The following is a 240,357-nucleotide window of genomic DNA, read 5'->3' on the forward strand; positions in this document are numbered from 1 at the left end:
AGGTAAACAGGTTACGATTTGTCTTTCAGTATCCTGCAATTTCATCCCTCAATCACAAATTTAAGAGTATTCTTAAATAACAAAATGGAAATCTCAAGAAAAATTTTATATAATTGGTTAAGAAGTAAACTCCCATTTTGTGCTCTCATTTCCATCCAAATTGTAAGGAATTGGTTATATTTTAAAACCAAAAAGATTCACTGCACTTAAAGTGGTGTTCCTGTCACCCATTCTACAAAATAGTCTCACAAGCTGCAGTTGGAGATAAGCAACACATTAGCAAGAGATAATATGGGACTTGAAGCCCCCTTATCACACTACCACATGATAATTACTTATTAACTGCAGCTTATACACATGGTTGGAAATTATTTTCGGTCTTTATTGAAAGCAGTGTGACAGCTTACAATATGTATATTTGTTCAAGTGTATTACTAAGAATAAAAGACCAAGGTTTTGTGTGAAATCAACAATTCTGTAATTATTTGGTAAAACAGATGTAATCTGTGAAGAAATAGAAAGTAAAATTGTTCTGATCAGTTTCAGACAAATAATTGATCTTTCATGACACAAGAAAAAAAAACTCTACTTAATTCCCAATTTAATTAATGTGTAACAAGACCTCAAGTTCATGATTCCACTTGAATTTATGCAAGTTTCTCAAGCTACATTTAAAACACATTAATCTTTGCCCTATTCCTTCCCAACTTGAAACCGAAGATTCTTATTGCTTCAAGAAAAAAAACTTTGCTGAAGAAACCCAGCAGGTTTAACCAGCAGAAATAAATTCCTGCCATTTGATCATTGCTCCCAATTGGTGTCAAAGTTTTTAAAAACAAAGAACCATAGATCATCTTTGGCTTGGCTTCGCGGACGAAGATTTATGGAGGGGGTAAAAAGTCCACGTCATCTGCAGGCTCGTTTGTGGCTGACAAGTCCGATGCGGGACAGGCAGACACGGTTGCAGGGGAAAATTGGTTGGTTGGGGTTGGGTGTTGGGTTTTTCCTCCTTTGCCTTTTGTCAGTGAGGTGGGCTCTGCGGTCTTCTTCAAAGGAGGTTGCTGCCCGCCAAACTGTGAGGCGCCAAGATGCACGGTTTGAGGCGTTATCAGCCCACTGGCGGTGGTCAATGTGGCAGGCACCAAGAGATTTCTTTAGGCAGTCCTTGTACCTTTTCTTTGGTGCACCTCTGTCACGGTGGCCAGTGGAGAGCTCGCCATATAACACGATCTTGGGAAGGCGATGGTCCTCCATTCTGGAGACGTGACCCATCCAGCGCAGCTGGATCTTCAGCAGCGTGGACTCGATGCTGTCGACCTCTGCCATCTCGAGTACTTCGAAGTTAGGGATGTAAGCGCTCCAATGGATGTTGAGGATGGATAGATCATCACAGCATAGAAAACAGGCCCATTGGCCCTTCCAGTCTGTGCCAAACTATTATTCTGCTTCATCCCACCAATCTGCACACAGTCCATAGCCTCCATACCCCTCCTATCCATGTACCTCTCCAAATTTTTATTAAATATTAAAATTGAGCACTCACTCACTTATTCAGCTGGCAGCCCCTTCCACACTTCCAGTACCCAGTGTGAAGAAGTTTCCCCTAATGTTCCCTTAAGTTTTTCCCTTTTCACCCTGAACCCATGTCCTCTGGTTTGTTTGTCACCTAACCTCAGTGGAAAAAGCCTAGTTGCATTTACTCTGTTTACACCCCTTATAATTTTGTATGATTCTATCAAATCTCAGATCAGAGTCAGATTGAGATTTCAAATTTATTGCTAGAGTACACACGTCATCACATACAACCCTAAGATTCTTTTTCTTGTGGTAAAGTCAGAATTACCATTTATTAGCAGTGAAAAAACTTACTATACAGTGTATACAAATCAGTGTAAATAAATAAAAAACTGTAAACAGATAACAAATGTAAACAAACTGACTGTGCAATACAGAGAGAATTTTTAAAAATCATAAAATACACAAGTAAGAGTCTTTAACAGAGTCCCTGATTGAGTTTGTTGTTGAGGAGTCTGATGGTGGAGAGGTAGCAACTGTTCCTGAACCTGGTGGTATGAATCCTATGACACCTATTCCTCTTTCCTGATGGCAGCAGCAAGAACAGAACATGTGCTGGGTGGTGTGGATCCTTGATGATTGCTGCTGCTCTCTGAGAGTAGCATTCCCTGTAGATGTACTCAATAGAGGGGATGAGATATGCCTGAGATGACCTGGGCCGTATCCACTACCTTTTGGAGCACTTTATGTTCAGGGGTATTGGTGTCCCCACGTGAGACCATGATGCAGCCGGTCAGCATACTTTCCACCACACATCTGTATAAAATTGCCAGGGTTTCTGGTGTCATACAAAACCTCCGCAAATTCCTGAGGAAGTAGAGGCACTGACGTGCATTCTTCATGATGCCATTAGTGCGTTGGGTCCAGGAAAGATCGTCCAAGATAGTGACTCGCAAGAACTCTCCACCTCTGATCCCCCAACGATCTCTGGATTGAATACCTCTGGCTTTCCCTTCCTGTAGTCAGCAATCAGCTGCTCCGTTTTTGACACTGAGTGCAAGGTTGGTGCACCATCTTGCAAAATTTTCAATCACCCTCCTGTATGCTGACTCATTACCTTTCTTTATAAAATCCACTACAGGTACACAATCCTTTATCTGGAACCCTTGGGGGACAGTGTATTCCGAATTTCGGAAAGCCAGATTTAAGCCCACCCAAATTGTGCTGCCATATCCATCCCCACCCACTTCCAGTCGCACTGCCGGTCTCTCGCCCGCCCGACTTGCATTGCCGGTCTCTCCCCCTCACCCGCCGGACTCACGCTGCCGTCTCTCTCCCCACTTGCCGGATTTTGGAGCTTTCCAGATTTAAGATATCTGGATAAAGGATTGTGTACCTGTACTGTGATTATCGGTATATTTGTAAATGGTGTTATTGTCATACCAAGCCACACAGTTGTAGGTGTTAAGTGAGTAGAGCAGGGAGCTAAGAACGCAGTCCTGTGGTGCTCCAGTATTAACGGAGATTGTGGAGATGTTCTTAACAATCCTCACTAATTGAGTTCTCCCCTCAATCTTCCACACTCCAGGGAATGTTTAATTTTTCCCTGTAACCCAATTCCTGAAGTCCCAGCAACATCCCAGTAATCTTCACTGTATTATTTCAATCTTATTGATATCTGTAGTTAGGTAAGAAACTGCACACAATACCCCAAATTTGGCCTTACCAATGTCTTATTACCAGAACATCCCAACACATAGACGAAGAACATATTTTCTTCTTCACCTCAATGCAAGGTTTAGATGTGGAATACAACAAGCCTTAACACCTACTTAACACAGTATTCACATAATACTTTCAAATCATGCCAATGAGAGGTTCAGAGAAAAACTATTGTGATTTGGGGTGGCACTGTTGGCATAGCGACTAGCGCAACACCCTTACAATGCCAGCGATCAACACTGGGGTTTGAATCCCGCACTGTCTCTGAGGAGTTTGTACATTCTCCCTCTGTTTGAACTCGGCCATTCTTCCCTTCCAGGATCACCCTGCCGTCCTCTGTTTGAACTCGGCCATTCTTCCCTTCAAGGACCACCCCGCTGTCCTCTGTTTGAACTCGGCCATTCTTCCCTTCCAGGACCACCCCGCCCCGCCGTCCTCTGTTTGAACTCGGCCATTCTTCCCTTCCAGGACCACCCTGCCATCCTCTGTTTGAACTCGGCCATTCTTCCCTTCAAGGACCACCCCGCTGTCCTCTGTTTGAATTCGGCCATTCTTCCCTTCCAGGACCACCCCGCCGTCCTCTGTTTGAACTCGGCCATTCTTCCCTTCCAGGACCACCCCGCCGTCCTCTGTTTGAACTCGGCCATTCTTCCCTTCCAGGACCACCCCGCCGTCCTCTGTTTGAACTCGGCCATTCTTCCCTTCCAGGACCACCCCGCTGTCCTCTGTTTGAACTCGGCCATTCTTCCCTTCCAGGACCACCCCGCTTTCCTCTGTTTGAACTCGGCCATTCTTCCCTTCCAGGACCACCCCGCCATCCTCTGTTTGAACTCGGCCATTCTTCCCTTCCAGGACCACCCTGCCATCCTCTGTTTGAACTCGGCCATTCTTCCCTTCCAGGACCACCCTGCCGTCCTCTGTTTGAACTCGGCCATTCTTCCCTTCCAGGACCACCCCGCTATCCTCTGTTTGAACTCGGCCATTCTTCCCTTCCAGGACCACCCCGCTGTCCTCTGTTTGAACTCGGCCATTCTTCCCTTCCAGGACCACCCCGCCATCCTCTGTTTGAACTCGGCCATTCTTCCCTTCCAGGACCACCCCGCCGTCCTCTGTTTGAACTCGGCCATTCTTCCCTTCCAGGACCACCCTGCCATCCTCTGTTTGAACTCGGCCATTCTTCCCTTCCAGGACCACCCCGCCGTCCTCTGTTTGAACTCGGCCATTCTTCCCTTCCAGGACCACCCCGCCGTCCTCTGTTTGAACTCGGCCATTCTTCCCTTCCCAGGCCTCAGCACCCGTTCTTACCTGCAAGCGGCCACCGCTCCGGATAGGCGAGAGCCAGTAACTTCCTGACGTCCGCGGTCGCGGGTCGAGTGGCGGCTCGGATCTGCTCAGTCTCCCCGCGCTGTGGTCCCGACTGGGACTCGTTCTGAGCGCTGGTGACGAGCGGTGGCGGGTCCCTGGTGGCTGTTGGTGGGGAACTGGCACGAGACCTGCGGCCATCTAAGGTGAGGTGGCGGTTGCCGTGGTCACCGCCGCCGGGCTCAGGCCACAGTCTTCGGGCTGCGAGTCCCGCGCACCGAGTGAACAGCGGGGTGGCGGCCGCCTGCACGCCGGGCCTGTTCAGCGCAATTCGGCACCGCAGCTGCAGAATCCGGCTCGCCATTCGGGGAAATTCCAATAAGCAAAGCTACAAATCTCTGTGTCAGAGTGAAAGGGGTCGGTCGCCACGAAAGACCCAAACCTCCAACATTACTCTTCAGCAACTTCACCCACCTCGGTGAAGCCTTCAAGTCCTGATCATCCCTTGGCACTGCTTTTATTGTATTGGATAGAATTTGCTCCACCCCGACCGGTCACTGCAAGGTTCAAACAGGCCAACCTCCACTGTGAAAGCGATAAGCACCTCCGAAAAAATACTGACAAGAAACTCCTGTCTTCCAAGCCCCGGCTTTCCTTACACTGTCATTAATGAGTTGTATTTCCGTTTGAAATTTGGTCAAATTGAATGCAAAATAGAAACAAGCTACCTCACGGTGACACCGAGTGACTTATTCCAAAACTCGACACATGCCTTCAGGGGACCATGACGAAGATGAGTTTGTGACAGGATGCTTCACAATGCCTCCAGGTGGATGGAATTCAATGACTCAGGAGGAATGTTTCAGATGTGGATCCTTGCACCGAGAGGAAGACCTCGCTGCTGTTAACGCCCTTGTGTTGAGATAAAATTTGAAGTGGCTCCGAGGGCAACACACGTCTATGAATGTATGATTTCCTCTATGAATTTCCGTGAGGAAACATTTTTGTTTTACTTTACGAGTCCTTTCTGCTTCACACTCGAGTGGACCAAATTGTTTACCATGGAATGCGGTTAAACCACTCCTTTATCATCACCGCCCCCTCCCCTCTTCACTTCAATCTCAAGGCGTGAAATAGTTTATGGTCCACATTGCTTTTGAACCCACTACTGGAAAGACACACACACGTATTGTAGCCAGGTGAAGCTCTGAGTTTTATTAGGGCTCAGGCCCGACTTTTATACTTGCACTGCTCCCGCCATAGCCCACCCCCCGGCTGACTCACAACATACATAACAAAAGTGGGCTTCTTGCGCGTGGGGATGTCCTTCTTCCCAGCACGCTGTCCCTGTCTGTTGGCTGTGCAGCAAGGCCAACACCATTTTGGGGTCGCTGGCCTTTAAGCTGCCCTTGCTGTTCACCTACCAGTTCACTTGTTGCCCCCCCCCCCCCGCCCCCGAACCAGCAGTATTGTCCTTGGGGCAAAGTCTCTGCAGCCTTTAGGGGCCCGCATCTTCGACCTGGTGCTGGTATCTCGACTGGGCGTGCTGGGTCCAGGTGTGCCAGCTTCAGCCTTTCTGTGGTGAAGACTTCTGTCTTGCTTCCAACCTCCAACGCGAATGTGGCCCCGTGGAGCCCTGCGAATGAAAACATACTCATTGTCCTGTTGGTCTTTGGGTGTGTTGGTCATCACGTGTCTGTGCCTGGAAGGTTAAAACAGGACCAGGTTGCCGACTCTTTCCCTTAAACTGTTGAGAAATGCTGCAGAGTCGTCCTGCTGTTCACCTGGGAATGTTATGAATTCTCCTGGGACCACCAGTGCAGAGTCATCCTGCTCTTCACCTGGGAATGTTATGAATTCTCCTGGGACCACCAGTGGAGCTCCATAGATGAGATCGGCCAGAGGTGTTTTTTTTAATGTTTTTATTTTTCTCACTGTGAACCATATCAATCAAAATACATACAAACATTCCAGTGGCATTTTTTCCCCCTTTTTCCCCCCTACCTTCCTTCCCCCCTCCAAACCCATTTAACATTCAACATATACAATACAATAAAACCATTAAACAATGTCATCACACAATGAAAATAAACAAGAAAATTGTGTCATCTAATTTTACACACTGCATCAAGTCATTTTGTCCGCTTATCATTTTATCATTTTAGGGGGTGGAGGTCCGAGACAAGCCCTCTCTGTTATGTTCCATGTACGGTTCCCAAATTTTTTCATATAATGTGACTTTTTAAAAAATTTTTAATTATATGTTTTTTTTTTCCAATGGAATACATTTATTCATTTCTATGTACCATTGCTGTCCTCTCAGGCTCTCTTCTGATTTCCAAGTTGACATTCATTTTTTTGCTACAGCTAAGGCTATCATAATAAATCTTTTTTGCGCTTCATCCAGTTTGAGGCCTAATTCTTTACTTCTTATATTACTTAGAAGAAAGATCTCTCAATTTTTTGGTATGTTGGTTTTTGTGATTTTATTTAATACCTGATTTAGATCTTCCCAAAACGTTTTCACTTTCTCACATGCCCAAATTGCATGTACTGTTGTTCCCATTTCCTTCTTACAGTGAAAACATCTATCTGATAATGTTGGATCCCATTTTTTTAACTTTTGGAGCGTGATGTATAACCTGTGTAACCAATTATATTGTATCATGCGTAACCTCGTGTTTATTATATTCTTCAAAGTTCCAGAGCATAATTTTTCCCATATTTCATTTTTAAGCTTTATGTTTAAATCTTTCTCCCACTTTTGTTTGGGTTTATAGCTTATTTCATCATTTTCCTTCTCTTGCAGCTTGATGTTTGTTGTAACTCTTTTTATTATCATTGTTTCTGTAATCACATGTTCAAAGCTGCTTCCTTCTGGTAATCTCAATCTGCTTCCCAATTTATCATTTAAGTAGGCTTTCAGTTGATGGTATGCAAACATTGTACCATGAGTTATTCCATATTTGTACTTCATTTCTTCAAATGTTGATGAATTATTTTCCAAAAAACAATTTTCTATTCTTTTAGTTCCTTTTCTCTCCCATTCTCTAAAGGAAAGGTTGTCTATTGTGAAAGGGATTAGTTGATTTTGCATCAATAATAATTTTGGTAGTTGGTAATTTGTTTTTTTTTTCCTTTCTAAGTGAATCTTTTTCCATATATTGAGTAAATGATGCAGTATTGGTGAACTTTTATATTGCACCAGTTTTTCATCCCACTTATAAAGTATATGTTCCGGTACCTTCTCCCCTATTTTATCTAGCTCTATCTTAGTCCAATCTGGTTTTTCCCTTGTCTGTTAAAAATCTGATAAATACCTTAATTGTGATGCTCTATAATAATTTTTAACGTTTGGTAACTGCAAACCACCTTGTTTGTCCCACTCTGTTAATTTATCCTTGGTTTCCCCCCTTTCCATAAGAATTTCCTTATTATTCTCTTTAGTTTGCTGTTAAGGGCATTGGTAATGATTGAAATAGGTATTGTATCCTTGGGAACACATTCATTTCAATGCAGTTTACCCTCCCTATCAATGTTAGTGGCAATTATTTCCAATGTTCTAAGTCTTCCCTGTAATTTTTTCATTAATGGCTGATAATTTGATTTGTATAGGTGGCTTAAATTATTATCTAATCTAATACCTAGGTATTGGATTGCTTGTGTTTGCCATTTAAATGGTGATTCTTTTTAAAATTCTATGTAATCCGCATTACTCATTGATATCGCTTCACTTTTATTTGTGTTGATCTTGTACCCCAATATTTCTCCATATTCCTTCAATTTCTTATGTAGTTCTTTTATTGATATTTCTGGTTCTGTTAAGTATATTATGATGTCATCTGCAAATAAACTGATTTTATACTCCTTCTCCTTTATTTTATTATCAGTTCTGCCAGTGGTTCTATTGCTAAAGTGAACAGTGAGGGAGATAGTGGACATCGCTGCCTAGTTGACCTACTTAATTTAAATTGGTTCAATACATATCCATTTACTGTCACCTTCACCAATGGTCAATTATATAATGCTTTAATCCAATTAATATATTTTTCTGGTAGGTTGAACCTCTGTAATACTTTGAATAAATAATTCCATTCTACCCTGTCAAAGGCTTTTTCTGCATCTGAAGCAATCGCCACTGTTGGTATCTTATTTCCTTGAACTGCATGAATTAAATTAATGAACTTACAGACATTATCCGCTGTTCATCTTTTCTTAATAAATCCAGTTTGATCTTGTTTTACTATTCTGTTTGCTAATAGTTTTGCTATTATCTTATAATCTGAATTAAGTAGAGATATTGGTCTATATGATGCTGGTGTTAGTGGATCCTTCCCCGTCTTTGGTATTACTGTACTGTAATTATTGCTATTTTATATGAATCTGGCAAGTTTTGTGTTTCTTCTATCTGGTTCATTACTTCCAGGAGAGGAGGAATTAATAACTCTTAAGTTGCCAGGCTAATATTTTGTGTGTTTTTTTTCTCCTAGCTCGAAATACTTTTGCTTTATTTTCATTATGTTCTTCTCCACCTTATATGTTTGTAATGTTTCATTTTTTTTTGTCCTCCAATTCTCTTCTTTTTGTTATATCTTTCCTTGTTATTAGTTCTTTTTCTGTACTTACTATCTCCCTTTCCAACTGTTCTATTTCCCAATTGTAGTCCTTTTTCATTTTAGTCACATAACTTATTATCTGCCCTTTAATGAAGGCTTTCATTGCATCCCATAATATAAATTTGTCTTTCACTGATTCCTTATTTATTTCAAAGTACATTTTAATTTGGTGTTCAATAAATTCTCTAAATTCCTGTCTTTTAAGTAGCATGGAGTTTAATCTCCATCTATGTTATTGGTGGAATGTCCTCCAGTTCTATTGCTAATATTCAATTTTCCTAACTCTCCCTTGAATATGGGCTGACACAAAAACATATCAATCCTTGAGTATGTTTTATGCCTACTCGAACAATATGAGTATTCCTTCCCCCTTGGGTGCTGCCTCCTCCATATAATCCATAAGTTTCAATTCTTGCATTGATTTAACCATAAATTTGGCCACTTATTTTTTTGCTAGTCTTTTGTCCAGCTTTATCCAACTTTGGGTTCAAATTAAGATTAAAATCCCCTCCTATCAATATATATCCCCTGCGTATCTACAATTTTCAAAAAAATATCTTGCATAAACTTTTGATCGTCTTCATTAGGTGCATATATATATTGAGCAAATTCCAGAATTCTGAATATATCTGACACTTTAGTGAACATAGTCACTCCACACAGCACTAGATGTCAGGATTGAACCCAAGTTACCTTAAATTATGAGGCAGCATTTGTTACACCATCATAATCCCAATAGGAAAGAACCAGATCCATTTAAATCAGAAATTTGATAAGAAAGGAAATCCTGCAAACATTAAACCGAATTTTTGATTTCCAATCTCAAGAATCAGAATAGACAACAACCAATGGCTTGGTTTGTAACATAAAAGTCAGATTATTTCCTCCTTCAAAAATTATACTGTTTTTCTTCATCTGTTGCTGACCCTCCGTAACATAATCAGAGATAAGACCAGAATTCCACATGCACAACCCAATCTTAAACTTGGCTTATAAAACCAAGGTCAAACATAACAATTTTCTCAGCTCGATTTGTTTTTTGATTGATGAATCAGCAAATCATGTCATTTCTGAACACAATGTGATCTACATCAGCACCAAATCAAATCTGTATTGCTCTCACTGCAGATTAAATTACCATAGTGCTGGAGACAGACATTTGGAAAACATTTAATTAGGATAGGGGAAAATAAAATGCTATTAGGCAGGAGCTTGGGAGCATAAATTGGGAGATGTACTCAGGGAAAAGAATGGCAGAAATATGGCAAATGTTTGGAGGACATTTGCGTGCTGTTCTGCACAAGAATATTCTGCTGAGGTAGGGACCATGGCACACAAGGGATGTGGAAAATTTTGTTACGAAGAAAAGTTTAAGATAGGAACTGAAAAAACTCTCCAGAATTACAAAAAATGCCAGGAAAAAGCTTAAGAAAGGACTTGTGACAGTAAGAAAGGTCCAGAAGAAGATACTGGTGAGTAGGGGTGTTAGTGGAAACATGCATGGAGTTGGAAGACATAGCATAAATGAATACTGAACTTTGCTTCAGTGTTCACATGAGAAAAGTGTTACAAGCCCAAAGGACCCCAAAATCCAGCAACAATAGACATTCACCAAGACAAGTGGTTTAGAAAACAAAAGTTATTTTTAATCAACTTCAAAGATGAAAGTAGAATCAAACTTTAACTTAACTCTATACTTAACTAACCCAAATTAACCCCCTTCTAATTCTAAGCGCATGTATAAATTTAAGAAAAGTTTTTTGGTTCACAGTTCAATCTCACTTCTCCTTCTTCCAAGTTCTCTGGATGCAGGCAAGTCTTATACTGTGCACAGAATTTAACATGTATAAAGTTCTCCAGGCTTTGGTGCTCCAAAGGTAAATGTTTACCGCTCAGTAAGGTTCTTGTAGGGTTTGCAGAGAGAGATTTGTTGTTCCAGGATTTCCACAACTGAAGTACCACCATTAGTCACCTCAAGGTCTTGCTAATGAAACTTGCCCCATCAGGGTTTTCCAGATGGTAACCTCCCTCTTCCTTTTGGCTACCACAGAGCTCCCTCTTATTTCAAGAGAAACATCAGACAGATAGCACTTCCAGCCATCCACTGCTTTGGGACTGTTTCCAACCAGCTCTTTCTGGCTTGCACTGATCAGCTCCATTTCAGTGTCTCACACACTAGCTGACTGAGAGAGCTTATCTCTCTCTCTCCAACTGAGACTTGCAACAAGCTCATGTGACTCTCTCACTTGCAAACCCCCCACCTTCTCCAGCAAACAATAGGAGTTAGTCTCTTGGTCAAGCTGTTGCCTTAAGAATAAACAAAACCAATGAGTGACCTTTCTGTGAGCACTTTGTCAAAACCCTTGAAGAGCTTCCAACAGCCAGAGTGTCTCCAGTCCCAACGGGCTATTCATTTTATTATGTCATTTCAATTAACACCTACTTGTGAAATGTGCATCACATTCTCCAGAGATCTTCAGTATTTCTCCAGTCTTTCAAATAAAATCTGTTTTAAAATTTGTGTATGTATGTAACCTACTCTAAATTTTACCAAATTCCTCCCAATATTTATACTATTACAAAAGGACCTTGGCAATTGTGAGGATGACTTGAGGCAGATGAGGCATGAAAGCACATTGACATCAAGAAAGAGGATGTGTGGTAGTTTTTAGAAGCATGCAGTCAGATTAAGTTGCCAGGACCAGATAAGATTTACCCAAGACTACTGCAGGAAGGGAGGGAGGATATTCCTGGGCCACTGGCGATGATCTTTGCATCATCACTGGGGAAAGAAGTACTGGATTGGAGGGTTGCAAATATTGTTCCCCTGTTCAAGGATAGAGATAATCAAGGAAATTGTAGACCATGAGTCTTACTTCAGTGGTGGGCAAGCTGTTGGAGAATTTGAGAACCAGGATTTAAAAGCTTTAGAGACATAATCTGAGTTGGAATAGTCAGCATGGCTTCATCAAGGAAAGATTGTCTCACATGCCTGATTGAATTCTGAAAATGTAACAAAGAACAATGAAGGTAGTGTTATGGATATTATGTAAATGGATTTCAGCAAGGCATTTGATAGGGTTCCCCATGCAAGGGTCATTCAAAAGTAAGGAGGCATGGAATCAAAGGAGCTATGCTTTGTAGATACAGAATTAGCTTGCCCACAGAAGGCAGAAAATGGTTCCAGATAGTTCGTATTCTGCATGGAAGTCAATGACCAATGGTGTTCTGCAGGGATCTTTTCTTGGATTTTTATAAAAGATGTGGATGAGGAAATGGAAGGATGAGTAAACAATTTGATAGATGGCATGAAAGTGAATAGTGTTGTGGAAAGATTGGATGGTTGTCAGAAGTTATAAGGGGACATTGATGGGATGCAGAGCTGGGCTGAAAAGTGGTGGTTAAGTGCGAGGTGGTTTATTTTGGTAGGTCAAATTTGAAGGCAGAATATTAATGGAAGGACTGAGCAGTGGAGATGAACTGAGGGATTTTGGGGTCTAGTTCCATAAGACACTCAAAAGGTTCTGCACAGGTTAGTCGTGCTGTTAATGAGTATTGTGTATTGGCCTTCATTAACAGTGTTATCGAGCTCAAGAGCCATGAGGTAACGTTACAGCTCTACAGGACTTTGCTTGGACCCCACTTGGAATATTGTGTTCAGTTCACGAGAATGTTGACAGGATTTCAAGGTTTGAGTTACAGGGAAAGGTTGTGCAGACTAGGGCTTTTTTCTCTGGAGCGTAGAAGATTGAGGGGGGGACTTGATAGAGGTGTTTAAGATTTTAAAAGGGACAGACAATAAATATGGATAGGCTTTTTCAATTAAGAGTGGGGGAGATTCAAACTAGAGGGCATGGTTTAAGATTGAAGGGGGAAAATTATAAGGGGAACATGAGGGGAAATTTCTTTACGCAAAGGGTGGTAGGGATGTGGAATGAGCTTCCGGCAGACGTGGTTGAGGCGGGATCATTGGTTACATTTAAGGATAGACTGGATAGTTACATGGAGAGAGGTCTAGAGGGGTATGGACCGGGTGCTGGTCAGTGGAACCAGGAGGGTGGGAATTTGTTACGGCATGGACTAGTAGGGCCGAACTGGCCTGTTCTGTTCTGTAAGTGGTTATATGGTTCTGGTCATCTCATTGCAGGAAATACGTGGATGCTTTGAAGAGGGTGCAAAGCAGATTTACAAGGATGTTTTCTGGATTGGAGAACATGCCTTATGAGGGTAGGTTGAGTGAACTTGGTGACAGATGATGAGAGGCATTGATCATATGGATGGTCAGAGGCTTTTTCCCAGGGCTTAAATGGCAAACACAAGAGGACATTTCGAGGTGCTGGGGGTCAATACAGGGGGAATGCAAGAGACAAGTTATTCAGAGTGGTGAGTGAATGGAATGCACTGCCATAGGTCAGTACAATAGGAAGGTTAGGAAATTCCAGGAAATTTGGAGTAGGTTATTATGTTGGCACCACACTGTGGGCCAAAGGGATTGTTCTGCAGATTTCAATGTTCTATTAAATCCTTTTCATCTAATCAGCTTCAACCTTTAGATAAAATGCTTCACCAAGACTCAACACCTTAGGCACCAAATGCTAAAACACTTGAACAAGCTTTTGTCACTTCAAATTATTTGTTTTTTGTCTTTTCACATATTGTTCAGATTTCAGCTGTCCAAATTCTGATCTTGTTACCATTCATGTCCTTGCTTTTTTTGCATCATAGCATCAAATTTCAAATTTTACAAAGTTTTCTCTCATTCTCCCCCACCCCCTTTCTTTCAGCCACGAAACTGTGCAGTCATACTTAATCCTCACAATATACTACTTTCAAGCTCTCTTAGTCTGATTTTATCTCCACATTTATGAAAATAGCAGGTGTTAACCATGAACATGGAATTTGATTTGTGGTATGGCACAATTTATCTTTTTATCAACTCCCCTCTCTAAAATTTACAGAGCAGCTATCTTACAAATGCATGTTATAGGGCAGCTAGAGACAGCAAAACATTTAATATACATGACTAACTGAAGCAGTTTTTAAAAAAATAGTTGAAATTAATAGAATTTCATCAAAAAAAACCACATGCCAAACAACATACTCCTTGATTTAGAACCAAATAAAGTTTGATATACAAATGTGGAACTCTGTTGACATGCACTAATGAGGTAAAAGATTTTTTAAAAATTTTTTTAAAATATTTCACACTATGAACCATATTAATCAAAATACACACAAACATTTCCCTCTTGTATATACAGTGTCATTTTCTCCCTTTTTCCCCTCCTCCCTTCCCTCCCTCCTTCCCACCCCCCTCCCAACCCACTAAACATTCAACATATACAATACAATAAACCCATTAAACAATGTCATCACACAATGAAAATAAACAAGAAAATTGTGTCATCTACTTTTACATACTGGCTCAGTTCATTTCGTCTTCTTCTCATTCTATCATTTTAGGTGGTGGAGGTCTGCAGTAGGCTCTCTCTGTTGTGTTCCATGTACAGTTCCCAAATTTGTTCGAATACTGTGACTTTATTTTTAAAATTGTTATTTTTTTCCAATGGAATACATTTGTTCATTTCTATGTACCATTGCTGTACTCTCAGGCTCTCTTCTGATTTCCAGGTTGACATTATACATTTTTTTGCTACAGCTAAGGCTATCATAATAAATCTTTTTTGTGCTTCATCCAAATCGAGGCCTAGTTCTTTACTTCTTATATTACTTAGAAGAAAGATCTCTGGATTTTTTGGTATGTTGCTTTTTGTGATTTTATTTAATACCTGATTTAGATCTTCCCAAAACTTTTCCACGTTCTTACATGCCCAAATTGCATGTAGTTGTTCCTGTTTCCTTCTTGCAGCAAAAACATCTATCTGATACTGTTGGGTCCCATTTATTTAACTTTTGGGGTGTGGTATATAGCCTGTGTAACCAATTATATTGTATCATGCGAAACCTCGTGTTTTATTGTATTTCTCATAGTTCTGGAGCATAGCTTTTCCCATTTTTCATTTTTTATCTTTATGTTACTGCTTATTTCAACGTTCTTTCTCTTGCAGCTTGATGTACATGTTTGTTATAAATCTTTTAATTATCATTGTGTCTGTAATTACATATTCAAAGCTGCTTCCTTCTGGTAACCTCAGCCTGCTTCCCAATTTGTCCTTCAAGTAGGTTTTCAGTTCGTGGTATGCAAACATTTTACCGTGAGTTATATCGTATTTGTACTTCATTTGTTCAAAAGCTAATAAATTATTTCCCAAAAAACAATTTTCTATTCTTTTGATCCCTTTTCTCTCTCATTCTCTAAAGGAAAGGTTATCTATTGTGAAAGGGATTAGTTGATTTTGCGTCAATAATAATTTTGGTAGTTGATAATTTGTGTTTTTTCTTTCTACATGAATCTTCTTCCAAATGTTGAGCAGATGGTGCAGTACTGGTGAACTTCTATGTTGCACCAGCTTTTCATCCCACTTATAAAGTATATGTTCTGGTACTTTCTCCCCTATTTTATCTAGCTCTAACCTGGTCCAATCTGGTTTTTCCCTTGTTTGATAAAAATCTGATAGATATCTTAATTGTGCTGCTCTATAATAATTCTTAAAGTTTGGTAGCTGCAAACCACCTTGTTTGTACCATTATGTTAATTTATCTAGCGCTATCCTCGTTTTCCCCCCTTTCCATAAAAATTTCCTTATTATTTTCTTTAACTCATTGAAGAATTTCTCTGTTAAGGGAATTGGTAACAATTGAAATAGGTATTGTATCCTTGGGAAGATATTCATTTTAATGCAATTTACCCTTCCAATCAGTGTTAGTGGTAAATCTTTCCAATGTTCTAAGTCATCTTGTAATTTCTTCATTAATGGCTGATAATTTATTTGTATAGATGGCCTAGATCATTATTTATGCTTGTGTTCGCCATTTAAATGGTGATTCTTTTTAAACTTTGTGAAATCCACATTATTCATTGGCATTGCTTCACTTTTATTTGCATTGATCTTGTACCCCGATATTTCTCCATATTCCTTCAATTTCTTATGTAATTCTTTTATTGATAATTCTGGTTCTGTTAAGTATACTATGACATCATCTGCAAATAGACTGATTTTATATTCCTTCTCTTTTATTTTTATCTTTTATTTTATTTTGTTCTTATCTGTTCTGCCAAGGGTTCTATAGCTAAAGTGAGGGAGATAGTAGACATCCCTGCCTTGTTTATCTGCTTAATTTAAATTGGTTCGATATATATCCTTTGACTGTCACCTTCGCCAATGGTCCCTTATATAATGCTTTAATCCAATTAATATATTTCTCTGGTAGGTTGAACCTCTGTAATACTTTGAATAAATAATTCCATTCTACCCTGTCAAAGGCTTTCTCTGCATCTAAAGCAACCGCCACTGTTGGCGGCTTATTTCCTTGTACTGCATGGATTAAGTTAATGAACTTACAGATATTGTCCGTTGTTGGCCTTTTCTTAATAAATCCAGTTTGATCTTGTTTTACTATTTTTGGTACAGTCGGCCAATCTGTTTGCTAATAGTTTTGCTATTATCTTATAATCTGAGTTAAGTAGAGATATTGGTCTATACAATGCTGGTGTTAGTGGATCTTTCCCCGTCTTTGGTATTACTGTAATTATGCTGTTTTACATGAATCTGGCATGTTTTGTGTTTCTTCAATCTGGTTCATTACTTCCAGGAGAGGTGGAATTATTAAGTCTTTAAATGTTTTATAGAATTCTATTGGGAGTCTGTCCTCTCCATGCATTTTATTGTTCGGTAGCTTTTTTAATATATCCTGTATTTCCTCTATTTCAAATGGTTTTATCAACTGGTTTTGCTCCTCTTCTTGCAATTTTGGCAGTTCAATTTTAGCTAGAAACTCATCTATTTTGTCTTCTTTCCCTTCATTCTCAGTTCAGTATAATTGCTCATAGAATTCCTTGAAGTTTTCATTGATCTCTGTTGGGTTATATGTAATTTGTCCTTTTTCTTTGATGCCAATACCATTCTTTAAGCTTGTTGTTTTAAGCTGCCAAGCAAGTATTTTGTGCATTTTTTCTCCTAGCTCATACTTCTGCTTTGTCTTCATTATGTTCTTCTCCACTTTATACAATTGTAGTGTTTTGTATTTTATTTTTTGTCCGCCAATTCTCTTCTTTTTGTTGTATCTTCTTTTTGTTGTATCTTCCTTTGTTGCTAGTTCTTTTACTGTACTTACTATTTCCCTTTCCAGTTGTTCTATTTCCCGATTGCACCCCATAATATAAATTTATCTTTCATTGATTCCATATTTATTTCAAAGTACATTTTAATTTGGCGTTCAATGAATTCTCTAAAATCCTGTTTTTTAAGTTTCTTCTTTCTTTGTTTGGCTTGGCTTCGAGGACAAAGATTTATGGAGGGGTAATGTCCACGTCAGCTGCAGGCTCGTTTGTGGCTGACAAGTCCGATGCGGGACAGGCAGACACGGTTGCAGCGGTTGCAAGGGAAAATTGATTGGTTGGGGTTGGGTTTTTCCTCCTTTTTCTTTTGTCAGTGAGGTGGGCTCTGCGGTCTTCTTCAAAGGAGATTGCTGCCCGCCGAACTGTGAGGCGCCAAGATGCACAGTTTGAGACAATATCAGCCCACTGGCAGTGGTCAATGTGGCAGGCACCAAGAGATTTCTTTAGGGGTGAGTGATCAGATAACAATCTAGCTTTATATTCCATTTTCCTAACTCTCCCTTGAATATGGGCTGACAACAGGAACAGGTCAATCCTTGAGTATGTTTTATGTCTACTTGAATAATATGAGTATTCCTTCTCCTTTGGGTGTTGTCTCCTCCATATATCCATAAGTTGCATTTCCTGCATTGATTTAACCATAAATTTGGCTACTTTGTTCTTTCTGCTAGTCTTTTGTCCAGTTTTATCCATATTTAAATTCAAATTAAGGTTAAAATCCCCTCATATCAATATATTCCCCTACGTATCTACAATCTTCAAAAAGATATCTTGCATAAACTTTTGATGCTCAATAGGTGCATATATATTGAGCAAATTCCAAAATTCTGAATATATCTGACTTTATCATTACATACCTCCCTGCTGGATCTATTATTTCCTCCTCTATTTTGATTGGTACATTTTTATTAATATAGCTACACCTCTGGCTTTTGAGTTATATGATGCTGCCGTTACGTGTCCTACCCAGTCTCTCCTTAATTTCTTGTGTTCCACTTCAGTTAGCTGCGTTTTCTGCATGAATGCTATAGCAATTTTTTTTATTGTTTCAGTAAATTTAATAGCCTCTTTCTTTTTAGTCATATAGTTCAACGTGGCCATTTCATACTTTGTTTACATCACAATCTCATTTCCGCTTCCTCACCACCACCTTTCCCGTTTCCTCCCATTTCCATTTGTTTTTTTTTTAAAAAACGCACTGTATGACACTTCTAAAACATAAAATATTTCAACAATTCCCACATCAAAAATTCCCTTAACCCCAAGTGTCCGTTTCCCCCCCCCCACTTTGAGTTGCCCCTTGTCCCTTGCTGGGCAACCACAACTCCCTTCTCCATTCAGACTGCGAACCTGTTCGCAAGTGTCAACTGATTTCACAGTGACTGTTATTCTCTCCCACCAAACCCCCTCCAGAAAACTTTAATCTTCCCATTACAACAAAGCTCCCCCTCATTTCTTCTCCTTTGTTTTTATTATCAATTTTATTTTTTTAACCCCTCCTCTCCCCCCTTCTCCCTTTCTTCCCTCCTTTAGTTCTTACGCATACATTATTTTTACTTCTTTATATGTTAGTTTGTCGTTGTTCTTTGATCTTGTTACATCTCTTCATCTCTCTGTCTTGCAGGCATTCTGCAAATTCTCGTGCTTTCACCGGATCCGAGAACAGTCTGTTTTGATGCCCCGGGATAACTATTTTAAGCACCGCTGGACATCTGAACATAAATTTATAGCCTTTCTTCCATAGGATCGATTTTGCTGCGTTAAAATCCTTCCTCTTCTTCAAATTAACCTTAATTTGAATTTAAACTTATGTCTGGGTAGAAAATTTGTTTTTGACCTTTGTATACCAATGGTTTTTTGTCTTCTCTCATTTTATTCATTGCCTTCTCCAAAATATTTTCTCTTGTCATATATCTCAGGAATTATACTAAAACGGATCTTGGTTTATGTTGTGACTGTGGTTTCAGGGCTAATGTTCTGTGTGCCATTTCTATTTCCATTCCTTCCTGCATTTCTGACATTCCCAGGACTTTTGGGATCCATTCTTTTATAAATTATTTCATATCTTTGCCTTCTTCAACTTCTTTAAGGCCCATTATCTTTGTTTCGCCTTCTATAGTTTTCCATTATATCCATCGTCTGAGCTAACAACTCCTGTTTCGTTAACTTTTTTTAAATCACTTTCTTCCAATTTTCTTTTTAAGTCGTTCATTTCCATTTCTACCGTCATTACACGTTCTTCCACATTTTCTAATCTTTTCCCAACATCTGTTATGACCAGCTCTATTCTACTCACTTTTTCCTTCTGTATTTTTCATTTTTCTTTTAATTTCACTAAATTCTAGTGTCAACCATTCTCTTAATGCTTTCATATGTTCTTGAAATTTTTTTAAATCTATGTACTGTCCATTCATTTTACCTCCTATTCCTCTGTGCACAACTTGGTGTTCTCCTTCTGTGTCTGTTCTTGGGTTTGTCTTCTATTTCTCTTCCTTGTATCTGTGTCTCTTCTGACTTTCTTGTTGAGCTGCTTGTCTCAGTTTGTTGGGTATTTTTTTCCATGGTGTCTTGATGTTGGTCCTCTTCTTTTGGGTTGGTTATCTGTTGTGTCTCTAGTTTCCTTTTTCATTCTCACCCTTCCTGTTGTTTTCTTCATCTTCCAGCTGGGAGCCCTGCTGTTGGATCTCTCTCAGCTGTTCGTGCTGTGGAGTTTCACTCCACAGCTGGTTCTCCCTCCCGTCGGTGTCATCTTTGTTGCACGCATGCGCAGTTGTGCACCTCTGTTTGGCTCCGTGAGCCATCTTTGCAGTCCTGTCTGTTTGGCTCCGTGAGCCATCTTTGCAGTCCTGCGGTAGGTGGGTCGCGACCCTACAGGGTCTCCACTAACCTTGGGGAGTGGGCTCCTCTTTCCACAGTGGGTCCCTGGTTTTTCGTGCAGTTAAGGCCTTCACCTTTCTCTTCCGGCATCTTTCTTTCTTCTTTTCTTCCCGTTGTTTTTGGCTTTTCTTTCTTAGGTGCCATTTTCTCCACACCTTTATTTTTTGTTTGTTGTGATTTGTGTGTCTGAGACTTTGTTTTTTCTTCACTTTTTTCCTTCTTTTCTGGAGAGGGCTGGTATTCTCCTACTGGCCACTACTCCTCATGAGGTTAAATATTTTAAGCAAAATTCATTACTTTATACTATCATGGAAAGTAATGAATCTTGCACTAGAATTAAATCAGAAGCACTTTTTACTCAGTTTGGCTTCAAGTGAAAACATTGGTATGTCTGTGGATATTTCATATCAAGCATTAATATTGAAGAGACTATGAAGATATCAATATGCTGAATAGCTTCTGGTTCCACATTTCTTTTTGAAATCCAATTTGTCCAAACAAAAGTAAACTTGAGACCACCAATATTTTATTAAGTTATAACAGTTCTACAGTAAGAGAAAAAAGACATGGCAAATCTACACAGTGACTTATTTGTAGAACATGAAAAAGGGTGACATCTCAAGATTTTGCTGGCAAAGCTGGTCAATGTGCAAGGAATTGGAAATTTCTCTCACTTCTGATGAACACATTACTGAATTTATCGCGCATTTACCTGGAAGGAAAAAAGTGTTGATTTGTTAAATCTATACATGTAATTTTTCTTAATCTCAAAACTCAAAAATGTAAATCTTGATTAGTATGAGTTTATAGACCTACTTGAGAACATGACAAAAAGCTCAACATAAACAATATATACTTTTTCTTACATTATGTTCAGGAAACTTAACCCTGTGAGCAAAAATATATGTTCCCCCAAATGAATCAGTAATGAAAATTACCACGTCATCTATCTTCAAAATACTGCGAACCGTTTCTGTTGCCAAGGTCAGTGCACTAAGGGAGACCAGCAGTGGCTGAACAACCAGCTCCTCCAGAATATTAGAAATACCGCCCTGAAGAAATAAATTGACTCATGAGAAACAATTCAAATGTTGTATATTAATGCATACATTTTCCTTCATTAACACCATTGAAAAAAAATATTGAAAATTTCACCTTTCTCACGTTAATTCCTGCAGTCTTTTCTCCTTGTGCATGTCTATTTCTTAACTCTGTCACAGTGGAAATGGGATTAAGACCTGCATTTTCAGCCAAAGTAGATGGGATAACTTCGAGGGCATCAGCAAATGCCCGGACACAGTATGCCTCCATACCACTAAGTGTACGAGAGTACTCAGTCAAACGCAGTGCCAACTCAATCTCAGGAGCTCCACCTCCAGCAATCAAAGCCCTGTTGAAAAATAAATTAATTTTTATGAACTCTGCAATTATTTCTTTTTTTTAATACTCGCTCATCCCAACATGGACAAGCAAGCTGCTTGATTCTTGCAAAGGCACCACACATATTTTTCATTTGCATTATACTGGATGGGATCAATGGTGGCATCATTTTAATAATAAGTTTTTGAAGCAATGGTTCAGCAGAAGCTCAGGTTCTTTCCGCTTATACCCATTTTCTTTAAACATCACCAAGTATCAACTTAGAATTCTTCTGAGCAATTCATAACAAAACTTCCTCAAACAAGGATGAAGACGTCAAAGCCAATGCTCTTGGTATAACTGATCATCAGGTTCACATTGAAAGTTGATGCCTGGATTCCAGAAGCATCCAAAGGCATTTTTTTTTGAGAAAAAGATTTCTGAACCAGCTGTTTGAAAATTCACAGACAAAAAAATAAATAGATATGATTAACAAAAACTAAAGTATGTATCAATTACGTTTGCTGGTCAAATTGCCAATATCCATTCAGAAAGCATGTTTCTGAAATCTAGCTTCAGATTTTATACATTTCCTGTTTTGTTCTTCCATTTGTTGAAAAATTTCCAGTTAATGCTCATCATAATAAAAGACCAAAGAAAAATTACCTTTTCTTTACCAAGCAGCGAATAACACAAAGAGCATCATGAATGGAACGCTCTGCTTCTTCCATGACTAGTTTATTGGAACCTCGAACCACAATAGATACAGTTTTTCCTGGATTGGCACAACCAGTAATCTGAAAGACAAAGGGCTCATAGTTTTAGAGTTGTTAGAGCAGCTTATTTGAAATGTCGCTCTCTTTGAAATATATTATTACCTTGACTAATTTGCCAGATCCATTCAAGTTGACTTCTTCTGCCAACTCTGCAGTACCTAACATGTCTGGTGTAAACTGCTCAAAATGGGCAACTGGCTTTATGCCTAACGTCTACAAGGAAAAAAATATTTAATTGATTTTCAATTAAAAAATATTCTGTTACATTCTGTTAGTTTTAAATTTAATTTGCAAATTAAATGCAAATAGCTTTATTTCCACAATAATTTCATTACTCTCTTATACCTTACAGATGAATTCAATATCTTCTCTCTCAATGTCCTTAATAACCATAATCTTCATCTTATTGAGGAAATGAAGGGCCAGGTCACTCAATGCATCCCTGTAAAAAAGCATTAATAACAAATTCATCTCCAGTTTGATAAAATGACATTAGTTTCTAATTAAAATTTATATTTCACCCCCAAACTGGTGATCAAAATATTTTACTATTAATCTGAAATAAAATTTCCACCAATTCACATAATCTCCTGTGTGAAGAGTTTTGTACTCACAATGAAGTGAGCATGTAGAAGAATCCACTCATTAAATATTCATTTTGTTTTGCACCCACACTTACGATTGGGAAATTAAATATAATCCACCACATAAATTCTTCAATATTACCAGAAATTTACATGAATAACATGCCTACACGCAATGCAACTCCAATCCATAATATCCTATAGCATTATCAAATCACCTGCAAATCTCTTAACAAGACATGCAAGAAAGGACACATCCAGTTAAAAATATTACCTCAAAATTGATTTCTGTATCAGAAGAACATTGCACCCAGCTTTTTTAATCTGCTTTACCAAGTTCAAAATGTAGGTTCTCTCTTCACGTAAAACACGGTCCATTTGAGCGTAATCAGAGACGACAATCTGATTTTCCATCTACGGAATAAAATGAAGAGGAACTTAGATTATGTGTCAACAAGAAGAGTGTTCTACAAAGTATAAAAGATGCTGTTAACTGTGGAAAGGTGCATTTGACAAAACCACTTCAATCATTACTCCCACAGTTCAAGTTTGAATCTCTGTGTTTTTCTGACACAGCACATCGCAGACTGGACAGAGATCAGAAGAGGAACAAAAAATATCCAATGATCTTAAGTGCATTAGGAAGTCACTGGTCAGTGGGCTGAAGGACCTGTATTTGGCTGTAATGTTTTATATTCTAAAAAATTAACATCCTCAAGAAAAGTAATTTTTAAATATAGAAAATATAAAATCACACAGACCCCTATTTCTCAATCCAATTGAGAATTTAAAAAAAATCTTTAACCAATTCTTAAAATATCAAACCAATCTCAAAACTAGTTCTTGATGCACATAACATTTCTTCCCTCTACACTGGAACATCTCAAATTCAAGTTCCACTACAGAAATTGTGCAATAGTTCATCAACTATCCAGAGCAACACTAATATGATGGATTCTACAAAATGTATGCATCACAAGAGCTAATACTTCATTTCTGGTCTGAGTTTCAAACAAAGAAATGACAAAGTTAGAACTTTCAGAGGATAATTCTGCCATATCAACCCACTAGCCACTCATACACACAGAGTATGTTATAAAACAAGTTGCTGCTGATCAAAAGGCAGGTCTAAAGTGCAGACACCAAGGCGAAAATCTGTAAAATTCTTGGATGTGCAATAAATTTCAATGGGGAACTCTATGAATTTGTGCCTTATAGATCTGTGCACATGATCAGCTCAGTGATTTAGCACTGAGGGAGATGCTGGAGATATACCCAATATTGCAGAAGACCAGCATGAAAATAGCTAACAAGTTCTTAGCTCCACACAGAGGTTCAGACTTGGCAACATTCTATGTAGATGCTTGAAAAATAACACTCAATGGCTTATACTCATTAGGTTTTATAAAGTATGGGCTGAAAAATCTGTTTTTTAATCAAAAATTGGTATTCAGTTGCTGCTGCCAGTAACACAATATGCATAAACCTCTGAAAACCAAGCTATATTTAAGCCTTGAGGTATATGTATTTTATGCCACTTGATTAATAGTGCAACTTAAGTGACAAAGGCTCATGCAAAACTTAATTTGCATCAGGGCAGCCCTTCTTAGCTTTTTAAACCTCAAAATGTCAGATGAAACATAGTGGAAGCAAACACAATCCCTTGAATCATCAATTTCAATAACCAAAGCATTCCCAGTTTATCTCAGCTGCCACTATCTTTAAGCATGAAAAGTCATGCATCAGTGTCACCTCCATCCATATCTTACAACTCACCTGTTACATTTCCAATTCAATAAACATCTTTATCACAGTTTATTTCATGTGACCCATGTACCTTAAGGAACAGTTTGGGCATTGTTTTTCCCATTCAATAAATAGCTTTTGCACTGAATGAGTATGTTAACCATTAGGAATATACTTCACTTGCACAATTTAAAAATCGACCTTGATATTCTGAAATATGTGAAAGCAGTATGATTTGAGGCCAATTTTTGGTTCTTTATTTTTAATGAAAATTAATCTTTCATAAGCACAAATTTTGTGTTAATGTGATATTTGTATCATCATTCATACAAGAAGCTTGTAAAATTGATTAATTTGCACCTGTTGATCTGCAGTCTCAGATCCTTAAAGCACATCATGACGTGTATTCCAAAGAACTGGAAGTGAACCTTGAGATTAAGCTCAAGGAGAGAGAAGAAAAACTCTCTCTTTTTCAATATATTTATTAACATTGAAATTTTTCACATCCAAAAAACAGAGTTACAATTCAAAAGGATACATTACACTTAAATCATATAATTTCATCCAAGGTACTCCTTATTTTAAACAGATGATCTTGTATTGTATATTATGCTATTTAAAAAAAGGAAAATCAAAACCCACTACCAAGAAAGGAACTGTTTGGTCAAAAAAAAAAGAAAATTCTTATCAGAGTGATAAATTTCCTCATTAGTCAACATTTCTATCTTTCTAACAAATCAGAGATTATAAAAGTAATTCAAAAAGGGTCCCTACAGTGTTTGAAATTTACATTCAAATTGGAAATTGAGCGTCTAATCTTCTCCAAGTTTAAACATGACATGATGCCACATAACCATTGACCACGATTAGGAGGACTAACGTCCCTCCATCTGAGCAACACCGCCCACTTAGCCATAAGAGAAATAAAAGCTAATAGATGCAGCTCTGATGAAATTAACGTTATGCCACTCTCTTCAACAATAACAAAAAAGTGCAGAGAAAGTTTGAAATACTTCTATCCAACATTTGTCAAGACTCTGGCATGTCCAAAACGAAGCATCTTTATTAAATCATGTACAATTTAATTATGTATGGCTCTTTCAGATTCATTGTCAGAGTACATACATGACATCACATATAACACTGAATTTTTTTTTCCTGCATGCATAGTAGAATTACCACTAATTGGTAGTGCAAAAAATAAAACTGTACACAATGTAAATAAACAGAACTGTAAACAGATAATGAATGTAAACAAACTGACTGTAATACAGAGATGACAAAAAAAATCAATAAAGTGCACAAGTAAGATTCTTTAAATGAGCCTCTGATTGAGTTTGTTGTTGAGGAATCTGATGGTAGCAGCTGTTTCTGATCCCAATGGTGCGAGTCTTATGACACCTATACCTCTTTCCTGATGGCAACAGCAACAGAGCATGTGCTGCAAGGTGAGGGTGTTTGATGATTACTGCTGCTCTCCATTGGCAGCGTTCTCTGAAGATGTACTCAATAGTGGGGAGGGCTTTGCCTGTGATCTCCTGGGCTGTGTCTACAACCTTTTGGAGGGCTTTATGCTCAGGAGTATTGGTGTTCTCATGCAAGACTGTGATGCAGCCGGTCAGCACACTTTCCTCCACACCTCCAGAAATTTGCCAGGATTTCTGATATCATACCAAACCTCTGCAAACTCCTGAAGAAGTAGAGGCACTGACCTGGTTTCTTCACGATGCCACTGGTGTGCTGGGTCCATGAAAGATCCGAGATAATGACCGCCAAGAACTTAAATTTGCTCACCTCTGATCCCCCAATGATCACTGGATTGTACACCTTTGAAGTCAACAATCAGCTCCTTGGTTTTGGTGACATTGGAGTGCAAGGTTCTTGTTAGTGTACCATTCAGTCAATTTTCATCCAGTATGCTTACTCATCCCCTTCCTTTATACAAACCACTACCATGGTATCGTTGGCATATTTGTTGATGGTGTTATTGTCATACTAAGCCAAACAAGTCATAGGTGTAAAGTGAGTAGACCAGGGGGCTAAGAACACAGCCCAGAGGTGCTCCAGTACTGACAGAGATTGTGGAGAAGGTCTTTTCAGTCTTCACTGATTGTGGTCTGGAGGTGAGGAAATCCATGATCCAATTATACAGTGAGGTGTTATCCCCCAGGTCTAGGAGTTTGCTCATCAGTTTTGAGGGGATGATGGTGTTAAATGCTGAACTGTAGATGATACAGAGCATCCTGATGTAGGCATCTTTGCTGTTCAGGTGTTCCAGGGTAACTACCATAGACCTGTTACTATGATAGGTGAACTGGAATGTATCCATGTCACTGCTCAGACAAGAGCAGATATGCTTCATCACCAACCTTTTAAAACACATCCATGAATGCCTTGGTAAGTTGGTCAGCACAGATTTTTAATACTTGACCAGGTACTCCATCCAGGATGGATGCTTTCCTCGGATTCACTCTCCTGAAGGAAGCACGCATGTCATCCTCAGATACGGTCAGGTTGGGATCATCAAACATTCAAATAGCATGATTACTGCATTCACATGCATTTGGATAATAAAAAATACAAATAATTTTCACCAGAAATGCTCTCAAAGGATAGAAATAATTCTCCCCAAAGAGTCCGTGTATATTAATAATATTTCAGTTCACAACAATCCCCCCGTCAAATAAATCTACTGAGTGATCAATGGCTGATCATTGTTCAACACTCCAAGTTAACTATGAAAAAAAAATACTTACATCTGTTTTTGGAGCAGACAAACAGAACTGGATCAGCCCAATTTTAGCCTTTTCAACACGACTGATACCTGCATTGACAACCCTCTGAGTCAGAACCAGTCCATTCACTAATTCACAGTCATCAATTGTTCCTCTGCAAAGGAGATTTTAATGACTTATTAATATTTATTGCATTGGAAAAAATCAGATAACATTTCAAAACAAAACAAGGCGATGTAAATATCATGGGAGTGATCCAGAACACTACTAAAAATTCAGACATCTGTTCAAATGTAGAAGCAGTGGGATTTAAATTCATTATATAGTCCAGAATTTAATTTAAAAAAAGCCTGAATGTTTACTTTTTCAACATTTTTTGACATATATCATGGTAACAGGTCCTTCCTGCCCATGAGTCTGTGCTGCCCAAATACCTGAATTAACCTACAATTCCTATACGTTTTGGATGGGAAGGATGGGAAGAAACCAGAACGCCCAGAGGAAACCCACGTAGACATGGGGAGAACGTACAAATGCCTTACAGACAGCACTCAATTCAAACCTGAGTCACTGGGGCTGTAATAGCATTGCACTAACCACTACTTTAACTGTGCAGAGCATTTTTTTTAAAAAAGGGAGCAAGAACAAGCCAGGGAACTACAGGCCAGTGAGCCAGATTAGAAATCACCAGTATGGGTTTGTGCATAGAAAATAGTGGCTCATGAATTTATTAATTTTTTTTTTGAAAGGCTGACCATGATAATTGATGATGTCAGGGCAATGAATGTTGTCCATTTTGACAAAGACCCACATCAAAAGCTAGCCTGGAAAGTGAGATTGCATCCAATTCAACCTTGCACTCCAATGTCACCAATTGAGCTGGGCAAGTAGATTCCAAACTGGCTTGGAGGAACAAGTTAAAGGTAGCAGTGGAGGGTTGCTTTTCTAATTTTTGGCCTGTGACCAAATGTGTCACAGGGGTTCTGGGTCCTTTGTTTTGATATCTATATTAACAATTTGGATGACAATGTAATTAACATGATGAGTAAATTTGCAGATGACATAAAAATTAGTGGTAAACTATATAATAGTGAAAAAAGGATATCTAATCATGCAACAGGATCTTGATTAATCAAGAAGGTGGGCCAAGAAATAGCAAATGGAATTTAACTCTGACACTTGAGGTATTGCGCCTTGGTAAGGCAAACCAAAGGCAATAAGGTGGTCCTTGCACAGTAAATAGTATATGGTAGGATCTTGTAGAGTGTTATAGATAAGTGCATGATTCCCTGAAAGTGACAACAGGTGAAGAGGGTGGTAAAAAAAATACCTTGCCCAATGAAGTATGCTTCATTGGGCAAGGTATTAAGTACAAATGTTGAGAAATTATGCAGTTGTAGTTTGAAGGTGAGACCACACTTGGCAATATTGGTCTCCCAAGCAAAAGGAAGGATATCATTAATTTGGAACAGGCGCAGAAGATATTCACTGGATATTTCATGGATTTGAGGACTTAAATGAAAGGGCTGAGGGTTCATCAGATCAAGGTTTATAATATCATGAAGAGCATGAATAAGTGAATACTCACAATCTTTTCCCCTAATTCTAATGTCTTAAGTTTGAGGGGAGGGGCCCGAGCATCAATCTTTTCATTCAGAAGTTAGCTTGCATCTGAAATGAGCTACCAGATAAAGCTGTAGAAGTATGTATGAATTTGATATCCATTACACATTTCAACAGATAGTTGGACCAGAAGAGTTGAGAAGGATATGGTCCAAACAGCCTATTCCATACTGCACAGGTCTGACACGATAACAGTCACAATTAAGCAGTGCCTTAAAAATCAGTCTGATTCATTAAAGTGTTTTGGAGAGAAAATAGACAGCCTTCGTCTTTGATAAATATAATTCAAGAAGCAATGCAGGGAAATTGGTTTTCTAACTTCCTCAAAATAGCCCAGCAAGGCACTCAGCTGTATCATAACTGTCATGTTTTAAGAAAAGCAGAAGCACCACTGGACATCAACCAAGGCATGAAGCGCAGCTTCCAACGTTACTGGATCAAACTCAGTGTCCTATAGCATCATGGTTTTCTCTGCAGGAGTGCAACAATTCAAGATGGTAGTTTCCAAACACTTTCTCAATGCCACCCAAGAAATCACTTCTCAAATAGAAAAATTAAAAACCTGGAAAGTTATTTTGACTTTGCATCTGTCAATTGATATCAAGTTATCTGAACATCATATTTTCCACCCAAGATTTCCCCCGAGGCCTTTTGCCTTAACTTCTTAAAAACTACCTGAAAATTTTTGAAATTCAAGATAAAAAAAATACATCAATATTTGTTCTCACCCCAATTTCCTGACAATTTTGATATCTCTGAGATCCACATTTGTTGCACTTGCAGGATCAATTACACTCATTACTGCACCAACACTCATTGGAGCAAGAAGGCTGGCGTATTGTGAAACAACCTATAAAACAAATAAAGAGTTTTATTTTTGTTGAACATGTCCATGATGGCTCTGTCAAAGAGCAAACCAATTATCTGATTTCTGCCCATCTTCCTCTGTAGTCCTACAAATTATCCATTTTCCTATAAACACCATGTTTCAGTCACTATCTGGCATTGCATTTCAAATATTAATTATTCAGTGGATTAAAAAAAAATTCTTGTACACTTTTGATTCTTTTCCCAATCCCTTATTTTGTGGCTCTACTTGGTGCTTTCTGACCTGGAACAGTTTCTCTCCAACCACTTCATCAAGATGCTTCACAATTTTAAATATTTCCCAAACTAATACATCTTTTTCAGTCCATATACATAAACTCATGCCCAAAAGCATTCCAGTTACCTCTTCTGCATTTCAATACAAGGCCTATATTTATGGAAAACATTGTACCCAGAATTGGACACACTACTCCAGTTGTGGCTAAACCAGCATATCAGAAAGAATCTTCATAGTTTCTTGCTCTTGTTCTTTTTATGAAGCCCAAGTTCTGACATGTTTTGTTGAACTACTGTTTAAAATGCTTTGTAACTATCAAAACTTTCGTACATCATCTCTGCTATTGTGCCCATTTTAGGGGCAGCACGGTTGGCATAGCAGTTATTGCAACAGCACCAGCGATTGGGACCAGGATTCGAATCCAGTGCTGTCTGTAAGGAGTTTGTATGTTCTCCCCGGGTGTTCCAGTTTCCTCCCTCTGTTCAAAACACACCAGGGATGTTGGTTAATTGGGAGTAAATTAGGCATCACGGACTCATGGGTCAAATGGCCTGTCACCATGCTGTATGTCTAAGAAAAAGTGTGCCTCATAATTAATATTGCCTCATCTTGTTCATTCAAATGAAATATGACACTTGGTATTTTTCTGCATTAAATTTCATCGGTTTTGTGCCCTCCCATTTCAGACCAATTATATTCTCTTGATAATCCCAAATATTTTGCCCAGACAGTAAAGAAAATTTAGAACAAGAGGATTTTGGCTTCAGGTTGGGGGGGGGGGGGGAGGGGAGGAGGGTGAAAGAGATTAAATAGGGACCAGAGGGGCAATTTATTATTTTTTTCCAAAAAAAACACATGGAAGATGGTGGGTGTACAAAACAAGATGTTGGAGAGGTGGTTGAGGCAGGGATTATTGCAACATTTAAAATCATTTAGACAGATAAGTGGATGGGACAGGTTTAGAGGGGATATGGGCTAAACACAGGCAGGTGGAACCAGTATGGATTAGGATATTTTGGTGTTGGGCCTGTTTCCATACTGTGTTACTATTGCCCTGTGTGTTACTTGCAAATTTCTAAATTGTGGTCTGCACACCAGCTCAAAATAATTATGAAAAAACATCTTGACTATCTTCACCACGAGCAATAACTCAAGAGAACATCATTTACAATTCAATCAAGCAGCACAAAGTTTCCTCAAAACAAAATCTACTTGATCTTGTGCTCACCAATCTTGTCAATTCAGTAAAAATTGTAATCCCAAGGAGGAATTCCTCCATCCCATGGAATAATATTACAAAAGTGTAGATCAAGTAATAAAAAAGGTACAGCAGGACAATCATTAAAATACTCCACACTTGACATCAACTGACTGATGCACAAATCTAATCAAACTTCAGTACAGTGTGCTCAACTGCGAATACGAATAAACATGTCAATTTCTTAAGAATAAAACCTTTAGCCTGAATGATGGTAAGACCTCGATTAGGCAGCTAATAACAAGATTTACATGTGTGAACAAAGTAAAGCTGGGTGAAGTCAGCTGATCAGAGCATCCATGGACAGATCCAATACATTGACTAATTGCCAGACCTTCTGAGACCTTTCCAACTTCTCTTCGTGCACTCAAGATTCAAACATCTGCATGGTTAACAACAGGTGAACCCACAACTGGTCAAATCATTTTCATCTATTTTTAGCCAGAAATAACAGGTCAATGCTATACCAGCCCAAGGTGATCACCATTTAATACAAGTATCCAGCAATTAGTCTACTGCTCATTCATAGGCATTTGATTGTTGTATACACAGCCAAGCTCAAATACCATGACAACATCCTTTTCAAGTGCCCCCCACCGCTTCATGAGCTTATTATTTGGCTCGTTTGTCCATCTTTACTAAATCAGTGACAGAATTAAGACAGAGAAATTTGCTAAATTGATGCATTGACTGACAATGAACATACAAGTGCATTAGCTGAAAAGCATATTTTCATGTTTAAATTATGCAAAAGAACCACTACTAAACAGTAGGAACTATCAAATTAAAAGAGTCTTTACTTTGGAGTTCAAAGCAGTAGTTGCACTGTTCAGGAGGGATTCTTGATCACTTAGTTCTACAGGTTGTGCAATGCCATTCAAAATCTCAACTCCCTTTTCCACAGCCTTTTGGAAAGATTCAGATATGATTGTCGGATGAATTCCTTTAACAAAAAGTTGTTCATTAGTTAGTTCTGTGCACCAGTCAATTAAAACTATCTATTTTGCATTGTAATACAGTAATACAAATTTATTAACTGAGAAAAGGGCTGAAAAATAGTAGATATTTTAAAAGAATGAGAAATAATCAGTTAATTCACCAAGCTACTGAATATACTTTTGAATCATTGAAAAACAAGGACAACATGCAACAAGTGGCACATGCAATCACACACACACAAAGAAATTATATAGCCTTTGAAGTATCATGGCAAGATAAAAACACTCCTGTTTTCCAAATAAAGATTTAGAAATGTGCATCATCAAGGGAGGAACAAAAGTGAATCTCCACCAAAGAATATTCATCAGCTTTTTATCAAGTGCTGTTTGAATTTTCTAATTGTTCACTACTTTCAGCCAGATATAATCATCTTGCACAGCCATTCTGCAATCAGGAAGTTTGACAATTTCAATGGAATAATGATGCAGAACATTAAAATCCATAGGAGGCTTAGTGGTTGAAAGAATTGGAGAAACTGACCCTCTGGATGGCTACCTCGGATACAAGGATGAAATAGGGAGACAAAAAGTCAGAATTATATCATAGTTGGTGTGGGCAACACATTATCAAAAAAATGTTGAACCTTTGATCAAATGCTGCATACTATGTCAATTTTGGACCAAACCAAAAACTTTCATTGGATTCAAACCCCTCTGGGAAATGTAAGGTGAAAGGGTGGGATGTTATACAATTGATGGATAGTGAAGCTTACAGTGTTAAAATCGAGAAACAGCAGAAAACACCATCAAAAACTCAGGCCACTAACACCAATCTGACAAATATATTGAATGATGAAATTACTGCATCTCAACATTAAATGAATTATACTCAGCAGTCAAAAACTACCAAAACTGTAATTGCAACATACCTTTTTGAAGTAGTTTTGCACAATAATCCAGCAAGGCTCCTGCAATTACAACTACAGATGTGGTCCCATCACCAGCTTCAACATCCTGGGCCTTTGACAATTCTACTAACTTAGTAAATTGAAAAAATATATATTTTTAGTTTACAAGCATTGAAGAGTGCTTTGTTTCTAATAATTTTTCTGAAAAATTAAAAAATTTTTGGATAAATGAGAATATCCGAAACAAATCAGAATCGTCACTTATACATAATATTTTGGAGCCGAACTGACCGTGGACTTCAATGGGGACGTGTGGTGATCGGCAGCCAGCAATTTTTTTGGTGAGTTATTAAAAAACGAACAGTTCTCCCAGTCCTGACCATTTCAGATAATCAGAGATGTATTGAAATTCAACTGAATCTGTTCCTATTCATTTAAAACCATTAGCACAATTTCTCTTTCAGCTCTTACCATTTTTGCTGATGGATGCAAAACCTGCATTTGCTTCAAAATAGTTGCTCCATCATTGGTAATGGTCACATCACCTTTTCCATCTTGGATCTATGATTGGGGTGTGGACAGAAAGAGGACAAATTACACCACAGAAGGTTTGCACAATCTTAAATTTTTTTCCCCCCAGATGATGGTCGTCTTGGGGCATGAAGAGAGAATTTACATTTTCCAATCTGAATAATCCCATGGAATGACTTAACAAACATTAATCACTGCTCAGGCCATCAAATACAATAGCCAATGAATAACCTACCACTATTGGGAAAGCTCAGTTCCAAATTTAGGAATTTCTCAAAGTTGGTGGCTTAATATTGTATGCCGTTGTTATCAGTGTGCTGATTTACATCACCAGAGCATTCTTAAGCTATTCAAAATACATTTTGGAAACTAAATTGTTTGAATATTATAGACACAACGTTCTCCAATGTACTTAGCACATTGACAACATACAAATGAAGGTTTCACATAAAATTCACCTAACACTCCTAAAACTATCAAATACATGAAGAATTTCTGTGATTCATGAAGAGTCCAAAAAACAAGATCTCAAATTAAAATGATCAAAGTCCATACCATTTTATCCATGCCCTTTGGGCCAAGACTTGTCCTTATGGCATCTGCAACAGCTGGAAAAGAGCAAAATATTTCTTGAAACTTTTCATTGCCCTACTGTGGAAAAGTATAGCTTCAAATCTATGCAATATTGGGCAATTGAACTGAATGACTTACAAAACACCAGCAATAAGGAAAAAAAAAACCACATCACCCATAGCCCCAAGATACCTCTTGAACAAAGACCAATGATGCACCACACAAGACCAAGGTACAGTCTTCTATCATCCCCTTTCCCCCATCTATTGTTTGTACTTCACTTCCCAACTTTTTCCCACCAGTAAGTCCCTGCTCAAATAATTGTAGCATCTGAATAACCCTATCCTCCATTGCTCAGCAACACCATCCAATAATCTCATCCTTGGACACTTCTCACTTCCCCAAACCCTGAACTATGCCAACAAAACCCAACCAGTGGTACATTTTCTTGTTTACCTACACCTCAAGCTCTTACCCAGAAACTTTCAATTGAACACTAATTTTTTTTAAACACCTACATGCCTTGCTGAACTCAACAACCCTGACACCTACTTCACTGCCCTCAGCACCACCATCTCCTTTCTCACTCACATCTTTCTCCCACCCACACCCCTTTTCACCGTTTCCTTCCTCTCCCCAACTTCACCTTCCTCCTCTCCTCCCCAACCCCCTTTCCTCCTCCTCCCTAACCTCTCCCCTCCCCCACCCCATTCCTCCCTTCTCCCTCTCGGTCCCCATCCCTCATGCCCCATCACTCCCCTCCCCATTCCTCCCTCTCTTCCTCACCGCCCCATCCCTCATGCTCCACCTCTCCCCTCCCCCACCCCATTCCTCCCTTCTCCCTCCCCACCCCATTCCTCCCTTCTCCCTCCCCACCCCATTCCTCCCTCCTCCCTCCCCACCCCATTCCTCCTCCCTCCCCACCCCATTCCTCCCTTCTCCCTCCCCACCCCATTCCTCCCTTCTCCCTCCCCACCCCATTCCTCCCTTCTCCCTCCCCACCCCATTCCTCCCTTCTCCCTCCCCACCCCATTCCTCCCTTCTCCCTCTCTGTCCCCATCCCTCATGCTCCACCTCTCCCCTCCCCCACCCCATTCCTCCCTTCTCTCTCCCCTCCCCCACCCCATTCCTCCCTTCTCCCTCCCCTCCCCCACCCCATTCCTCCCTTCTCCCTCCCCGTCTCCCCTCCACGCTACCTTTGGCGGCTGAAATGTTACTGAACCGAATCTGAGCGGGTTTGTCGCGGTCCTGGTAGACACCCTTGGACGGGTCGGAGGATTTGCTGGCGTTTCGTTCAGGCATTTTGCCGAGCTCCCCGAATCGAGTGACGAGAGGATGGCCGCAGATTGGCAACGAGGATTAACGACGGCAGCAGCAGCCGTAAACCGGAGCGGCGAAGCTTCGAGAAAGCGGCAGGACCCCGGCCGGGCGCTGCCGATGACATCAGGGTGCGTCTAACTTGATGCCGGATCGAAATGTCTGAACAATGTGACAGCAAATCGTTGAAAATGAAAGTATCTAACGTGGAAGCGACGTTTTTGCGGATTACCCCGATGTCGCAAGGAAAGTTTAGAGTCACGCCAGAAACCAGAAGATGCCGTGCGTTTCCACCCAAGGGTTGAGCTGCTGGATGATGTGAGGAGACTCGTGAAGATCCTCGACGTTGAAAAAATATAACTTTTATAAATAACAGACAAATATTTCTGAGAAATTACTTTTCCCAAAGAAAGGTCATCGACTAAGCACCTTAATTGTTTCTTTGTGCCCACACTTTGTGCTTGATGGTTCGGTGTCGATGAGCGATGACAGACAGGGGTTGGCAGGGGAGGTGAGGCCTCCGCTCATGAACCTTGAAGAAACAGATTGCATTTGAGTTGAGAATTCAACTAAATGTTAATTAAATGTTGGAGCTGTCTGAGGGCAAAGACCATCTCAGTAGTTCCTCTACCGGCATCACCTATGGCTCCTAGAACACTTCCATCAGCACTGTCACCGCTCCATCCTCAACATTCATTGGAATGACTTCTTCACCAACATCGAAGTATTCGAGCTGGCAGAGTCCGCAAGCATCAAATCCACGCTGCTGAAAACCCAACTGCGCTGGGTGGGTCACATCGCCAGAATGGAGGACCATCGCCTTCCAAAGATCGTGTTCTATGGCGAGCTCTCCACTGGCCACCGAGACCAAAGAAGAGGTACAAGGACTGCTTAAAGAAATCTCTTGGAGCCTGCCACATTGACCACCGCCAGTGGGCCGATATCGCCTCCAACCGTGCATCTTGGCGCCTCACAGCTCGGCGGGCAGCAACCTCCTTTGAGGAAGACCGCAGAGCCCACCTCACTGAGAAAAGACAAAGTAGGAAAAACACAACACCCAACCCCAACCAACCAATTTTCCCTTGCAACCGTGCCTGCCTGTCCCGCATCGGACTTGCCAGTCACCAACGAGCCTGCAGCAGACGTGGACATACCCCTCCATAAATCTTCATCCGCGAAGCCAAGCCAAAGAAAGAAAGAAAGAAATTAAATGTTAACGTGTCACCATTTCACCTGGTCTCCCTTTGCAATGTATTCTTGTTTATTTTTGATAAAATGTTAATAAATATGAACTGCAGCCAATTGCCGCTTTCAGGTGCTCGGACGCAGATAGGCAGAGGTGGCTGGGACGTTCAAGTGGCCGCCAGCTGAGGGAGAGCCACGTCCGAGTGAATCCTGCCTCCTGTGGACTGTGGTGGTCGTCCCACTGCCGCTTTCAGGTGCAACAGGGGGTTCTCGGAGCTGGAGATCACAGGAGGAGGGTTAGGTAAGTGCTCCTCCTGGCTGGGTTCTCCACTTTCAGGTGGCCTCCCGACAGCCGCATAGGGGGGTAGAAAACGTGGCTTTACATCGGGGTATTTCGGCCTATTAAGGCTCTTTCAGGTGCCCAGAATACCCCGATGTAAAGCCGCGTATTCTACACGCCTATGCGGCTCTCGGGGTACCCACCTGAAAGAGCAGGAGGCACCTCCAAGGCACACTTTCTAACCCTCCAGGAGGGATAATCGACAGAGCACTGAAGTCCCCCTAGGCCCTTGAATGTAGCTCCCTGAAAGCTATATTGGACAGGACCCAGAGTGCACTCCAAGGTGCTTCCCGTGCAGCTGTCCCTTTCAGATGGACAGCGCAGCGCTTTCAGGGCTGCCACCTGAACAACGATTCTTGGTGGAGAATGCACCTGAAAGCGGCTTTAGATGCAAGCAAACAGGCTACTTCCCCCAGTCAGCCTATAGCACCTGTCCTCCATACCAGCTAGCAGCAAGCAACTACAGACAAGCATGCAAAGCCAGCCGTGACAGACTGGGTAAAATAATGGACTAAAGGCTAAATTAAGAGTACACGAGTGGAGTATTAGTAGTTACAATGACAGGTTGAGTCTGACCAGTGGCTTTTTTTTTTTTTTTTTAATTTTTTATTTTTCACACCATAAATCACAATAGCCATGATATACACTTTTTCTTTTCCACACATTTACAGTGACTTTTTCTCCCCCCCACTCCTCCCAAGCCACCCCCCCTCATCCATTTTAGGTATACAATCTAGGTTGCATTAATTCAGTCAGACAATGTTGTCATTCAACAAAAATACACCAGAAATTCTACTGAGTCCATTCTTTTCTTTCCTTCTCCTTCCATCAACTTAGGTAATGTTTGTTCCCGGTAGGTTTTCGCTATTGTATTTAATGTAAGGCTCCCATACTTGTTCGAATATTTCAATATTATTTCTTAAACTATATGTTATTTTTTCTAATGGAATACATTTATTCATTTCTATATACCATTGTTGTATTTTCAAATTATCTTCCAATTTCCAGGTTGACATAATACATTTTTTTGCTACGGCTAGGGCTATCTTGACAAATCTTTTTTGTGCATCTTCCAAGTCAATTCCAAATTCTTTATTTTTTATGTTACTTAGGAGAAAGATCTCTGGATTCTTTGGTATATTGTTTTCTGTTATTTTATTTAATATCTGATTGAGATCATCCCAAAATTTTTCTACTCTCTCACATGTCCAGATTGCATGAATTGTTGTTCCCCTTTCTTTTTTACATCGAAAACATCTATCAGATACTGTTGGGTCCCATTTATTTAACTTTTGCGGTGTAATGTATAGTCTGTGTAACCAATTATATTGTATCATACGCAGCCTCGTATTTATTGTATTTCTCATCGTTCCAGAGCATAACTTCTCCCATGTTTCCTTTTTTATCTTTATATTTAAATCTTGTTCCCATTTTTGTTTAGTTTTACCATTTGTTTCCTCATTCTCCTTTTCTTGCAGTTTAATATACATATTTGTTATAAATCTTTTGATTAACATTGTATCTGTAATCACATATTCAAGGTTACTTCCCTCTGGTAAACTCAAATTGCTTCCTAATTTATCTTTCAAGTAGGATCTCAGTTGGTAATATGCCAGCGCTGTATCTCCAGTTATATTGTACTTATCTCTCATTTGTTCAAAGGATAAGAATCTACTTCCTGAAAAACAATTTTCTATTCTTTTAATCCCTTTTTTTTCCCATTTTCTAAAGGCAAGGTTGTCTATTGTAAAAGGGAGTAGCTTATTTTGCGTCAATATTAGTTTTGGTATTTGGTAATTTATTTTATTTCTTTCTACATGAATCTTCTTCCATATATTGAGGAGATGGTGTAATACTGGAGAAGTTCTATGTTGTACCAATTTTTCGTCCCATTTATATAATATGTGTTCAGGTATCTTTTCCCCTATTTTATCTAATTCTAGTCTCGTCCAGTCTGGTTTTTCCCTTGTTTGATAAAAATCTGATAGGTACCTTAATTGTGCGGCTCTATAATAATTTTTGAAGTTTGGCAATTGTAAGCCTCCTTGTTTATACCATTCTGTTAATTTATCTAGTGCTATCCTCGGTTTCCCCCCTCTCCATAAAAATCTCCTTATTATTTTCTTTAACTCTTTGAAGAATTTTTCTGTCAGTTGTATTGGCAATGCCTGAAATAAGTATAGTATCCTTGGAAAAATGTTCATTTTAATACAGTTTATCCTTCCTATCAGTGTTAGTGGTAGATCTTTCCAATGCTCTAAATCGTCCTGTAATTTTTTCATTAGTGGATTGTAATTGAGTTTATATAATTGGCCTAGATTTTTGTTTATTTGCACACCTAGGTATCTTATTGCCTGCATTTGCCATCTGAATGGGGATTCCTCCTTAAATTTTGAGAAATCCGCGTTATTCATAGGCATTGCTTCACTTTTATTTACGTTTATCTTGTATCCCGACACTTCTCCATATTCCTTCAATTTCTTATATAGTTCTTTTATTGATAGTTCTGGTTCTGTTAAGTACACTATCACATCATCCGCAAACAGACTGATTTTATATTCCCTGTCTTTTATTTTTATTCCTTTTATATTATTATCTCTTCTTATCGATTCTGCTAGTGGTTCTATAGCTAGCGCAAACAATAATGGTGATAGTGGGCATCCCTGCCGCGTTGACCTGCTTAAGTTAAATTGCTTTGATACATGTCCATTTACTGTCACTTTCGCTAACGGTCCCTCATATAATGCTTTAATCCAATTAATAAACTTCTCCGGTAAACTGAATTTTTGCAATACTTTGAACAAGTAATTCCATTCTACTCTGTCGAAGGCCTTCTCTGCGTCTAAAGCAACTGCTACTGCCGGTGCTTTATTTCCTTCTACTGCATGAATTAAGTTAATAAATTTACAAATATTGTCTGTTGTGCGTCTTTTTTTGATAAATCCAGTTTGGTCTAAATTTACCATTTTCGGTACCTGTTCTGCTAATCTGTTTGCTAGTAGTTTAGCTATTATCTTATAATCTGTGTTTAGCAGAGATATTGGTCTATATGACGCTGGTGAGAGTGGATCTTTCCCTTGTTTTAGTATCACTGTAATTATTGCTGTTTTACATGAATCTGGTAAGTTTTGTGTCTCATCAATCTGGTTGATTACATCCAGGAGGGGCGGTATTATTAGGTCTTTAAATGTTTTGTAGAATTCTATTGGGAGTCCATCCTCTCCTGGTGTCTTATTATTTGGTAAATTTTTTATTATCTCTTGTATTTCTACTGTTCCAAATGGTTCTGTTAATTTATTTTGTTCCTCTATTTGTAGTTTTGGTAGTTCAATTTTAGTCAAAAATTCATCTATTTTCCCTTCTTTCCCTTCGTTTTCAGTTCGGTATAATTGTTCATAGAATTCTCTGAAGTTTTCCTTAATTTCTTTTGGATTATATGTAATTTGTTTGTCTTTTTTCCTTGTTGCCAATACCATTTTCTTAGTTTGCTCTGTCTTAAGCTGCCATGCTAAGATTTTGTGTGTTTTTTCACCTAGTTCATAATATTTCTGTTTTGTCTTCATTATATTCTTCTCCACCTTATATGTTTGTAATGTTTCATATTTTATTTTTTTATCCGCCAATTCTCTTCTTTTGGTTGTATCTTCCTTTATTGCTAATTTTTTTTCTATGTTTATTATTTCCCTTTCCAACTGCTCTGTTTCCTGATTATAGTCCTTCTTCATCTTGGTTGCATAACTTATTATTTGCCCTCTAATGAATGCTTTCATTGCGTCCCATAGTATAAACTTATCTTCCACTGATTCCGTATTTACTTCAAAGTACATTTTTAATTGTTTTTCAATAAATTCTCTAAAATCCTGTCTTTTAAGTAGCATGGGGTTTAATCTCCATCTATACATTCTTGGAGGGATGTCCTCTAGCTCTATTGCCAATAACAGGGGTGAGTGGTCCGATAATAGTCTAGCTTTATATTCCGTTTTCCTAACTCTCCCTTGAATGTGGGCTGATAACAGGAATAGGTCTATCCTTGAGTATGTTTTATGTCTAGTCGAGTAGTATGAGTATTCCTTTTCTTTTGGGTTTTGTTTCCTCCATATGTCCACAAGTTTCATTTCTTGCATTGATTTAATTATAAATTTGGTTACTTTGTTCTTCCTGTTAATTTTTTTCCCCGTTTTATCCATATTTGGATCCAAATTCAGATTGAAATCCCCTCCTATTAGTATGTTCCCTTGCGTATTAGCTACCTTCAAAAAGATATCTTGCATAAACTTTTGATCTTCTTCGTTAGGTGAATATATATTAAGTAGATTCCAAAGCTCCGAATATATCTGACATTTTATCATAACATATCTCCCTGCTGGATCTATTATTTCCTCTTCTATTTTAAATGGCACATTTTTGCTAATTAATATAGCCACTCCTCTTGCTTTTGAATTATACGATGCTGCTGTTACATGTCCTACCCAATCTCTCTTTAATTTCTTGTGCTCCAATTCAGTTAAGTGTGTTTCTTGGACAAATGCTATATCTATTTTTTCCTTTTTCAGTAAATTTAGTAGTTTCTTCCTTTTAATTTGGCTATGTATTCCATTAATATTTAGAGTCATATAGTTCAGCGTAGCCATTTTATATTTTGTTTATCTTCTCTTTCCGTTTTTCCATCATTACCTTTCCTCCTTTTCCATTTCTGTTTTCTTATTTTCAACTCTTTACCAGACAACATTCCTACAACATCCAACATTTTCCTTATTCTCCTATTTCTATTTTCTTTATCCCCAATCTCCCCTTCCCCTCCTGAGTTGTCCTTTATCCCTTGTCGGACAACCACATCTCCCCTCTCCATTTGGATTTGCGAATCCACTCGCAAGCGTCAACTGATTTTGCAGTGACCGCTCTTTTCCCCCACCCAGCCCCCCCCAGAAAAGATTTCGCTTTTTATATGTCACAAAGGTCACTCTTTTAATTCCCTCCTTATTCTCTCTATTCCATTACCTTCCCTTATTAATTCTTGTCTATACTATCTATGTTTTCCTCTAATTACAGATACTTTCACATATGCCCATTGTCTCTATTCACTCTTATACCTCTTTACCCGCATACATATCAATCGTGGTCATTTTTACCCTCATTACCCGTCTTCATCCCTCAGTCTATTTTTGTCTTTACCCACATACATATCAATCGTGATCATTTTTGCTCTCATTACCCGTCTTCATCCCTCAGTCTATTTTTGTAATTGTTCTGCAAATTTTCGTGCTTCTTCTGGATCCGAGAATAGTCTGTTTTGTTGTCCTGGAATAAATATTTTCAATACCGCAGGATGCTTCAGTGTAAATTTATATCCTTTCTTCCATAAAATCGCTTTTGCTGTATTGAACTCTTTTCTCTTCTTTAGGAGTTCAAAGCTTATATCTGGATAAATGAAGATTTTTTGCCCTTTATACTCCAGTGGTTTGTTGCCCTCTCTTACTTTTTCCATTGTCTTCTCCAGTACCTTTTCTCTTGTAGTATATCTTAGGAATTTTACTACAATAGATCTTGGTTTTTGTTGTGGTTGTGGTTTAGGGGCCAATGCTCTATGTGCCCTTTCTATTTCCATTTCTTGCTGTAGTTCTGGACATCCTAGGGCCTTAGGGATCCATTCTTTTATAAACTCCCTCATATTCTTGCCTTCTTCATCTTCCTTAAGGCCCACTATCTTTATGTTATTTCTTCTGTTATAATTTTCCATTATATCTATTTTTTGGGCTAGTAATTCTTGTGTCTCTTTAGTTTTTTTATTAGATTCCTCCAATTTCTTTTTTAAGTCTTCTACCTCCATTTCTGCTGCTATTGCCCGTTCTTCCATCTTGTCCATTTTTTTCCCCATTTCTGTTAAGGTCATCTCCATTTTATTTATTTTCTTTTCTGTGTTGTTTATTCTTCTTCTTAAATCATTGAATTCCTGTGTTTGCCATTCTTTAAATGACTCCATGTATCCTCTAACAAGAGCAAGTATATCCTTTACCTTGCCTTTCCCTTTATCTATTTCACTGTATTCTTCCTCTTCTTCTTCCTCTGGGTTGGCCATCTGTTGTTTCTTTGATGCCCTTTCCTCCTCTTCTTTCTTGTTTCCATTGTCTTCTGTGGTCTCTTCTTGCTGCAGGTGTTCTGCAGCTGTCGTTGCCGGCTGTGGAGATCGACTCCCCAGCTGGTCCCCCCTCCCGTCGGTGTGTTTTTTTTCATGCGCATCGCGCATGCGCGAGGAGTTGCGCATGCGCGGTTGCGCACTTTTACTCGGCTCTGTGAGCCATTGTTGTAGTTCTTTTTCTACCGACCTGAGGTAGTGGGGTCTTCTCTCCACAGCGGGCCTCTTCGGACAGGTAAGGCCTTCACCTTTTTCCTCCGTTGTCTTCTCTTCCTCTCTTCTTTCCGTTGATTTTGATTTTTCTCCTTTTGTCTCCATCTTCTTTCCACCTTTATACTCACTTTTCTTTAACTTGTATTTCTGTGCCTTTGTATTTTCTCTTGTTTTTCCCGACTTTTCTGGAGAGGGCTGGAGTTCACCGTCCGGCCACTACTCCATCACGTGACTCCTCCCAGTCTGACCAGTGGCTTGAAGTGACGTCTGGACCATTTCAGCTCCTGCAGTGGTGAGATTTGAAGGGCTCCTTAGTGGGGGTGACAATTGTTCATCCCCGTGGTCACAAGAGTTAGGTGGTTAGGTACCATGCAGTACTTGTTTGAGGTGGAGGTGGAGACTCAGGAACCCCAGCTGGTGCGAGGTATTGGACAGACGCGGCATCCTCCCTCCCGTCTGGGGAAAAAAGACAAAGGCATAATGTGGGTTAGCATGAAGGAGTTGAACTCGTTTGACCAATGGATTTGATTTGTGGGGTCTCACATGATGCTTGAACAGCCCGGTTCCAGGGGTTGTGAGGCCAGCTAGTTGTTCCAGTAGTCGATTTTCTTGGGAAAGAAAACATACGTCCATGAGGTGTCACAATGGTGGCTGTACACAGGAGGGAGCGGATGGAATGTAGAATGGTTGGGAGAAGTTCTTCCAGCAGGAGACAGGGAGGCATTTGGTTTTGAGAGCAAGGAGTATGCCCGTCCAGATTGTGGAGTTTTCTTTCTCTACTTGTCGTTAATTTGTGGGTTGTAGCTAGTTGTTTGGCTGCTGGCAATGCCTCTGGCCAGTAGGTACTGGCAGAGATCGTTACTCATGAAGGAGGATCTCCTGTCACTGTGTATGTATTCTGGATAACCGAAGAGTGAGAAGAAGTAATCAAGGCACTTGATCACCATAGCGGAGCATGTGTCTTTGCAGGGAATTGCGAAAGGGAAACGGAAGAATTCATCGATAATGGTGAGGATGTATCTATTGGCGTTGGTGGAAGGTATGGGCTCTTTGAAGTCGATACTGAAGCATTCAAAGGGACGGGTGGATTTGATGAGGTTGGTCCGTGGTGGTCGGTAAAACTATGGTTTGCACTCTGCGCAGATTTGGCAATTGCGAATGATCGCACAAACCTCATCAACAGAGTAAGGGAGGTTGCGTGATTTCACAAAGTGGCTCCTAGAACGCTTCCACCAGCGTTGTCTCCGCTCCATCCTCAACATTCATTGGAGCGCTTTCATCCCTAACGTTGAAGTACTCAAGATGGCAGAAGTCGACAGCATCGAGTCCACGCTGCTGAAGATCCAGCTGCGCTGGGTGGGTCACGTCTCCAGAATGGAGGACCATCGCCTTCCCAAGATCGTGTTATATGGCGAGTTCTCCACTGGCCACCGTGACAGAGGTGCACCAAAGAAAAGGTACAAGGACTGCCTAAAGAAATCTCTTGGTGCCTGCCACATTGACCACCGCCAGTGGGCTGATATCGCCTCAAACCGTGCATCTTGGCGCCTCACAGTTTGGCGGGCAGCAACCTCCTTTGAAGAAGACCGCAGAGCCCACCTCACTGACAAAAGGCAAAGGAGGAAAAACCCAACACCCAACCCCAACCAACCAATTTTCCCCTGCAACCGCTGCAATCGTGTCTGCCTGTCCCGCATCGGACTTGTCAGCCACAAACGAGCCTGCAGCTGACGTGGACATTTACCCCCTCCATAAATCTTCATCCGTGAAGCCAAGCCAAAGAGAAGAGAGCCTTGCTACCCCAGGGTGGCATAACTGATCGTGTAATCTTTGGAGTTGAGCGAAATTTACAGAGCCACAAGAACCTCTGGATAGGGCATCAGAGGGTTCATTGAGTTTGCTCTGGTGGGACAGAATGTCCTAGTTGAAGCTGGATAGCTCCAATCTCCAGCAGAGTATTTTGTCATCTTTAATTTTGCTACAAGTCTGGTTGTTGAACATGAAGGGCATTGATTGTTGGTCAGTGATTTGGGTGAATCATCTACCTTCTAGATAATGCCGCCAGTTTGTAATAGCTTCAACAATTGCCTGAGCCTCTTTCTTAATTGAGGAGTGTTGTATTTCAGGGCCTTGCAGGGTGCAGGAGAAGAAGGCAATGGGTCTACCTACTTGATTTAAGGTAGTAGCCAGGGCAAAATCTGAGGTGTCGCTTTCCACTTGGAATGGCTCAGATTTGTCAATAGCGTACATGAAGGCTTTGGCAATATCTTGCTTGATATTAGTGAAAGCAGCAAGAGCTTGTTTTCAGAGGAGGAAGGAGGACGTTTTGATAAGAGGTTTGGCTTTGTTGGCGTAACAAGTCACCCACTAGGCAGAGTAGGAGAAAAATCCCAGACATCTTTTTTAACCACATAGCCCAGGATGGACAATTTAATTCTACAGAAAATGCACTTTTGTTCATTTTATGTGAGGTTTAGGTTTAGATTCTAGGCAAATTTGAGAAATTTGTTGAGATTAGCATTGTGGTCCTGTAAGTTGTGACTGCATATTGTGACGTTATCTAAGTAGGGAGAGGTGGCGTTAGGTTATTGTCATCTACCATGTGGTCTATTTCTCTCTGGAATACAGTCACTCCTTTAGTGACCCCCAAAAGGGACAAGGAGAAATTGATACAGCCTACCATCAGCTTCAAAAACCAAATAAATACTGTCACTTTAATGATTGGGCATCTGGTGATAGACAGATTTCAGGTCTATGGTGGAGAAAACCTATTTTGTTCACTATATCATTTATTCTTGAGTGAATTTGTTTATAGCTTGGCTGCAATCGATAACCATCCGATTCTTTGTCCCTTGTTTTACTACCACGACTTGAGCACTCCAGGGGCTGGTGCTGGTTTCGATAACGCCTTCCTGCAGTAGTGTTGTACTTCTGATTTGATGAATGACCTGTCAGCAGCAGAGTAGCGCCAGCTCTTGATTGTTATGGGTGTCACATCAGGTGTGAGATTGGTGAAGGGGACTCTCTCAGCATCGAGAGTTTGCAGGAGAGTTGTCTGACTACCAGAGGTGGGTGAGGTCCATTGTAAGCTAGCGTTATGCTTTTGTGCTGGCAATGAAATTCCAACCCTAAGAGCACAGGGGCATAGAGATTGGGTAGGGTGAGCAATCGGAAATCTTCATGTTCAGCGACCTTAATCGACAGGTCGTCAAGACAGTAGCCATGTACCTCTGTGGAGTGGGAGCTAAAGGCTAGGTTTCGCTCTTCAAGAACGCAGAGGGCAGCCACATGAGAGTGGATAAAGCTCTCGGTGCTTTTACTGTCAAACAGGCAATTCGTAGGGTGTCCATTTACTTCTATATTCAGCATGGAATGGGTTATATCATGGCTACTTGCCAGATTTAGCTCCAGCGGGGCCAGCGTTGTCAGTGTTGCATCATCCTGTTTTTCTTGTCACTCGTCTCCAGGGGGTGCTGTCCAACTAGACTCACACAAAGCATTGTGAAGCCAGCAGGAGATTTTGAGATTAGCAGGCAGAAGGGATTGACGGCTGTTCCCGCTCTTCCCCAGAGATAACAGCAGTTTTAGAGAGCTCTCTGCAGACCTTTCGGTAGTGATCCTTCTTGATACTCCACATACAGCTTCTCTACTGTGCATCAGGATCTCAGGTGCTAAGCTTGTCCACAGAAGTAGCATTTCAGTTGATTTTGTGGAGTCGCAGCCACGACAGAGCCAATGGCCGAGTCTTGAGTCTGGCCATTCAGGTGGTTTGGCAGAGTAGGGGCACGTGGCTATGATTCAGCAGCCAGTTCAATTGAGTAGATATTCCCCCTTCTGAATGCAAGGTCTAGAGTCTTGGCGATTCTTATAGCTTGATTTAAACCCAGCTCACCTGTCTCTAGCAGCTACTGTCTCATATAGTTTAATTTAACTCCAGAGACCAATGGGTCCAGGACCAGTATGTCAACAAATTCTTCAGCAGACTCCACTCTCCTTAAGCAAGCTCTCCCCAGATCACAAAGGGTCAGAATAAAGTCACTGATCAACTCTCCCGGCTGTTGCTTGCATGTACCCAGCAAGTATCTGGCATGCACTTCATTCCACTGGCCCACATATTTTTCTCTCAGAGCAGCGATAGCAGCCGAATAAATCTCTTCGTTTCTTATTGGTACATAGGCCTTGGTGCCCATCTGGGACAGAAGTAGGAGTAGCTTCTGCTCGTCATCAACTATCCCAGCCACATTTAAAAATGCTTCCAGGCACCTCAGCCAATGCTCAAAGAGATTTGCAGCCTTTGGGACTCATGGGTTGAGCTCAAGCCTGTCAGGTTTCATAATTTGCTCCATTCTTTCCAGACGTCATGATCTGGGTGCAGGCATCTGTTCTGGTGGTGCAGGAGGCTGTGGAGCTTGAACATTCACCAGTGCTGCAGCCTCCAGAGGAGGGATTGGAGATGGTTGGCTCCATTGTCTTCATCTCCCAGCTCCGTTTCGGATCGGGCATTGCTTTCGAAGTCATCTCAAATGAACTTTGCTAATAAAATTGAATCACAGTCAATAACCCATGAGACAGGAATTATGCAAATAAAATAGGCTTTTATTAGCAAGAACATGGCAGTGTTAGCCATCTAGAGGCTAGTCCCAATCTGAGCTGAGAGCAGTGGACAGGAACACTTATATGCAAGCAAACGGGCTACTTCCCCTAATCAGCAAACTTGGATCTTGCAGAGATCAGTCAGCTGGAACCAAATTTCTCTGGTGGCACAGAAAAGAGGTGAAGGACATTTTGGCTAGGCTTGAACAGAACATGTTTTCAAACAGTCATCCAGCTTAAACTGTTTCAATGCTGATATTTATCAGTTTAACAATGAGTTTTAGTTTCAAGTGGAGACAAAGCCTCTTACTATGCTTATGTCAGGCTGACTCATTTACCTATGTCGATTATTTGTAAACCATATTATAATCCTTCGCAAACAATGAAAAATTGGAGGTTTTCAAGACTTGAAAAAGAGTCCCAACCCAAAATATTGATTGCCCATTTCTTTCCATGGATGCTGACCGAGTCCCTTCAGCTTCTCATTATTTGCTCAACAGTCCAGCATCTGCTGTCCTTGTTTTTCTGGAATTTAATCCTTAATTTCAATGAGCATACAAGTTCCATTTTTTTCATTTGAGAAATGGAAAGCAAATAGATTAGAAAAAATGCTGGAAATTATCAGCAGGACTGCCACATTTACAGGAAGAGAACCAGATCTGATGATTTAGGTCAAAGACCCTTCATCACATGCAGGAGGCACCTGTCCTGCTGAGTATCTCCACTTTTTCCTGTTCTTATTTTCAGATTTCCAATAACTGCAATTTTTAACTTTTAAAGTTTTCAACAAATAAGTAATATTTGGTAAATTATTGTAATTTAGAGACAAATAATTCAGTCCAATGGATGAATGTCACTTTTTTTTGTAATTCTTTATTTATCGCACTATGAACCATATCAACCAATATATTTACCCATGCATCTCTTTAAATATTCACAGTGACATTTTCTCTTTTTTTTTCCCATCCCTTCCCACCCCCCTCCAAAAACAGTAAATATTGAACATATAAAATACAATAAAACAACATCTTTATATAAAAGGAATACAAACACAAAAGACATTATCATCTCCTTATTCACATTAAATCTGATCATGTTTATTTTCTGATCATTTTAGGTGGTGGTGGTCCTCGGGCTGCTCTTTCTATTATGTTCCATATAGGGTTCCCAGGTTTTTTCAAACATTGTAAGTTTGTCTTTTAAATTATATGTGATTTTTTTTCCCAATGGGATACACTTAAACTTGGTTATATATTCTGTTAATGTTTATAGTCATATAGTCCAAAGTGGCCATCTTATATCTTTTCACTTCTTCACCGCCTCCATCCCTTTTTTCCATTACTGTTTTTTAAGTTTTCCTTTTTAATCTCAATATATGACAACGCACTTAAGACATGAAATACCCCAACAATCCCCACAAGCAATAACCCTTTAACCCCAAATGAACCTCCCCTCCTTGGATTGCCCCTTGTCCCTTGACGGCAACCACAACTCCTCTTCCCATTCGGTTTGCGAATTTAATCGCAAGCGTCAACCGATTTTGCAGTGACCATTATTCTCCCCCCCCAGCCCCACCCAGAGAACACTATTTTCCTATACTGATAACAAAGCTCTCTCTTTTTTTCCCCTTCTCTTATCCATCTTTAAATCTTTATATATACATTATCTTTACTTTATATTTTTACTTATTTTTGTATATTATCTTGCCGGTCATCCTTCTTCTCATTCCTCCTCCTCTCTTCTCCTGTTCTGCAAATGTTCAGCAAATTCTTGGGCTTTCTTTGGGTCCGAGAACAGTCTATTCCATTGCCCAGAAATAAATACTTTGAGTACTACTGGATGTCTTAATATAAAGTTATACCCTTTCTTCCATAAGATTGTTTCGCCGTGTTGAATTCCTTCCTCTTCTTTAAAAGTTTGAAACTTATGTCCGGGTAAAAAAATATTTTTTGTCCCTTATATTCCAACGGCTTGTTGTCTTCTCTAACCTTCTTTCTTGTCTGCTTCAGTATGTTTTCTCTTGTCGTATATCTTAGAAATTTTACCAATATGGATCTTAGTTTTTGATGTGGCGGTTTCGGTACTAGCACTCTATGCGCCCTTTCGATTTCCATTTCTTCATGTGAATCTGTCGTTCCCAGAACCTTCAGGATCCATCCTTTTATAAATTCCTTCATTTCTGACCCTTCTTTGCCTTCTTTCGGGCCCACAATTTTTATGTTGTTTCGCCTACTGTAGTTTTCCAATACATCAATTTTTTGTGACAATAAATCTTGTGTCTCTTTAATTTTTTTTTCACTCTCTTCCAACTTCCCTCTTAAATCATTTATCTCCATTTCTACAGCAGCTTCTCGTTCCTCCACATTTTCTACTCTTTTCCCTATTTCAGTCATGACCAACTCTAAGCTTTGCATTCTGTTTTCAGCTCTTTTAATTTTTCTTTTGATTGAACTAAATTCTTATGATAGCCATTCTTTTAATGACCTAATTTGTTCTTCGAAAAAGGCTTTATCTAAACTTTGTCCTTCTATTTTACCTTCTTCTTTCCTTTGAAATTCTTGGTCTTCTTCCTCCTCTTCTTCTGTGTCTCTATCTATGTCTATGTCGTCTTCTTTTCTTCTCTGTATCTGTATATCTTCATCCTTCTCTGGTGAGCTGCTTCTGTATCCTTGCTGGGCCTCCAGCTGCTGTGCCTCCTGTTGTTTTTTTGGGCCCCCTGCTGCAGGCTGACCCGCTGCTGGGCCGACCTGCTGCTGGGCCGACCCGCTGCTGGGCCGACCCGCTGCTGGGCCGACCCGCTGCTGGGCCCCCTGGTGCTGGGCCGACCCACTGCTGGGCCCCTGCTGCAGGCCGACCCGCTGCAGGCCGACCCGCTGCAGGCCGACCCGCTGCCGGATGAATGTCAATGTTAATGTTGCATTCAGCTCCCCAATTTCAGTACATCTCACCTCCTCAATAAAGGAAAGCTAGGGTGAAACATGAACATCTGCAGATGCTGTGGTTGTTGTAAAAACAGAAATTCTGGAGGAACTAAAGTTTTGCAGCATCCATTGGAGGTAAAGATAAATAACTGATGATTTGGGTCTGAGCCCTTCTTCAAGGTGCTTGGTAAAATTGGCTCAATGGAGTGAGAAAGGAGGTAGCTTTTCCATGTTTCATTGAATATAGAACAAAACAGCACAGTACAGGCCCTTCAGCCCTTGATGTAGTGCCAGGCCATATATTCCTATCAAAAAATATTAAACCCTTTATAGCTTGTAACCCTCTATTTTTCTTTCATCCTAGTGTCTGCTTAAATGCCCAACCTTGTGAGAGATAATAGAATATAGGAAGTAAAGCTAGTATGAATGAAATAAGGAATACTAGACTAGGTTAGAGGAAGTTAAGTAAGTGCTGAGTAGGGATGAATTCTGATAAGGATGAATTCCAATCAGAGTGTTAGGAAGGGTTACGCAAGTATAATAGAATAAGGGTCTCATAGTGATAGAAAGAATTAGCAAGTTCTGCATATAGAATTAGTAAGTCCTGGGGGTTGAGATGTGTGAATAAGGACAAATGCAGATTCATGAATAAGGATAATGACGTCATGATGGGACCCAGACAGGTCTTTCAAGTTTACAGAAACTGCAGGTAGGCAGACAGAATTATGGAAGGCGAAGGCCAAACCAATCCAGGAGGCAGAAGAATGTTAAGGGGGGGAGGGTACCTCTTTCTTTGGCTTGGCTTCGCGGACGAAGATTTATGGAGGGGGTAAATGTCCATGTCAGCTGCAGGCTCGTTTGTGGCTGACAAGTCCGATGCGGGACAGGCAGACACGGTTGCAGCGGTTGCAGGGGAAAATTGGTTAGTTGGGGTTGGGTGTTGGGTTTTTCCTCCTTTCTCTTTTGTCAGTGAGGTGGGCTCTGCGGTCTTCTTCAAAGGAGGTTGCTGCCCGCCAAACTGTGAGGCGCCAAGATGCACGGTTTGAGGCGATATCAGCCCACTGGCGGTGGTCAATGTGGCAGGCACCAAGAGATTTCTTTAGGCAGTCCTTGTACCTCTTCTTTGGTGCACCTCTGTCAAGGTGGCCAGTGGAGAGCTCGCCATATAACACGATCTTGGGAAGGCGATGGTCCTCCATTCTGGAGACGTGACCCACCCAGCGCAGCTGGATCTTCAGCAGCATGGACTCAATGCTGTTGGCCTCTGCCATCTCGAGTACTTCGACGTTAGGGATGAAGGCGCTCCAATGAATGTTGAGGATGGAGCGGAGACAACGCTGGTGGAAGCGTTCTAGGAGCCGTAGGTGATGCCGGTAGAGGACCCATGATTCGGAGCCGAACAGGAGTGTGGGTATGACAACGGCTCTGTATACGCTAATCTTTGTGAGGTTTTTCAGTTGGTTGTTTTTCCAGACTCCTTTGTGTAGTCTTCCAAAGGCGCTATTTGCCTTGGCGAGTCTGTTGTCTATCTCGTTGTCGATCCTTGCATCTGATAAAATGGTGCAACTGAGATAGGTAAACTGGTTGACCGTTTTGAGTTTTGTGTGCCCGATGGAGATGTGGGGGGGCTGGTAGTCATGGTGGGGAGCTGGCTGATGGAGGACCTCCGTTTTCTTCAGGCTGACTTCCAGGCCAAACATTTTGGCAGTTTCCACAAAACAGGACGTCAAGCACTGAAGAGCTGGCTCTGAATGGGCAACCAAAGCGGCATCATCTGCAAAGAGTAGTTCACGGACAAGTTTCTCGTGTTTTGGTGTGAGCTTGCAGGCGCCTCAGATTGAAGAGACTGCCATCCTCTACACTGAAATGAACTGTATAAAAGTTGGGTGAGCCCCAGTATGTGTGTGTATTCCCATGGTAAGGGGAAGCACCCAACTTTGCACTGTTGTACAATAAATGTTTTTTGTTCTCAATTTTTGTCTCGAGTTAAATCTGTCAAGGTCCTTCTGTTTCTCACAGCCTCCGCCACCACCCTGGCAAGATATTCCAGGCACCAACAACTCACTGTACAAAAAAACTTACCCTGCTGTCTCCCCTAAACATTCACTTTGTACAGATGTCCTTGTGGCGTTATCTATTCCTGCCTTGGGGAAAAAGGTACCTTTTCTATGCCTCTCAGAATCTTGTAGACCTCTATGAAGTCTCCTCTCACTCTTCTTCGCTCCAAAGAGAAAAGCCCAAGCTTTTCAATCCAGTCTCTAACAGATCGTTCAAATCATTTCGAGGATGTTTTCAAGAAAAAATCGTGGTCTTGTTTTTATGTTGAATTTTGGTGTTGGTGCAATACAATTCTGCTCGCTTTTGGGGATGCCACTGAGCTGTCGCCACTGCTTGTTGCAGAAGGCGGGGTTAGAGTTCAGTGACGGACGCTGTGTGAAAGGTCAGTCCGGGTTAAGGTGACGTCAGTAGATTATGGCTGATGTTGGGAGTAAGGCCTTGAGCGGCCTTCTGGCCGGTTTGGCTCAGATCAGCTACTTCCATAATCCCGCAGTTACCGAGCAGATGCTCAAAACTGAACTGTATCCTGAGCTATCAGAGGAAGATTTTCGCGTTCTGGTGGAGAAAATGAACGGAATCTTACGGGTAGGTGGAGAAAGGGACGCGACCCCATCAACCGCCAGCGTCTCTACACAGTCCTTTTATGTTTTCTCCTCAGACCGGACCCGACTCGCCGCTTCTCCTCCCGAGAAATTTAATGGCTTACTTCTGTATTTTGCTGTTTTAAGGACTGCAAGCAATTTATTGCACCACTTTGATGTATCGTTATTTATTACAAGCTGTCATTGCCAGAGATAGTAATGCTTTTCATTATCAGTATTCCAAACTTTCAGAACTTTCTGCAAATAGTTGATTCAAGAAAACTTCACTGAATCTCTTGATAATAAAAGCAAAATATTGCATATGTTGGAAATCAGAAAATACTGGAAACATGCAGTGGGTCAGGTTGATGAGAAAGAAACATTAATTTTTGCAGGTCAGTAACTTGAAGACTGGAAAAAAACTTCTAAGTTTCATCAAGGGTGAGATGTGGAGAGAGTCGAGGAAATCTTGTGAATATAGGGAACATTAAGTTATTTTCAATGCCATTTGCTCATTTAATGAATGAGCAATCATAGAGTGAAATGAAACAACTTAATGGAACTGTTTCAGGTTTCTGATTCAGTAGTTAGAAATAGTAAACTGGGCAGTACTTCTAGAGAAAGGATAATTCCACAAGTTTTGACTGTTTACCTGAATTTGAACCCCCTGGGCTGCAATGGGCCTTGCATGAAGATAATATGCTGCTATTTTTAGCTACTTGGGTTTTGTTGTAATGGAATGGGGCCAAAGAGAGAGAGGGTGAGAAGGTTAAGAATTATATAATGAGATGACTTCCCACACAAGGCCATGTTAATTGATGGGCCACTTTTGACCTAAATCATTGCTTTGAATTAATGAGGATTTATTGTTGTGCACTCTTACTTTGCAGGTTATTTATTTTGGAATCGACATGGAGCTACACAGGTATACTAAATACAGTATGACAGACATTGACTATCAATTAATTACCACAGGAGAGAAAAATATAATAAACATAAGAGGATAGATAAATATTCACTGTTCCAGTGATACATAAATACAGTGTCACCAAAACCAAGGAGCAAATTGTAGACTTTCAGAAGGGAAAACTGGAGGTGTACAATCTGAAGTGAAGAGGGTGAGCAATTTAAATTAAAAGCACAATGTTGGAGAAACTCAGCAAGGTTAAACAGTGTCACTTTTAAAGCAAAGATAAAAATACATAACCAACATTTCAGGCTTGAGCCCTTTATCAAGGTATGGAAAAATGTCAACAGGTGTCCGAATAAAAGGGGAAGGGAGAAGCATGGTCACAAAGGCAGGAGGTAATAGATGAAGGGAGGGAGGGCACAGCAGCAAGCAAGGAAAGGAAGGATGGCTAGGTGAATAGAGAGGGAAGGGATTGGAGAGCTGGGAAGGGGATGGAGAGCAGATTAGTAGAAACAGGAAAAGTCTATTTTAATGCCATCTGGCTGGAGAGTCCCCAGATGGAAAATCCGGTCTTGTTCCTTCAATATAGGGGTGGTCTTGGTGGGATAGTAAACGAGGCTACAGACAGTCATGTGAGTATGGGAGTGTGACACAGAACTGAAATGTTTGGCCACTGGGAGGTCCCTGTCACTGGTGCAGACAGAGCGAAGGTTTTCAGCAAAGCGTTCTCCTTGTCTGCGCCCAATACAGAAAAAGTCACAAAGGGACCACCGGATGCAGTAAGTCAATCCTGAAGATACACAAGTGAAGTGTTGCTTCACTTGAAAGGCTTGTTTGGGGCCTTGGATTGTGGTGAGGGAGGAAGTGTGACACCTCTTGCAGCCACAGGCAAAGGAGCAGTGGGAGGTGATTGGTGGGGAGCAATGATTGCACAAGGGAATTACAGAGGAACGGTCCCTATGGAGGCAGAGAGGAGATGATGTGTCTGGTAATGGGAATCTTGTTGTAAGTGCTGGAAATTCCAGAGGATAATGTGTTAGATGCAGAGGCTGGTGGACTGGAAAAGGCAAGAGGAATCCTGTGTTTGTTGCATCTGGGGGCATAGGGGGCCAGAGCAGATGAGCTGGGGAATGGAGGATATGTGGGTGAGGGTTGAGTTGGTGGTGGTGTAGGGGAAGCCATGTTTGTAGAAGAATTAAATTCCTGGGAGTTACTTTCTCAGATGACATTTCCTGGATCCAACATGCTGTAGTCATTGCGAAGAAAATACGTCAGTGCCTCTAAATCCTCAGGAGTTTTTAGAGGTTTGGTGTGACATCAGATGTGTAGTGGAAAGTGCGCTGACTGGCTGCATTGCTGTCTGGTATGGAAGCACTAATACCTTTGAGTGGAAATTCCTGATAAAGGTAGTGGATACAGCCTAGTACAAGAAAGGCAAAACTCTCCCCACCAATGAGGACATTTTTAATGGAATACTGCTATTGGAGAACAGTAGCAATCATCAAAAATTCACACCACCTGGGATATGCTTTGTTATTGCCGCTGCCATTAGGAAAGAGGTATAGGTGCCACAATGTTGTAAATGTGAGGTGATCCACTTTGGAAGGAAAAATAGAAGATTTTTATTTAAATGGCAAGCGAATGCAGCTTGCTGATGTGCAGAAAGACTTGGGAGTACAGGTGCTGCAGGCTATCAAGAAGGCAAATGGAAAGTTAGCCTTCATTGCTGGAGGGATTGAATTTAAGAGCAGGGAGGTTGTACTGGTGAGATTGTATATAGAGTATTGGATGCATTTCTGGTCTTATTTGAGGAAGGATGTACTGGCTTTGGAGCCGGCAGAGGAGGTTCACCAGGTTGATTCCAGGGATGAAGGGGTCGTCTTATTAGACTGAGTCATCTGGGACTGTATTTATTGGAATTTAGAAAAATGAGAGGATGTCTTCTAGAAACATACAATTATGAAATGCATAGATAAGAATTTTAAAAATTATTTATTTATTTATTTATTTTTATTTTTAAAATTTTTTTATTTTTCACACCATATACACTTTTTCTTTTTCACACATATACAGTGACTTTTTCTCCCCTCCTCCCAAGCCACCCCCCCACCCCCCCCTTCTCATCCATTTTAGGTATACAATCTAGGTTGCATTAAGCCAGTCAGACAATGTTGTCATTCAACAAAAATACACCAGAAATTCTACTGAGTCCATTCTTTTCTTTCCTTCTCCTTCCATCAACTTAGGTAATGTTTGTCCCCGGTAGGTTTTCGCTATTGTATTTAATGTAAGGCTCCCATATTTGTTCGAATATTTCAATATTATTTCTTAAACTATATGTTATTTTTTCTAATGGAATACATTTATTCATTTCTATATACCATTGTTGTATTTTCAAATTATCTTCCAATTTCCAGGTTGACATAATACATTTTTTTGCTACGGCTAGGGCTATCTTAACAAATCTTTTTTGTGCATCCTCCAAATCAATTCCAAATTCTTTGTTTTTTATCTTGCTTAGGAGAAAGATCTCTGGATTCTTTGGTATATTGTTTTCTGTTATTTTATTTAATATCTGATTGAGATCATCCCAAAATTTTTCTACTCTCTCACATGTCCAGATTGCATGAATTGTTGTTCCCATTTCTTTTTTACATCGAAAACATCTATCAGATACTGTTGGGTCCCATTTATTTAACTTTTGCGGTGTAATGTATAGTCTGTGTAACCAATTATATTGTATCATACGTAGCCTCGTATTTATTGTATTTCTCATCGTTCCAGAAGATAATTTCTCCCATGTTTCCTTTTTTATCTTTATATTTAAATCTTGTTCCCATTTTTGTTTAGTTTTACCATTTGTTTCCTCATTCTCCTTTTCTTGCAGTTTAATATACATATTTGTTATAAATCTTTTGATTAACATTGTATCTGTAATCACATATTCAAGGTTACTTCCCTCTGGTAAACTCAAATTGCTTCCTAATTTATCTTTCAAGTAGGATCTCAGTTGGTAATATGCCAGCGCTGTATCTCCAGTTATATTGTACTTATCTCTCATTTGTTCAAAGGATAAGAATCTACTTCCTGAAAAACAATTTTCTATGCTTTTAATCCCTTTTTTTTCCCATTTTCTAAAGGCAAGGTTGTCTATTGTAAAAGGGAGTAGCTTATTTTGCGTCAATATTAGTTTTGGTAATTGATAATTTGTTTTATTTCTTTCTACATGAATCTTCCAAATATTGAGGAGATGATGTAATACTGGAGAAGTTCTATGTTGTACCAATTTTTCGTCCCATTTATATAATATGTGTTCAGGTATCTTTTCCCCTATTTTATCTAATTCTAATCTCGTCCAGTCTGGTTTTTCCCTTGTTTGATAAAAATCTGATGGGTATCTTAATTGTGCGGCTCTATAATAATTTTTGAAGTTTGGCAATTGTAAGCCTCCTTGTTTATACCATTCTGTTAATTTATCTAGTGCTATCCTCGGTTTCCCCCCTCTCCATAAAAATTTCCTTATTATTTTCTTTAACTCTTTGAAGAATTTTTCTGTCAGTTGTATTGGCAATGCCTGAAATAAGTATAGTATCCTTGGAAAAATGTTCATTTTAATACAGTTTATCCTTCCTATCAGTGTTAGTGGTAGATCTTTCCAATGCTCTAAATCGTCCTGTAATTTTTTCATTAGTGGATTGTAATTGAGTTTATATAATTGGCCTAGATTTTTGTTTATTTGTACACCTAGGTATCTTATTGCCTGCAGGATTCCTTCTTAAATTTTGAGAAATCCGCATTATTCATAGGCATTGCTTCACTTTTATTTACGTTTATCTTGTATCCCGACACTTCTCCATATTCCTTCAATTTCTTATATAGTTCTTTTATTGATAGTTCTGGTTCTGTTAAGTACACTATAACATCATCCGCAAATAGACTGATTTTATATTCCCTGTCTTTTATTTTTATTCCTTTTATATTATTATCTATTCTTATCAATTCTGCTAGTGGTTCTATAGCTAGCGCAAACAATAAAGGTGATAGTGGGCATCCCTGCCGCGTTGACCTGCTTAAGTTAAATTGCTTTGATATATGTCCATTTACTGTCACTTTCGCTAACGGTCCCTTATATAATGCTTTAATCCAATTAATATACTTCTCCGGTAAACAGAATTTTTGCAATACTTTGAACAAATAATTCCATTCTACTCTGTCGAAGGCCTTCTCTGCGTCTAAAGCAACTGCTACTGTAGGTGCTTTATTTCCTTCTACTGCATGAATTAAGTTAATAAATTTACAAATATTGTCTGTTGTGCGTCTTTTTTTGATAAATCCAGTTTGGTCTAAATTTACCATTTTCGGTACCTGTTCTGCTAATCTGTTTGCTAGTAGTTTAGCTATTATCTTATAATCTGTGTTAAGTAAAGATATTGGTCTATATGACGCTGGTGAGAGTGGATCTTTCCCTTGTTTTAGTATTACTGTAATTATTGCTGTTTTACATGAATCTGGTAAATTTTGTGTCTCATCAATCTGGTTGATTACATCCAGGAGGGGCAGTATTAATAAGTCTTTAAATGTTTTGTAGAATTCTATTGGAAATCCATCCTCTCCTGGTGTCTTATTATTTGGTAATTTTTTTATTATCTCTTGTATTTCTACTGTTCCAAATGGTTCTGTTAATTTATTTTGTTCCTCTATTTGTAGTTTTGGTAGTTCAATTTTAGTCAAAAATTCATCTATTTTCCCTTCTTTCCCTTCGTTTTCAGTTCGGTATAATTGTTCATAGAATTCTCTAAAGTTTTCCTTAATTTCTTTTGGATTATATGTAATTTGTTTGTCTTTTTTCCTTGTTGCCAATACCATTTTCTTAGTTTGCTCTGTCTTAAGCTGCCATGCTAGGATTTTGTGCGTTTTTTCACCTAGTTCATAATATTTCTGTTTTGTCTTCATTATATTCTTCTCTACCTTATATGTTTGTAATGTTTCATATTTTATTTTTTTATCCGCCAATTCTCTTCTTTTAGTTGTATCTTCCTTCATTGCTAATTTTTTTTCTATGTTTACTATTTCCCTTTCCAACTGCTCTGTTTCCTGATTATAGTCCTTCTTCATCTTGGTTACATAACTTATTATTTGCCCTCTAATGAATGCTTTCATTGCGTCCCATAGTATAAACTTATCTTCCACTGATTCCGTATTTACTTCAAAATACATTTTTAATTGTTTTTCAATAAATTCTCTAAAATCCTGTCTTTTAAGTAGCATGGGGTTTAATCTCCATCTATACATTCTTGGAGGGATGTCCTCTAGCTTTACTGTCAGTATTAAGGGTGAATGGTCCGATAGCATTCTCGCTTTATATTCTGTTTTTCTTACTCTATCCTGCATACTAGCTGATAACAAAAATAGGTCTATTCTTGAGTATGTTTTATGTCTAGTCGAGTAGTATGAGTATTCCTTTTCTTTTGGGTTTTGTTTCCTCCATATATCCAAAAGTTTCATTTCTTGCATTGATTTAATTATAAATTTGGTTACTTTGTTCTTCCTGTTAATTTTTTTCCCCGTTTTATCCATATTTGGATCCAAATTCAGGTTGAAATCCCCTCCTATTAGTATGTTCCCTTGCGTATTAGCTACCTTCAAAAAGATATCTTGCATAAATTTTTGATCTTCTTCGTTAGGTGAATATATATTAAGTAGATTCCAAAACTCCGAATATATCTGACATTTTATCATAACATATCTCCCTGCTGGATCTATTATTTCCTCTTCTATTTTAAATGGCACATTTTTGCTAATTAGTATAGCCACTCCTCTTGCTTTTGAATTATACGATGCTGCTGTTACATGTCCTACCCAATCTCTCTTTAATTTCTTGTGCTCCAATTCAGTTAAGTGTGTTTCTTGGACAAATGCTATATCAATTTTTTCCTTTTTCTGTAAATTTAGTAGTTTCTTCCTTTTAATTTGGTTATGTATTCCATTAATATTTAAAGTCATATAGTTCAGCGTAGCCATTTTATATTTTGTTTATCTTCTCTTTCCGTTTTTCCATCATTACCTTTCCTCCTTTTCCATTTCTGTTTTCTTATTTTCAACTCTTTATAAGACAACATTCCTACAACATCCAACATTTTCCTTATTCTCCTATTTCTATCTTATTTATCCCCAATCTCCCCTTCCCCTCCTGAGTTGTCCTTTATCCCTTGTCGGACAACCACATCTCCCCTCTCCATTTGGATTTGCGAATCCACTCGCAAGCGTCAACTGATTTATGCATAGATAAGATTGAGGTAGATAAGTTGTTTCCATTGGTGGGGACATATCCTCAAGATTCAGGGTAGAAAATTTAGGACAGATGAAAAGGAACTGTTTTTTCCCCAGAGAGTGATGAATCTGTGGAATTTGCTGCCCATTGAAGGCAATCTCAGTAAATATACTCAAGACAAGTTTGGATAGATTTCTCATTGTAAGGGAATTAAGGAATATGGGGGGGGGGGAGTAAGCAGGAAGATGGTGATAAGCCTATTATCAGATCAGCCACATTGAATGGTGGAGCAGGCTTGACAGGCCTGCACCCATTGCTATTTCTTATATTCTTAACCATAAAATCATTGCCATACTTGTGAAGGCAAGCAGCCAAGCACTTTTTTTCCCCCAACCTGCCTATCTGTTTTGCCAATCTATGGGAAACTTCAAGATCACTGTATCATTCAGTGCAGAAGCTGACCCTTTGGTGCACCATGTCAATGCTGATGATGAAACATCTGTCCAAACTAATCCCATTTAGTTGGTCTTGGTCCAGACTTCTATGCCTTGATGATTCAATTGCTTGTCAAGATAATTAAATATTGTCAAGTATTTGCCTCCACGACCCAAACCACAGTGTGTTTCGGATTCCAATAACTCTGACACATTTCTTCGTCAAATCTTCTTTAAACTTTTACACAGTATCCTCAACTTTCTCCTTTTGTTTTAAATATTCAGCAATGAGGGAGTATTTCTTACAATTTTGTCTCTTAACTGTCATAATTTTGACTCAACCTCATCAACCTCCTCTACTCCAAGGAAAGCAGTGCTGCTTTGCAACTTGGCTCAGTGAATGACTGCTCTGCATTTTGTCAACAGGAGTGTACTTGTAACAGTAAATTTGAATGTTCATGTTAATACCCATCGTCATCTTGTGAGGTTCTGAGCTGCTTGTGTGTAGAATATGCTGCAGTTATCCAGGTAGAATATGCTGCAGTTATCCAGGTAGAATATGCTGCAGTTATCCAGGTAGAATATGCTGCAGTTATCCAGGCAAATGGTGAGTATTCTGTCATGAGATCAGCTATTCCTTTGTGCAGGGGCGTAGCCAGGTTCTGATGTTAGGGGGAGCGAGCACATAAAAAAGGCATCATGACACATATAGATGGTGAGTCAGTGGTTGAATGATGGGCCACTTTGATTTTTTCAGTAGCATTGGACCAGGGCAGTGTGGGATGTAATTACAATTGTACAGATTTCAACAATTCTTTTTCTGATAAAAGGCTTTGACCTGCAATGTCTTCTGCCTATTTCTTAACATACATGCTGCGTGGCATGCCAGGTTCCTCTAGCATGTTGTATATTGCTTCAAGAATCCTGATCAGGTTACTTGAGCTACATGGAGGCAAACAAGAAAACCTGCACATGCTGGGGTTGAGTGCAATGCACAATAATCCAGCACTTTGGGGTACGATTTCAACTAAACACAATCTGCCGGAGGAACTCAAAGGCCGACCATTCTGATACTGCTCCATCCACCAGAAGATTGTGTTTAGCTTCAGATTCTCTCATCTACAGTCTCCAATATGTCTTAACTTTATTGCTTAATCCAGACAAAGTTATCTTCACCAAATTAATTCAACATTATAGGGTATTTGTTCCTATCTTGATGTGCAGGGCCTGATTGTCTCAGTTTAAGGGAAAGAGAACCACTAGAGTGCATGGCAAATGTTTTTCCATTTGATTTAAATGTGTACAAATACTTTGTTGACATTTTGTAATTCCAGAATCACTAAGTATCATTTTTCATATTACAGGGCATAATTAACCCTAATAAGATGTACGTGTTCCTTCATTTATTTCCCCACACTGTTTGCGAATCTCTTCTGAAACTGATGGCAGCCTTAGATTCAAAGTGACCCCATGCGCTCCCAATTAATGGTAACGTTACACCCTGCGCTGGACTATCAATGGGTGTTTCATGTATGGTGTGAATCCACCAAAACTTTCCATTACTTGTCAGATTGATATTGGACCAAGTTGGATCAGATTCAGATCCTGGTCTCATCACAAATATTATTTCTCTCTCTTTCTCTCTCTCTCTCTCTCTCTCTCTCTCTCTCTCTCTCTCTCTCTCTCTCTCTCTCTCTCTCTCTCTCTCTCTCTCTCTCTCCCCCCCCCCACTTATCCCTCATCCCTCTGTTCACCTTTCTGCAACTCTCAACACCCTTCTTTCTCCTATCAGAGAGCTGAGCTCTCCCCAATCATTTCTCAGCCTCTTTCCCTTACCCTCCCACTTTTGACTACCTGTTACCTTGCACTCATCCTCTTCCCCTCGCCTTCCTCCCACCCCATCTTTTTATTCCTGATGAAGGGCTTGGCTCGAAACATCGACTGCCTTTTGCTTTCTGCATGACCTGCTGAGTTTCTCCAGCACTTTTGTGGACCTCACCAGACTCCAGCTAGGGATCCCCCGAAGGACACTGCACCATTATGAGATGTTCTGGGTAATACCTCAGTAGAAAGGCAGTACAGGGTAATGTTCTTCAGCCTCCTCATGTTGGTTTTACTGCTGGTCTTAATGGTTTTGGCCAACCTTAATGGTGAGCTGAGAAAGCCCATTACTTCTCGATGACCTGGGAGACTCCCAGCACAGATTGGGAGCTTGCACCTGGCCGGCCATGTTCATGGAACAACTCACGTTTGCCAAGCAGTCTAATTCCCAGCAATTAACAATTGGAGTTATGGCTGTGCCTGATTCCCAGGCAAAAGCAACTTGATGAGATTTTGGGCCAGGTTAACGTGAGAAGCGAGATGCAAAGAGGAGATGGGCATTGTCCTGCTTCACAGTCAGCAGCCCCGTTACAGTGGGCTGGATGTTAGCACCAGCGGCACTGAGCCTTGCTCTTCTCCAGCCATCCATGACACTTGACTTGAAGTTCAAAATGAATACCTGGCGATTGAACTGATTGATACACCAGTGCCAGGGCAAGACTACATCATCCAGGCCAACTATAGCGAACAATTGGAGGAGAAATTCGCAAGGCTTTTTGTCAGCTACTACCAGGAATGGGGAATCAACAAGTAAGTGGGTTGGAAAACTAAGAAGTGGTCGGAGCACTTCCTGACCAGCAAACCCTCTTCAAATAAAGGCACATTTTATGGAGTTTTCTGCCACTATGTGCCAGATTTCCCTCCTAGTTATTTGCTGAAGTGGTGTGTTAGATGGTGAGAAATCCAAATCCTGCGGCTTAGTAGCAAGCCTCCTAAAACAGAATGGTAATTGGTCCCACTGGATTTGTCGTCATGTTTTTTAGTAACAGAAGCATAATTGTGCAATTTTCCAAACACCAAATGCACAGAATAGGGGTGGCCAAACTTGCTTAACATAAGAGCAGCATACCATAAACTTCAGATGTTTGAGAGCTGTAGCAATCACGCGATTGCAAGCCACACCCACTAACACTATTGTTAGCCCTTTTCAGGTGGCCGTAATACCTGAATGTCTTCTTTGGCTTGGCTTCGCAGACGAAGATTTATGGAGGGGTATGTCCACGTCTGCTGCAGGCTCGTTTGTGGCTGGCAAGTCTGATGCGGGACAGGCAGACACGGTTGCAGCGGTTGCAAGGGAAAATTGGTTGGTTGGGGTTGGGTGTGGGTTTTTCCTCCTTTGCCTTTTGTCAGTGAGATGGTCTCTGCGGTGTTCTTCAAAGGAGGTTGCAGCCCACCGAACTGTGAGGTGCCAAGGTGCACGGTTGGAGGCGATATCAGCCCACTGGCGGTGGTCAATGTGGCAGGCACCAAGAGATTTCTTTAAGCCGTAATACCTGAATGTAAGGCCGGCTAAAATACCCGAATGTGGCTGTCGGGAGGCCACCTGAAAGCGGAGAACCCATCCCCAAGGTGTACTTACTCAACCCACCTTGGGGAGGTGTTTTCTCCACTTTTGAGCGCTCCCCCCTTGCCACCTGAAAGCAGCAGGCTTTCAGGTGCCTAGCAGGGGGTGGACTGATGACAATCACCCACGACCCAACTCCTGTGCCTGACAGCCCAACCCCCCGCTGCCTGACAGCCCCCAGCGCGGGACGTCAGGGCTGGTGTGGAACTATGGGGCTGGGGCAGCTGGCATGGGAGATTGCCCACCCCAGTACAATTGTATTGGGGGAAGTATTTTTCAATCCTTGTCTTGCAAATCATCCATTTGCAAAATGCTGATACACACTGCAGATAGTGAAGAAACCCTGTTACAAAGGAAGCAATTTTGCAAAAGATTTTTTATAATCAAGTCTAAACACCAAATGTTAAGTTATTTTCTCTTAATTCTTTAATAGTGCCCCCTCTCCCCCTGAGTCACCTTTAGGGGCAGCTTACAGAGACCAGTCAACCCATCTGGCATCTAGCTTTTGAGATATAGGAGGAAACCAGAGCACCTGAGGGAACAGCAGGTAGAATATCCAAACTACACACATACCACACTAGGCACCACCCGAGATTCATTGGGGATAAATAAAAATATAGAAAGGAACAAGCCCTTCAACCCATGGACCGCACTGACTCTGATGTCAGACTAAACTATCACATCTGTTTGCATGCGGCCTGCAGTCCCTGTTCTGTGTACCTGCCTTTTGATTGTCACTGTCTTATCAGGTTCCACCTTCTCCCCTAATGGTGCGTTTCAGGCACCCACCACTCTGTAAACAAAAAGTCTCACAAATTTCCTTTAAACTTTACCCCTCTGCTGTCTAACAGTACATCAGGGCTGGGGCAGCCTGTGCGGGATGTCGGGGCTGTCAGGCGGCCGGCGTGGACGTCGGGGCTGTCAGGTGGCTGCCCCTGCCCCGACGTCCCACGCTGGCCGGCCCAGCCACAGGAGCCGGCATTTGCTCTGTAGCACCTCTCCCTGCTGCGGACCTTTCAGGTGGCAGAACGGCGCCTTCAGCGCTGCCATCTGAAAGGTCCGAACCCACAAGGCTCTGGAGCCGCATTTCCCAGGCAAAACCACCTGAAAGGGGCTCTATTCAATGGCAGGAGCTGCACATTTCATGTCAAAGAGCTGCGTGTGGCTCGTGAGCTGCGGTTTGGCCACCTGTGGTACAGTCCCTTCAGTCCATGATGTTGTGCCAACCTATATAACTCTTCCCTCCCTCAACCTATAATTCTCCATTTTTATTACACTCGGTGTGCCATCTAAGACTGTTTGAACTGTCTCTCTACCACAACCACCAGCAGTGCATTACAGGCACTCGCTACTCTCTGCATAAAATAAAACCTATCTTTGACATCTCCCCGAAACTTTCCTACACTCACCTCAAACACATGTCCTCTGGTATTGACCATTGCTGCCCTGGGAAAAAGTGATGGCCATCCACTCTATTGATGTCAGTGTTGCTGTTGGGCTGAAACTGTTTGGCTGGAGGCACAGTGCCACCACTGGAATGTATCTTGGTCCAATGACTTTTGCAAAATTTCAGTGCTTCAGTCACTCTTGATGGAGGGCTCCAGCGTGAAGCGTTGGTGATATATCTTCACCTTTGCTATATAAAGGCACTGTTTGATCTGCTGAGTTTCTCTGGCATTTGTGTGTTCTTTTCACTTAACCATGGTGTCTACAGAATCCTGTGTTTTATCCTTGATATGGAGTGAAATGAATTGGCCAAGTTGACAGTGGTTTTCGAAGAGGAAGCCAAGAGGGATCATTAACTTGTCAGTTCTGGCTGATCACCTACTTCAGTGTCCATCATGACACTGCCATTGATCGTTGAATGAGGCAAGATGGCGTTTTTGTATCCTATTTGCCTGGTGGGTACCTCATTCTGCAATGTAAAGCACAGTGATGTGTGTTTGGGTTATGTTTATTGTCATGTGGAAGCATTAAGTATTTGTTCTTTATCCAGTTATCATTCAAACAGATGGCTAATGAGTTGATTCTCATTTTGTGGATCTAATTGCTTGCTTATGTGTGACTGTTGTAAGAAAGGCCAAGAAAAATAATTTGTGCAACACTTGAAGTTACAGAATTTCTGTGTTCACATTTTGATTTTTTAAAATTCTAAATATTTTTTCCCCAAACAGGAACACTGCCATCACGAACATTAAACATGCACCTAATGTAACTATTTTGTCCATTAACAAGTGTGAAGTGTCTGCTTGAGTTGGTTCTACTCAAATGTACTATTTTGTTTTGTTGAATATTGATTTTGAAGTATTTGTGCCATGCACATTATTAATTCAGTTTGACTTGAAGTAATATGAAATCTGAGATCATTGAAGCATTTATAACAAATACTGTAATTGCAGAAGCCTTCATGAATCTACAAGTATTTTCGTTAGGTACTGTATAATACAAAATTGCCACCAGAGGTTCTCAATGTGCATTGTAACAATGTTCTGGAGCATGGAAGCTTAACATTATCTCAGAATTGATTTGAGATAATTGCCTCATTTCAAGATTGATTATTTTCCATTCACATTCATTTGTGCCTTAAAGGAAATGCCATTCATATCAAGAAGTAGAAAAACAATGTGCAAGCATATTCCTTGGTGTAATTGTTGCCAACTTTTGTGGATGTTTAATTTTTTTTTCAGTTGCACACAGGATGAGGTTAGGTATATGAAGATATCTTGCATATTGCATTGCTTTGGTGTCTTTTTGTTTGTGAGGGATATCTGATACTTTTAAAATTTGATGTTGCAAAATTAAGTAATTGCAAATATTTTAACTGAGTTTGCTCTTTGAGATATTTTTATTTTGTTTTTACTCTTATTTCTGACATTTTTGGACCTTTGTGAAACACATTCAAATTTAAAAGCAATCCAGCCTTTACTGAATTATAATCTTCAAATCCAGAAAACTGGGAGTGGTTTCAAAACACTTTAGTCAATTTAAAGGAAATTCCACATGAATGATGGTTGATTTCTGGCACACTTCATATTTGAAAATACTGCAGTTTGTTAACAGTTACAGTAAGTGAGATATTGGGAAATCAAACAACATGAAGAGCTTGCTGATTGTTAATGATAAAAAACTGGAAGCACTGTGGGTCAGGTAACATGATGAGAAAGAAATAAAGTTCATTTTACAGGTAAATAATCCTTTGTCAGGAAAGGAAAAGTGAGGAAACCAACTTCTCTTCCAATATTGGAGAAACCAATTGCATCCAGACTATATGCACTACAGAACACTTTTTGTTTAGTCTGCAAGTGGCCTGAATTTGCAGTTGCTTGTTTGACTCTTTAATTCTTTGTCCCATTCTCACATTGTCAACTGTCCTCAGCCTCCAATATTTACTGTTATGATGCCCAACATAAATTCACAGAACAATAATGAATTCATAACTAGCCAGTTACTTTAGGTACTGCTTTATGAATTAATTCACTGGTTTCTAGTGCTTTATTAATTTATTGACTTGTCTGTTTTCTGAATTGTTCAATTCTCTCTTCTGCTTAATATCTTCTTGCCTATTAAAATGTCATTCATTCATTATATTCTTTTTCTTTGGCTTGGCTTCGTGGACGAAGATTAATGGAGGGGTAATGTCCACGTCAGCTGCAGGCTCGTTTGTGGCTGACAAGTCCGATGGAGGACAGGCAGGCACGGTTGCAGCGGTTACAAGGGAAAATTGGTTGGTTGGGGTTGGGTGTTGGGTTTTTCCTCCTTTGTCTTTTGTCAGTGAGGTGGGCTCTGCGGTCTTCTTCAAAGGAGGTTTCATTATATATTAAACTGGTATACCATGTTGGTCTTTATTTTAGGATTTGAGTTTGGATAGGTGTGATGTTTAATGTGGAAACTTGTGTCAAAATATTGAGATTAATTTATTAATTTTGAACTCTTCAGTGCCAGTATTCTTAAAACTTGGAGGCAATATTTGAGTTTGTAGGAATGTAATTTAAGCAAATTAAATTAATAATTTTTTTCCTCATGCTTGCTTGGATCCTGTCCAAAATCTTTCAAAAATTAATTATTTTCAAAGGTGGTCGGTCCAATCTAAAACTTGGTACTGTGGATTTTTAAAATTTGTGAGCAAAGTATGTGGCAATGCTACTTATTGTACCTGTTTTAAGATGAAGCATGATTCCACTATATCATTCGAGCATGTCAAAGACTCCTTTTTTTGTAAGTGCAACAAAGTGGCTTCATCAGTGCTATTTTCATGTATTGATGGGTTTGGTTTTTGTGTTTGTTAATTTTAAGGATTTGTAGCGGCCTGCTGCCGCGGCAATCAGGCCGACGCTCCTGGCGGCAATCGCAACTAAAAGCCAGCAGAACACGTAGCAGCACTGGCCCTGGCAAGTGAACTGGCAGACAACCGGCTAGGGCAGTGTCAAGGCCAATGATCCCAAAATGGCGCTGGCCCCGCTGTACAGTCAACAGACAGGGATAGCGTGTGGGGAAGAAGAGATTGCTATGTAGAAATTTATCCACATGTGGGAAACCTGCTTTTGTTATGTGGGCTGTTGCGTCAGTAAAAGGGGAAAACGGCGGGAATGCAAACAGTATAAAAATCGGGCTTTAGCCCCCAATAAACGAGAGGGCTATAACTGACTACACTCGTGTGTGTGCTACAATTGGTGACCCCAACGATTTAGATGACATCTAAACCCAACAATGAGCAAACAGGCAGCAGTCCATTCAGTTGTCCTCAAGCTGTCGATTTACTGGTCAAATCAACCATGTGTATGGTTTGACCAAGCTGAGGTACAGCTTCAGATCCGGCAGATCACAGTGGAGTCCACTCTGTACTACCACGTGGTGAGCTCCCTGGACCAGGATACGGCAAGCCGGGTGGCCATCTTCATCCAAGAGCCCCCATCAGAAGGATTCTATAGCGCCTTTAAGGACTTACTGATCAAGACCTTCTGACTCCCACGGTGCGAGAGAGGGGCACGTCAGATACACTTCGATGGGCTAGGGAACAGACCCCCGTTGGCTCTAATGAATGAGAGGCTGTCCCTCCTTGAAAGCATGAGCCCTGCATCATGTTTGAGCAGGCATTTCTGGAGCAACTGCCTGAGGAAGTCCAACTACTCCTGTCAGACACTGACTTAAGTGACCCCCCAGAAAGTCACAGCGTGAGCGGACATTCTGTGGAAACAGAAAAGAGAGTGCTTGGCATCCATGGGGCTTGTCGCCAAACCCCGCAGCCAGCCTGTGCAGACTTGCCAAAGGAATAGAAGCCTCATAGAGGAGGTAATCCCAAAGACCAGTGGTGTTTCTACCACCAAAGATAGGGTTCTGGAGCCCGCCAGTGCAGACTGCCATGCATGTTCCAGGAAAATGCCGGGGCTAGTTGTCGCTAATGACCACGATGGCCTCTTGTACGTGTGGGACCACCAGTCTGGACGGCGATTCCTTGTGGACACTGGAGCAGAGGTCAGTGTCCTGCCCTTGTCGGGCCAGCACACCAGGATTAGGAAGCAGGCCCCATGCCCATGCCCAGGCCCCAACAATAGCACGATCAGGACCTATGATACACTTAAGGCTCAACTACAATTTGGAGATAGCCTCTTTGCATGGGTGTTCATGCTGGCTGCAGTGGAACAGCTGCTTCCCAGGGCAGACTTCCTGCACGCCCACAGCCTGCTCGTGGACCTTAAGGGTCCGAGACTGGTCCTCTCAAAGACTTTCCAAACCTACCACCTCAAGGACACCAAGCTTCTAGCACCCCACCTGGACTCTGTGCAGCGATCCACAGATCCTGGGGCAGAGATCCCAGCAGTGCTTGTCCCCCAATTCACCAGGGTGATGCCCCAGCACGGAATACAACATCACATCCTGATCCAAAGCAAGATGTTCCAGCTGGTGAAGGGGGAGTTCAAGAAATTGGAAGAGCTTGGCATAGTATGGCGGACAGACAGCCCATGGGCTTCTCCCCTGCACATGGTGCCCAAAGCCACTAGGGAGGGGGTTGGAGACCATGCCACGACTACTGTCACCTTAACGAGGACACAACGTCAGATTGATTCCCTGTGCCGCACATCCAAGGCTTTGCCTCATGCAGGTTGGCCGCAAAGATCTTTTCCAAAGTGGACCTTGTGCGGGGATATCATCAGATCCTGGTACGTTCTGATGATATCCCCAAGACCGTCATCATCACCCATTTGGCTTGTTTGAATTCCTGCACGTGCTGTTCAGATTGAAGAACGCTGCAGTGATGTTCCAATGGCTAATGAACGCGGTGGGCTGAGACCTGATGGAACCTTTATCTACTTGGACGACATTCTCGTGGTGAGTAGGGACCGACAAGAACACTTGGTGCACCTCCGCAACCTCTACACCCGGCTGAGCAAATTCGGACTGACGATCAACTCAGCCAAATGGCAGTTCGGGTTGGAGGCCATCGACTTCCTGGGCCATAGGATAACTAAGGAAAGGGCCACACCACTACCCAGCAAGGTGGAGGTCATCCAGAAGTTTCCTAGGCCTAGCATGACCAGGGTATTACAGGAGTTTGTGGGAATGATTAACTCTACCACAGGTTCATCCCCTCGGCCACGTTTATCTGGATGGCAGGCAAGACAAAGGACGTAACATGGGACGACGAGTCAGCAGAGGCCTTAGTAAAGGCCAAGGAAGCCCTGGCTGGCATTGCTCTCTTGGCAAACCCCAGGGCAGATATTCCAATGGCCCTGATAGTGGACGCCTTGGGAATGGCGATCGGCGGTGTTCTGGAGCAGCAGTTTGAAGGGAGTTGGTGACTGCTGGCTTTCTTCAGCAAACATCTGCAACCTCCAGAACTGAAATACAGCGCTTTCAACAGAGAGCTACTAGCGCTGTATTTGGCCATCCGCTACTTCAGGTACTTCCTTGAGGGCAGGGTTTTTACGGCTTTCACAGACCACAAGTCCCTGACTTTCACCTTGGCCAAGATCTTGGACCCCTGGTCAGCCCACCAGCAGCGTCACCTGTATTGCATCTTGAGCAAAATTACATCTTGAGCAAGGTCTGCTCCCAGAAAGCCAGTGCGTCTTCCGTGCTAAACGTAGGACCGCGGACATGATTTTTTGCTGTGCGCCAACTCCAGGAAAAATACCAGGAGCAACACAGTGACCTCTACATGACCTTTGTCAATCTAACCAAGGCTTTCGATACAGTCAGCAGAGAAGGCTTGAGGAAGATCATGGAGAAGTTTGGCTGCCCCAGCAAGTTCATCACAATTGTCCAGCAGTTCCATGATGGTGAGACGATGAAAGTTCTGGATGACTGCGACGAGTCGGAGGCCTTCCCAGTGACAAATGGTGTCAAACAAGGCTGTGTTCTCTCCCTAACTCTGTGCAGTATGGTATTCTTTGCCATGCTGACAGATGCCTTCCGTAACTACGAAGAAGGAATCCATGTCCGGTACAGGACTGTCAGCAGGTTGTTCAACCTCAGGCGCCTGCAGGAAGTTACAAAGGTGCAAGAGACTGTCATCAGAGACTTCTTGTTTGCTGATGACTGTGCACTCAACGCAGAGCAGAAGATGCAGCGTGAAATGGATTGCTTCTCACAAGCCTGCGACAACTTCGGTCTCACTATCAGCACCAAAAGACCAATGTTATGTACCAGCCTGCCCCAGGAAAGCCATACCAGGAGCCACGCATCATGGTGAAGGGCCAGAGCTTCCAGGCAGTTGACAACTTCACCTACCTGGGCAGCATACTCTCTCGTGCAGTGAACATAGATGCTGAGGTCAACAACAGGATTGTCAAATCCAGCGCCACCTTTGGGAGACTCCGTGAGAACGTCTGGGAGCGGAGAGGACTTAGCCCTACCACCAAGCTGAAGGTCTACTGTGCAGTGTTCCTTATCAACCTCCTTTATGTCAGCAAGACCTGGACTGTCTACAGCAGACACGCCAAACTGCTTAACCACTTTCACCTGAGCTGTCTCCGCAGAGTCCTCCAAATCAGGTGGCAGGACAAAGTCCCTGACACAGAAATCCTGGAACGAGCTGGGCTCTGTAGCGTATACACCCTCCTGCTGAAAGCCCAAGCCAGGTGGTCTGGACATGTGGTCAGAATGGCAGACAGCCGATTGCCTAAGACACGGAGAACTGTGTCAGGGCAAGCGCTCAGTCGGGGGCTGAAGAAATGTTAAAAAGATTGCCTCAAAATGTCCCTCAAAGGCCTGGGAGACCCTTGCCCTCGACTGTCCAGTTTGGCGCAGCAAGATCACCACAGGAACCCGTGCAGCTGAAGTCAGGCGCCTCATCGAGGCGCAACAAAAGCGTGCTGTGTGCAAGGCCCGAGCAGCATCCACTGCCACGACAGTGGGCCAGCCTTCAGGGCCCTGATTGGCCTCATCAGTCACTTCCGGACCCACAGCCACCAATCTCCAATTTAACTGAAGCCATGGTCATCTTCAATTTCAAAGGACTAACAACAACATCTTGGAGTAAACCACAGATGTAAGACATGTCTCTGGCAAGGACAACATGGTGGCTAGCGCAATATCCAGACAGAGTATCCATGCGCTATTGAAGGGAGTGGATTTTGTGGTTCTGGTGAAGGTGCAGCAAGATGACACAGAGATGCCCCAGTACTGGACAGCCATATTGGGACTGCAACTCCAGGACATCCCAGTCGGTGCAGGTAACATTACCCTCCTGTGCAATATGGCCACCGGCCAGGACAGACCTATTGTCCCAGTGGCTTAGAGATGACAGGTTTTCGATTCCATCCATGGGCTGGCTCACCCATCCATCAGAACCACGGTCTGACTGTAGCCAGAAAATACGTATGGCATGGATTATAAAAACAGGTCAGCGGGTGGGCGAAGGCGGGCATGCAGTGCCAAACAGCCAAGGTGCAGCAGCACATCAAGATCCCACCTCAGCACTTCGGGCCCGCGGAGCGAAGGTTCAACCATGTCCACATGGACATAGTGGGACCCCTACCAGTATACGAGGGGTTCTGCTTCCTGTTCATGTTGTTCGACCACTTCACTCAAAGCGGTGAAATCAGCGTTTAGATATATTACACTCAATTACCTCTTACAAATGGTTAATGTATCTTGTGAACAGCTGCAGCCTCAGCACCAGCTCTTTTGGTACTCTGCTCACCACTGATTACTAACCAGAGTAACACCTATTTATCCCTACTTTGGCTTCCATTGTTTAACTAATCCTCTATTCATGCTAATACTCCATGCATTCTTATTAGCTGGATAAGTCTTTTATGCGGCACCTTGTCGAATGCTTTCTGGAAACACATATACAACACTCACCTGTTCCCATCTATCCATTGTGCTCATTATATCCTCAAAGAACTCCAATACGTTTGTCATTCATTCACAAAGCCATGCTGACTTTGAGTAGACTGCACTCTAAATACTCGTAGATCATATCCTTAAGAAAACTAATCCTATTCTTAAGAATCTCATCCATAACATCTCGTTTTGGCATGTTAGATGTGTCCTCCACCAGAAAATTGGCACACATTAGTCCTTCTCAGCCTTGGTCATGTCTGCCTGACCCAATATTAATTCCTCTACCTCATCTTCCAAGAGATTTGCATTCACTTTAGCCACCCTTTTTCATGTTATATAAATTATTTTAAAAATTAATGTTTTTATATTTTGTGAGTTTACTTTCATAATCTGCCCTTTCTTTATTGTTTGTTTGTTTCTTTATTGCCTTTTAAAGCTATTCTCATCTTCCAATTTTGCAATATCCTTGGTGACTACATAGGCATGAACTTTTAGTTTGAGGCCTTCCATTATTTCCTTAATTATCCAAGGCTTGTTCTCCCCACTGAGCTTCCTTTTAACTGGAGTATACTTTTGTTGAACACTATCAAGTATCTTTTTGAAATTATTCCATTGTTCCTCAACTGTCCCACCACATAACCTGTGTTTCCAGTTCAAGATGAACCCACATAAGGTGGTGGGTTGGGATTGAAGGACTGTGCAGACCAATTGACATAGGTCTTCAGACATCTTCAACACCTCAATTCAGCAGTCCATCATTTCTGCAGGGTTCAAGATAGCCACCAAGGGGGTTGACAATAACAGGCCTCAGTGACTACCGCCCTTTGGCATTGACTTCCACCATTATGAAATGCTTTGAGCATCTGGTGATGGAACTCATCAAAGAACACCTTCCAGAGATGCTGGACCCATTTCATTTCACCTTTTGAAGAAACCGTTTGACAGATGATGCTGTAGCCTTGTTGTTTAATTCCGTCCTGGCCCACCTGGAGAATGATGCCTCTTGAGACAGGCTACTGTTCATTGACTTCAGCTCTGTGTTTAATATGATTATTCTCCAGAAGATGATTGAGGAGCTGTTCATGCTGGGACTCAGCACTCCTTTCTGTAACTGGATCCTTGACTTCCTTACAGAAAGACCATGGTCTGTTTGGGTTGATAGCAGAATGTCGAGTGCTGTCATGCTGAACACAGGTACAATGAAAGGCTGTGTGCTTAGCCTGCTCCTGTTCATGCTGCTGCTGACCCACGACTGTATCACCAGATCCAGCTCCAACAGTGTCATCAAGTTTGCAGATGACACAACAGTAGTTGGCCTCATCTGCAACAATGATGAGTAACACGAGAGAGAATCTCACAAAATAGTGTGAGTGTAATAACCTGAGTCTCAGCGTGGACAAGATGAAGGAGATGATTGTGGACTTCAGGAGGACCAGGAACAACCACCCTCTACTACACATCAACAACTCAACATCCCCTCACTTATCAGGAAGGTGCAACAGCAATGGCACTTCCTAAGAAGACTGAAGTGGGCAAGGCTACCTCCCACCATTTTGTCAACTATCTACCAGAACTCTGAGAGCGTCCTGGCTGACTGGACCACAATGTAGTATGATTGCTGCTGAGAAATGGATCGGAGGTCAATCCACAGGACCATAGTAGTGGCAGAGAGGATATCTGGAGTCTTTCCCCTCCCACCCCGTTCCCCTCCCCACCCCCCCAACCATCGATGTGATCTACCAGGATTGTTGTCTGAAGAGGGTACGCAAAATTATTGAGACTGCTGAATGACCAAAGGAACTGCTCACATTAGTCATCATATGTTCAAAGCAATATTTATTTATTTATTATTTATTTGTATAGATGAAGTACTTGTCCTGAATATATATTGTTTGTATGCTTTTTTTTTTGTCTGGTTTTGTCTACATGTTTTGTACTAAGGACCAAAGAACGATGTTTCGATGGGTTGTACTTAGACAATCAGATGACAATAAACTTTTTAAAAAATTTTTTATTTTTCACACCATAAACCACATTAACCATGATACATACTTTTTCCTTTTCAAATATATACAGTGCCATTTTCTCCCCCCCCCTCCCATCCCACCCTCCCTACCTCCCCCCTCCCGTCCATTTAAAGTACAAAATCTAGGATACATTAAACCAGTCAAACAATGTTGTCATTCAATAAAAATAAACAAGAAATTCCACTGAATCAATTCTTTTCATTTCCTTCTCCTTTCGTTAATTTAGGTAGTGAATGTCCCCGGTAGGTTTTCGCTATTGTGTTTCATGTAAGGCTCCCATATTTGTTCAAATATTTCAATATTATTTCTTAAACTATATGTTATTTTTTCTAATGGAATACATTTATTCATTTCTATATACCATTGTTGTATTTTCAAATTATCTTCCGATTTCCAGGTTGACATAATACATTTTTTTGCTACGGCTAGAGCTATCTTAACAAATCTTTTTTGTGCATCCTCCAAATCAATTCCAAATTCTTTGTTTTTTATGTTACTTAGGAGGAAGATCTCTGGATTCTTTGGTATATTGTTTTCTGTAATTTTATTTAATATTTGGTTTAGATCTTCCCAAAATTTTTCTACTTTCTCACAAGATGACAATAAACTTGACGACTACACCAGCAAACTTCTTCATCTCCTTGTCATCTCTCTTTTGGCAAAATACACTTTGGATTGACCAATTGTACCCTCAAGGATTTGGAGAGGATTGCTGACTGTATCAGTTCATTTTACCTATCTCATTGTACAGGACCAGATCAAAGTTCCATGTCGTTCAGTAATGTACAGTGTGTGAAAACTGTCAATGATGCAATCCATGAATTCCTTCTGAAGAATGACTTGAAGTTATGCATGACAAATGCCAAAACCATTCTTCCATGCATTAGATGTTTCTTGGTTTATTGCCCGTGCCACCATCATGTTGTTATTTGGAGGCCAAGAGACAACTCACAGCAGTGGATTTTTTTTCCGTTTTACTATTTTGCTAATCTTTTAGCCAGATGGAATCAACATTCTGCTCCTTAGATCTTGTATTGTCTCTTACTTTCAGCCTGATCTCACCTTTAAGAGCAGCACCCCACCACCTCTCCCTTCCTGTCTTTCCTGTATTACCTGATAACCCTTGTGTATTTAATTCCCTGTCTCCTCCACCCCATATTTGCATTGATTCTGTCACCTCCACCCCATATTTGCATTGATTTGTGCACAGGTTCACTGACCTTGTTTTAAATACTGATAAAGTGTCATCTTACTCCTTGTCTTTTGAAAAGCTAGATCAGAATGAGTTTTCAAAATTGTATCATTTTGGTACAACTTCATTTCAGATGACGGTTGTTGGAGTTATTTAGGCTAAAATACAGGGCAAAGATAGCTGATTTTGAGGCTATTAAATGAATTGTTGCTGCAATTAACACTTTGAGAATCGCCATAACTGATTGCAATTTTTTAAAATGGCAGGTTAAATTCACTGAATTTAACATCTCCAGATCAGATTTTTTTTGTCTTTGAATCTTCAGTCTATATCTCTGATTGACTTGAATGGTAACTATAAGACAATTTCCCATTAAATCACATGACAGTATGCAATGTTTTCTTAAAATGTATAAATGCAGAGGGAGTTTCAGATCAACATTTTAAATGAGAAAATTAATTATGCAACAAGTTGTTTTTGATCGAGAATGTACAACCTGACGGTATGGTGGAAAAAGTTTAAGCAGTTTCATTTCCGAAATAAATTTTTAATTTAAAAGCAATTGCAATGTGTTGGGAAATTTAACTTAAGGAACTGATGAAGGCTTTGAAATAAAGTTGTATGGGAAATGTATTATCTGGATGATAAACAAAGAGGAAATATTTCTTCAGAGCACAGTAATAGAAGCAATAGCGGGCCTATAATCATTGTCCACTATTTGATAAGAATCATGGCAGATATTACCTCTTGGCTCAGTACCACATTCCTTCACTCATCCAACATCCACTGATTTCTCCAAAAATTTACCAAAAAAGAAAATGTGAAACTCTCAACAGATCAAGTAATTACTTCAAAATTAACACGTTAAAAGATATTTTGTGTAAACTGAGAAATGGAGCAAATTGTTAGAAATTGCAAAGAGTGAGAAGAGATGAGTGGGCTGTCGGGAATATTTCTGTGACGGTGGAGCCAGAATTATCATCATGGTAAATTATTGAAGAAGCTATTTGGCAAATGACCAAATGAGATAAGTTTACAAAAAAGATGTATGTAAAAACTGTGAATTGCAGGTCAGAGCTCCAGGAAATATTAGTGGAAATGGAGAAATCAAGTACATATTGCAGATGGATTATCTACATCTTAAATGATAAATTATGATACAAACAAAAAAATCTAATAACCTGTGAATTTTATATGAAGACCGAATAACTGCATCTTAAAATGTTTCTTTCAACAAATGATGCCTGACCAACAAAATGTTTCTGGCATTTTCCTCTTTAGTTTTCCACTTTCCACTAATTCCCTCCTCTCCCCACCCCCCCAAATCATCATCCTGCATGAAGAAACTTTTTCTCATTTCAATCCTGAATGGCTGACCCCTAATTTTGGGACTTTGACTCCTAATTTGAATCACCCAACCAGGCAAAACATTAACACCATATTACTTGGAGCTGTTACCATTTACTTAAATAAAGTCGTCCTTTGCTATTGTTATATACAGAATAAGGAGTGCTTAATCTTTTGGCCCTTTCATCCAAAGAAAAAGCCTGACTGTAAAGGTGGAGGTTCTCCGCCCTTATGTTGAGGCGCCAACTGCAATCCCTCTCGGGGAAAGATATCGGCGGAGTACAGTGCTCCACCGCCTGACTTGAATTTACAGCAGACGTTGCAGCTGGTTAGGGGTGGGCTGATGACGGTTCTGAGGCGCCACTCAACATGAATATGGTGCAGGAGCAGTCTTTTAGGGCTGCTCCATGAAAGATGGGTTCCAGGTTTCCCCTTCGCGTTATAACCAGCTTCCATGTGGAGGCCTGGAATAAAAGGGCCGTTTGCTTGCACCGTAAATCTGCCTTTTAGGCTTCACTCCCTCAATTTTTCTTTGGGGAGGGAAACCATACCTTTTATTTTTTTTTCCTGATACTGTCTAACCAGGACTCCATTTAAACGGTACAGTTAACAGAAGTAGAAGTGGTATTTCCTGTCATTTTGGACTAAGAATTAAAATATATTTAAAAAAAAAACACAGGTACATCTCCAAATTTTGACGGAACATTTGCACTGCCTGCTGCCACCTCCTGTGCTATCATGTTGAAATCAATGACCAGCAGCCTGGCATATGTGACATTGTTTTTCAGATGGGTCAGGATGGAGTGAAGGGACAAGGCTATGGCATATCAGCATAAGTTTTCACCTGCTCAACCTCTCCCTGTAACTTAGGCCCTCAAATCTTGGCAACATCCTCGTAAATCTCTGCACCCTCTCCAGCTTAACATCTTTCTTGAAGCATGGGATCCAAAGCTGAAGACAATACTTCAAATGTGACCTCACCAATGTCTTAAATGACGGCTACGCAATCTCCCAACCTTTGTACTCCAAACTCTGAATGATGAATGCCAATGTGCCAAAAGGCTTTTAAATCACCCTATCTATCAATGATGCCACATTCAAGGTACTTTGTAACATTACATCTTGATCCTTCTGCTCTACAATACTACCCAGGTTCCTATGATAGACTGTGTAGGTCCTACTCATGTCCGACCTCCTAAAAGCCAACACCTCTCTGTGTAAGTGGGCCTTAGCCAACAAAGATTGAGACTGGCTAATATAGATGACAAATAGTACAGGGCCCAGCACTATACTCTGAGACACAGCAATAGTCATTGGTCTCTAGTCAGAAAAATAGCATTCTTTCTTCCAATTTTCTGGCTAGTTAGCTATCTCTCCTTTGATATCATGCTATCTAACCTTCCAGAGCAGCAGACTGTGTGGAACCTGAGTGAACATCTTGCTGAAATTCAATATCATCCAAAGCTCTGCCCCATCAACCTTATTGGTCACATCTTCCAAAAATAACAGATTTATGAGACACAAAGTTCAGTTGGTTCAAAACAAAGGCAACTTAATTTTAGTATATTTGGATTCATTAAAGAGTCTGATAAAAGTGACAAAGAAACAAATCTGGTGGTGACTGATGTCATGTTCAAGAATCCATTCACTACTCAAATGTTATTTTTCATGTTTCGCTCTATTATTCAAGTTCTATTAGACCTCCAACCATAAAAGAAATTCTTATCATGTGACATTTCTCTCTTGCAAACAAATTTATTTTTTACTTTAAATTTGCATGTACTTAATCCTCAGCAAATACTTACTTCTGAAAAATCACGGCATGTTCCTTGATCATTTCCTCTTGACCCTTTACTCCCTTTGTTCCCGTGCTCTGGAATTCATTGTAACCCCACCATTAATACAACTAATCCCCCCATCACCCCATCAGTCTTTTAACTGCCCACTTTAACATAGAACAATACAGCACTTCGGCCCTTGATGTTGTGCTGACTTTCTTACTGAGCTTTACTTCACTCATTATTTCTTTCTTTAAAATTGTATAATAATAGTAGCTGTTATTGTCTGGAATGAACATTTGGGGAAATAGAATATGAAATATAGATGCAAAAGTTAAGGATTGTTTCCATAAAACATGACTGCATGGCAGATATGTGGAGGACAAAGAGTGTGGGAAAACAAAGCAGAGAAAGAAAACAAAGAGAGTGTAATATATACAAAGTTGGTATTATTTTGTTCTGAATTATAAATGAAGGGACATTTAATTATTAACTTAACTATTCATGACATGGTTCAATTATAGTATAGTGCCATCTGAAGACAAACCATTGGAAAATTTTGCATAGAGCAAGCAATTATTAAATTGTATTCCAGTTTCTTCACATGAACTTCAACTGGTGATCACAACCTCTGTTCCTTTTGCATGAACAACAATGACACCTCCTTCCAGACAAACTGAACATCTGCACGATTCGATGAGAAGAACGGTCTGATGCCAAATAAATCTCCATCTCTCCCTGAAGATCAGGCCCCTTTCATAGCAGCAGCAAAAGTGAAGAGAATCCTATCCCGGGTGAAACCATGCAAGGCAGCAGGACTAGAAAACGTAACTGGTCGGGTACTGAAGGACTGTGCTGACCAACTGACGGTAATCCTTATGGAGATCTTCAACACATCATTACAGCAGTCTCTTGGCAGTTTTCAAGGCAGCTTCCATAATCCCAGTACCAAAGTGGGTGACAGTAACAGGCCTCAATGGCTTCTTCCCTGTGGCACCATACCATTATGAAAGGCTTCAATCATCTGGTGATGAAAAGTATCAAAGCACACCTCCCAGAGATGCTGGATCCAATTCAATTAGCCTGCAGAGGAAACAGTTCCACTGAGGATGCTATGCAGGGGTACGTATTTATTTGTCTAATGGAGTGTTTCTGTGCATTCCATCTACCAAAAGGGAACACTCACTACCACCTCTTTGATTTCAGTGATTCACAAAGTACCTCCCCATGGTAGGATGCCTCACCTGGATGCATGACATTAGTCACCCCTGACAATATTAGCATCCATGAGACTGTTATCATAGCCACTTTTTAGTGGTTGTGGATGTGCGTAACTGTTTCAAAAAAAGTCACGTCAGCCTTGACAATGGTAAGATATTCCAAGATGACAATGTATTGTTCAGTACTTTTCATGGTGTGACAGATTATGTTGTGTTTGTATTGTTTATAGATAAATTTTTGGGAGATAAATTGGGGAAGGTTTTTTAGAATAGGTCACATACTAACACTTTAAAACAGACCTTATTTAAAATACTGGAGCTCTGCTCATGTTAGACATGTCAGCCCCAGAGTCTTTGCAGAAGCTTTGGAGAGTGCCCAAGAGACTTCTCTAATGGATTGTTGTTTTCTGCATTTACACACACATTACATACACATGCACTTAGAATTAGAAGGGGGTTAAGTTAGGTTAGTAAAGTCAATAGTGATAAGTTAAAGTGTGTCTGTTTTCATGTTTTTAAAATTTATTTTTCACACTGAATCATGTCAACCAAAATATGTACAAATGTTTCTCATTAAATTTATACAGTGATCTTTTCTCCCTTTATCCATCCTTTCCCTCCCTCCCCTCTACCCCCCCAACCCATTCAACATATACAATACAATAAAACCATAAAGCAATATCTTCACACAAAGGAAAATAAACAAGAAAAATGTGTCGTTTATTTATTACACACTGAATCTAGTCGTTTTATCTTCTTATCATTTTCATTTTAGGGGATGGAGGTCTTAGGCATGCTCTCTCTGATATGTTCCATGTATGGTTCCCAAATTTGTTCAAACATTGTGACTTTATATTTTAAATTATATGTTATTTTTTTTCCAGTGGAATACATTTATTCATTTCCATGTACCATTGCTGTAACTCATGCTCTCTTCCATTTTTCAAGTTGACATTATACTTTTTTTTTTGCTACTGCTAAGGCTATCATAGTGAATTTTTTTGGTGCTTTATCCAATTTGAGGCCTAATTCTATACTACTTAGGTTATTTAAAAGAAATATCTCTGGTTTTTTTGGTATGCTATATTTTGTCATTTTAAGCTCACACCAAGACACAAGAGAAACTTGTCCGTGAACTACTCTTTGCAGATGATGCCGCTTTAGTTGCCCATTCAGAGCCAGCTCTTCAGCGCTTGACGTCCTGTTTTGCGGAAACTGCCAAAATGTTTGGCCTGGAAGTCAGCCTGAAGAAAACTGAGGTCCTCCATCAGCCAGCTCCCCACCATGACTACCAGCCCCCCCACATCTCCATCGGGCACACAAAACTCAAAACGGTCAACCAGTTTACCTATCTCGGCTGCACCATTTCATCAGATGCAAGGATCGACAACGAGATAGACAACAGACTTGCCAAGGCAAATAGCGCCTTTGGAAGACTACACAAAAGAGTCTGGAAAAACAACCAACTGAAAAACCTCACAAAGATAAGCGTATACAGAGCCGTTGTCATACCCACACTCCTGTTCGGCTCCGAATCATGGGTCCTCTACCGGCATCACCTACGGCTCCTAGAACGCTTCCACCAGTGTTGTCTCCGCTCCATCCTCAACATTCATTGGAGCGCTTTCACCCCTAACGTCGAAGTACTCGAGATGGCAGAGGTCGACAGCATCGAGTCCACGCTGCTGAAGATCCAGCTGCGCTGGGTGGGTCACGTCTCCAGAATGGAGGACCATCGCCTTCCCAAGATCGTGTTATATGGCGAGCTCTCCACTGGCCACCGTGACAGAGGTGCACCAAAGAAAAGGTACAAGGACTGCCTAAAGAAATCTCTTGGTGCCTGCCACATTGACCACCACCAGTGGGCTGATATCGCCTCAAACCGTGCATCTTGGCGCCTCACAGTTTGGCGGGCAGCAACCTCCTTTGAAGAAGACCGCAGAGCCCACCTCACTGACAAAAGGCAAAGGAGGAAAAACCCAACACCCAACCCCAACCAACCAATTTTCCCCTGCAACCGCTGCAACCGTGTCTGCCAGTCCCGCATCGGACTTGTCAGCCACCAACGAGCCTGCAGCTGACGTGGACATTTTACCGCCTCCATAAATCTTCGTCCGCGAAGCCAAGCCAAAGAGATTAATGGATATCTTCAACATCTCACTCTGACAGGGTGTGGTACCCACCTGTTTCAAACAGGCTTCAATTGTAGATGATGACCAACCAGTGGCATTCACATCCACAGGGATTATGTTTTGAGAGGCTGGTATGGAAGTATATCAGCTCCTGTCTCAGCTGCTACGTGGATCCATTCTAATTTACCTACTGGAGAGGATGCCATCTCACTGGCTTCCCACAAAACCCTGGAACACCTGGACAGCAAAGATGCACATGTCAATATGCTCTTTATTGACTACAGTTCAGCATTCAACTCCATCATCCTCTCAAAATGAATCAGCAAACTCCAAGACCAGAGCCTCAGTACCCTACTGTGCAATTGGATCCTGGATTTCCTCACTTCCAGACCCCAATCAGTCCGGTTGGTAAAAATATCTCTACAATCTGCATCAGCACCAGAGAAACACCGGGTTATGTACTTATCCCCCTGCATTACTTTCTTTACACCTATGACTGTGTGGCTCAGTATGACAACACAATATACAAATTTACTGACAATACTACAGCAGTGGGCTGGATAACAAGGGGCGATCGGAGATTGAAAGCGTCTCACAACAACTTCTCACTCAATGACACCAAAACCAAGGAGCTGATTGTAGATTTGGTGAAAGGAATACAGGTGTACGATCTAGTGATCATTGGAGTATCAACGATGGACAGAGTGAACTAATTAAAATTCTGGGAGTCACTTTCCTCGACTCATCATACCAATGCCATCATGAAGAAGGTACAGTGCCGCTACTTCTTCAGGAGTTTGCAAAAGTTTGGTATGTCATTGAAAACTATGGCAAATTCTACAGATTTGTAGTGGAAAGTGTGCTGACCGGGTGCATCATGATTTGCAGTCAGTTTGTTTACATTTTTTTTTGTCAGTCGAAATTCTGCCAGAGCTGCAGGAAAAAGCAGCTCAGGGTTGCATGTGATCTTATGTATGTATTCTGACAATAAATTTGAACCTTACTCTAATCCCATTTGCTCAATTTAGGCCCATAATCGCTCTGTGTCAAAGTACTTTTTAAAATTTGTCATTGTATCTGCCTCCACAGCCTCGTGACTTGCTCAGTCCAGATATTCAAGTTCTGCTGGGTGGAGAAACCTACCTTTCACCCCTTTCATCCCTCTCATCTTCAATCTGTATCTTTTAGTGCTAGAATCCCATGCTCTGGGGAAAAGATTCTTGTTATCTGTCCTATCCGTTCATTTAATTTTATAAATCTCTCAGAAAATATACTCAGAAGAATCCTTATCCCACATGCTGACAGCTTTTGCAAACAGTTGCACTGTTTTGGCATGATACTGGAATGAATCTCCCCCACGGTGTGGTTTTCCCACTGGTGAAGCTGAATGTGTTGCTCAGAGGGTATCAACTTTTTAAATCTCCAGCTGTATTTGCTCAGAGCTTGTGCTTATGATATTCTGGATGGAGGTTAATAAATGTTGCATTGCTCTCAGTCTCCCAGAATTCTGGGGTGTGATAGGTACAGCATTGCTCCTTGTCTCTCAAAACTTGAATGCAATAGGCATTGCACTGCTCCTGGTCTCCTTGAACAGGTATTTCATCTTTTGCATCCCTTTCATTTTTAAAAAATATTTTATTTTGATTTTATTTCAAAAATATGCATAAATATAATGTGATATTGAAAATTTTATTAACTTTTTCTTGCAAACAGCAACAAACAACAAAAACAGTCCCCCCCTCCCCTTTTCCGTACAGATCTGCACACTGTCAGAGTTTACATATCTTTTAAATATATAGAATAGAATTGGGGAAATCATGTTTGGGTGCTAAATCTTTACAGAAGTGTCATATTTATTCTTTATATGTGATTTTTTTTTTCCATGGGTATACAAGCTGTTTATTTGTGCTATAAGTAGAGGGGAGTTGGACTTCCAAGTGATCGCAATACATTTTTTTTGCTACCTACTGCCAGTGCTATTTTTATAAATGAGATTTGATATTTATTCAATATGTTGCTTATTTCCATAAAATTACCTAATAGATATAGCTCCAGGTCACCCGTGAAGGCCACTCCTGATATCCTGGTTAATTTTTCTGTGATGTCTTTCCAAAATGGCCTCAGTTTCGCATACAACCACATAGCATGTAGAAAAGTCCCTGTCTCAGTCCCACATCTGAAACACATTACTTTTTTGTTGTCCACCACTAATGGGCCATTGCTATTTTTTGAATATTCGTATGCTGCTCCCAAGATTGTATCCCATTCCCGGTAACTTAAAAAGTCTTACCATGACTGGTCGTGGTCGTTGAATTTGCAGCTTTGCACTTAACTTGTTTTGTCCCAGCATTTGTGGGATTTCAAAGAAATTCACCAGGTGTTTCCCCTCGATTCCTTCTTTCAGTCCAATGCTGAAATTTTCCATATGATCGATCTTCTCCATTATTTCTTTTCTGTTTGTGTCCCGTTTTTGCTTTTTCTTCCAGAGCCTTTAGCCTGTCTTGTTTTGTTCAGATCAGCCTCCACTTAAGTCATTCATTCCATTAAATCTTCCACAATTTCTTTAATTTCCAATATAATTTCCGATATGTCTCATCGCTGATTCAATGCTCGAAAATGAGTGCACAAAGTTTCCATCTTATTCAGGATGTTGGTTATATCTTGGGTTGAACCCCCCCACCAGCTCTGCTGGGTTTAACTCGTCCCAAGGCCCCTCCTGTATGGCTCCTCATTGGACTTTTACTCGATGTTCCTGGCTGAGCTGTACTTCTTCAATTTTTGTTTTTGGTTGCCTTGGTTGTTTAGTAGTAGTTTTATCCATTTTTGATGATGAAATTCTGATTTTTCTTGAGCATTCAAACAATCTTTTTAATTTTTTAATGGAGAGTTCTTTCAAAACAAAATCTGCTTAGATCCTATGCATATCCATGCCCCGCATCCCTTCCATTTTGATGCATCCTTTTCCTGTGTCGAAGACTGAGGAGTTACTAACATGTGAAGTTAATCTCTCCCCTCTTTTGTTATTGGCAGCTCATTGCCTCATGAAAGATTACACCTGTGACTTTTTCTGCTTCACACCACCTGCCATTCCTTTTCTGTTCCTTCTGCCCCCTTTCAAGACTGTCTGCTGGAGCAGATACTGTGGGTTCACAGGTGGGGATTGAGAAGTTGAGGTTGTGCTTCTCCCGGTTACTTTAATCTGCTGGAATTTTGTTAGGGATAGGAGATGTTTGTATATTTCTGCTTTGATCTAGTACATACATGCTGCAGAAAAAAAATTCTCAACTTTTCCGTACTTTCACCCATTACCCAAGATCTGTATTGTCCATATTTTTCCAGATCCCTTATAATATTGCATGCCTTGATTAATTCTCCACTTCACCTCTTTTTTTTACAATTTTTTTATTTTTCACGCTATGAACCATACTGACCAAAATACACACAAATATTTCCCTCTTGAATATACACAGTGTCATTTTCTTCCATTTCCCCCCCCTTCCCTCCCTCCTTCACCACCCCTCCCCACCCACTCAATGTTCAACATTTATGATACATTAAACCCATTAAACAATGTCATCACACAATGAAAATAAACGAGAAATTTGTGTCATCTACTTTTACATACTGAGTCAGTTTATTTCGTCTTCTTCTCCTTCTGTCATTTTAGGTGGTAGAGGTCCGCGGTAGGACTTCTCTATTGTGTTCCATGTATGGTTCCCAAATTTGTTGGAATACTGTGATGTTATTTCTTAAATTATATGTTATTTTTTCCAATGGAATACATTTATTTATTTCTATGTACCATTGCTGTATTCTCAGGCTATCTTCTAATTTTCAGGTTGACATAATACTTTTTTTTGCTACAGTTAAGGCTATCATAATAAATCATTTTTGTGCTCCATCCAAATCGAGTCCAAGTTCTTTACTTCATATATTACTTAGAAGAAAGATCTCTGGATTTTTTGGTATGTTGCTTTTTGTGATTTTATTTAATACCTGATTTGGATCTTCCCAAAACTTTTCCACTTTCTCACATGCCCAAATTGCATGTACTGTTGTTCCAGTTTCCTTCTTACAGCAAAAACATCTGTCTGATACTGTTGGGTCCCATTTTTTTTTTTTTTAATTTTTTTTATTTTTCACACCATAAATCACATTAGCCATGATATACACTATTTCTTTTTCACACATATACAGTGACTTTTTCTCCCCCCCCACTTTCCTCCCAAACCACCCCCCCCACCCCCCCCTCTCATCCATTTTAGGTATACAATCTAGGTTGCATTAATCCAGTCAGACAATGTTGTCATTCAACAAAATTACACCAGAAATTCTACTGAGTCCATTCTTTTCTTTCCTTCTCCTTCCATCAACTTAGGTAATGTTTGTCCCCGGTAGGTTTTCGCTATTGTATTTAATGTAAGGCTCCTATACTTGTTCGAATATTTCAATATTATTTCTTAACCAATATGTTATTTTTTCTAATGGAATACATTTATTCATTTAAATTTGGTAGTTTCTTCCTTTTAATTTGGTTATGTATTCCATTAATATTTAAAGACATATAGTTCAGCGTAGCCCTTTTATATTTTGTTTATCTTCTCTTTCCGTTTTTCCATCATTACCTTTCCTCCTTTTCCATTTCTGTTTTCTTATTTTCAACTCTTTATAAGACAACATTCCTACAACATCCAACATTTTCCTTATTCTCCTATTTCTATCTTATTTATCCCCAATCTCCCCTTCACCTCCTGAGTTGTCCTTTATCCCTTGTCGGACAACCACATCTCCCCTCTCCATTTGGATTTGCGAATCCACTCGCAAGCGTCAACTGATTTTGCAGTGACCGCTATTTCCCCCCACCCCGCCTCCCCCAGAAAAGATTTCACTTTTCATATGTCACAAAGGTCACTCTTTTAATTCCCTCCTTATTCTCTCTATTCCATTACCTTCCCTTATTAATTCTTGTCTATACTATCTATATTTTCCTCTAAGTACAGATACATTCATGTATGCTCATTGTCTCTATTCACTCTTATACCTCTTTACCCGCATACATATCAATCGTGATCATTTTTACTCTCATTACCCGTCTTCATCCCTCAGTCTATTTTTGTCTTTACCCACATACATATCAATCGTGATCATTTTAACTCTCATTACCCGTCTTCCTCCCTCAGTCTATTTTTGTAATTGTTCTGCAAATTTTCGTGCTTCTTCTGGATCCGAGAATAGTCTGTTTTGTTGTCCTGGAATAAATATTTTCAATACCGCTGGATGCTTTAGTATAAATTTATACCCTTTCTTCCATAAAATCGCCTTTGCTGTATTGAACTCTTTTCTCTTCTTTAGGAGTTCAAAACTGATATCTGGATAAATGAAGATTTTTTGCCCTTTATACTCCAGTGGTTTGTTGCCCTCTCTTACTTTTTCCATTGTCTTCTCCAGTACCTTTTCTCTTGTAGTATATCTTAGGAATTTTACTACAATAGATCTTGGTTTTTGTTGTGGTTGTGGTTTAGAGGCCAATACTCTATGTGCCCTTTCTATTTCCAATTCTTGCTGTAGTTCTGGACATCCTAGGGTCTTAGGGATCCACTCTTTTATAAACTCCCTCATATTCTTGCCTTCTTCATCTTCCTTAAGGCCCACTATCTTTATGTTATTTCTTCTGTTATGGTTTTCCATTGTATCTATTTTTTGAGCTAGTAGTTCTTGTGTCTCTTTAGTTTTTTTATTAGATTTCTCCAATTTCTTTTTTAAGTCTTCTACCTCCATTTCTGCTGCTACTGCCCGCTCTTCCATCTTGTCCATTTTTTTTCCCATTTCTGTTAAGGTCATCTCCATTTTATTTATTTTCTCTTCTGTGTTGTTTATTCTTTTTCTTAAATCCTTAAATTCCTGTGTTTGCCATTCTTTAAATGACTCCATGTATCCTTTAATAAGAGCAAGTATATCCTTTACCTTGCCTTTCTTTTCTTCTTCTATTTCACCATACTCTTCCTCTTCTTCCTCTGGGTTGACCATCTGTTGTTTCTTTGTTGCCCTTTCCTCTTCTTCTTTCTTGTTTCTATTGTCTTCTGTGGTCTCTTCTTGCTGCAGGTGTTCTGCAGCTGTCGTTGCCGGCTGTGGAGATCGACTCCCCAGCTGGTCCCCCCTCCCTTCGGTGTGTTTTTTTTCATGCGCATGCACGGTTGCGCACTTTTACTCGGCTCAGCGAGCCATTTTTGTAGTCCATTATTTACCGACCTGAGGGAGCGGGTTTCTCTCTCCGCAGCGGGCCTCTTCGGACAGGTAAGGCCTTCACCTTTTTCCTCCTTTGTCTTCTCTTCCTCTCTTCTTACCGTTGCTTTTGATTTTTCTTTTTTTGTCGCCATCTTCTTTCCACCTTTATACTCACTTTTCTGTAACTTTTATTTCTGTGCCTTTGTGTTTTCTCTTGTTTTTCCCGACTTTTCTGGAGAGGGCTGGAGTTCACCGTCCGGCCACTACTCCATCACGTGACTCCCCTCGGGTCCCATTTTTTTTAACTTTTGGGGCATGGTGTGTAGCTTGTGTAACCAATTATATTGTATCCTGCGTAACCTCGTGTTTATTGTATTTCTCATAGTTCCGGAGCATTGCTTTTCCCATGTTTCATTCTTTATCTTTATGTTTAGATCTTGTTCCCATTTTTGTTTGGGTTTACAGTTTGTTTCCTCGTTCTCTTTCTCTTGCAGTTTGATGTACATGTTTGTTATAAATCTTTTAATTATCATTGTGTCTGTAATCACATATTCAAAATTGCTTCCTTCTGGTAACCTCAGCCTGCTTTCCAATTTGTCCTTCAAGTAGGTTTTCAGTTGGTGGTATGCAAACATTGTACTGTGAGTTATACCATATTTATCCGTCATTTGTTGAAAAGATAATCATTTATTTCCCGAAAAACAATTTTCTATTCTTTTGATCCCTTTTCTCTCCCATTCTCTAAAGGAAAGGTTATCTATTGTGAAAGGGATTAGTTGATTTTGCGTCAATATTAATTTTGGTAGTTGATAATTTGTTTTATTCCTTTCCACGACTTCACCTCTCTTTCAAAACAAATATTTCTTACCCAGCCAATCATACCTTGTAACTTTTTCTTCTGTTAACATTTGTTTTGATTTGTCCCTTTAAATGCTTTCAAATTCTTCCAACAAGATTGTGATCAGGACTGTATCACCTTCGTGGCCACAATTCCCGACTGTAAAGCAGCCTATTGTACTCCTATGCGGCTGTCAGGTGGCCACTTGAAAGTGGAGAACCCAGCCAGGTGGTTTACCTACCTAACCCTTCTCCTGTAGGTATAATATCCTGCTCCAAGAATCCCCCATTGCACCTGAAAGCAGCTCGGGCAAAGCTGTTGACAGTCAGCTGGCAACCCGCTGACACCTATCCTCCCTGCTGCGGACACCTACCCTCCCCGCTGCCTGACAGTCCCCCGCCGGCCGCCCCAGTCCCGCAATCCCCCGCCAGCTGCTGTCAGGCAGCAGGGAGACATGAAAGCAGTGGTGAACCAACCGGTCCGTGGCTGTAACCCTCAGGACTAATATCGTTGCACATGCCGTTGTTAGTCGCTGTGAAGGAGCATACTTGAAATGGGAGCGCGGATTGTATTCTTCCACCTGAAAGGTCTGAAGTGGGGAGAGGGGCCGCAGAGCAAAAGTCAGCTCCTGAGTCCGGGCAGGGGCAGCCTTCTGACAGTTTTAAGCGTCTGGAACATTGCGTTAATTTTTACTTGATGTTGTGGTTTGAAAGAAAGTTTTTACACTCCCATTTTAAGTTTATTGATAATGTTGAAACTTTCAGGTAGCAGAATACCTCCTTCAGCACTGGCACCTGAACGTCCCTACCAGTAGCCTGCTCCGGAGCTGCATTCTCTTTTTTTTTTTTTTTTTTTTATAAATTTTTTTATTTTTCACACCATAAATCACATTAGCCATGATATACACTATTTCTTTTCACACATATACAGTGACTTTTTCTCCCCCCCCCCTTTCCTCCCAAACCACCCCCCCACCCCCCCCTCTCATCCATTTTAGGTATACAATCTAGGTTGCATTAATCCAGTCAGGCAATGTTGTCATTCAACAAAATTACACCAGAAATTCTACTGAGTCCATTCTTTTCTTTCCTTCTCCTTCCATCAACTTAGGTAATGTTTGTCCCCGGTAGGTTTTCGCTATTGTATTTAATGTAAGGCTCCTATACTTGTTCGAATATTTCAATATTATTTCTTAACCAATATGTTATTTTTTTCTAATGGAATACATTTATTCATTTAAATTTGGTAGTTTCTTCCTTTTAATTTGGTTATGTATTCCATTAATATTTAAAGACATATAGTTCAGCGTAGCCCTTTTATATTTTGTTTATCTTCTCTTTCCGTTTTTCCATCATTACCTTTCCTCCTTTTCCATTTCTGTTTTCTTATTTTCAACTCTTTATAAGACAACATTCCTACAACATCTAACATTTTCCTTATTCTCCTATTTCTATCTTATTTATCCCCAATCTCCCCTTCACCTCCTGAGTTGTCCTTTATCGGAGCTGCATTCTCCAGGTGATTCCACCTGAAAGCAATTAATGTGGTATTTGAATTGCTGATAGTTTTGTATGCAACTTCTTGTTGCTCCTGTTTTTTGTGCTTGGTTTGAAACGTTTTTTAATGCCTTTTCAACCATATGATCCTCTTATCTCTCTGTATTTCAGCGATCTGCATGTTTGTTTCAATGTACCTTTTTATTCTGTTCATGTACATATTATCTTCGTTTTTCCAATGAATTAACTGATTTTCAATGTGGAATTGCAAATACCTTTGACTATTCAGATATAGTTGGAATTAATAATTCACTTAAGTATTGAATTTTTAAAAATATAATTATGGTTGCTATGAGTATAGTGGCTGTATTTTGTTGCTTATGAGTTATTGAACTCTGCAGATGATAATGGTTATTTCTGCTTGTAGTTTTGTATGAACTGGAACAGGCCTGCTAAATTGTAGCTCAACAGTAACCTGATCTTTTTGGCTTTGGTATGGATCTTGGACAAGATGCCATTTAATTTCTTAATTTTGCCCTCTATTTTGTTTATATCCCTCCTTTTAAAAATAGAGCAGCATCTCCATTTTACATTATGCAGTTATGTTTGCCTTGAATTGATGTAGTTTATTTTTCTCTTTAATTCTGCTGGTTTATTTATTTTTGAGACAGTACTTTAGGATTGAGGATGACAGGTTCTGAGTTCACTGAGGAGGTCAATGTGGGATCTGCAGCCAGTTGAAGATTGGGAAGACATAACTGGGAGAATGGATGGGTGTTAGATAATTTGAGATGGTGTGCCCTCATTGTATGAACTTTGGATTCTTAGTGTCCTAAATGCTTGCACACTGAGTGAAATGGGACAGAGAGGATGTTACTTTCTATTTTTTTTGGGCAAGGAAACTTTGAGCACGTCCTTGTTTCCTCTGTTAACCTGCTAATCTATTTTCATGACATGCTCAGTTTAGATTCAAGGTTCAGATTTATTGTTGGAGTACAGAAATTATATCCCATACAACCCTGGAAGCCGTGGGCTGCTGGAGACTGCTGACTGGAGTCTTGTGCTAGGCTGCGGACTGCTGGAGACTGGCTCAAACTGGATGGAGAGGTACCAGGTATTGGAACCGGGATGCAAGGAGGTGCCGAGGGCACTGAAGGGTTCCTGATCGTGTTGAAGATTCAGATTTGGAGCTTTGCTCGCCAATGGTTTTGACTGGACCGTGTGTGTGTGAATACAGGGACTACGGAAGTTCTGGAGGTGAATCTTCAGATACAGTGCCTCGGGTGGGTGTGGGGTTGGGACAACGGACTCTCTTTTGCATCTCTCTGTCTGTTTGTGTCTGACTGTAAAAGATGCTTAGGTAATTCCTGCCAGTGGTGAATTTGTCTGCCTTGTAGCAGGCAAAAAGAAATTTCATGTAATGCTACACTGTTTTATTACTATGGCAGTAAATTGAATCTTGAGTCCTGCAATTTTTTTTCTGGATTTTATTCAAGGTTATTTGTACACATTTTGGTTTGACCATGTAGAAATGAGAGCACTTTTTATACATAGTTCCCTCATTTCGAGGCACAAAAATGTTTTGGACATTTGGCTTCATGTGGGTATATTTAATTGCTTCATTGGTGCAGGTATAAGAGACCTGGGCTTGATTCTAAGCTTTTGATCACCTTTGGAGTCTGTAGTTGCCATTTTTCAACAAGAGGACTAGAGTTGTGCCGAAGAAGGTCAAAGAAGCTATTGAGGCTGAAAAAAAACAAGAATAAAACAGTAAGAAACATTGCCCAAACCTTAGGATTACCAGATTACCAAAATCAACAGTTTGGAACATCATTAAGAAAAAAGTGCACTGGTGTGAATGTGTCAATGACTACTCTCCACAGAAGACTTCATGAACAGAAATGAAGAGGCTATACTGCAAGATGCAGACCACTAGTTAGCCACAGAAACAGGATGGTCAGATTACAGTTTGCCAAGAAGTATTTAAGAGCCTGCAGAATTCTGGAAAAAAGTCTTGTGGACAGGTGAAACCAAGATTAACCTGTGTGGAAGCTTAAAGGAACTGTCCAAGATCACCTCATCTGTGAAACATAGTGATGGGGGTGTTATGGTCTGGGCATGTATGGCTGCGACAGGTACTGGGCACACTTATCTTTATGATGTAACTGCTGATGGCAGTATCAAAATTAATTTTGAGGTGTATAGAAACATATTATTTCCTTAAGTTCAACAAATGCCTGCAAACTCTTTGGATGGCACTTCATCCTATAGCAAGACAATGATCCCAAACATATTGCTAAAGCAACAAAGGAGTTTTTCAAAACTAAAAATGGGAAAATTCTTAATTTAGCAAGTCATTCACCTGATCAAAATTCAATTGAGCATGCCTTCCATATGTTGAAGAGAAAACTTAAGGGAACAAGCCCCGAAACAAGCAGGAGTTGAAGATGGCTGCAGTAAAAAGTGCTCAGCACCTGGTGATGTCCATAAATCACAGACTTCAAGCAGTCATTGCATGTAAGGCATAAGCAATAAAGTACGAAACATGACTACTTTAATATACATACCAAATATTATGGTGCCCTGAAATGAGGGCCCTATGTTTTAAAAAGTGCTGTAATTTCTACATGGTCAAACCAAAATGTGCAGAAATAACCTTTAATGAAATCTGGAATGTGCACTTTAATCACATGAATTGTTTGATCCCAAATTTAAAACAGTGAAGAAAAGGGGAAATTAAAGGAAAGAAAATGTCTTTGCCCAAACATTAAGGAGGGAACTGTTTGGAAAAGAGTTACATGTTTAACAAGAAGTCAGTGCAAATAAACTGCAATACAGAAAATACTCAGTAAATAAATGTGCAAAGTCGGAATCCTTAAATGAGCCTCTGAGTTTATTGTTTTGTAGTGTGATGGTGTAGGGGCAGCAACTGTTCCTGAATCTGTTGGGTTTTTTTTTGTGGCACCTATATCTCTTTCCTGATGGTAGTAGTGACAACGGAGAATGTCCTGGGTCGTGAGGATCCTTGATGATTGCTGCTGCTCTTTGAAGGCAGTATTCCATGTAGATTTTCTTGATGGTGGGGAGAATTTTGTCTGTGATGCGCCTGACTGTGCCCAATACATTTTGCAGGGCTTTCCGCTCAGGCCGTGATGCAGCTGGTCAGCACACTTTCCGCGACGCATCTGTAGAAGTTTGCCAAAGTTTTTGATGTGATGCCACACCTATGCAAGTTCATGCGTTGGGTCCAGGAAAGGTCCTCTGAAATAGTGTCTCCCAGGAATTTAAATTTGCTTCCCCTATCCACCTCTGATTCCCCAATGATCACTGGATCGTACACCTCTGAAATCAACTCCTTGGTTTCGGTGTCATTGAGTGTAAGGTGTTGTTAATACACCATTTAGCCAAATTTTGAATCTCCCTCCTGTACACTAACTCATCATTGCTTTTTATGCATCCCTTTACTGTGGTATCATCAGCAAATTTGTATATTGTGTTATTGTTATACCAAGCTCCACAGTCTTGGGTATAAAGTGAGTTGAGCAGGGGGCTTGAAACACAGCCCTGTGATGCTCTTGGACTGATGGAGATCTTGGAGATGTTCTTTTCAATCTTCACTGATTGTGATTTTTGAGGTGAGGAAATCCAGGATCCAATTACACAGGTCTTGGTGTTTGATTAGTTTTGAGGGGATGATGGTATTGAATGCTGAACTTTTTTCCATAAAGAGCATCGTGATGTTTGCATTTTGGCTGTCCAGATGTTCTAGAGCTTTGTGTAGAGCCAGTGAGATGGCATCTGCTGTAGACCTTTTTTGCGGTAGGCAAATTGGAACAGATCCATGTTGCCACTCAGACAAGAGCTGATATGCTTCAACACCAGCCTCTCAAAACCCTTCATCACTGTGGATATGAGAGACACTGGTCAATTTCCTTGTGGACAGGTTACCACACTCTTCATGGGCGCGCTGCACTCGAGGCCTGTTTGAAATAGGTGGATACTCAGCTGGAGTGAGACGTTGAAGATATCCATTGGCAAGTTAATCAGCCCAGGCTTTCTGTATTCGGCTGGGTACTCCATCCAGACTGGATGCTTTCCTTGGATTCCCTCTCTTGAAGGCAGCCTGCATGTCATCCTTGGGTACTGACAATAGAGGATGATCAATGGACCTTGGGGTGCGCAGTGTCTCTTCCTTGATGTGGTGGTCAAATCCTGCATAGAAGACATGAAGTTAATCTGGGAGTGAAGCTTTGCTGTCTCCTACTGCACTCGATTTGGTTTTGTAGCAAGTTATGTCATTTAGACCCTGCCATAGCTGTTGGGTATCCTTTGTTGGTTCCATTTTCTTTTCCCATTAACAAAAATTTATACATGTGTACAACAAAAAATGCAAGTAAGAACAAGAAAAATATAATGTACAGGTACTAAGTAATTACAATGTATCCTAGAATAAAAATGAACATCGCAACTAATGATAAACAAACAGACAGAATTCAATATTATATCTCTTGTTCCTGCAGAAAAAAAAGAAAAAAGACTAACCAACTTATCCTAAATATATAAACCCCTAAATTAAAAAGAAAAAGCCACTAGGACACCTTCAGCCATCAAAAGGATAATATTAACGGTACATTGGTGAATTCCCTTGTATGTAAATAAGTAACCATATAACCATTTACAGCACAGAAACAGGACAGTTTGGCCCTACTATTCAGTTTTGAATATCTTCCCCCACCTAGTCCAACTGACTGGTTTTGGCCCATAACGCTACAAACCTCACCTGTCCATATACGTATCCAACCTTTACTTAAATATTAACATTGATCTCGCTTTTGCCGCCACTGCTGGAAGTTCATTCCATAGCCTCACCACCCTTGTGTTTCCCTTAAACTTTAACCATTTTACTCTCAATCCATGCCCTCTTGTTTGAATCTCCCCCACATCTGTCACATAAAGGGTTGATAGTTGGAAAAATCTTCAAACACATTTATCCAAAGATAAATTAGCTATGTACCATCTTGAATTGAATTAGTGAATGACGTACTTACTTGGTCCATATATCCTTGGAAAGAATAGTTTGTGATACGCTCTTCCAAGCATTCTTAACTTTATTCATAGAAACGCAATGTATTTTAGAAATTAATCCATAAATGAATCCCTTTGCCAAGGACTTAACCAAAAAAATGTCAATACAATTACTATCATGGGAGAACAGAAAATTCGTATCTTGGTTTCTCAGAAAATCTTTAACTTGTAAATATCTTTAAGAGATTAAATTTTTGTGACAAATGCTCTAAAGTCATAAAACAGCCATCTACAAATAAGTAAAAAATAAGTTATTAATAATCGGAGCAGATGAAGAAACATGTTTCTGTTCAAAACAGCTCCTGAATCAAAACCAAATTCATAATGTCTTTTTCCATTTTTGAAACTGATGGTCTGTTTCAAGAGCCTGGTGTCAAGCATGAAAGTGATATGGGCTGCCATCAAAGCTGATTGACCTTGGGAAGGATGTTGATATTGGTTTGCTTATTCTTCCAGGACATTTTTGTCTGATTGGCTTTTAAATGCCTGCAATCGGTAATCTGGGTATTAGCAGCATACAAGAATATATCACTGCTGCTAAGTTTGACATCGTGATTTTGAAACACCTTGTTTCTCAGTTAGCTTAAGGTGAATTTCATTGTCAGTGTGACAATTTCTCTAATCTTGGAAGATGAATCTTAATTGTTGGAAGTGATGTAGCATGATGGGGACACATTGCGAGAAGGTATGTTTTCAGATGCTGAGTGCAAAATTCTATGCTTCAATGACCAAGTCAATGATAACTTGGAACTTGATCTCCAAGTATGTACATAGATCAGCATCATCTGTGTACTATGGACTTTTTTTGCTTTTTGACTGCTTTTGAGCATTGTTTTTCATCAAAAAGTGGACACTCATTATCGTAACTTGACTGGAGAACACTAATTTCTCTTTCCAAACCCATCTGCTGGTGGAACTCACAGTAGTGGGTTGTATAAAGGAAGGTGATGAGTCAGCATACAGGATGGACCTTGAAAACTTGGCTGAATGGTGCACCAACAGCAACCTTGCACACAATGTCACCAAAACTAAGGAGCAGATTGTTGGCTTAGGAAAGGAAAGCAAAGCCAGAGATTACAATCCAGTGATCATTGGGAGATCAGAGGTGGAGAGGGTGAGCAAATTTAGGTTCTTGGAGTCACTATCTCAGATAATTATTTTTCTGGACCCAACACACCAATGGCATTGTGAGGAAAGCATGTCAGTGCCTCTACTTCCTCAGGAGTTTGCAGAGGTTTGGTATGACACCAGAATCCTGACTAATTTCTCCAGATGTGTGGTGGAAAATGTGCTGGTACGGTTGCATCATGGTCTGTAAAGGTAGTGGATGCAGCCCAGGACATCACAGACAAAACTCTCCCCACTATTGAGTACGTGTACAGGGAACACTGCTGTCGGAGGGCAGCAGCAATCATCAAAGACCCTCACTACCCAGCAAACACTCTGTTTTCACTGCTGCCATCTGGAAAAAGGTTTTGGTGCCACAAGACTTGCACCACCAGGTTCAGGAACAGCTGCTACCCCTCCACCATCAGACGCCTCAACAACAAACTCAATCAGAGACTCATTTAAGGATTATTGTGCACTTTATTGATATTGTTGGTGTTCTCTGTTGCACAGTTTGTTTACATTCATTGTCTGTTCAGTTTTTATTTGCTTACATGTTTACGCTGTGAACAGTTTATTTTTTGGCACTAACAATTAGAGGTAATTCTGCTGCACCCGCATGAAAAAGGAATCTGTTGTATGTGTTGTCATGTATGCACTCTGACAGTAAGTTGAGATCTGCACTCAGCGGGACAAGCAGCATCTGTGGTGGGTGGGGGGAATGGTTGACATTTTGAGCTGAAACCTTTTTGACACTTTTTATTTCCTTCTTCAAAGCTTTAGCCATGGGCATTTGCATAGGTTCCAGCTGTACCTGCCTTTATTTTCACTCCATGAAACAACCTTTGTAACTTTTCCAGCTTCACCCTCTAATTCTTCCTCTGATACATTAATGTCTGCACTGGGATTATTTCTTGATTATCCAGAGCATAAAAGGCAATGGGAGAAGGTTGAGTAGTGGGGCTGAGTGGAAAGATGGATCAGCTCATGATTAAATAGTAGGGCAGACTTGATGGGCTGAACAGCCTATTTCTGCTCCTATGTCATTTGATTTTATGCTTGCATCTGTGCTGAACACATCAATTTCATCAACTTTGCTGATAAGCTGCAGCCTGCTCTGAAATGAACTTGGACAATTTCTTACACTTCTCTCCTTTCTAGATCTCTGTCTCCATCTCAGGAGTCAAGATATAAACTGGCATTTACAGCAAACTCATTGATATGCAGTTACCTCAGCTACATTTCTTGTAAGGATGCTATCCCTTTCTCCAAGAGAGGCTTTCCATTCCAGGACATCTGAAATGTACTCCTCTTTCAAGCAATGTGGCCTCCCCTCTATTGCAGTCTGCAGAGCAACGTTCCAAATTTCTTCAGTCTCTGAGTTCTGTCCTTACCCTTCTCTCCCTCCAAACAGGATAGGTTTCCTCTTGTCCTTGCCTTTCACCCTACCAACATCTGCATTCAGTGAATCATGCTGTGTCATTTCTTCCACCATCAGACAGATTCGCCCCTCCACTCCTGTCTTCCAAAGGATTGATCTCTTGTCTGCTCATCCCTCCCCATCTACCTCTCTATTTCTCCTGGTAATCTTTTCTCCAGAAATGTAGCACTTGCTCTTGCACCTCTCTCACCACCATCCAGGGACCAAAACATCCCTTCTATGTAAAGCAAATATTCACGTGCACCTCCTCTGCACCATTGAGACTAAACACATCTTCGTGGATCATTTGTGCTCTGCATGCAGTGGCCATCCTGAGCTCCAACTGCTTGCCATTTTAACTCTTCCCCCATCAATCTGTCTGTTCTGGGACTTCTTGAATCCATTCAATGGAAGCATACAGAAGTATGTCAACAAGGTAGAAGGAGTGCTCCACTTCCCAAATCACCTGCACATCTCCTCAGCTATCTCACAGCCCACAAAACTGCAATAGAAGCAAGTGCATATTGATCCGTAGTTACCTAAGTAGAACACTATGGAAAAATTGAGAAAGACTGTCATAATTTTGTTGTAACTTAAAATGGTTAGATAATGTGTTCAATATGCAAATTGATGCTGACCCATTAATACAAATCTCTTTATCATTCATGCAAGAATAATTTTGTTTTCAGTAAAGAGACAATGTGCCTGTTTTGTTTTAGCCTGTGGCTTTAAGCCTGTGAGTTCTTAAAAGATAGTTTTTTTGAATCGTGTTGCAGGGAGTAAGCTATTTGTGGTTGTGCAGCCAAAATTAAGCAATTATATTCAGTGGGAGTACACGAGAATCTTTTCCCCCTGCTTTGATGTGCTGTGTAAAATGCATTGTAAAACAACTTAATTTCATTATTAAAAGATAATCACTTGTATTGCTGCAGAGCCAATATGCTCAAAATAAAAATTTGGATGTTTTGTGTGAAAATTGCTGATTTGGGAAGTGGAGCACTCCTTCTACCTTGTTGACATACTTCTGTATGCTTCCATTGAATGGATTCAAGAAGTCCCAGAACAGACAGATTGATGGGGGAAGAGTTAAAATGGCAAATCTTAATCAGAGATACTGGAAATGTTCCAATGTAAAAGGTGATTTATTATGGTGTTTTGCTGAAAGTTTCTTAAAGTTTTGAAGCTATTTGTTTTCTTGATGTGTCTGGGAATTTTTTCAGCTATTTAAAATCTGATTTTCTATTGCAGACATTCTTCTTGCTGCTCTGGTAACCCACTTAGCTATACTTTGGGCTAGAGGCCAACTGAACCTAGAGTTCAATGTTAGTGAAGAAATTTACGTTTAAGCCTGCAAAACCAAGCTTTGTATCTTGTACCTTTGTCACTGTGATGGCTACAGACTTTAATTCGAACCAGTTAATCTTTCACCACAGCATTTAAACATTTTCCCAGCAACATTCCTTGATTAGAACTTTGTTAAACTACCACTAAATTTTAAATGCTTATAAAAGCACCAACTCCATCTTGTAAATGAGTGATTCAAAACCATAGTTTGCTGTATCAAAAGGAAAAGCTTTATTTTTTGGTTTGAGGATCTCAACTTTTATTTCTTTGACATTGATAAGTAGATGGTTTCACGGTTTTGAGAAACTTGCTCAATTTGTGGGATGGAAATGGTGGTGAAAGGAGAAGATGCTGCACACATCTTTTGCTGAGTTTGATGCTCCATCAATATGTTCATGTGTTGTTGCTTATTCACTGCTCCTGTAATTTAGAGTTGGTGTCTGTGTGCACGTGCATGTGTGAGGAGAATAACTTAGTGATGTGTTCTTGTTTGTGCAAGCCATCCCTGGGTTACAAATGCATGATTTAAAATGCATTTAAATTGGTGCCTTAAAGGAGCCAACAGCGGTTTATTTTCAAATCCTGCAACTGCAGGCCCAAGATGGCAACACCTGTGTTCAGCAGCAGCTTCGTGGGGTTGCATATGCTGGAGAAGCAGAGGACTGATGCAGGCACCAAAAAACAGAGAGAACATCCCCTGTTTGAGAAGGAGAAGCAGAGGAGACAACCCAAAAGGACAGTGACCACCGCAGTGGGCCAATGAGGGACTCTGGAACTGTGGAACACAGGCAGCAGGTTGTTGGTCACTCAAGGTGAGAAAGCCATGCAGGTTCCTGGCAACTGTGATCAACAGACTCACATCAGGCTGCGGACTGCTGGAAACTGTGTGCTGAGGATGCTGAAGGTTCGCTGATTGTGTTGGAGGTTTGGATCTGGAGTTTTGGATCGTCGATGGTTTGGACTGAAGTCTGTGTGGCTGTGGAGGCTGTGAGAGTGCTGGAGGCAAATCCACAAAGACTCTAGGGAAGCTCTCTTTTGCTTCTCTTTCTCTGACTGTATGAGGCACCTAGCAATTTCTGCTTATGGCAAATCTATCTGCCTTATTGAAGACTAAAACAAATTTTGTAAAATATTACACCTATTTTATTATATGACAATAAAGGAATCTAGGGGGGGAGCGTGGCAAGATGGCATAGGGTGAAGACGTGTGAGCTTAGCTCTCCCCAGCTAGAAAGTTTAGAACCCGAATTTAAAAACTTAGTATATGATTGAAAACTTTATGAAAGGACTGTATATGATATGAGAAGAAAATTGACTAAGAAAAAACAAGTTCAACATTTGAAAAAATTACATTTTAAGAAGTTGGAAGAGTTGGAAAAAAAGGGGCTTACTGAAGATTTAAAACCTCGAACTCAAGTTGAGATAGAGCCGAAGAGTCAGTGACCTATATTGGCACGGTTGGCTACAGCGACGGTATCTTCTATGTGCAGGACGTCGCAAGATGCCGCCTCTGGTGCTGCGTCATTGATGTCACTAAGGGAATCTCACGACATGCGTGGGTCAGCTGTGTTGGGCTCGTCGAGTAGCGCAGCCGAACATGGGGCGGTGGGGAGACATGACATGATCATTGCAACTGCGCCTCTAACGCAGTACGCGAGAGACTTGCCAGGGACGGCCTACCAGCGCTTATGCGGTCGCTGCGGGGATCCGGGCAGCGGTGCGCATGTGCGAAACTTGAACGGGTGAGAGCTGCGGGGGCTGCCGCTCCACTTCGGGCTGAGGAGCTCAGCTCGACAATGAGTGAAGAACAGACCTGCAGCCAGCCTGAGTTACATACAACAAGAGATGGAAGAAGAATTAGAACACTACTTGGAACCAGAAGACAATCAATTATTGCTAGCTGCAGCTAAAGTGGAAGGTACCCCTACATCTTTGAAAGTACCTTCATCATACAAGTCTCCCAGCACTATGAGTCCTATGCCCCTTTCTGATATAATGATAATGTTGGAAACTATAATAAAACAAAATGAGAGTTTGATGGACTATGTTTCTACTAGTTTTCAAAATGTTGACCGGCAACTTTCTGATATTAGACTTAAAATTACTGATATGTCTGGTGAAATTGCATCAATGAAAGTGGATGTTAGTAAATGTTTGACAGCGGTGGATAAAGTTCAAAACAAAAGATTGTGGAAGATAGTGGATCAAGTGGAAGGAGCGGTTGCCGGATGGCAGATTGAGAATCTGAGAAAATCAAAGTCGGCGGAATAATATTAAAATAGTGGGGTTACCAGAAGGTTTTGAGGGAGTAAATCCTACAAAGTTTTTAAAAGAATGGATTGTTGAAGTATTTGGTCCAGAGTATTTTCTGGAGCGTTTGAAGATAGAGCTCATTGTGTGTTAAGAAAAAAACCATTACCAGGGCAACCACCTAGAGCTGTTTTAGTGAGGTGATTGAGGTATCAAGATGGTGAGATGATTTTAAGTGCAGTGGTGTTATGGGCTCGTATGAATAGTCCAATGGTAATTCAAAACAGTAAGGTTTTTTTATGCGGATTTGAGTCAGAAGGTAGTTATGAAACGGAAATAATTTAATTCTGCTAAAACTGTCTTATGGAAAAAAGGCTACAGATCTACTTTTAGATATCCAGCAATTTTAAAAATATTTTATGGGCAATACCAATCTCAGTTTTTTTTTGAAAATCCACAGGCAGCTTTAACTTTTGCTAATTCTTTACCAGATTCTAAGTTGACACAGGAATTTGTGTTGAAACCGTTGGTGGTGCTGGATAAATCTGGAAATGGGAAAGTTGAGAAGAAACTGGAAGTTGAACAATTGATGGATTTGCAAGAAGAAACTCCGGAAGCATTCAATAAATGAAGGGTTTCTTTGCTCTCTGGCTGGGGAGAGGATGCTATCCTCACCAAATCTGAAGGCAACAGCCACTGTTGGTATTAACCGCATCCAGTTAATAAGGGGGTTACTGCTTTGCAGTTTTTTTGTTGGGGGGTGGGGTTTAAGGGTTTTTTTAGAGAGGGTTTTTTTTTTGTTTAAAGGGGTTTATTTTTAAGTAAATAGTGAAAGATTGGGTGCCATTATATAGATTGTAATGAGTAATTTAAATTTTGCAACTTTTAATGGTAGGGGGTTAAATCATCTGATAAAGAGGAAACGTATTTTAGATTATATTAAGAAATTAAAAGTAGATATAGCATTTTTGCAAGAAACTCATATAACAGAAAAAGAACGTTTAAAATTAAGAGATTGGGTTGGACATGTAATTTCGTCTTCATTTAATTCTAAAGCGGGGGGGTGACGATTTTAGTTAATAAGAAAATGCCTTTCGCGGTAGTTTTTTTGCAAATGCGGGAAGAGTGTTAATTGTTAATTGTAGAATTTTTTCTGAATGTTGGACTTTAATGTATGTTTATGCACCAAATGAAGACGATGAGGCTTTTATTTCAGAGGCATTTTTAAATCTGAATCAGTCAAATGGGAATGTATTGGTGGGAGGGGATTTTAATTGCTGTTTGGATCCATTATTGGACAAATCTCCAAAAATTGTTGGAAGGTCTAAGATGGTGAAAAGATTGCTTGAAATGATGAAGGATTTGAATTTAATGGAAATTTGGAGGAAATTAAACCCAACGGAAAAAGATTATTCATTTTATTCAATTTTACATAACTCTTTTTCTAGAATAGATTTATTTTAAATTTCTGCACATTTACAAGGTAGATTTAATTTAGCAGAATTTAAAAGTAGATTATTGTCAGACCATTCATTATTATTAATTAGATGTTTAGGTACTGAATTGGTAGAGACAGCTTATCGATGGAGGTTTAACAAAATGTTTATTGAAAAGACCAGATTTTCTTAAATGTATGAGATCAAATTAATTTTTATTTACAAACTAATCAAAATTCAGTTCAAAGTAAGTTTGTTTTGTGGGATGATTTAAAAGCATATTTAAGAGGATTAATCATTAGTTATGCAATAAAAATAAAAATAAATATCAGAAAGTTCAAATTTGGAGAAAGAAATTGAAAGTATGGAGAAAAGGTTACAGAAAAAATGTACAGAGGATGATAAGATACAGATATCTAAATTGAAATTACACTTTAATAATTTACAAACATATAAATATGAGAAATTGATATTGACATCTAAACAATGTTATTATGAATTGGGAGAAAGAGCACACAAGATTTTGGCATGGCAACTTAAAACTGAGCAAGTATTGAGGACAATTAATGCTATTAGGAAGAATGGAGAAATTACTTATAAGCGAAAAGATGTTAATGATGAATTTTTAAAACTCTACGAAAATCTGTATACATCAGAAAGTATTCAGGATATTGATCAAATTGATTTTTTGGATAATTTAAATTTACCAATGCTGAATGAAGCTGAAGTTAAGAATTTAGATATTTAATTGACTGAATTAGAATTGAAGGAAGCTTTACAATCGATGCCTAATGGGAAATCTCCTGGAGAAGATGGTTTTACGGTGGAGTTGTTTAAAGAGTTTAATGACTTACTATTTCCGTTATATATAGATGTTTTGAAACAAGCAACTGAAACAGGTGTATTTCCAGATTCTTTCTCAAGAGCATTGATTACAGTTATACCAAAAAAAGATAGATCCTTTAGAAGTATCATCATATAGACCAATATCATTATTAAATACTGATTATAAATTGGTGGCAAAAGTCTTGGCCAATAGATTGATGAATTATTTACCAAAACTGGTTCACATTGATCTGGTAGGTTTTGTTAAAGGCAGGTCAGCTGATAATATAGTTAAGTTGATTTCATTCATTAATGCGGCAAAGCAACAAAATAATCAACCAATGGTTGTATCTTTAGATGGTGAGAAGGCATTTGATCGAGTTGAATGGAAATTTTTGTTTAAAGTATTGGAAAAATTTAATTTTGGTCCTTTTTTTAGAGGTTGGGTTAAGGCTTTATATGTGGGGCCTACAGCAAGCGTCCATTAACAAATGGTCAGATTTCAAATTCTTTTAAATTGTCTCATTCTATAAGACAAGGTTGTCCTCTTTCACCTGCTTTATTTGCTTTAGTGATTGAACCTTTAGCTCAGGTGGTTCGACAAGATTTAGGTATATGGGGAATTGGGGTGAAGGAAAATTAATATAAAATTAGTTTATTTGCAGATGATGTTCTGATATATTTAGCCGATCCAAATGTTTCACTAAAGTCATTACAGGAATTATTGAATAAGTATGGTAAATTATTGGGATATAAAGTTAATTGGGAAAAGAGTGAGATTTTACCATTGATAGAAGAAGATTATAAAGATTGTAGACAAATTACTAAATTAAGATGGTCAAATAAAATTAAATTTTTAGGAGTAGTTGTAAATAAAAATTATGAAGATTTGTTTAATTTAAATTACGTACCTTTAATAAACAAGATTAAAATTGATTTAGATAAATGGAAAGATTTACCATTGACGTTAATTGGAAGAGTGAATTGTATAATGATGAATATTTATCCTCGAGTACAATATTTTTTTCAATCTATTCCATGTTTGGTACCAAAAAAGTTTTTTAAGGAAATAAAAGTGGTAATTAAGTCATTTCTATGGAAGGGTAAATTATCAAGAGTTTCTTTACAAAAATTGACTTGGAGTTATGAATTAGGTGGCTTGCAATTACCCTGTTTTTATAATTATTACGAAGCAGCTCAGTTGAAATTTATTAATAAACTATTTGATACTGAACAATCTCCTAGGTGGGCGAGGATAGATGGATCAGATCTTGGAAGGTAACATGAAGCATTTTATTTATAAATGGAATCCTTTATTGTTACAAGAATTTGATTTGCCAGTTTTACGACACATAATGAATATCTGGTATAATTGTAATTTAATTATAGGGCGTAAAGGGATGATTTCAATAAGATCACCAATATATCAGAATAAATTAATTCCTTTTCCATTGAATAGTCCTTATTTAAAGGATTGGAAAAATAAAGGAATAGTAAATGTAATAGATTGTTTTGGAGCAGGGAGGTTTTCTTCATTTAATTGATTACAAGAGAAATATGGTATTGCATCAAATTCTTTGTTTGCTTACTATCAATTTTGAGAAATTTTAAAGAAGTTTTATGGTAAGGAATTAAATTTGCCAAGTCAAATAATTTGAATTATTGATTGAACATAAAAGTGAAAAAGGTTTTATTTCTGATATGTATAGATTGTTACAGGAAAAAATGGAAAAAGTAAATATGTATAAAATTAAAGAGAAATGGGGAAAAAGATTTAAATATTGTATTGGCAGAGGAAGAATGGTCACAAATGTTGATAGAGTTAGAAAATTAATCAATGTGAGATATAATATGGTTAACTATAATTTTTTGCATCAATTATATTTAACTCCTGAGAAATTGAAAAGATATGGATTTAGTATAACAGATTTATGTTTTAGATGTAGAAAACGGATAAATACTTTTGTAAATTCAGTTTGGTTGTGTAAGAAAATTAAATATTATAAAATTTTTGAGAAATATGTTTAAAATGGATATTCGGTTGGATCCAAGGTTATGTTTATTGGGATATGATAAGGCCCCATTTGTCGATTTAAGAATGCCTAAACCATATTTAGCTTTCTTAAAGTTATCCTTCGCAGTAGCAAGAAGGTGTATAGCTGTTACATGGAAGAATGATGTACAACTAAATTTACGAAGTTGGCATAATGATTTACAGTTCTTGTTTGTATTTAGAAAAATTAATATACAATGTGAAAAACAATTATTCTTTCTTTATTGATATGTGGGGAAAATATTTGAAATATATGGCTATAGAAATTAACTAATTGTAATAAGTTTGGCACAAAATCAGGGAATATTGATTTTTGTTGTAAGTTTTTTGGGGGAAGGGGGATGGGGGAAGTTTTTTAGGATTTTTAGTGGGTTTTTTTGTGTTATAGGAGGGAGGGGTTATAGTAATTTTTTTGTTTGAAAAATTTAAAAAAAGTAATCTTGAATTTATCAACATGTGCACACAAGCGAGCTCTGATAATACTAAATTCAAAAGTCGTGTTTGATCCCATGAACGGCAGAATTAGTTTCATAATTTTTTTATGATTTCATCATTTGCATTCATTATCAGTCATGTGTGCTTTTCATAGCACTTATTGTAATACCTTGGAGGTGAGGATTGGTGAGAACATCTTCACAATTTCCATCAGTATCAGAGCACCACAGGCCAGCGATCTTTGCCCACTGCTCCACTCAATTTACACCTACGACTGTGTGGCTCAGTCCAACAATAACACCATTTACAAATTGACTGACGATACCACAGTAGTGAGTTGTATGAAGAAAGGTGATGAGTTGGCATACAGGAGGGAGATGGAAAACTTGGCTGAATAGTGCACCAACAACAGCCTTGCACTTAATGTCACCAAAACTAAGGAACTGGTTGTTGACTTCAGGAAGGGAAAGCCAGAGGTATATGACCCAGTGATCACTGGGGGAACAGAAGTGGAGAGGGTGAGCCAATTTAAGTTCTTGGGAGTCACTATCTCGGAGGATCTTTTGTGGACCCAACACACCAATGATATCCTGAAGAAAGCACCTTAGCGACTTAACTTCCTAAGGAGTTTCAGAGGTGTGGTATGACACCAGAACCCTGACAAATTTCTTCAGGTGTGTGGTCACAAGTGTGTTGATACAGCTGCATCACAGTCTGGTCTGGGGTTAACAATACCCCTAAGAGTTTCAGAGGTTTGGTATGACACCAGAACCCTGACAAATTTCTTCAGGTGTGTGGTCACAAGTGTGTTGATACAGCTGCATCACAGTCTTGTCTGGGGTTAACGATACCCCTAAGAGTTTGAGGTTTGGTATGACACCAGAACCCTGACAAATTTCTTCAGGTGTGTGGTCACAAGTGCGTTGATACAGCTGCATCACAGTCTGGTCTGGGGATAACGATACCCCTAAGCATAAAGCCCTGTAAAAGGTAGTGGACACAGCTGAGGACATCACAGGCAAAACCCTCCCCACTATTAAGATCATCTATATGGAACGCTGCTAACGGATAGCAGGGGCAATCGTTAAGGATCCTCACCACCCTGCACACACTCTATTTTATCTGCTGCCATCAGGAAAGAGGTACAGGTGCCACAAGACTAGCACCATCATGTTTAGGAGCAACTACTACCCCTTCACCATCAGACTCCTCCACAACTAGCTCAATCATGGACTCATTTTAGGACTCCTACTTGTGCACTTTATTGATTTTAAAAAAAATTCTCTCTGTATTACGCAGTCAATTTGTTTAAATTCATTATCTGTTTACAGTTCTTTGTTTGATTACATATTCTATGTACAGTTTTATTGCAGCACCAATAAGTGGTAATTCTGCCTTGCCCACAGAAAAAAGAATCTCAGGATTGTATGTGATGTCATGTATGTACTCTGACAATAAATCTGAAATATGGTTATGTGACGAGTCCAGAGGACCCTAAAACCCAGCAGCAATAGAAATTCACCAAGACAATTGGTTACTTAAACAAAAGTTGCTTTTAATTATCTTTAAACATAAAAGCAGGATCAAACTTTAACTTATTACTATTAACCCCCTTCTAATTCTAAGAGCACAAGTATGTAATGTGTATCTGTTCAGGAAAGTTCTTTGATTCGCAATCCAATTTCACTTTTCACTCCTCTCAAATTCACCAGTATCAGGCAATTCTTATACTGTGCACAGAATTTAACATTTATGATTCTTCACCAGGCTCTGGTGCTTAAAGGTAAATGGTTACTGCTCACAAAGGTTGTTGGTTTCAGAGAGAGGTTTGTTTCTTGTTGGACATTCACAAACTGATTCCCTCTGATCAGCCACTTCCATGTCTTGCTGAAGAAACTTGCCTCATCATGGGTCTTCCAATTGATGATCTCTTCTTCCAGGTCACCACAGAGTTCCACTTGTTTCCCTTATTTCTGGAGAAACACTCTAGCCAGCTATTTCCTCTTGTAAGGACTACAAGGGTTTTGAACAGGCTGAACTCAGAACTCACAACCCATCTTCAAAATGGGGTTTTCAATCTGCCAGGTTCCAACCTTCCAAAAGTTACTGCAGAATCTCTCTATCACACACACACACTCTCTCTCACATACACACAGAGAAATCCTATTTCTTTCTTCTCGCACACGCACAGAGAAATCCTGTTTTTTCTTTCTTCTCTCTCTCACACACACACACACACACACACACACAGATAAATCCTGTTTTTTCCTTCTTCTCACACAGAGAAATCCTGTTTTTTCTTTCTTCTCATACACGCACAGAAATCCTGTTTTTTCTTTCTTCTCATACACGCACAGAAATCCTGTTTTTTCTCTCTTCTCACACACACACACAGAAATCCTGTTTTTCTCTTTTCTCACACACACACACAGAAATCCTGTTTTTCTCTTTTCTCACTCACACACACACACACACACACACACACACACACACACACACACACACACAAATCCTGTTTTTTTTCTCTCTTCTCACACACATGCACAGAAATCCTGTTTATTCTCTCTTCTTTCTCTGCTTGTTAAAAACCAAAACTTCTTGCAGCACCAACCCAATCGAAAGATCTTTATCAGCCCTTTGAGACTGGACTGTTTATTTGCACCTGCTTCTGAAGTTCCTTCCAAAGTAGTTTCATTGTCTTTGCAAAGGCACTGGTGCCTCAATGTCTCACTTTCAGCAAAGCTCCTGCATTTTAAATGAGATGTCTTTTGTGAAGTGTAATTCTGTTTAGCTGTTTTCAGGTGGCCACCAAGACCGATTGTAAAGCCGCACAGAATACCCCTGTGCGGCTGTCGGGTGGCTATCTGAAAATGGAGGGTTACTCACCGAACCCTTCTCTGAGATTTGTAACTAGCCTGCTTGCAGTATCAAGTGTGGCAGCTGAAAGCGGCCATGCTGTTGTTAGAAATTAAAGTACCTTTAAAGAAATTGCTCGAGACAAAAATTGAGAACAAAGAACATTTATTACTACAACAATGCAAAGTTGGGTGCTTCCCCTTACCCTGGGAATACACACACATACTGGGGCTCACCCAACTTTTATACAGTCAATTTCAGTATCAGAATGCCCTCCCCCTTACATTCTTCTGCCCCCTGGATGGGTTTGGCATAGGTAATCCTTCCTGCCTACGTGCAGTTTCAGTACACTTGGAGGACCGGGGGTATCCTGTGGGTGCCCCATCATGTAATTGTCCTTATTCACACCTTCCTGATTCTCGGGGCTACAGTCTCTTGATATGCAGAGTTGACTCATTCTATCTAGGGTTGGCTAATTTCATATGTATAAATCTGTGTATGGTTAGCTAATTAGAAATGTATGACTTGGTACTTCTGTCCAGGGCTAGGAGACCCTTATCTGATCCAGACTACCTCAACTTCCTACATTCTATTGTACCTTACCATTCCTTATCTTAGTCTTATGGTCTTGTCACAAAGACTAGAAGATTCTTATGTTAATCGTGCTGACTCTGCTTTCCTGCATCCTAAGCCCCAAGCTTATCCTGTTTGAACTGGTTACAGCCATTTACTGATGAACTTTAGTTTCTTCCATGTTCATAATTTTAGATCAATTTTCCCATCTCTCACACTGTCGGGGGGCGGGCTGAGGACCTCATGATGACATCATCAGCCATTGACTCTGGGCACAATTTTTGAAAATACAACAGTCATTTAACAGTTTTTTGATCAGTACAGTTCAGTTTTTTGCAACAAAAAATAATCAGCCATGGTCTCAAACTGGTCTGATGCTGAGGTCAGGCTTCTGCTGGAGATTTTAACACAGGAGGCATAGGAAAAGGAGCTGACTGGGTCTGAGGGATGGTTCCACATATGAGAGAGTGGCCACTGCACTCTCAGCCAGTGGACATGCACGAACCAAGACTCAGGCAGTCACCAAGTTGAAAAATCTAAGGAAAAAGTTTCATGCCATCCTGGACCACAATCGCAGGAGTGGCAGGGGAAGAATGGACTGGAAATTCTTCCAGCAATGCCAAACCATCTGGGGGTCCAGCTGTTCAGCTGAACCTTTTAGCATTGTCAGTGAAATTGAGATTACCTCCTCACAGGATAGCTTCGCAGAGGCATCTCAAGCTGGCAACAGCATAGAAGATGCACCAGGGATACTGACCCAGGAGGTGCAGGTCCCCATTGAGGGCTCAGCTGGCACAGCCCGGAATGGCACCCAGGAAACCATATCACCACCCGTAGACTCAGCAAGTAGTGAGGCGGCATTCCCACCGGTGGACACAGGTATTTTAGCTTTAAAGGGGATTTATTTACTGACGACCACATTATTTAGGTACTGATGCACGTTTCATGATTTGATCCTCAGCACCTGATGCAAGACGCAAGAGGTGGAGGCCGACCAAGGTCCAAGTGATCGCGAAGGAGCTGCAGAGTATGTTCAATGCCATGGAACAGGAGGAAGGGGAGGGAGACTGTCGGCGAGCTGAATTGGCTGTGGAGCAGCAGAGAGAGCTGCTAGCTGAATTGAGGAGGCATGAAAATGCTGTTCAGCGTTCAGAGGGTGACAAACAGCTCCAGGCAGTGACATGCTTTTCAACCGCCATGGAGCACCTCATTGCAGCAATGGAGAAGCAGTCGTCCATCTTCCAGCAGTTTTTGGCACAAATGGCTGCCTGTCCACCCCAGTACCCACACCCCTATGGTTCACAGTCCATCTCCTTCCCTCATCTTACTGGACCCCAAGACCGTTCCACACCATCAGGTAATGGTGGTGGACACCTGGAGAGATTGGAGATGTTGGGGTGCAGTAGTGGCTCTCCAACCCCCTCCTGTTCCTCCTCCTACTCTTCCCCAACTCCTCATTCATTCCTCTCATTTATGGAATGTCTTGATAATGCTGCCCCCAATCACCAGCCACTTCTGCTGTCAAATTGTGCAATTCTGTAATGAGTAATGTGATTTAGCTGGTGAAGGGTTTTATTGAAAGTGTATTTTTTAAAAATATTTTTTGTCATCAGTTTGTTTACCAGGTTGATGGGGAGGTCATTGATGAATTTGTCCTGTTCCATCCTACAAATACACTTTTGCACTAAGTTCTTATTGTTAAATGTTCTTTCTTTGGCTTGGCTTCGCGGACGAAGATTTATGGAGGGGTAAAGTCCACGTCAGCTGCAGGCTCGTTTGTGGCTGACAAGTCCGATGCGGGACAGGCAGATACGATTGCAGCGGTTGCAAGGGAAAATTGGTTGGTTGGGGTTGGGTGTTGGGTTTTTCTTCCTTTGTCTTTCGACAGTGAGGTGGGCTCTGCGGTCTTCTTCAAAGGAGGTTGCTGCCCCCCAAACTGTGAGGCGCCAAGATGCACGGTTTGAGGCAATATCAGCTCACTGGCAGTGGTCAATGTGGCAGGTACCAAGAGCTTTCTTTAGGCAGTCCTTGTACCTCTTCTTTGGTGCAGTTCTGTCTTGGTGGCCAGTGGAGAGCTCGCCATATAACACGATCTTGGGAAGATGATGGTCCTCCATTCTGAAGAAGTGACCTACCCAGTGCAGTTTGATCTTCAGCAGCGTGGATTCGATTCTGTCGGCCTCTGCCACCTCGAGTACTTCGATGTTGGAGATGAAGTTGCTTCAATGAATGTAGAGGATGGAGCGGAGACAACGCTGGTGGAAGCATTCTAGGAGCCATAGGTGATGCCGGTAAAGGACCCATGATTCGAAGCCAAACAGGAGTGTGGGTATGACAATGGCTCTGTATACCCTAATCTTTGTGAGGTTTTTCGGTTGGTTGTTTTTCCAGACTCTTTTGTGTGGTCTTCCAAAGGCACTATTTGCCTTGGCGAGTCTGTTGTCTATCTCGTTGTCGATCCTTGCATCCGATGAAATGGTGCAGCCGAGATAGGTAAACTGGTTGACCGTTTTGAGTTTTGTGTGCCCGATAGAGATGTGGGGGGGCTGGTAGTCATGGTGGGGAGCTGGCTGATGGAGGACCTCAGTTTTCTTCAGACTGACTTCCAGGCCAAACATTTTGGCAGTTTCCGCAAAACAGGACGTCATGCGCTGAAGAGCTGGCTCTGAATGGGCAACTAAAGCGGCATCGTCTGCAAAGAGTAGTTCACAGACAAGTTGCTCTTGTGTCTTGGTGTGAGCTTGCAGGCGCCTCAGATTGAAGAGACTGCCATCCGTGCGGTACCGGATGTAAACAGCGTCTTCATTGTTGAGGTCTTTCATGGCTTGTTTTAGCATCATGCTGAAGAAGATTGAAAAGAAGGTTGGTGCGAGAATGCAGCCTTGCTTCACGCCATTGTTAATGGAGAAGGGTTCAGAGAGTTCATTGCTGTATCTGACCTGACCTTGTTGGTTTTCGTGCAGTTGGATAACCATGTTGAGGAACTTTGGGGGGCATCCGAGGCGCTCTAGTATTTGGCAAAGCCCTTTCCTACTCACGGTGTCGAAGGCTTTGGTGAGGTCAACAAAGATGATGTAGAGTCCTTTGTTTTGTTCTCTGCACTTTTCTTGGAGCTGTCTGAGGGCAAACACCATGTCAGTAGTTCCTCTGTTTGCGCGAAAGCCGCACTGTGATTCTGGGAGAACATTTTCGGCGACACTAGGTATTATTCTATTTAGGAGAATCCTAGTGAAGATTTTGCCTGCAATGGAGAGCAGCGTGATTCCCCTGTAGTTTGAGCAGTCTGATTTCTCGCCTTTGTTTTTGTACAGGGTGATGATGATGGCATCACGAAGGTCCTGAGGCAGCTTTCCTTAGTCCCAGCAGAGCTTGAAAAACTCATGCAGTTTGGCATGCAGAGTTTTGCCGCCAGCCTTCCAGACCTCTGGGGGATTCCATCCATACCTGCTGCTTTGCCACTTTTCAGTTGTTCAATTGCCTTGTATGTCTCTTCCCGGGTGAGGACCTCATCCAGCTCTAGCCTTAAGGGCTGTTGAGGGAGCTGGAGCAGGGCGGATTCTTGGACTGAGCGGTTGGCACTGAAAAGAGATTGGAAGTGTTCTGACCATCGGTTGAGGATGGAGATCTTGTCGCTGAGGAGGACTTGGCCGTCTGAGCTGCGCAGCGGGCTTTGGACTTGGGGTGAGGGGCCGTACACAGCCTTTAGATCCTCGTAGAAACCCCTGAAGTCGCCAATGTCGGCGCTGAGCTGGGTTCGTTTGGCGAGGCTAGTCCACCACTCATTTTGGATCTCCCAGAGTTTGCGCTGAAGATGGCTGCATGCGCGATGGAATTAAATGTTAATGTTAAATGTTAATGGCCCGTTATCTACCTCAGGCATTTATGAGAAAGTTTCAGTGTTTTTAAATGTTTACAGCCCCTTATCTGCCTCAGTTATGTATGATAATGTTTCAGTGTTTAATGTTTGCAGCCCTTTATCAACCATAGTTATATAAGAAAGTTTTAGGTTTTTTTTTTAATGTTTACGGACCCTTATTGACCTCAGTTATGTAGGAGTTTCATCGTTTTATGTATGCATCCTTTTAACCTCAGTTCAATGAGAGATTCTGCAAGTGTTATCAACAAATTCGTTTTATTAAAGAAAAAAAAAATTTTTCTGCAGCCTCATTATTGCTCTGATCAAACGATGACATTTGTGCGCTGGGTGCTCGTTGTCGTCACTGCATTTGGGCTAGGGTTGGGCTGGGAAGGGAAGGAAGGTGGTGGTCGGAGTTGGGTTTTTGGGTGTTTTGGACAAGCTGGCTCTCCATTTGATCCAGACCAACCCACAAAAACGTCCGAGAAGCTGCAACAGAATGAATGAGGTTGGCTGCACCAGTGAACATGGTCAAGGTAGATGCCAAAAAAAGAGAGGCTGCAACTCACCAGAAATTGTGGTCAACAACCACCTGCAGAACCATGGAGTTCCACCCTTTGCGATTGTAATAGACCGAGGGATCCACGCGGGGGGATGATAATGGGTAAAATGCAACCCATCAATGGCGTCAGCACACTTGGGGTAGCCCCTTTCCGCAAAGCCATCAATTGTCTCCTGAAGCCATGTACCACTTGGCAGGGAGATGAAATGCTTCCCGAGGACATTCTTCAAGACTGCTGTCACCTCCCGAACCACTTTACACAGTGCTGACTCCTATCCCGAAGATGGGACTGATGGATCGATATTCACAAGGGGTTGCATACCACCACAGGGCCACAGCCAGTCAAATTCCCGGGAGCAATGGATGCAGGCCATCTGGTCAATGAAACTGCAGGTGAGGCTCAATGAGTTCCAGCACCAAGTTGAAGGTGCCCCGCGTCATATGGAAGTGCCTCCTCCACTCGTCGTCATCAAATTTGGTGATGACATTACTCAGAATTCAGCCCCCTGGGATCTGTTCAACCTCCACAGAGACCGATTTGTGATCATGGCCAGCTGAGTGAAATGAAGCATTTGCATCCGCATCCTTCTCCGATGTCTACGCGCCGCAAGCCTTTCCACCTCCATTTGCTGCTTGCTGGCAAGCAACCTGCGCAGTATTTGTACTCTGATCTCACTTATGCGCTGTTCAGATCGCATGGACCTGATAAGAACATCAACAAATTTCATGACCTCACGCAGTATTTTACGTGTTTCGTCCTGGACTCAAAAACAGGCAGACAACATCCCCATGAGCATTTCCATTCTGTCCTCCTTGCTTCCGATTCTGTGGATCAGCCTGACGTGCTGCTATGACATCAGTGCAGCATGGGCGGGGCCTAGACTGCTCTTCCGAGTAGCTGGGTAATGCTGATAATGCTTTTCGTAGCCACCTAAAAGTGCCAGCTGAATTCTGTTAGCCACGCTTGCAGGCGTGTAATCTTGAGCGGGACATCTGAAAGCGGCTTTTGTGAAGTGGCCTATGCACTGAACCTCCATGATCTATCTTGTTTAAAGACTAATTTATATATAATCTAAAAAATAACCTGTAACAGTTACCCTATCGTGATTTTTTTCTTCCAATTTGCGAACAAAATCAAGTTCAGAAAATCTGAAGAAGAGATCCTGCTTGTTACCTGTGGAAATCTAGAATTTGCTTTCTACTTTAATGGTGTGCATCATAATGTAATTTCAATAATTTTTTTGATTGCTCCTCGTCTATTACTGATTCAGTGCCTTCTATCAAGCATTACTGTCACATTCATTGGATTCAGTAAAGTTTTCTGTTGGGTTTTTCTTATTGAGTCTATAAGCGCTGCCTGGGGGTGGGCTGATGACTCTGTCAGCCAGCGACCCAACTCCCCGCTGCCTGACAGCCGCCCACCCTGCCCTGCTGCCTAACAGCCCCCCTGCTCTGCTATGGAGGAGAGGTCAGCGAGGTGGGGGACATCGGAGCAGGGGTAGCAGTTGGGGTACGGCTGGTATGGGCTGTCACAGCCCAGCTAGCTGTTCCTGCTGAGGCTCAAAATACGGTCTTCCCTACTCACAATCCCCCATGCAGCTGGAACTGTAGTGGGAAACACAGAGCAGTTTCATCTGCATGGGGGATTATGGGTAGGGAAGGTGGCCATTATTATGCTGCATTTTTATAATGGGTGGTGCTGTGGCACCAGTTGCCCTGCCTCCATCAGATCCGGAGGCGCTATGAGGCATCTCTGAATATGAATAGGCCCTTTCAGATGGACCAGGCAACACTGCAAGCAACCTTTTCTGGCTGCCACCTGAAAGGCGAGTCCGCAAGTTAAGATCCGCTCCTGTTGCCTCCCTCAAGTGGAGGGTCCACCTGAAAGGGTCTATTGTTTCTGTGAATCCTGATCCAACCATCTCTGTGCTCCAATAAGCCACATTACAATAGAAAGTCTGACTTGATATTTTTACTATTTTATTCTTGGTCATCTATCCATGAGCTAACGTAATTCATATATTGTTATTATCTTTCTTAATGGTATATGGGGAAATACTTAAATTTGTTTTGCAGTCTTTTACCTTGTTTTATTCTGAGTTTTGATTTTTTCATGAGCTCTGAAATTGTTTGCAGTCTCTTGAATTTCTTGGCCATGACATCTGCCTTCAGACATTTTTGTCTTTAAACTGAGTAGTTTCAATTTAACAGTGATAGCCTACAGATTTGGATTACAGTGAACACAGTTTTGATTTTACGGTAAGAGAATTCTATCTCGAGATTGGTGATGTGCTGTTAATGCATTATGGAAATGAACTTTTTCCAGCTAAAGAGGTGAATTAATAGTTTTGCATACATGATTAATACGAGAATGAATCCACGAAAAAAGCTTATCAGGGTGCAGGAAAGCATGATCCTTTCCTCAAGGCAGGATAATCCGTTCCAAGTATGAAAGGATGAAGTTTTGAAATTTAACCCAAGAAAGGTATTGGAAGCTCCTTGGGCTGGTACTTGGTTTGGCTAGGAATTTATAGATGTTAAAGAGGTGCTTAGTTTGAATACTTGTTTATTCTTCTCAATTTTTTCAGATCTAATCTTACTAAGATTGCTATTGTGGCAACAAATGCAGGATCACTCATCACAGTAGAAGGCCTCAAATACAAGGAAGCCTGTTTGAATTTGGTGGAAGCATGTTAGAAACAGCAAAGTCTGAAGAAGTAACTGCATTTGGGGAAGGGGAAAATGCAACGTCTTTTGAGTTTTCAGTAGTATTCTGTTTAAAACTGCGATTACGCTCAGTGACTCCACCTTGCATCATTAGCTATAAGCACAAATATCTTTTTCCTGTTCAAAGTTGCAGTCTTTACAGATGTAAAGGGTTGAAAATGCAAGCAAGTTGCTACTAATTTAAAAAAAATTAAAACCAATGCTAATGAAAGGTCCCAATAAAAATTGGCAAGGCATGCAAAGCTAGAAAAACAGTCTTTTCCTAAATGAAGAGTTAAACAAGCACTTACCTGTGTGAAGTTTGAGGATTATTACTCGAGCAATGGGAGTTGGTGAGTCAACATGGGATCCCATCTGCGCATCTGCAGCCATTCCTTTACAGTCCAGAAGAGAGAAGCCACTGAACTTAAATGAGCTAAATTAAATGAACCAACCATAACACGAACCTGTGACTGAGCATGTTTATTGCAACCAAAACATCTTTATCCATAAACAAGAAAAAAGATGGAAAGGAGAGGTGGACACATTGACTCACCAACTCCCATTGCTCGAATAATAATAATCAAACTTCGCATAGGTAAGTGCTCGATTAACTCTTCATTATTCTTCACTATGTACGTTGGCTCACCAACGTGAGAGTTTGTAGCTCAGTGTCTTATCCCCTTCGGGTGGTCCCGACAAACCATAATCAGTTCAATGGGTCCCCTTCCCGCGGCCTTGTTCAATCTGCCACATATTAATTTATGCTATCTTTTAATATCATAAAACACCCAAGGTTCTTGACCCAGAACTCTTTGCTTTGAATATTTTATTTTAATTTTTGTTACAGAGTTCTGTGTTGTGTATTGGCCTACGTGTTGTGTGGTTTTATGTTAAAAAGTGACAGTTTGCCTTCGAGAGCCAAAGAGAAGGTGGACTGCTGAGAGAGTGGGAGATGGACTGAGCATGTGCAGAAAATGAAAAATAATTTCTGGACTTGGATGATAAACCACCACTGGGTGGTGCTGTGGAGTGGAAGGAAGCCCAGAGCATGAGTCATGGTCTGGAGGATAGTTTAGAATGTTTGGATTTCAAAAAGGATGAACATTATTTAACTTTTGGGGCGTGATATATAGCCTGTGTAACCAATTATATTGTATCACTTTAGGAGAAATATTAGAGGTGGCTTTTTCACTCAGCGAGTGGTGGCAGAATGGAATGAACTTCCGAATGATATAGTTGTGGAAGGGTCCCTTCTGTCATTTAAGAAAAGGTTGGATGTGTACATGGAGGTGAGGGGGTTGGATGGTAATTGGCGGTGAGTGGGAGGTTTGAGCTAGTGGAGTTGTTCTAGTGAACCGGTACGGACTCGAAAGGCCGACGTGGCCTGTTTCCGCACCGTAAATGGTTATATGGTTATATGTAGGACAGAAGCCATGAAAATAAGCCCCTTTGAGTTTAAAGGTTTATTGTAGAACCTATTAAATGTTCTCTCATTGCCCTATCCAGCCTGGCGAAGGATATCCCATCTAGGGACCTTGGCCCTCTTGGCTGCCAAGGTCGCTGCCGCTCTCATTGAATGGGACCCAAACTGAAAAATATCCACTCCTGCCATTCTCGTGATCTCCCGCAGCCTTCTGGCCAACGTCTGGGGGAGTAGCCAGGTGATGTGGTTTCTTATAGCATATAAAGAGGTATTTCACATTTAGTCTAACATGTTTTGTATATACAATGTATCGTTTTAAACAATCCAACACACATAATCTTTCATCTTGCCTGTATGCATAGAATGAAAATTCTGTCCCAATCCTCCCTTTCCTGTTATGTTTCAAAATATCTAACTTGAATGCTTACACAGTCATCCTCCTCCCAATGGATATAGTCCATATGAATGTAAGACAAAGTTTGTACCCTCTAGGGCGATGTTAAGACCACCAGCATTATCAGCTATGGTTCAGGCTATGTAAATCCAAACTGGAAGTTGGTGATAGTAGCCTTAGATAGGCCAAAATAATCATTACATCCCAAATATCCTGATATTGGGGTACCAGAGGATGCAAGTGGAACACTCCTTTCATAAATCTTTTGATCAAGGGATCGTTCATCATCTAATGCTCAGAGTCCTCGAGCATCAAGAAAGCAGCCAACAGAGTCTTCGCTGTATTCACTGTTCTGTAGCTGGCCCCCTGCACATAGAACATATCGGTAAGAAAATTCAGTATGCCTCCAATAGAGACTGACTGTTCATTCAGTCCGATTTGTTCATAGTACTTTTTCCATTTCCCCACATTCTGTTTCTGAGTAGACAAGATGCCCGCAGGATGTCCTGAGTTCTAGGCTGCAGAGATTTTAAGTCGGTCCTTGCTCTCCGATCCTGTGACCTAACAGACTTAAGTGAGACAATGGATGCGATATCTTTGACACTGGTTGGATTAGTAGATCTCTGCTTTTCGTGAATATCAACAGACTCCCCACCATAAGCCTAAGGAGTACGGGGAACCAACATTGGGAAGGTCAATTAGGCACTCCCAGCAATCCCAAGGCACCGTCCTCCTGTATCTTATTCAGGAATTTCGCCACCAAGGCGAACGAGGGAAACGCATAAAAGTTAAATTTTGACCAGTCTAGGATAAAGGCCTCTGCTTGGGGATCCGGCAACCAGGATACAAATCTTGGAACCTGGGCATTAAGCCTGGATGCAAACAAATCGATCTCCGGCATGCCAAAGGTGTCTGATAGCCATTTAAAATATTTCTTACCCAGAGTCCACTCAGTGCTATCATTGAATTTCCTGGACATTAGGTCCGCCTGTACGTTGATCCAACATGGCGGATAGGCAGCAGTAACCCAAATGCTCCTCTGAATACACCAGCGCCAAGTATCAATAGCTAACCTGTTACAGGAAGGAGATTTAAGACCTTCCATATTATTGAGGTAGGCCACAGCTGAATCTTATCTAACCTCAGCAGTACATGACTCAGCTTTCCTCGCACAGAAAGACTAGTGCTAGAAAACCTCTCTAGCATTTCCAAATAATTGATACCTGATTTAGAGGCCATTCATCTGTCCCCAGTAGAGACCTTTAGATTCGTGGCTCCCCAATCTTCGCCACTGGCATCTGACCTGATCTCCAAGTCCACCTTTCAGAGCTCGATCCTCGCGTAAGCCTGCGAGATATGGTCGATCCACCATTCCAGGTTGGATCTGGCCTCACTAGTTAGCCTCATGGGCCTGTTAACATGACCCCTAGCTGCCTTAAGAGCAGATATTGTGTCCCTTTCCAGGAACCTATAATTTAGCGGGCCATGTTGTATTGTCAGGAAAGCTCCCACCAATTTCCCAATCAACCTGCCCACCTTATGGAGGGACGACACTCTGTCATGGGCCCTCTGCAGGCAGTCCTGATCTCTGCCACTTTATCCTCTGACAGGGTAAGTCTCATCTGTATCAATAATGAAGCTGAAGTTTTTTAACCTCTTGGTAGGCACCAACACTGATTTCTCGGGATGTTTCAAAAACCCCACATGGCTTAATAATCACGGCGTGGCTGCTACTGCCCTTTGTGTTTCCTCGAATGATCCGTCCATGATAAGAGTATCGTCTAGGTAACCCATTACCATGTGCCCCTCTTTCCTGAGCTTGGCAAACACTGGCTTCAGTAACTTGGTAAATGTCCTGGGTGCTGAGCTCAGCCCATTTGGCAAGGCCTTATACCCCCATAGCTCTCTCTTCCAGGAAAATTTTAAGAACTTCATGTGCTGTGGGCAGATTGCGACCAAATAATATGCGTCTTGCAAATCTATCGAGGCCATGTAATAGTCCTTGCATAACATGGGCAACACAGAATATATGTTATCCATTTTAAAATGCCTGTACAAGACATATTCGTTAAGATACAATAGATCCAGTATCACTAGAGCTGCCACTTCTTTTGGGTCACATGAAGATGTTTGATACAAACTCATGTTTTTCATGGCTACAACATTCAATAATATTTTTCCTTTTTAATGCCACGATCTCGGCATGCCCAGCCTCAGCCACGATCTCATCATGCCCAGCCTCCGTCAGTTGCGGTCTGTGCATATATGTAAATAGACACTTCCTCCTTATTGGAGGTGATTTCTGTGGGTCAAAATCTATTTTATACCCCTTCACTGTCTGCTGAATAGAAGCATCAGTGGTAATATTACACCATCTATCATAGAATAGCTTTACTCGACTGCCAACCTTTAAAGCCTTGTAATTATCAAGAGTACTCTACTGTAAATGCGTAGCGTTCACTTCCTCGACCCGCCTAGGCTGGACCCACCTCCGCGAAGCACTTTGAGCAGGAAAATTCTTCTGCCACTGTCTCCATGGAGGGCGTTGCTCTAAAAATGATCTGCTGACTGCAGCTTCTTGGAGCAAGAAACTGCCTCGGATAGCCTGCTTAAATTCTCCCACATATCTGCGATAAGGGTGAAACGTAACAGGTTCCCTTGCCTGTGCTCTCAGACCTCTGACCATGCCAACTGCTGCCTTCTGCTGCTCATTCAAATCTTTCACCAGTTTGCTGAGATCGTTACCAAATAGAAATTTTATTACAGGGTTAGATGGTCTACACAAACGAGCATGTCTTACATTGATCAGCTCCTTCCTGAAGGCATTGTTCATAGTTTGCATGGGATAACAGCCCCAGAGCATCTTGTTGGGTCTCCAATAAATTGTGTGAGAGCATTTGTGTGAATATAATGATATCTTTAACCAGTGACCCCTGTAGTCTTTGCATTTTCATGTCTTTTGCCCTTGTGAGGACCTTCAAATTGTCCCATATTGTGGGGTTTACCATCGGCACCTCCAACAGGGCAGGGGTACTCCTTGATGGATTCTTCTAGTACTGCCTCTTGCATTTGACACCATATTTGTTATAGACCCTGCAATATTATCCTCTAGTAGCTGGCTGATACCCTTCAGTACTGCAAACTTCACGGCAATAGCTGGCATATTCTCCTCCTGATTGCCCTGAGCAGTATATGGGGATTTGGGTGATTCAGGCTCCATTACCAACCGGCCCTTCATCATCTTCCCATGTATAATCATAAATGTCCTCCCCCTGCTCTGATGGCATAGGAAATCTGCTCAAATGGCCGTCACCAGTTCTTCCAATTTGTCCAGATGACTTACAATTTTGTCGCTGGTCGAGGCCTCTGCTGTCTGACAGGCCTTGCTCTCAGGCCCCAATTGAGCAGGTGCCTGTCATGCAGACACCATGCCCTTCTTCGGGCTTTTTCTGGTTATTCTCGCCCGTTGAATGGGTGCCTTTGCTAGATGGCGTGTTAAGTTTGGCTCAGGTCAAACTTGCTCTTGTGCGGGGTACTCCCCTTCACTGCCACTTGATGTACTGAGTTCTAATCGTCTCATGCAGCGGCATAATGGTATCACTGTTTGCTTTCTGAGGCCCCGACTTCCACAAAGCCAGGTCAGTGCAGCCAGACGGACCCCTCCTTCAGTGAAGTTAGATCTCACCCCCAGCAGAGGTAGATTGGCATTGCTGTAACATTTGTAAACCTCAACTTCAATAAAGCTAGGTCAGTGCACCCAGCCTCAGGCCCCACCTTAAACAAAGGTAGGCCACTGCTGCTTGATCCCACCCCCAATGGAGGTAGATCGACCTTGCTGCTCCTCAGCTGGGATACTGCACCCCAGCAGGGCTGCTAGATTTTAGGTACTAAGGAAGTGCTACGGGGGCTCTGCTTGGAGGCCTTCCTCCTCATAATCTTGTCGCCTTGCCTTTTCATCGGGACCTGGGAACCTCCTGCCGGTTGTCCCAGACTTTTTCTGGTACACCTCTGCCTCCAGAGGGTGACACCAGGGCCTCCCCTCATCGGGTCCTGGGAACCCCCACTGGCAGACCCGGAATTTTTACTGTTCCTCTCCTTCTCCGGAGGGCTTGTTCAGGGGTTTGATTCCATTTTGTGGATCACACTCCTGCGATCTCCCTCGGGGCTCTGCTCCTGCAGGCCCATTAATTTAGTGCTTTTTTGGGTTCGCTCGGCTATGATTCTCCACTGATTCAGCGCTTTTGCTCCTGTGCCAAAAACATGTGCTGCTCTTCACAAGTCAACAGTTGTAATGATTGTGCATGTGTGGATGGGATCTCACGTTGGTGAACTAATGTACATTGCGAAGAATAATAAGTCTGTGCTACTTCAAATTACATCAGCATTTCTGAGGGTAAGTTTAATTGTAAAATGAACCCTAATGTAATTCTCAAGGATTCAGATTAAATTATTGTCCTTTGGGTGGATCATTCCAACCATTAATTTAAACTCTACTTTCAAACCAGGCAAACTTATAGAGGTTCTTTCACTTTGATTTTGGAAAGGTAAGACTCCTGACTTTTCACTTGCTTCAAATACTTATATTGATTTTACAAAAACATGTGCCTGCAATTTCTTTGAAAAAAAATCTTGATATTTGTTAAAGTGCAATGTATCCAAATGCTTTATATGCATAGATTTTTACTGTTACTAAATTAACGAAGAACTAGTGTGTGAAAATTGCGATCAGTTGCATGATAACTAGACCAAAGACTGAAGTTTCTTGCTTTATTTTCTTTGGGGTAGAAAAGGACAATTAATTTGTGGCAAATTTGTTTAATCTCTGAGTAATGACCTAGAATTCTGTACTGAATACAATTTGTGCCTTTTCTCTTGTGACCTTTTAATATTTAAAGAAAAGTTGTATCAGGATATGGATGAGAGAGGTATGGAAGGTTATGGGCTTGGTGTGAGTTAATGGGATTAGCTGGGAGAGAGTGTTTGGCATGGACTTGAAGGGCAGAACTGGCCTTTTTCTATGCTATAATTGTTATTTGGTATATATCTTGGAATTTCAGTGCCACTTGTGTCTGAACAGAGATTTGAATCAAAGAACTTTACAGATCACCTTGACATTCTGTGAGTCCAATTTTAAAGCATTCAGTTCATATCCCTTAAAGCATTCCTATCCATGTACCTGTCTAAATATATATATTTCAGTTGCCTCACTTCTACCACTTTCTATGACACCTCATTCCATAAACCCTCTCCACCCTGTGTGTGAAGAAGGTGCCCTTCAGGTCCCTTTTTGAATCTTTATCCTTTTTAAATCTGTGCCCTTCAATTTTAGGCTTCTATGCCTTAGAAAAAAGGCAATGACGATTTACCTGATCTATGCCCCTCATAATTTCATAAACCTCTATTAGGTTCCTTCCTTCCCCCGAGCCTAACCCCCCCCCACCCCCAACCACACTGCCTAACGCTGTAGCCTCTTAATAATTCAAGCCTCCTAGTCCCAAAACTATCTCACAATTTTTTATGTTTTTTAAAGAATATTTTATTTAAATGTGTTTCCATACATGTAATTAATAATTAGTGTACAATAAAATAAGTATTTGTAGTGTCTGCTAACGGCAGTACGATCAAAATGAGAGATATTTCCACGGAACGAGGTGAACCAGTAACTGAACTTTATTTTGAATTATTCACACTGCTTGAGGAGACCGCCCACTTCCTGTGAGACGCGCGCTGGCCTTAGGAAGTGACATCAGCATGTAGCAGCATCAATCCCCGTCCAGCAGCACGCAACATGGAAGCAGCACTGTCTCCCAGGCAACATATGCCACCAATGTGGGCTTCTCCTCAGAAGGGAAGGGAGGCAGCGATTTGGCAGGTCTAACTGCGTGGTGGCTTGGCCTGCTACACCACCATCTCCCCACCCCCCCCCACCAAAGAATAATTGCCACCCTTTAAGCAAGCTACCGTACTGTACTTGGGCAGGCTGCCTCTATGTCTGACCTGGAGCGGGCTAGTTTGAGTCCAGATGCGCTGCCTTGAGGTGGTCAATGGTAAACCTGTCCTGCTGCCTGCCAATGTCCAAGGTGAAAATGACACCTTGCAATGGGCCTTTGTAGGGGTGTACCTTGCTGTCCTCTCCACATGAAAACTAATACGGTGGACTGCAGATTTGCCAGTTTGTGGCAGGGTGGAGAGCTGTGTCGGGAAGGTGGCGGAGGTTTCTGTCTACCTGCTTATTCCCTCAATCGCTGGAGGACGTCTGGGGCACTGGGTTGTGGGCTGGGAGTGTTAAAGTGAACACCTCCTGGGATGTTAAGTGGGGAACCGTACACCATCTCGGCTGATGACATTGGTAGGTCTTCTTTTGGTGCTGTGCGAATTTCTAACAGTACCCATGGGAGTTCTTCCATCCAATTAGGACCTTGTAGTCGAGCTTTTAGGGCTGCTTTCAGATGGCGGTGGAAAATTCAACGAGGCCGTTTGCCTGAGATCAGTCAGCCATGGTGTGCGTGTGGAAACATTCAACGAGGCCGTTTGCCTGAGATCAGTCAGCCATGGTGTGGTGTAACTGGCTGCCACAGAACTTGGCTAGGTTGGCTCATTGCGTGGACGTGAACTGGGCCCCTTGGTCTAAGGTGATGTGTGACCCAAGTGGACGAGAAAGCTCTGGCACAAGTCTCTGTGTCACGTGGGCAGGGATATTACTTACGGCCAGCGGGTAAAATGGTCAATTATTGTGAATAAATACTGCATACCTTGGATCATGGGGAGCAGGACAGCAGGCGGACCATGGACCTTGTGGAAGGATGTGACAGACCTTGTATTTGGTTGAACACCTGCCGTCGCCAGGTCGTGGATTGGATGGGTCTGGGGAAACATGGCTATTTTGCACAGTAAAGTTGGGCTCCCTGGTGAAGGACAGAAATTGCTAACTTTCAGGCTGGTGATAGTGGTCCAGTAGGCCTGAATGTCCACATCCTGTGCTTGGTCTTTGGCTACTTGAGCAACCTCGAGCCCTCCTGAGGTAGCAGCGATGTCTGGTCTGGACAGTGTGTCGGTCACCAAATTGGATTTGCTTGTGACGTGGTGAATGTCTGTTGTGTACTCAGAAATGTAGGAGAGGTGTCGTTTTTGCCTTGCCAGGGCGAGCTCATGCACGAAATGGTGGCCTTAGCAGATAGATGTACAAATTGTTTCTTGTTCGAGGCCCTGTTCCTCTCCAAGCTACCAGTGCACATTTCCTCGGCAAGCCTCTGCATGGTTGCTCGGCCCACTACAAATGCAAACTATAAAGTTTAATTCATTATATGATGGTTATAACACCTCCCTCTCCCAACCCCTTAACCCTCCTCCCCTTCTAAAAGAATAATATATGCATATAAAAAAAATAAATATAGTATTAAAAAAATACTGTTGTATTTTGGATTACCCGGAGTATTGCCTGCCAACAAATTTTATGAGAACATTTTCATTTTTAGGAAGATTAACACAGGACTTGAGGCTAGAGGAACATTTCTACATTTTTTTTTTTTACCCAAAATTTGCATATTTGGGCTCCAAATTTGCATAAATGTTGGGAATTTATTTTGCAAATTGTTTGTAATTTTCTCTAAAGGAATACAGCTTTGGATTTTTTCATTCCATCTTCCCATATCTGTATACAAGTCCGATTTCCATGTCACTGCAATACTTTTCCTTGCTACTGTCAATGCTATTTTAACAAATTTAATTTGATATATTGACAGTTTTAGTTTGGTCTTGTTCCTTCTACCTGAGGACATGACCAAGTTGAATGCAAAAAAAGTACCTCTCTCTTCACCTAAAGCATTGATTTGATTTTGTTCTCTTCAGTCTCTGTGGTGTAAAATATAACTGATTGGTTCAATATAATGAGTTTTTTTATTTACAATCAAAATTGTAATAGTATTTCTCATACTATCCTGACAAAGATCTAACCATCTTTGCTCATCAATTGTATTATTCAAATCCAACTCCCATTTCTGTCTAGATTTTGCACTCCTTATTTAATGGTTCCTTTTTGCAATAAAAGATATATATATTGTAGAAGTAAATTTTTTGGTATTTTCTTTCCTAATAAAAATTTACACCTTGCTACAAATGAGTAATCACATTTCTAAACCTAAGTTACTTCTTAAATATGCCCTCAATTGAAAATAAGAGAACAAAGTATTCCATATTTATTCCTCAGTTGTTCAAAATGACTTTAATTGTCCTTGGTCATAACAATTTTCAATATTTTTGATCCCCTTACTAAACCAGATAGTTCATTATCATCATCATCATGGCTCATTCCTTCGCAAGCGAAGATGAACACCGTGCCGTGTAGGTCTTCTGTCCTCACAGAACTTTTGTTCTATATTCCATGGAGCTTTAGGCACCATGTGCTGGGGCAAGGACTTGGAGGCGAATGCTTGCCCAGAACAAATGCCTCCCTCTGGGTCCCACATCACTGGGCCTGGTGGAGTGCGAGGCACAACAGCCAGAGTGACGTGGGATTGCCCCGCAGTGGTTTGTTCCAAGACCATACTTGCTGGCCGTTGTCCTTACGGATCCTTTGCCCACCGAGTTTGCTGCTGCAGACCGCTAGGGAAACTGTCATAGCTGCCAGCCCCTGCTGCAAGACTGATGTGCTATTTGCCTATAGCTGGGGCCCTTTCCAGGTACTGATGGCTGGGCGAGCCGAGCCCGGGGATTTGAAGTCAGAGTTATCTTCTCCTAGCCTTTGCCTGAAGAGGCAAAACATGCAAGGCAGCAGGTGGTTTGAACCCACAGATCCATCTGTAACTGAAACCTGGTCCGACTCCTTCCTGCCCTTGTCTGGCTCCCTGGCTCCGAGACGCTCTCCTTCTTGCAGCCTGGACTGCAAGCATGGCTACTCGGTGCAATCCATGTGACCAGATAGTTAAAAACTGATTATCCTTTGAAAAAGTTATAAGCTGGTTTTTGGTCAAAGGCATCTTAGGCAATATATTTCCAATTTCGTCTTTTGTTCCAAACAATAATCAAATGTTTCAACAGTAGTGACTCTTTATCCCCAGTTAATAATTTTGAATTCCGTTCATATATATATAAATTCTTCTGCTCATTTCTCTCCAATTTTATATATTTCTATTTTGACCCATGCTGGTTTTTGAACTGCTTCAAAAAGAGAAACAAGAAATCTCAATTGAGCTGCTTGATAATAATACTTAAAATTAGGGAGTTGTAAACCTCCCAATTCATATTTCCATGCTAATCTTTCTATAGAAACTATTGGCATTTTACCTTTCCAAAGAAATTTCCTGACATTTTTATTTAATTCTTGAAAAATTTTTTTGTGGTAGTAATATAGATAGAGATTGAAAAAGATACTGAATTTTTGGAATTATATTTATTTTTATACAGTTGACCCATCCTATTAATGTTATAGGTAGAGTCATCCATTTTAAATCTTCAAGTTTTTATAATAATGGCATGTAATACAATTTGTACAAGTTTTTAAAATTATTATTTACTTTCTTACAGCTGGTTGACCAAAACCATGCATAGTACTCAAAGTTCAGTCTCACCAACTCCCTCCTCCTGGACTCAATGCACTGACTGATGGCAGGCAGGCATGTAAAAGTGACATGCTGATGTCACTTCCTTTTTCACCACCCTGTCTTCATCAGACAAAGTTCTTGTATCTCCAAACTCTGTTCTACAATACTCCCCACGGCTTTCATCCTGCAAATCTTGCCTGGTTTAACCTATCAAAATGCATTCCCTTGCACTTGATCCAGTTAAATTCTATCTGGTACTCCTTTGGCCAAATTTCCCAATTCATCTTGATCCTGTGGTAATCTCAGATATTTTTCATTGTTCACTATACCACCAAAGTACTGGAGGAACTCAGCAGGTTACGTGGGATCTATCGGAAGTAAAGGGTAAACAATGTTTTAGTCATGACATCTGTGATCGAGAATGGGGTAGCTCTCAGAATGGAGAGGAAAGGTAATGGGATAGGGAGCTGCAGGAAAAGAGGCAGAAAGATAAGGAAGGAGAGAGACTCAGGGGAGGGGTTTAAGGGAAACTAGAGATGCCGATGCTAATAATGTCTGGTTGAAGAGTGCCTCCAATCTGCGGGTAACCTCGGTTTAACAGTGCATGAGGCTATGAATAGACATGTCAAATGTGAGAATGGTGTGTGGAATTAAAATGGTTGGCTACTGGAAGTCTCTGCTTTAATACCAGTTATTATGAAGTATTTGAGAGGCTGATTTTGCAGCACATTAAAGCCAGTCTCCCATCCACATTTGATCCATTCCAGTTTGCTTACAGGGCTAATAGATCTACTGTGGATGCTATTGCCACTTCTTCTCTTAGCATTGACCCACTTAGAACAACAGGGATGCTATGTGAGGTTGCTTTTTATCGACTTTAGTTCTGCTTTTAATACAGTTATTCTAGGCAGACTGGTTGGTAAACTTGCTGACTTAGGATTTTCCAGATCGATTTGTCTGTGGATCAAGGGCTTCTTAACAAACCGTTCCCAGACTGTAAAAATAGGTGCTCATTATTCCCTTACTATCACACTTAGCATTGGTTCCCTGCAGGGCTGTGTTTTGAGCCCAGTGTTGTTTTCTCTTTATACTTATGACTGTCTCCGAGTATTTCTCTATCATAAAATTTGCGGATAACACAACTGTAGTTGGGCTCATTTCAATGGAAGATGAATGAGCCTATAGGGATGAAGTCCATAAAATGTCAGTGTGGTGCGCAGAAACTAATCTGGTATTGAATTCCTTGAAGATGAAAGCATGCTGATGTATTGCATTCCTGTGTGGTTTGCCAGCTGTACAGAAGCAGATAAGAGGGTTATCAGTACAGCTCAAGATCATTGAGTATTCCTTGTCCTCTTTGGAGGATTTATTTTGATCTCGCTGTATCGGGAAGGCAGCTAATATTCTTAAGGATTCTAATCACCTGGGCTATCATTTGTTTGACCTATTGCCCTTAGATGGACGATATAGGTCCATTAAATCATGGGCGAACAGTTTCTATCCTAAGGCCATTCAAGAATGAAACTCTTCCAATGAGTGTATTTGTATTTTGTATTGTTTTAATGCTGTTTTTTTTTTCTTTCCTGTTTTTATTGTTTTATATGATCTTGTATGTTGTATTATGAGTACCACAGTTTTTTAAAATTTTGTTGCGTTTTCTTATACAACAACAATTAAGTACTGGCGGTGGACAGAGTGAGGATGCTCAGTGATACAGTCTCTCAATGTCTCTCTAGTCTATCTGATATTGAGGAAATCACAACAGGAGCACAGGATGCAGTAGACAACCCCTGCGGATTCACAAGTGAAATGTTGCTACCTTTGAAAGAAATGTTTGGGGCCCCAGATAATGGTGAGGAGGTGGTGTGGGCACAAAGATTGCATTTCTTACAGTCACAGCGGTTGGTACCGAGAGGGTGGTTTGTGAGAAAGGATGAGTGGACGACTTGGTTCTGGCAAGAGTGGTCCTTGAGGGAAGTGGAGAGGGGGGAGATGTGTGTGATTAATTCCACACACCATTCCCACACAAACATGCCCATCCATGGTGTCATGCACTACCAAGCCAAGGCTACCTGCATATGGAGGAACAGCACCTATTAGTCCATCTGGGCACTCTCCAACATGATGGCTTTAACATCAACCTCCAATTTCTCTTAAAACCCTTCCTTGGGTCTCTCTCTTTTCCTATGCCTCCTTCCCTCCCTTCTCTCACTTCTCAGCTTTTTTTCTCTTCTATCCTCCCCTATGATCTCTTGCTTGCTCAGCTGTATTCCTTCCCCTACCCTTTCCTCCCTCCTCCTTTCGTCCTCCCACTTTTTTTTCAGATGCCTGCTGCTTTTTGCTTCTACCTTGACAGAGCTCAGGCCCAAAACATTAGTTACCCTTTATTTCTAATAAATGCTGCAAGACCTGCTGAGTTTTTCTAGCACTTTTGTGTATTGCACTGCAATCTGTCTGCAGACTTTCCTGTTTAACCCTATACCACCAATTTCAGTGGCATCTGCAAGCTTATTAGCCATCCAAGTTGTTAATATAAAAGGCAAACAATTGTGGACCCACACCATTGGTCACAGGCCTCCAAACTGAGTAACAATCCTCTGCTACCACCTTCTGTCTCTTACCATCAAGCCAATTCTATTTCCATTTGGCTGTTTCACCCTGTGACATGTGACCTTCCAGACCAGCCCACCATATGGGATTTGTCAATGGCCATGCCAAAGTCCTTAGAGACAACACCTACCATCCTGCCTTCCTCAATTTTGGACAATTCAAAGTTCAATCAAGTCCATGAGACTCTTATTTCTCATGCATAAAATCATGCCAACATCCCAAATCAGTCCTTGTCTTTCCAAATGCCGTTAGTTAAATATATAAGCTGTTCTTCAAGAATGTAAGATGCTCCTTGGTATATATTTTCGGATGCCTTCCAGAGACTACATGTGTCAACCGTATTAAATTATAAAATATATTTTCCTACTTTGAAATGCTGTGTTGCTGGTTATAGTTTACCTTTATGTTGGCTAAATTCTTATTCAACAAATGATATTGTGGATGGCAGGGTTCCATTTCCTCCCTTATGTTTCTCCAATCAAGACTTAGTGATGACTTGAGTGGAAAATGCACATAGGCAACTTTATGCAGAATGTAGTACACAACATTTTTGAGAAATAAGTATGGGTGAGGCTGGGGTAGAGTTGGTGCCCTGAATGCGGCAAGAAAACAAACCTCTTAATTTTGTCTATTTTGACTTTGCTTGAGTTGAAAAGGGCATGCTGGAAAGGTGCAACTATGAGTCGGAATAGTCTACTTCAATTGCAGAGATTCTTTGGAGTTGTCAATGGCACCACTGACCCAAGTTTCTTGAGCTCATGAACTGCTATAATCTTGTCACTATCCTAGATTGGCAACATATATAAAAAAAAATCTGAGAAACCGGAAATAATTGTGACCATTTTCAGTGAAAGAGATGGGTTAATCATGCAGTCATTACGTCTATGACTTACTGCTGTCTGCCACAGGGAAAGTCCTTGTAAGAATTCTCAGCTACTAATTTCCATTGAATATTTTTGGATATTTTTCATATTTTGTTAAGGTATAGAGTTGGTGACATGGACCATTGACAGTGAGCACCTTTGGACTGCTGAGATATTACCAGCATTGCCTCTTAAAAGCCCCTTAGAGGGACGCTTGACAAAGTGGCGACTCTCTGACTTTCTTACCATAGACAAAGTTAAAGAATTTCATGTTTGTAACATTCTAATTGTTGTATTGTGACAATAATGGAACCTACCAACCTAAATTGTCCAGATCCAACTGTCAAAAAGGTATCTGTATTCTCTCCAAGCTAAGGTTTTCAACAGCTTTAATCATGCTTAACTGGCACAGACAGGCAGATCACATTACCCATGTATCTGATTAGACTGAAAATAAGCACAAAGTTCTTTTACAACTGAGGATGGTGAAAATACTTGTCCCTTTGAAGCCTCCTTGGGGAAAAAAAACCCATCATCCTCATGAATCTTGAGATGAAGTCCATTCAACCTGGCAGGGAAGCATACTGTGAGGCACCAGACATTAAGAATTTCTCTGGAAGCAGGTGTAGGCTGGGGCCAAGGATATACAAAATGCAAAAAACAAATCCTGTGTTATTGCTCTCCAGCCACACTTGTTATCATATGTGGATTTTACATCAGGCGTGCCATCACCTCCTGAATCCATGGAAATTTAGTGGAAGCACACTCATGTTGGATTCAGAGGGATATCCTGAGAAGTGTAAATCTGGCATTGATGCACACTGCTTTCTCTCTCTGAAATAAACCTTGGCTTGTAAATGAGATCCAAAGATGCATGACTCAGAAATGCTGGTGGCCTACTGCAAAGGAAAATTGGAACCTTGATTGTGAAGAGAATTGTTTTTATGTTTGTATAATTTTGTGAGTAAGATTGTTGAGGCTTTTTTTTTAACCTGAGGGCCTGCATTTGCTTGACATGCCGCTCAATTTTGTATATTTTCAGAATATTGAACATTAACAACAACTTTTTCATCAGTGACAAAAGGATGATGTTAGGAATAATTCGTGTACAAACAATGGGTAAATAGTTCATGATTTTTTGATACCATTGGAGGACTATCGTAAACAGTAGAAATTTGCCATTGAGAGAGGCTGCAAATGGCACAGATTCTGTACGTTTTATGTGGTGTAACCATGATGAGCCTTTATTATCATATTGTGACCCCTGAAGTCAATACTGGTATACTGCATCTTATTATAATGTATGTATGGCAAGCCACTGGTCTGAAAAGCCTAATCTCAACATCTCCATTTTTTTTTTCAAAACCAAAAGTGATTTGCTAATTGGCTTGCATCTTTTCCAGTTATACATCAATATATGAACACAAACATGTACAGTACCACTCCGATTATCCGAAATCGGATTCTCTGAAATCCTCCGTTATCTGAATTTTAAAAATTTTTGGATAAATGAGGATATCTAAAATCCTAATTTCTCTGGGGGGGAAAAAAATTTTCAGATACGAACTGACCGGGGACATCGGGCTTGTGGTGGTGACAGTAGCAGACCTCTGGCTCCTGGCGCCGGCAGCAGCACAATGGACCTCTGGCCCCCGGTGGCAGCAGTAGCTGTCCCCAGGGGCCCCCAGCATGAGTGGGGCCTCAATGGGCAAGTGTTGGAGATCATTAATCTTTGCACTAGAGTGCTGTGCATTCCTTCTGTCGGAATATTTCTTTATTCGAGGATCGTCTTGTGCACATCTGTTCCTGAATGAGCACATTTCTTCATGATTGTTTTGGCAATCTTCACAGCTGACTCTGCCTTGATGAGGTGTTGATGTGTATTGTATTTTCCACTCAACCATGAAGCACTGAAACTCATCACTGGTGAATTGTGATCCGTTATCACTCACTAATTCATCCAGGATATCATAGCGGCTGAAATGTGATTTGAGACACACAATCATGTCTACACTTGAAGTTGACTCCATCTCATCTACTCCCAGTGTGAATAGATCTGTTCCTACTTTCATCCATGGTCTGTCGGATTGCATGAGTCTGGGGGTGTTCCTTTGCTTGCTGGGCTTGAAACTAGTTACAAGCACTGCACAACCTGATGCTATCTCTTATCTCATGACTCCTGCTGGGCCAGAACATGATGTCTCGAGCCTTCCTCAGACTTGACTCGATTCCTTGGTGGCTTGCATGGACACGTTACACCATCTCTCTTCTTATCTGCTAAGGGACTGTGACTCTCATATTCTTGCAGAGTATGCCATCATGGGTTGTAATCTCATTCCTATACATCCAATACCTGTATGGCGACCAGTGTGTCATTGACTGTATCTGGCCAACATTTCTTCACCACATCTTTGTGTACATATTGCTTCATCTCTTTCAGTCATTTCTTTCATTTGCTAAAGTCTCTTATCAGTCAGCTTAAGCATCAAAGCTGGGTATATTTCCTTGATTTCTCTCATCATTTTGCTGTGCTCTCTCATGACAAAGATCTCATAATCTGTGCCATCTTCTGCTTTCTTCAGTGATAGAACTGACCTCAATAACGTGTCTGCTTTGCTCATGAGCTTTCCTTGTTTGTACTTCACATCCAGGTTTTACTTCTGTAACTTTAACAACATCCTTTGCAGGCTTTTGGGTGTTGCTAGTGGAGGGTTCATGAAGATGGCTTGCAGCAGTTTGTGGTCTGTTTCCACAGTGATCTCTTTGGTTGAAGTGTTCACACGCAAAAACAATTGGCAGACATTCCTTTTCTATCTGGGCATTGTTTCTCTCTGCATTGGTTAACGCCCTTGATGCAAATGCAACTGGTTGAGAGCATTGCATAAAGTTGCTCTGAGGCCTATTTCACTGGCATCACATTTTAGCATCACTTCATCATGTATATTATAGTACTTCAACACTGGTGCAGTGGTGACTAGGTGCTTGATGTGGTTGTAGGCTGACTCTTAGAAACATAGAAAATGGGTGTAGGAGTAGGACATTTGGCCCTTCAAGCCTACACTGCCATTCATTATGATCATGGCTGATCAATACCAGCTCGGTTCCTGCCTTCTCCCCAAACCCCCTAATCCCCTTGGCCACAAGGGCCAAATCTAACCTAAACTCAAATATTGACAGGGAATCGGCTTCAACTACTTCCTGTGGCAAAGAATTCCACACATTTACCAGTCTCTGAGAGAAGAAATTTTCCCTCATCTCAGTCCTAAAAAAATTCCCCCTTATCCTTAAACTACGGCCACCGGTTCTGGTTTTTCCCTTAAGAATTTTATGTTTCTATAAGATCCCCTCTCAATCTTCTAAATTCCAGAGAATACAAACTTAGTCTATCCAACCTTTCATCATATGTGAGTTCCTCCATCCCCGGTATCAGCCTAGTGAACCTTCTCTGCACCCCCTCCAAGGCAAGGATATCCTTCCTCAGATAAAGCGACCAAAACTGAACGCAGTACTCCAGGTGTGGTCTCACCAAGGCCCTGTACAGCTGCAGCAGGATCTCCTTACTCCTGTACTCAAATCCTCTCGCTATGAACACCAACATACCATTTGCACTCCTCACCACCTGCACGCCCACTTTCAACGACTGATGCACAGCAACACCCAAGTCTCGCTGCATCTCCCCTTTTCCTAAACAGATACCATTTAAATAATAATCCTCTTTTTGTTCTTACCTCCAAAGTAGATAACCTCTCATTTACCCACATTAAACTGCATCTGCCACATCCTGGCCCACTTGCCTAAGTTGTCCAAATCACCCTGCACTCTCCTAGCATCCTCCACACAGCTAACCCTGCCACCTAACTTTGTATCGTCTGCAAATTTCGAGAAACTGCTGTCTATTCCCACATCTAAGTCATTGATATATATCGTAAACAACTGCGGTACCCCACTAGTCACTAGCTGCCATTCTGAAAAGAACCCATTTATTCCTACTCTTTGCTCCTGTCCCTCAACCAAATCTCTATCCACCTTAATACCATACCTCCTATGCCATGCTCTTTAAGTTTATATGCTAGTCTTCTGTGTGGAACCTTATCAAACGCCTTACAAAAGTCCAGATATACCACATTCACTGGTTCTCCCCTATCCACTCTACTGGTTACATCCTCAAAAAACTCTATTAGATTCGTCAGAGATAATTTCCCCTTCACAAAACCATGCTGAATCTGTGCGATGATACCACTACTTTCCAAATGAATTGCAATTGGATCTTTAATAACCGATTCTAGCACCTTCCCTACTACTGATGTCAGGCTAACTGGTCTGTAGTTTCCCGATTTCTCTCTCCCTCCTTTCTTAAAGAGTGGGGTTACGTTGGCTACCCTCCAATCCTCAGGAACTAATTCATTAACCAAAGAGGATTGAAACATTATCACCAACACATCCACTATTTCCTTGGCTACTTCCTTCAGCACTCTTGGATGCAAATTATCCGGCCCCGGGGATTTATCCACCTTTAATCCATGCAATTTAACTAATACAACTTCTCGACTTACAATTATTTCCTTTAGTCCCTCCATCACAATAGATCCCCGATCCTCAATAATTTCCTGTAGATTAGTTATGTCTTCCTTAGTGAAGACAGAACTAAAATAGTAATTCAAACAGTCTGCCATACAGTTCCCCATGATCAACTCATCTGTTTCTGTCTGCAACAGATCCACATTTGTCTTAACAAACTTTTTTCTCTTAATGTATCTATAAAAGCTTTTACAGTCATTTTTTATGTTCCCTGCCAGCTTCCTCTCATAATTCCTTTTACCTTTCCTAATTAATCCTTTTGTCCTCCTCTGCAGAACTCTGAATTTCTCCCAATCATCAGGGATATCATTCTTTTTGGCTAATTTGTAAGCTCCTTCTTTAGATTTGACACTCTCTCGGATCTCTCTTGTTAGCCACGGATGCGCTACCCTCCTCGATTTATTCTTTGTACAAACTGGGATGTACATTTTCTGCACTTGCTCCAAGCTATCCTTAAACGATTGCCATTGCATTTCTACCGTTAGTCCTTTAAGTACCATTTGCCAATCTATTTTAGCCAATTCACATCTCATACCATCAAAGTTACCTCTCTTCAAGTTCAAAACCTTTGTATCTGTATCAACTCTGTCACATTCCATCCTAATGAAGAATTCCATCCTAATGAAGAATTCCATCCTAATGAAGAATTCCATCCTAATGAAGAATTCCATCCTAATGAAGAATTCCATCCTAATGAAGAATTCCACCATATTGTGGTCAAGGGATTCCTCACAACAAGATTGCTAATTAACCCTTCTCCATTACTCAATACCCAGTCTATAATGGCTTGTTCCCTCGTCGGTTCCTCAACATGCTGATTTAGAAAACAATCCTGCATACATTCTAAGAAATCTTCTTCAACCTTACCCTTACCAATTTGGTTCACCCAATCTACATGTAGATTAAAGTCACCCATTACAGCTGCCGTCCCTTTGTTGCATGCATTACCATTTTCCTTCATGACACCTTCACTAACCTCACTGCTACTGTTAGGTGGCCTGTGCACTATTCTCACTTGCGTCTTCTGCTACTTTGTGTTTCGCAGCTCTACCCATATGGATTCCACATTCTCCACACTGATCTCCTTCCTTTCTATGGCATTCACCTCTTCCCTAACCAACAAGGCTACTCCACCTCCTTTTCCATTCTGTCTATCCCTCCTGAATGTCGAGCTCCTAATCACGTTCCCCCGAAGCCACGTCTCTGTGATCCCAACTATATCATAGTTATTAATAGCTATCTCCACATTCACTTCGTCCACTTTATTACAAATGCTCTTTGCATTGAGACACAAAGCCTTCAGCCTTTCTTTAGCCACACTCTTATCCCTTTTACTATTACTATGTAAATAAATAGCTCTTTTTGATTTTCCCCCTGCTTTTACTTGCCTGCCACTAATGCTTCTCACCTTGCTACCTTTTGCTTCTATTCTCATTTTACACCCCTCTGACTCTCTGGACTTGGTCCCATTCCCCTGCCACATTAGTTTAAACCTTGACTTGTGTCCCATAGCCATTTCACATCCTTCTCCATCAGCTTTTTCAGTGGTTCACACTCTAACAACAGATTGGGCAAGAACTTCAAGATGGTTCACAAATCCTACCAAGTGCTGAACGACCTTGACATCTGAAGGTTGTTTCAACTCTAGTACAGCTCAGACCTTCTCAGGATCTGGACAAAGTCCTTCTGCAGTAAGTACATGGCCTATGTACTTCACTTCAGTCGTCCTGAGCTCCATCTTGTTCTTCTTCAGCTTCACCTGATGTGCTCCTTCTAGCACTCCGATGAGGTTCTTGTCATGATCGCCAATGGCTTCATCCAGTGTATCACCACATCTATACACCAAGAGATCATCAACTGTAGCCTCAACATCTGGAAAGTCCTGTTACTACATGCTGTCTCCATTGATACTCCTCAGGAGCAGTGGAGATGACAAATTGGATGCACAACCTTCTATAGCATCCAAATGGTGTCCAAAGAGTTGTCAGGTAGCTACTGCTCTCATCCAATTTTTATCTGCCAGTGTCTGTCCTTAGCAGCAAGGATCATGAACACCTTTGCTTTGGTGAGCTGGGGTAGAATTTCTTCTAAAGCTGGCCTTCTGAGTGCCTGATTGAGGTCTTTCGGATCTAGGCATACCCTAAACTTACCAGGTTTCCTCACAGCAACTGTACTACTGATCCATTCAGTAGGAGTAATGACTTTCTATTAGGACTCCCTTGTTCTCTAGCTCTTTGATTTTTCTCTTTCAGGCTGGTCTTGAGAGCTGCTGGCACTCTTCGAGGTAGGTGCTGAACAGGCTTGACACTCTCATCAACCTCCAAATGGTATTCACCAGTGAGGTAACCAAATCCAGTGAATACATCCTTGTAATCTCATAAGATTTTCTTCTCTAGTGAACGGACTTTTTTGCATCTCTGTAACATGGACTTGTTGTAGTACATTGCATGTGACTAGTCCAAGACACTCACTTGCTTATGCAGAAAGCAAAGTAGGGTGACCAGGATCCACTACCTGGAATCTTACCTTGCATTTGTGTGCCATTGCAATATATGTACAAATCCTGTTGCCCTTGAGGTTGTATCAGCTCTCCACCATATGGCCTCAGCTTGACCTCGAGTGTTTATATGTCTGGATCTCCATTTTGCATCACCTCACACATGTCTACAAAATTCATGACAGTGCAAGTGGCTCCAGAGTCCATCTGACACTTTAATGGTTGATAGTGGGATTTGTCTGCTGTCACATCTTCTTGGACAATCCACCTCTGCTCCCAAGCTCCAGTGTATAACAATTCATCACTGTCATTGTCGGTTTGGTCTTCTGGCACCATGAACTTCACTGTTTAAGACTTTAGACAGACAATTTCTGACAAAATGATTGTTCTTTTTACATTTTGCACACTGTTTACCCCATGTTGGACAGGCTTCTCTCTCTGATGATGTCCACCATAGCATTGATATTTTGACCTCTGTCTTTTGTCTCCTTTCTGCGACAAGCTGGCTTTGCTCTGGTTTCCCCCACTATACTTTGTGGTCTTCCATAATTATTCACTGCATGAACTATCTCTGTCTTACTCACTGAGCCCTCTATGCTCTTAAGTTGCTCTTTCATGACTTCTACACGTGAATTGCTTTCTGCAGTGTAAGCTTATCCTCCTTCAATACCTGAGCTCTCACAGCTGGATCTTCTGTGCAGAGCATAATCCTGTCTCTCATTAAATCTTCTTTCAGCATTCCAAACTCGCAAGACTCTGCCAGTTTCCTCAGGTCTGTCACGTATTGATCTATAGTTTCATTTTCATGCAAGTCCTAAGTGTTGAATGCGTACCACTCATATATGACATTCGTAGCAGGTTCAAAATGTTCCTTCAATTTCTTGAGTATTTCTGCACTTTTCCTTTGTTCTTCACTTCTCGTGTCTAGTGTAGTGTAAACTCTGTAGCACACTTTCCCCATGAGAGATAACAAAGTAGCTACTCTAATATTAACTGGCTTATTGTCTAGCTCTGTTGCTATTTCATAGTTCTCATACTAGGACTGGAAAAATTTACAATTTCCTCTCGAATCCCCTTTCATTTCCATGAAAATGTGCAGATGTCATGGCTTATCAATCAGCACTCCTTTGTCTTCAGAAATCGGCGACTATCCATCAAAAACTATAGCATTAGTGTACTTTTCCGACAAAAGAAATTGGCCAAGTGCAAGCACACATAGGTTAAAAAAAAGGCTTCAGTGGCTACTTACTCATTATGCTAACCCCACTTCTCTGCGGGAGCGTGGCCAGGCCTTAGCAGGTTACTTTGTCATCAAAATACATAATTTCAAACTTACAAAACTGTCCACCTGAGCAATTGTTCCTCATGTCCTAATCTCAAGCACTTTCAATAACACTTTCAAACATGGAAACAGTCCACTCTTGTTCAGCTTTCACTTTTGACACCATGTTTCATGGGGTGTAACCATGACAAGCCTTTATTATCATATGATCCCTGAGGTCAACACTGATCTGCTGCATCTCTTGACAGTGTATATATGGCAACCCACTGGTGCAAAAAGCCAATCCCAACACAGTGAACCCTTTTGCATGTAGTTTTGAACCATAGTCGTACAGCATGGAAACAGGCCCTTTAGCCCTTTGTGGTGGTGTAAGCCATCAATCATATATCTATGCAGATTTCATTTTACAGCACTGCTCCAAAGCTGTCTGCAACATGCCATATCAAATACTGTTTTATCAAAATGTTGTGACACGTGCCTCCAACGCCCCTTGGACAGTAGTTTCCAGATCTCAACTGTGAAAAGAAATTATTTCTAAATGTTCTTGCTTTGTCTTCACCAATGCTCTCTGAATGTTGACTTTCTCTACTCAGTGGAAAGGTTTATCGCTATCTTATCTGTGGCCCTAATAATTTTCTGAATTCCAATTGCTATCCCATTCTTCTACAGTCTTCAACCACTGAAAGAAAATAAACTTGCCCACTCCAGTTTATCCTTCTCTGGTAACATCCTGGGGAAAATCTTCTCTTACACCCATTTCATAATCAGAAAGATGTATAACATGTTGACCTTTCTTACATTGACGATTTGAGAGCAGGAATAAATTTTTTCTGCTTCATTTTTATGGGCCAGTGGTGAGACTGCACCATTTTGGCATTCTTATCTAAGAAAAGATCTTTTGAGAATAGAGAGGTTAGTGAAGATTGTAGATGGTGAAGGAAAGAGTGAGTAAACTGGAACTATACAAGTTTTGAACAATGGAAGGGTATCTCTACAGATCTTTCCAACTTCTTAAAGGGTTGTGAGGTTAAGAAGGTTATTTCCTGTGGCCAAGAAGTGCACAGCAGTAACATGGAAATCTGACTCCCATCTTCTCATGGATAGGTGGTCTTTGGAGATGAATAGCTGCATCCCAATTGAAAAGATCACAGACAATCTCAGGAAGGGATATAACACCTTCCTAAAAAATCTGGCAGCCTTATTTAGAGCATATAGATACCTCACTGGTGCCAATATAGGGTTACGATCACTACTGGTTAGTCAGTAGACCTCTAAAGATTTTAACAATATGGTATTATCATGTGTCCATATGTTTTACTCTATGCACTGACAATGGGATGCTTTTTTTTGTTTCTTTTTCTTTGTTCTTTCTCTGTTTAGGACGTATAGGAAGTGTGGAAGGATGGGTTCTCTTGATATTTTTGGTTTGATTGTTAAATATATTTAAAATGATAAATAAAATATTACCCAAAAAAAGGATATTTCCTCAAAGTGAGGAGTCTAAAACTTGGAAACACAGTTTAAGGGGAAGAAATGTAAGCGGTTTGGGACTGAACCAAGGGCAAATCTTTCAACTCTGAGGGTGGTGAAAGTTTGGAATTCCCTACTGAAAATAGTTTTGGAAGCATAATCATTGAATTCATTCTGAACAGAGATGGATAGAATCATGATCCCAATGTTTGAAAATGGAGCTGTGGTATAAGATCAGTCAAGATCTTAAGATGGAGTGGGCATGAACGACTCAATGAATGATTCTCGCTCTTAATCATAATATTCTTTTGTGAAAATGTTCTGAAAAGTACATTGGTATCATTCAACTCAAATCACTTCGATATGGTTGAGGTTTATTATTCTCTAATCATGCATGGTCATAGTTAAATATCTTGAATAAAAGATTTTGATATACGATGAGTGAGAGGTGGTCTAATATGAGTGTTTATTTTGACAGTCAATAACATCTGCAGACATGGACTTCAACCAGCTGGAAGCCTTCTTAACAGCACAGACGAGGAAACAAAAAGGAATTACATCAGAGCAGGCTGCAGTTTTAACCAAATTTTGGAAAAGTCATAAAGTTAAAATTCGTGAATGCCTTATTAATCAGAGCAAGTGGGAAAACTGCTTGAGAAATTTCAGTTGGAGAGTTGACTTGAAGACTCAGTCCAGACACTTGGATCAAATTAACACACCAGTTGCTCTTGTGGAGTTAGAACTTGGAAAGAATGATCAGGTAAGGATGGAGCTTGCATTATGGATGATGCCACAGGTAATAGTTAACTGAATCTATCATTCATTGCTGGAAATATGTGGTAGAAGTTACTACCTGGGCCTTTATTCTTGCCTTCCCCCTTGCAGATTTTAGAAAGTACAAATTGGAAGAGACCCATAAGCGTATCTAAGGTTTTGCAATTAGGACATATACCCCGGGCCCCACTGTCCTCACCTTGCCCACTCAATATCTGAGCTCACCTGCCCAATATCAGAGTCCCTAGTTGGGCTAGCCCAAAACAGATTCCATTCACTTGAGCTCCTTGAAGCGAACTCTGGGTCAGCATCTCATCGGGAAGCTTCAGGGCCGTTGCAGCATGCAAGCAACACCTGGTAACAGCTCATTGTGGCCCCCGCAGCTGGAACCACTCTGCCAGTGCTAGCGCCATCCCGGGAAATGCAGAGCAGTTCCAACTACTTTCGGGGTGATGGGTATGGAAGATGGCCATTTTGCCGACTGATCCCACATTAAGCCACTGGCACCAATGAGTGGCCCCAAAGACTGGAGCAGCCCGGTGAGGTGCCGGAGGCCATGTGGCCAGCAGGGCGGGCTGTTAGCAGATGGCTGACGGGCTGTCACAGCCCGCCCCAGCCCCCACTGGCCGCCCTATGACAGTACCTCATTGGCTGCTCGTATCATTTGTTGGGCAACATGGTTGGTATGGAGCAGTTTTTTGTGGATTTTTAAAAAACAATTAGGGGTGTCAGTGCTTACCCTAGGGTGCCACTTAACCGAGGCTTTTATTCTTACATTCCCCCTTGCAGACTTTAGGAAGTACAAATTGGAGGAGACCCATAGATGTATCCAAGGTATGGCAACTAGGGCACATACCCTGGGTGCCACTGATGAGACCATATGGCCCCTTGAGCTTACTCCACTATTCAAGCTCAAGATCAATTCAATATCTCAATTTCCCTTTTGTATTTAAAAATTTTCCAAATTTGTTAATATTTTCAACAATGCTTATCAGTATCAAAATATCAAATTACAATAAAATTCTCAGTATCGTATACCTACGGGGATCGTGGATGCCAGATATGCAAATTTTCCAGTTGACTGAGACACACTCTTACAATGTCTAACAAAAATACCTACATTAAGAATAAACAGTTTAAAAGATAAAATGGGAGATTTCAATGTCCGATAGTAAAAGCTTGTCAGTTGTAAGCTATCTTTGAAGGAGCATCTTTATACAGGAAAGTGAGTGTAACAAGTAGGCATTTTGGGAAGATGAATATGATGGAGTGTCTAAACATTGAGACATTTTACAGGCAGAGTTGGAGGATCCCAGATATTGGTTGGAAAATGCAATGATCCTTAATTCTTCCTCTGCTCCTCAACTCTTCCTCTGCTACATTAAAGACTTCATTGGTGCTGCCTTGTGCACCCATATTGAACTTGTCAACTTTATTCACTTTGCTGCTAACTTTCACCCTGACCTCATGTTCACGTGTCCATTTCCGGCACACTCTTTCCTTTCTTGATCTTTTTGTCTCCATGTTGGGAAACAAACTTTCAACAGACACATTCGACAAACCTACCAACTCCCACAACTACCTCAAACACTTCTTCACACCCAATTCCCTGTAGGGATTCTATTCCTTTCTCTCAATTGCTCAGTCTCTATCGCCTCTGTTCCCAAGAAGAGGTCTTCTAAGTCCAGATCATCATAAATGTTGTCCTCCTTCAAAAAATGTGGCTGGCCCTCTACCACCATTAATTGAGCCCTTACCTGCATCACCTCCACTTTCTACAAATCTGCACGTGCCCTCTCCACCCCACGAGCCTCTATATCCAACATAATATCCTCTGCAATTTCTGTCACCCTCAACATGATCCCACAACCAGATGCATCTTTCCCTTTCCTCCCCTACTTCTTCTGTAGGACTGCTCCCTCCATGACTCCTACTAATTCATCCCTTCCCACTAATTGCCCCCTTGGCACCTTCCCCCGAAACTGCAGGATGTGCCATACTTGCACTCACTCTACCTCTCTCACCACCAATTGGGGCCCCAAACCGACCTTTCAAGTGAAGTGTTTCTTCACTTGTGACTCTTCAGCATCATCCTCTGCATCTGGTGCTTCTGTTTTCTACATAGGAGAGACTGGACGCAGACTGAGCATCTTCGCTCTGATGCCATCAATGACAGGGATCACCCCCAGTGGTTAACTATTTCAATTCTGCTCCTCACTCCTGTACCGGCATGACTGACCATGGCCTCATGCACTGCCAAACCAAAGCCACCCATAAATTGGAGGGGCAACACCTGTCAGGACATTCTCCAACCAGGATGGCATCAGAATCAGGATTTATTGTTTTGTGGCAGCATCATGGTGCAAACATACATATTATAAGCTTCTTATGACATTAGTATAAAAAATAAATTAAAATAATAATAACAATAAAAGTGCATGAAAAGTAAGGCAGTGTTTTTGATTCATTGATTATTCAGGAATCTGATGGCAGTGGGGAAGAAGCAGTCCTGGTACCATTGAGTGCTCGTGTTTAGGCTCCTGTACCTTATTCCCGATGGTAGCAGAGTGAAGAGGGCATGGGCTGGGTGGTTGGGCTCTTTCAGGATAGATGCTGCTTTGTGTAGATGTTCTCGATGGAGTGAAGTCTGGTGCCTGTGATGTTTCAGGCCAAGTTAACAAACCTTTAGAGTTTATTCTTGAACTGAGAGTTGGCACCTCCATACCAGACAGTGATGCAACCAACCAGAATGCTCACCACAGTACACCTGGTGTAGTTTACGGGAGTCTTTGGTGACATACTAAATCTCAGACACCTCAGAAAGTATAACTGCTGATGAGCCTTCTTTGTGATTTTAACATCATGGAGATGTTGACACCTAGGAATTTGAAGTTCTTGACCCTCTGCACAACTGAGGGAGCCCCGGATGAGGACTGGGTTGTGTTTCCGGACTTCCTCCTGAAGATCACAATCATCTCCTTGGTTTTGCTGACGTTCAGTGCAAGGTTGTTGTCGTTACACCATTCAACGAGCTGATCTATCTCCCTCCTGTACACTTTGTCATTGCAGTTTGTGATTCTGCCGACAGCTGTGGTGTCATCGGCAAACTTGGAGATGGCATTGGAATTGTGTCTGGCCACACAGTTATGGGTGTATAATGAGTAGAGCAGTGGGCAAAGCACACATCCTTGGGGTGCGTCTGTGTTGATAGTCAATGAGGGGGAGACGTTTCCAATTCATAATGACAGTGGTCTTCTGATGAGAAAGTCAAGGATCCTGTTGCAGAGTAGGGTACAGAGGCCTAAAGTTTGTAGCTTCTTGACCAGCAGTGAGGGAATAATGGTATTGAAGGCTGAGTCTATGAAGAGCAGCCGTATATATAAATTGCTGTTTTCGAGGTGATCCGGAGCTAGTGTGGAGAGCCAGTGATATTGCATCGATTGAGATGATAGGCGAATTGTAGTGGGTCCAAATATTTACTTTGGTATGTGTTAATTCTGGTCATGACCAACCTCTTGAAGCATTTCATCACAGTAGAAGTTAATGCCACTGGACGTAGTCATTGAGACAGCCCACACTACTCTTCTTAGGTACTGGGATGATTGATGCCTTTTTGAAGCTGGTGGGAACCTCTGACTGGTGCATTGAGAGGTTGAAAATGAATATCTCTGCACAGATTTCAATTCCAAATCTGTCCAATGAAGGTATTCAGGTTTGTCAGAATAATGTACCCAGGAAATCATATATCAAATATTAAATGCCCAACAATAAAATCTATGATTAGGTAAAACTATACCACAATCTTTCTTTAATTGCTGCAAATGAAATTTACTCAACCTTATCCTTATTATTCCATATATAAGAAGAAAGTTTAGAGTCAATATTGTTGAAAAATGATTTAGGAATAAAAACTGGAACTGCTTGAAATATATATAAAAAAAGGTAAAATTATCTTTATTTATTTAAATTTTTTTAGACCATACATGTAGGCAAATACAAAATTTAAAAATATGAATACATAAGTAGACAAATTTATCCTTCATGATGGTTGTAACCCAAACTATCTAACCCCACCCCCACCCACCCAAAAGACCCTAAAAAAAAATGTGAAAAGAGAAGAAAGAAATGGTGGAAAAATAAGAAAGTTTGCTGGAAAGCGCCATTCATTCCAAGGATTTCAATTCATTATTTAACGAGTCATCTTCTTATGAAAAAGTTAACTGGAAGAAACTCACCTGAAGGTTTACAGAAATGTGTCATAATTATTTCTCAATTTTAAGTAATTTTCTCAAGGGGAACAGTTATGCATTTCTGCATTCCAGTGTGCCATACCTAGATGGGAGTCAGACTTCCAAGTAACTGCAATATACTTTCTGGCTTCTGCCAATGTAACTTTAACAAATTCAACTTGATATCTGGATAATTTCAACTTTGGTCTTATCCCCATTACATTTCCCAGTAAAAACAATTTTGGGTTTTGTGGAAATAATCTGTTCTTAAAACAAATTCCTAAATCCACCCAAAAGGTCTCACTTTAGAACATGACCAAGTCAAGTGTAAGGAAGTTCTCATCCCCTCACCACATCTAAAACATTTATCTGATAAGCCTGACTTTAACATATTTAATTTCTGTGGCATGAGATATAACTGATGCAAAAGAATTGTGTTGTACTAATCTATCCCTTACATTTATTATATTTGTCATACTGTGCTTGCATGAATTAGACCATTGCTCATCATTACTTATGTTTGAGGCTGATTCCCATCTCTGTCTAGACTTATGAACCCCCTGTTTAGGGGCTCGCGTTTGAAGTAAGAAATACATTGCCAAAGTGAATTTCTTTGTGTTTCCCTTTTGAATCAGAGTCTCCACATCACTACAGTTTGATTAAAAGCATAGTTGGTCCCAATTTTCCCCTTATGTATGCTCTCCATTGAAAATAGCAGAAAATTGTTGTTAAGGATTCCATATTTATTTTTTAATTGTTCAAATGATGAGTTGCCTTGATCATAGCAATCCTCAATACATCTGATCCCTTTAGGAGACCAAGTCTCTAAAATGTAATTACCCATTGTAAAAGGGATAAGCCTGTTTTGAATCAGGGATGCGTTAGGAAATCTCATAATTTATTTTATACCTAATCCTAATTATATGTTAACAAGTGGGCTTCTTTTTCACCAGATATTAATTTTGCTTCCCATTTATGTATAAAAATTTCTACTATTCTCTCCCTTACTTTTTCTAGTCCACAAAAAAAAGGAAGTAAGAAATCTCATGTGGGCCACTCAGTAATTTTTAAATTTGGGAGCCGTGAACCTCTCAAATCATATTTTGATGTTAATTTTTCTATGGAGACTCTGGACATCGTACCCTCCTGAAGGAATTTTCTGACTTTTATTTAATTCCTGGAAAAAAAACTATTAGTTAATGTAATGGGCAATGTTTGAAATAGGTACTGAACTCTTGGAAATGTATTCATTATGACACAATTAACTCTTCCAACTAATGTTATTGGTAAAACTGTCCACCTGTTCAAGTCTTCTTCAACCTTTTTAAGCAAAGGTGAGTAATTTATATAAATTCTTTAAATTATTATCTGGACAAATTCCTAAATATTTTATCCCATTTAACAGCCACTTAAATTAGCTGTCTCTTTGGCACAGAGTATAATCCCCTTCTGTAAGTGGCATAATTTCACTCTTATTCAAATTTATTTTGTAACCTGATTCTTTTCCATAATCTTCTAGTTTCACATACAGTTTCTGTAACAAAATTACTGGCTCTGTCAAATATATTTTGCTGAATTGCTTCTGCAAGCAGTTCTATAGCTAGAATGAAAAGAGCTGGAGATAGCAAGCATCCTTGTCTACTAGATATTGTCAACTGGAATGGTGCAGACTTGTCCATTTGTCACTACTTTAGCTTTAGGATCATTGTACAGTGCCTTCAGCCAATTTATAAAAATTTGCCCCAATCCAAATCTTTCCAGTACTTTAAATAGAAAGTCCCATTCCAGTCTATCAACTGCATTTTCTGCATCCAAGGCCACAGCTGCACTCAGATCACCTCTCTTGTGCCAGATAATTTTCTAAGCGATGTTCTTACATTATCAGCAGATTGTCTCTTTTTCACAAAGCCTGTTTGGTCCATATTTATTAATTTTGCTAATCTATTTGCCAAGGCTTAGGCAATGATCTCGTAACCTGAATTTAATAGTGTAAGGTCTATAAGATGATGGCTTTAATGGATCTCTATCTTTTTTTTGGTATGAGTGTAATTATTGCCTTTGAGAATTATTCTGGGAGGGTATGTGTTTCTGAAGTCTAATCTAACACCTCAATAAAAAGAGGAATCAGGATATCTTTAAATTCTTTATAAAATTTGGGAGTAGGGGAAACTATCCTCTCCTGGAGATTTATTGATTTGCAAAGAACCCAGCACCTCCTTCACCTCCATATGGGTAAAGGGGGCATTAAGTTCTTCCTGTTCTTCCAGGTTTAACTTTGGAAGCCTAATTTGTGAGAGAAATTCTTCTATCTTATTAACGTCTCCTTGAGATTCTGATTGGTATAACTTGGAATAAAATTGCCTAAAAGTTTCATTTATTTCTTGAAGCTTGTCACTGGTCGTATTTACATCTGTTTTTATTGCATTGATCATTCATGAGACCTGTTCTGCTTTCAACTGCCAAGAAAGTACTTTATGGGCTTCACCTAGTTCATAATACCTATGTTTTGTTCTTGTTATTGCTTTTTCTATTCTACTTGTTTACATGTGTTATACTGAAGTTTATTTTATTAATAAGCTGTCTAAGATTATTAAATAATTTGAAAGTCCTTTTACAAAAAAGTATTTCTCTTTACAGTTGCTCCACCTCTCTTGTATATTCCTTTTTATATGTGTTACACTGGTTTATTTTATTAATAAGCTGTCTAAGATTATTAAATCATTTGAAAGTCCTTTTCCAAAAAAGTATTTCTCTTTACAGTTGCTCCACCTCTCTTGTATATTCCTTTTTGATCTTAGGAGTATAGCTTATAATTTGTCCTCTTAAATATGCTTTCAGAGTGTTCCATATAATAAATTTATCTGTGGTTGAATTGCAGTTGGTCTCACAAAATATCTGAATTTGTCTCCTAATAAAATCACAAGTCTGATTTTAGCAGCAAAGATTTAAGATGCTCTCTATAGATTGATTTATATTTAAAAAAATCTCTGACATCATTATAGTCAAATGATCTGATAAAATTCTTGCTTTATATTATCACCCTGTAATCGGCTGATTTCAAAAATAAATCTATCCTAGAATAGGAATCGTGACTATTTGAATAAAAAGAATAATCTCTTTCTCTTGGCTGAATCCTTCTCCAGGCATCCATCAAGTTCAGCTTTCTCATTATTCTCTGTGGCTTTTGCCACTTTTGCCCTTATCTCTGCCCTTGTTGATCTATCTAGAATTAGGTCCAGACAAAAATTGAAATCCCCACTAAAATATTTTCATAGCCATCTGCCAAATTAAGAAATGTTTCGTGGATGAATTTCTCATCATCAACATTTGGCGCATAAGGGTCCAGGTTTCGGAATATATTTGACAGTGCACTATTTCTACCTATCTGCTGGATCTATTACTATGAACTATACTCTAACTGGAAGGTTTTTCCACATCAAGATCACCATTCCTCTTGCTTTTGTATTGAACGAGGAGGCAAATACATGGCTAATCCAGTCCCTTTTTAGTTGTGATGCTCTTTTTCAACTAAATGAGTTTCTTGTTGGAAAGCTAGATCAACTCCTTTTTTATAAACGTGCTGACACTCTTTCTCTTCACTGTTCTGTAATGGAGAGGCAGCGTCCACCACTGCTGTGCTTCTATTTGAGGACACACTACCTGCCAATCAAGGTCAGAAACTCACCCCAAGCCAGCAAGATGACCTTCACGATTGGCCCAGGTGATTCACCTCAGTTCACCCCTGCTGAGCCCCTGCACTTGGCCTTGAGCCATTGGACACAGCCACCAATGGGGCCCATAATAGCCATACGATTGCCCTCCCCCCCAGCGTTGCCCCCAGAACCATAAAAGGACCATGTGCTCCTTTGTTCTGTCTCTTTGGACTCCTCGTGGATCGTGAGTATCACCTTTCATACTGGGTTGGGGTGAGTCCTGAAGCTAAGTAGCAAGAGCCATGCCCATACTGACCAAGGGGTGGGGGCACATACGTTCGCCTAGAGTGTGTGCGTTGAATGTGTCTGTTACTGTAACTCTGCTAGTTTTGTCGGTTATCCCTTGTTGCTCCGAAGTGTATATTTTTCCCCCTGCGTACTCTGTGTGTGTGTGTGTGTGTGTGTGTGTTTGTGTTTAAAGGTCTATTTGATAAACCAACCCCACTGCTTCCTCTTTTATTCCCGAAATAAAAGTTCATTTTGTACCCTCCACCTCGGACCTCCACGAACCCAAACAACATGCTCCATTCTAACCAATAACATTAAGACTTAACTGTATTATTCATCTCTATAAAAGCTCATTATACTCTCTTTATGCTCCCCCTTCCCCTCTCTCCATGTGCCTTCTCTAAAAAGTTGCTTATTCTTTTTCTTCTGTGGTGAGATGCACACCCTCTTGCAAATCAAGTAGGAAAATAAAAGAATATAGTTAAAATAAACTTAATGTAATGTATACTGTCTCTATAATAATTAAGCAAACCATCCCATTCCCCCCCCCCCCCAGCATTGTTAATAGAGTGTACAATGCTACCCCCCTCCATTTTATGGCAAAAGCACAGGTTCCCTAGACCTCCGCCCCACGCTGGAAAATTCTCCATATGACAATTATTCAATCTTTTTATATAGGAGTAATATCCAAATAAAACAGAAAAATACAAAGTTGTCATGAATTAATCACTCCACTGGTTTAACATTCTGGAATATTTCCACAAACTCTGCTGCAAATTTAAAGTCTGAAAAAAAAATTATTTCCACAACCCAGGAGAATGATTTGCAAAGTTGCTGGATGTCTTAAGCACAAACTTGTTGCCTTTCTACTAGAGAGATTTTCTAACCGGATTGAATTCTTATCTTCGGTTCAACAGTGCCACACTTGTATCTGGATAGAAGGATATTTTATTTCCTTCATATTCCAGCAGACTCCTCTCTCTATTGCTCCTTTCACCGCTGAAGCCAGTACCTTTTCCCTTTCTTGATGCTTTAAGCATTTAATCAATATAGAACGAGGTTTTTGATTTGGTGATGGTCATGGTATAAGGGAGCTATGTGTCCATTCAATTTCAATATTTTGTCCAACCTTTTTTGCTCCCAGCATTCTAGGTATCCATTCTTGGAAGAAATGAATAGGTTCTGGACCTTCTGTGATTTCTTTTAAGTCCAACAATCTTGATATTCTTCTACTAAAAATGTTATAGTGCATCCAATTTTCCCCACATTTTGTTCCTTTCAGCCTACGCTTCCATTTCATGCTCTACTTTTTACACTCTTTCTTTTACATCTTCCATTCCATCTTTTGCAGTCTTAACTCTTGCATCCAAGTAACCCATGGCAATTTGAATATTGTTCACATCAAGATACTGTTTTTTTTTTAATTTGAAATTCTCAGTTCTCTCACTTCTCTCATTACATCTTCTAGGGTACACTTTGTCCTCTCTGAGCCTTTTGGCTGATTACCTTTATCAAACAATTGAGCTTTCTTCCGTGTAGCTTGTTGTTCTCTTCCTCTGCACTGTTATTGCTGTCCAGTGAGTGTTACAACTTCATCCTCCTTATCCATGTCCTGTTGAAGCGGCTGGAAATTGTTTGTACTATCAAAAGCACTAACTGTGCAGGCAGTGGAGATGTACCTCCAGTTGCACCAACAGGAGAGCTACTCACTCAAGGGGTGGATCACATCAAGGTGGATGACTCTTTAGCCCCAAACCAGGTCCATTTCAAAATGTAGTAGAAAAGCAGGAAGGAAATTGTTAGTGTCTTGACATGTTTACCTTATTACTGAGGACAAGAGAAGTTCTGGAGAATTTGAGTATGCAAAATGTGGTGCCATTGTTTTAAAAGGGCTGTAAGGATGATTGATGCAACTTGCAGACCTGTTAGCCTGGTTTCAGTGGTAGAGAAACTGCTGGAGGGGATTATAAGAGATGGAATCTATTTAGATAACCAGGAAAAATTCAAATAGAAATATATTTAGATGGCCAGGAAAAATTCAAATTAGAAATGTATTTAGATGGCCAGGAAAAATTAGGGAGAGCCAGTGGAGAATTTTTCCATGGAAATCGTGTATCACAAACTTGAGAGATTTTATTTGAAGAGGTAACAAAGAGAGTAGATAAGGGGATGGCAGTTGGATTTTTGTAGGGGGTTTGATTAAGTTCGCATATGGTAGGTTAGTATGGAAGGTTGGGGCATGGGATTGGAGGCCAATTGGATAAAAATTGGCCCAGTGATGGGAGTCAGAGAGTGGTTGTGGAGGGCAATTTTTCATACTGGAGGACTGTGACCAGTGGAATGGCTCAGGGCTCTGTGACAGGACCCTTGGGTTTTGTAAAATATTTTAATAGTTTGGACAAAGATGCGTATGGAAAAGTGAATAAGTTTGCTGATGTCCATAAAATACCTGAATGTGCTACAAGACAGAGCAAAGAAAGTTACCCAAGTTTGCAATTGGATTTAGATGAAATGGGGAATTTGACAAAGAAATGGCAGATGCATTTCAACTCGGAGAAGTGAGAAGTGCTGTATTTGAATAAATCAAACTAGGCCAGGACTTGCTCTGGCCAGGGCAGAACCCTAAAGAGTGTTATGGAGCAGAAGAATTTTGGGGTGCAGGTGCATAACTCTTCAAAGATGGCCACATATGTAGATAGATCCTTGTAAAGGGCTTTTGAGACTTTCTTCATCAGTTGGGGAATTGAATACAAGAGTTCAGACTTCATGTTGAAGATATACAAGACTACACTACAAGGCTACACTTGGAATATGTGTTGTTTTGGTGGCCGATAAAAAGAAAGGATATAAAGTTGGACAGGGTACAAAAGAGGTTGTTAACAGGATTAGGAAAATTGAGTTATGAGAGATTGGAGAAACAAAGCCTGTTTTCCTTGGAGTGTAGGATGGAGCTAAATATTGAGGTTTCCAAATAATGGGGGCAGAGATAAGGTGACATTGTTTCTTGGAGTAGGAGAATCTAAGATGAGAGGGCATAACCATAAGATGAGGGGGTGCAATTTATCAGGACATGAGGGGACAGTTTTTTCACTCAGTGGTGGGCATGTGAAATGAGCAGCCAAAGTGGTGGAGGCAGATATATTAGCTTACTTTTTAAAAAAAATACTTGGGTATGGGCAGAATACAGGCAAATGGTTCTAAAGCAAGAAGGTGCTTTGGTTTGGCATGGTCAAGTTGGGCCGGTGGGCCTGGTTCTATGATGTAGAACTCTGACTCTAAAGTTATCCCACCAAACCAATTTTTCCTTTTCATTTCCATTTCCTCATCACAGTGTTCTTAAAATGAAATAAAGGATTGAGGGTTAAATAATTTTACTCATTAGTGAGAGAGTTTGAGTGATTTTCCCAATATTTTAAAATAATTGCAATAAATAAGAGAAGATGGATTTTTAAAAGTTTGTGTTGTGGCCAGGTGGTTCCTCAAAACTGACATTTTAACAAATCATTGCTTCGTGTACCTAGTGGTATTTTGGTTGATACTATTGAGAGAATTGCTCCAAAACAAACTACAGGAAAAGAAAATCAGAAATCACAAGGAGCATGAAGGTCTAACCTTGCTCTAATTTCAGAATTGACTTTTGTACTTGTGGGATGGGAACTTTTCAGTTTTGATTACCCTTTTGCATGGTTTCATTCAATAACATGATATTGTGCAAACAAGTTAGAGTCCCAGTGATTTTTGCACAGTTTGTTTCCATAGGCCAATAAATATTTTGAGTTCTGACATTATAACATTGGTTGCAAAATACCTATTCACCATGACATCATATTTCTGTTTAGCACCATGCCTTTAGTGGCATCATCTTTTGAACAAATCCTAGAATTAAAACAAAGGCATTACAGTTAGCGCAACGCTATCAGAATGAGTGGTTAATTTTTATATTTAAGAAAAATGTGAGTGGGTATATGGATTGGGGATGGGGTGGGGTATTATGGAAGGTTATGTTCCAGGTGGAGGTCAGCGCAATGAAGCAGAAAAATAGTTTGGCATGGACGAGATGGGTTGAAGAACCTGTTTCTGTGCTGTCGTATTCAGAAGTTCTGTGGAATATTTAGTTTTGCACAATCTGAGTATTTTAACTTTTTCCATTCAGGTAGATTGAATAGCAGTTGTAATATTGAAAAGGAACTGTTGTAATTCCAGAATAAAATGTGAATGGCAATGCATTTGAAATTGGATGGGTGTCTGAAGTGAATACATTTTCTCTCCACTGATTATGATAAACATATATATAAAAAAATAAACTGCATGTGTGGAAAATATTCATCAGGTCAAATAGGTTTCTCTGGAGACAAAAATGGTTAACGTTTCAGGTCAGTCACCATTCTCCAAAATTGGAGAAGTTCATCAGTTCAAAGCTCAATGACCTATTTCTCTGTTGTGTTAACTATTCCCCTCCTCACATGATGCTACTTAATTTCCCATAAATTCCGGTTTAATTTCTTTTTATCTCACGCAATTAAAACATTTTCTCCATTTCCAGCTTGGCTGGTTATTGCAGAAACTTGAAAATATGCAAAACAGATCACCTGATCTTACAGAAGGTATTCGTTGGCATTGGGAATTCAGCATCGCCATATCCAGCTTGCTTTGTTACTCTGGTTTGCAGTTTGTTAGAAAAGCCATTGAAAGACATTTCTGATATTCTTTTAGCATGGCAATTTTGGCCATAATTTACTTTTATTTGGCTTGGAGTAATTTCTTCAACAAAACCAAAGAAAATGGAATCTCTCTTTGATTTGTTTCACAAAATGAAACAATCAATTGTGTTGTCAAAATTTGTAGAGGGTTTTATTGACAACCAGCTTCATCTTATTAATAATTTGTGACTCCCAATCTTTGGTTAAAGAAATTTTGGGACAGCTACAAAAGTGTTTCTGCATGAAAAATATTCGACCATACAAGATGAACCAGTTTTGTTGAATTGCAGTTGGTTACCCTCGGTGATTAATAACATTTTGTTCTCATGTTTTTTTCGTGGAGGTGGCATAGTCAAACTTGTGTTGGTTAGATTTTGAAGAAATGTAATTTGGGCATCATAAAGTTTGGAATTCCACTATGATTTCATTTTAGAAATTCGTAATGTAATCAAAGCTCATTAAATAATTGATATTTATGTTGGTTGAATACATAAAGTTGAAAAAGAAAATATCTTATTGTAGCGGCAGCTACACTGCTGCAATAACACACACACAACCAGACAGGTTGAGCTCAGTGAGCAGACTGGTTTATTGCAGGCTGCTGGGCTGCACTTATACTCCCAGCCCAGACCTGGCTGAGAACTGCGCTGGAGGGCACTGACCTCACCCGGGCATCACGTGGACCCCCAGCGCAGGTTTCTGAGCCTCGTGCTGGAAGGAAGGGAAATCCCGCCCCCCCCCATGGCGCCATTTTGGATGGCTGCCCCGCTGCGTGGCTTACAAGCGGGGCCGGTTTGCCTGCCTCATGGTGAGCCGCCACATTATGATAGTTTGAATTAATTTTTGGTAATTGGTTTTAGATAAGGGGGAAGGAACTTAGATCTGATCTGAGAATTAATTTATTTGCCAGAGAGTGGGTTGTAATGTGGAACACACGGGCTCTGTAGGTGGTGGAGATAGGTACTCTCAGAATATTTAAGAAGTATCAAAACAAGTACTTGAATTGTCAAAGCATTGAAAAATGGGATTAGTGCAGATTGGTGTTTAATGATCAGCATTTGGTCAAAGGTCTTGTGCTATATGAAATCTTTCTGTCCAATGATTAATTTAAACATTCAAGTAACACCCTAAGATCCTCCAGTGTGGTGAGAGAACCACTGCATGGCTCAATTCCTGGTTCTCATTTACACCTGGTTTGAGTTGTTTGATAACTTTAGGTGATTTATTTGCTTCATCCTCCACAAGCCTCGGTATAACCTTCTCCCCCTTAAAGATCTTCTAAAAAGAGTCTCTTTGACAAAGTTTTGTTCTGTATCCTCTGATTCATAATATATTTTAATTTGGAAAACATCCACTGAAGTGCTTGTGGAGACAGCTTGATTGACTTGCTGAGTTTTCCAACATTTCTTTATTTGGTCAAGATTGTAGTATCTGCTGCTTTTGTGATTCTATATTAATTGGTTGTTTATTTGAACTGAGCAGAAAATTGAACGAAATTTTGAATACTAGTAATTGTTTTCTTTGTTTAAGAAAATCCTAGGATTTAATTAATTCAGCAATTATATTTCTGTCTTAGAAATTGGGAGTGTTACAAATGTTGTAATTCTGCTACCAATAAAACTTTTTTTAAATCTTTGCACAATTTTTAAAAAAATTGAAAGCCATGAGACATCTTTTCAATTCAATTTTCAATGTTCCACATAGAACAGACCAAGCAGTTTGACTCCATTGAACTCATCCTATTATTTAAAAACAAAACAGCAACTTTTCTCAAATTATTAACTGAATTTGCATTCCACTGCTGTCACATTGGAAGATGAACTCTGGTTCTTTCAGTTGTTAATTTTAGTCCTTTGGATCATTAATTTAACCACTGTGCCCATATGCTGTACAGCATGGCCATTTCTTTTTTTTTCTCTCATGTAAAAATGAGAAAATTCTTGGAGAGATATTAAAAATTATTCACCTCTCATGCACCTCTCCATGTATACTTGAAATATTGATTTCATGAGATCTGTGAAAGAGTTACCAAGGTATTTAATTTAGTCCCCAAACACCTGCTTAATAGTTTTTAATGTTGTTGCCTGTGGATGCCTCAATGGAATTTTGGAGAAATAGTTTAGAATTTTTTGTACAGACACATTGGATGTGCAGTTTATTATGTAACCTTGTGTTACCTGCCGGAGCATAATAGCTAAATTGCTGCAAGAGTCAGTTGAGATAGATTAGCAGTTATAATAATAAACCATATTTTGAAGTCTCAGTTATTATTGGGATGTAGCTTTGCTTTGGGTTTCTTTAAAACCCAAGCTGCTTTTCCAAATCAAAGGTCAAGTAGTAACTTTAAAAGAAACATTGTATAAACAAAGTGGGAATGCAAACAGAACTTCATAATGTACTGCTTAACGTGAAATGGAAATGTAATTGGATAGATGCACTGTTGTATTATTTACTTCACTGCAGTAGATTTCAATGAATGCTGTGTTTACACTTGGCCATGTTTCGCTTTTATTTATTGTCTTCAATAGCATGGAAATTGACAGTTCATGTTGCATGAGAAATTACAAGTGGCACACAGACAAAATGGTTTTAGAAACAGTCATGTGTTTGTTTTGGCAGAATTAGTCTAAGTTGGAAAGGAAAATGGTCATTTGTGTTACAAATAAATTCTTTCACTCATTGAACAGGGGTCTACCATGAAATAATTTGTCCTTTTTGCAGTTTATAAATATAGTACTCCAATAATTTTGCTATTACCATTTTAAAATCTGAAAATCTAGTTTCTCTATTATTTCCAACTAAGATACACACAATGAACTAAAATGGTTTAATTTGTGTTCTACCTACTGTACTGATTACTATTGTAAAATATTTTCCAATTTTTTTCAAAATCATAACGGGAGGCTGGACAAATTTGAATGCATATTTGTAGTGTGTGAAGTTCAGAAAGGATTACCAAAAAAATGCAATATTGATTTTCATTATCTGGAAGTGGATGTGATTATGCCAAAGATGGTGATTATTGAATTCACTCAGCTTGTTGAAAGCTACTTTAATATTTATTGCTGTTTCCAATGGCTTTTTACCACATCTCAACAAGTTAGCGGATTCTTCACTGTTCGACCTTTCATCTTATAATGGCCACTAGTTGCTGCAAAATGATTTCTCAGTATTGCTTTAGGTGATGAATGTCCCCTTTGCTGAAGAATTTGGGATTCTGAGTACATAATGTTGTTGAACTCGTGAGTCAATTATATAGCCATGTTTACAGTGAATTATTCCATGCACACACTCTCTCTTTCTCTCTCTCTCTCTTGGCTTGGCTTCGCGGACGAAGATTTATGGAGGGGGTAAAAAGTCCACGTCAGCTGCAGGCTCGTTTGTGGCTGACAAGTCCGATGCGGGACAGGCAGACACGGTTGCAGTGGTTGCAGGGGAAAATTGGTTGGTTGGGGTTGGGTGTTGGGTTTTTCCTCCTTTGTCTTTTGTCAGTGAGGTGGGCTCTGCGGTCTTCTTCAAAGAAGGTTGCTGCCCGCCAAACTGTGAGGCGCCAAGATGCACGATTTGAGGCGATATCAGCCCACTGGCGGTGGTCAATGTGGCAGGCACCAAGAGATTTCTTTAGGCAGTCCTTGTACCTCTTCTTTTGTGCACCTCTGACACGGTGGCCAGTGGAGAGCTCGCCATATAACACGATCTTGGGAAGGCGATGGTCCTCCATTCTGGAGATGTGACCCACCCAACGCAGCTGGCACACACTACGCCCCAAAGAAAATATAGGAGGAGGGGACATTTTACAATGTGAAATAAGGAGACTAAATATGCATAACTATGGAAAATGTCAGTGATGATGAGACCATTAATGGTATATCTGAGGATTCCAAATCAAAAAATTTTTTGACTCTTGGAAACTCAGAGTGGTGATCCACCACAAAGTTTCCACTAAATCTAATGGAGAGTGACAAAAAGAGAGGAGGGACAAATGCAAGAAAATTTACCTTTATCGTGAGAGGATTGGAATTTAATTTAGATGCACAAAATTGTATAAAAATCTTGATCAGACCCTAGCTGAGTCTTGTGTTTGATTCTGTGTGATGTTGTTGAACACTTGCAACATGGATTCACCAAAATGATTTGGGGCTGAAAGAGTTTTACTCTTCACTTATCAGGCAAGTATAAATGAAAATTGCTTTCTAAAGAGCAAGGATATAGAGAAACTAATTTGTAAGAATCTAGAGCAGAATTATTAAAGCTAGATCTTGTCTATGTACCATGAAGAAAAATCAGAAACTATAACTGTTCTATCAAAGGACTTTATATTCTGAATGTCATTTAAGCCCAGGCACTCTATAAATCCCAGAAGAGTTTGAAACTCCTTCATATAAATTTTGTTAGTTGCATTCTTTGTGTTGAAGCCCCAATCCAGAGACAAGAATACAATTTATTTAAATTGACCATATAGGTAATTTTCTCTAATGGAATACAATTCATTTCAATGTACCAATGTTGTATTTTCAAAGGTGTTTCCATTTTCCAAGTTATCATTAGACATTTTTTTGCTGCTGCTAAGGCAATCATGATAAGTAGTTTTTGAGATCTAATTTTAACTGTAAATCTTTATCCTTTATATTGCTTAACAAAAATTTTTTGGGTCTTGGTATTTTTTTTGTGATTTGATTCAATATTGAATTTAATTCCTCCCAAAACGGTTTTACTTTTGCACATGTCCAAATTGAATGTTATACTGTACCAATTTCTTGTTTACAGTGGAAACACATCAGATAATGTGGGATTTCATTCTTTTAATTTTTGAGGTGTAATATATGGTCTATATCATAGGATACCGAGTATTTATATGTCCCCGCACATAGTTCCATTCAAGTATTGCTTTTTATTTGTCTTTTTCCCAACGTTGTTTGAGTTTGTACATTGCCTCATCTTTTCCATTGTTTTGTAATTTAATATACATATTTGTAATAAATTTTTAGCTATCAAAGTATCTGTAATTAACTATTCAAAGCAAATTAGCTCCCAACTTTTCTTTTAAATATGTTTTTAATTGATAATAAGAGAAGATTGAGTCATTTGATATTCGATATTTATCTTTTAATTGTTCAAATGTCAATGAAGTATTGCTCAGAAAACAGTCATTTATTCTTTTAATTCCTTTTCTTGTCCATTCCTTAAAAAATGTATTATTCATTGTAAAAGGAATTAATTGATTTTGTTTGAGCAACAGATTTGGTAATTTATCATCTTTCATTCTAAGTGTATATTACTCCATATTTTTAATATATGATGTAATATTGGTAATTTTTTTTTCTTTACTAGTTTCTCATTCCACTAACAGAGTAAATGTTCAGAAACACTTTCTTCTAGTTTATATAGTTCTATCATAAGCCAGGCTGGTTTATCTCCTACCTAATTTAAAAATTGGACAAAAATCTTAAATGGGCTGCCCTGTAGTAATTTTAAAAATTTGGTAACTGCAATCCACCTTGTTTATATGTCCACTTTAGCTTATCAAAAGCCATTCGATCTTTTACCTTTTCATAAGAACTTTCCTATTAATTTATTCAATTTTTGAAAAATTTCCCCAATAAGGGGATAGGTAATGTTTGAAATAAATATTGTAATCACAGAAATATGTTCATTTTAATGCAGTGTACCCTCCCTATTAAAGTTAGTGGTAATTCCTTCAATTTCTCTAAATCATCTTGTATCCTTTTCAGTAACCCATGTCTTTGAAGAACCTTTGTCAGGGAAGATGACGGCACTCTAGCGGCAGCTCTGCTGCTGGTGTGGACTTGTGGGGAGCGAGGGAGTGGAGATGCAGTGCTCCCGTAGGGCCAGCTGCCCAATAAACTGCTGTCGGTTCCACACAGGCTTTGAACAGCCCATTGAGGGAGCCAACGGTAGTTTTCATTTGAGATCCCGCAACCTTGGGGTGTGCGCCCAAGATGGTGGCAGCTATTAATCGGCACCAGCCATGAGGGGCTGAAAATTCAGGGAAAGCAGAGGACTGGAGCAAATCACCAGAAAACGGGAAGACCAATCCCTTTCTAAGATGGAGACCCAGAAGAGATGACCCATGGGACTGTGACCACAGAGGTGGACCAGTGAAGGGGCTCTGCAGCGACTTGAGGCGAGGAACCCACGGAAGCTGCTGGAGACTGCTGTCAGGTGACAGGGCTGTGGACTACTGGAGACTGGCTCGAACTGGCCAGAGGGGCACCAGGTATCTGAACCGGGATGTGAGAAGGTGCCGAAGGGTCCTTGACCATGTTGGAGGTTTGGATCTGGAGCTCAGATCCCCTAAGGTTTGGACTGGACTCTGTGACTGCAGAAGCACTGAAGGCAAATCTTCGGACATTTGGTGACTCTGGGGATACTCTTTTGCTTCTCTGAATGTAAGAAAGGTAAGGGGCGCTGAGGCAATATTTGCCAGTGGCGAATCTGGCTGCCTTGCAACAGGCAGAAAGGAATTTCATGTAATAGGACACTTTTTTTATTTCTATGACAACAAATTGAATCTTGAGGATGACATTCCTAGTTTAAGTTCCTAGCTAAGGTGTCCTTACCAAGTTAAACTCCTTTCCCTCTTCTCTATTATTAGGGGAAAAAAAGACACTTGGATTGAACTGTTCTATATCATAAGATTTTTTTACTGGACTTTTTTCTTGTCTCCTCTTGAGTTCCATCAGATCTCATGCATTCCTTCCCTTCCATTCATGAATCGTCATTTCCCTTTCCCAGCCCCAATCATCTAATCCACTGAGGTACTTGCCAAGAATTTCTCCTTACATTTCTAAGTGATTCTCATAGTGCATTGTTCCTACAACATATTGACTATTCATATCTTGTCTCTAATTTTAGTCTATAATTGATATATTAGTTCATTTTTCCTGGGATACCGGAAAATGCTGCTTGTTATCCCACAATGCACGTGTCCCTATTTCCTAAATGCTGTCAAATCGCGCAGACTCCGTTATTGCTTCCCAAATGTTAGCTTTCCAATGGGAACAGAGTTAGACACAATATTCTAAACACTGCCTTGTCCCAAACCTACAACTTTTCAGCATCACATGTTAACAACTCTGAAGACCCCTTCCTCCTTGGGCATTGCAATCATTGCTTACCAATGTAGCACTGCAATTGTGTCCACTCTCTAACTGGAAGTATGTATTGTTCATTTCATACCCATTATGCACTGATATTGCCACTCATAACCCTCATTATTTTGCTTTGAAATTCCATCTTTACAGTTTTTAAACTCCACAATCTTATTCGTGAATCATCAAAATTAGCCCTGTGTTAGTCAATTTTAATACAGAAAATAGAAAATGAATGAAAACAAAATTCTTAGCACTGGGAAAATTGACTATGGGAAATAATTGCACTCAAATATTTTAGACTTGTCATATTTCAATAAGTGTCATTTTAATACCTCAACTAAAAGATACCATCTCGGACAAGACAACATAATTCATTGATAAGAATAAAACCAGGACAAAGAGATTCTTGTTTTGATAGTTGGCTTGATGAATGCTTCCATGGTACTGACTCTTCTCTACTGATGAAGTCACAGCTCAATTCCTGCTGCTTTGCATACACTTGGATTGGGTATTCCAGGTCCCCTCAAAAGCAAGGAATAAAAGGTTGAAGTGACAGACAAGTTCCTAAATACTAGGCACTTTTAAACTGCAGCACCTGGGTATCCCTCCTGGGACCCAGGTGCGATTAGTAGGGCAAAGGTGCTTCCAGCACTTTTAAGCTGCAGGGGGATCAACCATTAAATCGGCAACCCAGCGATTTAAGGGGAATTCTGCCCCCGCAATGACACAGTAAGTGACACGTCAAGCACTCAGGGGAACTATTGGTAAGTCTTCCCCAACCCCCCCCCCACCAGCTGTCAGTTCCTCCCCATCCACCGTCAATCATCATCCCCCTCCCCCCCCCACCCCCAGTCAGTCACCCCCTCATTCTCTCTCTCCTTCCCCCACCTATTGGCCATTTTTATTTTCAGAGGAAAACGCCGGAGGATGCGTTCTGGTTAAGTTTAACTGGGTTCCCTGGCTATCTCTGAGGTAGGTCAGGGACCCCATTGGATTTAGATACTGCTGACTGGGTCAAACCCTTTCAAGCTGCAGTATGTGGGGGGTGCTAACTAGGCAAATTGCCCAGTTAACCCCATTTTACATGGCAGCTTGAAAGGGCCTACTGTCTCACCATCCTGTCTTCTGAAGTGTGGGGATGTGCATTTTCATACTAAGGCTAGGTGAGTAAGCAGTGGTTCCAGTGATAGAAAATCAAAACACTGCAGATAGTGGAAATGTGAATTGAAGAAAACACTAGAAACAGTACATCTGTGATGAGAGAAATAATTAGCATTTTAGATCAAAAACCTTTCATCAGAACTATAAAAGTGAAATAAATTAGTTTTATTTTGCAGGGCAGATGGAAGAGGAATGGATGGGCCAAGGGAACATCACTTTTTAAGTGAAACTAGGGTTGCCCAGGAATCAGACTCACAGGTCTATAATTCCCAGGCTTACATTTGGACCCTTAAACAGCGGAACAACATGAGCCACCCTCCAATCCTCTGGCACTACCCCCGTGACCAGTGACATCCTAAATATCTCTGTTAATGGCCCTACTATCTGTACACTAGTCTCCCTGAGTGTCCTTGGGAATACATTGTCCGGACCCGGAGATTTGTCCACCTTTATCTTTTTTAAAACTGCCATCACTACCTCCTCAGTTATCCTTATATGATTCATGACCTCCCCACTATTTTTCTTTACTTCAACTGGTACAATATTTTTCTCCCTAGTGAATACCGAGGAAAAGAAATCATTTAAAATTTCCCCCATCTCCTCTGACTTTTCACATAGCCTACCCTCCCTATCTACAAGGGGTCCAAATCTATCCCTCACTAATCTTTTACTTTTAATGTACCTATAGAAACCCTTTGGATTTATTCTTATTCTGCCTGCCTTCCTAATTTTTTTCTTAAGATTTTTTCTACACTCCTTGTAGTCCCCTTTCAATTTCTCATTACCTTGCTGTTTATACCTCTTGTACACCTTCCTCTTTCTCCTAACCAAATTTCTAATATTCCTCGAAAACCAAGGCTCCCTATGACTTCCAGCCTTTCCTTTGATTCTCACTGGGACATATCTACTCTGTACTCTCAAAATTTCTTCTTTGAATATTCTCCATTTTTCATTTACATCCTTTCTTGAAAAAATCATGTCCCACTCAATACTCCCCAAATCCATTCTTATTCCTTTGAAATTTGCTTTTCTCTAATCCAGAACCTCAACTTTAGGCCCTTCTTTGCTCTTCCCTAAAACTACCCTAAAACTAATAGAGTTGTGATCACTAGATCCAATTTGTTCTCCAACATTAACCTCAGACACCTGACCTATCTCGTTCCCTAACAGGAGATCCAGTATTACACCATCCCGAGTCGGTTCCTCTACGATAGGCAACCCCTAACTTTCCTAATATATCGCCTCCATTAGAAAGCTCCATAATATCTGGAATTCAGTTGCTTTGCAGGAACATATGGAACAAGAAAAACAGACAAATGCTATCTTGTTTTTTGAGAATATACTCACCCAATGTGATATAATTTTTGCTATCTCTTCTTAATGCATCCCGCCATCCTATCCAAGTCCCAACCCAGCTCATACTTCTTTCTCCACATGATTGTATGATTTTCCTCAGTATTAAAAAGAAGAAAAGAACTGTAACTCTTTTCAGGAGCCCTTTGGGATTTTTTTCCCCCTCTGCTACTGTACAGTTAAACTTGTCTCAGTGTCTCAGATAACTCAAAGGATAAAGGCTTAAGTGAAGTGAATAATTCTTCCATTGTGAATAATCATTCCAGTATTTGTGGGATCTTTGGTTGAATGCAAGCTAAATGTTGCTCTGTTAAAAATGTCATGGGATCTGAGCTTTATTAGTTGGCAGCTGTTGAATAATCACAATTTTGTTTGAGCTAGTATAAAGTGGAACCTTGCCTTTTCATTTACCTATTTGAGTTAGCTAAATCATATGTGCAAAAAGGACACAACTCAATGTAAAATTGTTCTTCCAGAATCATGAAAATAAACTCTATTCCCAGTGACAACAAACAAGAAGTGCACGTCTTTAAATATTGTAACCAAAGACTCAAAGGTACCAAGATGGTATCTTAAATGAATACATGACTCCTATAGCAGTTTGGGTTTTCTCAATTCTGACTAGTGGGGAAGTTTCGAGTTGGGCAGCAACATGCCATCCTGAGTAGGTTGCAAGTTGCAGATTGCAACTGCGCCATTACATTCTGGGTTTGTCTGTTTGAAAAATTTCATGACTTGTTGTCTGTTTCATGCATGTAAGACCAGAAAATATTTTGTTCTCTTAATTATTTTGAGAGTTTTATGTGTGGCTGTGGAGTTCTTTACTGAGACCCATTTACATGCTTCTTCCTGAAGGTTTAACTTGGTGGTACAGCAGACTAATTTATGGTACGTCAATGGAATTCATGAGGTCAAATCCTAGTTGGGCAAGTTTTAAAACTTAAAACTGGTAATAAAAGTGGGAGAGCAGAAAATAATCATAATTGTCATGACCTTTCAGTTAGCTGACGTTGACATTTTCTGCTCATCCACTTTGATTACTAATTTTATTGAAGTAAGTTTTTAAATTAGTCTCGCTGGGATTTGAACTTGTGAACTCTACTGATGTATCATCAACACAAGTGTTCTCTACCCACTCTCATCCTGAAGATTAATGAACCATGCTTGAGAAGGAGTACCCAAGGATCTGGCTCTGTTATGAACTATATGAATGAAATTTATTGTTGAAACTAAATATAATGGGTCCATTTATTATTTTATCATGTGAATTCCAGGTGGACTTTTTTTGGGGTTCATCCATGGATTGCTGGGTACTAAGGAGTGCGGAGGAACAAAGGGATCTGGGAATACATAATTCCCTGAAACTGGTGTCATAGGTAGACATGATAGTAAAGAAAGCTTTTGGCATCTTAGCCTTCATAATCAAAGTGTTGAGTATAGGAGTTGGTAAAGTTGACAAGACATCGGTGAGGCCAAATTTGGAGTATTGTGTGCAGTTCTGATCGCCTAACTACAGGAAGAATATCAGTAAGAATGAAAATGTGCAGAAAAGATTTACTAGGATGTTGCTGGGTCTTCAGGAGTTGAGTTACAGGGAAAGATTCAACAGGTTAGGACTTTATTCCTTGGAGCATAGAAGAATGAGGGGAGATTTGATAGAGGTTTACAAAATCATGAGGGATATCATTCAGGTGCCTTGCTATTCGGTGTGGGTGATCATGTCTCTCCATCTGTCACCATCTCTGATTCTCTGAATTGTATTTGTTGCTTCCCCTGTTCTTCGGTGAAGTCTCCATTGAACTGAGACCATAGTCACTGTTGAGTTCATGATTATACAAGGGGAAAAAATACTGAAGTGGTTTCCTGTTGATGAGGGGTATAGATGGAGTAAATGTGGGGAGGCTCTTTCCACTTTGGAGAGATAAATATGAGAGGACACGGGGAAAGGTTTTGGGGAAATATTAGGGGGAAACTTATTCACTCAGAGTGTTGGGAGTGTGGAACAATCTGCCATCTAAAGTGGTAAATGTGGACTCACTCTTAAGCTTTAAGAATAAATTGGAAGATGCATGGATTGGAGAGGTGTGGAGGGTTATGGACTGGGTGCAGGTCAGTGGGACTAGCGGAATAATATTTTGGCATGGGCTAGAAGGACTGAATAGCATGTTTTCTGTGCTGTAGAGTTCTATGATTATGTTCCTAAGCCTCCTTTGAATGCTGTTTGGATTGACATTTTACTTGTCCTACATTTGGGGACTTGCAAAAAATTTCAAAAGCTTTTTTTTTCTCAGCATGACTACATTCTACTAATTGGTGCCAAATTTATGTCTCTCTTTTTCTTGATAATTCTGATTCCCTGCTGAATTGCTTGAAAATGTGTTAATCGAAAGAGTCCAACAGACTCCATATTACCCATTATGATGCACTTTACTGATGAGAAAGGCTGAAGCTTCAAAAGCAATTCTGTGCTAAGTGAACAGATATCATTTGGATTAACAAATTTAATATTATTTTGTAATTGTGTTTTAAATATAGACATAAAGCATAGTAACAAGCATTTTCAGCTCCAAGTCCATGCTGCCCAATTTACACCCCATTAATCTACAGCCTCGGAACGTTTTGAATGGTGGGGTGAAACCAGAGCCCCCGAAGAAAATCCACTCAGACGTGGGGAAAACATATGAACCCTGGTTTAGTCCCAATCAATGGCGCTGTAAAGGTGTTGCACCAACCGTGCCACGCTGGAACATAACTGGATCAACTCTCAAATTTCTGGGTTTAGCACCCCTCCATTATATTTCAAATGATTTGTGAAAGGAAGAAGCCACTCCAGCTATGATTTGGAAATAGTTTAGTGTTGTAAATGGCTAGCACTGCCTTCTGCAACAATCCGTTCAGCACTCGTGGTAAAGACCATAAAAAAATACTTCTATCAATGATCACTTTGTTCATAATAAAGAGCTGTTTTCCATTGCCACTTCTCAACGATGAAGGAAAATGAAGCTGCTGCATGCACAGAGCAAATATTGTATTGAATTTTGACTTGCGCAGATTAACCACCAAATGGACTATTCTCTTGATCTGAGGAACATGGCAAGATGTCTCCTTTTTGTCCTTGTCTCAAGAATCTCATATGTCTTCTTCTTTGGCTTGGCTTCGCGGACGAAGATATATATATGTGACCTTTTGCTAATTAGATATGCAGGAAAGCTGAAAGTAGATGAAAATCCCATCTGGTTTGTCTTTGTATATTTGCCAGCCAGTAGAGAGTAACAGTTGAATGCAATGACAGATTAAGTTGCGTGCAGTTTTTAATTTTGTATTATTTATTTTAATTTGCATCTTTTTTTTTCTGGACCTGGATATCATTGCCAGACCCAGCATTTTGTTGCCTCTAATTCTTGTGAAGGTAGTTTTGCATGCTGAGGCACATAGGTGCACAGATATAATTTACACCCCTCTCCTCCCCCTCCCCGAATAGCAGAAAAGAAATAATCTGTCCCAATAGGTAAAGGATTAAGAATATGAAATGAGGAATGTGGCACCGACAACGTGTGTTTTTGCCCCTACCTCTTTTTATTTAATATCTGAGCTCCTCTAGCTTTGAGGAGGATAATTTTCTTTGTAGGTATTTAGATTGTTTTAATCTAGTCAGTATTTTTGTATTTTTATATTTTGGTACTTGTATAATTTAAGATATAGGGAGGGAAGGGTGTGGAGGGGGAAATAAGGACTTTGTAAATATTCTGCGGAAAGAGAATGTAAAATTCAGTTCATTGGATTTGCATGAGTCTTTGAAAAATCAAAACTAAAACATTCAAAAAAGTAGTTTTGGATGATTGCAACTCGATGGACAATTGTAAAGTGTATAATTATCTACAGTATAATCTTCTCATCTTCCTGATGACATAATTAAGCTGTGCACTGTTTAACCTTACGAAGAATAAAATGATTCCAGGAAACCATACCGTATTATTCTTTAGAAAGACTCTCAAGAGACTTCAGATTCTGTGGAGCAACACACAATCTACTGGAGGATCTCAACAGCTTGAGCAGCATGAGTGAGAGAAAAAGAATCCACATGTTTCGGGCTGGAACCCTTCATCAAACTGAGGTGTGGTGGAGAGACGGGTGGTGAAATGAGGAGAGCCTTCATTTGATCTCACCTCACCACCTCCAAATGCACAGCGCTCCACTTCCTTTCACACCAATTCCAACTTTGTCATCAAACCCTCAGACATTTGGTGGTGCTGTTGTGGTCTAGCAGACTGACTTTGTCCTTGTAGAGGCCAGACATCATCTCTCAGATTACTCCTGTGTCTACCCCTGGACAATAACTCCACCAGGTCACTGTCTTCCACTCTGTCTCATTGGATCAGATGATCTCCCTTCCACAGCTTCCAACCTAATCATTTCCCAACCCTGCAATTCCCACCTTTATCTCTTATCCAAGATCCTCAAACAAGGCCATGTTAGTCCCATTGATTCTGCTTCCTCTTACCCCACTGAACTTATCTCTTTGTATCTTTTTAAAAAATTTTTAAATTTTTCACACTATGAACCATATTAACCAAAATACACACAAACATTTCCCTCTTGAATATACACAGTTTCATTTTCTCCCCTTTTCCTCCTCCCTTCCCTCCCTCCTTCCCACCCCCCTCCCCACCCACTAAACATTCAACATATACAATAAATTAAACCTATTAAACAATGTCATCACACAATGAAAATAAACAAGAAAATTGTGTCATCTACTTTTACACACTGGGTCAGTTCATTTCGTCTTCTTCTCATTCTGTCATTTTAGGGGGTGGAGGTCCGCTGTAGGCCCTCTCTATTGTGTTCCATGTACGGTTCCCAAATTTGTTCGAATACTGTGATGTTATTTCTTAAATTATATGTTATTTTTTCCAATGGAATACATTTATTCATTTCTATGTACAATTGCTATACTCTCAGGCTCTCTTCTGATTTTCCAGGTTGATATTATACATTTTTTTGCTACAGCTAAGGCTATCATAATAAATCTTTTTTGTGCTTCATCCAAATCGAGGCTGAGTTCTTTACTTATATTACTTAGAAGAAAGATCTCTGGATTTTTTGGTATGTTGCTTTTTGTGATTTTATTTAGATTTTTATCAAACAAGGGAAAAACCAGATTAGAGCTAGATAAAATGGGGGAGAAGGTACCAGAACATAAGTGGGATGAAAAGCTGGTGCAACATAGGAAGTCACCAGAACTGCACCATCTGCTCAACATTTGGAAAAAGATTCACATAGAAAGGAAAAAAACAAATTACCAACTACCAAAATTATTATTGATGCAAAATCAACTAATCCCTTTCACAATAGATAACCTTTCCTTTAGAGAATGGGAGAGAAAAGGGATCAAAAGAATAGAAAATTGTTTTTCGGGATATAAACTATTATCCTTTGAACAAAAGAAGTACTTTGGCTTGGCTTCGCGGACGAAGATTTATGGAGGGGGTAAAAAGTCCACGTCAGCTGCAGGCTCGTTTGTGGCTGAAAAGTCCGATGCGGGACAGGCAGACACGGTTGCAGCGGTTGCAGGGGAAAATTGGTTGGTTGGGGTTGGGTGTTGGGTTTTTCCTCCTTTGCCTTTTGTCAGTGAGGTGGGCTCTGCGGTCTTCTTCAAAGGAGGTTGCTGCCCGCCAAACTGTGAGGCGCCAAGATGCACGGTTTGAGGCGTTATCAGCCCACTGGCGGTGGTCAATGTGGCAGGCACCAAGAGATTTCTTTAGGCAGTCCTTGTACCTTTTCTTTGGTGCACCTCTGTCACGGTGGCCAGTGGAGAGCTCGCCATATAACACGATCTTGGGAAGGCGATGGTCCTCCATTCTGGAGACGTGACCCATCCAACGCAGCTGGATCTTCAGCAGCGTGGACTCGATGCTGTCGACCTCTGCCATCTCGAGTACTTCGACGTTAGGGATGAAAGCGCTCCAATGGATGTTGAGGATGGAGCGGAGACAACGCTGGTGGAAGCGTTCTAGGAGCCGTAGGTGGTGCCGGTAGAGGACCCATGATTCGGAGCCGAACAGGAGTGTGGGTATGACAACGGCTCTGTATACGCTTATCTTTGTGAGGTTTTTCAGTTGGTTGTTTTTCCAGACTCTTTTGTGTAGTCTTCCAAAGGCGCTATTTGCCTTGGCGAGTCTGTTGTCTATCTCATTGTCGATCCTTGCATCTGATGAAATGGTGCAGCCGAGATAGGTAAACTGGTTGACCGTTTTGAGTTTTGTGTGCCCGATGGAGATGTGGGGGGGCTGGCTGATGGAGGACCTCAGTTTTCTTCAGGCTGACTTCCAGGCCAAACATTTTGGCAGTTTCCGCAAAGTAGGACGTCAAGCGCTGAAGAGCTGGCTCTGAATGGGCAACTAAAGCGGCATTGTCTGCAAAGAGTAGTTTACGGACAAGTTTCTCTTGTGTCTTGGTGTTTGCTTGCAGGCGCCTCAGATTGAAGAGACTGCCATCCGTGCGGTACCGGATGTAAACAGCGTCTTCATTGTTGGGGTCTTTCATGGCTTGGTTCAGCATCATGCTGAAGAAGATTGAAAAGAGGGTTGGTGCGAGAACACAGCCTTGCTTCACGCCATTGTTAATGGAGAAGGGTTCAGAGAGCTCATTGCTGTATCAGACCCGACCTTGTTGGTTTTCGTGCAGTTGGATAATCATGTTGAGGAACTTTGGGGGACATCCGATGCGCTCTAGTATTTGCCAAAGCCCTTTCCTGCTCACGGTGTCGAAGGCTTTGGTGAGGTCAACAAAGGTGATGTAGAGTCCTTTGTTTTGTTCTCTGCACTTTTCTTGGAGCTGTCTGAGGGCAAAGACCATGTCAGTAGTTCCTCTGTTTGCGCGAAAGCCGCACTGTGATTCTGGGAGAATATTCTCGGCGACACTAGGTATTATTCTATTTAGTAGAATCCTAGCGAACATTTTGCCTGCAATGGAGAGCAACGTGATTCCCCTGTAGTTTGAGCAGTCTGATTTCTCGCCTTTGTTTTTGTACAGGGTGATGATGGTGGCATCACGAAGATCCTGAGGCAGTTTTCCTTGGTCCCAACAAAGCTTGAAAAACTCATGCAGTTTGGCATACAGAGTTTTGCCGCCAGCCTTCCAGACCTCTGGGGGGATTCCATCCATACCTGCTGCTTTGCCACTTTTCAGTTGTTCGATTGCCTTATATGTCTCATCCAGGGTGAGAACCTCATCCAGCTCTAGCCTTAGGGGCTGTTGAGGGAGCTGGAGCAGGGCGGAATCTTGGACTGAGCGGTTGGCACTGAAAAGAGATTGGAAGTGTTCTGACCATCGGTTGAGGATGGAGATCTTGTCGCTGAGGAGGACTTTGCCGTCTGAGCTGCGCAGCGGGCTTTGGACTTGGGGTGAGGGGCCGTACACAGCCTTTAGAGCCTCGTAGAAACCCCTGAAGTCGCCAATGTCCACGCTGAGCTGGGTTCGTTTGGCGAGGCTAGTCCACCACTCATTTTGGATCTCCCGGAGTTTGCGCTGAAGATGGCTGCATGCGCGACGGAAGGCTTGTTTCTTCTCTGGACAGGACGGCTTTGTAAGGTGAGCCTGGTGGGCAGCTCGCTTCTTTGCCAGCAGCTCCTGGATTTCCTGGCTGTTTTCGTCAAACCAGTCCTTGTTTTTCCTGGAGGAGAAGCCCAGTACCTCTTCAGTGGATTGCAGTATGGTAGTCTTCAACTGATCCCAGAGGGTTTCAGGGAACGGGTCCGTGAGGCGGGTTGCATCGTCGAGCTTTGCTTTGAGGTTTGCCTGGAAGTTTCCTCTCGCTTCGTCTGACTGCAGGTTTCCAACATTGAACCTCTTTCTGGGGGCTTTATTGTTCCTGGGCTTTGGCTTGAAGTGAAGGTTGAGCTTGCAGCGAACCAGCCGGTGGTCAGTGTGGCATTCCGCGCTATGCATGACCCTGGTGTGGAGCACATCTCGTTTGTCACTTTCTCGCACCAGGATGTAGTCCAGGAGGTGCCAGTGTTTGGATCGGGGATGCATCCAGGTGGTCTTAAGGCTGTCCCTCTGCTGAAAAAGGGTGTTTGTAATGACAAGCCGCTGTTCTGCGCAGAGCTCCAACAGGAGGCACCCATTGTCGTTGCACTTGCCGACGCCATGCTTGCCCAGGATTCCTGGCCAGGTTTCTGAGTCTTAGCCGACACGAGCGTTGAAGTCGCCCAGGATGACAACCTTGTCGGCTGTAGGGGTGCGTTGGATGAGGTTGCGCAGGTCGGTGTAGAACTTGTCCTTTTCTGCTGGTTCTGCCTGGTGGGTTGGAGCATAGACACTGATGAGGGTGATGTGACGCTTGCTTTGAAGGGGGAGTCGCATGGACATGATTCGGTCCGAGAGGCCTGTCGGAAGGTTTTCGAGTTTGGAGGCAATGAAGCTCTTGACAATGAAGCCTACACCAGATAGGCGTCGTTCATCCGAAGGCTTGCCAGACCAGTAGAGTGTGTAGCCCGCGCCGCGTTCTTGGAGGCTGCCTACATCTGCCAGGCGGACTTCACTGAGAGCGGCTATGTCGATGTCAAGTCTGAGGAGTTCATGTGCAATGAGGGCAGACCGACGTTCAGGTCGGTGGCTGTCAGCCTTGTCTAGCATGGTTCTGATGTTCCAGCATGCTAGCTTGAGTTTGTGAGCATCTTTTGAGGGGGAGGACGTGGAGGGGGAGGACGTGGAGGGGGAGGACGTGGAGGGGGAGGACGTGGAGGGGGAGGACGTGGAGGGGGAGGACGTGGAGGGGGAGGACGTGGAGGGGGAGGACGTGGAGGGGGAGGACGTGGAGGGGGAGGACGTGGAGGGGGAGGACGTGGAGGGGGAGGACGTGGAGGGGGAGGACGTGGAGGGGGAGGACGTGGAGGGGGAGGACGTGGAGGGGGAGGACGTGGAGGGGGAGGACGTGGAGGGGGAGGACGTGGAGGGGGAGGACGTGGAGGGGGAGGACGTGGAGGGGGAGGACGTGGAGGGGGAGGACGTGGAGGGGGAGGACGTGGAGGGGGAGGACGTGGAGGGGGAGGACGTGGAGGGGGAGGACGTGGAGGGGGAGGACGTGGACCTGTCCTCAGGCCTGCGCAAAGGAGCTTTTAGGTGGAGTGCAGTGCGCGCAGTACTGGCCCCACCCTTTACACCCATGGTTCGTGTGCCATGGCCGTGCAAGCTGGGACGTGGCAGCGAGGTCCTTGGGTCGTAGGTTTTATATCGGAGTGGCCTTCTCCTATGCAGGTTTCTTACCCGAGCTGGAGGGGCCTGCCTCCCCTCTTAGGTCGGTCCATACTGCCCGGACCGGGGCCGAGGCCGCCGCAGCTCACCCTGTGCCCGGACTGGGGCCACCGCCTCCCACTCCCTGCCCGGACCGGGGCCTCCAAAGAAGTACAAATATGGTATAACTCACGTTACAATGTTTGCATACCACCAAATGAAAACCTACTTGAAGGACAAATTGGGAAGCAGGCTGAGGTTACCAGAAGGAAGCAGCTTTGAATATGTGATTACAGACACAATGATAATTAAAAGATTTATATCAAACATGTACATCAAGCTGCAAGAGAAAGGGGAGGAGTCACGTGATGGAGTAGTGGCCGGACGGTGAACTCCAGCCCTCTCCAGAAAAAGCGGGAAAAAACAAAGGAAAACACAAAGGCACAAAAATAAAAATTAAAGTTAAGTGAATATAAAGGTGGAAAGAAGATGGCGACGAAAAAAGAAAAATCGAAACCAACGGTAAGAAGAGAGGAAGAGAAGACAACGGAAGAAGAAGGAGAAGGCCTTACCTATTCGAAGAGGCCCGCGGTGGAGAGAGAAACACGCTCCCTCAGGTCGGTAGAAAGTGGACTACAAAAATGGCTAGCTGAGCCGAGTAAAAGTGCGCAACCGCGCATGCGCGATGCGCATGCAAAAAAACACACCGACGGGAGGGGTGACCAGCTGGGGAGTCGATCTCCACAGCCGGCAATGACAGCTGCAAAACAGCTGCAGCAAGAGGAGAATATAGAAGACAACGAAAACAAGAAAGAAGAGAAGAAAAGGACAAAAAAGAAACAACAGATGGCCAACCCAGAGGAAGAAGAAGAGGAGGAGGAAGAGTACAGTGAAATAGAAGAAGGGAAAGGCAAGACAAAGGATATACTTTCTCTTATTAAAGAATACATGGAGTTATTTAAAGAATGGCAAGCGCAAGAATTTAGTGATTTAAGAAGAAGAATAAACAATACAGAAGAGAAAATGAATAAAATAGATATGACCTTATCAGAAATGGGAAAAAGAATGGACAAGGTGCAAGAACGAGAAGCAGCAGTAGAAATGGAGGTAGAGGACTTAAAAAAGAAATTAGAGGAATCTAATAAAAAAGTTAAGGAGACACAAGAACTGTTAGCTCAGAAAATAGATATAATGGAAAATTATAACAGAAGAAATAACATAAAGATAGTGGGCCTTAAGGAAGATGAAGAAGGCAAGAATATGAGAGAGTTTATAAAAGATTGGATCCCTAGGATCCTAGGATGTCCAGAACTACAGCAAGAAATGGAAATAGAAAGGGCACATAGAGCATTGGCCTTTAAACCACAAACACAACAAAAGCCAAGATCTATTTTAGTAAAATTCCTAAGATATACTACAAGAGAAAAGGTACTGGAGAAAACAATGGAAAAAGTAAGAGAGGGCAACAAGCCACTGGAGTACAAAGGGCAAAAAAATCTTCATTTATCCAGATATAAGTTTAGAACTCCTGAAGAAGAGAAAGGAGTTCAATACAGCAAAGGCGATTTTATGGAAGAAAGGGTATAAATTTATACTAAAGCATCCAGCTGTATTGAAAATATTTATTCCAGGACAGCAAAACAGACTATTCTCGGATCCAGAGGAAGCACGAAAATTTGCAGAACAATTACAAGATAGACTGAGAGATGAAGACGTGTAACGAGAGTACAAAAGACTGCGAACTAAAAAGACACATAAGTTTTGAACTCCTGAAGAAGAGGAAGGAGTTCAATACATCGAAAACGATCTTATGGAAAAAAACTATTCTCGGATCCAGAGGAAGCAAGGAAATTTGCAGAACAACTACAAAACAAACAGAGAGATGAAGACATGTAATAAGAGTAAAAATGACCACGATTTATATGTATGTGGTATATATGTGTGTATATGTATAATGTGCATACATGAATCTATCCGTATTTAGAGGAAAATATAGATAGTATAGACAAGAATTAATAAGGGAAGGAAATGGAATAAAGGAGGGAATTAAAAGAGTGACCTTTGTTACATATGAAAAGTGAAATCTTTTCTGGGGGGGCTGGGGGGGGAAGGAGTTGCGGTCACTGCACAATCAGCTGACGCTTGCGAGTGAATTCGCAAATCCAAATGGAGCGGGTAGATGTGGTTGTCCGACAAGGGATAAAGGACAACTCAGGAGGGGAAGGGGGGATTGGGGCTAAAGAAGTTTTAAATAGGAGAATAAGGAAAATGTTTGATGTTTTAGGAATGTTGTCTTATAAAGGGTTCAAAACAAGAAAACAGAAATGGATAAGAAGGAAAGGTAATGATGGAGAAACGGAAAGGGAATATAAACAAAGTATAAAATGGCTACGTTGAACTATATGACTTTAAATATTAATGGAATACATAACCAAATTAAAAGGAAGAAACTGCTAAGTTTACTGAAAAAAGAAAAAATTGATATAGCATTTGTGCAAGAAACACATTTAACTGAATTGGAGCACAAGAAATTAAAGAGAGATTGGGTAGGACACGTAACAGCAGCATCGTATAATTCAAAAGCAAGAGGAGTAGCTATATTAATTAGTAAAAATGTGCCATTTAAAATAGAAGAGGAAATAATAGATCCAGCAGGGAGATATGTAATGATAAAATGTCAGATATATTCAGAGTTTTGGAATCTACTCAATGTATATTCACCTAACGAAGAAGATCAAAAGTTTATGCAAGATATCTTTTTGAAGATAGCAGATACGCAGGGGAACATATTAATAGGAGGGGATTTCAACCTGAATTTGGATTCAAATATGGACAAAACTGGGAAAAAAATTAACAGAAAGAACAAAGTAACCAAATTTATAATTAAATCGATGGAAGAAATGCAACTTTTGGATATATGGAGGAAACAACACCCAAAGGAAAAGGAATATTCATATTACTCGGCTAGACATAAAACATACTCAAGAATAGACCTATATTTGTTATCAGCTCGTATGCAAGACAGAGTAAAAAAAAAAAACAGAATATAAAGCTAGAATACTATCGGACCATTCACCCTTAATATTGACAGTAAAGTTAGAGGACATCCCTCCAAGAATGTATAGATGGAGATTAAACCCCATGTTGCTTAAAAGGCAGGATTTTAGAGAATTTATTGAAAAACAAATAAAAATGTATTTTGAAATAAATACGGAATCAGTGGAAGATAAGTTTATACTATGGGATGCAATGAAAGCATTCATTAGAGGGCAAATAATAAGTTATGTAACCAAGATGAAGAAGGACTATAATCAGGAAACAGAGCAGTTGGAAAGGGAAATAGTAAATATAGAAAAAGAATTAGCAATGAAGGAAGATACAACTAAAAGAAGAGAATTGGCGGATAAAAAAATAAAATATGAAACACAACAAACATATAAGGTGGAGAAGAATATAATGAAGACAAAACCGAAATATTATGAACTAGGTGAAAAAACGCACAAAATCCTAGCATGGCAGCTTAAGACAGAACAAGATAAGAAAATGGTATTGGCATCAAGGAAAAAAGACAAACAAATTACATATAATCTAAAAGAAATTAAGGAAAACTTTAGAGAACTCTATGAACAATTATACCGAACTGAAAACGAAGGGAAAGAAGGGAAAATAGATGAATTTCTAACTACCAAAACTACAAATAGAGGAACAAAATAAATTAACAGAACCATTTGGAGTAGTAGAAATACAAGAGATAATAAAAAAAATTACCAAATAATAAGACACCAGGAGAGGATGGATTCCCTATAGAATTCTATAAAACATTTAAATACTTATTAATTCTGCCCCTCCTGGAAGTAATCAACCAGATTGATAAAACACAAAGCTTACCGGATTCATGTAAAACAGCAATAATTACAGTAATACTAAAGCAAGGGAAAGATCCACTCACACCAGCGTCATATAGACCAATATCTTTACTTAACACAGATTATAAGATAATAGCTAAACTATTAGCAAACAGATTAGCAGAGTATGTACCGAAAATGGTAAATCTAGACCAAACTGGATTTATCAAAAAAAGACGCACAACAGACAATATTTGTAAATTTATTAACTTAATTCATGCAGTAGAAGGGAATAAAGCACCAACAGTAGCAGTTGCTTTAGACGCAGAGAAGGCCTTTGACAGAGTAGAATGGAATTATTTGTTCAAAGTATTGCAAAAATTCAGTTTACCGGAGAAGTATATTAATTGGATTAAAGCATTATATAAGGGACCATTAGCGAAAGTGACAGTAAATGGACATGTATCAAAGCAATTTAACTTAAGCAGGTCAACACGGCAGGGATGCCCACTATCACCTTTATTGTTTGCGTTAGCTATAGAACCACTAGCAGAATTGATAAGAACAGAAAATAATATAAAAGGGATAAAAATAAAAGACAAGGAATATAAAATCAGTTTATTTGTGGATGATGTTATAGTATACTTAACAGAACCAGAACTATCAATAAAAGAATTATATAAGAAATTGAAGGTATATGGAGAAGTGTCGGGTTACAAGATCAACATAAATAAAAGTGAAGCAATGCCTATGAATAATGCGGATTTCTCAAAATTTAAGAAGGAATCACCATTTAGATGGCAAATGCAAGCAATAAGATACCTAGGTGTACAAATAAACAAAAATCTCGGCCAACAATATAAACTCAATTATTATCCACTAATGAAAAAATTACAGGACGATTTAGAGCATTGGAAAGATTTACCACTAACACTAATAGGAAGGATAAACTGTATTAAAATGAACATTTTTCCAAGGATATTATACCTATTTCAGGCATTGCCAATACAACTGACAGAGAAATTCTTCAAGGAGTTAAAGCAAATAATAAGGAAATTTTTATGGAAAGGGGGGAAACAGAGGATAGCACTAGATAAATTAACAGAATGGTATAAACAAGGAGGCTTACAACTGCCAAACTTTAAAAATTATTATAGAGCCGCACAATTAAGATACCTATCAGATTTTTATCAAACAAGGGAAAAGCCAGATTGGACTAGATTAGAACTAGATAAAATAGGGGAAAAGATACCTGAACACATATATAAATGGGATGAAAAATTGGTACAACATAGAAGTTCTCCAGTATTACATCATCTCCTCAATATTTGGAAGAAGATTCATGTAGAAAGAAATAAAACAAATTATCAATTACCAAAACTAATATTGACGCAAAACAAGTTACTCCCTTTTACAATAGATAACCTTTCCTTTAGAGAATGGGAGAAAAAAGGGATTAAAAGAATAGAAAATTGTTTTTCAGGAAATAGATTCTTATCCTTTGAACAAATGAAAGATAAATACAATATAACTCAAGATACAGCGCTGGCATATTACCAATTGAGGATAAATTAGGAAGCAGTTTGAGTTTGCCAGAGGGAAGTAACTTTGAATATGTGATTACAGATACAATGATAATCAAAAGATTTATAACAAATATGTATATTAAACTGCAAGAAAAAGAGAATGAGGAAACAAATGGTAAAACTAAACAAAAATGGGAACAAGATTTAAATATAAAGATAAAAAAGGAAACATGGGAGAAGTTATGCTCTGGAACGATGAGAAATACAATAAATACGAGGTTACGTATGATACAATATAACTGGATACACAGGCTATACATTACACCTCAAAAGTTAAATAAATGGGACCCAACACTATCTGATAGATGTTTTCGATGTAAAAAAGAAATGGGAACAACAATTCATGCAATCTGGACATGTGAGAAAGTAGAAAAATTTTGGGAAGATCTAAATCAGATATTAAATAAAATTACAGAAAACAATATACCAAAGAATCCAGAGATCTTCCTCCTAAGTAACATAAAAAACAAAGAATTTGGAATTGATTTGGAGGATGCACAAAAAAGATTTGTTAAGATAGCTCTAGCCGTAGCAAAAAAATTGTATTATGTCAACCTGGAAATTGGAAGATAATTTGAAAATACAACAATGGTATATAGAAATGAATAAATGTATTCCATTAGAAAAAATAACATATAGTTTAAGAAATAATATTGAAATATTCGAACAAATATGGGAGCCTTACATTAAACATCATAGCGAAAACCTACCGGGGACAATTACTACCTAAGTTAACGGAAGGAAAAGGAAATGAAAAGAATGGACTCAGTGGAATTTCTGGTGTATTTTTATTGAATGACAACATTGTCTGACTGGTTTAATGTATCCTAGATTTTATACCTTAAATGGACGGGAGGGGGGAGGTAGGGAGGGTGGGATGGGAGGGGGGGGGGAGAAAATGGCACTGTATATGTGTGAAAAGGAAAAAGTGTATATCATGGTTAATGTGATTTATGGTGTGAAAAATAAAAAATAAAAAAAAAGCTGCAAGAGAAAGAGAACAATGAAATAAACTGTAAACCCAAACAAAAGTGGGAACAAGATCTAAACATAAAGATAAAGAATGAAACATGGGAAAAGCTATGATCCGGAACTATGAGAAATACAATAAACACGAGGTTACGCATGATACAATATAATTGGTTCCACAAGCTATACACCATGCCCCAAAAGTTAAATAAATGTGACCCAACAGCATCAGATAGATGTTTTCACTGTAAGAAGGAAATGGGAACAACAGTACATGCAATTTGGGCATGTGAAAAAGTGGGAAAGTTTTGGGAAGGTCTAAATCTCTTCGTATCTTGACTCCATCCTCTCTGCCCTTGCCAAGTCCCTTTCCAACCCATTCTTCCTCTCTCCTCCATTTATATTTTTGTTCCTCCAGTTTTCCACTCTCTTTTCCATACACAGAGCCATCACCCCTGTCCTTGTTTGCTGGCATGCCCTCCTCCCCCCTTATGCACCTCTTACCTCCTTCCTGTGGATCTGTGATCCTGCACCTCCCACCCACCCACCCCAACCATTTTGTTTGGGCACCTGCCCACATTTTGTCAATAGCTTGATGAGGGGCTCAAGCCTGAAATGTTAGTAATGTATCTTTATCTTTGCTATATAAAGTTCACTGCTTGACCTGCCTAGTTTCTCCAGCATTGTGTTTTTACTTCAATCACAATGTCCTCAAACTTTTATGCTGTACAGTTACACAATCCTTTATCTGGAACCCTTGGGGAACAGTGTATTCTGAATTTCGGATTTTTCCGGATTTCGGAAAGCCAGATTTAAGCCCACCCGAATTGTTCTGCTGTTTCCATCCCCACCCCCTTCCAGTTGCACTGCCAGTCTCTCCCCCTCGACTGCCCAACGTGCTACCGGTCTCCCCTCCCCCCCCCAACGTCCACCTGACTCACGTTGCCAGTCTCCCCCTTCCCTCGCCCTCCCGACTCACGTTGCCGGTCTCCCCCCCCCCCCTCGCCCGCCCTCCTCACACTGCTGGTCTCCTCCCCGCTCCCCCTCACCCACCCAACTCGCGTTGCCTTCTCTCTCCCTACTTGCCGGATTTTGGAGCTTTCCAGATTTTAGATGCCCGGATAAAGGATTGTGTACCTGTACTTCCTTTCCACCTACATCCAAGATACCTCCCATTTCCTCCAGCACTTTGACAAATTCCGATTCCCTAGTTCCCACTGTTGCATCTTCACCATGGATGACCAGTCTCAATTCCCAGCCAGGAAGGCCTTAAACCACTCCATTATTTTCTGGAATAATGTTCTGATCAGCTTCCCTCCTCCAACACTCCCATCTGCCGAGCAGAATGTGTTCTCACCCTAAATTACTTCTCTTTTCATGCATCTCATTTTCTTCAAATCCAAGGTGTAAACATGGGTATTCTGATGGTTCCCAGCTCTGCTTGTATTTTTGTTAAACGTGTAGAGCATTCCTTGTTCCAATCTACCCCGACATCACCACCACCACTACTCCTCCCCCCAACCAGGTCTTCTTCCATTATATTGATGGCTCCATTAGAGCTGCTTCCTGCATTTGTGCAGAACTTGTCAATTTCATCAACTTTGCTACCTATCTCCACCATGTTTCAAATTCATTTGGATAATTTCTGACACTTTGCTTTCTACATCTCACTGTTTCCCTCTCAATAGACAAGCTATGTACTGACATTTATCACAAACTCACAGACACCCAACGCTTCAAACATCACCTCCTCCCACCTTGTCTCCTCTTTCTCCCAGTTTCCGTGGCTCCACTGTATCTGCTCTCAAGATGAGGCCTTTCATTCTGGGACACCTGAAATGTCCTAAACTTTTACAGGGAATGCAGTTAACCTTCTACTTTAGTCAATTGAGTTGAGTTCTGTATTCCTCCCTCTTTTTGGTGTCCCATTGTCACTCCTCCCTCCCTCCAAACGGAACTGGGATAGGTTTACTCTTGTTCTTGCCTTTCACCACACTAGCATTTGCATTTAGCACATCTTGGGGCATGATCTTTATCATCAGCTGCAACTGGACTCTACCACCAACCATATCCACACACTTAACACCCTTTCTGCAAGGATTTGCTTTCTCTGTGTCTTCCTTGTGTGCTCATTTTCCTTCCCTTGCCCTCTCATCTCTCCATGAACTCTAGTGCCATCCCTGCAATTGCAGGAGGTACAATACATCACCTCCCTCATTATCCAGAGACCTAAATAGCTCTTTCAGGTGAGGCCAAGATTCACATGCAGCTCCTCCAACCTCATCAACTGCATTCATTTCTCCTGATGTGGCTACTTCTTTGTTGGTAAGACCAAATGCAGACTTGAGGACTGTTTTGCAGAGCACCTGTGCTCTGCCTACAATGGCCATTCTCAGTTACCAGTTGCTTACCATTTCAAATCGTGTTACCATTTGCTCATCAACCTGTCTGTCCTGGGTCTTCTCCACTGCCAGAGTAAGGCCCAATGTGAACTACAGGTGCACGTCATACTCTACCTGGGCACTTCCAGTTCAATGGTATACACATTGAATTTTCCAATTTCAGTTAATGAGTCCCTTCTGTCTTCATTACCACTTCTGTTCTTTCCCCTTTCTCCTCCCCACACCCTCATCCATTTCCCACTTCCTCTCTCTGATATTCCTTCCCCCCAATTTTCCACCACTGAATTCCTCCCTCCTTCCACCCCCTACCCATGTTTGGTTCCATCTGTTCTCTGATATCATTATTGTCACCTCTTTTAGAAGATTCCAGCACTGGCAGCCTTTGTCTCTACTTATCACACATCTCTATGACTCCTCTTCTTCCACTGACCTTAAAGGGCTCAGGCCCAAAATGTCATTTAAAAAAAAAAATCTTTATTTCCTCTGGACACGGCAAGATCTTGTGAGTTCCTCCAGCATTTTTGTGTTGTTACTGCAATCACTGTGTTTGCAGACTTTCATGTCTCATTTACTCTACTCAGCCTCATGTTTTTCTTGCCTCTTTCCCTTTTTCTGGCATCTGCCAATCAACTGCCTCCATCTATTATTCCTTTACCCCTCCCTGGATCACCGATCACCCATTGACCCTGATCCCACCGCTTCCAGCCTGTCCTCATCATACCAGCTGACTCGACACTGTTTTGATGGAAAATTCCAGCCCAAAATGTTGACAATTATTTTTCTCTCACTGATGCTTCTTGAACTGCTATGTTCCTCCAGTAGATTGTGTTGTTAATCCTGGAATATGCTCAACTTCCCATTTCAAGGAGAAACTTCACAAGTAGAAATTTTAAATTTTTTTATTTTTTTCTTAAATTTTACAAACTTCTACATAAATAACCAGGTTTAATATGAAGGCAAATCTAAATCTCTAATCAGACCAATTATATACTTCCTGCAGTTCTGAGTTTTGCTGTCATGGGTAATTTATTTTCAAAATCCAACATAAAACTCAATTCAATTGAGTCAATAATTGCACATATTATTTCTCAGATCTGCAAGGCTACCACATCTGCACTTTCTTTCTAATTCTCAATATTAAAAAAAATATGCTGAAGGTACTTCAAAGAAATTTGGGATTAAAGGGTCGCAAACATGATAATGGGAAATGAGTAGTTTATTAGAAATTGGAAAATTTACTGTTCATTCATAACAAATAGATGGAAGATTGTCTTCAAGTTTACATTGGCACATGCGTGAGAGTGAGCCATGTGGCAGTAGAGGCCACACACAGACTTGTTGGAATGGGATGCAGGAAATGTGATTGAAAGCTCCTGATGATAATAGATATCTGAAATAGAAATGGAAATTGTCATAAGCACTGAGCAGATCAGGAAGAATCTGAGAAACAGACGTAATGTAAAAAGACCAGGAGCTTAAAAACTCTTGGTCATAGCTGTAGAGTGATTGAAGATTCTAAATTGCAGAAACCAAATGCAAAATTGATGACTATTTTGTGGAGCACCTTAGTTCAGTTTATTGTTAATTTTTTTTTCCCCCATAGAAATCAGTAGGCATTTTCACACAGCAGGCGAGCGGTGACCCTACTTTGCCCTGGAGAAGTTCCCAGGAATTCAGGGCCTCCTGGGTCTTTCATACCGTGGTCTAAATTCCAGGGAATTCGCCCTCCCCAGCAATTTAGGTGGAGTTCCAACTCCAAACTGATGATGTGTTACACACCCACAGGAGTACACACTCACAGGAGTAAGAGCAAGCCCCCCCCCCATCTGTTCATTGCTCACCCACCTGCTCCCTCACCCCCAGCCATTCGTCAGTCGGTCGCTCGCCTGCCCTCTCCCTCCTCCAGCTAACTGTCGGCTGCTCGCCCACCCACTCCTTCCAATCGGTAGGTTCCCCACTACCCCCCTCCCCCCCCCCCGGCGCTTCAGGGCCTCTTTGGCATGTCGCAATGGTGGCACAATGCGAGATGAATGGCTGACATAATTTCCCATAATCCCTTATGCAGCTGGAACCACTCTGTATTTCCCAGATTATAGTTAACAAGGACAGCCATTCATCTCGCATTGTGCTGCCATCACGATGGGCTGAAGCAGCCCGCTGTTGTCAGGTGGTAAGTATCTTTTAATTTTAATCACCTACGTGACTTGGCACTCAAGTGCTGATGTCACGAGGCTTCCTTGCTTGGCCATTTGGCTAATCGCCTTTTTACCATTTCATCTGCCTGTGTGAACAGAATCAACATGGTATGGGAGGTGGGTCATTTTTGTCCCAGTACTTACCCACCAAGGTTGGAGGTATCAGAGCCAAAGTGTTTTGCATCGGCTCCTGTGTGAAAGGATTACCTGCCTTCCCAGGACACCAATGTTGTAACACTGCAGGTTCTGCCTCCTTTTGACCCAGGATTTGTAAAAGGTCGCACTGAACCAGCTTTTTTTTAGTTCAGCATGAACGCTCCAACCCAACCGGCTTTAAACATGGGTCGTTGATGTACCAATTTGCCGTGATCTGAGTGAAAGCCGGACACTTAGAGAAATGGTGAGAATTTTAAAATAAACAAGCACTTCCTTGTTTGGATTCATTTATTTCTTCATTCCTCTTGTAGCTCTCTGTTCTTAGTTCTTTTTCTTGGATCAATGCAGAACTTGTCAGAGTTGTACTTGGTTACAGTTAATCTTGAATGTTGCAAAGCAGGATATAATTTCTTCATCTTTCTGCTTTACTTTTGTTACAGGCAAGACTCTTTAAACGGTCATTGCTTTTCAAAGCTGTATCAATTTTACAATGTATTGATAATATAGTCATGAGGTAACTAAAGTGAACTATTTAAAATTTTGTAATTTACAGGCATTGGGCATAGCATTAATTAATCATCTTACAAATCACTAAGGCAGTAAACAAGTGACATTGGTGTATTTCTTGTCACATACAGATCAGACTGGGTTAAGAAGACCGATTTCCTTCCCTGAAATACGAGTCCTCCCCAACTTATGACCTACTCAACTTGCGTCCATCCGCACACGTGATAGATATAAGAAAAAATATAAAATTTATGCGGTTTATGTTGTATTTGACGAACCATAACAGGGATACAGGGCATGTAAGAGCCAAAATGTGAGTACTTGTTAGTCAATGTTTCAGGGTCCATAGACTGAGGACAGCCAGCTTGATTCCTGTGAGCATGTGTAAGTCTTTGGTTGGCGCATTTGCAGTGGGTTCGTGTATTGGAGTTCAGTTGGCGCATGTGCAGTAGGTTCGCATTTTTTAGTTCAGTTGGCACATGCATGGTGGGTTTGCATATTGGAATTTGGTTGGTGCTTGTGCAAGAGTTAAATGTCCTGATATTGAATTCTTGCTCTTAACTCTCATGCATGTGCCAATCGAACTCCAATACATGAACACACCCGCGCATGCACCAACCGAAGACTGGAGCACAGGAATCAAGATGGTCGCACCCAGCCTATGGACCCTGAAACACTGACTAACAAGGTAAGTACACACATTTGGCTCTTGCGTGCCCTGTATCCCTGCAGTTTATTAACTACAACAAAAATCTACGATGAAGGAAAGATTTGGTTAAAATGTCTGCTCCATGCACGTGGGCAAAATTCCAACTTGCATCCATTCTGAGATACTCCTGTACGACCAATCCTTCGGTCCCAATTACGGCTGTAAATTGGGGAATACCTGTAAACTGTCTGGATTTTGTTCAACTTCACTTTCATGGTTATCTTTTCTCATTGATGCTTGTAATTTCAGAATTACTTAATAGCTTGCATTTAAATTCCTCAGCTGCCATGGTAAGAATAGTGTCTTCAGTTTGAATGTCTTGGCCATTAAATGGTTATCCAGTTCCTGAATGAGAGTATTTCCCCAAACTATTTACTGAGTTTGGATTGGCCAATCCAATTTTCATGCTAAATGAGTAAATTAAATTAATTTCAATGAAAAATTAGGCTCTAATTTTAATTTACGTCAAAGGATAAAAATAGAAAGCAATTTAATTCTTCTCAAATTACTAAATATGCTTTAAGATTTTTTCCAATTGTATTTAATTGTACCCAAAATTCTCAGTGCACTGAAAAAAATCAGTATTCACAAGCCTCAATTCTCTTCACCCAACATGCAGTTAACCTTTTTTTATGTGCTGAGGTTTACATTTGAAGCAAGCCACTGGACTGAAAGAAGTTTCCCTCCCAATAAAGGGAGGTTGGTGGCAGTGGTCTCTGTTTCTTGACCATACCTTCCAGCCATTATCTGTCATATGATTTAGGGACTGGAGCAGGCCACTCAGTCCTTTGCGCTTGCTACACCATTCAATAAGATTGAGGCTGTCTAGTTATAATCCCATCTTCATATTCCTACCGACCCTAAAACATTTTTCACTCACTTGCTCAAGAATCTAACCACATCTATGGTTTAAAAAAAAATTCAAAAACTTTGTTCCCACTGGCATTGGAGGAAGTGAGTTCTTAAGACTAACATCACTCTGAGAGTATTGCTGTCTTGCAATTTACAAACCTATTTTAAACTGTGCCCCACCCCAGTTCTGGATGCAACCACAGAAGTTAACATCCATTTTAACTTCATCTTGTTAAGAACCTTTGATCTTTTAGGTTTCAAAAAATTCCCTTTACACTCTGATAAAATTTCATCAGATATAAACCTCAGCTGTCCAACATAAGAAAACTCCTCCATTTCAAGAATCTGTTTAATAAACCTCTGAACTGCTTTCAATGCATTAATATCCTTCCTATTGTGGATCAGTACTTCAGATGTGGTTTTAGCAATGCCCAATGCAATGAATGCCCATTCAGAGCCAGCTCTCCAGCGCATGACGTCCTGTTTTGCGGAAACTGCCAAAATGTTTGGCCTGGAAGTCAGCCTGAAGAAAACTGAGGTCCTCCATCAGCCAGCTCCCCACCGTGACTACCAGCCCCCCCCACATCTCCATCGGGCACACAAAACTCAAAATGGTCAACCAGTTTACCTACCTCAGCTGCACCATTTCATCTGATGCAAGGATCAACAAAGAGATAGACAACAGACTCGCCAAGGCAAATAGCGCCTTTGGAAGACTACACAAAAGAGTCTGGAAAAACAACCACTTGAAGAAACACACAAAGATCAGCATGTACAGAGCCGTTGCCATACCCACGCTCCTGTTCGGCTCCGAATCATGGGTCCTCTACCGGCATCACCTACAGCTCCTAGGACGCTTCCGTCAGCGCTGTCTCCGCTCCATCCTCAACATTCATTGGAATGACTTCATCACCAACATCGAAGTACTCGAGCTGGCAGAGTCCACAAGCATCGAATCCATGCTGCTGAAGACCCAACTGCGCTGGGTGGGTCACGTCTCCAGAATGGAGGACCATCACCTTCCCAAGATCGTGTTATATGGCGAGCTCTCCACTGGCCATCGAGACAGAGGTGCACCAAAGAAGAGGTACAAGGACTGCTTAAGGAAATCTCTTGGTGCCTGGTACATTGACCACTGCCAGAGGGCTGATATCGCCTCCAACTGTGCATCTTGGCGCCTCACAGTTCGGCGGGCAGCAACCTCCTTTGAAGAAGACCGCAGAGCCCACCTCACTGACAAAAGACAAAGGAGGAAAACCCAACCCCAACCAACCAATTTTCCCTTGCAACCGCTGCAACCGTGTCTGCCTGTCCCGCATCGGACTTGTCAGTCACCAACGAGCCTGCAGCAGACATGGACATACCCCTCCATAAATCTTTGTCCACGAAGCCAAGCCAAAGAAAAGAAAGAAGAAAGAATATAACTAATTTCTTGGAGACACAGATACTGCAGATGCTGGAACCTTTAACACAAAACAAACTGCTAAAGGATCTCAACAGATTAGGCAATGTCCTTGGATGGAAATGATTAGTTGAAATTTTTGTTGAAATCTTGTTTCAGGAGTTTAAAAAAAAAGGACATTTTTAAAGAGAAGGGGGACAGGTTCAGCAGGTGAACCAAGGAGGGATGGAGGATATCAGACAGGTGGAGTCGGATGGGGTGGAGTTTGGAAATGATGGGAGAAGCAGACAAAGAAATCAAAGGGACAGCTCCTGAAGGAAGGGTGTGGTAGAACCACATCAAGGAGGGATAGTGGCTGATTGGACAATGGATATAATGGGATGGGTGTGTCAGTGGTGGGTAAATTGGGAGGAGAAAGAAACTGGAAGGGCTTCCACGAGGGCTGTGGAAGCGAGGACAAAGGAGGAATCAATGTGGAAGAGAAGGAGAGAGAAAATGGGATTCTCTTAAGCGGGTAACAAAATTGGAGAATAGTGTTTTTGTTATTGGTTTATAGACTATACAGGTAGAATATGAGGTATTCTTTAAATTTGTGCTGGGTCTCTCCCCAATAATGGTGGAAGCCAAGGACAAACAGGTCTGTGTGACATTGGAAAGGGGGAATTAAAATGGCTCACAATTGGGAATAACAATCGGAACTTGTAATTCTCCAATTTCACATAACCAGCTAAGTTCCTCTAGTACTTGGTATTGTTACAGAGTTCTGTGTTGTGTATTGGCCTACGTGTTGTGTGGTTTTATGTTAAAAAGTGACAGTTTGCCTTAGAGAGCCAAGGTGAAGATGGACTGCTGAGAGAGTGGGAGACAGACTAATCGTATGCAGAAAATGAAAAAAAATTCTGGACTTGGACGATAAACCACCACTGGGGGTGCTGTGGAGTGGAAGAAGGCCCAGAGCATGAGTCATGGTCTGGAGGACAGTTTAGAATGTTGGGATTTCAAAAAGGATGAACATTCCGAAGGCAGCCAGAAGGATCCGGACCAAGCCAATTATTCCTCTCTCTGCAAGCAACACAAGAAACAACTTCGAATTTTGTGCTCGCTCTCTCTCTCTCTCTCTCTCTCTCTCTCTCTCTCTCACAAAGATCTTTTGGCTTTTGTTTATGATCCTTGCTTCAGTTGAGATCAAAGTTTTGAGAGTTTTGTGTATTTTGTGTTTGCTTTGTGTCTAAGTTTTTCTGTGGGTTGGTTGGAAATATAACAGAATTACATATGTTATATTTAGGCTGGGGAATTTATTAGTTTTACACTGTTATAGAAATTTGCATAGTAACCAGTAGGCATTGTTATAAAAGGGGGGATTTTGAATTAAAGTTTGAAGGTGAATTTTGTTTGTTAATGAAGTAATTGTTCATCTTTACCCCTATGTGTTATGCCTTCCTTGTGGTTGCTGGTTTGATCTTGTAACATAATTTGGGAATCGCCCGGAATCAAACCAATTTGGAAGCTTTAGGGGCGATTGACTTGTGCTTAGTTATCAGTCATCTGAGTTTGACTCAACCTCCAGCTTGAAATTAAAAATAAACGGTGAGTGTATAAATCACCAGCAGAAAAACCAGCACTATGAATATTGACCAGTTCATAGCGAACCCTTCAGTGGTTAATTTAAAAATAGCTAAAAAGTCTGAACTGATGGTTATAGTTGGCAAGTTAAAACTTCTTACAGTAAGAACTGGGATGAAAAAAAAAGGAAATTGCCCGAAAGGTTGTTAAGCACTATGTAGGAAAGGGGGTATTTGAAGAAGCTGCATTAGAACAGTTTCCAAAGGAGAAAACTTCAGAGGAAGTAAAGTTGACTTTGATAAAACTAGAGTTAGAGGAAAAAAAGAGAGGCAGAAAGGAAAGCCAAATGGGAAGCAGTAAGGCAGGCAGAAATGGAGGAAAGAGCAGCTAGAAAGGAGGAGAGAGAGAGAGAATGGAAGCATGAGCTAGAACTAGCTAAATTAAAGCTGACCCTAACGCATGGAGAGGGAGAAGCCCAAAACCCACATGCTGGTCAGGAGGAGAAGTTTCTGGTCAGTAGAGAATTGAGGTTAGTTCCTCCATTTGAGGAAGCTGAAATAGACCAGTATTTTCAGCATTTTGAGAAAGTAGCTGTAAATTTAAAATGGCCACCAGACCAGTGGTCACTCCTGCTATAAAGTGTTCTTAAAGAGAAAGCCCAACAGGTGTACTCATGGCTCACTGTATAACAAGCAGCTGATTACGAATTTGTAAAGCAGGCTATACTATACATAGACAAAAGTTCAGGAATTTAAAAAGGCAGCAACCCAATCTTACCTGCATTTTGCTTATAGGAAGGTTGTGTGTTTTGATCAGTGTTGTGCCGCAATGAAAGTAGAAAATAACTTTGATTTATTGAGGGAAATCATTCTGATTGAGGAGATTAAAAATTGTGTTCCTGATGATATTCAAGTGTACTTGGCAGAGAAAAATATAAAAACTTGGCAAGAATTGGCTAAATTTGCAGAGGAATATGCTTTAACCCACGAGTCTAAGTGGACACCAAAGAAAATCTTTCAAAGGAATACTGCTGATAATCCAAGTAGAGAAGAAAGAAAATCTAGAAAATTCTAAAGGAAGAGAAAAGGTGAAGGAAAATTTTTTGTGTTATTTGCCACTATTGTAAGAAACCAGGGCACATAATAGCAAATTGTCCTGCACTGAAAAGGAAGAAAGAGAAAAGGGTGGCACCAACTGCCTGTGTTCAGAGTGATAAAGTTAGGGATAATTTTAAACCATTTGTGACTGAAGGTTTCATTTCGGTTAAAGAAGAATCCAATCAAGTGCCAGTTAAAATCCTGCGGGATACTGGAGCAGCCCAACCGCTTGTATTAAGCAACGTTTTGAATTTTGGTGAGGAAACCGACACTGGAGATGAGAATTTAATTTCAGGCATTGGTGGTGAAGCAAAGTCTATACCTTTGCATAGAATAGTGATTAAATCAGACTTCGTTAATGGCCCTGTTACGATAGGGATTAGATCAAGTCTGCCGGTGGATGGAGTTTCTCTTTTGTTAGGAAATGATTTAGCAGAGGGTAAAGTCATACCTGCGGTGAAACTCACAAGTAAGCCATTGGTTTATGAGTCCGAAAAGGATTTGGAAATCTACTCTGCGTGTACCATTACTGGAGCCATGTCTAGGAAAAAGGTAGAGGTAGAGAAAGTCTGTGATGATCCTGTAGTGGAGGCAAGCATTGAGGACAAACCTAAGGATCCAGCGTTGCTGTTGTCAAGAGAAGAATTAATAGCCAGACAAAATCATGATCCTGATCTTGCTGGGATAAGAGATAAGATTCTAACCAGGAAATTGAAACTGTGCCATTAGGTTACTTTTTTCAAGATGGAATATTGATGAGTAAGTGGAGACCACAAGTGATACCTGCCAGTGAAAACTGGGTGGTAGTAAGGCAAGTTGTAATTCCCAAAATTTACAGGAATGAAATATTAAAGTTGGCTCATAGTACACCTTTAGGAGGTCATCTTGGAGTGATGAAGACGGTAGAAAATATAAGGCAACACTTTTATTGGCTGAAATTAAGAAAGCCAGTGGGCTGATATCGCCTCCAACCGTGCATCTTGGCGCCTCACAGTTCGGCGGGCTGCAACCTCCTTTGAAGAAGACCGCAGAGCCACCTCACTGACAAAAGACAAAGGAGGAAAAACCCAACACCCAACCCCAACCAACCAATTTTCCCTTGCAAACGCTGCAACCGTGCCAGCCTGTCCTGCATCGGACTTGTCAGTCATCAACGAGCCTGCAGCAGACGTGGACATACCCCTCCATAAATCTTCGTCCGCGAAGCCAAGCCAAAGAAGAAAGGATTTTGTGAACTTTTGTCGAACCTGTCACGTGTCAACTGGTGGGCAAGCCTAATCAAGGACCACCAGTAGCACCTTTACAACCCATCCGTGTTTTCTGTGAGCCCTTCTCAAAAGTGATAGTAGATTGTGTTGGCCCATTGCCAAAAACCAAAGCAGGAAATGAATATTTGCTAACACTCATCTGAACAGCTTCAAGGTTTCCAGAGGCTATTCCCCTGAGAAACATTGAGAGAGAGAGAGAGAGAGAGAGAGCACAAAATTCGAAGTTGTCTTGTGTTGCTTGTAGAGAGAGGAACAACTAGCTCGGTAATTCCACTGGATCTACTCACTCATTTTGGCAGCAAAACAAGGGCCTGAAGTTGAAGATTTTAAAAATAGATGCTTAATGTTTGTGGGAACAGTATCAGGTTTTGGAATTATCGCTGGTTTTCCATTGGTTCGTGATTTTTAAAAAATGTGTTCAGCTCTCAAGTTGTTTAAACCTGACCGAAATGTGGTTAATGGTTGCTGATTTCACTCAGTAGTTCATGCTTTGTTCATTATTCCTCTACTAGTTCTTCTCAAGGGCAAAAAAAAAGTTGAAAGTTAGTAGAGAGAAAAGTGACTTCCTGAGGGGCTGCTATTTGGATCAGCATGTGAGAATGAAATTACAGAAGAGGCAACTGTAAAAGACAAACATAAAACTATATTATGAAAGAACAATTAGTGTTATGGCTATCTGAATGCTTGTAGTATTTGAAACAAGGTCAGTGAACTTGTGGCACAAATCAGAATAAAAGAGTCATGATATAGTGGACATTAGAGGAATATGGTTATATAGTGATGTTTGGGAAATTAAATACCCAAGGGTATCAGGTACTACAGAAAGATAGGCAGGAAGGTAAGGGAGATGGATTAGCGTTCTTCATTAAGGATGTGATAAGGGTGAGATAATAAAAGGTTTAAAGAGCAGAATGATGAATCTATCTAGATAGAGATTAGGAAGAGTGAAGGGAAAAATAATCACTGGGAGTTACCAATAGTGAAACAAGAAAGTGCAGATGCTTTGATTACAGTAAAAACATAGAAATGCTGGAGGAACTCAGCAGGTCTTGCAGCATCATTTGGAGGTAACGATATATTGTTGACATTTTGGACAAGCCATTCTTCAAGTTATCAATTGGTCACCAAACAATAACATAACAGTGGTATGTATTGCATCTCTGTTGTAAGCAAGAATGGAAAGGCATGTGTCAAGATGGACTTTTAACTGCACAAGAATGGGCAAATCAAGTTGGTCCAGCCAATCATGAGTTCATAGAATCATCTGTAATAGCTTTCTTGAAGAGAATGTACAGAACTCTCAAGGGGAAATGCTATTTTTGATCTCATCCTGTGAAACAAGACGGGTAAAATTAATGATCTTGTTGATGGGGATCTTCTCAGACTTCACAATTTGACTGAGTTTCTCATACAAATGGAGGTTGCAATCGTTCAATTTAAAACCAGTGTATTATTTCTAAATGAGGGAGACTACAATGAGATAAGGGACGTGTTATGAGTCTAGAGGACTCCAAAACCTGACAGCAATAGAAATTCACCAAGTCAAATGGTGACTTAAACAAAAGTTGTTTTTAATTTTTTTTAAACATAAAAACAGGATCAAACTTTAATTTAATTTAACCCCCTTCTAATTCTAAGCACACATGTATGTAATGTGTATATGTTCATGAAAGTTATTTGATTTACAGTCCAATCTCACTTCTCACTCCTCCAAGTTCACCAGTATCAGGCAATTCTTATTACTGTGCACGGAATTTAACATTTATGAATTTTCACCAGGGTTTGGTGCTTGAAGGTAAATGGTTACCGCACAGGAAGGCTCTCATTGGTTGGACACACACACAAACTGATTTCCTCTGATCAGCCACTTCAGTGTCTTGCCAAAGAAACTTGCCCCATCAGAGTTTTCCAAGAACCCTTTTTCGAGGTCACCACAGAGTTCCTCTTGTTTCCATTATTTCAAGAAAAGCACTCTAGCCAGCCATTTCCTCTTGTAAGGACTACAAGGGTTTTCAACAGGCTGAACTCAGAACTCACAACCAGTCTTCAAAATCGGGTTTTCAACAAGCCTGCCAGCTTGCCATGTTGCAGCCTCCAAAAGCAACTGTAGAACTGAATTTATTTTCTCTCTCTCGCCTTCCCCCCCCTCAACCCCCCGCTTGTGAAAACCAAACAACCACTCGCAAGACTCCAAACCCGATCTTTATCAGCACTTGAGCCTGGGCTTCGATCCATTTGCACCTGCTTCTGAAGTTCGTTCCAAAGCAGTTTCATTGTCTTTGCGAAGGCACTGGTGCCTCAATGTCGTACTTTCAGCGAAGCTCTTGCATTTTAAATGAGATGTCTTTTGTGAAGTGTTACTCTGTTTGTGAAGTAATCTACTCTAAACCACCCCCCCACAATCTATCTCTTTTAAAGACATTTACATATAATATAAAAACTATAACATAACAGGAGTTAAAATTAACTAGCCATATAGCATGATAACAGCCCCTTCCAATCCATGAGCCTGAACCACTCAAATACACAAATCAAACTACAACTCCCATGTGTTTTTAATTTTTGAAGGTGGGAGGAAACTGGAGCCCCCATGGAAAATCCATGCAGAATCTCCTTACAGAGAGTGCCAGATTTGAACCTGGGTTGCTGGCTCAGTAATAGCATTGCACTAACCACTATGTTCACTATCCCACCTCAGCAGGCATTGACTGGAAATAAGAGCTATAAATTGTATTATTTAAGAAAAGGTTGGACAGGTATATGGATGAGAAGAAGATGGAGGGTTATGGGCATTGTGCAGGGAGGTGGGACTAGAAAGGGGTGTTTGGTTCGGTGCGGACTAGAAGGGCCTAATGGCCTGTTTCCGTGCTGTAATTATGTTATATGTTATGTTATGTGGGATAGTTGAGGAATAATGGAAGACTTTCAAAGAGATTTTTCACAATGCTCAAAGACACTATACAGGTGCTCCTCAACTTACGATGGGGTTGCATTCCCACAAACCCATCGTAAGTTGAAAAGGAATATCACACCTACCATTATTTATACAGAAACATTTTGAATACCTTTGTTCCACACTGAAAAAGGCATTAATGTAAGAGAGTGAAAGCGAGGGTGGGGGATCCAGCCTTGGATAACATGGGAATTAAAGGAAAGCATCAAATAGAAGCTCATGCATACAATGTTGCCAAGAATAGTGGGAAACTAGAAGATTGAGAAAACAAAAAGGTAACAAAAAACTTAAAAAAAGGAAGATAGATTATGAAAGTAAACAAGCACAAAATAAAAAAAAGTTTCTGTCATTATTTAAAACAAAAGAGTAGTTAAAATGAAAGGTGCTACCTTGATAGAAATGGCAATGGCTTTCAATTACTATTTTGTGTACATCTTTATGATGGACGATATGTTGAACAGGCCAAAGAGAGATGTCTTTGGATGCAGTGGGAAGTGAGAACCTCTCTTCCTCATGCTGAATGAAATAGTGGGTAAAGTGGGTAAAGTAGACTCAAGAAATGATGAAGTTATAGTCGAGGTACTCATGATAATTTATCAAAATTCTCTGGATTATGGGCAGGTTCCAGTGAGCTAGAAAATACTGTTTTTAAAATGAATGTAGACTGAAGGTCTGTAGTTTGGGAAATACTTGAATCTATCATGAAGTAAGAAATAGCGAGAAATCTGGATAGAAATTGTTCCATTCAGGAAGGGTAGGACCTGTTTTACAAACTTACAGTTTTTGATGATATATTGATCATAGTGAATAGAGGGAACAGATGAATTTTGCTTGCGTGGATTTCCAGAATGTGTTTGATAAGATACTGCATCCATAAGAATGAATAGAGTTGGAGGTAATACATTAGCATGGACAGAGGATTCGTGAACGAATAGAAGGCAGAGAGTTGGGATGAATGGGTGTTTGTCTGGAAAGCAACCCGTTTGAGCGGGGTGCCACAGGGATTGGTGCTGGGCCTGCAACTGTTCCAAGAAATACATTAATGGTTTGGAATAGGGAATGAATGAGGCAGAGGAACAGATATGTAGACAAATTATGGAAAGGTGCAAAAGCAACAGGGTTGTCATAGTGGGAGACTTGAATTTTATTAGTTTTACTGGGATTTTGTTTCTGTCAGAGGCTGAGTGAGGATTGAATTTGTAAAGTGCATCCAGAAAAGTTTCTTAAAACAGCATGTACATAGCCCATCCAGAGAGAGAGCCATATGAGGCCTTTCATTGGGGAATATTTTGGTAATAGCAATCACTCTTCCTTATCCTTGTCCATAATTATCTTGAAAGTGAAGCTTGGGTCATGTAAAAAAAAGTACTAAATTGGAGAAGGGAATATTTTGACATAATTCAATAGAAACTCAAGGCATGTTAATTGGGAGCAGCTGTTATCAGGCAAATGCATAACTGACATGTGGCAGTTGTGTAAGGAATAACGAACTGCAGTCCAGATCTGAAATGTTCCAGTGTGAAGGTAGGATAGGGATTGCAAGGCAAGAGAACCTTAGATGATGTCATGAACTTTGTCAAGTAGTAAAAGAGGTCATGCGTATGGTTCAGGAAGGTACAATCAGGGCATTGGAGGAATAAAAAGATTGCAGAAAAGAGGTCAAGCAGGACATAAGAAAGGCCAAAAGGGGATCAGAGATGTCCTTGGTGAGCAGGCTTTAAAAAAATCCCACATTAATAACAAGATGCTGTCTCAGGTGATGATAGGACCACTCCAGGATAAAAGAGAAAGTGGGCATAATATTAAATGAGTATTTGCCTCAGTGTTTACCAAGGAAAAGGTTATGGACAGTGGTTGAGAGGAGAATGTTCATGTGTTAGGACATTTTGAGATCAAAGAAGAGGTGCTATTGGGTCTTCTGAGGAGCATGAAAGTGGACAATTCCCCTGGGCCTGATGTGAGATATTCCTGATAATTGAAGGAGGCAAATGAAGATATCGCTGGGTCCTTGACAAAAACCTTTGCATCCTTGCTAATGACAGGAGAGGATGGACTGGAAAGTGGATAATGTTGTCCCTTTTTCAAGGGTAAAAAGGATATTCCAGGAAATTATAGGCCAATAAACCTCACATTAGTGGTGTGCAAGTATTGGAAAGAATACTTAAGGATAGGATTTGTGCTTATTTTGAAAGTTATGCTCAGATTTTGGCTTTGAGGGTCAGGTAACGTCTCAATATTTTTTTCTCATGTTTTTGAGAAAGTGACAAAGAGAGTTAGGGGGTAAGGTTATCAACATGGACTTGTAAGACAGTAGACAAGCTTCTTCATGTTTGGCTTATTTAGAAGGTGCAGATGCATGGAATCCAGAATAAATGGATAGTTTGGACACAAAATTAACTCGCCCATAAAAGACAGGGTAGTGTTAGAAGGCTCTTTGTTCAGGCAACAACCCTGTGATAGTAGTGTTCTAAAAGGATCAGTGTTGGGACACCTATCACTTGGGCTACATAAATGAATGTAAAAATAGGGGTGGGTTCATAAGTTTGTGGATAATGCAATGATTGGTGGAGTCATGGAGGGAGCGGTCCCTACGGAAGGCTGAGAGGGGAAGATGTGTCTTGTAGTGGGATCCTGGAGAATTCTGGAGAATAATGTGTTGGATGCAGAGGCTGGTGGGCTGGTAGATGAGGATAAGGAGGATTCTATCTTTGCTGCAAGTGGAGGCTAATGGGGCCAGGGCAGATGAGTCGGAAATGGAGTAGATGTGGGTAAGGGCTGAGTTGATGACCACATCAGGTCTGCCTCATGTACCTGTGAAGAGTTTGTCAACTTCATCCACTTTGCAGCCAACTTCCACCCCGATTTAAAACTGACCTGGTCCATCTCCGACAACATTCTCCCCTCACTGGATCTCTCTGTTTCCATCTCGGGAGACCAGTTTTCCAAACCCACAACTACCTTGACTACACTTACTCACATCCTGTCTCCTGCAAGGATTCCATCCCCTTCTCTCAATTTCTCCATCTTCGCCGCATTTGTTCCCAAGCTAGGTTCCAGTACAAAATGTCAGCCTTCTTCCACAAACGTGTTCCCCTCCACCACTATCAACTTAGCCCTCACCCACATTTCCTCCATTTCTCGTGCATCTGCCCTGGCACCCTCTGCCCCCAGACACAACAAACATAAGAATATCCCTTAGCCTCATCTACCACCCCACCAGCCACTGCATCCAACGCATTATCCTTCAGAATTTCTGGCACTTACAACAGGATCCTACTTCCAGACACATCTTCTGGTATTTAAAACAGGATCCCACTTCCAGACACATCTTCTCCTCTCCGCCTTCCAGAGGACCGCTCCCTCCGTGACTCCCTTGTGCACCCATTCCCTTCCCACCAATGGCGCCCCCACTCCCTCACCATTGCCTTCCCCTGTGGTCATAGGAGGTCCCACACGCGCCCACTCCTCCTCCCTCACCATGGTCTGGGGCCCCTTTCAAGTGAAGTAACACTTCACTTGTGTATCCGCAGGACTGATTTACTGCATTCAGTGCTCCCATTGCGGCCTTCTCTACATCGGAGAGACTGGGCGCAGATTGGTAGATTTTTTCGTTGAGCTCCTTCACCCAGTCCGCACCAGTGACAGGGACCTCACAGTAACTAACGATTTCAGTTCTCTGATTATCGTCCCATACCCACATGTCTGTCCATGGCCTTATGTACTATCCCACCAAGACCACCCACAAATTGGAGGAACAACATTTGATTTTTCGTCTGAGCACTCTCTAGCCAGATGGCGTTAACATTGACTTTTCTAGTTTCTGCTAACCTGTTCCCCTCTTCCCCCTCCCTCCTTCCCTTCCCCTTCTAGTTTTCCTCCCTCTCTTCCCCCCATTCACCTAGCCATCCTTCCTCCCCTTGATCGCTGCTGTCCCCTCCCTTATTTCTCAACCTATCAACTCCTGCCTTTGCAACCACATCTCTCTTCCCCATCCCCCCCTTTTGTTCGAATTCCTGCTGACATTTTTCCATATCTTGATGAAAGGCTGTAGCCCGAAACGTCGGTTATGTATTTTTACCTTTGCTATATAAAGGACACTGCTTGAGTTGCTGTGTTTCTCCAGTTTTTACTTCAACCACAGTGCCTGCAGATTTTCATGTTTTACAGATGAATGCCAGATACGAGTTGCTGCTCTTGACATCAAAGCCAGAATTTGACAGTTTTGCATCACAGAACGGCATTAAAACTCAAATTAATGTGCAACAATATTTGGAGTCATACCTCCAAGAAAGGAAAGTTGTTGTGGTAGTTGGAGATCAATTACCCTATCATCAGAATGTCACTGACTTAAACAACAAGGAGTATGCCATTTGGCCTAACTGATCCCTACTGGCCAGTTGCATTATGGCCGAAACAAGGAATCTGTTGGAGAACAAGAACAAATGCTCAAATTTTGGTGTTCCTCATAAAGAGCTGAGGCTTGCTTTGTTGACTGCTCACATTTTCCCCCACAGATGTTTGACCTGCTGTGTTCCTCCAGTTTTGTTGTGTATTGATTGTATTCTGGCCTAGCCTTATTTGCTTGCATTTGGTCTTTCAAATTTGTATATCTATCTAAATGTCTTTTCAGCGATATAACTATACCTGCTTTTTGCTTTCTTTGGCAGCTTGTAGAGTAATGTCTTCGGCCCAACCATCTTCAGTTGTTTCACGAATTACTTTCCTTCTATTATAAAGTCAGTAATGGGAATTTTTTGCAGAATGTTCAGTTCTGTTCATATATGAAGTAGTTTTGCCTGTAATACTGACACAATTCTGTTTGTGGAGCAATCCATGCTACAAGCCTACACAGGCAAGACCCCTTAACTCTTTCTTCGGTTAATAATGACTATTTTGGGGCTGCCTTGTGCACCCGTGATGAGTTTGTCAACTTTATCCACTTCTCAAATTCACTTCCCACAACATTCTCCCCTTCCTGGATCTCTCTGTCTCCATCTTGGGACGCAAGTTTACCACAAACATGTACTACAAACCCTCTAACTCCCACAACTACCTTGACTACACTTCCTCACACCCTGTCCCTTGCAAGAATTCCATCTCCTTCTCTGAATTTCTCTGTCTCCATTGCATCTATTCCCAAGATGAGGTTTTCCAGTCCACATCTTCTAAAATATCTGCCACCTTCCACAAGCATGGCTTCTCTCCACCACTATCAATTCAGCCCTCACCCACATGTCCTTCATTTCCCACTCATCTGCCCTAGCCCCTATGTCCCCAGACTCAACAAATATAGAATCCCCCTCATTCTCACCTACCACCCCACCAGCCTCCACATCCAACACATGATCCACCGGAATTTCTTCCCTTATTACAGGATCCCACCACCAGACACATTATTTCCTTCTCATCCACTCTCAGTTTTCCATAGGGACCGCTCCATCCTTGATTCCTTCATGCACCCATTCCCTCCCCACATCCCTCCTTCCTCCGCCCCCCTCCCATGGGCACCTTTCCCTGTGGGCACCTTTCCCTGTGGCCATAGGAGTTGCAACATTTGCGCCCACACCTCCTCCCTCACCACAGACTGGATCCCAAGCAAATCTTTCAAGTGAAGCTTGTATATCCACAGGACTAATTTATCCATCTGAGCTCCCTTTATGTTCTTCTCTACATTGGAGAGCTGGTTGCAGATTGGGACATTGCTTCGGCAGCACCTCCTCTCCGTCCACCACAACAAAGACCTCCCAGTGACCAACCATTTCAATTCTGAGTTATATGCCCACACTCACATGTTTGTCCATGGTCTTATGTACTATCCCACCTTGACCACCTGCAGATTGGTGGAACAACACCTTATTCTCGGGGGGGGGGGGTGCGGCGGGGTGGCCATGTGAAGGAACTAGACAGACATGTTTTGGTTGAGCTCTCCGTAAAGAGTACTAAATAGATGGTCAAAATGCGAAAAATCAAGATTTTCTTCATTAAAAATGGATAAAACAAGGCAGCCAAGAACAAAGATTGAAGAAGCTACTATTCAACCGGGAACATTGGGTGAGAGTCTGAAAGGGAGCAGTGCAAAAATGGTGACAGGACCAGCAGAACCAGGTAAAACTGGGGAGTTGGATTAAGATCCAGGAAAAATGGAGCATTTGATTAACTGATTCATAAGTGTTGGAATGGTGATGAGAGATATGATGGAGAAAATGACTGAAATAAAAGATTGTTGAAGACCTGATGGAGACATTGGGTTGAGCAGAGTTTAAATTGATGAAAACACATGAAAAACTTGAGGCTTTGGAAAAAATAAGCCTAGGAATGCGAGTCGGATAAAAAAAAAGCTGCTTGACAAAATTGACCATATGGAGAACTTTAGTTGATGGAATAATGTCCGAATTATTGGTCGAAACGAAAGAATTAAGGGAAGAGGGGAAGAGACCCAATGAACTTTGTTTAAAAATGGATCTCACGAGTACTGGGAGAATACAGATTTGGAATAAAAAAAACTGCATATCGCGAGAGCTCACCAAACTTTCTGACCCAGAAGAGCTGCTGATCAGAAGCCAAGTCCAGTTCTGGTGAGACTTTTAAGCTACTGAGAACGGGAGATAATTCTGGGAGCAGGACATGATTATTCTAAGTAGAATAATGGCCGACCCAAGGTTGATCATGAAAAGGTATTATTTTTTCATAAAAAGGTATTATTTTTTCATAAAAAAGATACAGGTTGCTGAGGGAGAAGATTGTGAAAATATTTATAATGGAACTAAGTAAAAGTTGCAATTTTAAAATTTTTGTTAAATTGTCTTGTATTTATTGTTTGAAAGTATTGTGTATAGAAATGCTCACAGAGCTCAGTAAAAGAAAAAAAAGCTGGGAAAAGTGATAGCAGAGTGAAGACTCCAGTCTAAGGCGATAATGGCGCTTGGAAAGGAGTCTCAAAAAGATGGTGGTTCTTCCTTGAGAAATTCCGCAGGCATTTTTCCGCAGTATTTCGGGGCTCTACATAAACGTCACCTTTCAAGCAGGGACATTGTGCGCTTTTCTTAAAGGGGAAGGACTTAAAGAATCAAAGAGATTTTACTGTTAAAAAATATTGTTTTAAAGAAGAATATGGATAGAACATTAAAATTTATTTGTTTTATGTTAATGGAATTCACAGAACGGTGAAGAGAAAACGGGTCTTGGCATACCTTAAAAAAAATTAAAGCCAGATATAGTCTTTTTACAAGAAACACATCTGACCACATTGGAACATGTAAAATTAAAAAGAGGATGGGAGGGGCAAGTAATATTGTCTTCATTTGGATCAAAGGCAAGAAGCTTAGCGATTTTAATTAATAAAAATATACCAAAATAATAGAAGAGGCTTTAACTGATCAAGCTAGAAGATTCGTAATGGCACACTGCAAAATTTATGCAGAATCATGGATATTTATGAATATTTAACACCAAATTATGATGATGAAATCCTCATGAAGGATATCTTTTTAAAAACTGCAGGGAGGGGAGACAAAATATATTCATTGGAATAGATTTCAATTTTTTAAAAATATTCAATATTGGATAAATCAGTGAGAATAATAACAAGGGTGAAAACTACAGACACAACATTATGGTTTTTGAAGGATTTAATTGATACTTGGAGGTGCCTCAACCCTTTAGAAAGAGACTACTCATTTTATGAATCTGGGTAACAAATACTTAAGATCATTCTTAAGAGAAAGATGGGAACTAAACTTGGCCCCACCTGAAATTAGTGAGATGGAACAAACAATTTGGCTGGGGAACATACCTAGATTTATATCTAAAATGTACTTTGCTCTCCAAAAAGAGAGTGCAAAACCAGGTTTACAGAGATCGAGAGATGGGAGTCCAATTTAGGATTTACAATAATAGAAAGATGCTGGTCTGATTGGTGTTTGGATAGCATGACGTCAATTATAAATGCAAGATACAGATGAGTACAATATAATTTCTACACCAATCATACCTCACACCATAGAAATTACATAAATCAAAATACTAACAAGGATACAGTGGTAGCCTTCGCGGATGATCCAGAGCTTTATCTTTTGGGCAATTTTATTGAAATAAGTAACAAACTAACTAAATTCCAAATTTCATTTGTTAAAATAGCTTTAGCTGTGGCTAAGAAATGTATTTCAATTACTTGGAAATCCGACTCCCCTCTACAGAGCACGATGGAAGACAGAGATGAACAGTTGTATGCCTATTGGAAAAAAACACATACAATCAAAAGAATAAATATGGTGTATTTATAAAAATATGGCAATAATATTTGGATTATGTAGGGGCCCAAATATAATTTAAAAAAGGTGCTAATATTATAAAAATGTGACCTCCCCAATGAAGACTTTTTAAAAACCCAACTGTAAGCCCTGACAGTGTATAGATTTATACTCTAAATGTTTTTGATTTGGATAAATACACAATTCAAAATGGACCATTGACTTCTGGCATAATATTTACACTCCATAATATTTGGGATACTTTTTTCTTTTATTTGCCTCAGTGCCCCACACTTTTACATTTTTAATCAAACAATTCACAAGTAATTAAAATGCACATTCCAGATTTTACTCAATGTTATTTATATACATTTTGGTTTGACCATGTAAAAATTAACATCACTTTTTATACATAGTCCCATCATTTCATGGGACCATAATGTTTGGGACATTTGGCTTCACAGGTGTTTGTGTGTACTCGGGTATCTTTAATTGTTCCATTGGTGCAAGTATAAGAGAACTTGGGTTGGTTCTTGCTTTTGATCACCTGTGGAGTCTGTTGTTGCCATTTTTCAACACGAGGACCAGAGTTGTGCCAGTCAAAGTCAAAAGAAACCATTATGAGGTTGAAAACCGAAAACAATAAAAAGATTAATATACATTCCTCACCCCTTAGGATTACCAAAATCAACAGTTTGGAACATCATTAAGAAGAAAGAGTGTACTGGTTAATTGCAAAGGACTGGTATTCCAAGGAAGACTTGAACTGCAGATGACAGAAGAATCTTCATCATAATGAAGAAAAATTTACAAACAAATGTCTGAGAGATTAGAAACACACTTCAGAGGCAGGTGTGAACGTGTGAATGACTACTGTCCGCAGAAGACTTCATGAACAGAAATACAGAGGCTACACTGCAAGATGGTGGTGGCAAAGATGGAATGCGTTGGAGCTTCAGCAGTTCCTTTATGTCTCCACGCTTTGCTCTTGCCATCAGTCTGAATCAAGACCTTTTTGCAAAAATCTGCAGGCTCTTTTAAATACTTCTTGATAAACTGGCCATCCTGTTTCTGTGGCTAACTAATGGTTTGCATCTTGCAGTGCAGCCTCTGTATTTTTGTGATGTTTTCTGCAGACAGTATTCATTGACAGATCTACAGCTGTCTCCTGAAGTATGTTTCTGATCAGACATGCGTTTGTGGATTTTTCTTCATGATGGTGAGAATTCTTCTGTATCAGTAGTGAAGTTATTTTATGGAGCTCACTGGAATGCTTTTTCTTCTTAATGATGATCCAAACTGTTGACTTTGGTAACTTTAAGGATTGGGCGATGCCTTTTTCTGTTTTATTCTTGTTTTTTGAGCCTCAGTGTTTCTTTGACTTTCATTGGCACTACTCTGGTCCTCCTGTTGCAAAATGGCAACTATAGACTCAAAAGATGATCAAAAGCTTCAGAGCAAGTCTGCACCAATGAAGCAATTAAGCATACCAGAGTAATTATAAACACCTGTGAAGCCAAATGTCCAAAACATTATGGTGCCCTGAAATTAGGGGACTATGTATAAAAAGTGATGTAATATTTGCATGGTTAAACCAAAATTTATACAAATAACCTTGAATAAAATCTTTAATTGCTGATGAATTATTTGATTATAAATGTAAAATTGTGGAGCACAGGGGCAAATAAAGGAAAAAAATGTCTTTGTCCCAAACATTATGGAAGGCGCCATGTTTGCTGTTTGTAATGATACTTTTGTAGATCCTCTACAACTAATTTTTACATTCTTGTTATTTGGATTTTTCTTTCTTTCAACTCTTTCTGAAGCACATCATGTTTGAAAGGGGTGGTAACAGAGGTATTGGAAGTTCTGGTTATCATCTTCCAAAATTTAACAGATACAGAAATGGATCCTGTAGATTGAAAGGATGGACAGTATGTCCCCAGTATTTAAGCAAGAGGTGACAGAGAAGATTGAAACAACTGTCCTGTTTTGCCTGATATTGGAATTTGAGAAAATGCTGACATCTATATCAAAGAATGTGATATCAAATCTTAAAAAAAACCCAATCTGATTGAGCAGACAATGTTGATTTATAAGATGGAAATTGTGATTAATTAGTTTACTGGAGTTCTTTGTTTATCCACTGTGTAAATGATGATTATCCAACTGCACGAAAACCAACAAGGTCGGGTCAGATACAGCAATGACTCTGAACCCTTCTCCATTAACAATGGCGTGAAGCAAGGCTGTGTTCTCGCACCAACCCTCTTTTCAATCTTCTTCAGCATGATGCTGAACCAAGCCATGAAAGACCCCAACAATGAAGACGCTGTTTACATCCGGTACCGCACGGATGGCAGTCTCTTCAATCTGAGGCGCCTGCAAGCTCACACCAAGACACAAGAGAAACTTGTCCGTGAACTACTCTTTGCAGACGATGCCGCTTTAGTTGCCCATTCAGAGCCAGCTCTCCAGCGCTTGACGTCCTGCTTTGCAGAAACTGCCAAAATGTTTGGCCTGGAAGTCAGCCTGAAGAAAACGGAGGTCCTCCATCAGCCAGCTCCCCACCATGACTACCAGCCCCCCCACATCTCCATCGGGCACACAAAACTCAAAACGGTCAACCAGTTTACCTATCTCGGCTGCACCATTTCATCAGATGCAAGGATCGACAATGAGATAGACAACAGACTCGCCAAGGCAAATAGCGCCTTTGGAAGACTACACAAAAGAGTCTGGAAAAACAACCAACTGAAAAACCTCACAAAGATAAGCGTATACAGAGCCGTTGTTATACCCACACTCCTGTTCGGCTCCAAATCATGGGTCCTCTACCGGCACCACCTACGGCTCCTAGAACGCTTCCACCAGCGTTGTCTCCGCTCCATCCTCAACATCCATTGGAGCGCTTTCATCCCTAACGTCGAAGTACTCGAGATGGCAGAGGTCGACAGCATCGAGTCCACGCTGCTGAAGATCCAGCTGCGCTGGATGGGTCACGTCTCCAGAATGGAGGACCATCGCCTTCCCAAGATCGTGTTATATGGCGAGCTCTCCACTGGCCACCGTGACAGAGGTGCACCAAAGAAAAGGTACAAGGACTGCCTAAAGAAATCTCTTGGTGCCTGCCACATTGACCACCGCCAGTGGGCTGAAAACGCCTCAAACCGTGCATCTTGGCGCCTCACAGTTTGGCGGGCAGCAACCTCCTTTGAAGAAGACCGCAGAGCCCACCTCACTGACAAAAGGCAAAGGAGGAAAAACCCAACACCCAACCCCAACCAACCAATTTTCCCCTGCAACCGCTGCAACCGTGTCTGCCTGTCCCGCATCGGACTTGTCAGCCACAAACGAGCCTGCAGCTGACGTGGACTTTTTACCCCCTCCATAAATCTTCGTCCGCGAAGCCAAGCCAAAGAAAGAAGAAATGATGGTAATATACTGCTATGGATTGAGATTTGTTTAACAGAGAAAACAGGGGTGGGCACAAATTGGACAGTACACAGTTGGAGAAAAGTTAGCGGGAGAGTTTATATAATGGGACATCAAATTGATATCAGGGAAAACTGATAACCCCATATTAAAACATATAATTCAAACACAGCAAAAAATAAATCAATGTATTGGACTAAAGGTGGGGATATCTCCTAAAATGCTCTTGATCCAGAACAAATTAATACCTATGACTCTGGTTAATAAGATCCTGGACACCTGGTGCCAGATGGGAATCGGGTATATTGAGGATTGTTATGAGCAAGGGCAGCTCATGTAATTTGAACAGCTGAGGAATAAAAATGATTGTCCCTATAAAACTTTCTTCTGTTATCTGCAGCTTAGATTTTCCTTAAGGATAATTTAGGACCGTTTATGGCCCTGCCTGTGTGTAGTGACATGGAGATTCCAATTCGAAAGGGGAATACGTGCAAGTTTATCTCTAAGATGTATCTTATTCCAAAGTGAGGGCCTGAAGCCAGGCTTACACAAGTCAAGGGAAAGGTGGGAGATGGACTTGGGCACAACAATCCACAAGCGGTGCTGGTCAGATCTGTGTCTGGACAGTATGACAGCAGTTATCAATGCCAGGCCAGGTATAGGTTGGTGCAATATAATTTCCTCACACCACAAAAATTACAAAAAGCACATTTCTGAGATTTCTTATTTAGATTTAGGTGTGGTATGGAGACTGGAACCTTTATCCATTCGACCTGGCTGTGTATAAAGGTAAGATCCTTCTGGGAGGACCTGGGGGACATTCTGAAAAAATTTACGAAGGTGGATTTTCCACAGGATCTGGAATTGTACCTTCTGGGAAACATTTTGGACATGAGTTTTAAACTGCCCAGGTACCAAATTCAGTTTGTGATGGACGCCTTGTCGGTAGCCAGGAAGTGTATATCGCTCATGTTGAAGTCCAGCTTCCAACTAAATATTACAAGTTGAGGAAGAAATATGGCACATTCATTAGGGTATGGCAACCCTGTCTGCAACATATAGGTGCACAGATGTGATTATATCCCTTTTAGATAAAGTGAATACAATTGTGCCAGTGTGGAATGCTTGAGACCAGTGAAGTGGGTCGTGGTGCGGGTGATGTGCCCTTGTATTTTGTTCCCTATCCTTTTATGTTTCTTTATGTTCTTCCTAAATTCCCTTAAAGGTTTTTGACTTTAATGATATTTTGTTCTTTGTATTTGTTTAAATTATATAATTTTTCTTTTTTGCATTAGGGTACGGGAGGGAGGGGAGAGGGGTAGGGGATAAAATCGACTGCATATGTATTGTTGGAAAAAATTTATTGTTTATTTGGATTTATGAGTCTTGGAAAATCAAAAATAAAATATTCAAAACAAAACAAAACCAGGGAAGTACTCCGGCAGACTGATTTGTGAGGTAGTGCAGAGATGTTGCTTGGGTGCTTGATGCATCTATTCAATTCAAATGGCCTGTTTTCTGTGCTGTAATGTTTTAATTTTCTGAGGCACCAAATGTAATGCTTCCAAGTTCGTTAAAGAACAGTAAGTGGAACTGAAAGGAACTTTGTTCCTTAAACGTACATAGTTAATGCTTCCTTCTCTTGGATGGATTTTAAAAGTTCTGCTTTTTCTGTCTTAGGAATCAGAATTTCTCCGCTTGGAGTTAAATGAGAACAAAGTGAATCAGCTGCTGAAAAAAATAACAGAAATTGAAGAGAGCATCACTGCCCTGAGTTGCATTAACTGATGTTGCTGGAGATTATGAAACAGAACAGATGGCAGTGTCAATAGACAACTGGAACACTAACTGTCCTTGTGATTTATGTAACAAATTCATGGCCTGCTTTGATAATTGTAAGTGGAGTGCTAGTCTGCGTTTATTTTGTAAGCCTTTGATGTACAGCCACTTCCAAAAGTAACAGTGCCTCTTTGTAACACTTCACCATCTGCTCTTTTATACTAAACCTCGTTCATGATATGGTGTTCCATTTGATGCTTCTCTGACACTTTTCAAAATCATGAAATTGGAATTTAGTATTAGATCCTAAATTTGCACTGGGATTTTTGAATTAATTATTTTCTTTGGTTGTGAATTATTTGAAATGATCTGAAGCTATAAATTCACGACACTTGTGAAGTTACAGCTTGCAGTTTACAAAGCGCACATGATACTACTGATGTAGAAATGCACCGTTTATAATTGATGCAAGATTAAAGAAAAACTTGTCATTAAATGTGTAATTCTCATGCTTTTTCTTTTTAAATGGTTTAAATAGTCTGTATTCATGTATCAATTGCTGTGCCATTTGTCAATAAATATGTACAAAAAGTTGATCAATAAATGTCTCAAGTCAACTGAAGTAAGCATTTCATAATTGAAGTCATAAGCTCTGATGTTTGTTTACAGAGCAGCCATGTAAATCCATTTTGTTATTAAATAGATTTAAAGCACCAACAAGATTTTGCAGTTCCTTTTCAACTTGACTGCCTTCAATTAGCAGTTCTGTTTGAAACCAAGAACCTTCAGAGAGAAAAGAATGTACTGAATTAACAAATATTTGAAATGTGTTATTTATATCAACCATCTCAGAGTAAAATAGGTACCTGGATATCCTGTCTGCTATTTGGATTTTGGCAGTTCATTCATTATTGATTAATCATTAAGTATTGTATCATAACAAGTAAAGATTTTGCATAAGTGTTAGATTTGTTTTTTAGTGTCTAGAAGGTGGCAATCATTGGTGCAAAAATGAACAGATCAGTACTGAACTTTTTTTGCTCAGATTAACTTTTATTTGGCAAAATTTTAAACTGAATTTGTGCCTTTAAAGCAATAATAACCTAAAGGTAAAATCTAGATATTAATTTCAAGGTACATATTATAAATTACAAATGGTGTGTGAGCCACTTATTTCACAGGTAGGGGTTCGATAGGGTAACCGGGAGGGGAGGAGGATGGGGAGGGTTGGGAGAGTTAGAAATTGGAAAGAGAGGCCAGTGCGCTTCCAGAACCAAGGTTGGAGTTTGCGACGGAGGCTCGGTCACGTAGATCACAGGGGCTAAGAAGGAAACCCACATCTAAAGCTTGGTTTTGTTGGTTGCTGAGTTCAAGGTGAAAGTTCACCCTTTTCCTTCTGTCTCCGTTCACAGAGCTAAAATCAATTCTCACTGTTCCTCTTGTCATATCCAATTTACATCTTTTGTCTGCTGGTCTGTACTCTTCCCCCTCCCATTTTTCCTCCCGCCTTCAGTTCAGATGTTTGGTTTTCTTGTTCACTCTCACCTTGAGCAAGGGCTCAGGCCAGAAACGTCGGTAATATATCTTTACCTTCTATAGACGGTGCGAGATTGGCTGAGTTCCTGCACTATTTCTCTGTTTTGAATAGGTTTTATCAACTTAGCAACTGACGAAAGCTTCTGAACAGTTCTTAAATGGCTCAGATTTTTAAAATAAATAATTTAAAGCATTAAAGTAAAATGGCTCAGATGCTTATTTGCACTAATCTTTTCACTGGGATCATCATTCCCATTCAGTGTAAACAGTCACGGTTTGTATCCCAGACACCCTCATGTCAAGACAAGTGTGAGGTACAAAATTCACCTCGTCCCTTCAGCATTTACTGAGCTCAAAGGTGACTTCTTTCCTCTTCTTAAAACACTCTTAATTATGTTGAAATTAATTTCTCATATGTAGGTCTATTCAAGAAATCTACTGATGTTAACGATACTTGATGTGAGTGTTACAAACTCGTAACATAACCCCACAAAGAGATATTGGTGCAGATGACCAACAGCTTTGTCATGGAAGTAGGTTTAAATGAGCTTTATTTAACGAGGAAAGAGATGTAGATTTGCAAAGAAATATGAGGTGTTCCAAAGTGAAGACTTTGGCAAATGAAAGCTTGTCTGTCAGTGGTGAAATGAATAAATCCAGGGATGATGAAGAGGCCAGAATTGGAGGTGGGTAAATAAGGCTGAAGGCTAGTGGAGACTTCAGAGATAACGTTCAGATTTATTGTTAGGGTACATACATGACATCATATACAACCTGCAGATTCTTTTTCCTGCGGGCCAGGCAGAAAGAAATGTAAACAAGAAGTTAATGAAAACTGCAATACAGAAAATAAATATTCAGTAATAAATAGTGAAAAGTTAAGAGACCTTAAATGAGTCTCTGATTGAGTTTATTGTTTAGGAATCTGATAGTGGAGAGGTGCCAACTATTCCTGAATCTGGTGGTACAAGTCTTGTGCCACCTCTACTTCTTTCCTGATGGCAGCCGTGAGAACAGAGCATGCCCTGGTTGGTGTGGATCCTTGATGATTGCTGCTGCTCTCCAACAGCAGTGTTTCACGTAGATATTCTCGACAGTGAGGAGAGTTTTGCCTGTGGTGTACTTGGTGGTGAACACTACCTTTTCCAGGGGTTTCTGCTTCAAGGTTTTGGTGCCTCCATACCAGGCCTTGATGCAGCCAGTCAGCACACTTTACACGAGATATCTGTAGATATTTGCCAAGGTTTTGAATGTCATATCAAACCTCCACAAACTCCTGAGAATGTAGAGGCGCTGACGTGCTTTCTTCATGGTGATAATAATGCGTTTGGTCCGGGAAAGGTCATCCAAACTAGCGACTCCCAGGAATGTAAATTTGTTCACCTTCCCTGCTTCTGAACCCCCAATTATCACTGGATCGTACACCTTTGGTTATCTCCTCCTGAAGTCAACAATCAGCACCTTGGCTTGGGTCACAGTGAGTGCGATGTTGTTTGCAAACCATTCAGCCAAGTTTTCAATCTCCCTGTGTGCTGACTCATCGTTCCCTTTTATACAACCCACTCCCATCGTATGATCAGTAAATTTGTAGATGGTATTATTGTCGTACCAAACCACACAGTCATAAGTGTAAAGTGAGTAGAGCAGAAAGCCAAGAACAGTGGTGTTCCAATACTGTATGGAGGAGATGTTCTTACCAATCCTCACTGATTGTGGTCATGTGGTGAGGAAATCCAGGTTCCAATTACACAGTGGGGTGTTGAGGTCCAGGTCAGAGTTTGCTGATTAGTTTTGAGGGGATGGTGGTGCTGATCGCCTAACTGTAGTCGATAAAGAGTACACTGATGTATGCGTCTTTGCTTTCCAAGTGTTTTGGAGCTTTGTGTGGAGCCAGTGAGAAGCATCTATCGTAGCCTTTCAGTAGGCAAATTGGAATTAATCCATGTCGCCACTGAAACAGGAGTTGATATGCTTCAAATTCAGCCTCCCAAAGCACTTCATCACTGCCAATAAGGCAGGTTACCACATTCTTCTCGAGGACAGATACAGTTGAGGACTGTTTGAAACAGGTGGGTACTACACCTTGCCTGAGTGAGATGTTCAAGACATCCATTAATCCACTGGCAAATTAGTTTTTAGTACTCAACCAGCTACTCAGTCTGGTCAATTCACTCTCCTGAAGGGAGTCTGCATGCCATCCTCAGACACTGATAGTAGAAGATCATCGGAGACATGGGAGTGTACAATGGCTCTTCCTGCTTCTGGTGGTCAAATCAGGCCTGGAAGACATTGTTCATTTGGGAGTGAAGCTTTTTGTCTTTTACTGCAATGGATATGGATTTGTAGCAGGTTATGGCATTTAGACCCTGTCACAGCTGTTGGGTTCCTTAATAGTTTCCATCTGCATCTGGAATCTCCACCCAGGAGATGGCTTTCTGTAGTTCGTTCCTGCTCCTTATGTAGTGTTCTGGACCTCTGGACTTAAATGCCTATGACCTGGCTCTCAGCAGGTTCTGATTTAATTGTTCATCCAGGGCTTCTGGTTGGGGAAAACCTTGAATGATTTGATGAGACACACTTGTCAACAGCTCTTTTGATGAAGTCTGTAACAACCTTGGTGCAACCATTCAGATCCTCAGCAGTTTTTTTTTTAATATTTTATTTTAGTTTTCACAGACTTACAAAATCCAATAAACAAAGCCATTCATGTACTTCTGCATACCCAAAGTTTGTATTTGTCCCAGCAACATCCCCACCCATCACAGCAAATACATTCCAAAAACTTATCTCGATCCTACTCATCATGGGGCACATGACCCCTATTAAGACCTGTAATGAAAATAAATCAATTGCAACACCATTCAAAGAAGACACTGAAAAGAAAAAAAGAAACTCAAAAGAAAAAGAAAACTAAAGACCTGAAAAGAAAAGGGCAGGTGCATTGTCTGTGCCAAGTCCTATTCCATAATCACACTTCTGGCTGTACTAGGATAATTTAACCCTATCCCTATATAAGGGGGGGGGGGAGGGGGGGAGGAATCAATCTATCTGAGAACTATTGTACTGCAAATAAGGTTGCCATTCTCTAACGAATGTGCCATGTTTCCTCCGTAGGTTATATGTAATTTTCTCCAGGAGAATACAACTCTGCATTCTATATTCCATTGTGTGGTATTTAGCTGGAAATGGGACTTCCAAGAAACCGCTATACATTTCCAGGCTACCACCAAAGCAACCTTCATAAATAAAATTTGGAAGTTAGTCAGTCTAAACTGCAATTCTCCAATACCCCCCAAGAGGAACAGCTCCAGGTCCTGTGGGAAATCCACTCTTGCAATTTTTTTTTAGAATATTCCTTAGGTCTTCCCAAAAAGGTCTGACCTTTGAGCACAGGCAGGTTGAGTGGATGAAAGTTCCCACCTCCATGCCACATCTAAAACACATTTCTGAAATCTTAGACTTTGATCTGGGTAGTGTAAGGTACAACGGGTGCAGGAGATTGTACTGCACCGTTCTGTATCTGATGTTGACAACCCCTGTCACACTGTCCAGACACAGGGCCTGCCACCATTCTTCAATTAATTGTTGTACCAAGTCCAACACCCATCTCTCTCTCAACCTTTGTAGGTCCAGTTTCAGACCCTCACTTTGGAATATGTTATACATTTGAGAAATAAATTTACACATATTCCCCTTTCGAATTGGAATCTCCATGTCACTACATTCCTGTAGGGTCATAGCTGGTCCCAATTTTTCCATCAAAAAAGATCTTATTTGCAGATAGCAGAAGAATGTTCTGCTGGACAAATTATACTTGTTTCTCAATTGTTGAAATGACATAAGCTGGCCCCCTTTGTAACAATCCTCGATACACCCGATCACCCTCTGACACTAGGTACCCAGGATTTTATTATCCAGAATCAAGGGTTCAAAATTATTCTGAGTCAGGAGCATTTTGGGGGATATCCCCACCATCCATCCTTTTCCATATCTGAAGTACATATTTTAGGATGGGTTATTCATTTTATTGGAGTATTTTTACATCCCATTTATGAATAAATTCCTCAGCTATCTCTTCACCTAACGAATCTGTGTCCACGCTGGGGTTCCCTCTCCCTCAAATACCAAGCCGATAAATCTTGTTTGAGATGCCCAATAATACTTTTTAAGGTCAGGTGATTTTGAACCCCCCAATTTATAATTCCATGTTAACTTTTCCATGGAGACTCTAGTCACTTTCCCATTCCACAGAAACTTTCTGACACACTTGTTAAGCAACTTAAAAACCCCAGAGGCAATGCAATGAGTAATGACTGGAAAAGATATTGGAGCCTTGGCATCACTTGCATTTTAACACAGTTGACTACCCATCAATGTATGGGCAGAGTCTTCCAATTGACCTGGTCTTCCTCAACCTTCCAGAGCAAAGGGGTATAATTAAGTTTATACAAATTACATAAGCCCTTATCCACTTTGACCCCCAAGTATTTTGTGCCTTCCCTCAGCCACTCACACTCACTGTTACATTGATACTGATTATAATCTCCATTTGTCAGAGGCATAAACTCGATCTTATCCAAATTTACTCCATACCCCAAAACCTTCCCATAAACCTCCAGTATGCAGTATGGATCTCAGCCTGGCCAACTACACCCCCCCCCCCCCCACCCCAGGATTTGTCAAATATAATAACACATCATCAGCAAAAAGGCTGATTTTGTGTTCCACCTGGCCCACCTTGAAACTCCCTTATGTCTTGAACCCAGCGAATGGCCTCTGCCAAGCTCCATAGCTAGTATGAATAGTGCTGGGGACAAAGGGCAACACTGGCGACTTGATCTGTTCAACAAAAACACCTGAGATATCTGCCTGTTTGTAATTTTGGCTTGAGGTGTATTTTAAAGAGCCAATTGATAATTATCTGTCCCAGTCTGAATTTCTCCAACACCTTGAACAGAAAATCCCACTCCAGTCTGTCAAAGGACTTCTCCGCATCCAAAGCTACGGCCACTCCTGGGTCCACCCTTGACTGTGCTAGATGTACAACACTTAGCAGTCTAGCTATGTTACTCACCGATTGCCTCTTTTCCTCAGCAGAGTTCTTGAACACCAACCAATTCACTGACTTGAGGCAATCCTGTAACCATTCTTCAGCCTCCCGTGACAACCTTCTGACTGTCCTGATCATTAGAGCCTTTCTTTTTAGCCTCTGTATGCAAGCAGAGGGTGCACAACCATGTGAACCAACTTGCCAAAATGAAGTCTCAGGAAAGTACGGTAGGCTTTCCTTGTCTTGGTGTAGCAGTGATCAAGTGTGCTGGGACCTCTGGTACAGCAAGTTATGTGATGTTGGCAATAGGCAGGGTTTTCTTTAGACAGGCCTGGTTAAAGTCATTGACTATGATTTGTAGTGCATCACTCTGGGCTGTCTCTTGTTTACTGACCACATCATGCAGCTCCACAAGAACCTGTTTGTAGTTGGCATCAGGAGGGAAAGAACTCCAGTGATGAGAACTCTCAGGATAGTTAGATGGGTCTGCATTTAATCGAGATAAGCTCTGAAGTGGAGCAAGTCAATATGATCCCAATGTCTGTGTTCCAGCCAGTATTAACTAAAAAACACACATCTCTCTCTTTGCCAGAATCCAAATTCCAATTTAATCTGTGAATGATGAAACCCTCTAGTTTCATCTGGTATGTCCTCTGAGAACCAGGTCTTGGTGCAGCAAAGAACTGAGATTTGTCTTGCATGTCTGTAAAAGCAGCCTTCTTTATCAGAGACAGAGGTAGATCAGCAGTGGTGAACAATGAGAATTTTACACTTTTGATATTTCAATAAGATCAGTGAACACAGAAGTAATGGAGTTGGTTAAGACATATCAAATTGAGGATTAAATTTACATTAAAACATACCTATTGCATAAAACCAAGCCCATTGTATAAATGAGTGTAAGAAAAGCTATAGACAAGGATAACAGCAGACAAAATGGTAAAGTGTTTAATTAGGAAAGGGCTAATTATGATGGAAACTAGAAGGAGTAAATTTGGAATTAGAATCAGAATTTATTGTCATGAACAAGTCATGAAATTTGCTGTTTTGCAGCAGCATCTTAGTGTAAACATTCATATTTTAACCATCCTAAGACATTACTATAATTTTTTTTAAATAGAGCACAAAAAGTAAGGCAGTGTCTTTGGTTCATTGATTATTCAGGAATCTGATGGTGGCGGGGAAGAAGCTGTCCTTGTGCCGCTGAGCACTCATCTTTTGGCTCCTGTACCTTTTTTCCCGATAATAGCAGAGTGAGGAGGGCATGGCCTGGGTGGTGGGGTCTTTGAGGATAGAGGTGGCTTTTTTAACACTCCGCCTTGTAGATGTCCTCAATGGAGTGAAGTCTGGTGCCTGTGATGTTGCAGGCCAAGTTAGCAACCCTCTGGAGTTTAATTCTTGCCCTGAGAGTTGGTACCTCTGTATGAGGAGATATGGAAGAAATATTCTCAGGTGAAAGCATCGAAGTCACATGGAGGATGTTTTGGCACCACTTCCGCTGGGTTCTTGATAGATTTGTCCCACGGAGACGGGGACAAGATGGTAGGTAAAAGGAACTGTGGTTGACAAAATAGGTGAGGCCACCGTTAAGAGGAAGATTATATTAGATTTAGGAAGCAAAAAACAGGAAAGGCTCATGAGAAGGAAAGTAGGATTAAGGAAAATGCTTAGGCATTCTATGCTTATGTAAAGAACAGAAGAAATGACGAGAGCAAAGGCAAGGTCACTTCAGGATAAAGGAGGCAACATGTGCCTGGAGGCAGAGGATGCTGGGAAGGTCCTAAATGAAAACTGTGCTTCAGTGTTCACCAGAGAAAAGATCTTAGTCAAGGTGATGTCAGAATAGAACAAGCTTATGTGCTGAACCATGTTGAGATTAAGAAAGAGCAAGTGCTGGATCTTCTTAAAAATATTAGAATTGATATTCTTAGGATCGGATGAGATATACCACAGATTGCTATGGGAAGGGAGAGAAGAAATTGGCATTGGAAATAATATTTGCATCCTCTTTGTCCTTGAGAGAAGTGCCGGAGGATTTGAGAGTGTGGTCCACTTGTTTAAAAAAAATACGGAGAATCCAGCAGCTTATAGACCAGTGGGTGATGGGCAAACTGTTGGAGAGGATTCTTAAGATTCTTAAGGACAGGGTTTACGAGCATTTGGAGAAATACATTCTTCTCAGGGATAATCAGCATGGCTTTGTGAAGGGAGGGCCATGCCTCATGAGCCTAATTGAGTTTTTTTGAGGATGTAACAAAATAAATTGATGAAAGTAGGGCAGTAAATGTGCTGGAAAACTCAGTAACTCATGAGGCATGGGATCCTTGGCTGTGTTGCCATAGAATTGGCTTGCCTGGAGAAAGCAGAGAGCAGTAGTGGGCGGAAGGTATTCTGCCTGGAGGTAATTGATTTTTAGAGTTCCACAAGGATCTGATCTGGAACTACTGCTCTTTGTGATTTTTATAAATGACCTGGATGAAGAAGTAGAGGGATCCATCAGTAAGTTTGCAGCTGAAAGAAAGGTTGGAGCAGTTGTGGATAGTGTTGAGGGCCATCAGAAGTGTTGTTGTGTTGAGAGCAACAGAATATAATCAGGATGCAGAGTTGAGCAGAAAAGTGGCAGATGGAGTTCAATCTGGACAAGTGTGAGGTGATGCCTTTTGATAGGTCAAACTTGAAGTCAAAGTGCATGGTTACTGGTCGGATACTTATAACGTGAAAGAACAGAGGGACCTTGCAATCCAAATTCACAGATCTCTTTAGGTTGCCGCAGATGTTGATTGGATAGTTAAAAAGGCCAATGGCATGCTGGGCTTCATTAATCACTGGATTGAGTTCAAAAGTCATGAGGTAATACTGCAGCTCTATTACTTTCTGGTGAGACCACACTTAGAATAGTGTGTTCAGTTCTGGTCACCTCATTACAGGAACGACGTGGAAGCTATGGAGAGGGTGCAGAGGAGATTTACCAGGGTGTTGCCTGGATTGGAAAATAGGTCATGAGGCAAGGTTAGGAGAGCTGGGACTTTTCTCTTTCCAGCGAAGAAGGATGAGAGGAAATGTATTAATTGAGGTCTGAAAGATTATAAGAGGCATAGATAAGATAGATAGCCAGCACCTCTTTCTCAGGACAGGGGTAGCATACACCAGAGGACATCTGTGCAAAGTGAAAGGAGGAAAGTTCCAGGAGGACATCAGAGGCAAGTATTTTTTCATATACACAGAGAGTTGTGGGAGCTTGGAATGCATTCCCAGGGGTGGTGGTGGAGGCTGGAACAATAGGGGCATTTAAGAGACTCTTCGACAGGCACATGGGTGAAAGAAAAATAGAGGGAGGGTTTACTTTTTTTGCTAAGTATACATGGGTCAATACAATATTAAGGGATGAAGGGCCTGAAATGTGCTGTAAATGTTCTGCAGTGAGAGGACATGAACTTGGGATTCTTCTAACTGCCAAAAAACAAACTAATTTCAACCTGACACTAAATGCTAGTCCCTGTAAATTAACTCCAGTATGTATACTACTAAATAATTCAATTCCAAATTAATCCTACAACAGCAGTTACAAGAGAACTGTTTTATCAACTAATTAAATATCAGGAACCAAAGAGTAGCAAGCTGAAATGGAACACAGGTCATAAGTAAAAAATTGCCAGTGTAGATTAATTTCTCCATTTTAGTTCATGAAAAGTGGATGAGTGGAAATAAGATTACCATCAGTCATAATGGGTTACTTTTAAATCTCTAAGCCTATTGAAAAAAAAACTGTTAAACAAGCACATAACTAAAGAACATTCTAACAGGTAATTGCATTTCAAACATTTGTTGCTCACTCAGCAAACAAAATATGTAAATGCTGGTGAACATACATGGGGAAATTTAGAGCTGGTTTATGATAAATGACAGTATTTACATCACATGAAGAAGGGCTTTTACCTTCCAAAGAGTAGAATAGACTTTCTAAAATCAATTTCTGATTTTGACCACACTTGAAACTCTTGCATTATTGTCATCTATTGTTCTAAATGATAAGCCAGAGGGACAATCATGGAGGGGGGGGGGGGGGTGGTGGTGGGTGGGAATCTCAAATTGGGAATAACCAGGATAACCATGGGAATAAGCTTTAAACACAATTATCTGGTTAAAAAGTAAATGAGAGAAATAAAGAATGAGAATATCAATGAAAAAATACAGACAAAAGAATAGAGGAGATTCAAAAGCAGAACAGGGTGGATCTGCCCAGCAGGTCAGATGGGAAAATACAAACTAAACTAATATTGCCAGTAGATGAATGATGCAGACCAATAATTCAAGTCACATGATGTTGTAGAATTCAATATCAAATCCAGAAGGTTGAAATGTGCCCAGAAGATGAGATGTTGCTCTTAGGCTTAGGCTGGACTTCACTGGGACACTAGGTTAGAGTATGAGTGGAAAGGTGAATTAAAATGACCAGCAATGGGAAGCTTAAGAATGCCCGTGAACTGAATGCACATATTCTGCAAAGCGATCATCAATCTGCATTTGGGTTTTCCACAATGAAGGAAGTAAGCGACATGAGATCTGGTATTGTGCCACAAGACAGGATTTATTTGCTGCAATTACAGGGCCTTTCAGTGGCCAACCATTTTAATTCTACATCACATTCTCACAACTATCCATGGCCTCTTGCACTGCCAAACCAAGGCTTCCCATAAATTGGAGGAACAACACCTAATATTCCAACTGGGTACACTTCAACCAGACAGTATTAACACCAACTTCTCAAGCTTCTGTTAAACCCCTCCTGTTTTTTTCTCTTTCCCTGTCCCTTTGTCTCCTTCAGCTCTCCATTCAGAGAGAGCTACCCCCTCACCTGATCACTTCTCAGCTATTTTTCTCTTGTACCCACCACCCACCTGTAACCACTTACCTGTTAGCCTGTACTCCTTGCCTCTTTCATCCCATACCTTTTTAATCTGATTAAATTGGCCAGAAATAGAAAAGATAGTCAGTTTCTGTGGATACCAATAGAACAAAAGTTTTAAGAAAGTAAGTTTGGGGAAATAATAATGGAACTCAAGGCCCTGGCAGATAAATAAAAAGATTGTACCAGCTTTCAAAATAGAGGATGCAAGTAACATCCCAAAAATTGCTGTATGTTAGGAATTGGAGGAATAGTGAAATGCAACCTGGCAATTGCTGACCAAATTTTTGAACTAGATGTTGCCAAGACCCAAGGGTCTTGATCAACTTCATTCATGGGCTGCTTTTGACCTATAACTGTATGGCTTGGTAAAACAAAAACACCATCTACAAATTTGCTAGATGATACCACTGAAGTGGGTTGTACAAAAAGAGGCAGCTACAGGAGAGAGATTGAAAACTTGGCTGGAATGTGTACCAACAGCAACCTCGCACTCAATGTCACCAAACCCAAGGAGTTGATTGTTGACTTCAGGAAGGCTAAACCAGAGGTGTGTGATCACTGGGGGAAATCAGAGGTGGAGAAGGTGAACAAATTTATGTTCTTGGGAGTCACTATCTTGTCGGATCTTTTCTGGATCCAACATACTAATGGCATCATGAAGAAAGCACATCAGAATCTCTACTTTTTTAGGAGCTTGCAGAAGTTAGGTATGACATTGGAAACCCTGGAAAATTTCTAGAGATGTGTAGTGGAAAGTGTGCTGACTGGCTGCATCACAGTCTGGTGTGAGGATACCCCTAAGTGTAAAGCCTTGCAAAAGGTAGTGGACACAGCTCAGGACATCACAGGTAAAATCTTCCCCATCATCAAGAACATCTACAGGGAACACTGCTGTCGGAGAGCTGCAGCAATCATCAAGGATCCACACCACCCAGTACACATTCTGTTCCGTTCTCACTGCTGCCATTAGGGAAGAGGTATAGGTGCCACAAGACTCACATCAGCAGTTTCAAGAACAGCTGCTACCCCTCCACCATCAGACTCCTCCACAACAAACTCAATCAGGGACTCATTTAAGGTTTCTTACTTTTGCACTTCATTGATTTTTTTCTCTATTGCACAATCAGCTTGTTTACATTTCTTTATTTGTTTTTTTGTTGTGTACAGTATTTTTCTGTACTACCAATACGTGTTAATTCTGCCTTGCCCAGAGGAACAGCATCTCAGGGTTGTATGTGTTGTTACATATGTAATCTGACCATAAATCTGAAATTTGAACATAGAGTAAAAAACATGACATTTTTGATGCATTTGTTTTATTTTTCCAAATTTCCTAGATTCAGGAAATATTGGAAAAGAGCAAATGTAATTTTTTTTTTAATGGAGACTGAAAGCAAGAAACAACACATTTGTTATCTTAATGTCTGTGAAAGGAACAATGATAGCAGCTATTGTTGAAGACATTATCATGGGGGATTTTTAAAAAAGCTGATCAGTTTGATCAGTTTGAACATAGAACTTTATAGCACAGTACAGACCCTTTAGCCCATGATGTTGTGCCAACCTATATGACTCCACATGAATCTAACCCTTACCAACCTCACAGCCCATTATCTTTCTTTCATCCATGTGCCTATCTAAAAGTCTTTCAAATGACCATTGTGACAGATAATGTTGTATTTTATATTGTATTTAGATATGTTTTTGGGAGATAAACTGTAGCAAGCTTTTTTGTGTAGGTCACACACAAACACTTCAAAACAGATCTCATTTAAAATACTGGAGCTCTGCTCAAGCCAGACAGGGCAGCTCTGAATGTCTTTGCAAAAACTTTGAAGAGTGCTCAAGGGACTTCACTAATGGATTGTTGTTTTGAAAAGCAACAGATGAAAGAACTCGGAGGATTATGTTTGGAGCCGCAGGCTGTCTAAGTGCAGTCAGGCTTTTCTCTAGGAGTGAGGGAAGGAGACAGAGAAAGAGATAGATAGATAGATAGAGAGAGAGAGAGAGAGAGAGAGAGAGAGAGAGAGTGAGCCTGGTCAAAGCCTTTGTGGTCCATATAAGAGGGGAGGACTGGCCGCCTAATGTTTCACTTGAAATAAGGAAAACAAAAAGGAACTCTGTGATGACCTGAAAGAAAGCTTATCATCTGGAAAACCCTGATGGGGCAAGTTTCTCCAGCAAGACACTGACGTGGCTGATTCGAAGAAATCAGTTTGTGTCCAGCAACCAACAAATCTCTCTCTGAAAACTGACAAGAACCTTCCTGAGCGTTAACCATTTAGCTTTCAAACACCAAAGCCTGGTGAACTTCATAAATGTTAAATTCTGTGTACAGTATAAGAATTGCCTGCAACCAGTAAACTTGGAAGAATGAGAAGTGAACCAAAGAACTTTTTAAAACTTACATATACATTACATACATGTGCGCTTAGAATTAGAAGGGGGGGGTTAAGTTAAATAAATTAATAGTAATAAGTTAGAGTTTGATCCTGCTTTCATGTTTAAGATAATTAAAAGCAACTTTTGTTTAAGAAACCATTGGTCTTGGTGAATTTCTGTTGCTGCTGGGTTTTGGGGTCCTCTGGGCTTGTAACACCATATTGTACCAGCTTCCACCATCACAACCAATGCTTTCCAGGGACCCACCACTCACTAAGTAAAATACATCTCCCCTCAACTTTCCTCCACTCACCTTAAATGGATGTCTTCTGGTATTTGCAATTGTTGCCCTGGGAAAAAGCTCCTGGCTATCATGCTTCTCATAATCTTATAACTCTATTTAAATTCTTGTATCATCCTTCATTGCTGTAAAAAGAAAAGCCCTTAAACAGAGGGGTGCTATAACCAAAAGAGGCCACAGAAATGGCAACAGTGCCTTGCAGCAAATTAGAGGATTAATATAACAATGAACAGTATATATTAAGGTGACACTATATCAATCAAAGAATTACATAGGAAGTTGAAGGAATATGGAGAAGTGTCGGGGTACAAGATTAACGCAAATAAAAGTGAAGCAATGCCAGTGAATAATGCAGATTTCTCAAAATTTAAGAAAGAATCACCATTCAGATGGCAAACGCAAGCAATGCGATATCTAGGTATACAAATAAATAAAAACCTCGGCCATCTATATAAACTCAATTATTATCCACTAATGAAAAAATTACAAGACGACTTAGAGCATTGGAAAGATTTACCACTAACACTGATAGGAAGGATAAACTGTATTAAAATGAACATTTTCCCAAGGATACAATACCTATTTCAGGCATTACCAATACGCTTAACAGAGAAATTTTTCAAGGATCTAAAGAAAATAATAAGGACATATTTTATGGAAAGGGGGGAAACCGAGGATAGCACTAGATAAATTAACAGAATGGTATAAACAAGGAGGCTTACAACTACCAAACTTTAAAAATTATTATAGAGCCGCACAATTAAGATACCTATCAGATTTTTATCAAACAAGGGAAAAGCCAGATTGGACTAGATTAGAACTAGATAAAATAGGGGAGAAGATACCTGAACATATATTATATAAATGGGATGAAAAATTGGTACAACATAGGAATTCTCCGGTATTGCATCATCTGCTCAACATTTGGAAGAAGATTCATGTAGAAAGGAATAAAACAAATTACCAACTACCAAAACTAATACTGACGCAAAATCAGCTAATCCCTTTTACAATAGATAACCTTTCCTTTAGAAAATGGGAGAAAAAAGGGATCAAAAAAATAGAAAATTGTTTTTCGGGAAATAAACTATTATCCTTTGAACAATTGAAGGATAAATATAATATAACTTGCGATACAATGTTGGCATACTACCAACTGAAATCCTACTTGAAGGACAAATTGGGAAACAGTCTGAGGTTACCAGAAGGAAGTAGTTTTGAATATGTGATTACAGACACAATGATAATCAAAAAATTTATAACAAACATGTATATTAAACTACAGGAAAAGGAGAACGAGGAAACAAATGGTAAAACCAAACAAAAATGGGAACAAGATTTAAGCATAAAGATAAAGAATGAAACATGGGAAAAGCTATGCTCCGGAACCATGAGAAATACAATAAACACGAGGTTACGTATGATACAATATAACTGGATACACAGGCTATACATTACACCTCAAAAGTTAAATAAATGGGACCCAACAGTATCAGACAGATGTTTTCGCTGTAAAAAGGAAACGGAAACAACAGTTCATCCAATTTGGATATGTGAGAAAGTGAAAAAATTTTGGAAAGATCTAAACCAGATACTAAATAAAATCACAAAAAGCAATATACCAAAAAACCCAGAGATCTTCCTCCTAAGTAATATAAAAAACAAAGAATTTGGACTCGATTTGGATGGAGCACAAAAAAGATTTGTTATGATAGCCCTAGCTGTAGCAAAAAAATGTATTATGTCAACCTGGAAATTAGAAGATAACTTGAGAATACAACAATGGTATATAGAAATGAATAAATGTATTCCATTAGAAAATATAACATATAATTTAAGAAATAAAATTACAATATTTGAACAAATATAGGAGCCATACATGAAACACAATAAAGAAAACCTACCATGGACATCTACCACCTAAAATGACAGAAGGAGAAGATAATGAAAAGAACTGACTCAGTGGAATTTCTTGTTTATTTTTATTGAGTGACAACATTGTTTAACGGGTTTAATGTATCTTATATTCTGAACTTTAAATAATGGGAGGGGAGGAGGGAAGGGGGGGAGAAAACGACACTGTATATATTTAAGAAGGAAAATGTATGTATCTTGATCAATATGGTTTATAGTGTGAAAAATAAAAAAAATTAAAAAAAAGGTGACACTGAGGTTGCTAAAAGACTTTGCTTGGTTTTATTGTGAATAAAGCTTACTTTTGGGAAAAAAAGTGAAATGCCCCAGCTTAGTCAAACTTGATTTATAATACACATTTTCTGCATCCTCTCTAAAGCTTCTAATCCTTCCTGTAATTAGGGATCCGAACTAAACACAAATCTTTAATTGTAGTCTAACCAGAGTTTTATAGAGCTGCAAGGGAAAAGAACTGGAAAAAGATCAACTAGTATAATCTCAGTCCCCCCTCTATTGCACTGGATGAAGACAGAAATATATAACCTACTCTATTTAAAATACATACATTTTGTAGCTTTTGATTCATACCATGAATCAAAAACCAAAGGTAAGACTACATTTCATCTGGAAGGGTGAGTACATCTAATCACATAAAAAACATTTATATCATATTAAAATAAGACATAAAAGATCTTCATAAATCATAGCATAGAGTCTAGGAGCTGGGAAGTGATGTTGCGACTGTTTAAGACATTGGTGAGGCCAAGTTTGGAGTATTGTGTTCAGTTCTGGTCTCCAAATTATAGGAAGGGTATAGATAAGGTGGAAAGGGTGCAGAGAAGATTTATTAGGATGTTGCCTGGCTTAAATTCCTACAGTACAGAGAAAGATCGAAGAGGATGGGACTTTATTCATTGGAACGTAGACAGTTGAGAGGGGATTTGATAGAGGTGTTTAAAATTATGAAGGGAATAGATAGACTGGATGCAAGTAGACTCTTCCCCTGAGAGCAGGGAAGGTTGAAACAAGAGGACTCAAGTTGAGGGTAAGGGGGCAACATTTTAGGAGAAACATTAGAGGATGCTTCTTCACTCAGAGAATGGTGGCTGAATGGAATAATCTTCCGGAGGAAATAGTTGAAGCAGAGTCGATTTTTTCATTTAAGAGGAGGCTGGATTTATACATGGATAAGAGGGGGGTTAGAGGGTTATGGGTGGAGAATAGGTGGGGGGAGCTAGCGGAGTTGTATGAGTAAACTGGTGTGGACTTGTAGGGCTGAGATGGCCTGTTTCCATGCCATAAACTGTTATATGTATCTTCAAATTTCACTGATGAATCAAATAAATAATATCTAATTTTTTTTCCAAACTTAAACAGGACATAAAGTGTCAACACTGTTGCAGGTCTAGAGTCTTTCCACTAGAACAATGTAGAAAAGGCCATAACTTGTTGCGCAGGTACAGAAAAACTCCTTACGTCTGGTTCAATAACCCAAAAAGGAGCAGTTACTGGATTGGGTCATAGCTCCACCTGAAATACTATTGAAAAAATATTTAAAATTTCTTTCCAGTAGATTTCTAAGGATGGACAAAACCAAAATATATATTTCAATGTAACAATATCATATTTACATCTATCACAAATAGGGTTAATATTAGAAAAGTAGAAAAGATACAAGCCAACTTATCTTTGGACATGTGAACATGATGCACCAATTTGAATTGGATTATTGAATGTCAGGTACATATAGAAATCTATTCACAAGTTTACGAATCTTGTCCCATAGATTCTCTGATAAGGATCTTGCAATTTCCAATTCCCAAGTCTTTTAAATTTTATCATGAAGTGATTTCAATAATCTATCATATATAATTCCAATTAATCTTTTCTGAGAAGGATTCGATTGAAAAATATTGTCAACTAGATCTGATGGATATACAAATGGAAAATCCAGTAATATGGTATTTAAGAAATTTCTAATCTACAAATATCTAAAAAATAATATCTGGTAAGTCATATTTAAAAGACATTAAAAATCCTTCCTTAAATAAATTTGCAAAAGAAATAAGACCTTTGATTTTCCATATGAGAAAGATTGTTCAATTATTGGTAGTCAAAAAATTTTGAGACAGCACGAGATAAAACAAGACTTCAGGGAGTAGGTTTGTATTTTGATGAATGAATGGCAGCAGAAAAGATCAACATTTTCAATTTTAGTGACAACCACAAACTCTTGAAATTAAAGGAGGTGAGGGTGGGATGAGCATCAGAAACAGATTTCAAGAGCCTTTTGGTAGCAGAACTACTGATGACACTGTAGCATTATCAATTATACACGACTCACCAGAAGTCAAGATTAAAAAGCTTTAATTGCTATAAACTTACAGGCAAATCTTACATGCTGCTGGCCTGATTCCAATGCCATCTCTGAGGGAGCGGTATGGATGGTACTGCCTTTATTTGGAATCCTGAGGGGGAAGAGTTACAGAATCAGGGGCAGGCCAACCTGTACAATGCATATGTATTACAGTGTTCCATCACAGACACCAAGTTCAATTTCATGGCCTTCTTATAAAAAATAACTTTACTAATAGGAGTCTAGTGAATAAAATTGAAAATTATATAGAACATTACAGCACAGAAACAGGCCTTTTTGGCCCTTCTAGTCTGTGCCAAACCTTTTTTTTTAATCTGCACCCAGTCCATCACTTCCATATCTTTTCCATCTATGTATGTGTCCAAATTCCTCTTAAATGTTAAAATTGATCCCACATTCATCACTTCAGCTGGCAGCTCATTCTACACTCCCTCCAGTCTCTTTGTGAATAAGTTCCCCCTCATGATCCCCCTAATTTTTTTCCTTTTCACCCTTAACCCATGTCCTCTGGTTTGTATCTACTGTACCCTCATTGGAAAAAGCCTATCTACATTTACTCTGTCTATTCCCTCATAATTTAAAATATCTCTATCAAATCTCCCCTGGTTCTTCTATGCTCCAGGGAATAAAGTCCTAACCTGGTTAATCTTTCTTTCTTTCTTTTTTATTTAAATTTTTTATTTTTCACACCATAAATCACATTAGCCATGATATACACTATTTCTTTTTCACACATATACAGTGACTTTTTCTCCCCCCCCCCTTCCACCCAAGCCACCCCCCCACCTCCCCTCTCATCCATTTTAGGTATACAATCTAGGTTGCATTAAGCCAGTCAGACAATGTTGTCATTCAACAAAAATACACCAGAAATTCTACTGAGTCCATTCTTTTCTTTCCTTCTCCTTCCATCAACTTAGGTAATGTTTGTCCCCGGTAGGTTTTCGCTATTGTATTTAATGTAAGGCTCCTATACTTGTTCGAATATTTCAATATTATTTCTTAACCTATATGTTATTTTTTCTAATGGAATACATTTATTCATTTAAATTTAGTAGTTTCTTCCTTTTAATTTGGTTATGTATTCCATTAATATTTAAAGTAGCCCTTTTATATTTTGTTTATCTTCTCTTTCCGTTTTTCCATCATTACCTTTCCTCCTTTTCCATTTCTGTTTTCTTATTTTCAACTCTTTATAAGACAACATTCCTACAACATCTAACATTTTCCTTATTCTCCTATTTCTATCTTATTTATCCCCAATCTCTCCTTCCCCTCCTGAGTTGTCCTTTATCCCTTGTCGGACAACCACATCTCCCCTCTCCATTTGGATTTGCGAATCCACTCGCAAGCGTCAACTGATTTTGCAGTGACCGCTATTTCCCCCCACCCCGCCCCCCCCAGAAAAGATTTCACTTTTCATATGTCACAAAGGTCACTCTTTTAATTCCCTCCTTATTCTCTCTATTCCATTACCTTCCCTTATTAATTCTTGTCTATACTATCTATATTTTCCTCTAAGTACAGATACATTCACGTATGCACATTGTCTCTATTCACTCTTATACCTCTTTACCCGCATACATATCAATCGTGATCATTTTTACTCTCAATACCCGTCTTCATCCCTCAGTCTATTTTTGTCTTTACCCACATACATATCAATCGTGATCATTTTAACTCTCATTACCCGTCTTCCTCCCTCAGTCTATTTTTGTAATTGTTCTGCAAATTTTCGTGCTTCTTCTGGATCCGAGAATAGTCTGTTTTGTTGTCCTGGAATAAATATTTTCAATACCGCTGGATGCTTTAGTATAAATTTATACCCTTTCTTCCATAAAATCGCCTTTGCTGTATTGAACTCTTTTCTCTTCTTTAGGAGTTCAAAACTTATATCTGGATAAATGAAGATTTTTTGCCCTTTATACTCCAGTGGTTTGTTGCCCTCTCTTACTTTTTCCATTGTCTTCTCCAGTACCTTTTCTCTTGTAGTATATCTTAGGAATTTTACTACAATAGATCTTGGTTTTTGTTGTGGTTGTGGTTTAGAGGCCAATACTTTATGTGCCCTTTCTATTTCCATTTCTTGCTGTAGTTCTGGACATCCTAGGGTCTTAGGGATCCACTCTTTTATAAACTCCCTCATATTCTTGCCTTCTTCATCTTCCTTAAGGCCCACTATCTTTATGTTATTTCTTCTGTTATGATTTTCCATTGTATCTATTTTTTGAGCTAGTAGTTCTTGTGTCTCTTTAGTTTTTTTATTAGATTCCTCCAATTTCTTTTTTAAGTCTTCTACCTCCATTTCTGCTGCTACTGCCCGCTCTTCCATCTTGTCCATTTTCTTTCCCATTTCTGGTAAGGTCATCTCTATTTTATTTATTTTCTCTTCTGTGTTGTTTATTCTTTTTCTTAAATCCTTAAATTCCTGTGTTTGCCATTCTTTAAATGACTCCATGTATCCTTTAATAAGAGAAAGTATATCCTTTATCTTGCCTTTCTTTTCTTCTTCTATTTCACTGTACTCTTCCTCTTCTTCTTCCTCTGGGTTGGCCATCTGTTGTTTCTTTGGTGCCTTTTCCTCCTCTTCTTTCTTGTTTCTATTGTCTTCTGTGGTCTCTTCTTGCTGCAGGTGTTCTGCAGCTGTCGTTGCCGGCTGTGGAGATCGACTCCCCAGCTGGTCCCCCCTCCCGTCGGTGTGTTTTTTCGCGCATGCGCGGTTGCGCACTTTTACTCGGCTCTGCGAGCCATTTTTGTAGTCCATTATTTACCGACCTGAGGGAGCGGGTTTCTCTCTCCGCAGCGGGCCTCTTCGGACAGGTAAGGCCTTCACCTTTTTCCTCCTTTGCCTTCTCTTCCTCTCTTCTTACCGTTGCTTTCGATTTTTCTTTTTTTGTCGCCATCTTCTTTCCACCTTTATACTCACTTTTCTGTAACTTTTATTTCTGTGCCTTTGTGTTTTCCTTTGTTTTTCCCGACTTTTCTGGAGAGGGCTGGAGTTCACCGTCCGGCCACTACTCCATCACGTGACTCCTCTACCTGGTTAATCTTTCCATGTAACTCAGTTCCTGGAGTCTGGGAAACATCCTTGTAAATCTTCTCCAAACTCTTTCAATCATATTGATAGCTATCCTGGAATTTGGTGACCAAATCTGCACACAATAATCCAAATTAGGCCTCACCAATGTCTTATACAACTTTACCATCCATTACAGCTCCACTCCTATACTCAGTACTTTGATTTATGAAGGCTAATATACCAAAAAGCTCTCTTTACAATCCTATTTACCTGTGATGCCACTTTCAGGGAATTATGTTTCTGTGTTTCCAGATCCCTGTTCTACCACACACCTCACTGCTTTATCATGCATATCCTTTCTTGGTTTGTCCTTCCAAAATGCAGCACCTCACTCTTGTCTGCATTAAATTCTATCTGCCATTTTTCCTGCAAGCTTTGAAAACCTCTTCACTGTCCATAACACCTCCAATCTTAGTGTCATCTGCAAACTTGTTGATCCAATTTACCACATTATCATCCAGATCATTGATATAAATGACAAACAACAATGGTCCCTTCACTGATCCCTGAGGCACACCACTAGTCACAGGCGTCCAGTCTGAGAAGCAATCATCCACCACTACTCTCTGGCTTCTCCCATCCAGCCATTGTCGAATCTAGTTCACTATTTCACCATGAATTCTTAGCATCTGAACGTTCTTAACTAACCTCCCATGCGGGACCTTGTCAAAGGCCTTATTAAAATCAATGTTGACAACATCTTCAAAAAAACTATATAACACAACTGACCACACTCAAAGCCATGTTGACTATCCATAATCAATCCCTGGCTATCCAAATAATTGTATATTCTATCTCCTAGAACACCTTCCAATAATTTACCTACTACTGACATCAGGTTCACCGGCCTATAATATCCAGGGTTACATTTGAAGCCTTTTTTAAACAACAGAACAATGGGGGTGTTTCTAGTGAGCTGAGAAATGCACGGTGATGCGAGGGGATGCGAGATGATACGAGGTGATGCGTGGTAACACCTCAAATTTTTCCGCACTGGAAACACATCCAGTTGCGGCCGATGCGCGGTGATTCGAGGTGCTCCGTCGTCCAACTTTTGAGGTGGTCGATGAGGGGTGATGCGAGGGACGACTTCGCAGTGGAAACACCGCAGGTGACTCACCGGAAGTCGCGATTTTTCACCCGCGGTTTTCAATTGCTCATCGGACTTCCTAGTCACCATGCATCGCCCTGCATCACCTCGCATTCCTCGCATCACCTCGCATCGCCCTGCATCACCGCGTATTCAATCGCTCCCTAGAAACAGTTCAGGTAGTCCAAAAATCCGGAGTGATGCGAGCGACAAAAAATCGCGGTGGTTCGAGGTGATGCGGGGTGATACGAGGTGTCCTTAGTATAAACACAGCTAATGTGAGCAACCCTCTGGTAAAACAGCCATGGCTGAGGACATTTTAAATATTTCTGTCAGAGCCCCTGAAATTTTTACACTAGCCTCCCTCAAGGTCCAAGGGGATATCTTGTCAGGTCCTGGGGATTTATCCACCCTTATTTGCTTTAAATAACAATTATTTCCTCCTCTTTAATCTGTGTAGGATCCACAACCTCCCTGCTTGTTTTCCTTACATCCATGACACTGCCCTTTTTCTGAGTGAATACTGATGAAAAATAACCATTTAAGACCTCTCCCATCTCTTATGGCTCAATATAAGGCGACCACTCTGACCTTCAAGTGGACCAATTTTGTCCCTTACTAACATTTTGCTCTTAATATCTCTGTGGAAATCCTTAGGATTTTCCTTTATATTGACTGCCAAAGCAACCTCACGTCTTCTCTTAGTCTTCCTGATTTCTTTCTTGAGATTTTCCTTGCATTTTCTGCATTCCTCAAGGACCTCATATGCTCCATATTATCTTCACTTCTTTCTTCTTCTGAATCAGATCCCCAATATCCCTCGCAAACCCAAGGTTCCCTGTTCCTTCTAACCCTGCCTTTGATCCTGACTGGAACATACAAACTCTGTACTCTCAAAATTTCACCTTTGAAGGTCCTCCATTTTCCTTGCACATCCTTGCCTGAAAACTTGTCCCGATCCACATATAACAGATCCTTTTGCATTTCCTCAAAATTGGCCTTTCTCCAATGCGGAATCTTAACCCAAGGCCCAGACCTATCCTTCTCCATAATTAACTTGAAAGTAATGGTATTACGATCACTGGACCCAAAATGTTCCCCTACACATACCTGCCCAGTTTTGTTCCCTAACAGGAGATGCAGCATTGCATTCTCTCTAGATGGTACCTCTAAATATTGATTTAGAAAACTTTCCTGAACACATTTGACAAACTCCAGGCCATCCAGTCCTTTTTGCAATCTGGGTGTCCCAGTCAATAGATGGAAAGTTAAAATCTCCTATCATAACCTTATGTTTCCTGCTGCTGTCTGTTACCGCTTTACAGATTTCGCCTCTAATTCTCGTCTATAAACAATCCCATGAGTGTGGTCATATCTTTCTTGTTCCACAGCTCCACCCATATAGCCTCTGCAGACAAGCCCTCTAGTCTGTCCTGCCTGAGCACTGCTGTAATATTTTCCCTGACGAGCAATCCCATTCCATTCCCTTTCATACCAACACCCTTTCCCCCATTTTAGCACTTATAATGCAACGAAAGCCCAGAACACTGAGCTGTCAGTCCTGTCCCTCCAGCAACCAAGATTCACTCATAACCACAATACCATAATTCTATGTGCCAATCCGCGGTCTAGGCTCATCTGCCTTTCTTACAATACTCCTTGTATTGAAATAGATGCACCTGAGAATGTTTCCACTATGTTCAACTTATTGACGTCTAACAGTGCATGCAATTTTAACATTATCTTTACCCTTCTCCACTCCACTATCTGCTCCCCTCCCCCTACGAATCTAGTTTAAACCCACTAGAGCAGCACTAAAAAACCTTCCCACAAGGATATTAGTCCTCCTCCAATTCAGATGCAAACTGTCTCGTCAGAACAGGTACCAGCTTCCCTGGAAGAGAACCCAATGATCCAAAAACCTGAAACCTTCCCTCCTGCACTCTGTCTTTAGCCACATGTTAATCTGTATTATCCTCCTATTTCTAACCTCACTAGCACGTGGCATTAGTAGCAATCCTGAGATCACTACCCTGGAGGTCCTATCCTTCAACCTAGTGCATAACTCCCTGAACTCTCCTTGCAGGTCATCCTCATCCTTCCTACCCACATCACCATGAACTAGATCTGAGATATCTTGGACCCTGGCACCAGGGAGGCAACATACCATCTGGGATACTTGATCTCTTCCAAGAACCTCTTATCTGACCTCCTAATTATGGAATCCCTATCACTACTGCTCACCTCTTCTCCTCCCTTCCCTTCTTAGCCACAGGACCAAACCTCATGACAGAGACCCAATCACCATCGTTCCCCCTACAGTATCCAAAATGGTATATATGTTATTGAGGGGGACGGTCACAGGGTGCCATGCACTGCCTGCCTGTTCCCTTTCCCTCTCCCATCACCCATCTACCCTAATCCTACCTCATAGGAGTGACAGTGTCCCTGTAACTCTTGTCTATCACCCTCTCTGCCTTCTGAATGATCCAGAGTTCATCCAACTCCAACTCCAAAACTCAGCTTATCAGGGGCTGCAGCTGGATGCACTTCTCGCAATGAAGTCATCAAGGATACTGCTGACTTCCGTGATGACCCACATTTTTCACGAGGAGCATTCCCCTGCTTTGGCTGCCATTACCACTGTCTATGATATTTTAAAAAAATTGCCCTTAAATGTGCCTACCTGCTGAATCCTTTTTGTTCCTCGAATAGGCTGGCTTTTCTTACTTCAATTCCGACTATTCTTTGCCTCTTGCCTGCTCTCACCAAAGCCTGTTGACCCAAAGCCTCACCACTCTGACTCAGCCCACTCCAATGACATGAATTGTAATTTTCATTGGGTTAACTATTTTATAAATAACAAATTAAATAGAAATTGCTGGATACACTCAGCAGACAAGCAGCATTTGTGTAAGGCTGTTGTATGTGGAGGAAACATGGCCTTCCTGTCTGTCTGGAATGTGTGTATTGTGGGTGATCATGTATCCCACCTGTCTGAATATTTAGTAGTCACATCACCTGTCAATCAAGGTTGGACTCCAGCCACCCATTGGTACACACTTTGCCATTGGCTAATCTAAATCATCTAAGTTATTGGCCAGAAGCACAGATTGTTACTGTGTATAACACCAATGCACAGCAGAGTCTTCCTCTCTGCCTTGTAGTCTAAGTCCCAGACATCACTCCATGCTAGGTCGCTGCTGTGGATATCACTGGCTGTGTTGTGGGTAAGGTGTGCACTACACTGACGCTGAGCCATAGTATTGTGATAGATCAATACCCTCATTGGTCAGGGTGTGTGTAAGAGTCCCTGTTTGTAATGTGTGTACTCAAGTGTGTGAGTGTGTCAAGTATAGGTTCACTATTGTCGGAGTCCAACCTAGGTCTGTGGTGGATGTCTTATCGTTGCTTAAGTGAAATAGTAATTGGGTACTGTTTAACATTCTCCCCTAATTGTCTCCCAAGTATTAATTAAAGTTATGTGTGATTGTAACACTAGTCTCCAGACTTGTCTCTCTGTGATCCCACCAAACCTGATACTCTTCTCAACCTGACAATTGGTACTGAGAGCAGGATTCAAAGAGATTTGGCACACAAGGGAGTTGAAGATAGTGTTAGTGGGTGTGTGTGTGTGTGTGTGTATATGTGCACATGCGTTCTGTTGGGTGCCTGTGTGATTGTCCACCTGGTCACCAATGGGGGCAGCAGGAGGTGACCCACAGATAGGAAGGGTACCCAGGGTTGGATTATAAAATCCATGGGTGGACTGATGACCATCAGGGGTTCAGCCATTTAGCAGTGTGGCTTGCCAGCCATGCTATGCCAGTCAATTAGGTCAACAGGTTGGTGGAGTACCATGAAGTCTCCCACCTGGAGTTACTGGGGTTTCCTGAGGCTGGGTGGAGTTGTAGGGGAGCCCTTTGGTTACTGATATCCCTACTTAGGTGCCAGTGGGGTATCACGTCCAAGTTAAGTAATCAGGGTGCACAAGAAGATAGGGAGATAGAATCCTTACAGCATCACGGTTATGCACTACAAGAGGCAACACAGGTTGCCCAAGGGCAAGTGATCAACTGAGAAATTAAAGTCATGGAGGCAGCTTCCAAGCCAATTGAATCACAGCAGCTGCAAGCAGCTCACTGATCTGGCTCACAGCTTGACCCAGGGAAAGTCCGAGTCATTGCCCAGAAGGGGGAAGGGATTGACATGTGGTTGGGGGATAGGTATGTATGGATGGATGGTGATAATCATGAGGAAACTGAGTCCCACAACATGCCTTCCTCCATGTGGCCCGAGCCTTTGCAAGCCCAACCAGTGACCCTCTAAAACAGGGAGGAAGCCAAAAATGGGGGACCTTGGGTGGGCATGTATATGGACACTGTGAGATAATGGAGTCCAGGGACTAGTCTACTAAGGAGCTAATTGAGCGAAGGGACCAATACCATCAGCAGCCAGGCGAACACATAGCCATGCCACTGAGATGAGGGAGCCCCCAATTTCTTTCACTTTCATCAGGGACTGCCCTGGGTGGTCAATTGGTAATGCCTTGTGGGTGCCACCAGAAAGGGACAATGATAGCACCACCCTATGGGAATGGTTAGTGACTGTGGTCCTGGCCAGGTTCCCTGACTTATTGGAGTGGAGACTAAACAGCTCCTCCAGTTCAGATGCAAACTGTCTCGTCAGAATAGGTACACTGTTGGCAAGGAGACATGAGTGATTAGGGAGCACGTACTGATCATGAGTATCTTTGGGGTGCCCATGATCACCACTTCCCAGGGACCATGAAGTTGACTGGCGCCTTGGCGAGCTATTTAGTCACCACTGCAGGCCCTGACCTTAGAGGGGTGGTGACTTCATGGGACTGGCGGCACCCACAAAGCATTATCAATTGTACTCCTACAGGGATCAGAATACATGGAGTGGTGAGTACCCGCTTAAGTTTGCAGGGCTGAGGCAAAGTTCAGCAATGTCACCCTGCTGGTGACTCAAAGAAACATGCATTCTCTCTAGTGAGAGCATTATTGGGTGGGTGGGGGTAGTGGGGAAGCCCTGTGGGGGTGGAGCTTCCCATGAACTACCCACTCCAACCTGGACCAACCTCTTCTCTGGTCCTCCCCCACTGGAGGTGGTCCCTAATTAATCTATCTTTTGAGCTCTCCCTACCCCCACCCACCATCAACCGCGCCCCCCCCCACCCCCTCACAAGAGAAGACTCAGCTTCAAGTTGTTCCTCTTCTCGATGTGAGGGACTATGAAACACTCATCAAAACATACATCTGCGATCACAACACTGATTCCAGTCATCACACCATTCCAGCAACCAGCAAAAACAGTTGTCACTTAGTACACAAAGAACTCTCAGCAAGACAGGCAAGAGCTGTTGCTATGAAAGCCTAAATCTCACCATTGGATCTCTTGTTATTTGCATTTCCAACGCAGACTTTGTAATGGACCTTTTGTGTTGTTTTTCTCCTTTTTAATTACCCTGAGCCAAAGTAATGATGTCTTTACTAAGAACACTCAGGGAATTGAAGTTACAATTTATCAGTAGAGTTACAGATTCAAAGTTACAATTTATAAGTAGTGTTACAGATTTAAAGTTACAGTTTATAAGTGGAGTGTCTATGATCAAACAATACCAATAAAAATTGTATACAGTTTGTTTCCACTCCACAATGACCGCGTCGCCCCAAAACACCCATTAACTGGAACAAATACCTCCTGGGGTGGATGCTTCCGGAGCTTTTATTTAAAATTACTAATTGGCTAATTTTCAGTCTTGACTCTTCTTGGCCATTGTTACAGGGACCCAACAGGCACTTGTGGTACCCATTTAAAGAGAACGCGAACAGGAACGACATCCTGGTGTCAAATGACAGCCAGAAAAACACACTCTGGGTACACCTGCCAGCCTGCCCCCTGCCTCACAGGCATCTGAGTGCTGTGCTTAGGGAGCACCAAGCGTGAGGCCAAGGTGTGGGATGTGCACACCAAGAGAGGGCTCTGCGCTGTCTGCGTGTAGATATTGGTGGTAAAGTTACACACATTTGCCAGCAAAGCCAGAGAAATTTCTTTCTCCACCCTCCCCTCTGACTCTGGGGAGCAGCTCCTATAGCACTCTACTCTTTTAGACACAGTAACCCCTTTGGTCCGGGGGAGCTGGTGAGGTGTTGTCATCAAATCTGAATGTGTGTATGTGTGTACAATATATATTATATACACACATACACATCTCCACAATTAGTATATATGTTACTTTCCCCCTTTTTTATACTTATAACAGAGAGAGAGAATTACAGATGGTCTTTGTAGTGTTTGCACAGTAATGTAACTTCTGAGGAGTGGAATGTTGTGTATGGAGGAAATGTAGCCTCCCTGCCTGTCTAGAATGGTCATTTGTCCTCCCTGTCCGAAACGTATTCAGAAGTTTCATCACCTGTCAATCAAGGTTGGACTCCAGCCACCCATTAGTGTACTAAAAACACTGAAATGCTGGAGGAACTCAGCTGGTCTTTTCAGCATCTGTAGGAGACAAAGAGATATTGCTGTTGTTTGGGCCTGAACCCTTCTTCAAGGGAAAAAAAAATCAGAAAAGGGAGAAGCAGGATATATCAGAAAGTCTCAGAATCCCATTGCAATCTCCTCTATATCAGAGGGATGAGATGCAGACTGGGAAATTGCTTTTTTGAGCACCTTGACTCTGTCCACCATAATATCA

The 240,357-nt window shown here is 40.7% G+C and overlaps 3 protein-coding genes across 10 annotated transcripts in view; 1 reads left to right on the top strand and 2 right to left on the bottom strand.

Annotated features, from left to right (window-relative positions):
• Nucleotides 1-5,350, bottom strand: part of abcb10 (ATP-binding cassette, sub-family B (MDR/TAP), member 10) — a 107,728-nt gene extending 102,378 nt beyond the window's left edge. For 2 of the 5 annotated variants that reach the window (XM_069931657.1, XM_069931655.1), the window contains exon 1: nt 4,543-5,320. In XM_069931657.1, the coding sequence (XP_069787758.1) occupies nt 4,543-4,903 (361 nt within the window). In that variant the 5' untranslated portion in view covers nt 4,904-5,320. Of the gene's footprint in view, nt 1-4,542 lie in introns of all 5 variants that reach the window. The other 3 variants (XM_069931656.1, XM_069931659.1, XM_069931663.1) reach the window with 3 other exon arrangements.
• Nucleotides 5,351-20,780: 15,430 nt separating this feature from the next.
• cct4 (chaperonin containing TCP1, subunit 4 (delta)) lies at nt 20,781-35,827 on the bottom strand. Its single transcript, XM_069931666.1, has 14 exons — nt 35,604-35,827; nt 34,390-34,442; nt 33,775-33,864; nt 33,325-33,433; nt 32,258-32,400; nt 29,823-29,944; nt 27,493-27,625; nt 23,265-23,404; nt 22,752-22,848; nt 22,509-22,619; nt 22,297-22,427; nt 21,427-21,661; nt 21,210-21,323; nt 20,781-20,983 (listed from the first exon to the last, which is right to left on the bottom strand). The coding sequence occupies exons 1-14, from the start codon at nt 35,707-35,709 to the stop codon at nt 20,969-20,971; spliced, it is 1,599 nt and encodes a 532-aa protein (XP_069787767.1). The 5' UTR covers nt 35,710-35,827; the 3' UTR covers nt 20,781-20,968.
• A 17,725-nt stretch (nt 35,828-53,552) lies between these two features.
• On the top strand, nt 53,553-211,715 carry commd1 (copper metabolism (Murr1) domain containing 1). 4 transcript variants are annotated; one of them, XM_069931668.1, is made up of 3 exons: nt 53,553-53,752; nt 143,997-144,278; nt 210,897-211,715. In XM_069931668.1, the coding sequence occupies exons 1-3, from the start codon at nt 53,582-53,584 to the stop codon at nt 211,002-211,004; spliced, it is 561 nt and encodes a 186-aa protein (XP_069787769.1). In that variant the 5' UTR covers nt 53,553-53,581; the 3' UTR covers nt 211,005-211,715. The 4 variants fall into 4 exon arrangements, with proteins under 4 accessions (XP_069787769.1, XP_069787768.1, XP_069787771.1 ...); XM_069931667.1 differs by lacking the exon at nt 210,897-211,715 and adding an exon at nt 201,700-204,320; XM_069931670.1 differs by lacking the exon at nt 210,897-211,715 and adding an exon at nt 162,895-167,800.
• Nucleotides 211,716-240,357: the final 28,642 nt, after the last annotated feature.

This window comes from Narcine bancroftii, chromosome 4, assembly GCF_036971445.1.
Source record: "Narcine bancroftii isolate sNarBan1 chromosome 4, sNarBan1.hap1, whole genome shotgun sequence".
Taxonomy (NCBI): domain Eukaryota; kingdom Metazoa; phylum Chordata; class Chondrichthyes; order Torpediniformes; family Narcinidae; genus Narcine; species Narcine bancroftii.

Bases quoted from the DNA above. Each gene is read 5' to 3' on its own strand.
- cct4 (XM_069931666.1), bottom strand. From the start codon at position 35,709: ATGCCTGAACGAAACGCCAGCAAATCCTCCGACCCGTCCAAGGGTGTC. The intron at 27,626-29,822 runs GTGAGAACAAAT...TCTCCTTTGCAG, and splicing joins AAAATTGTCAGGAAATTGGG to AGGAACAATTGATGACTGTG. The intron at 21,662-22,296 runs GTAATTTTTCTT...ATTTTTCAACAG, and splicing joins CGCTGCTTGGTAAAGAAAAG to GGCTTTGATTGCTGGAGGTG.
- commd1 (XM_069931667.1), top strand. From the start codon at position 53,582: ATGGCTGATGTTGGGAGTAAGGCCTTGAGCGGCCTTCTGGCCGGTTTG. The intron at 53,753-143,996 runs GTAGGTGGAGAA...TTATTTTGACAG, and splicing joins AAATGAACGGAATCTTACGG to TCAATAACATCTGCAGACAT. The intron at 144,279-201,699 runs GTAAGGATGGAG...CATGTTTTACAG, and splicing joins AACTTGGAAAGAATGATCAG to ATGAATGCCAGATACGAGTT.